The 230,000-nt window shown below is 39.0% G+C and overlaps 7 protein-coding genes and 1 long non-coding RNA gene across 17 annotated transcripts; 4 read left to right on the top strand and 4 right to left on the bottom strand.

The window, feature by feature from the left end:
* The first annotated feature begins 4,509 nt into the window (after positions 1-4,509).
* Positions 4,510-6,237, top strand: LOC127420193 (G protein-regulated inducer of neurite outgrowth 3-like). The gene is made up of 2 exons (XM_051662246.1): positions 4,510-5,832; positions 5,875-6,237. Exons 1-2 carry the CDS (start codon positions 4,510-4,512, stop codon positions 6,235-6,237), a joined length of 1,686 nt encoding a protein of 561 aa, XP_051518206.1.
* A 9,035-nt stretch (positions 6,238-15,272) lies between these two features.
* Positions 15,273-30,066, top strand: LOC127420477 (protein phosphatase 1K, mitochondrial-like). 2 transcript variants are annotated; one of them, XM_051662802.1, is made up of 8 exons: positions 15,278-15,437; positions 15,953-16,034; positions 16,683-17,176; positions 20,880-20,980; positions 21,071-21,236; positions 23,816-23,960; positions 26,948-27,082; positions 27,161-30,066. In XM_051662802.1, the coding sequence occupies exons 3-8, from the start codon at positions 16,743-16,745 to the stop codon at positions 27,290-27,292; spliced, it is 1,113 nt and encodes a 370-aa protein (XP_051518762.1). In that variant the 5' UTR covers positions 15,278-15,437; positions 15,953-16,034; positions 16,683-16,742; the 3' UTR covers positions 27,293-30,066. The 2 variants fall into 2 exon arrangements, with proteins under 2 accessions (XP_051518761.1, XP_051518762.1); XM_051662801.1 differs by lacking the exon at positions 15,953-16,034 and having other exon boundaries at positions 15,273-15,437; positions 27,161-30,065.
* A 15,021-nt stretch (positions 30,067-45,087) lies between these two features.
* Positions 45,088-51,248, bottom strand: LOC127420303 (zinc finger protein 436-like). Of its 2 annotated transcripts, none has more exons than XM_051662492.1 (4): positions 50,925-51,248; positions 49,985-50,146; positions 49,240-49,885; positions 45,088-46,624 (listed from the first exon to the last, which is right to left on the bottom strand). In XM_051662492.1, exons 1-4 carry the CDS (start codon positions 51,213-51,215, stop codon positions 45,537-45,539), a joined length of 2,187 nt encoding a protein of 728 aa, XP_051518452.1. In that variant the 5' UTR covers positions 51,216-51,248; the 3' UTR covers positions 45,088-45,536. The 2 variants fall into 2 exon arrangements, with proteins under 2 accessions (XP_051518452.1, XP_051518451.1); XM_051662491.1 differs by having other exon boundaries at positions 45,089-46,624; positions 49,240-49,888.
* Positions 51,249-61,626: 10,378 nt separating this feature from the next.
* On the top strand, positions 61,627-81,744 carry LOC127420312 (retinoic acid-induced protein 2-like). Its single transcript, XM_051662511.1, has 2 exons — positions 61,627-61,882; positions 75,666-81,744. Exon 2 carries the CDS (start codon positions 75,747-75,749, stop codon positions 77,454-77,456), a length of 1,710 nt encoding a protein of 569 aa, XP_051518471.1. The 5' UTR covers positions 61,627-61,882; positions 75,666-75,746; the 3' UTR covers positions 77,457-81,744.
* Positions 81,637-121,340, bottom strand: LOC127420306 (sex comb on midleg-like protein 2). 2 transcript variants are annotated; one of them, XM_051662496.1, is made up of 15 exons: positions 121,264-121,340; positions 111,956-112,046; positions 110,139-110,207; positions 109,452-109,528; positions 107,903-108,137; positions 104,995-105,083; positions 104,425-104,668; positions 97,228-97,520; positions 96,985-97,111; positions 94,718-94,921; positions 93,906-94,067; positions 91,415-91,543; positions 90,675-90,884; positions 90,239-90,399; positions 81,637-86,976 (listed from the first exon to the last, which is right to left on the bottom strand). In XM_051662496.1, the coding sequence occupies exons 2-15, from the start codon at positions 111,984-111,986 to the stop codon at positions 86,851-86,853; spliced, it is 2,157 nt and encodes a 718-aa protein (XP_051518456.1). In that variant the 5' UTR covers positions 111,987-112,046; positions 121,264-121,340; the 3' UTR covers positions 81,637-86,850. The 2 variants fall into 2 exon arrangements, with proteins under 2 accessions (XP_051518456.1, XP_051518457.1); XM_051662497.1 differs by having other exon boundaries at positions 90,239-90,396.
* A 9,139-nt stretch (positions 121,341-130,479) lies between these two features.
* LOC127420299 (cyclin-dependent kinase-like 5) lies at positions 130,480-204,091 on the top strand. Of its 4 annotated transcripts, XM_051662482.1 has the most exons (19): positions 130,480-131,223; positions 141,445-141,659; positions 151,050-151,084; positions 173,758-173,803; positions 176,163-176,299; positions 176,379-176,499; positions 180,637-180,696; positions 183,281-183,371; positions 184,508-184,697; positions 184,940-185,020; positions 187,100-187,263; positions 188,000-189,056; positions 190,884-190,985; positions 191,203-191,308; positions 191,483-191,576; positions 191,726-191,831; positions 192,599-192,721; positions 197,440-197,634; positions 197,757-204,091. In XM_051662482.1, exons 2-19 carry the CDS (start codon positions 141,596-141,598, stop codon positions 198,090-198,092), a joined length of 3,108 nt encoding a protein of 1,035 aa, XP_051518442.1. In that variant the 5' UTR covers positions 130,480-131,223; positions 141,445-141,595; the 3' UTR covers positions 198,093-204,091. The 4 variants fall into 4 exon arrangements, with proteins under 4 accessions (XP_051518442.1, XP_051518443.1, XP_051518445.1 ...); XM_051662483.1 differs by lacking the exon at positions 180,637-180,696; XM_051662485.1 differs by lacking the exon at positions 192,599-192,721.
* Positions 132,478-192,549, bottom strand: LOC127420344 (uncharacterized). Of its 4 annotated transcripts, none has more exons than XR_007893797.1 (4): positions 192,473-192,549; positions 184,907-185,254; positions 176,113-176,280; positions 132,478-133,025 (listed from the first exon to the last, which is right to left on the bottom strand). It is a non-coding gene; the product is annotated as an uncharacterized LOC127420344 (long non-coding RNA). The 4 variants fall into 4 exon arrangements; XR_007893798.1 differs by having other exon boundaries at positions 184,907-185,395; positions 192,473-192,544; XR_007893796.1 differs by lacking the exon at positions 192,473-192,549 and adding an exon at positions 191,348-191,465.
* A 149-nt stretch (positions 204,092-204,240) lies between the features above and the next one.
* On the bottom strand, positions 204,241-224,256 carry LOC127420335 (retinoschisin-like). The gene is made up of 6 exons (XM_051662549.1): positions 224,155-224,256; positions 223,839-223,864; positions 223,552-223,738; positions 208,967-209,108; positions 208,355-208,550; positions 204,241-205,245 (listed from the first exon to the last, which is right to left on the bottom strand). The coding sequence occupies exons 1-6, from the start codon at positions 224,201-224,203 to the stop codon at positions 205,093-205,095; spliced, it is 753 nt and encodes a 250-aa protein (XP_051518509.1). The 5' UTR covers positions 224,204-224,256; the 3' UTR covers positions 204,241-205,092.
* Positions 224,257-230,000: the final 5,744 nt, after the last annotated feature.

Raw genomic sequence — 230,000 nt, 5'->3', positions numbered from 1 at the left:
AACAAAGATGTCTTCTGATTTAAATGTGAAGGTTGCAGGTGAAGTCTTATTTTTCTGTGTCAAAGCTTTCCTCCCACATGTTGATGGCAGATGAGGGCTCAGGTGCTAGGGGCGACTCTCAGTGGACAACTGCTCGTAGGCCATGAGAGAGACAGAGGGAGAGAGAGAGAGAGAGAGAGAGAGAGAGAGAGACAGAATGTGAACACATGGCCAAACTCACAGTACTAAAGAGGACTGACACTCAACACACAAACAAAGAACACACAGAAGGAACGGACTGTAAATCCGACTGTGATTGGACCGGAATGAACAGAGTTAGATATTTTTGTGAGGAGAGAGAGATTGTGTGTGTGTTCCTGAAGCAAAGGCACAAATGAGATCTCTTAAATATCTTAGTAGTTTCTCCTAGACAGCAATGAGATTAAATGGAGAGCAAATGGAGACTTTTGCTGATGTCTTCTGCTTCTCAGATGTTTCTCCTGAGAAAAGACCCCAGTAATAACATACAGTATGTGTCTCCTCTAGAGTTTCAGAAGAGATCTCAACAATGTCTCAAAATGTGCTCAGATTTGCCATGATACCAAAAGTTCTCAATTTGAACTCAAACATTTCTCATCAAATTCTCCCTAAACCAAATGATCTGTGCAATGCTACCACGCTCATTTTATTGTTCTACACTCTTACTGTATGTCAACAATTGTCTCATTTGTGTCTATCTTTATTTCTCCTAAGGAATTGTAGGAGAACATCTGAGACAAAGTTGATACTTGAATGAACCATAATTAAAACTCCATTTAGTCTCATGAAAGTAATTTCTGAGCAGTAAAATTTGGGTTTGTGAGACTTTTAGAACAAGGGCAGTCATTTTGAGCAAATTCAATGCAATGTTTCTTGCTATATTGTTTTTATAAAGCGAAACACAGTTATTGTTAGCAGAACAGAGTAGAGAGAAATTTCTTGAGTGTAAATGTACTAATATACAAATATATAATATATAAACGCCTTGTTGATGAGGGAGGTCAACTGAGAATTGCCAGACTGGTTCTTGCTGACAGAAGGGCTACGGTAACTCAGATAACCACTCTGTACAATTGTAGTGAGCAGAATAGCATCTCAGAATGCACAACACATCGAACCTTGAGGCGGATGGGCTACAACGGCAGAAGACCACGTCGGGCACTTTATTAGGACCATAGTCTTCCTAATAAAGTGCTCAGTGAGTGTACTTTCAAATCTATGCCATTCTATATATTCTCTATGCTTTATAACAGACAGAAATTCATCTGCTGAAATATAAAACTCATCCTCTGATCTGATGTCGGCCCTCAGGTACCAGAGTTTTCTCTCCAGGTTTAAGAGTAATCCATCTCACTTAGTTTGCAATCAGCTCAGGTGCTGGTGATAGTCATTAGTGGTTACTAGGCAACCAAACCCCTGCCATTGTACCATCAACAACTTTGATTTGACAGTAGATTTAATGAGATCTGAACACATTATCAAGCTGCAAAATCAAGCTGCAGGATTCGTTGCTACTTAGTCTAATGGCAATATTTGAGTTATTTGCAAAGTAACCTATAATATCAGAAGAGCTACAAGCATTTTTTGGGGCTTCTGACAGTCCACTATCCTTTTATATTTAATGGTTTACAATTACTATTGCTCATGGAGTATTTGATAAAGTATTTGCATAAGGTGACACTTTTTTCTCCACAAATTATGTTGCTCAATCAATGGTTAATAAAAATAATTCTTGACAGATTTTGCGACCACAAAAAATAAAAAAAAGCACAAGGGCTACTTTAACCCCATTGTACCCTATTATTTTATTGATATTATTATATCATCTTTCAATTCTTGGTCTTTTGAATAGTTCATAAAACCTCAGGATGTTTGTATTTAAAAAAAAAAATAAATAAATAAATAAAAATCATCACAACATTAATTTAATTTGCAAAGTAAATCAATGGTGACCTATATTCCGTGCGTCATACTTCGGTTCTCCTGCTGTTAAAGTGCTTCTCGGATGCAGTATGCAGCATCGTCATTTATTCACACACGAGAGGGGAAAACACTCCACAGTTTCAAAACCCACAGACGAAGATCGAGGTACCCACGGATAGAGGTCCATACGTGTGGACACCTTGGGACGAGGGAATTTGTCTACATCGATTTTCTGGATCAATAGTGAGTATTATTGTGTTTGTGTTATGTTCATGTTTTTTGTCTTCAATGAAAACGAAGAATGTGATGGATAGACTTACAGTTTCTTCAATGGGTTGAATAATTGTGTCAATTCAAAATATTGAAGAAGAAGAAGAAAAAAAAGAAAAAAGAAAGAAAAAAAAACCCACCACTACAAATAATTTCTGAAGAAATCTCCAAAAACACGAGTTGTGAAAAATCCTAAAATAGGATATTTAGACCGTGCATGCCATTGAAGAGACTGTATAAGAGTATCCCTCCCAGCCTCCTTTTCATTCCAATCAAAAATTAAATATGGCGCCATTCTAAATAAAGAGCGGCAGTCTGCCTTTTAAAAACGCGCTATTTTAAAGTTGTTGTTAGAACAGGAAATTAAATTACATTAATTCAGAGTATTAAAACTGATACAAAAATTAATTTGTAGAATTTTGTTTACCAGCCAAATAAGCAACATTCCATGCATTGAAAATCAGGGTTATTCCACCAAATATTGATTTCTGAACTCTCCCTAAGTTAAAACATTAGTATTGTGTTGTTTAAAAATTATTATGAACTTATTTTCTTTGCATTATTCGAGGTCTGAAAACACTGCATCTTTTTGGTTATTTTGACCAGTTGTCATTTTCTGCAAATAAATGCTCTAAATGACAATATTTTTATTTGGAATTTGGGAGAAATGTTGCCAGTACTTTATATAATAAAACAAAAATGTTCATTTTACTTAAAAACATACATATAAATTAGTAAATCCAGAGAAACTGATCATTTTGCAGTGGTCTCTTAATTTTTTCCAGAGCTATATATATATACTGAAAAATACTCAGTATGATGCTATAATAAGCTAAAAACTGCATCCGTATTGATTTAAAGGAATAGTTCACCCAAAAATGAAAATTCTCTCTTTATTTACTCACCCTCATGCCATCCCAGATGTGTATGACTTTCTTTCTTCTGTAGAACACAAACAAAGAATTTTAGTAGAATATCTCAGCTCTGTTGGTCCTTCCAATGCAAGTGAATGGTGACCAGACTTTAGAATCTCAAAAAATCACATAAAGACAACATAAAAGTAATCCATATGACTCCAGTGTTTAAATATGTCTTCTAAAGCGATATGATGGCTTTGGAATGGCCAAAATATAACACCTTTTTCACTATAAATATCCACTTTCATTTTCAGAATGTGAAAGTGGAGATGTATAGTAAAAAAGGACTTAATATTAATCTGTTTCTCACCCACACCCTTTAATATCGCTTCTGAAGAAAGAAAGTAATCACATCTGGGATGGCATGAGGGTGAGTAAATGATGAGAGAATTTTCATTTTTGGGTGAACTGTCCTTTTAATATGGAAATGCAATTCTGTTCGATGGGACGATTCTGTATTATTTGGGATGATTCTGTATTATACGGGACGGTTGGCAACACTTTTGGGAAGGGATTTTTACCAATCATCTCCAGACATTTTTATTTAACATTAAAAAAAAATATTGTCTCAAAAAGATTAGTATTTATATTTTGATCTTTGTGTGTTTAGTTTTATTGTTTTATTAAATGCCCAAACCATTTATATGCTAATTAAACATGCCTGTTTAGTGTGTGGCTGCTAATAATGCAATACAGAGATCTGTATATGTGATATCTGTATATTGTGTAAGCTGGTAAAGGAAATAAATGAAATAGAACTAAAAAGATTAGATAAACTAATTTGAAAGATACAGAATTTTGAGATTTGCATTGTTTTGTACACCCAAAAGAGAATTATGGTGTTATTTTGTAGATAAGAGAAATTAATGTTGAATGTTGGATTTACCAGTACAGATGAATTACATTAAAATGCCATAATGTTGTAACAGAATCTGCTGCTTTTCTCCAGACAGCTCCATTGCACCCCAAATTGTGATATCACCAAATCAGCCAGACTTCCTATTGTGACATCTAGGAAAGCAATCATTCTATTGGATTACTTTGGGTAGAACTATCATCAAAATGTTACCTGATAGATAGAATCCTGTCCTATTTCCTTCATCACCCTGGAAACAATGAGCCTAACACATGATGGGAATCTGAGTCCCAGCCCTTAGGTCAAGACAGAAAGGTAAACATCTCTCCAGGGACCAGTGCCAGACTTGGTGAAAATCATAGGATTGGAGTAGAAGTTAAAGAACAGGTTGTGGCTGAAGAGAATGTCACCTCCAGGGAATTCGCTGCCCATTTAAAAACACTAAAACAAACAGCATTAGCTTCCAATGCCATTGTGACCACTGAAGCCCTCCATGTGTCTACAGCTGCATCAAGAATACCCACCATGCATTCAGCTGCAAGCAAGCAGGGCACTGCAGTTACTGCCAACACAACCATTACAAATACAATACTGTCAAAACAACCAGCTTGGACTCATTCATCAACTACACCTGCAGTGGAGGTCTTAAATCTATCCAGCCACACTGGACCGGTTGTGGGACACTGTGGTCCAAAGTTGAAATCCTCAAATACAAACCATGAGAGGAAGTTACAAGCAGGTGCAAACATCTCAGCCAAAGCCTCCCCTAGAAACATCCAGAAAACAGCTTCAGCATCACACATTGTGGGCTCCACAGACACTCCCAAGTCTCTTCACAAAACAGCATCTGCTTTCCAAATTTCCTCTACAGATTCATTCAAGAGTGTCAACCAAACTTCTCTCTCACACATAACTAGAGCTACTTCCAACCACAAACCATCCCATTCTGTAGCTCTGAAAGTAGACAAAACTGAGAAGAATACGAGATTTATAGGCAAAGAGGGGCCACTATCTACCTCACTGAAAGATAAAATGATTGACAGACTAGAAGAGAGCAAACCACAGCTAGGAACAAAAGTGGAAATGGCAGAGAGTCCTCAGGGACAACAGGAGCAGAAAATAAAGAGCAGAAACAAGAGGGAAGGAGAGAAACTAGTAGGGGAAGGAGGAAAGACTGGAGAAGCTGTCCTACAGGGTTTAGGAAGTGATCTCAACATGCTGAGCTCGATAGGGTATAAACAAATCTCCCATCTTGAAAAAAAGAAACTACATCGAGCAACAAACGCCTCTACTGAACAGCTGGTGGAGATAGAACAGAAGAGTTATGCATATGTCAAGACCCAAGAGAGACAAAGTGACATGGAGATACAAGAGAAAGAGAAAGACAAGAATAAGTCTCTAAAATCCAAGAAACTGAATGATGGAGAGACGAGGACAGTTGAAGATTTTATTGCAGCAGAAACTCAGGATATGGCACCCCAGACAGATCTACACCTGGTGTATGTTGATGCTGAAGTTCAGGCAGTTGTGGATGTCTTCAGCAAATCCACAGACATGAGTCCAATCCATCAACCCTGCAGTCAGTTAAACGCTGAGCTAGACCTCCGCACTAAAGTGGGCCTACAGAATGGGCTTAATCCCGAAAACAACTGTGACTCTGATTGGTTGCCAACTGTAGCCTCACCTGACCCCACACCAATGGGAACCAAGACTAGATTTCTAGGCCCACCCCCTTACAAGTCCCCCAATAGCCAGAAACCTCTTCAACATGTCTGTCGAATAGAGATAGAGCTTTGTAGCCAATCACCACAGTCTGTTGGTTCAGCACTGCCCCAAGTCACAGTCAGTGTTTTTGATGGAACAAGTCATGATGCAATGGTGCCACCCAAGGTGGCGGAGAAGAACTTAGAGGATTCCTCAAAGCCGCTCAACTCTGGGAAACCAGCAGAGATGGACAGAGAAAACGAGGAGAGTGGTGTACCTCAGGATATCGTCTGGGATGAGCAGGGGATGACGTGGGAAGTTTATGGAGCATCATTGGATATGGAGTCACTGGGATTTGCTATCCAGAATCACCTGCAGTGCAAGATCCGCGAACACGAACGCCGTATTGGCACACTCCGGAAGTCCATCTGCCTCTCAGAGCATTCGCCTGGGAAGAACAAGACGGTGAAGAGGAATGTTTTCAGGTCAATGTTTGCTGGATGCAAGTGTTGCTCGAAACCACAACCCAAAGAAGAAATGGCTAAGTGAGCATGTGTGACTTAACACTTTGTCGTATAATCATAAATGTAAAAACAATTAAAAATATGATTTGTAGTTTGGATGGGATAAATAGACAAAAAATCTCATGTACTGTGTGAGTAGAAGGTCCACAAAATGGAAACAACTCCTTGTCCCAATTGGTGCACTTGATATTAACTTGTGTTCTCATGGCCCTTGCTTGTGTTTGCCCAATACATACATGAGATTGTAGGATATTTTATGATTCTGAAAGGTGCTTACGAGCCCTTTTGTGCCCTCGATGCACTCTCGATGAATGCTTGTGCTGGTGCAGACTTCGCAGTGGACTACAACCCAGCCGTCTAAGCAGCATTATGTCACCCAAGTCTGGACTTTGGTGCTTATTACAGAGGCTTTCAGGTTTTGGAAATGTAAATCTTTTAGACTCAGTTTTTCACTCAGACATTAATCTTAGGTGATTTTAACATTTTAATAATGAAAGTGAAGTGTTCAATATTATCTAACATTATCAGTGGCAGATTTAGGCATGGGCGACATGGGCAGTTGCCCAGGGCGGCATCTTGCTGGGGGTGGGGGGGTGGATGGGGGTGGCACGAGGCACCCACACAGACCCCACCCAACACGTCAACAACTTTGGGGGCGTGTTGAAGCGGGTTTCGCCCAGGGCGCCATACAAGCTAGAACCGCTACTGAACATTATTGAAAGTTCAGCAACAGTTTTACATTTTTGTATAGACAAACCTTAGTATTAACTAGTGGCAATTTCTTTCAGACTACACAGAAAGAAACACATTTAGAAATGCAGCAATGACATGTTTTATATACATACAATTTATATATATTATTTCAATATTTTAGCAGATAAAAGTGTAAAATATCACACATCACTATCTCGCTGTTCGTTCAAGTAATGCAGTCCACTTTTTTGAACATTAATATATCCATTTAAATCTGTGAATGCACGGCACAAAGCAGCTCTTCAGTAGAATTCTATGGCAGATACCTCTACCATTCAGATCAATGGCGGAAAAGATCGATGTTGGTTGGAAAAGAGGCTCTAAACACTTTTTTAAATTTTTTTTGGCGATTGTTGGCTGATTTTTTATTGGATATTTGGCTTTCAATCAATGTATTTAGGTGGGACAAAATTGTCTATTGATTGGTCGAGCTCTCAAATGAGCGGAACAAACAGACAATAAATGAAACAATGATGTACAGTGCATCTGGAAAGTATTCACAGCACTTCACTTTTTCCACATTTTGTTATATTACAGGCTTATTCCAAAATGGATTAAATTCATTATTTTCCTCAAATTCTACAAACAATACCCCATAATGACAACGTGAAAGAAGTTTGTTTGAAATCTTTGCAAATTTATTAAAAATAAAAAACGAAAAAAATCACATGTACATAAGTATTCACAGCCTTTGCCATGACACTCAAAATTGAGCTCAGGTGCATCCTGTTTCCACTGATCATCCTTGAGATGTTTCTACAACTTGATTGGAGTCCACCTGTGATAAATTCAGTTGATTGGACATGATTTGGAAAGGCACACACCTGTCAATATAAGGTCTCACAGTTAACAGTGCATGTCAGAGTACAAACCAAGCCATGAAGTCCAAGGAATTGTCTTTAGACCTCCGAGACAGGATTGTATCGAGGCACAGATCTGGGGAAGGGTACAGAAAAATTTCTGCAGCATTGAAGGTCCCATTGAGTACAGTGGCCTCCATCATCTGTAAATGGAAGAAGTTTGGAACCACCAGGACTCTTCCTAGAGCTGGCCGCCTGGCCAAACTGAGCGATCGGGGGAGAAGGGCCTTAGTCAGCGAGGTGACCAAGAACCCGATGGTCACTCTGACAGAGCTTCAGCATTTCTCTTTGGAGAGAGGAGAACCTTCCAGAAGAACAACCATCTCTGCAGCACTCCACTAATCAGGCCTGTATGGTAGAGTGGCCAGACGGAAGCCACTCCTCAGTAAAAGGCACATGACAGCCCACCTGGAATTTGCCAAAAGGCACCTGAAGGACTCTCAGACCATGAGAAACAAAGATTGAACTCTTTGGCTTGAATGGCAAGCGTCATGTCTGGAGGAAACCAGGCACCGCTCATCACCTGGCCAATACCATCCCTACAGTGAAGCATGGTGGTGGCAGCATCATGCTGTGGGGATGTTTTTCAGCGGCAGGAACTGGGAGACTAGTCAGGATTGAGGGAAAGATGAATGCAGCAATGTACAGAGACATCCTTGATGAAAACCTGCTCCAGAGCGCTCTGGACCTCAGACTGGGGCAAAGGTTCATCTTCCAACAGGACAACAAACCTAAGCACACAGCCAAGAAAACAAAGGAGTGGCTCTGGGACAACTCTGTGAATGTCCTTGAGTGGCCCAGCCAGAGCCCAGACTTGAACCCGATTGAACATCTCTGGAGAGATCTGAAAATGGCTGTGCACCGACGCTCCCCATCCAACCTGATGGAGCTTGAGAGGTCCTGCAAAGAAGAATGGGAGAAACTGCCCGAAAATAGGTGTGCCAAGCTTGTAGCATCACACTCAAAAAGACTTGAGGCTGTAATTGGTGCCAAAGGTGCTTCAAAAAAGTATTGAGCAAAGGCTGTGAATATTTATGTACATGTGATTTTTTTCATTTTTTATTTTTAATAAATTTGCAAAGATTTCAAACAAACTTCTTTCACGTTGTCATTATGGGGTATTGTTTGTAGAATTTTGGAATAAGGCTGTAACATAACAAAATGTGGAAAAAGTGAAGCGCTGTGAATACTTTCCGGATGCACTGTACATGGCTGACAGAGCTAGAAATGTAAAAAAACAAATATTTTAGCTTATAATTCTACATTTTTCCCAATTGCCATTTTTCACGGACTGTTTTTATATGAAAATGCACAAGGCAGACAGCTTTCAGAACTGGTTTGAAAACAGTCCTCTTTTTGTATGTAGTAATGCTTGTACGAACATGGGAGGTATTCACAGTTAATAAATTATCTAAAATGAGAGCATTGTTAATGTTCAGTCACTGTAGTGTGCTAGCTGGAATTCTGCTCACATGTATTCACTAAACTTATTCACAGCTAGACCAAAAATGTATAATAAGTGAAAACAGTGATTACTTTAATGACTTTGAAAAGATTTATATATATATATATATATATATATATATAGTGGTTTGTCTTAAAAAAATACAATAAAAAACTGCTGGAGAGATGGAAAAATTTGGAGATACAGGAAGTTGTGCTTGTAATCATTGTACAGAGCACTGTAGAGGAAAAAAATAATGTTTCTGTGCTACACAATGTTGTGTCGCAATTATATTAGAAAGATGTTGCACTCAAAAACCTCAATTCTAACAAACACATACACATCAACAGAATATATACATTATATATGGCTAGTTAAACTCTTCATGATCTCTGTGGTTTTTGCTTTCTGATAAGAGCTCTTTTAACCAAGGTCTGCGATTACTTAACGCTGTATGATTTCATGATGTTTCTAGTACTGAGGTATAAAGACGTGACAGAATGAGGTCTTTTTGTTTTTGTGAGATTGCAGCTGAGAGCTCTAAGAGATGACTGCTGAATATTTTATTTTTTCTCTGTGTGTGGAAGAGATTTGGATATTGACTTTACAGAAGTGAGTGTCGACTAAATTGAGTTATCGGCTTGCTTTAAATATTTCACTGCAGGCACAATGGTGTAATGTGCTTGATATTGTTTCTGCAGCACTCAGAGAAACCCAAACAGATTTGAACATACAGTGGCACCAAAAAGTACTTGGACACCACCACATTTTAAATAATGTCTAAATTTCATTGCATTAGATAACAAAGTATGAAACCAAGTGACATCTGCAATGATGCACGAGCTTTTCGGCTGTAATTCAAGCTAAAAGTGGTTCCACCAGGTATTAGCTCAGGGGGGTGTTCACTTTACCAAATATGTAAGTTTTTGTTCTGCATTTTATTTTTTAGTATTTTCCAGAGTTTTTGACATTGTTTTTTCACTTATTATGCGTTACTGTATGTAAATGATGGCATGAAAGGCTTTATCTATCTATCTATCTATCTATCTATCTATCTATCATTACAATCCATCCATTTTTCTATCTATCCGTTGTTCTAACTTACCATCCATCCCTCCATCCATCCATTGTTCTATCTATCTATCTATCTATCTATCTATCTATCTATCTATCTATCTGTCCGTCCGTCCATCCGTCCGTCTCCTCTATTTTCATGATTTATCTCATATGTTACTCTCTCTCATGTATGCGTTATTTTTAGTGTAGTAGAGTCTCTATGTTTTAAACATTTGCTGATCTTTTATTTAGGACCTCTGCTGTGTTTTTACAGCAGAAACATGCTGGGATTCATCTGTGTTTTTGTGTGTGGGAGGGACAGAGAGGACACACACACACACACAAACACACACACAGACAGACACACACACGCACACAGACACACTCACACACTTGCGCACACACACACACATGCACACAGACACACACGCACACACACACATACACACACAGACACTCATGTTGGTTTTGCTATACTTGTGAGGACCCTCCATAGACATAATGATTTTTATACTGTACAAATTATCCCTAACCCTACCCCTAAACCTAACCCTCACAAAAAACTTTCTGCATTTTTACATTTGCAAAAAAACATCATTTAATATGCCATTTCCCTTGTGAGGACCTCCCAAAAGGTCCTCACAACCAGAAATGTCCTCACAGAACAGGTTGATTCTCAATACTTGGTCCTCACAAGTATAGCAAAACATGTACACACACACACACACACACACACACAGACAAACTCACACGCACACACACACACACACACGCACACACGCACACACACACACAGACACAGACACAGTCACACACACACAGCGATTTGTCGAGCGATTTGAATTATGGGGACACTAGAAATGTCCTCATAAACCACATTACAGCATAATACCCTTGTAATTACCAGTTTGTAACCTAAAAAAAAGTCCTCGTAAACCACTTAAACCTGCCCACACACACAGACACATGCACACAGACACACACACACACACACACACACACACACACAGACAGACACACACACAGACTAGGGTGACCATATTCTGGTTTTCCAAATAGAGGACACTTTTTATTTTAACATAAATATATATAAATAAATAAACATTTCCAACATACTTTTGAATGTCCATGTACTAAAATAAAATATTTGATGCCATGAGTGTACCTTCATTTACTATTACTATTATTTTGAATGGCCATGGAAAATGAAGCAATGTGATAAATTTACCTGGTCGCAAAAAGTAGTCCGTTAATTTACCTGATGAACTTTCACCTTTTGCTGACCCTTTATGCTTCGCAGAGTTAATGTGTGCTTCTAAATCACTTGCACCTTTATTAGCAACTGACACATAAGTGCCAGCTTTACATCAGAATCAGAATCAGCTTTATTGCCAAGTATGCTTACACATACAAGGAATTTGTCTTGGTGACAGGAGCTTCCAGTACACAACAATACAAAAACAGCAGCAAGACATAGATAATAATAAAAAATAAAAAATAGTTATACACATACATACATAAACACACAGACACACACATACATACATACACACATACACGTACGTAGTGCAGTCTAATACAGATCTGTTATCTGTTATGTACAGTGCAATTTTTTTTATTTATTTTTTCAGAGGAATGAAATGGCAGAAGAGGTAGGATGTGATGGATAAATATAAAAAAGACTAAACTGTGTATTGCACATAATTATTGCTCAATAGGGCAGTTTTAACTGTTCATGAGATGGATAGCCTGAGGGAAAAAACTGTTCCTGTGCCTGACGGTTCTGGTGCTCAGAGCTCTGAAGCGTCGGCCAGAAGGCAACAGTTCAAAAAGGTAATGGGCAGGGTGAATGGGGTACAGAGTGATTTTTCCAGCCTTTTTCCTCACTCTGGAAGTGTATAGTTCTTGAAGGGGGGGCAGGGGATTTCATAGCTGAACCAAACCAGACAGTTATTGAAGTGCAGAGGGCAGACTCAATGACCGCTGAGTAGAACTGTATCAGCAGTGCCTGTGGCAGGTTTCTCAGCTGGCGAAGGAAGTACAACCTCTGCTGGGCCTTTATCACAATGGAGTCAATGTGTGTCTCCCACTTCATGTCCTGTGAGATAGTAGTGCCCAGGAACCTGAATGACTCCACTGCTGCCACAGTGCTGTTTAGAATGGTGAGGGGGGTCAATGTTGGGGTGTTCCTCCCAAAGTCCACAATCATTTCCACCGTTTTGAGCGTTTTCAGCTCCAGGTTGTTTTGACTGCACCAGACAGCCAGCTGTTCAACCTCCCTTCTGTATGCAGACTCATCATCATCTCGGATGAGGCCGATGACAGTAGTGTCATCTGCAAACTTCAGGAGTTTGACAGAGGGGTCCTTGGCGATGCAGTCATTGTTGTAGAGGGAGAAGAGTAGTGGGGAGAGCACACATCCCTGGGGGGCACCAGTGCTGATTGTACAGGTGCTGGAAGTGAGTTTCCCCTGTCTCACAAGCTGCTCCCTCTCCATCAGAAAGCTGGTAATCCACTGACAGATAGACATGGGAACAGAGAGTTGGTGTAATTTATTCTGGAGGAGTATAGCTGGGATGATGGTGTTGAAAGCTGAACTGAAGTCCACAAAAGGATCCTTGCATATATCCCTGGTCTGTCCAGATGTTGCAGGATATGATGCAATCCCATGTTGACTGCATCATCCACAGACCTGTTTGCTCGATAAGCAAATTGAAGGGGATCTAGAAAGGGTCCAGTGATGTTCTTCAGGTGGGCCAACACCAGTCTCTCAAATGACTTCATGACCACAGACATCAGGGCGACAGGTCTGTAGTCATTAAATCCTGTGATTTTTGGTTTCTTTGGGACAGGAATGAGGATTGAGTGTTTGAAGCTGCATAGGACTTCACACTGCTCCAGTGATCTATTGAAAATCAATGTGAAGATGGGGGCCAGCTGGTTAGCACAGGATCTAAGACACGCTGGTGAGACACCATCTGGGCCTGAAGCTTTCCTCGTCTTTTGTTTCGAAAGACGCAGCTCACATCATCTTCACAGATCTTAAGTGCAGGTTGAGTAGCAGGAGGGGTGTTGCAGGAGGTGTTGGTGTTTGTGTGAAGTGAAAGTCAGAGTGGGTGTGGGGTGTGAGATTGGGCCTTTCAAATCTGCAGTAGAACACATTCAGATCGTGAGCCAGTTGTTGGTTCACCACAGGGTTGGGGGCAGGAGTCCTGTAATTTGTGAGTTGTTTCATGCCACTCCACACTGATGCAGGGTCGTTAGCTGAAAACTTGTTTTCCTTTAGCCACTCTGATTTCCTTGTTCAGTGTGTTCCTGGCCTGATTGTACTCTGTCATGTCATACATACTGCTTCCCACAGATCTCGACCCGGATGAAAGCATGGGAAATTTTTGTGCAAATCTTCTGTAAATTTGCACTTTCGTTTGGGCATTGTTTCCACTCAGCTGTCATTTGCTGCTACTGTCAAGCAACTGTTTGATGCCGAACACAACAGCGCTTCACGCATTCGCGGAGAGATTGACAGGCAGGAATTTGGCCAATAGTTGCTGCAAGCCTCTTATTGACCAATTGGTGTGCGAGATGGCGGGACTTACAAAGAGGGGTTAAAGCGATGCAAATATGCGCGCACACACAATGAAGTATTAGACCAGATGCACATCATAATGCAACTAAAACCGAATGCCGGACATTTTCACAAATTTTGAAATCCCGGCCAGATGCTTTTTAAGGTCCGAAAAAGAGGACATGTCTGGGAAAAATACGTATGGTCACCCTAACACAGACCCAAACACACAGAGACACACACACACACACACACACACAAACACACACACACACGTTTGTTTTTTATCAAGTTTGGGACTTTCCATTCCACTTCTATTGCTTTCGCTTATAATACTTTTCTTACGCTTATATATAACTTTACTCCCACCTCTAAACATTATAAAATCAAATTTCATCATCACATTTTTTTAAATGATCATAAACATTGTGATGGGATCAAATAAGAATCCTGCAGCATCTAATTCTTAAAGCTGTTGGATATTGTGTCATCTTTATCAGAGTCAAATGTTTTTTGAAATCCCAATAGGAATACAGTACACATTCCTTCAGGATGTTTTTATTAGAGTTGTATCATCATGGCACAACAATGGATAATTCTATTTTCAAGTGCATGATAGACGCCTCTCACACCCCCTCATCTGACTGGAGGAGCGGAGGGCAGAGGAGGCCTGTGATTGGCTGCTCTCTCTCTCTCTCTCTCTCTCTCTCTCTCTCTCTTTCTTTTAGAATTTATTTATTTATTTTTTATTGAACATAAACAAAATAAACATTTGTAATGGCATTCTTATGTGTAAAGAAAGAACAGTAAAGCAAGGCACACAAATAAATTGAAAAATAAATAAATAAATAATGTACAAAGAGGGGTCTGTTTTAGAAATAGAATTAGCGGATAGCATGAAAGTTTCCACTAACCGGATGTTGTCTCTGATTGGTCAGGTTCGACGAGTCTTAATAATATTTCTCGAAATTAACCTCTTCACACCGTGTATTGTTATTTATTTATTATATATATATATATATATACCAGCTATTAAAGTTTCTAAACGCCATTATTCGGGTTTAAAATATTGTCCAGACTACTGCTTAAAACAGCGCGGTCATGTTACTTTTCTCCGCGCTGGTGAGGACGGACCAATCACCGTCGTTTATGACTATTGGGGAAAATATATATATATATATATATATTCTAGAATTTACGTGGCAGATTTCCATTTGTATCTCAGGTACTAATCCTTCGAGTTCATAGATGTTGTAATCGATTATACATTTCAGTGTAGATTTGTCTGTAATAAGACTTTAATAATAATATTAATGCGGCTCAATGGAGGATTCGGCTTTCTGAATCACTTAGCGCCCCCTGTCAGAAGGCACGTTTATTTCTCATAGGACAGGTGCTGGTAAAGAAGAGTGTGTGACACACTTACTGTCACTGCAGCGGGACAGGAGAGAGTTGAGCGCACTTATTTTTATTTTTAATTTTTTTAATTATTTTTTTGGGATGGACACCAACTTTGTCATCTTTTAAATAGAAAGTTAAAGCTGCAGGTAAGTTGCATGACATTTGAGTTAAAAAATCATTTGGTGCTTTTTTGATGCAGTTTGTGCACACCAGATGAACTGATATAGTCTGAAATTATATTAATAGTAAAGAGGCAATGTCATGTTATTATTTGACAAAACCAAAAATCTTACTTCCATGGTGTAACTAGGCTATTAGGTGGTCAATTTTAGTTTCTGTTCTGTTTAGCTTTTCAAATAAGACAAATATAGTTTAATATATAATTGAAAATAAAGCTTTTAAAATAATTTTAACTTTATTATTATTGTTATTGTTGTTGTTGTTTTATTAGTAGGCCTAGCAGTATTATAAATAATGTATTAATTACGTTTATTATAGCTTATTATTATTATTTTAGCATCTCTATGTTACTTAAGTAATGTAAAAGAGATTATAATCCATGTGCATGAATATCAATATCATGATGATCAATGTCAGTGTCATATGGTCATGTGACATCATCCTGATGGTTTTGCATTCCCATGTGTTTATTTTGACATAGAACACCCCTCTTGCAAAGGTCAGCAGTAACACATACCGGGCACACGTGAACTTGACCTAAAGATGTCAAAAGGGCTGTTCAGGTCAAGACTCACACAATTATAATCACCTGTTTATACATGGGTGCAGGGGCGTAGATTCTGGGGGGGGGGGGGGGATGGGGAGAGGTAATCCCCCCAATAATCAAGACTACCAAGTACAAGGGGCCTGGGTAGCTCAGCGAGTATTGACGCTGACTATCACCCCTGGAGTTGCGAGCTCGAATCTAGGGCGTGCTGAGTGACTCCAGCCAGGTCTCCTAAGCAACCAAATTGGCCCGGTTGCTAGGGAGGGTAGAGTCACATGGGGTAACCTCCTCGTGGTCACGATTAGTGGTTCTCGCTCTCAATGGGGCGTGTGGTAAATTGTGCGTGGATAGCAGAGAGTAGCATGAGCCTCCACATGCTGTGAGTCTCCGTGGTGTCATGCACAACAAGTCACGTGAATAAGATGCGTGGATTGACGGTCTCAGAAGCGGAGGCAACTGAGACTTGTCCTCTGCCACCCAGATTGAGGTGAGTAACTGCGCCACCACGAGGACCTACTAAGTAGTGGGAATTGGGCATTCCAAATTGGGAGAAAAAGGGGATAAAATAATAATAAAAAAAGACAACCAAGTACAATTGTACGCCCTTGCATGGGTGATTCTAAAAAATTGGACTACTAAATAAATGGATATGTTTTGTTCACAGGTTAGGACAGAGTACCATCTGAAGTGTGCTGAGAAAAGACCATCTTACTGCTCTCTCTCAATGTCTGTCTCGGCCGTGTCGTTTTCCCATCTGCTCCGATGCAGTCTGTCCTCGGTGGGTCGGAGTGTAAGTGTGTGTCCGGGCAGGTGTGTGTGTGCGCGGGTGCAGGCTGTGCCCGGGGTTCGGTGGAGCAGCTCGCGTTTGGACGTGGACGGAAGCGGTCGTCCAGGGACGTGGGATTCCTTCGGGATTTGGGATAACCGGATAGAGGAGCCCATACAACTGCCACCCAGTATCCTCTATGGAACTCCCATTCCGCACGTCAGCATGTCCAAGGTGGGCTATGCGTCCCATATAGGCCGTCGCAGTGAAAACGAGGACCGTTTCCAAGTGAGCAAGCTCACACACAACGTACTGTACTTCGGTCTGTTTGACGGGCACGGAGGACCACAAGCTGCCGATTACTGCCAAACTTACATGGAGCAACACATCAGGTACCCACACACGCACACACACCAAAGTACTGTGGTGGTACCATGGTACAGTGATGGCATTAGATGGAAATATCATGGTACTTTGATACCCTCCTGAGACCCGGTGTCATGATAAATTGAGTCAGCTTGATAAATCGAGTCCCCATATGACATCACAGCTAGTAATGGGTACTCTATTCAGTGCCTGATTAAAAATCGTACAAATTCACTTTATGGTATATGCTGTTTTAACTATGTAAATATGACATTTAATGTCTTTAAAATCATATGTTACACATAATAATATATAACTGAAGTTATATATTGTGAAATTAAAGATGTGACGTTGTATGTGTTTTTCATTTAGCCTAGATTTGAATGGCATGCTATCACGATAACATACCCCCATGGGGACTCGATTTTCCAGGCGGACTCAATTTATCATGACACCGGTTGTGACTGTTGTGTGCGTTTTCCATTCCCGTTTTTGATTTGTAACTAGTAGCCCCAAAGAAACATGCAATATAGAGAGAGAGAGAGAGAGCGAGAGAGAGAGACCAAATAATTTTCCTAAAAATTGATGTCCACATATGTGGACAGCGGGACTAAGTTGTGAAATTGGAAATGATACCAAGCTATAGTAAGTCAGATTTTTTAAAATCAAATTGTTTATTATGTTTCCAGGAGTGGTTATTCATGTTTTTGAGACGTTACAGACATTACATCAGAAATTAGCATAAATAATTCTTAGTAGTGGCCAGCATAATTGAATCACTGTTAAAATATAATAAAACATTATAAATTATGAATCTATGTACTGATTACCATTGTCCCATGTCTGCCAAACATGTTGAGTGGTCCAAACATCATCTGCAGCCTGAAACTGAACTTGAACTTTTGGTCGGATTTTAGGAGTGAATGCACTTAGCTGCATAGAAAGCTATAGGATGCTCCCTTGCTCCCTAATTAGTGAATGACTTAACCTCCAGTGTGCTGTCTGTCTGCACTGGTCTCAGAAGAGTTTGAAATGCACCTTATTTTCATCCTAACTCCATATAAAGCCTCTGAAAACAAAATGTTTCAGCTTTTGGATACACCCATTGATTCTCAATGTGATAATGCACAGTAGGATATTTTAGTCCACGTGGTCATTGTGTTTAACAGTGTGCCGTTTCATGATAAATCAATGACATTTTAAAAATGGCATATCAGATGAAACTATAGACTCTAATCTTTTGACTCAAACAAGTTGTAAAGTAAAAACATAACAAGGTTTCTTACTGTGGGCCTGGGTAGCTCAGCGAGTATTGACGCTGACTACCACCCCTGGAGTTACGAGTTCAAATCCAGGGTGTGCTGAGTGACTCCAGCCAGGTCTCCTAAGCAACCAAATTGGCCCGGTTGCTAGGGAGGGTAGAGTTACATGGGGTAACCTCCTCGTGGTTGCGATGTGTGGTTCTCGCTTTCAGTGGGGTGTGTGGAAAGTTGTGCGTGGATGGCAGAGAATAGCATGAGCCTCCACATGCTGTGAGTCTCCACGGTGTCATGCACAACGAGCCATGTGATAAGATGCGTGGATTGACTGTCTCAGAAGTGGAGGCAACTGAGACTTGTCCTCCACCACCTGGATTGAGGTGAGTAACCATGCCACAAGGAGGACATAGTAAGTAGTGGGAATTGGGCATGCCATATTGGGGAGAAAAGGGGATAAAAAAAATAAAATAAATAAAAACAATGTTTCTTACCAGATGTAGTTTTGTTGCTGTTTCTCCCAAAGACAAACTCCGCTGAGATTGCCGCCATGTTGTTTTGTCACATGACTCCATGCGTCGAAATTTTAACCCTTTAATGACAGCCAAAAGTCTCATGAACTGAGATCAATCGGTTTAAATGAAATTAAATTATGCATAGCCTATTGTGAAGCCAAAACATAATGTCCACGCATGTGGACGCGGGGTCTCAGGAGGTTAAATGTGTTTATTCAACTTCAGCCCATTGCATGTTCCAGGGGTTTGAACTTTTCTTTTCAGGTTTTGTTCTTTTTGTTATACAGTAATAAGGTCTCATTAAATCTGACTTGGAAACTTTTACTTTTAAAGTACAAGGATAAAACATAGAAAACATTATAAACATATAAATTATTACATGTTTAAAAGTATGATAATCTAAAGAAAGAGTGGAATAAACATAAACCATTTTAATATTTATTGTGTGAAAATTATCTATTTTTCAAAAATGACGACTAGAGATCGACCAATATAGGTTTTAAATGGGCGATGCCAATGCCGATACCAAGATAACAGTGTTTTAGACTGTGTGTTTTAGATGGAAGATAGCAGTTTCTCCTGGTTTCTTTTTAGTCTTCCCGTTTTAGTAATTATTTGCACATAAAGAAATGTTAATACATTAGGAAGGAAATAACAACAGTACACACAGTAATCCAGCAACCACAGATGGTATATGCGCATTAGCAATCGCATTTTCTCACCAAAAGACAGAATCAAACTAATTGCACATACAGTGCACAGTGAATATGTCATTTACATGTAGTGCTCATAATCGCTTTTACTTTGAAATTGCTCTATTGCACTCATACTTGTCCAGCGAGCAGCAATCTACGGACCATTTCCAGTTTATTTCGGCCCAGATCACCTGCTTGGTGTGTCATGGACTGACTGTTGCGCAACATTTGTGAGTCTGTTTTGATCCAGGCTATTATAAAAAAATGCATCTTTAAAAAAATGCTTAAGAAGAATATACTGTATACGAGGGCTCCACAGGAAGAAAATGGATTTGGGTAAGTTTCGTGAGGTTTGTGAATTGTGAACGAGATATGTTGCACACATGTCTATTATTGTGGTAACATGATGGCACGTAACAAGAAAACATAATAACAAAACAAACTGTGATTGGTCATTTACATTTCTCAGATGGCTCCTTCACATGCAAGCAGGTGATTCTCGCCACAGTCGCAGCTTAAGAAACTAATCGGCCAAATGGGAAAATTTATTGGCCGATGCCGATAATTTAAAAACACCAAATATCGGCAGATTTATCGGCCTCTGCGATGTATCTCGGTCAACCACTAATTACGACTGTCCCACAGTTGTTCCGTAATTTCCACAACACGAAACAATTTTACCCCTAATAAAGTTTTTTCAAAGGTTAGTGTACTTGTTAACCAAGTAGACAAAAGTGTCAGTGAAGAGCATTCTTGAGATGAAATATGAGGCAAGTGATGTTTAAAAATATTGTTATTGGGCATAATTTCCAATCAAGCTCTAATATGCCAAATTATGCATATTATTATTTATTTGTATATTATTTAATTGTATGTATTTAGGATACATAAAATGTTAGCTATGAAATGAGCCTTAGCAAGACAAAGAAGTCTGTCATTTTATTTCAAAAATTGTTAAAAATCAGTGTCATTTCCAGCACGGAATTCTATACAGAATTTGTGACACACTGGAAATGACACTGTGATGCTAATTTTCATAACAAAAGTGATATAAATCTCCTGTGATACTCTTTTAGTTGACTGTTCAACAAGTAAAAATAATGTAGAGTGTGAAAAATGTTTTAACAGGATTTTACATATTAGAAATCCAGCAGTGCTTAAAGTGCCCGAAGTTGAAGAAACATGGTACTAAATTATATTAATATACCATTTACATGGTACTTAAAAGTGTAATGCATAGTATTGTGTGTTTGTGTTTTGTAGAGATTGTTTGGAGGTGGAAACAGATTTAGAGGTGGTTTTGTCTAAAGCGTTCCAGCAGGTGGACGCTGCTTTGGCCGCAGAGCTGCAGATATACGGCAACGGTATGAAAAACAGCATACAAATTAAACAATGCTTTGATAAATTATTCTGTAAACTATCAGTAAAGTGTTTGTGTGTTGTTCATTCACCAGCCTCTCTCATGATGGTGGGCTCCACAGCGACAGTTGCATTGCTGAGAGACGGGATAGAGCTGGTTGTCGGCAGTGTTGGCGACAGTCGCGCTCTTTTGTGCAGAAAGGGCAAAGCTCGCAAACTCACAGACGACCACACACCAGAGCGAAAAGATGAGAAACAGAGGTACAAATGGGTGTTGTGCAAAACCTGGAAAAAGGCCTAAAAAAGTCATGGAAATTCATGGAAATTTGAAAATGAATATGCTTTTTCTAGCTTTCTTCTGCCTAAAATGATCTCATCAGCTAGATTTTATTTTTGTGTAGAGTAAAACTTGCTAGCAAATCGAAGTTATTTCTGACTTGTGAGCAAATCATTCTTTTGAGTGAATAAATATGTCAAAATGGTTCACAAATCAGTTTGCATGATTCATTAGCGAATCAGTCTGAATCATAATAATTATAAAAAAATCTGTATCCTGCAATTCCAAATGACTGGAAAGGTCATGGAAAGTCATGGGATTTCATTGGTCAAAAAGAGTGGGAAACCTGGAAGAAGCTTCAGTGAAGAAAACACTGTTTACTACACTGCCTGGCCAAAAAAAAAGTTGCATACTCTAACATTTAATTGGACCGCCTGTAGCTTTGATTACGGTGCGCATTCATCGTGGCATTGTTTCGACAACCTTATGCAACGTCACAACATTTATTTCCGTCCAGAGTTGCAGTCATTTTTGGCAGAGATCTTGTATTGATGACGTGAGAGTCGAACCACTCCGTAAAGTCTTCTCTAGCACATCCCAAAGACTTTCAATGGGGTTAAGGTCAGGACTCTGTGGTGGCCAATTCATGTGTGAAAATGATTCCTCATGCTCCCTGAACCACTCTTTCACAATCTGAGCCCATTGAATCTTGGCATTGTTGTCCTGGAATATGCCCGTGCCATCAGGGCATATAAATCCATTGATGGGATAACCTGGTCATTCAGTACATTCAGGTAGTCAGCTGACCTAATTTTATTGTTGTATAATGTTGCTGAGCCTAGAACTGACCAATTGAAGCTAGAGGTCGACCGATAATGGATTTTACCGATACCGATAACTAAGTTGGGCAGTACCTGCCGATAACCGATTAATCATCCGATAGTTTTTAAAATTGATACTGAATGAAGTAACACTCAAAGTAAAATAGTGCTGAACTTTATTACAAAAATAAACAGTACTGACTGAACCATTAAAATTTATTGTACTTTTTAAATGAAATAAATATACAAATATTAATATATATTAACTAATATTCGAATTTTAAAATCAGCTGATTTTTAAGTTGACGTTGTTTCCTTAGTCCACAAGAGGGCACAATAAATACATAAACCATACAGCACCATTATATTATTGCAAAGAACATTCCTATCCTGGATTTTTTTTTAAAAAAAAGAGCATTCCCCTTTCAACTAATGTGCATAAAATAATAAATAAAAAGTTTTAGTTATTTAGTTATCCATATTCTCAAATGTTAAGTCAAAAGTAAACTGAGGGGGGAAAACGCTTCAATATGCAGTACACATGGTGTTACACTTGCATTGATGCCACAGTACACTACTCCAGACTCAAGCTTCATAATAACAGCGAAATACCACATTGTTTTTTATTCAGTACAGTTGTATGTAGAGTAGCAATATTCTCAGATATCTGTGGTATTCGGCTGAACTCGGTGGTGAAGCGGCTCAGACTATAAGCCCAGGCCAGGGGCTGTTCAAACAGACAGAACAAAACAGACTGGAACCAAACACGAGGATCTTGAGACACACATATCCAAGTTGAACATCTTTCTTAATCTGAGAAACGCTTATAAGAGAGCAAGATGCAATGGCCAAAGACCTCCACCAACTGTAAGGGGCTGTTCACACCAAACGCTTTTGCAACCATTCCTATGTAAACGTGTGCTAGACGAATGTCTTTGTTTCACTTTGTTTTTGTTTATTCAGCGTCTCGTGCAGGAGCGCTGTTTTTTTTAGGTGATGTGACTAATGAAAGAAATTTAAAAAGCATCTTGAGACACCTGCTTTCTGTTGAACTGTTTTTGTTGCACTGTGTCTAGCCTTTTTTAGTGCAAGAATGTGAATGATCTGAAGTCATCTTATTATAGTGAGGATAATTTTTTTTTTATTGAAATCAGGTGCGTTTCTGATTTGTTTATACGTTTCTCTCGGCTGCATGAACATATTAATTTGCTTTCGAAAGTCACTAGCTTTAAATTTGCAACTTATGCTGAATATGCTGGCCAAGGAATGCATAAACGTGACCAGCTGGATATAAACTAATGCAAATAGATGGTAATAGATGGTAATCTCCACAACAGTTGCTGCACACTTGAGAAGGATAAGCAATCATAAGTGCGCACACACTTAAGGTCCAGGAATGCCATGTTCTGGTATGTGTGTAGTGATATCACAGCACACTGCATACTGCATGTAACTTACCGTGTGCTATTAATAACATCAGATAACTCCTCAAATGACAGCTCATATCCATAGAGTGAGAAGCGTACATCCCATATTACTCTTTAGCTTCTGTAGATGAAAACTCTACAGTTAGTTTGGTTATGAGGTTATTTCCATCTCAGAAATGTCAAAAGTGACAGTACATTTACTACAGAATGATTCCTATCACTTTCATTACATGTTTTTTGGATGTGGTACCTCAGTAATTGCACTCTTTTGTAAGGAATATTTATGTATGTGTATGCATTTATTTGTGTGTCTAGAATCCGTCGGAGTGGTGGGTTTGTGACCTGGAATAGTTTGGGTGAAGCTAACGTTAACGGACGATTGGCGATGACCCGCAGCATCGGAGACTTCGATTTAAAGAAGAGTGGAGTGATCGCAGAGCCAGAGACCACTCGAACTTTAGTAAGAGAGTGTGTTTATGTGTTTTTGACAACTCATGACATACTTTTTTTTTTTTTAATGATTTTATTTTCTCCCCTGAGGTCCACTGATTATGTTAGCAAAGTTCTTTTCACTAAAACAGTCATAATTTAGTAATATCTGATAATTTTCCACCCTGTCTCTGGCCCTCTCTTTGAAACGCTCGGTTTTGGCATCAACGTCTCCTTAAAACTTCAAAGTAAACGCCCACTGTTTTTTGCAGCCCCTTTGATACACCCATATTTGAAGCTCAGGCGGAAGAGAATGAACAAGGCCTACAAAATTATAAAACTAAATTTCAGGGTATACACATAACGCACATCCAACACATTGCATCGGAATATATTAAACTGTTCATCTCAAGCACAGCTGTTAACACTCAGCATCATAAACTATCAAATAGTCATGATATTTGAAATATTCATGAAATATTCATGAATAAAACTGTCTACTCACGGTTTTGCGATCGGGTCCAATAGTGTTTTTAACTGCCCCATCCTTTAATAACAGTTCCTCTGCAAAGCTTGAATCGTATTATGACTGTTTCACAAGCAATCCGCACTGACATGAGCCAGAAAAAGCATACAATCCACGCTGATATGAGCTGAAAAAACATACAATCCACACTGATATGAGCCAAAAATCTGCACATACATAGTCCAAAGCACAATGAAGACGCACATACATTATCATCATGCATTGAAGCCGTGAATGCATCAAAACGGTCAAAAATGTCCATCTAGTGAATGATTGCATACACCAAGGATTAAAAACAGTGCAAATGGGCGAAAGAACGTGTCCGTTTGTGCTCAAAACAACAAGAGACAGCAGCTGAATGAAAAAAAAAATGGCTTCTCCTTTTCAGAGTTGTAACTTGACACTGCATCTTTTAAAAGCAGCAAAAGATACATGACAACAGTCAAAGATGTCTGTCTAGTGCAATGGTTCCCAACCCTGTTCCTTGGGCTGGATTCACGAAACGTTCTTGAGAAGAAATTTCTTCTTAACTACCATTTTCTTCTTAATTTATAACTTAAGAAAAAAGTTACGAATATTTTGTATTCCCGATAAAACTTCTTAAGAGAGTTCTTATTTTTTTCTTAAGATTATTCTTAAGAAGCATTCAAATTCTCGAAATTTTTTTGTCTTAAAAATCGTTGTAAATAACATCTTAAAGTTAGGATAACCTCACATTTGTCTTAAATTCTAAAAGGTAGGATGTTTAATGAATTAACTGGGGTTTTCATGTTGAGTCTGAAGTCGCAATGGGCTGTTTACGTAGAAATGTGATTTTAGACAAAAAACATTTTTGACTGTTTTATGTTTAATTATATTTTTATTTTCAGCTTTCAAACCATGTAAATGTTTGAAATATTATTATATTATTATCAAGCTTCCCAAGGAGAACTTTTTCCTTACAGTAATTTCCTCAGACCTTGTTTACTGAAGTTTTTTTTCTTTTCTATTCCTCCATGTCAAATTAAAAGTTATCAAATGGTTAGCAGCAGGTAAATTCTCCTATGACGGGTAGTGTCTTTAAACTAACACAACTCACGCACTTTACAATCAAAAAAATGATCGCTAGGTGCTTGCTATTTGAAAAAAACAACGGTTAATAGATAAATGTATCATTACGATTTAGCAATACTGAAGTATTGAATATGGCTATGTGACAAAGCAAGCCCATGAGCAGGCTGATCAGACAACGTCAAAGCCTGTCTTTTTGAAGGGGCCTGGGTAGCTCAGTGGTAAAATACGCTGGCTACCACCCCTGGAGTTCGCTAGTTCGCTAGTTCGAATCCCAGGGTGTGCTGAGTGACTCCAGCCAGGTCTCCTAAGCAACCAAATTGGCCTGGTTGCTAGGGAGGGTAGAGTCACATGGGGTAACCTCCTCGTGGTCGCTATAATGTGGTTTGTTCTCGGTGGGGCGCATGGTGAATTGAGCATGGTTGCCGCGGTGGATGGCGTGAAGCCTCCACATGCGCTATGTCTCCGTGGCAATGCGCTCAACAAGCCACATGATAAGATGCGCGGCTTGACTGTCTCAGACATGGAGGCAACTGGGATTCATCCTCCGCCACCCGGACTGAGGTAATCACTACACCACCATGAGGACTTAGAGCGCATTGGGAATTCCAAATTGGGAGAAAAAGGGGAAAAATCCCCCCCCCCCCTCTTTTTATTCTTAAGAAAATATTTGAATTTTTTAAGAATTGTGCTTGCGAACTTCTTATAATTTATCTTAAGAACCTTCTTAATTTTTTTCTTAAGAACATTTTCGTGAATCCGGCTCCTGGAGGCCCCCCAACACAACACATTTTGGTTTTCTCCCTAATCAAACACGCCTGATTCAACTCATCAGCTTGTTAGTGGAGACTCCAAGACCTGAATTGGGTATGTCAGAATAGGAAGATATACAAAATGTGCAGTGTTGGGGGGACCTCCAGGAACGGGGTTGGGAACCACTGGTCTAGTGCATGTTTTTTTACAAAGATAATTCAAAATAGTCTGGACAGGTCCACTTTGGTGTTCAGGAATAGTTAGGCCACACTAGGCCTGTTTGTCCTGCTCTCTCTGTTTCCGAACTGAGCACCAGTGGTCAGGGCCAAAGGTACGATAAAGTAGGCATTGATGTTTTTTTTGCTGAGGAGGTGGACATGAATTAATGGGCCCACTAGTCACGTAGGATAATCACGGAAGTAGAGAACGAGGTGTTTTTGCAGCTTGGTTTCAAAAAATGCAAAAACACCTCGTTCTCTACTTCCGTGATTATCCTACGTCACTAGGGGGTCCATTAATTCATTAATTAATTCAGTAAATAGATAGTAAAAACTTCAACTTCAATTTTCATGTTGATTGTAAAGGTCGTTTTCAATTGTTTAATTAGCACTTGATTCATATGAAATGTCAAACTGAATTGGAGAATTCAATGGGATCATTATTTTCTCTCATGTTCTGTGGTCTCGTAGTTGCATCACGCTCACGACTCTTTCCTGGTTCTCACGACCGACGGCATCAACTTCATCATGACCAACCAGGAGATCTGTGATGTCATCAACAAATGCCACGAACCCACTGAAGCAGCAAACGTCATCGCTGAGCAGGTACTGAATTACGACTCTTTTCTTGAACTATGAGTCTCAGTTGAGATTGTTTGTTGATTTGTTGTTCTTGTTGTCCAGGCTCTGCAGTACGGCTCAGAGGACAACAGCACCATCATCGTTGTCCCGTTCGGGGCATGGGGGAAGCATCAAAATGCGGAATACACTTATTCCATGAGCCGAAACTTTGCCTCCATTGGCCGCTGGGCTTAGCCAGGAAACAGTAGTCAAAAGGTCTCAACACAAGGAGAAATGCTCCCATATTCAAGTGCACTGCCAACAGTGCGTTTTCTCCTTCACATACTAAACAAAAGGCCAAATGGATTAACTTCTGAGATGTTAACGCAACTGAAACATAAAACTCCACAGCTGATGAGGTTATATCTTGATATAACCTTGGCCATAATCACCATAGATATTCAGGGTGGACCCCCCTAATTTTCAGATTAGTGGTCAATCAATATGGATTTTTCAATGAACAATTCATAAAATCTTTACCTTTGGTCCCCCGCAACATTGAATATTTCGTCATATCCTTGCTTAACAGCAACCGTACATTTAAAACTAAAAGTTACTGTTGTAGTTTATTTGGTTAATTGTTTGGTTGACACTCCAACTATTTGTAAAATGTAACACTTAGTTTTGTTATATGTTGTGTTCTTGGTGTATTTTAACAGTTAGCTGGTATTATCTGACTGAGCACCTTTAAAATATACTGTATATACACTCACTGGCCACTTTATTAGGTACTTATTCATGCAATTATCTAATCAGCCAATCATGTGGCAGCAGTGCAGTGTATAAAATTATGCAGATACGGGTCAGGAGCTTCAGTTAATGTTGACATCAACCATCAGAAATTTGATCTCAGTGATTGACCGTGGCATGATAGTTGGTGCCAGATATATGTTATATATGTAATGCGTATTAATGACGTTTTGACAGGCAAGATCTTAGAATAAGGAACCGAGTCAAATTCACCAGAGCAGAACATGAGCATTGTTGCTGCTGTGATTTCTATGGTCCACTAACAGCCTAAAGTTATCGTGAGTTATCCTTTAACTTTAGAGAGGAAAGTGAACCGTTGAACTAGTTTTACTTATGGCTTAACCTTTAGTAAATATGTCCCACATGTCTTGTGTGTCTGTGAGCTAAGAATACACTAAAAATGAGGCAACCTGCATAGTTTACTGTGATGCATACGTATGTGTGTTTGCAATCATTGCACCGTGTTGTGTGTCATTGTACCGAAAAAGACAGGCCTGACTAGATCTGCATTTAATGGCCCTCAGATCATGAGATATATTGATTTCCTTCAGGTTATTCTGACTTCTATGAGTTATTTGGTTACTTTGGCAAAAGCAGACTATGCATTAGTCAAGCGACTGTGTTTTGTGGACTTCTGCCATCTGCTGGTGGAACAAACATCTAGCAGTGTTCGTCCAGATTTATTAACACAGAAATGCCAGTGGCAAAAGACCAGATTCTAAATGCTAAACTAAATGTGTTACAGTAATCTGCATCGACTGAAATCTGCACCATGGTCTTCTGCATTTGACCAATTTACTGCAGTGAGTTTACACCGAAAACACTGTCCATCATTGTGATGTACACGGTCAGTGCATCACATATTCAGTTATTGGCCATTTGTTTGCAATGAGAATATAGAAAAGCCAGACTTACAGTATGCTGTCAGAATAGTCTCAAAACTAATATATTTTACTAATATAAGTAATTGTATTTGTTTAGCACATTTCACAGTACAAATTGTTTTTAAGCAGCTTTACAGAAAATTATGCTGTAATGTCTAAAACATTACTGACAAATGCACAACCTAATATACATTCATTAAATATGCAAAATTCAAAACAAGATGTATTAATGTACAAGTATTTTATAAAGACATTGCAGGGGCATATGTTGGTGTTTACAATCAAGGACTATGTTTTGCAGCATATCATACAATTTACATATTTGTCAGATGCTTTTATCCAAAGCCACTTACAGTGCATTTATTATAGGGACAATCCCCCCTAAGCAACCAGGAGTTAAGTGCTTTGCTCAAGGACACAATGGTGGTGGTTGCGGGGATCAAACCAGCAACCTTCTGCTTATAAGTTCTGTGCTTTAGCCCACTATGCCACCACCACTGTCCATCACTTCTACATTAAGAAAAAAAAAATCTAGTTCCTCTAGTTTACCGTGTGGATCCTCTAGTAGAGCGGACAATGGCTTCACTCCTGAATCTCCTGGTTTATTATAGTTTAGATCCAGTTCTCTCAGGTGTGAGGGGTTTGATCTCAGAGCTAAAGCCAGAGAAGCACAACCTTCCTCTCCAATGCTGCAGCAATAAAGCCTGCAAAGAGTAGAAAAAACTGCACACTAGCAGCTCTACACAACAATTCAACAGATTATTTAAAGTTGTGATTTAAATGTGTGCAGTCTCACATATCAAGGCCAGACATATCATCATCAAGTCTGGGCTACTTTGCACTTTATTTTACCTAAGAACAGCCCACTTAGACACCAACACACAATAATTATTCAGCTCAGTGTTGTTTGTAATTTGAATGGCAATGATGGACACAAACATATTTACACTCACTTTCTGACTTTATGATGATATGCGTGAGATGTGTGATCTGGGCCTTAAGACCACCCTCCACGCCACCAGAAGGAACCCTCTCCTGAGTTTTAAGTCTTAAGTACATCTTAGAATACATATTGTTTCGAAGCAGCTTTACCAAAAACATGATACCTCCAGCAAGCCAAAGGCGACTGTGGCAAGGAAAAATACTCCATACAATGTAAGTTATTGGAGAGACAAAGCATTGAAGACCCAGACTCAGCTGGGGGAGTCCATCCTCCTCTGGCAAAGCACACATTACAATAAATGTATATGTGCCAAATTTTAACTAGTTACATACATAATATATGTAATACTGACCATGTGTTCTTGGAATAAATTATTCAACAATTATGTAATATGTCAGCTGAACAATATTAAAATTGTATTTATTTTAGATCCGGTCACCTTATTTTCTCATGTTCAAGATGGTTCCTGCATATAGGTCCAAGGAGATCTAATATTGAACCTATATGGTACCATCTTCGCTCTTGAGTTTGGTTATCTATACGTACTTGTTAATACATTTTCTGCACATGGATACTTTCCAACTGTTTTAGTCTTTTACAGTGACTCATATACAGTATATTAATTAACAATGTTTACTTAGCTATCTAAATGTAAACATGCAAAATAAAGATAATTATAATGACTATAGAATAACCCAAATCTTACCCCTAAAATAAATGTTTTTGCATTTTTAGAATATAAATAAATAAAATTACAGACATCCCTGATGATCCCAAAGAATTGTTTTTTTTTTTTTTTTTTTTTAAATTTAACTCACCTCTGGGACAATTTAATCCTCAAGGTATAGCTACTGTGAGTAAACACACACACACAGCTGAGATGAACCATAGAAACAGACACATTAAAAGTTATCTGAACCCCCCCCCCCCCCCAGAAATATCTAAAAATACGAAAGATTGAAAGACCCGTTTCCATCTGGTATTAAGATGTGTCTGGTGATCAGATCACATGTGGTTAGGTAAGACATCACTGTTTAAACCTGGTCTCTCAATACGTCTCCTGTGACTACTTGTGTTCAGATTTCGAGGGGAGGGTCTCTAATTTTATGATGACATACAACAAAGCACTATGTCAGTGTGTTACTGCATGATAATAACTCGCAAAAAAGTAATAAAAGACAAAAAAGCACAAAAATTACTGCAATCATGCAGTTTAATTTAATCTAAGCACAAATGCAACATTTCAAGCAGAATTCCCCGTTATTTTAATGGAGTACCTGTATTAACTGAGCTTCCGATATGGGTGCTTCTCATCTGTGTCACTGTATGTCGATACCAGGCTCACTGCAGATGTTTCCATGAAGTTTTCATGCAGGTATATGAATGCGCTTGTTCAAAATCAGACTGTTATTTCCTTTTAAATCTGCACGTAACCGGCAAAGTTTAAAACTTGTTTTAGCTCAGCGGTTGATTGACAGGTGATGGGTGGGTGCCTCGCTGCTCTCCGGAACGCATTCTGGACGGATTAGCATTTACAACTCAAAATGCAAAATGCACTTAACATGCATTTTTGACTACCTCCATATTTGGTTTTTGTGCTCCGATCACTAAATGTTTTAGACCCCATTTACACCTGTAATTAGTGCTGACCACTTGTAATCGATCTCTCAAAATGCATCTTAATACCAGGTGTAAATGGGGTCAAAAATAATAGTGAACTGATAGCATAATAAATATAACATCACCCACTGTAGTAATCCAACAGGGAAAATGGAACCTCAGAATCACACGTCATTTATTATGTGAATGCAATTCCTTCCTAGTTTGAACACGAGACGAAAAGAGAAAAGACAAAAACCCGGGTCTGCAGGGCAACTAACAGAACATGCTATCATTCATGCCACATGAAAAGGTAAACGCACTTAAACTGATGCAAAAATGTCTGATGTGGGATGCCGCTTGACAGTAACTCGGCAGAATGGGGTCGATACCAATGTAATGAAACATTCGGTAGCAACATGTTGACTTCCTGTGTAATCATGTTGGTCCAAAAACAATGAATATTGGAACACATTGGTGACATTGTTTGAATGTGTGTGTGTCTTTTAAACATTTATGTAAAACACGGCATTATGGATTACATACAGATACTGATTATATCATACTGATGTAATGGTAGCCAGCTGGTAGGTAGCTGTGCAGTGTGTAAACCTCACACCCCTGACCTCAAGAGGTGCACTAGCGACTGACAGTAGGGGCTGCAGCCTTTAGCCTCGTCATTAGTGCACCTGCTTCCCATGACCCCAGTTCGAAATTCACTCAGAGCGGGTTGAGTAGGACTGGTTACAGTGGTGTCGTGACCATGATGGGAGTGAGGTTTAGGGAGTGAGTGTAATGGTAGCCAGCTGGAAGGTAGCTGTGCAGTGTATAAACCTCACTCCCCTGGCCTCAAGAGGTGCACTAGGGGCTGAAGCCTTTAGCCTCCCCATTAGCACGCCTGCCTCCCATGCCAGAGGCCCCGGTTCAAATACTGGTTACACTGATCACATATTTTAAAAGTCAGTTAAAATTATTTTAGATTATTTCCACACTTAAATATAGCCACATTTGTTGTGTGTGTGATAAATGAACCTGATTAGTAAATAAAACACTGCTAAGTGGTGATATCTGTTCAAACAGCAGAAAAAGAAGAATATCATATAATTATCTCACATTTCACTTATCTAACAATATCACTCACTGTAATTTCTCCAGTTTACAGTGTGGATTCTTCAGTAGAGCAGCTTCACACCTGAGTCTCCTAAGTTATTAATGTTCAGATTTTGTTCTTTCAGGCATGAGGGGTTTGAACTCATAGCTGAAATCAGAGCAGCACAGCCTTCATCCTCAATTTTGCAGTGATCCGGCCTACAGAAAGAAACCAAAAACCTTCTTACATAGACATAAATTCTAGGGGGTAAAAGAAAATTTGTGCCAAATTGTCTGACTGATATGTCCAATTCCAAAAAGTATTGAATGGAATGACATGAATATGTCTGTTTGTGTGAGAGGGGTAAGGTTATTACTGCCCAAATGCAAAAAAAATAAATAAATAAAATTCAGGTGTTAAAAGGAATGTAAAATATTCAATATAAAATAAACTATATGGACCTCATTTGGATATGCTGTCAATCACCACAGAAAATAATCAATTATTCATTTTGTAAAAACAAACAAAAAATATGTTTCCACTACTGCATTTCTATTGCAAACACAAAAGCAATTATTGCACTGAAGATTGGGCTGCACAATTATTAAAAAAAATCATTAATGTCAATTAATTTCTTAGATATTTTCTGCGCAGATGACACACAGCTCCATACTAACATTTCTTCAGCTCAACCTTGCCAAGACAGAACTCCTCGTGATCCCAGCCAACCCATCTGTTGATCACATCCTCTCCATTCATCTTGGTTCAACAATACCAATGCCAATCAGGACAACCAGGAACCAGGGTGGGGTGGTTGATGACCAACTAAATTTCAATTGCCAACAATTGCCTCAACCACCCGGTCATGTAGGTTCACACTTTACAACATCAGGAAAATTAGACCCTTCCTGTCTGAATATGCTCTGCAGCTCCTGATCCAAACTCTCTCTGTTGGCTGGCCTCCCAGCTAGCATGATTAAACTACTGCAGATGGTCCAGAATGCAGCAGTGCGTCTGGTCTTCAATCAACCAAAGAGGGCTTTCATCACGCCACTCTTGATTTCACTCCACTGGTTACCTGTAGCTGCACCCATCAAATTCTAGTCTTTTCTGGCCTTCAGGACAGCTAATGAAACAGAACTATCTTACTTCAAATCACACTCACTCTCTTCGGTCAAAAAATGAGCGCTGCCTAATGGTTCCTTCACAATGAGGCACAAAGCCACTCTCCAGATCAGTCACATTCTCTGTTCCTCAGTAGTGAAATGCACTTCCAACCTCTACCCCAACTGTTGGGACCTTCTCAACATTAAAAAACAAAAAACAAAAGAACAGCTGAAGACACATCTCTTCAATGCTTATTTGTTCAACTAACTGCCATACTCTTCTTATAGGCTATATATCCAAAACAATTACGTAACTGTATTGTGTTGTATAAACTTTAAAATATTTATTTCTGAGTGTGATATAAAGAACACCTACCAAAATAAATGTATTCTAATTAAAAAATTTCAAACAGCATTATGGACGTGCCATTTGCAATGAAGATGTAAAATTTTACTTCTTGTATAAAGTACTCATTACCAGTTTAATGAACCATTTGTATGTATAATCATAAACCCCTGCAAATCCAGACATCAGAACGCTTTCAGTCGAGACAAGTTTTTTTTTCCCCAGTTTAGATTGGGAAAAGGAATTCTGTTATGTACGGGACACAAGTTTTTTGGAGACCACACTCTGCACATGCCACTGATAATAATAGTCACACAATGTAGAAGGGTTGGAACTCCTCAAAACATGTAAAATTTCATTTTTTTCTTTGTTATTTTCACATTTATGAGGAAAAACTGGCATTACGGATGTGGCAAATGTAAAAGCGGCACTTACATGATGAGGTTAAAACCGTCTAAAGTTTAGAAGTAGTACATCTAGAAAAATGTCCTGAAGAAGACCTAATTTGGGTCGAAACGTTGTCAGTAAGTTGGAACGGTTAGCAGTGTGCAAGCATCTTCTCATTATTCTATGAACATTAACTTGTATCTGCGCACCTGCATTTTTTCTAGATGTGCGTATACTACTTCTAATCTTTTTTTTTTTTTAATATTTAAAACCTGCAGACTTTGACCTTGGAGACATCTGTATGGTTTCCATTGAAGATGCATGATTATTTGAATTAAGATTGAAATCGCGATATGGCCACGTGTGATTACTGAACCACATGAGGTTGCGTTTTAAAATATTGTGTGCATTCAGCAGTTCAGTCAGCCTTGCGTGAACGAGTGGCACCCTCTAGCAGGTTTGTGTGCACACGCTGAGAAGCGGCAAAATCAGAAGATAAATACTTATCATATTACAATTCAAATCCCACAGTTTCTCAAAATGATCAGTTCCCAAATGTTGGCTATAAATGATGTAAACTTGAAACATGTCACAGATCAAAGCAATAGTCGGCGATCTATATGGATTATCGGTGAAGGTTTGTGATTCTTCCATTGATATCCTCACGATCACATCCGTAACACATTATTATGTGTATTTAAAGTAAAGAAGGGAAACCATTTGTTCATCATACATAACAAGATAGCTTTGTACAGAAAGTATCAGCTTATTTGAATGCATATAGTTTGAATGATATAAACTTAACCTCTAAAATGTAACAGTCGTGACACAGCACTGAAATGCATCAAATTCATTAATGTTGCTTTTATAATTATAAAAAGAAGCGCCGTTATGACAAAGTGAGTGTATATATTTCTCAGACAATTACTTATTTTTATGGAAAATTATTACTGTTTAACATAAAGTGAAAATAATAAGTGTTTTGATTCCTCTTTTGCAACATTAAAGTAAGGCTGGTTGAATATGTTGTTTTAGAAATGGTTGATAATGAAAATTCCTTAAACATCCATACCACTATAATACAGTCAAATATAGATCTAAATGAACAATTAAAAAGGTTTTTGTTCCTTTGTTCCTTTCTCCACTGTATGGTTGACATTTCCATAGAATTGCCCAACATATGCATAACATGAATTTGTAATGTTCTATCACAGTTTGTACAATATTGTAAAGAACTGCAAAAATAGAAGTGCAGAAATGCTGTAGACAAAATAACCTTTTCATCCCACATCAATTGTCATGTTAACATATGTTTATACTTTATGTATTTATGTTTATGTATTTATCTTTGTGGCTCTCTTAAATTTTGGCCTATCATAAGTTCAACAGATCCAATCTTTGCTCAATGTAAATTATTTACTTTTAGAACAATAAAATAGATTTTTTGTTTTTCTTTTCGAACATTTTTAAAGCATAATTCAAAAGCAAAACAGCAATCTGATCACAAAATAAGGTAAGTCTGCAGTTTTTTAATTAATGAATTAAACTAATGAACGTCTTCTTTTGAGTGGAATATTTTTGAAGATCTATTTCAATAACCACACCTAGAGTCGCGAGTTTGAATCCAGGGTGTGCTGAGTGACTCCAGCCAGGTCTCCTAAGCAACCAAATTGGCCCGGTTGCTAGGGAGGGTAGAGTCACATGGGGTAACCTCCTCGTGGTCGCTATAATGTGGTTCTCGCTCTCGGTGGGGCGTGGTGAGTTGAGCACGGATGCCGTGGAGAATAGCGTGAAGCCTCCACACGCGCTAGGTCTCCGTGGTAACGCGTTCAACAAGCTACGTGATAAGATACGCGGACTGACGGTCTCGGAGGAACTGAGATTCGTCCTCCGCCACCCGGATTGAGGCGAGTCACTATGCCACCACGAGGACTTAGAGCGCATTGGGAATTGGGCATTCCAAACTGGGGAGAAAAAGGAAAAAAAAAAAAAAAAGATCTATTTCAATAAAATCTCATTTATATTTTCAGTGTTTGATCATAAGTTATAGACTCCCACACTTTTTGAGCAATTAATTTCCATGACTTTTCAATGACCAATCATTTATGTGCATTGGGTTGATTTGATAAAAATATATAATGATTAATTGAGATTGGGGAGCATTTACTGTATATGTAAGGTAACAATCTTTGGAATTAACGTGTTTAAATTATTAAAATTATTAGTGTACCGTCAATGGACTGATTGATTGTGCTAACTGGTGCGCAGGTTTTTCTCTATACAAGCACTCACAAAGAGCAATCTTAAACTGATGAGCCTTTTTTTTTATTTATTTTTTTTTTAATTTTACTAATTTCCATATCTTTTCCAGGCCTGGTAATCACTGATACTGTATTTACAGGTTTACTGTAAAACACGAATATACAGTTCTTTAAATTTCTGTGTTCTGACAAATACTCCGAAATTACGAACACTGTGGCATCATAATAATTTGGCTTAGATTTCTTACTGTTCATTAGTGTGTTAGCAAGATCTGTCTGCTTCGTCTTCCTCAGGACATGTGCTGTGATCTTCAGAAGCCCCTATGTGACTCTGTTCTGATCTTCATCCTCCCCCTCTTCACTCTCAGAGCATTCTGGAGAATCTGAGCTCTGTACTCTCTTGAACCTCTCCAGCTCTTTCTTCATTAGAGAGATGATGTTGTGCTCAAGCTCCTGAAGTCAGTGTTCAATGTCAATGATTGAGTATGTGTTTTAGTAATGGAGGATTAATAAACATAGCTGGATAATATTATTATTAACTGCATAATTCAAAATACACAACCACAAATGAGGAATTTGAGAACAAGACACTTTATATGACTGCAGAGATTAAAGTCATCATGAAATGATGTGTGCATTTAACTTCTGTAATGTGAAATGGGGTATTTACTGAGTAAATAATAGTAGGCAGAGACTTTGTTTTATCCAATGGGAAATTGATTGGATCATGAAAAGTGGGTGTAATATACCAGAATTGAGCCAGGTGGTTGTAAGGGAGGGGTTAAAATGTAAGAGGCATTGTAATTTGTGGCATCAGCCAAAAAGTAAAGTAGTTTCTGAGGCGGAACGAGTTATTATATGTGATGTAAGATGACTGATTGTATTTGGAATTACTCGCACTGATGAATTGTGCACAATAATACCAAGAATGTGTATTAATAAAGTAAATAAAGCCAACATTCCTTTAAGATGAAGATAGAGGAGCCTCATGTTGTTCGTGTGACACAGCACAAACCTACCTGGAAAATGGAATCCAAGTGTTTTCCTTTGTCCAGCTTTAATCTATACTGTTTGTTACTGTTGCTGAAAATTAAAACACTGAGTTCTCTGATAAACATCAATTCAGGCATTTAATACACAACAGTTAATCCCTGGATAAATGAGAATATTATCAGCAGTGTAAAGTAGCCTAAATCACTTGAATACCTCAGTTACCATCCCTAAACTGAGATGCCTCTCACTTCACATCAGCAGAAGTTTCTTCTGAACTGAAGTAGACTGGAGGATTCATTGATGGATCACTCTTCATGGACACACATCTATGTTCAGGAGATTCTCTCTGAATCAGACAAAAACACAACAGCATATAAACACTTTAGTTTGAAACACATTTCAAAAGCACAAACACTCAATTCATTTCAGAGTCATTCTCCCCTAAATTCTTCAGTTCAACTCCAAATGTTTTTCAAGTTTTTTTGAGAAATGTGAAAAATTGAGATCTATCTATAGCAGGGTCAGATATTAACTTATCCATTAACCCTTGTGCACTGTTCGGTCATTTTTGACTGAAATCAAAAACAATATTATTTAATAAAAATGGTATACTTCATCTGAGTGGCTCAAGGCTTGGTTACTTTTCCTACATTTGCCATCTGAACACACACAAAAATTTGGACTCAGGTAACTGGATTTGATGAGTTTAGGCCGCGTGACAAAAAGAAGCCACTCTTACTGTTTGTGGTCAAATTTGACCGAACAACACTTTTGAGAATTTGTCAAATAAAACCAATAATTCAGCCACAAAGTAGAAAACACACAGACAGAAATGAAAGGGTGAAAATATAAAACAAAGCAATTTTTGTGGGAATTTGTCAAATAAAATCAATAATTCAGCCTCAATGCAGAACACACACAGACACACAAATTCATCGTTACAACCAGAAATAAATTATTGGATCTCTGCAGCCATCTACTGGTTATTTTTGTCACTTTCAAGTCATGTAATTTTGTATTTTTTAAACAGATGGCAGCAATCTGCCCACAATACATGACATATTCCCATATTTTTACACTTACACAAGTGTAGGTTTTTACAGTAGTGAAATTAACATAATTTGCTTATTTACATATTTGGCAGATGCTTTTATCCAAAGTGACTTACAGTACACTTATTACAGGGACAATCCCCCTGGAGCAACCTGGAGTTAAGTGCTTTGCTCAAGGTCACAATGGTGGTGGCTGTGGGGATTACTGTGGGGAAAACTACAGACCAGTATCCCTCCTCCCATTCATCGCTAAAACATTTGAACAAGTCGTGTTCAACCATGTCTCATCTTTTCTTACACAGAACAACCTGCTAGACAGCAACCAGTCTGACTACAAAAGCGGACACTCTACAGAGATTGCCATGCTGTCATTTACTGAAGCTCTGAGACTGGTGAGAGCAGCATCTAAATCATCCATACTCATCCTACTGGATCTGTCTGCTGCTTTCAACACAGTAAACCAATAGATTCTTCTGTCAGCTCTCATGACAAAGGGCATTACAGGAACCGTGCTCCACTGGTTCAAGTCTCGGAGGGGAGAGGTGTCTAAGTCTCACCAACTAGCTACCGGGGTGCCTCAGGGTTCAGTGCTTGGACTGCTCCTCTTCTCCATATACATGTCATCACTAGGATTCATAATTTAGGCACATGGCTTTTCCTATCACTGCTATGCTGATGACACACAAATCTACCTCTCATTCCAGCCTGATGATCCAACGGTAGCGGCCCGGCTCTCAGCCTGCCTAGCAGACATTTCGTGTTGGATGAAAGATCACACCTCCAACTCAACCTTGCTAAGACAGAGCTGCTCGTGCTTCCAGCAAGCCCAGCAATTCATCACAACTTCACAATTCAGTTAGACTCGTCAACAATTACACCATCGAGGACAGCCAGAAATCTAGGAGCTGTGTTTGACAATCAGTTGAACTTCACAGACCACATCGCAAGGACTGCCCGATTCTGCAGATTTGCCTTGTACAACATTAGGAAGATCAGGCCCTTCCTATCGAAGCATACTACACAACTCCTCGTCTAAGCTCTTGTTATATCCAGGCTGGATTATTGCAATGTTCTTCTGGTAGGTCTTCCAGAATGTACTGTCAAACCTCTGCAACTGATCTAGAATGCGGCAGTGAGAGTGGTCTTCAACAAGCCCAGGAGAGCGCACGTCACGCCTCTCTTTATCAAATTGCACTGGCTGCCAATGGTTGCTTGTGTTATGTTCAAGACATTGATGCTTGCTTACAGAACAACCACTAGCTCCACACCCCACTATCTAAACTCACTACTTCAGGTTTATGTTCCCTCCAGAAACCTGTGTTCAGCAGGTGAACAAAGCCTCGTGGTGCTATCTCATAGAGGCACAAAATTACTGTACCGGACCTTTACCTTGACTGTTCCCCATTGGTGGAATGACCTGCCTAATTCCACCCGAGCGGCTGTGGCACATCTTTTTCTTGAACACCTAACCCTTTCATACTAACACACTACCTATGTTCTTTAAGAAAAAAATTAATAATAAACTTTCCTTGCTATTTGTACTGCTCTAAGCTATGTGAGACTTGTATTACAGCACTTATTATTTTGTTGCCCCTTTTGTTGGATTAATCGCTTCTATTGTTCTCCTCATTTGTAAGTCGCTTTGGATAAAAGTGTCTGCTAAATGAATAAATGTAGATGTAACTGTATCGTACGATACGATGCTCACTATTCAATACCATATGTATCATACGATATATAACAAAAAACACATTATAGTGTAATTAAAACCAAGCAGTGCAATATTGAGAGCTGCGGAACAGTCTCCTCCACGGAGAGGTGGCGTTGAGCGCTCACAGGAAAACAGAGCAACACACAGTACATAGGTGAGAAGATCGATGACAAATGCCAAGTAGATTGTAGCGTTACAGCTTGTTGAATCTGCCAAACAACAGTGTCATGTCCAGGCGCTACAGTACATCAATCATGTTATATTTACGCAGACATCACCGTTCAAATCTGTGGATTTGTGAGGCAGAAACAGTAGCAGTAAGTTTAACAGCCGCCTCTCCCTGCTGACACAGAGCTTGACATGCACAGCAAGATACCGCATAAGTTATGAGTCATAACTATCAAAACACAGCTTATTAAATAAACCAACAACGTAAGAAACCCGCGATTACATGCAACTTATAATTATCGTCTTTTGACTTCAAAATGTAAACAGCTTTGAGAACAACACTTGCGCACGTTATAAGCTGGTAATAACGCCAGTAAAGTTTACATCCAAAGTGAAACGGGGAAGAGGGCCAATAAAATTATGTGGGCTGATTGGTTTTTGCTCAAGATGCTAAATAACATTGAGTATGTACATGTATCGTAAAACCAGAGGTCAGGTTCCTCTCAAGTTTTTATTTTTTATTTTTTTTACCACTAAATAACATTGAAAGGATTTTTTTCCTTGCTACAGTCACTTTAGCTTCACTTCTTTTTTTCTCAAGAAAACCATGAAAATTGTGAGTTCATATTAGTTTTTCTCAACAGTCAAACAAAATTGTTGTTTAAGTTGCTTAGTTATAGAGCTCTGTTTCTTGTTGCCAATGTCAGACACTTATGGCATTTATGATTTAAAAGACATTTATGTCTAATCCTTGAATAAGTTTGAGCGAAACATTTATGGATGCTCGTATAGTATTGTATCGTATCGTGAAATTTGTGTATCGTTACATGTATATATATAAATATATATATATATATATATATATATATATATATATATATATATATATATATAGAGATATATAGATATATAGATATATAGATATAGATAGATAGATACCGCTCAGTCACAACATTAAAACCACCTGCCTAATATTGTGTAGGTCCCCCTCGTGCCGCCAAAACAGCACCAACCCTCATCTCAGAATAGCATTCTGAGATTATATTCTTCTCACCACAATTGTACAGAGTGGTTATCTGAGTTACTGTAGACTTTGTCAGTTCGAACCAGTCTGACCATTCTCTGTTGACCTCTCTCATCAACAAGGCATTTCTGTCCACAGAACTGATGCTCACTGGATGTTTTTTTGTTTTTGGCACCATTCTGAGTAAACTCTAGAGACTGTTGTGTGTGAAAATCCCAGAAGATCAGCAGTTACAAAAATACTCAAACCAGTCCATCTGGCACCAAAAATCATTTGTGGTTTTGTGTTTTGCTGTCCCCTTCTGCATATCACGGGCCCACTTCATCATATTGTGGTCCACTTTGGCATACCCAAACCAGCCCATCTGGCACCAACAATCTTCCATGCGATATCTAATCAGCCAAACATGTGGCAGCAGTGCAGTGTATAAAATCATGCAGATATGGGTCAGGAGCTTCAGTTAATGTTCACATCAACCATCAGAATGGGGAAAAATGTGACCTCAGTGATTTCGACCGTGGCATGATTGTTGGTGCTAGATGCTTTGAAGATGCTAAAATATAACACGGTTTTGATTTATTTTGGATTTTGTTTAGTCACAACATAATTCCCATAGTTCCATTTATGTTATTCCATAGTTTTGATGACTTTACTATTATTCTAAATGTGAAAAAAAATATATATAATAAAGAATGAGTGATTCAAAACTTTTGACCAGTAGAGTGTGTGTGTGTGTGTGTGTGTATATATATATATATATATATATACACACACATATACATATATATACATATATACACACACAGCACAATTATCAGTTTCTCTGGATTTACTATTTATAGGTATGTGTTTCAGTCAAATGAAATTTTTTGTTTTATTCTATAAAGTACTGACAACATTTCTCCCAAATTCCAAATAAAAATATTGTCATTTAGAGCATTTATTTGCAGAAAATGAAAACTGGTCAAAATAACAAAAGAGATGCAGTGTTTCCAGGCCTCAAATAATGCAAAGAAAACAAGTTCATATTCATTTATAAACAGCACAATATTAATGTTTTAACTTAGGAAGAGTTCAGAAATCAATATTTTGTGGAATAACCCTGATTTTCAATCACAGCTTTCATGCATCTTGGCATGCTCTCTACCAGTCTTTCACATTGCTGTTGGGTGACTTTATGCCATTTCTGGCGCAAAAATTCAAGCAGCTCGGCTTTGTTTGATGGCTTCTGGCCATCTATCCTCCTCTTGATCACATTCCAGAGGTGTTCAGTGGGGTTCAGGTCTGGAGATTGGGCTGGCCATGACAGGGTCTTTATCCGGTGGTCCTCCATCCACATATTGATTGTCCTGGCTGCGTGGCATGGAGCATTATCGTGCTGGAAAAACCAATCCTCAGATTTGGGGAACATTGTCAGAACAGAAGGAAGCAATTTTTATTCCAGGATAACCTTGTACGTGGCTTGATTCATGTGTCCTTCACAAAGACGACTCTGCCCAATTCCAGTCTTGCTGAAGCACCCCCAGATCATCACGATCCTCCACCTGGTCATCTAATGGTTAGAAGGAGACCTGGAGAGACCTTCAAGCCAGTGTGTCTCGCACACACACTGTGAAACTTGGTGGAGGATAGGTGATGATCTGGGTTCTCTAACCCTAACCCTAAAGAAGAAAGTAGTAGTAATGTAATGTAATATTAAATGATGATAATTTCTCTTTTACTTTTATGATTATTTGGTTAAATGGAAATTAGCAACTGTACTGTCGTGACTACTAAGATGAAATGTTTCAAATTCTTTACAGGATCGGGCAGTTATAGTGTTTGGTGTTTTGTGTGTCCTGTAGGAAGAACAACCGTTTTGCCAAATGCAGTGCCAAATACTTGGAATACTTTTAATTTAACTTGAAATACTATATATCTCCAATAGATGGCAGCGTCATTTAAAAGAATAGATGCACTGAAGTACCAAAAATGACACAAAACCAAACAATTTCACATATAATTCTAGTTGGCAACAAATATTATTAGCTTGCTAAAAGAAACAGGCTAATACTGTTAAACACACAACATTGTTATTGCCTACAGGGAATGGTGTTTTTTGCTTGTGTCCCAATCAAAAGTGCATGTTGATAAATGTCCTTCTTCATGTTTGTCACAACAAGTCAGTTTTGTGCAATTAAAGTCACATGTGGAAAGGTACAGTGAACCCAAAACTATCTGGAACAATCAACAAATGGAAACAAAATCAGACAAAAAAAGGTTACACTTCGCTGGAACACAAAAAACATATGTGACTGAACAGGACCACAGTAATCCTATTACAATCAAAGTCACACAACATCATGAAACAGAAACAGATGGAACAGACTTGAAGACTGATTGGCCAACATGCACAAGTACAAAATTTAGGCCAGAAAAAATAAAAGAGTGAAAAGAATAACAATTATTGACTGAATGCTTATTTCTGAGTACATCTGAGTAAGTGGCCAACTGTTGTTAGCCGCTGTTTCACTATCGGGCCAGTGCGAGTCAGGGGTATAAACTGGTCAGCTGGTGCCAATTGCCTTGGACCTCGAGCCATGAGAGCAAAATCGATCTGCATTCCCACCACTGAGCAAACAGCTCCGCAGCGTTGACCTAAAACCTGCCCTTAATATGGCGCCCTGGTGCCAAAGTCAGACACCCACCCATTAAACAAGCAACAGTGAACTCAAGCTAAAGCACCAGACTTTGGAGACTAGCTAGCCCTCAAAATGAACTTGTACTGTGCCCACAATTGTTTCATTTTTCCCAATTTTGTTCCGTTGTGTGCTGGATACACAACTTGGAAAGTTCAACAACAAAATACTTAATCACGGCTTTGTTTTGTCAGATGGCATCGATCTGACATCAGCCCAAATATTCAGAAGAGCCCTGAGTTCACCTGCTGAGCAGCACTGATGTATCTCCATTCTCCATTGATCTGTCGGGGTAAGCTGGTAACTGGAAATTAGTATCGAGGTGCTGACCCTCTGACCTGACTCAGCGAAACTCCGCCTTTGACATTGACCCCGCTTCAATCCCCAGTTGGCCTTCTTTTGCCCAAGAGTAATTGGTGGGCCAAAGGCCAATGGCCCCAAGGAAACCTTGAGGAGGCACGATGAAGTCCCGGGAGTGACAGTGGGAACGCAACTGGCCCTGGCATACACTAGCATGCGCTCATTTAACCCGATAGTGGAAACGCAGCTATTGTTAAAGTCAATAACATGGCAATATTTTCTTTATTCAATGTAAAGTGAAAAACTTGAGATGCCTTTGTTAATGAAGAATCTGTTGTGGTGTATTGCAAGTTGCGCATGTTGTGATGTGTTTTTTAGGGCTGTCAATCAATTACAATTTTTAATTGAACTAATTACATGATGTGCCAATTAATTAATCTAATTAATCGTATATCAATATTTACTGAGAAAGGCCCCCAAATAAAGATAAATTAAAGATAAGCACGTTGCATGCACAGTTGGTGCACTGACTGCCCCCTACTGCCACATATTAAAAAACCATCTATGAGGTCCATCAAGCTTAAATTGCTCCAAAGGTTGGAACATTCATAATTTTGTTATTTACATACGGGTTGGGGCATTCATTATTTTTACTTGTTATTTTTCATATATTTTAAATTAAAGAGTTAAATCGACAGCACTGATGTTTCTAACATATGTTTTGGTGCTTATGTTAAAAAAGGGGGATGTTGTGAGATGTAATATGCAGAGTGCGTCTTTTGGAAGTTATTGCGTTGAAAAAGCATGCAGAGATACAAATTAAAGTCAGTCTTTATTAAAACCGAAATTTCAGTGCAAGAAAATCTTTTCAGTCAACAGCTAAGACAACAAAAATGTAATTAATATACATTTGTTTCTGTAATAATGATCATTTAGTCCAGTGATAACAGTAAAGCATTAACAAGTTTTCTGAATTAATACAATGACCTCCCCTAAACTTCCTTTGTTGAACAAGGACAAACTTCAAGATGCCAGATGATTTTAGAGAACAAATTTCGTAGATGATGCTCCTCGAGAAAAACAATCATCTGAATTTTAACCTGTCTACTTGTTGCATTTTTCCTGAAGGATGGACTTCTCTCTGTGATTACTCTGGGCAAAAACTTTTCACATGGGTCACTAGATTTTTTGCTGTGCTGAAACTTTTCCCACATGAAGAGCAGTGGTGTGGTGTCTCTCCAGTATGAATTCTCTCATGTTTTTTCAGGTTTTGTGACTGAGTGAATCTCTTTCCACAGTGTGAGCACTTGTACGGTTTTTCTCCAGTATGAATTCTCTCGTGTCTTTTCAGGTAATGTGACAGAGTGAAACTCTTTTCACAGTGTGAGCACTTGTATGGTTTCTCTCCGGTATGGATTCTTTGATGCTGTTTCAAGTTGCCGGCTGTAATATAGGCCTTTCCACATTCAAAGCACATATGAGCCCTCACACCGGTATGTATTTTCTGATGCTCTTTAAAATAGGACAGGTTTGCAAAACTCTTTCCACAAAAAGAACAATTGTAAGGCTTCTCGTCTGTGTGCAGTTTCAGGTGGTTTTTTAGGTACGCTGCCAGAACAAATGTTTTACCGCACTTATCACATTCAAATGGTCTTTCTCCAGAGTGATGGTGGAGATGATTCTTATAATCGGCCACATATACAAAACTTTTCCCACATTGATTGCATGTATAAGGCCTCTCTCCAGTGTGAATTCTCATGTGTTTATTTAGCTGATCTTTATAATGACAACCCTTTCCACACTGATGGCACGTGTAAGGCATTTCTCCTTCATGAATTTTCATGTGTTCATTAAGGTGTCCTTTAGCTATGAAACTTTTTCCACACTGAAGGCATGTGTGAGGCTTTCCTTCATTATGAACTCTTGTGTGCACATTAAGATAGTATTTACGTGTGAAACTTTTTCCACACTGAAGACATGTATAAGGCTTTTCTCCGGTGTGAACTCGCATGTGTATATTAAGTTGGCTTTGAAATGTGAAAAGTTGTCCACACTGAGAGCAGGGAAAAGTATTTTTGGCTGCTTTTCTTTTAGGCTTTTTTTCTAATTTTTTCTTCTTAGTCTTTGAGAAACTTTGAGATTTTTCTCCAGTTGTGAAATCATGATGTTTCTGATACTGAAGTTTCTCCTCCACTTCATTCAGCTCTTGACTTTCTTCTTGCACTTCAATCAGCTCTACAATGAACACAGTAAATGGATGAAAATTCATTCAAAAGGGGCAAATGTAAAAAGAAATCAAATCGAACCCTTATTTAATGACAGAACACAACAAACGTCCAGTTTTTATTTGTGATTTTTGCTATGCAAAAGGCTTATACACTGCCTGGCCAACAACAAAAAAGTCTTCATTTGGATTTAAAAAAGCCGATACTTCAGAGTCTCTGATTGGATCATTATTGCAGTGGTTAATATGTTTCAGCTGGCAACAATTCTTTTAACCCTAACTGATGCAGTGTGTAGTTTCTCATTTCTTAAACAACCATGTCGGAAGACGTATCCTGTGGTCGTGGAAAAGCTGTTACTGTGTTTCAGAAGGGGCCAATTATTAGCCTACATCAAGCAAAGAACAAAGGAGATTGCTGACATCACTGGAATTAGGTTAAGAACTGTCCAAAAGGCTTGCCACGGTATACGGCAGGTGTCGGAAACCTATGGCACATGGAGGGGTAATCACTGGCACGGCAGGAACGACTAGAGAGGAGTAGACTATTTAATTTATATGAAATTCCGCACCTGATTTCCAGTCTACATCTTGATGTAATCCTTCCTCATGATCACTCAGCGTGTTTTCATCAGCTGAATGGGAGGCTAAACAAAAAGTTAAAATGTGACGAGACTGCAGTATACACAACTGCAACAAACTGTTATGTTGATACTATCATTTGTAATGAATAATAAATGATTAAAATAGAAAAATGCTAAATAAAAACCTTTTCACAAGTGAACTCAAACTTCGAAAAACCACATACATGCGCATGTTGCGTCGGCACAGTCATTCACCAGGATTCCATTGATTCGTTCTTTTGGGAAAGTTAGTGTTTATGAGGAGGAAACACGTGTTCACGACGAACGTGTATTTGCGTCCGTCAGTGCTGTTTTTCAATTGTTTTCCAATGTAATTATGCTCTAGTTGGGCCTCTTTGACAGCTGACAGCTTGTCCTGCATTCTGCTGGTTGCGTCTTCCGTTGTTTTAGCTCAAGGACGCGTTCGGCGCCACGTCCATTATCGGAATGAATGAAAGTATGATTCCCATAAAAGAGTAACATCTCCAGTAGAAAGCCAATGAGCCGCGTTACCCGCTGCTGTCAAACGTGGCAAAAAATATTTGTGCATTTGCGCAAAAAGCACCACGTCAGAAACGGCGAGAATGAAGTGATCTACAAATGAATCTGATTGCACTATTTTTTCAGTTTCATTTTCATTTAATTAAAATAAATAATAAATCAAATTAAAAGATTGATATCAAGCTGTCTTGTATTATTGTATAGGATATTTAGCAACGGAAATTACACCATAGCACCTCTGAGTGTCCAACCAACGGTATTACTGGTATAACCGGTTTTGAATGCGGATACCACACCGGTATGAAAATTATGACATCATGGCAAGTCTGCTGTACAACGCATTATTAAAACCTGGAAGGATAGTGGTGAACCGTCAGCTTCACGGAAGAAATGTGGTCAGAAAAAATCTTGAATGATCGTAATCGGAGATCACTAAAACGCTTGAAGTCACATCTTAAAAAAATCGACAGTAGAACTCACGGCTGTGATTAATATTGAAAGTAAGAGCATTTCCACACGCACAATGCAACGAGAACTTACAGGATTGGGACTAAACAGCTGTGTGGCCACAAGAATGCCACTTGTTAGTGAAGCTAATCGGGAAAAAAACGACTTCATAGAGCATAAACATTGGACTGTGGAGCAATGGGAAAAGGTCATGTGGTCTGATGAGTCCAGATTTACCCTATTCCAAAGCGATGGGCGTGTCAGGGTAAGAAGGGAAGTGCATGATGCACCCGTCATGCATAGTGTCCACTGTACAAGCCTCTGGAGGCAGTGTTATGATCTGGGGTTGCTTCCATTGGTCAGGTTTAGGCTCAGCAACGTTATGCAGCAATAAAATGAAGTCAGCTGACTACCTGAATGTACTGAATGACCAGGTTATCCCATCAATGGATTTTTTCTTCCCTGACGGCACGGGCATATTCCAGGACGACAATGCCAGATTCCTCGGGCTCAGATTGTGAAAGAGTGGTTCAGGGAGCATGAGGAATCATTTTCACACATGAATTGGCCACCACAGAGTCATGACCTTAACCTCACTGAATGATTTCGACTCTCCCGTTATCAATACAAGATCTCGGACAAAAATGAATGCAACTCTGGATGAAAATAAATGTTGAGAAGTTGCATAAGGTTGTCGAAGAACAATGCCACAACGAATGTGCATCGCAATCAAAGCTAAAGGTGGTCCAACGAAGCATTAGAGTATACAACTTTTTTTTTTTTTGGCCAGGCAGTGTATTTAAACCATCAATTCTGAACAATAACTACATTTTCTGATTATAGTCATTTAGACTGAATGTGAACCACAGTCACAGAAAGAAAGTCATACATGTTTGGTGGGTGAGTACATGATGATAACTTTATAAAAGATAACTGAGCACTAAAACAACAAAATATACAGGGAACTTTTTAGTGCAACTTTTGAATGATTAAACAGTTTTTCTTCTAATAGATTCTAACATGACAGTCAATTGTCATAGAAATGTAAAACAACATACCTGAAGGAATAAAATCACCATCTTCATCACTGTGTTCCTCTTCTTTTATCTCCTCCTGCTTCACTTCAATCTTCACTGGTGTCTGCAGCATCTGCTGTTCTCCAGCGTTACAGACAGAAATCAGAGACTCTGTGGAGGTTTGATCATCATCATCATCATCATCTTCATCTCTCTGTTGTTCCTCTGCTGTGATTTCTTCTTTTATCTCCTCCTGCTTCACTTCAATCTTCACTGGTGTCTGCTGCATCTGCTGTTCTCCAGTGTTACAGACGGAAGTCAGAGACTCTGTGGAGGTTTGATCATCATCATCATCATCTTCATCTCTCTGTTGTTCCTCTGCTGTGTTTTCTTCTTTTATCTCCAGCAGCTTCACTTCAATCTTCACTGGTATCTGCAGCATCTGCTGTTCTCCAGTGTTACAGACAGAAGTCAGAGACTTTATGGAGGATTGATCACCCTGATTACCATCAGTAGAACAGAGTAAAGTGAGCTGTGAGTCCTGTGTGTCTCTGGATCTCTGTTCAGAGAGTTTGTCCAGCAGTCGCTGTGGTGTGGACTGATCTCTGCCGCTCCACACTGAATCCTGACATTCTGTGGAGGTCCCATCAGTCACACACACTGAAGATTGACAGGAAACCTTTTCCAGCTCCTGACAAACACAACACAATCACATCTGTACCGTTCATCATATCACATCATTTGAAAGCTTACAATCTCAACTTTAAGGATGAAATGAATGTTTAACCTGTAACCTGTCCTCTCTCTCCATCAGTTTTGTCTTCAGTGACGTCACCTCTTTCTTCAGCTGAGAGATTTCTGTGATGAAATCATCAATATCCAGCATGGACAGATCAGTTCCTACTGATTTACAGCAGATCACATCCACCTGCGCTCTCATGATGAACACCTGAACACAAAAACATCATCATTATAATAAACTGACATTCATCAGACTCAAAAATTAAACATTATATTCTCGTTTTTCCTGAAACTGGATATTTTCACAAAACCGACGACTATAAGCTTCTTTTACAATCATTAAAACGCCAAAGAGAGAAAAATATGCAATGACAAGATTTTTGGGAATGCACATTACCGATTAAACACACACACGTTCAGCTTTTCGTTGATGATCTTCTTCTGTGGAAAATCATGGTGCTTTCCAGACAACTACTGGACTGGAGTGTGGATGCATTTGGGAAAACTCAAAATATTTAAATAACTATATTACACACTAAATAAGCCTATAATAGTTATGCAAAATTGAGCTGTTGGAGTAATTGTGAAGATAGCCTAACATGCAAGTATTATTGGTATATTCCATTACTAAGAAATTAATTACATCAATACACTTTCAGAGTAATTACTATTGCAGGAGACCTATTATTGCCCTTTTACAAGATGTAATATAAGTCTCAGTTGTCTCCAGAATGTGTCTGTGAAGTTTCTGCTCAAAATACCCCACGGATCATTTATTATACCATGTTGTAAATGCCTCTTTTTGGGTGGAATTAAAAACACACTTTTTTTTCGTGTGTGTCTCTTTAAATGCAAATGAGCTTCTGCTCATTAATAATAATGACATAGCTCTGTTCTCCGTGAATACAATCAGAGACAATGGTAACTTTAGCTGCATTAGCCGTGGAATCGGCTAACATTCACAAAATATAAAGTGCGATACTTACATCTTCAGGATATAAAGCTGGAACACGAACAGTTGGTACTGATCCATGCTTGAGAATCAAATTTTTGGAAAATCCTGCTTTATATTGACCCTCATTCACAAAGCAGTCCGGTGTAAAATGATTTGCACAAACATACACGAATTTTGGTATGTTTTGGGGCACATTTGCTTCAAAAACAAAACGTGTCCACTGCGTCTTCAGTGGCTCTGATGCTGGGAGTACATGAAGACTCTTATGTTCACTTTTACAGCCTACAACAGCACACTTATGACGCTTACGAAGCTGAGACATTATTCTTCTCACTGTAGCTGCTCCAGCGCGGAAAAAAATGGCGGACTGTGTGTCGATCACTCAGGGGAGGATCTATGATAATAGGGTGGAGTCCGTCACCAGTCGTGGGCGTGGCCTGTTCTAACGTGACGTCAGGTTAGAGCAGAAACGAAAACCAATCACTTTGAGACACTGTTTTTGATTAATAGTAATATAAGAAAGAGGAGTGTGTGGACTTTTAACATTGTAGGGTGGTTGTGTACACACTGCCGACTCACATTTATGTTCAAACACCATGTAAAAGTGAATTTAGCATAATAGTTCCCCAAAATCACAAAGACAAAATCAGAGTCCCCATGAATACAAGGATGAATTGGACATAAATATCAAGAATGAATAAAAGGAAGGAAGGAAACGAGATTTATAACAGTTAAGATTAACCCTTGTGTGACCTTTGGGACATTTTTGTTTTTTTAATTTTTGTTTTTCGTGTTAATAATGCCAACGGCATAAATTTTGCCAGGGGTGTGTATTTTTGGGGGAATTTTGATATTTCAACCTCAGTTACTAAAATACATCTATAACACACTGTGTACACAAAATAGTTACTCAGGACCTTCAGGACAAAAATATCCCCATTGAAACCCATTAAAACTGCAATATTTGATCCCAGTGCCATTAAAGCATAAAATCATGAATTCTATGATATTATCCTTTCACTCTAAAGACCTGGCTTCAAAATTAATTTTTTTTCTATTTTCCACCAGATGGTGCCATTTTTCTCATGTTTAGCCTATGGAGCAAATACATGCTTTTTTCCTATTTTTTGTTTGCTGTATTATAGAGCATTGCAGGCCAATTGAATAAATGATGCAGCTAAAATTGTGTGTGTGTGTTGGTATGGATGTCAGAGTGTGTTTTGTATGCGTGTATTAAGAAATTTGTGTGTGTGTGTGTGTGTAAAAAACAACACAACTGGCATTTAAAGGGTTAAAATCCTGAAAATGAATATTTGGTAGTGATGATCAGGACTGATGTTGGTTAAAATGTCAGTAAAAGTGGAAAATAATATTAAGATATAATATTTTTATGGCAGTTTTTTAAATTTTTTATGAGGACATTTTTTAAATCTTACACTGCATAAAAAATAATAATGCATCAAAATCAATGTTGTTGCTAATCACTGACATATCCCAGACGTCATCATCCAAAAAAACAATTTCCCCTTAGCATTTAGTATATGGAAAATAATTAAATTTTTGTGGGGTTTTTTTATTTATTTATTTATTTATTTATTTTTTTATAAAAAACAACAGTGGCATTATGTAAACAAACTGGCATTTAAAGGGTTAAAATCTTGAAAATGAATAAATATTTGGTAGGTATGTTCAGGACTGATGTTGGTTAACTAATTGAAAGTGGAAAATAATATTAATATATAACATACAATTTTTGTTCTCTAAAGACCTCTGAGTAAATTTTTTTTTTATTGACACTTGGGTTAAGAACCTAAAATTTGAACACAGATGAGGTGGGAACTGCTTAAAAAAGTAATGACATAATATTAAACGATGATTATTTCTCTTTAAAGGTGCACTCAGTCATTTTTTCCCCATTAAAAAAGTTTTACTCCTATGACTTATAATTTTGAAAAATATGTATAAAATCATAAGCACTCAAATGAGATGAGGACTCTAGTAGCCTTATAAAAGCTGTTTTATTCTACATGGGGGCGGGTCTCCCTCATGGGGGCGGCCATGTTAGAATCACATGACCAGCTGAATTCCACTCACTTAATCTCAGTAACTGTCTTGTTATTGGACACTTTCACTCTTAGATTAACGTAATCATGGCTGATAGTGAATAGTACATTTCTACAATGGCGTCTGTAACTGAAAACTAATGATTTTGAATAATGCTGCTTCCAGACCACTAGGTGTCACTGTAAGTCCAAAAAAATCACTGAGTGCACCTTTAATGTTTTTGGATTTTTTGGGGTAAATGGAAATTAGCTAGCCTACTATACTGCCGTGACTGTGGAGATGAAATGTTTCAGATTATTTACAGAATTGGGCAGTTGTTTGGTGTTTTCTATAATGCCATCTAGCGCCCCCTACTGGGGAAAGAACAACAAAAATGCCGTTGGGAAAACGTACTTGAAATGCTGCATATCTCCAGAGGACAGATGCACTGAAGCGCCAAAAATGCACGTGGAAATAATTCATGCATTGATGACATAAATACGTTTTGTATAAAACTTGGAGATTTAACAGAAATAAACTGGACAACAAATAAATAAATAAATACATTTAACCTGCACACTTTAAACCAAACAAATTCACATTCTAGTAGGCTACAAGATTAGCATCATGCTAAAACATGCTAATAATATTAACCAGTAGACATTTTACAGTAAACTATAAGATAAAGTGAAAAACATGATTTCAGTCAATATGGAAAAAACTAAAAAATATATCTCTAAAATGCAACTAAAGCAATTAAATTACACGTTGTACCGACAGTCTCTCTTCTGTGCTTCCCAAGTTGTTGAGCACAGGACCTCTGTCATGTTAACACTAAACACTGTCTTGTACTTTCTTTGTTATTATAGCTCAGTCTTGTTTGAGTGGAACAAGAGGAAAGGAAACAGACATCTTTTCACATTCTCCATTTGACTTCTGAGAAGAAATAACAATCTCCTCTTTTTTTCTCTTCGTAAAGCTGTGCTGGTCAGAGTTATGTCAAGCAGAGCTTTGATTTGTACAGAGCAGCTTTGTACCTGCAGCCAATTTCCTGACGTGTGTTATCAGTGCCCAGAAAGGCTTCATACTACAACAAACACTGAGTGTGCAAACGGAGAGTGTTTACATAAACCGTATGACCCATCAGAAGACGATTTAATTGTGTAATGTTATTGTCATACAACTCATTGAACTCAACCTCTAGAATATAGAATTAATTAGGCAAACATACTGTATTTATGAATGTATTGTTTTACTATAATGAAATGTCCATTTCAGCTACTATGGATATAGATAAATTGGGAAGACTGGGGCTAGTTGTCACACTTTTTACACCAGTGAATACCTGGACGCAGCTTACTGGATCTCAGTGACAGGAAGTGGACATTCTAAGAGGAAATACACATTAAAGAGCCAAAGCTGCAACAGGTTCCAAACAGTATGCCTGCAGCAGCGTCTCTTTCTCTCTCGAATGCTGTCTGCTTCCATTTTGGATTGGAGGGGGGAATGAAGGAGGGCGGAGTGGTTTGAAGGGAGAGGATGACCTAAATTCACACTCTTTCAGTGCTGTGCATCATGACTTTGCAGGGATAGATGCGACTTCCTTTTTTCTCCTAATCGTGCATCACATCTGCTCATTGTAATGTGTCTGCTCTCTTAACCCACTTTTTTAAAATGCTATTCATTTACTTTTTTTTTTTTTTTACCTCTCTGGCTTTCAACTCTGAGACATCCTTGTCCAGTGTCTTTATCTTCATTTTTACACACTCCTTCCATCCCACTCGTGTAATTTCCAACTTATTAGATATTTAAAAAATTTTCTTGAATTTGTTTGTGCTGGGTTTTTTTTCTTTTTCTTTTTTCTGAAGAAAGTGCTAGTGCTCGCAAGGCAGCAAAATAATTGTGTTAAATGTTTTTGTAGTAATAGACTGATAGATCAGCTTGGCGATTAAACTTCTGATATTTTACTATTTTAAGATCATCATAATGGCTGATAACCATATTCTCTTAGTGCAACAGTGACCACCCACTTTTATAAAGGAATATTCCGGGATCAATACAAGTTAAAACCTCTTAAATTCTATTGGACCCGCCTGCGTCCAAAGGGGTGTGCTATATCGCGAATAAAGTTTACGCTTAAAACGCATAAGTCTCCTTATACATAAGTCAGGCATATGAGGTATCACTTGAGAGCTTAGAATCTGAACTTTTCAGAAATAACCATCACTTCTGCATTTATATTACTTATAATAACAAAATAAGGCCTCGATTCACTTGCGTTGAAAACTAGCGCCCCCTAGAGGTAATGGGGCAGACATATATGAAAATAAAAGTCCTTCACACACAGTACCTTCATGGACAAGTCATATGTCAAATGAAAGCTCTCACTCTCAGGAATGTGACTGTACAGTTTATTTTTTTGCCCTAATACCACAGTTCAAAAGATTTTTAAAAGAATCACAAAGTGAAAAATAATTTCTGTTAAGTCATCAAATACAAACATCTCATTTATGCTCCGATCACTACTACTGTAAGCCCCAAATAGCTAAAAACTATATATCTGCTTTTACCTTAGGCAGTTTTATAAAAATAAAAAAAATTTAGCCATTCGTTACTTGTTTGTGAGCTTGCTTGACTGATTAATCTAATGTCATATCTCAGATGTCCGGAACAAAATATGCCATCCAGCAGTGGTAGCAGGCTAAACAGATCATCAGAAGAATATGTTTTTGACTACTGATGATTAAAAAGCTTTCTAAAGACATTTAGTTTGATCTTCTAGTCCACTCAGAGGCCGAGATATTCGATGAAATAGCAAGGGTTGTGCTTGAACTGAAAATTAGACTGAATGTCTATGGACGATCACATCTTTAAGGGCTAAAATGCATTAGAGTGCCACCTACATTTCAGATCTGTATATTGTGATGGAATGTGACAGAGAATAAAATATTTCTTCTAGTGCTTTCTGACATCTAGTGGAATTAAATTAGATTTTCAAAGTGAGGTTGAGTGAACAGAACCAGAATGGCATGTCTACAAATTAGGACCAAAAAAACAAAAAAAAAAAAAAACAAAAAAACAAACAAACAAAAAAAATATATATATATATATTTTGTTTTTTTTGTTTTTTTTCAAGAAAACTTCCTGTTTGTCATAAGATAATAAGCACATACAATATTAATTATTAATAACTGGACTCTTTTTTTTATTATTATTTGGGGGATCTCTGAAAAATGAGACCAATTTTTTGCAATTAGTCCACAGTATGTGTGAATGGTGAGCTTTTAAATTTAAGTGTGAAAAATTGTGGGCGGAAGCCCAAAAATGCACCAGATTGACAGTATTTGTGGCATAATGTTGATTATCACAAAAAAATTATTTCAGTTTCTTGAAAAAAGAAAAAATCAAGGTTACATCGAGGCACTCACAATAGAAGTGAATGTGGCCAATTTTTGGAGGGTTTAAAGGCAGGAATGTGAAGTTTATAATTTTGGTCTTGCCTAGATGGGATCCCTTTCGTCAGTCTCGTGAGATTCTTACATGCTGTTAATTTGAAGTTGCACAGCAATGAGGAGCGCTCTTAAAAGATTATTTTAAATTGTCGGTTTTGATGAACAGTCAGTTTTGATGATCAATTCGAGCTCTAAAATAAATATTTCACATAATACATTTTATAACTTTAGCTCTACATCTGCTACTTTTGGTCGGAGATATTGTTGGTCACTGGAGTGAAGTACATTAATCAGCTTAGATGTTGAGAGTCTGACTGGGTGGGCTAATGGTAACATATCTGTCCCATCTAGAAGTTGCATCCGCACTTCTGTGGATGTATATCTTGAGTGGGGACACATTTGTTTGCATTTTTCTTTGCGATTCGACTGGAGATTTGTTTGACATATTCCAGTTCTAAAAGAGATAAACGTCTTTAAACAGCAGCTAGTTTTATTTTTTCAACACAAACACTTTTTAATTCATGAATTACTATTAATGTCAATTAAGTCACAATACCAGAATCTAAGATTTAAAGTAATATGTGCCTTAACATGAACTTCTGTCAAAATATTACTGTATCCAAGAAACATGGGATGCAATATGCATTTCTTAATAATAATGATAATAATAATAAGGCAGAGGCTATTTGCACTGCAAAGTGTAAATAGCAACATCTTTGCACTGTGCAAATAGTGTTAGACAGATACTATTTGCACCTCTAATTAAATACTAACAGGGCATCACTGCAGTTTGTTTATTGTGTTTATTTTGAGTACTTACACCAACCTATCACAGCGAGGAAATCAACGTTTATATTCATTTTTATTATTATTATTAATATTATAAGTAGTATTAAAGAAAAATACTAGGAGTGGAGACAGGAAACAGGATGGGGAAAACTAGGTCAAAAGGAGGATTAGAACCCAGGTCATCCGCATAGTAAAAGCACATTGACACCATTTTATCACACTAGTGACTAAGCCATTGCAGAGACACTCAAGGAACAGTTTGTCTTTAATTTCTTTGTTTCCATCAGACTGTTCCAGTGCAAATGGCTGCACTATGTGGCAGGTATTTACACCTAGTGCAAATAGTAACTCTATGGTAATGATAATAATAATAATAATGTTATATTATTGATATTATCGAAGTTTTTAATGCTTTCAATCATTAATACGCTGAGATTGTTGGCATGATCAACAATCATACCACGGTCCAAATCACTGAGATCACATTTATTCCCCATTCTGATGGTTGATGTGAACATTAACTGAAGCTCCTGACCCGTATCTGCATGATTTTATGCACTGCACTGCTGCCACACGATTGGTTGATTATATAATCACATGGATGATTGTTGGTGCCAGACGGGCTGGTTTGAGTATTTCTGTAACTGCTGATCTCCTGGGATTTTCATGCACAACATTCTCTAGAATTTACTCAGAATGGTGCCAAAAATAAAAAAACACCCAGTCTACAGTAACTCAGATAACCACTCTGTACAATTGTGGTGAGAAGAATATCATGTCAGAATGCTATTCTGAGATGCGGGTTGGCATTGTTTTGGCGGCATGTGGGGCACCTACACAATATTAGGCAGGTGGTTTTAATTTTGTGGCTGATCGGTGTGTATATATATATATATATATATATATATATATATATATATATATATATATATATATATATATATATATATATATTATATCTTTAATATATATATTTTTTTGCAAAGTATTCAGATATATACAAAAATATAAGTAGAGTGTAGGGAGACTGGCTCGATGGCAGTGCTCTTTAGATGTGCTTTGTTTGCTGTGATTCTCTAATTGGTGGATCTTTTTCTTCATTATCATGGGTAATGTAGTTCTTCACCAGAAATTCTGCTAATAAACTTTTTTTTTTTTTTTTTTTAATAAAGTTGAAAAAACACAGACTGATGACTTCAACAGAAGCATATACAATCGATTAATAACCTTTGAGCTCATGGTAGTTCTATCTTTAAAGGTTTATAAGTGATCCTTAAAAATCAATTCGCCTATGGAGAAAATGAATTGGATTTTTACTTCCGGAACTAGCAGGCAGACTATTAAAAATTATAAACAGAAGGATATATCCACATATAATGTGGCTTCATATCTGTTGTTTTGTGTTGGTGTTGTTTGTGTGAGTGACTCATCAGCATGCTGGTTATTAAAACCCTTTAAACATTCTCCCCCAACAGATCCAGCCTGCAGGCATGGCCAGGGGCTGCTCACCGGAGATATGAACCCCCATGGGAATGACAGCAACACTCCCTCCACCCACCCGCATCTTCTGGAGGCTGTCAATGAAAGCTAATCCAGGATAAGCCTCAGAAACCCACACCTCACCCTTAACCATTCAAGAGCTGGGTCTGTCAACATCTTCATCAGTTTAACCTGCTGTTACCAGCCCCTGGGTTACATAGATTATTTTGGCCCCAATAGATCCAAACACTGATTGTCACTACCATTATTGTTACTACAAAACAACCGTGTTCACTTGACATTAGTCACCAATGATATTAGATTAAATTAAAAGACAGAAAGATTCTGAAAGCTTTTCACACTGATTGATGGGATTTTTTAATGGAGATAATTTACCATGATTTTACATTTGTAACAGTTACAATAACTGTATTTTTGTGAAAGCTATGCTTATCATGGTACATTGTTCCTTTGCGACTGTGCTTTGTAGATTTTGAATGAAACTTGATATACACAGATCAGTAACATCAGCTAAAAGCCTTTTTTTTAATTTTTAACAAAACAGTGTATCATGACATGTATCGTGGTAATCTGAAAGTACCATGGTAATACCATCTGATACCAATACATTTCTATTGTAGCACCAAAATACTTTCTTGTAATGGTAAATGCAATGCTTATATTATAATGCATACTTTTTTGACATCTACCCTGGTAATACCACGATTTTTGGGCATGAAACCATGTTTATACCATGTTTTTGAGGATGGTACAATGGTCATACCATGTATTTGGGCATGATACCATGGTAATACCATGTTTTTGGGCATAATACAATGGTAATACCACGTTTTTGGGCATGATACCATGGTAATACCACATGTTTGGGCATGATACCATGGTAATACCTTGTTTTTGGGCATGATACAGTGGTATAACATGTTTTTGGGCATGATACAATGGTAATACCATGTTTTTGGGCATGATACAATGGTAATACCACGTTTTTGGGCATGATACCATGGTAATACCTTGTTTTTGGGCATGATACAGTGGTAATACCATGTTTTTGGGCATGATACAATAGTAATACCACATGTTTGGGCATGATACCATGGTAATACCTTGTTTTTGGGCATGATACAGTGGTATAACATGTTTTTGGGCATGATACAATGGTAATACCATGTATTTGGGCATGATACAATGGTAATTCCATGTATTTGGGCATGATACAATGGTAATACCATGTTTTTGGGCATGATACAATGGTAATTCCATGTATTTTGGCATGATACAATGGTAATACCATGTTTTTGGATGTGACACAATGGTAATTCCATGTTTTTGGACATGATACCATGGTAATACCATGTTTTTGGGCATGATACAATGGTAATACCATGTTTTTGGGCATGATACAATGGTAATACCATGTTTTTGGACATGATACAATGGTTATTCCATGTATTTGGGCATGATACAATGGTAATACCATGTTTTTGGACATGATACAATGGTTATTCCATGTATTTGGGCATGATACAATGGTATAACATGTTTTTGGGCATGATACAATGGTAATTCCATGTATTTGGGCATGATACAATGGTAATACCATGTTTTTGGGCATGATACAATGGTAATTCCATGTATTTGGGCATGATACAATGGTAATTCCATGTATTTTGGCATGATACAATGGTAATACCATGTTTTTGGATGTGACACAATGGTAATTCCATGTTTTTGGACATGATACCATGGTAATACCATGTTTTTGGGCATGATACAATGGTAATACCATGTTTTTGGGCATGATACAATGGTAATACCATGTTTTTGGACATGATACAATGGTTATTCCATGTATTTGGGCATGATACAATGGTATAACATGTTTTTGGGCATGATACAATGGCAATTCCATGTATTTGGGCATGATACAATGGTAATACCATGTTTTTGGGCATGATACAATGGTACTTCCATGTATTTGGGCATGATACAATGGTAATTCCATGTATTTTGGCATGATACAATGGTAATACCATGTTTTTGGGCATGATACAATGGTACTTCCATGTATTTGGGCATGATACAATGGTAATTCCATGTATTTTGGCATGATACAATGGTAATTCCATGTTTTTGGACATGATACCATGGTAATACCATGTTTTTGGGCATGATACAATGGTAATACCATGTTTTTGGGCATGATACAATGGTAATACCATGTTTTTGGACATGATACAATGGTTATTCCATGTATTTGGGCATGATACAATGGTATAACATGTTTTTGGGAATGATACAATGGTAATACCATGTTTTTGGGCATGATACAATGGTAATACCATGTTGTTTGGCATGATACAATGGTTATTCCATGTATTTGGGCATGATACAATGGTATAACATGTTTTTGGGAATGATACAATGGTAATACCATGTTTTTGGGCATGATACAATGGTAATACCATGTTGTTTGGCATGATACAATGGTTATTCCATGTATTTGGGCATGATACAATGGTATAACATGTTTTTGGGAATGATACAATGGTAATACCATGTTTTTGGACATGTCCCATGGTAATACCACGTTGTTTGGCATGATACCATGGTAATACCACTGCAATACTATGTTTATTTGGACAAATGCCATGTTAAAACGATATTTTTGGTTATGATACTGTTTTGGGCAGTACAGTGTTTGGATATATATATACCATGGTGTTATCCCCTAATACCATGGCACAGCACAACACAACACTTTTTACATTTTTGTAAAATAATCAATGCATTATGAAATGCATGATCGTACATTAGGTTGCAGTGTATTTTTGGATGGCAGAGGGTGAGTGTGTGTGTGTGTGTGTGTGTGTGTGTGTGCGCGCGAGTGAGAGGAGAGAGAGAGAGAGAGAGAGAGAGAGAGAGAGAGAGACTGATTCAGAGCGGCTGTACGACCACAGAAAAGAGCCACACGGACACATCCGTCGCTCTTTACGGTGAAATACGCGATATAGGCCTGAATCCGCCACATAAACCGACAAACACAGAGGAAGATTCGCGTCTCTTATGCGCTGCTGTGTGTCACTGTCACGATCAAACCCGTTAGGAGGAAAAACCGAGTCATTTATGGCAGCGATCGAGCGAGTGCACGAAAAGAAAATCCAGAAATAACGGACGATTGTGGAGCGACGTTATATTTTATTCAAAGGTAACGTTTGATCATCGATCTTGTCATCTCATGCATTTGTTTAATATGTACATCATTTCAGTGCACGGTTATTACAATTTTCTGCGTTTTAGAAATCGATTTATCAGCACATTGACACTGGAGGGGACATTGCTTTCTCTCTATATAATAATGTATAATGGTTTAATAGGGTATATAGTGACAGACAGTAAACCCACAGGGCTGCTGCACAGGTGCTCGTGCATCTTTAAAGGATTTAAAGGGATTCGTGCACCGCAGAGACATTGAGGATAATTCTAAACCACTAAGGGACACAAATCCATTTATTATTTTTCCTCACATATTTATGGCACACTGTCGTATATAGTAGCCTAATAATAATTTGGACAACTGTTATTTTGAAAGGTTTAGGCTTGGTTTTCATGACTGACTATGCTGCTGAAAAGAAAACAGGCTTTTAAAGGGATAGTTCGCCCAAAAATGTAAATTCTGTCATCATTTACTCACCCTCCTTTTGTTCCAAACCCATATGATTTTCGTTCCTCTGTGGAACACAAAATGTGATATTTAGCTAGCAGATTGTTGACGGTGCTCTTTTCCATGTGATGAAAGTGAATGGGGATTGGGGCTCTTAAGCTCCAAAAAAGGAGTAAAAGTAATCCATACGATTTGTGTATAATCTAAAGGCGTACGCAAGTACTTGAACGCAGAAGCTTCTAGCAACGCAAGCTCAATTTTGTGCATAGTTGTGATGCCAAATGTGTCAGACCTCTTTGCATTCTCAACAAAGGGCGCAATAAAGTGTCTTTCAAATCTCATTTGTTCTTGCATATGTAACCGGTCCTGCTTGACCGACTCCGAGCGGGATTCGAACCAGGGTCTCTGGCATGGGAGGCAGTCATGCTAATGAGGAGGCTAAAGGCTACAGCCTCTAGTGTCAGTCGCTAGTGCGCCTCTTGAGGCCAGGGGAGTGAGGTTTACACACTGCACAGCTACCTACCATCTGGCTACCGTTACACATACATTCAAATAGGGTGCGTCCAGTCGCACAAGATCGGTCATGAGATATGCAAGAATCAATTAAATTTGACTTAATTTGGGCAAGCATGGTGCGACGCATTTTTATCTGGTGTATTTGAATATATGCAAGTGTGAATTTAGATTTTTAATTCTGGGGTGTACAGTCCGTTTAATGCATATGCCGTGGGGATTGTGAGGTCAGAAATGTCTTAAAATCTGATTGGTAACTCAAGATGTCCCTTGTGTGGGATACTGAATACTGTAGTACATCAAATTATAGTCACTGTTTCAATGACAGTGATTTTAATGGTCTTATGATAATGTTGTTCTAAAATGAACAATGGCAGTGCTACAGCATTCTTGACAAGGCTGTGACATCATAATGAGGGGCTTTGTGGTGTCCGTGGTAACTGTGGAATTCTAGGAGTTGTTTATATCCTTGGTTCAGTTGATTCGGCTAATCAATGCTACCTCATGGATTCATACGTGCACTTTTAAAAGCATTAGGTCACCTTTGCTGGCTGGAAAGCTTTAGGGGTCACAAAGAGGTCATTTTTTTCTTGACCTTTGCACACACGCATACACAAATATAAAGAAGGACCAATCATGTTAAGTTCATTAAATTTACCATTAGCGTGACTTATATTCACACATGAGCACTTATCAGCACATACTGTACGTTACTCTCATTAACAAACTGCTTTTACATCGTAAAGACAACATTCATTAACACTTTTATAATTATCATAATAACTGGAGAATATATCATCTTTAATCACATTAGCCATGACATTTGGGCTGGGCAATTTCAAATATGTTTTCAAATGTTTAAATTTTTTTTTAGGTTCCAGATCTAATAAATTATTTTAAAATACATTACAAATGCAATTCACACAAAACAAATATTTGAATACACCTCTGATATGATGAACATGTTTTTAAATAAAGTTCAAAGTCATTTTGATATTTTTACTGGGGTTTAATGTTAATGTTTTTTTAAATAATCTTTTATTATTATTTATTTAAAGAAATAGGGATTGAAACAATTTTGTTTTTAAATATGATTAATATTTAAAATTAATTTATCCACCAAATCAAAGTCATGTGGTGTAACCAACATTAAGGTAGCTATTTTTTGTTGTCATGTGACCAATTTTTTTTAATAAATAAGTAAAACAGATAGAACCACTTCAGAACCTCAAGACTGTGTGTGAAGTTTAAAACAAATCATTATTTTGTCATAACATTAAATATCAACATTTTTACATTTTTACAGCACATTTTTTCAGGTCATTTGGTCTAACCCCGCGAAAACTACTTGATTTGCAAAAGAAACCGGAAGATTCTCTTCAATGTTCGCTGAAGCGGAACACTGTGAGACGCTTGTTGAACTCTTAAAGTGACAGTAACCTTTTTAGTGTTTCTTATACAAATGTATGTAAACTTAATGTTATTACTTGTAATTTGTATACATTATTTCAAACAGTGATAGCTCATATCATTATTATATATACCATTAAATGATATACAGGTAATATTAATTAATATAATGTAGAATTTTTACAAAATGTAACAAAGTTAAATATTGATTATAATAATGTTGACAAACAAATTCTTAAAATATAAATGTACACTTTCACATACTTTTTTCAGGACAGGTTTTGTTCAGTTCTATTCTTTGTTCTGCACCTGATTGAGGAGAAATTATAATGAGCATTTTGCTCAAATTCTTTTTCAGAAAATAAAACATTTCTGTAATATTTTGTCATTTAAGTGTTATTATATTGAGAATCAAGATATCGTATATCGAATCGAATCGTGAGATTACCATATTGTCCCATCCCTAATACATATATATTTAACCTTGAAAAATATGTTTGAAAACGTTTTCGAAATTAATTATTAAGTTGTGTAAACTCTCATGTATTCAAGGTGCAAGGAAATTATTTTAATACCTTTTACTTGATGGTTACACCACATGACATTTTTAAAGCCATAAAATAAATTTCTTGTAGAAAATGCTGTAAATGTTTTACCAACAAAAACACAAATCTTAAATGTCCACGAACTTGACCCATGTGTTTCAAACTATATTTTAAAAAGATTTCCTATTATTATCACCTCGGACAAACATATTTGTCAATGACCCTGGTGCATAAATGTATTTTTTCTTTTGTTCATTTAGCGAAAAACAGTGTAAAACATGCAGTTTAGTTTGATGCAGAATATTTTAACTAGAGTTTTACTGTACTTCTTGCATTAAACATTTTTAATATACCTTGCCGTTTGATTTAAAATATTGGTTCCCCATAAATATTAAGATATAGGCTCGAATAACCTCAAAAGAGTTTAAGATATCAAGATGTAATTTTCTTTTTATCTATAGTATACCGCCCAGCCTTACCATATATATTTGTAAAGTAAAAGTGAATAGTTAGGGGACAGTTGTCAGGGTCATTGGTTCATAGTTTCGCACAATCTATATAATTCCCCAGTAGTTGCTTAATCTTATTTCGGCCTTAAGCCACAGATGAGTTGACTCAGGAATGTCCCTCTCAGACTCACTGTCCCCATGTCTGTTGGACTGTGTTTTTATAATGCAGTGGGAGGTGACATTACACATGTGTGTGTGTGTTTAAGTGAAAGAATGTTGTATTTGGGAGTAAACAACCTCAAATGAAGCAGAAGCTCAAGACCAAAACGTTCTCAGGCAGACACATCTTTTTAAATTTTAAAGATCAAACTAATGCAACTACAGGATAATGATGATAGTCCAAGCTGGTTTTTGCAGGTTAGTGCTGGCCTAGCTAGAGAACCATGTTGTTAACCCATAACTGACAACTCACTTCCTGTGACATAGCCTTCCCACAGATGATATAGTAATGTAGTATTCATCATCGGTCAAAATGTTTCGTCTCATCCATTTAATGTTTTCTGCAGTGTATATGCTTGTGAGAGCGTCCCTTTGTTTCTAGTATAGATTCTGCTATTGGCCTCTGACCCTGTTGTCATAACAGTGGGTTGAGTTACTGTACATGAGGGCCATTTAGCTGTTAATGATAACGTATGTACAGGGGCAGCCTATCTGCAGTTGCCTTACAAAGATCGCATTACTTCATATTTAATTAAAACACCCCCAGTGGAACCTATTTATAGCATTTGCCTCCACAGACCACTGATGGGGCGTCCCAGAGAGCTGAACAACTGATCCAAGACCAGCTGGAGGTGTTTATGCATTGTGGCTATGCTTAAAGGGACAGTTCATCCAAAAATGTGTCATCATTTCTCACCTTCATGCTGTTACAAACCCATCTTACTTTCATTCTTCCTTGGAACACAAAAGGAGATATTAGGCAGAATGACAGTCATGTGATTTGTTGAAAATTGGTGTGCTATTACTTTTCTAAGCAATAAGACTCTTTTGAATTGGGCCAGTGAACAACTCCTTAGCAACCATCTTGCAACGCCTTAGAAACCATGCAGAACCCCCTTGTAACCGCAAAGCAACATTTTAGCAACCACTTTGTTTTCTCCCTCGCAACCACCCAGAACAAATGCCTAGCAAGTGCATAGCAGTGCCCTAGCAACTGTTAAAAACACCCTAGTGACTACATAGCAACGCCCTTGTAACCACCTAGAACACCTTAGCAACAACCCAGAAAACCCTAGCAATCAGCTTGCAACAACTTAGCAACCACCAAGAACACCTTATCATTCACAATAAAATAAGGTACTTCAGATGTTGAAAACAATTATACAGAAATAATATAAAAAATAAAGTCGCACACTATCAGCTTGCAATACTGTATGCTAGCGACCACCAAAATCACTTTTGCAACCACAAAGCAATGCCTAGCAACCACCAAAAATACCTTAGCAACCAGCTAGCAACACCCCATTTACCATCCAGAGCATCCAAGTAACCAGCTAGCAACAACTATTTACCACCCAGAACACCCTGCTGTAGCAGTCATCTGGCAATATGCTAGCAACCACCAAAATCACCTTTACAACCACAAAGCAATGCCTAGCAACCACAAAGAATACCAGAGCATCCACAAAGCAATGCCCTAGCAACCTCCAAGAACACCTTAGCAACCGAAAAGCAACATCCTATTAACCACCCAAACCACTTCAGCAAGTACCTATAAATCAGCCAGAGGGAGGTTATGGGAGCGGCATACAGGATGTCATGGGAATCTCTAAACATCTCTGTGCTGTTGCCATAATCTTTATCAGAGTGTGTGTTTATGTATGTAATGTTTTGGCAACACGTCAACATAAATGACCTCACCCTCTTCAGATCAGGGTCTCTGCTTGTGTATGTGTGGATAGAAGTGTCATTGTGTATACCCCCTTTCCTCCCTGTAATCTTCATCTCCCGTCTGGCTGTCTCGGTTCGTGCTGGGCAGTCCTGCACAAATGCACCATTCATGGACTGATAAGATCCTGGAGCGAGCAGAACCAGCAGGTGGTGTTGTCTAGTTATCACCCGAGCGATTGGAGTGCCAGTGATGTCATAAATGAAACTGATGAAACATTAAAGCCAGATAGGATGTTAAAAATCAGCAGACTTCTAATGCAGTATCTGGTTCTAAAAATCACACAATAACCACTGGAAACTGTGTTTTACAGTGATTTTACCACAGTTAAGGGAGAGGAGAGGACTGGAGAGGTGTGATATTACTTTTCTAAGTGAAGAGTCTCACTTTTTTTGCCTGGTGGATAATAAAACAGGCCTGCTGCTGTAATGCTCGCTCACAATCGCTGACCTGAGGTCAGGTGCTTTTGTAAACACCATGTAACTATTAACTTTTGAGTGTGTGCATGCGCTTAAATCATTACAGTTTCTATGTGGCTTTACTATTTCTGTCCCCCATTGTATCAAATTATAATCTAGTGCCATACTGTGTTTGTACTATGAAGTTTTTTTTTTCTCTTTATTTATTTTTGTACATTTACTGGATGAAAAGCAAAAGAGTGTGTGTCCAGTGAGATGATGTCACAGAATGCCTTTGACAGTTCTACTTGTTTTGTAATAACGGATTCCAATATCAAGAAAGTTGGACATATGTGATAGTGTAATGATAGCAAATAAGATTGCTTTAAAACACTTATTTTGTGGAATATTTGATGATCGTGAGTATGCATTAAGTGTGCACACTACAAAGGAAAAAAAAGGGGTGTTGGATGTACCACATGTGCTTTCGGTCTGGGATTTAAGAGACACCCAGAGGCAATTCTGCCTGAATTTAGCATCTCAGGCTTATTTCTGCCTTTCTGATACACTTCCCAACCCATAAACCCCTCTGAAGTCTCAGTCCTTCTGTATGGGGCTGACCACAGCACACATGGATGCCATTTTACTATGGGAAGACACCAGTGAATCTTCGACAAAAGCAGTTAGACCCTTTATGGATCTTTGTTTTGACATAATCAGTATTTATCCATCAAAGAAAGGGTTTTCATTTTGTTTTCAAAAGGTCTCCATTGTTCGTACAGTAATCCGCACCCGTGTTTATTATGCCCGGGACATGCGTTGCACGTAATGTGTAAGCGTGCACTGCTCCACACAATCAGTTTCTGTGCTAGGATGTGCAGTCAAGCGTGTACCTCCTGGAAATTTATATATGCCAATTTTAGCAACAGGAAGTGGTGAAAACATTAGTGAAGGTTCAGGAAGTGAAAAAAGTGTATACTGCATTATTGTATAATTTTTTTTAATGTGATAAAAATTCAACTATTAAACGCAGAAATAAACACATAAAATGTCCCACCCTAATATACTGTATATGTGTGTGTGTGTGTGTGTGTGTATATATATATATATATATATACATAGTACCTTGGCCAAATACATTTAAACTCAGTTTTTCGCAATTCCTTCACATTCCCAGTGGGTCAGAAGTTTACATTCACTTTGTTAGTATTTGGTAGCATTGCCTTTAAATTGTTTAACTTGGGTCAGATGTTTTGGGTAGTCTTCCACAAGCTTCTCACAATAAGTTGCTGGAATTTTGGCCCATTCCTCCAGACAGAACTGGTGTAACTGAGTCAGGTTTGTAGGCCTCTTTGCTCGCACACACTTTTTCAGTTCTGCCCACAAATTTTCTATCGGATTGAGGTCAGAGCTTTGTGATGTCCACTCCAATACCTTGACTTTGTTGTCCTTAAGCCATTTTGCCACAACTTTGGAGGTATGCTTGGGGTCATTGTCCATTTGGAAGACCCATTTGCGACCGAGCTAATGTCACAAGGCACGAGGAAGGTGCCATGCAAGCTAGAACAGCTACTGGCTTGACATAATTTTCTGGAATTTTCCAAGCTGCTTAAAGGCACAGTTAACTTAGTGTATGTAAACTTTTGACCCACTGGAATTGTAATATAGACAATTAAATGTGAAACAATCTGTCTGTAAACAACTGTTAGAAAAATTACTCATGTCATGCACAAAGTAGATGTCCTAAACGACTTGCCAAAACTAGAGTTTGCTAATATGAAATCTGTGGAGTGGTTAAAAAATTAGGTTTAATGACTTCAACTTAAGTGTAAGTAAATTTCTGACTTCAGCTATATATACACAGTTGTGCTCAAAAGTTTGCATACCCTTGGAGAATTTGTAATATATGTACCATTTTTTAAAGAAAACATGAGTGAGCAGGCAAAACACATTTCTATTATTTCTTATGGGATTCATATTCAACTGTAGGTTATAACAGAATGGCACAATCATAAAACAAAACATGGCAACAAAGAAAAAAATGAAATGACCCCTGTTCAAAATTCTGCATACCCTTAGTTCTTAATACTGTGTATTGCCCCCTTTAGCATCAATGACAGCGTGCAGTCTTTTGTAATAGTTGTCTACGAGGCCCCAAATTCTTGCAGGTGGTATAGCTGCCCATTCGTCTTGGCAAAATGCCTCCAGGTCATGCAAAGTCTTTGGTCGTCTTGCATGAACCACATATTTGAGATCTCCCCAGAGTGGCCTGATGATATTAAGGTCAGGAGACTGTGATGGCCACTCCAGAACCTTCACCTTTTTCTGCTGTAACTACTGGAGAGTCAACTTGGCCTTGTGCTTAGGGTCATTGTCATGCTGGAAAGTCCAAGAGTGTCCCATGTGCAGCTTTTGTGCAGAAGAATGCAAATTGTCTCCAGTATTTTCTGATAACATGCTGCATTCATCTTGCCATCAATTTTCACAAGATTCCCCGTGCCTTTAGAGCTCACCCCCCACCCCTCCCCCCCAAAACATCAGTGAGCCACCACCATGCTTCACAGTGGGGATGGTATTCTTTTCACTGTAGGCCTTGTTGACCCCTCTCCAAACATAGCGCTTATGGTTGTGACCATAAAGCTCTATTTTGGTCTCGTCACTCCAAATTACAGTGTGCCAGAAGCTGTGAGGCGTGTCAAGGTGTTGTCGGGCATATTGTAACCGGGCTTTTTTGTGGCATTGGCGCAGTAAAGGCTTTTTTCTGGCAACTCGATCATGCAGCTCATTTTTGTTCAAGTATCGTCGTATTGAGCTCCTTGAAACAACCACACTGTCTTTTTCCAGAGCAGCCTGTATTTCTCCTGAGGTTACCTGTGGGTTTTTCTTTGTATCCTGAACAATTCTTCTGGCAGTTGTGGCTGAAATCTTTCTTGGTCTACCTGACCTTGGCTTGGTATCAAGAGATCCCCGAATTTTCCACTTCTTAATAAGTGATTGAACAGTACTGACTGGCATTTTCAAGGCTTTGGATATCTTTTTATATCCTTTTCCATCTTTATAAGGTTCCATTACCTTGTTACGCAGGTCTTTTGACAGTTCTTTTCTGCTCCCCATGGCTCAGTATCTAGCCTGCTCAGTGCATCCACGTGAGAGCTAACAAACTCATTGACTATTTATACACAGACACTAATTGCAATTTAAAAAGCCACAGGTGTGGGAAATTAACCTTGAATTGCCATTTAAACCTGTGTGTGTCACCTTGCGTGTCTGTAACAAGGCCAAACATTCAAGGGTATGTAAACTTTTGATCAGGGCCATTTGGGTGATTTCTGTTATCATTATGATTTAAAAAGGAGCCAGACAACTATGTGATAATAAATGGCTTCATATGATCACTATCCTTAAATAAAAGATTTTGGATGGTCAGTCATATTTTCAAAATCAATGCCAAAATTTCACAATTTCTGCCAGGATATGTAAACTTTTGAGCACAACTGTATATATATATATATATATATATATATATATATATATATATATATATATATACACACACACACACACATATACACACACACATATATATACATATATATATACACACACACACACACACTACCAGTCAAAACCTTGAAACACTTGACTGAAATGTTTCTCATGATCTTAAAAATCTTTTGATCTGAAGGCGTATGCTTGAATGTTTGAAATTATTTTTGTAGACAAAAATATAATTGTGCCAGCATATTAATTTATTTCATTAAAAAAACTAAAATGTAATTAAAAAAAAACGTTTTTGAAATTGATGGCTTGGACCAAATAATAAAGAAAAGCAGCCAATAAGTGCCCAACATAGATGGGAACTCCTTCAATACTGTTTAAAAAGCATCCCAGGGTGATACCTCAAGAAGTTGGTTGAGAAAATGTCAAGAGTACATGTCTGCAAATTCTAGGCAAAGGGTGACTACTTTGAAGATACTAAAATATAACACAGTTTTGATTTATTTTGGATTTTGTTTAGTCACAACATAATTCCCATAGTTCCATTTATGTTATTCCATAGTTTTGATGACTCTACTATTATTCTAAAATAACTTTTGACCAGTAGTGTGTGTGTGTGTGTGTGTGTGTGTGTATATATATATATATATATATATACACACACACACACACCGATCAGCCACAACATTAAAACCACCTGCCTAATATTGTGTAGGTCCCCCTCGTGCCGCCAAAACAGCACCAACCCGCATCTCAGAATAGCATTCTGAGATTATATTCTTCTCACCACAATTGTACAGAGCAGTTATCTGAGTTACCGTAGACTTTGTCAGTTCGAACCAGTCTGGCCATTCTTTGTTGACCTCTCTCATCAGCATGGCATTTCCGTCCACAGAACTGCCGCTCACTGGATATTTTTGTTTTTGGCACCATTCAGAGTAAATTCTAGAGACTGTTGTGTGTGAAAATCCCAGGAGATCAGCAGTTACAGAAATACTTAAACCAGCCCGTCTGGCACCAATAACGATTTATTATCCCTTCAAAATGATTTATCTTTATTGGAGAGAAAAACTCACCCATCTTAAATCTCATCAGGGTTGACTTTTTCTATGTGCGACACCCGTGCTTTGTCCAAACTGTGATGTGATGTGACGTTCTTGGCCAAATTGAACCAAGAATCACATTAGAGCAAGGTTGTTGTATGACATTTCAAATGGCAGACAGTTTATTTGGTGGCTTTATTTTTGTGCTTAAGTTGCTGTACTGTTTCAGCCCTGATGTAGTATTCAAAACTGAGTATTCTCACCTGCCCAAGTCAACACACACTCACTTCTGCCTCTGTAAATGCTGTTTGCATTAACTGTCTCACAATGTAGGAATCCATTGGCCCAGAGCAGGCCCATCTGGAATGCAGTATCTTAGAAACAAATCATACCAAGGGTTTGGCGAGCCACCTTGTTGGCTCTCCAATTGTAGATTGTAATTTATCGACTTTTATTCACGCTCAGGATTTATTACCAAGTTGTTGGCCGTTGGCCCTCACAGATCGTAATTGGGTAGCATTTGAAGCATGTGTTTGTTTTCCAAAGACAAACATGCCAAGTTATTCATGACATCATTTGGTGTCTTTGGCGTGGAGAATGCAGAGACTAATGTTAAATTAAAGACATGTTTGCGCTAAGACTGATGGGTAAAACAACAATTTCACCTCACAGATGTGATGTTACTCAACACTGTATAGTGAAGACATTTAAAGGGATAGTTTACCCACAAATGAAAATTCTGTCATCATTTAATCATCCTCTTGTTGTTCCAAACCCATATGATTTTCTTCTGTGGAATGCACAATGAGATATTAGGAAGAATGTTAGACACTTTCACCACTAGTGCAAAAAAATCTGAATGAATTTTTGTTGTTTTCTTTTTTTCCAGTAAATATATCTAAACATTCTTAAAAAAAGAGACATTTACTTGAGAAGCAAAATTTCATAAGATATTTTGTCTTGTTTTCCGAGAAATCTAACAAAAATATTTAGTGTAAAAAAAGACCAAAAATCCCATGAAGCATTGCAAATGAAGTCATTGAATAAAAAAACGATGGTAATATATAAAACTATTGATTTTAGGTTGTTGATTATAAGTACAGAAACAGTATATTTTATGTTTATTGCTAAATATTCTGATATGTACAAATAGATAAGTAATTTAAGGGTGAAGAGACAACAATTTGATAACGTCATTCACATTGCATCATGGGAGTGGGCGGTTGCACTGAGGCATGTTTCGCAGGCTTGGTTGGCCGTGGTTCTCTGATTGGTGAAGCTTTCTCTGCTGGACCATTGGTAATGTAGTTGTTTACCATGAACTCCACCATCAAACACGATTTTTAAACAGTGGAGTTGAAATAATGCAGATGGATGGCTTCAATAGAGGCATACACCATTGATGAACAACCTCAGAGCTCAAGTTAGGGCTATCTTTAATGGTTTATAAGTTATCGTAGAAAATGAATTTGTCTATGAAAAAAAAATTATGGGATTTTTACTTCTGGAACCAAACTGTTGCGCTCTATAGAGTTTGACATTAGCATGTTGCTAAGCAAAAACAAACTTAGGGCATAATAGTACATTTTGAATTAGACGAAACTATTTCAGTGATACTTTTCTGTATTGAATTAAATAAAATAATATTAATAATCATTTCTTTTTTTACTTTTAGTTTTCAGTGCATTTTGTATATGGAAATCTGAAGATTCTCACAGACACTGTGGATTCACACTGAATCAAATTTACACTCTTGGAACTTCAAAACAACTTTGACCTCTCACTGTCATGCAAACATTGCTGTTCTGCCAGCCAAGTATCAGCTTTGAGAGTAAAACTTTATACTTTCAGTCACATTTCATTCTAATAAAGCTAAGCCTCATCTAAGTGCCATATATGACTGTAGTAAACATTTGCAATGGCAGTTTTTAAACACTTAAATGCCTTTAAATGGCTTCTGTACTGAGGTAAGCCCAGAGGTGCAAAAACTATATATGCAATGTATGTAATGCATATGGGCGCCACAAAAAGGGGGGTGCCAACAGGGCCATTTCTCACCCAGGGCCTATCCATACTGCAGTAAAAGTAGTGTGGTAGTATGCTATTCCAAACAGCCAGAAAACAAGGAATTCTGCAATAGAATGTTGATCTGGGATCAGCAGCAGTCAGTGAGTGAGAGTCATTGAAATACTGTCAGGAGTAATCAGAGAAGAGCAGACATGTTGAGGTTGTCTCTTTCCTTCTCTGTTTCCACTGTTCTCCCGCCTTGGAAATTCAGGGCTGTAGAAGCAGCATTGAAAATCATTCTGGGACACAACTGGTCCTAAATCAGCTGGCAGCTTGACTTTGTTTCGCCGCTTGCCTGAAGAAAAAGCAGATAAGACAGCTGTGCTTAGCTTGCTGCGCTAGCATGAGCCTGTCTGCAGCCTTCATCAGCATGGCATTCATAAAGTGTTGATTGTCAACCTCAGGAAGTCAAACTAAATATTACATGAGCTGTTTTATTATCTATTCGTTTTATATGACGTTACCTGTTACAAAAAGATTTTGTAATTTTCTACCAATAAACATCAAAATGTGCTAATACCTTAAAAAAATTTCATGGGAAAGGTGTACCATATTTGTGGAAGGAGCCACAAATGTGATTGTAGTGTGATTTCAGGTCTATTCTTGCATTCTGCTTCCTCTTAGCATTTAATTGTTGGAATATTTACTGGGTACCTAATACAGACCAGAAATTTGGTGCTGTCAAAGCAATTTCTTTGAAAGATTGTTTGCGGTTTTTGCATGTCGTCTGATCTATCTTTTTCCTTATATTTTTCCTCCCCTCTTCTGTTTTGCTTCTTCTCTTTCTGTCATCCCATTTTTATTTCCCTCCCCCTTTTTATTTTCATTTTATTTCTCTCTTCCTTCAAGGTACTTGAGTCTTTCTGGCATTCTCTCTCGTCTCTCTATGTTTGCCAGAGGGAGGTTCACTTCATAGTCTTGGCAGCATTTTGTGTAATAAACTCCATGCTAACGCTAGCTCATAAACAAATAAACCCAGGGACTCTGCAACGTAATTTCATTCAGTCCTCCCCTGTGCTCTCTTTGCTCTACTCCCAGGCAATCACAGTCGTCTATCTGTGTGAAAGTCTTTCAGTCTTTGTAAACGCACTTCTGGTGTCTACCATAATTCTGTCTTTGTGTCTGTGATTCCACTGTAGTGTCCTAACATCATTCTGAAAGCTTACAGCCCTCTATGGGAAAAACACATATGGTTGAACTTTTAGAAGGGAAGGAAACAATATCTCCTTGGTGCCTTGTTAGCTTTGGCGATTAAATTGTAGAGAACATGTAAGAATACAATCAATTAAAAGGATATTTCACCCAAAAATTACAATTCTATCATTCATAAAAGGTATACCAGCAGTTAATATGTTGACTGCTAACAGTTAATTCTAATTTGTTGCATTTTAGAGCAAACAGTTACACTAACAAAATTTGCTGCCAACCACTAATCCTCTTCCATTTGGCATTGCAGGGTTTGGCCTCCCAACTGAACTGAAGAAAACCATGGAATCCTCTTCTTACAGCATCTGAAAAAGAATAGCATAAACAAGACATGATGGAAGAACCTTATAAAGATTCTGCAGCCGTAGAAATGCCAAACCCTCAGGAGGAGGTCTCTAACAGTGTTGCCACCACAGCTGGTCCAGTTGGGAAGCTGGAAAGTAAGACCACTCCAATAATCCCAACTGAGACATGGAATGTAAGCTCTCCCACCATCACAAAACGATCCCTCACACCCCTGCTAACACTACAGGCTGCCCCAGTGGTGACCCCTGCCGCTGAGTCTCCAAACAGTGTTGCCCTGAAAGTCGCAACAACTCTCCTTCAGCCAATCTGCTTGGGCGAGAATCCAGTGGTGCTGCCTATACTTGCTGGCCCAGCTGCCCCTCAAGTTGGACAATCAGGGGCAACTTCGTATCTGATGACCAGCCAGGGTCCTGTGTCCCTGCCCCTAGTCCTGGAACAACAAGTCTTCCAACATCTGAATCCTCAATTACTTCAACAAACTACCACCTGTCCTGCAATTTCCCTTCCAAACAACGTCCTATGCCAGAACCCTTCCCTTGCTTTTGGTCCACCTCCAGTTCTGGACCAGAAAGGTCCAGTGTTGGATACTAGTCTATTGACTCTCCTTCAGAACCCTAATTTTGCTGCAATCTTGCAGGATCTCTTCCCTGGCCAAGGAAACTCTTCACCTACTTGTCACCCAGTGTCTTCCCCTCAAGTAGACCTTGCCTCTGCTTTTCTTCCTCCTCCCCCTATCTCACACACCTACAGCTCCCCATTAGCCTCTCTGGTGCCTCCGGCCACCCTGCTTGTCCCCTATCCCATTGTTATCCCACTTCCAGTACCTCTTCCAATCCCAGTACCAATCCCAGTACCTGTTTCTACATGCAAGGAATCCAAGGTAGATGTAGACTCCCATAAATCAACTTGTACTTTGAGCAAAAGTACACAGACTTCCCCCAGTGACATTTCCCCTCACTTGACATTATCTGGCAAGGAAATGGTATTTGTCCAACCACCTCTTCCTTCTTCCTCATCCCCTGTAGTGATAGACGGGGAAGTGCTAGACTTATCCTTTAGAGCGCCTCAAACATCAATGCATGTTCAGAGTCCACAAGGGGTCCAACCATTTCAGCAAGACAGCGTCCTTGATTTGTCTGTGCCTAGTATAAGAAAAACATGCATCCAGTCATATAGCACATATGGGCCGTTGGCCCCTGAACGGGAGAGAGTGTGCCACATTGGGGACAATTTCAGCAGTGGGGCTTTGGCTCTTGGGGTTCTCCGGCCGGCAGACTGCACCCCTAAACTAGATACCAAGCTGCTAAGTGGTCTGGCGTCTCTGGAGTTCAGTCGACAGCACAAATGGGTGGTAGACAGTGGCCACAGTAGTGCAATGGCTGGGGCGGTACATGAATCTGCCCTTGGTGGAAGTGGTAATATCGAGATTGTCAGCACGTCGCAGACTGCCAAAGTTATTGTGTCAGTCAAAGATGCGATGCCTGCCATTTTCTGTAGCAAGCTAAAGGGATTGTCAGGGGTTTCTACAAAGAACTTCTCCATCAAACGTGATGCCAGTCAGGGGGCATTCGCAGCTCTGCCCAGGGTCCATGGTGACCAGCGAAGAGAATCCAGTGACCAACTCAAAAAAATCCCCAAAAACAGAGGCATCAAAGTGAAGAAAGTGAGCTCCCAGGAGATTCATATACTGCCCATAAAAAAGCAAAGACTGGCTGCGTTTCTTCCAAGAAAATAACACATACTCTCACATGCAGAGTGAGAAGGAGAAATCAAGGATATAAGCAAAGGACGAGCTACTGAGATTGTGAAAGAAAACTGACATTGAGATACAGAGAGAACCAGGGATTGCTGATGCTAAAGGCATTCGTGGATGAAATAAGGCTTAAGATATTCTCTAAGATGTCCAAATGATTTAGATCAATGTGGGCTGCATCTGGTCTGTTGTTAGCCATTTGATTCATTCATTATAAAGCAATCACAAGAAGTAAACAGGATAAAGAATGCTCCAAATGAAGGAAGGAATCAGAATTGGCCAAACTGCACTACTACTGATATTCTTTAGCATTTCCTGCAATAATGCCAGAACCATTTCCTCAAATATGCATTTTGAGTTTGCCCACACATCCTCATGTATTATTCATAATACTTAATCTGCATTGGCATTAATATGCATGAAATCTGTTTTGAATCCTGGCCAGCAGTCATGGGTTTTTCACAAGAAACAATGTATAGTACTGACAGATTCTTGTCTTGCCAACATGCTAATTCTTGCTGTCCTCTGCGGTTTACACTCCAAACACAAGAACACTCGTATTTATTTATTTTTTTTTTTTGTCTAAATGAACTGTAGAAGGGAACTGTGACCTTTTACTCCCCTAATCACTGTATTAATCAGTGGGCCACTGAAGCAAAGCGTGCTCTTTGAAGAAGAGGAGGGGTTTTCATTTAGCATGGCAGCCTGATAATGACTTGGCAAAGTGCAGACCTCACTTTCATCAAGTCGGATGATTGGAGAAAATGGTTGTCAGTAGCAACAAAATATAGTTTTCATCATCTTCTCTTTAGGGGGGTAGAAAGTCTCCCCTGCCTGCCCTGTCTAAATTAAAACTAAATAATCATCAGGGGCTCGCCCTTAACTCCAGCAAATCTGTGTTAAATTGCTTATTAGTGCTTTGTTAAGGTTGTGGGCTCATCCAAAAGCCAGTTTTTTAGGCTGTTGTCAGACAGTTGCGTGAATATACTAAAGTTCTGCACAAATTCCTATCTTCAAAGTGTCTACCCCTTAGCAAACAAAATGTAATCAATAAATCATTAATTTATTTTCTTACAATCTATTCTTTTGTCTTAAAGTCAACATGAGATCAAAATTGACACTATGTACTATGTATCATATTGTGCACAATTCATCAGTGCATGTTATTCCAAAGAAAACAAAGGTTTGTCTTCGTAATGTCCACCTCTTTGTTCACTTTCCTTTTCCGCTGATGTCATGTAGGTTGTGCAGGCGATTGATTATTCAAGATAAGCTCAATCGACAGCATTTGTGGCATAATTTAGACTTAAACAAAAAAAAAAGTAAACAAATTTAATTGCCAAAAAAAAAAGAAAAGAGGCAAAAATCAAGGTTACAATGAGGCACTTACAATGGAATCTAATGAGGCCAATTTTTTGAGGGTTTAAAGGCAGAAATGTGAAGCTTATAATTTTATAAAAGCACTTTTATAAAAAGTTAAAACTTCTGTTAAAACCTGTGGTCAAAAAGCCTCCTTAAAAGTGGGTGCTGATGGTGCTCTGACGAGTTTCACTCGTAACAAAGAAACCTGCAACATATGGTCATGTGACAATAACGTGGCATACGACTGTTTAAAGATTTTTGTTACATAACGCGTTGTTTCACATGATATTAAAAAATAGTAGGCAGTATACAGTGTATACTCTGCAGTATGCCACAATATTCCATTTCGAACACAGCCATAACAGTATTTTCGTGCTCTTGTTGCTTCTAGGTGGTTATATGATTATATTTTCATTTGACTGGGGGTTTGATTGACATTCTTTGGGTGTGTATCAAACCACATGTTTCCACCCTCTCATTAACCTTCTGATCTACCCAGTCAGTTTAGCGTCCAACTAGTTAAAACCCTGTTACCACTGACAGGCCCAAGATCACATACTACCATAAGCTAACTCAGACAAATTAGCCCCAAGGGCATTTCATCAAACTCCCTACAATTATCTGACAAGCATGAGTGACCTTAGAAGGTCAGCAAATCATATTTTATTCCACAGGAAACGCATTACATTTCAAAGTTACACGCTTGAGTTTATATATATAAACTAGAATTTATTGCTTATTATCAAATGCACATCAGCATGTTGACTCCACGCATAAGGACATATCGACAGAGAAACTACCAGTGCTTAGCTTTGAACCTTTGATCGTTGAGTACGGCCAAGTCTAGATGAGCCTGATTAGTTAACAGATCAACATTTCATGTAACATTTTAAAGTGTTTTTGGATATGCCCAGATGAGAAGCAACTGTTTCCCTTACACACTAGAGAAACTAAACTTTCAGAATACTCTAAAACAATGAAAATAATGAGGCAGGATTTATTTGACATATCAGTATGTAATGTGCTTTCTCGTAGGGATGCACTGATATGAACATTTTTGGCCGATACCGATTTTAACAAAAAACTATTGGCCGATACTGATACCGATATTTAACAATGTTTTGCTCAGAAATTATGTTTTTAAAATGTACAGAGAGGTACAAAACGTCTGTCCTAACAACAAATGATTTCCACTGAACATGAATTGGATCTGTTGAACACATGATAGACCAACAATTTAAAGAGAGCCACAATGAGAGATAAATAGAAGATAAAAAGAAAATATAACAAAATTTGATAACATGATGATTGATATGAAAAAAAGTTATTTTGTACTTCTAGCAAATTTTCACTTCAGTTTTTGCAGTTCAAAACAACAGAACTCACATTTGACATGTTTGTACTGTATACAGTATAATAGAACAGCACACATTCATATTATACATATGTTGGGCAATTCCACAGAAATGTTAACCACATCATGGAAAAATAAAAAGTTACCAAAGGAGCAAAATGCCCTTTTAAGTTCTATCGTGGTTTAATGGATAATGGAAAATGCCATCCAGACCGCTAGAGGGTGCCGCTTGCTTACACAATGCTGACTGAAGTCTATTTTTAATCTATTTGTAATCACACAGGACCATATTAGGATTTCAATCTTAATCAATCGTACCAATGTCTCAGAAGTCAAAGTTTGCTGGTTTCAAAGTGTTTCGGAGGGTTTTATCTCATCCTGTATAGGTAAGTGTCGCTTTCACAAACATCACGTCTGTAATGACGGTTTTTCCTCATTATTGTGAGAGCGAGACAAACATTTTTTAATATATTACATGTTCTTAGGAGCACCAACCCTTTTATACTCTGTGGCTATCATTATTTCTGGATTTTGCATTTAAATTCAAAGAGTTTTTACAAAGTGTGTTATTAATTAATTGTAAATAAACCATCTGTTTTTCATATCGGCGTTTTTATGCTAAAAACCAAGTTGCCGATGGTTTTAATTTAGTCATTAATTGGCCGATAAATATAGGCAGCCATGTTTATTTAATGGAATTCCAGGAAGGCGCCTTATTAAATGTTGAATATTCTGAAGTATCATCATCAACTTCAATAAATTAACCATTTTTTGACAGTACAATTAAATGTTGGGATTATACGGTTAAAGCTGAGGTGAAATATTGTTCGCAACCCATTTTATTTCCACAATGTGATGAGTGAAACATGATATTCAATGAGAAAAAAGTTTGATTTGAGTTTATCCATCAGAAATAGATTAGATTGTGAAAAGTGGGCGGTACATACCAGAATGCAGCCATGTGATTGGAGGGGCTGAAAAAGTAAGAGTGCTTGGTGATATCATCTGAAAAGGACAGTTGTTTCACAGGTGGAGTATGTTATTACATTTTGATAAAAGATTATAAGAATTACACTTTGGAAAAACATGCAATGATGAATTGTGCACAAAACGATTAAGAAATTTCATGTTCGCTTTACTACTAAATACTTTCTATGAACTGCTGTGCAATTTTACTTGTCTCGATGTCAGTACTGAATTGTGTGTGTGTGTTAAAGCCTTAAATCATTTTCCAGCATGTGATTTAGTCTCACATTTTCCCATATCTCCACTAGAAACGATGACCTTCGGCATGAGTACCAGTTTATGAATAAACCACGACTGTTTCTATGATGTGAATTAATGTGTCAGAGAACTTTTATAGGTACTGAAATTTAAGTATCAAACGTTTTCTATCATGAACTTTTGTAAACAACTGAATGGATAAAAGAACGCAAAAAAGGCTGGTCGTGTTTTAAATTATTTATTTATTATTTGTATTATTTAAAATGTTGGAAATGTGTACGTGAAGAATGCATTGCCTTTAAAAATTCATGATTAAAAATGTATCTGGTATCAAGTGTATTTTTCTTATGCTTTGACAAGAATTGGTATCCAATCATTTGATGAATCGTCTATATGGCACAACATTACGAATACATTTTCTTCTTTACAAAGAAACAAAAAGATCAACAAGGAATCTAAAAAGTATAGACGGTCACATTCACGACTAACTTGAAATGCTACGTTACAAAAGAAACCTGAGAAGTCTTAAAAGTAAAGCAAGGCAATTTGTATGAAGTTATTTAAAATGGATATTTCCTCCTGGTAAAAAGCGACGAAAGGCAGTAGGTATATTCAACGACAAGACCGAAATGCATTCGCACATCTCCCGCCACCGTATACAACATGTTTAGCTTAAAATATTTCTTCTCTACAAAAATGTACATTGCTGTAGCTGAGTTTTATGGTTAAACCCATATTATACCACTGAAGACTTGTCTATCATTGAGAATTATAGCAAAATGTCACACAAACGTCAAGAGAAAGCTGACCATTTTCACTGGCATTCATATTTAACCAAACGTTCACCATTTTAGTGACATTTCTGTAATAGTTCAGTGACATTTAATTGAAATTGAAATTGAAATGAACAGGGTTAGACACAGATGAGAGCACTTTCAATTAATTACTGAACCACATACTATTTCCCCATTTATCCATGTCTCTTGAATACTGTTCTGTAACTGAAGTGGATGTCTAACAGGTTATCGGCATACAGCGATTTAACTCTGACTTTGCAACACCCAGTAACACGTTTAAAGTTTCTGTAACAAAACTGATGCCAACTCAAACAAAATTATCCCTGAACTCCTCAGAATGTTCTGGAACATTGATACTCGGGACACTTGAAGACCAAACTCAAGAGAGTTGGAAAAAAACTGAAGGGCAGGAAAATAAAAAGCGATAGATGACAAAGACAGCGCACACACACAAAAAAAGAGTCTGCTATTAGTTATATAACACTATGAAAGACATTATTAAAATTTATATCTGACGTTTTTCAAAGCAGAAAATCATCCTGTTTAAATTAAACCTGCACTAAACATTTCAATTTAGAACTACAAGTGGTGTGATTTACTTGTTTCAAGACTTGCCTATATGTGAATCTCATAAAACCAGTCAAGAACATTTCAGTTTTCACCCTCAAATCAAAAGAAAGAAATAAAACATTTTATTTTGCAAACAGAAAATCAAGCCTATTTCTAGGACCATTCACACTGTGACATTTTCATCACAATTAAGCATATTTAAGACCCCCATAACATTTCAATGATATAAATTAGATTGTATTTAAATGTTTACATTTTATTTATTATTTACTTTAATAAAGTAAAAAATTACTTGCAATGATGAATATCTAATAAGAATCACTATTGAGAATAAAGAGAATTCAGAAAATCCTCAAAAGTAAAATGTCGATGCATTTCAGTAATGAGAAACTGTGGAAAATGTGCTGAATTGTTTGGAAAATAATGTTGCAATGCATTCGATTTCATGGACTAACAATGGATTATATATTTTCCTGCATTAATCTTAGTTAATGTCAATTTATAGAAATACAGTTGTTAACTAGATTTATTTATAATTTATTTAAATACAATATAATTTACAGTGGCTAGAAAAAGTATGTGAACCCTTTGGAATTATCTGGTTTTCTGCATTAATTGGTCATAAAATGTGATCTCATCTTCATTAAAGTCACAATATGCTTAATCTAACAACACACAAACAATTATAATATTTAATGTCTTTACTGAACACATCCCATTTATAGTGCTGTTGGAAAAAGTAAGTGAATCCCTAGGCTAAAGACGACAAAAAAACTAATTAGAGTCAGGAGCTGGCAAACCTGACATCCAATTAATGAAGCGAGGTTGGAGGTGTGAGTAAGAGCTACTTTGACTTGCTATTCACAAGAGGCATCTGCTAACGTGGACCACGCCTCACAAAAAAAAAAAAATCTTAAGACGACCCACGATCAAGAATTGTTGCTTTGCATGAAGCTGGAAAGGGTTACAAAGTTATCTTGAAGAGTTTAGATATTCATCCGTCCACAGTTAGACAAATTGTCTATAAATGGAGATGATTTAGTACTGTGGGTACTCTCCCTAGAAGTGGCCGTCCAGCCAAGATGACTCAAAGGGCACACCACAGAATGCTCAATGAGGTAAAAATGAACCCTAAAGTGACAGATAAAGACTTGAAGGAATCATTGGAACTGTTTAACATCTCTGTTCATGAGTCTACTATATGGAAAACATTAAACAGGCATGGTGTCAATGGCAGGACACCACGAAGGAAGCTGCTGCTTTCCAACAAAAACACTGATGTGCACCTGAAGTTTGCCAAAGACCACCTTGACACTCCACAACGCTACTGGGAAAATGTTTTGTGGACTGATGAAACTAAGGTTGAGTTGTTTGGGAAGAACATGCAGCACTACGTATGATGTAAAAAGGGCACCGTATACCAACATGAAAACATCATCCCAACGGTGAAGTATGGCGGAGGGGACATCATGATCTGGGGCTGCTTTGCTGCTTCGGGGACTGGACCGCTTGCCATCATCGAGGGAAAAATGAATTCCCAAGTTTATCAAGATATCCTACAGGATAATATCAGGGTGTCTGTGCTCCAGCTGAAGCTCAGTAGAAGTTGGGTGATGCAGCAGGACAATGACCCTAAACATCGAAGTAAATCCACTACAGAATGGCTTCAAAAAAAGAAAATCCACCTTTTGGAGTGGCCCAGTCAGAGCCCAGACCTTTACCCAATAAAGATGCTGTGGAGTGACCTCAAGAGAGCCGTTCACACCAGACATCCTAAGAATATGGCTGAGCTGAAGCAGTTCTGTAAGGAAGAATGGTCCAAAATTCCTTCTGAACGTTGTGCAGGTCTAATCCAGAAACGCTTGGTTGAGGTTATTGCTGCCAAAGAAGGAACGCCCAGTTATTAAATACAAGGGTTCACTTACTTTTTCCACAGCACTGTGATTGTTTAATGGGATGCGTTCAATAAATAAATGAAAGATAATAATTGTTTGTGTGTTGTTAGATTAAGCACATTGTGACTTTGATGAATATGAGATCACATTTTGACCAATTCATGCAGAAAACCAGATAATCCCAAAGGGTTCACATACTTTTTCTTGCACTGTAGATAATTTAGATATATCATCACATGAGAATGGGACGGGGGTCATAAACATGCCTAATTTTGAAGAAAATAATGTCAGAATACAAAGAATGTAAACGGTCCTAGAAATAGGCTTGAGTATCTGAATTACTTGACATAATGAAAATCTAATGAGAATCACTATTAAAAATAAAGAGAATTCAGAAAATCCTCAAAAGTAAAACGCCTGGATGCATTTCAGTAATGAGAAAATGTGGAAAATGTGCTAATTTGCTTGGAAAATAATGTTGCAATGCACAACATCATACTGTTTCTGAAATTAGGTTTCAAATATGATGTTTTTTTGGTAACATTTTACAGTTAGGTTCTATTTGTTAAAATTAGTAAATGCATTAGGTATCATGGACTAACAATGGTTAATATATTTTACAGCCTTAATCGTAGTTCATTTTAATTTAGCGAAATACAATTGTTATCTAGATAAGTGAAGTTTGTCAAGACTTTGATGTTTAGTTTTTAGAGTTTGAAGTTGAAAGGTTACACAGGCCTTAGAGAGACTGTTGGAGTCTTTTGAACATTGTGTTAAAGTAAGTCTATGGGATTTGGGGGATTTCCATTATCCGTTATGGGAAAACCGTAAGTCCGATCAGTTAGAAAATACATAGCAACCAGCGTCAGAACAGTCTGAAGGTCGGTGCCAAGTTTGGTGGATGTAGCTTAAAAGCTCTAGGAGGAGTTACAATTGATAATTTGTGTCTTGGTTTAGGGATTCTGTAAAAACCCTAAAACAAGTCTGTAGAATATCAGTATGCTGGCTTTGTCAAGCCAACATAATTATTAGTTCATGTTAGTTCATAATGCATAAACTAATGTTAACGTACAACTTTTAATTAAAAAAATGTATTAGTATATGTTAAATCTAACATTAAACAAGATTAAAAAGTGCTGTAAAACTAATGTAGTTAACTAATGCTAATGAATACAACCTTATTGTAAAGTGTTACGTTTTTTTCCTTCTTCTTTTGGATTATGCATGTTGAGATTCACCTATACAGGGTGTGGTACCCTCATTTCTTTCCCATTAGACTTGACTTGAACACATGGCTGACGATGAAATTATGTTAATTAAAAAAAAAAAAAAAAAAAAATGCAAAATATTTTCATTGGCTTCGAGTTACTAGCATGATGGGGAGCATGATAGACTTAAAAGAAGTCAACTTAAACGTCTTTCTGACAAGGTTTTGTGGATTGAAAACAATGTCACAAAGGATTCACCTGCTTACATTCAGTTACTTCATCTTTGACCAAAAATCCCTCAAGCCCTTTCCATTGGTTTACACAATCGATCCATTGAAAAACATGACGTATAATTTCACGTCAACTGGAGAACGTTTTGTCCTCTGTAAATTCGTGACACCATTATGTGACCTAAATACACAAACACATTTCTCAGGGTTCAAAATGAGACTTGAAGATATTTTAAAAATGAACAAGGCTTTGAGTTTTTCCAGAAACAATGCCCACAACAGGTGTGGACTCGCATGATGACATCACAGGGAGGTAGAGAGATAAATATCGCACATTCAACTCATAATTGATCACCATCGATGAGATAATCGCCCCGTGAAGCGTCTACATCTTTAAGGCGATACTGACTCAGACGCTTCAACACTCCTGCGCTCTGGACTTCCTATCCATTTGACGATCTCGGGGGTAAAATAGTCTCGTGAAAACATTCCCAGAGCGTTGCACAAATGTTCCTCAAAGCATCGGTCCACTCTGGTAAAGGATAAAAAGAATATAAACCTTGACAGAGAGTGTGTGTTTATGGAGAGAAAGTCCGGTGGTGTAGTGTGTTCCGAAGCCCTCTGATCAGTTGAATTGCCGTTTTCCATCAGCCCTCTGCTGTGCGTCTGTATGCAGCGTGTGTTGGTACGGAGGTTAGATTCTTCATCTAATCCAGTAAGGTTTGTGTTTGCGTCTTCACTGTTTGCCTTGTTTCAGTCTCTCGATGTGATGACAGAGTTTGAGCGCCGGTCCGAGTTTCAGCCCCATGTACTTCATCACCATGTCACTCCGCAGTAACATCAGAGCTTTCCCATCTATCTCCTATAGACAGAGAGGGAACGTGAGTGTTTTACCACATTTACCATAGTTAAATACAAAAAACTAAAGAATAGAGAATAGCAGCAACTTAAAATGCACAGCACACATACTTACATACATTTGTACATAAAAGTCTAAAAATGCTAAATTACCATTTCTATGTTCAAGATTATCATCAGTCTGGTTCTGGAAGCAAAATTCCCATTCATTTTCTCCACAGGGTAATCGATTATTAATGATAACTTATAAAACCTTAAAGACAGACCTACCGTGAGCTCCTAGGTTGTTAATTGATGGTGTATGCTTCTGTTGAAACCATGTTATTTCAACTTTGTTTAAAAAAAAAATAAAAAAATCACATTTAATAGACAAATTCCTGGTGAAGAACTACACTACCCAGAATCCTGAAGATAGATCAACCAATCAGAGAACTGTGGTGAAAAAGCGTGCCAAAAGAGCTCTGCAGCGACCGCCCACTCCCATAACAGACTATGAATGACGCAATTGAATCACTCTCCCTAGAAACTAGGGATGCTATGATATGAAATGTTTAGCTGAAATGATACTGATTTTAACAAAAATTCATAGGCCGATACCGATATTTTGCCACTTACCTTATTTTGTCATCAGATCACTGTTTTGCTCAGGAATTATGTTTTTAAAATGTACAAAGAGCAACAAAAGCTTTTGTTCGAACAATAAATAATTTCCATTGAACATGGATTGGATCTGTTGAACACATGACAGGCCAAATTTTAAAGAGAGCCACAATAAAAGATAAATAGAAGATAAAAAGATGAAGTAACTAAATATGATAAATTGATGATTGATATGAAAAAAGGTTATTTTGTACTTCTAAAAATGTTTGGCACTTCTGTTGTGCAGTTCAAAACAACAGAACTCACATTTTGCACGTATGTACTGTATATGATAGAACATTACAAATTCATACTATGCATATGTTGGGAAATTCCACAGAAATGTCAACCACCTCATCGAAAAAAAGTTTAAACCAAAGGAACAAAACCCCTGTTAAATTCTGTATTAAAGTGGTATAATGGACAACGGAAAATGTCCTCCAGACCGCTAGAGGGTGCCACTTGCTCACAGAGATCTGAATGCAGACTGTATTTTACAACTCAACCTTTTCAGATTAAGTAATTGCGCAAGGCCATTTTACAATTTTAATACGTAATTTCAAATGCAGCATTAATGGATATTATATCGATGACTCAGAAGTCAAAGTCTGTTGGTTTCAAGCGTTTTGAATGGTTTCCCTCATCATGTAGCCTATATCAAAGTACTGCTTTCACAACTGTCATGTCTTGTTTATGGTGGTTTTTCCACATTAACATGAGAATGAGAAAGAAAAAAAAATTTAATGAGAAGGGGGGCCTGGGTAGCTCAGTGGTAAAAGACGCTGGCTACCACCCCTGGAGTTCGCTAGTTCGCTAGTTCGAATCCCAGGGCATGCTGAGTGACTCCATCCAGGTCTCCTAAGCAATCAAATTGGCCTGGTTGCTAGGGAGGGTAGAGTCACATGGGGTAACTTCCTCGTGGTCGCTATAATGTGGTTTGTTCTCGGTGGGGAGCATGGTGAGTTGAGCGCGGATGCCACGGTGGATGGCGTGAAGCCTCCACACGCACTATGTCTCCATGGCAATGCGATCAACAAGCCACGTGATAAGATGCGCGGGTTGATGGTTTCAGATGCGGAGGCAACTGGGATTCGTCCTCCGCCACCCGGACTGAGGCGAATCACTACGCGACCACGAGGACTTAAAAGCGCACTGGGAATTGGGCATTCCAAACTGGATGAAAAAGGGAACACACCCCCCCCAAAAAATAAAAAAATAAAATTGTATGAGAATGAGAAAGAATAAAAATTTAAACTGTTCAAAGCATTTTTAATGGTTTCCCTCATCATGTAGCCTACAGGTAAGTGCCGTTTTCACAACTGTCACGTTCGTTTATGGTGTATTTTACGCATTAACGTGAGAACGAGAAAGAATAAAAATTAAATATGAGAACGCGAGAACAAGAAAGAATAAAAACTGAAAACATTCAAAGCGTTTTGAATGGTTTCCCTCATGTAACCTATAGATAAGTCCCGTTTATACAATTGTCACGTTCGTTTATGGTGGTTTTTACGCATTAACGTGAGAATGAGAAAGAATAAAAATTAAATATGAGAACACGAAAACAAGAAAGAATAAAAACTGAAAACATTCAAAGCGTTTTGAATGGTTTCCCTCATGTAACCTATAGATAAGTGCCATTTATACAACTGTCACGTTCGATTATGATGGTTTTTACGCATTAATGTGAGAATGAGAAATAATAAAAATGAAATATTACATGTTCTTAGGAGTGCCAACCATTCTATATATTGTGGCTATTATTATTTCTGGATTGTGCATTTAAATTCATAGAATTTTTACAACGTGTGTTACCAATTAATTATAAATAAACTCTCGGTTTTTCATATCGCGTTTTCATGCTTATAACCGATATGCTAATGGTTTTATTTTGGTCAATAATTGGCCGATAATTATCGGCAGCCGATACATCGGTGCATCCCTACTAGACACTACTTATATATTTGTATATATCTGAATATTTTGCAATAAACTTAAAATGCATTGTTTCTAGACTTATAATAAACAACTTCAAATCAACAGTTTTATATTTTCTCATTGTTTTTTACTGGATTAAGTCATTCGCAATGCTTAATGGGATTGTAGTTCATTCAAGGCATTAAGTCTTTTTGTGCGATTTTCAAATACTTTTTGCTATGAATCAAAGTTAACAATGTTGTGATTCACATCGCAGCTGGTTGGATGGTTTCATGACTTAGAACTCTTTTATGAACGATTTTATGAAATCCCTATGGAAAATATGAATGAATAAAAACACTAATAGAGTCAAGACTCTATTAGATGCTTACTATCACACTACACCACTACTTGTTACTGGAAAAGCTACACTGAAAACCGCTGAGCTACTATCACGCTACTGAAAAATTTAGTTAATTTAGTAGCATTGCTATGTTTATTTAGTCTGTGCGTGTGTGTGTGTGTGTGTGTGTGTGTGTGTGTAGAAACAGATGTGAATTTGTCCAGACAGTATCTGTGTTTGTAGACAGATGAACTTGAGTCAGTCTAAACACACATGATACATGTCGCTGTACAAGAACTACATTTTATTTAAAGTTAGAAATAATCCGAGCAGCGAGTGCGTGAAAGTCGGACATAAAATCACTCACATGTTTTCGGAAGAGTTCTGCGTGTGGAGCCAGAGCTGTTGGATCAGCGTCTCGCACAAACTGCATCACTTCCTCTATGGACCAGGACGAGGGACTCCGACCGGGGGTTCTGGGAGCGTCACGAACTGCCGCAGCTTCAGGACCTGTGGTAGAGCTGGCTGCTAAATACAGAGAGAGAGAGAGAGAGAGAGAGATTTCATTTGCAGCAAAGCTAATGTGATTACTATAATGCAGTTTTCTCTGTCTTGTTTTCTGATCTCCTGCAGGCCTTTTTTAAGATCTGAGACTTCAATATGAGTGTTACAGAAACATGAAGGCCTTAAAGGAATCATTTCATGTGCATTATTTTTCTTGCTCTTTTGAAATATAAAAGCTTCATGTAGTATATGACAAACTGTAGCTTTCAAACTCAAAATTTAGATGTACAAATACACACCCTCCACTCGTCTGTGTGTCTGTGTGGGGGGGTTGGAGGCCTGTCGTCGCAGGGGTGGGCCGTTGCCATGGTAATACGGGCTGCTGAGTGGAGACGGATAGTCTGAGGTGCTTCTCGAGGTCTGTGGGCGGGGCGTCATTGAGTTGGAGGCGGAGTCCATGAAGCGCTGTTCCTTCAGTAAGCCATTCTCCTCGGGAGGAAGTGTCTCCGCTTCACACACACACACACACACACACACACACACACACACACACACACAGACACACCCACACACATTATTTTTCTCTTTATAATTAAAAAACATTCAAATTTTTATAAGTAAACTATAATAGGGCTGTCATTCTATTTTAAATGAATTTTTGATTAATTTTACCTATCAGATCAAAATATCTCATTTTGCACTTCTCAAGAGTTACTTGAGTTATACTATTGAAACAGTATGACAAATTCATATTTTAAATGTTTTTTCACAGTCCTGTGTATTCACCCCTTAGACTTTGATTGTTATAGCATAACTGTATACAAGTTTTTCCTTCATTTTTACTAAATGAGGAACAATTCGAAATCAAGTTGTATTTAACCTGGAATAATCCATAAAACATGTTTAATTAAGCTTAAAAGTAATGCATTAACTTAGGCAGGCCTGTTCAAAAAATGAAAAATACATTGAGTGGAACATGAAGCAGAGTGCACGCACACACACACACATACATACACACACACACATACTGTTTGAGTACCTTCTGAGGGGTGTGTGTCTGTGTGAAGGAGTTTTGGAGAGAGAGGAGCGCTATACGGCGGAGAATCTCTGGAGATCCGTTTCACACCTCTGTTCAGAGACGACGATTCTGACAACAGTTCCTCTTTAACTACAAAAACAAACAAACAACAACAGCTCATATTTAACTGTACAGACAAAACAAACAAACAGTTCCTCTTCAACTGCAAAAACAAACAACAACAGCTCATATTTAACTGTACAGACAAAACAAACAAACAAACAGTTCCTCATAAACTGCAAAAACAAACAACAACAGCTCATATTTAACTGTACAGACAAAACAAACAAACAAACAGTTCCTCATAAACTGCAAAAACAAACAACAACAGCTCATATTTAACTGTACAGACAAAACAAACAAACAGTTCCTCTTCAACTGCAAAAACAAACAACAGCTCATATTTAACTGTACAGACAAAACAAACAAACAGTTCCTCTTTAACTGCAAAAACAAACAAACAACAGTTCATATTTAACTGTACAGACAAAACAAACAAACAGTTCCTCTTTAACTGCAAAAACAAACAACAACAGCTCATATTTAACTGTACAGACAAAACAAACAAACAGTTCCTCTTTAACTGCAAAAACAAACAACAACAGCTCATATTTAACTGTACAGACAAAACAAACAAACAGTTCCTCTTTAACTGCAAAAACAAACAACACCAGCTCATATTTAACTGTACAGACAAAACAAACAAACAGCTCCTCATAAACTGCAAAAACAAACAACAACAGCTCATATTTAACTGTACAGACAAAACAAACAAACAGTTCCTCATAAACTGCAAAAACAAACAACAGCTCATATTTAACTGTACAGACAAAACAAACAAACAGTTCCTCTTCAACTGCAAAAACAAACAACAACAGCTCATATTTAACTGTATAGACAAAACAAACAAACAGTTCCTCTTTAACTGCAAAAACAAATAAACAACAGTTCATATTTAACTGTACAGACAAAACAAACAAACAGTTCCTCTTTAACTGCAAAAACAAACAACAACAGCTCATATTTAACTGTACAGACAAAACAAACAAACAGTTCCTCTTTAACTGCAAAAACAAACAACAACAGCTCATATTTAACTGTACAGACAAAACAAACAGTTCCTCTTTAACTGCAAAAACAAAAACAAACAGACAACAGCTCCTATTTAACTATACAAACAAAACAAACAAACAACAGTTCCTCTTTAACTACATAAACAAACAAACAACAACAGCTCCTATTAAACTACACAAACAACATCTCCTATTTAATATACAAACAAACAAACAAACAACAATAGCTCCTCTTTAACTGCACAAACAAACAGCTCATTTTTAACTATACAAACAAAACAAACAAACTTCCTCTTTAACTACACAAACAAACAGACATCAGCTCCTATTTAACTATACAAACAAAACAAACAAACAAACAAACAGTTCCTCTTTAACTACACAAAAAGACAACAGCTCCTCTACCTACACAAACAAACAAAAGCTCCTATTTAACTATACAAACCAAACAAATAAACAACAGCTCCTCTTTAACAACACAAACAAACAAACATACAACAACAGCTCCTATTAAACTATACAAACAAAACAAACAACAGCTCCTCTTTAACTACCTAAACAAACAAACAAAACAAAGATCCTCTTTTACTACACAAACAGCTCCTCTAATACACAAATAAACAACAGCTCCCCTTTAACTAAACAAACAAACAAATAAACAACAGCTCCTCTTTAACTACATAAACAAAAAACATATATTTAACTACACAAACACACAACATCCTCTCTTTAACGACACAAAAACAAACAACAGCTCCTTTAACTACACAAACAACATCTCCTCTTTAAATACACAAACAAACAATAGCTTCTCTATCTACACAAACAACAGCTATTCTTTAACTACATAAACAAACATTTCTAACTATACAAACACACAACAGGTCCTCTGTAACTACACAAAAAACAATAACAGCTCTTTAACTACACAAACAAAAAGCTCCTCTAACTACACCTACAAACAGCAGCTCTTTAACTATTCAAACAATCAACAACAGTTCCTCTTTACTACACAAACAAACAACAACAGTTCCTCTTTATCTAAACAAACAAACAGGCAACAACAACTGCTCATCTTTACCTACACAAACAAACAACAGCTCTTTACATACACTGAAACAAAAAAGATAAGCTCCTCTTTAACTAAACAAACAAACAAGCATAAAAACAACAACAGCTCCTTTTTAACTACACAAACAACAACAAAAACTCTTAACTACACAAACAAAGAACAACAGCACCTCTTTAATTTACAAACAAACTTACATGAAACCATCTTCTCTTTTAACTATTCACAAACAAAACCACACTTCACAGGCAGCTCACTAGGTTTTGGAACAGAGCCATGATGTTTGGTCTAGTGTTTTGTGTCTGTGTACCTGATTTAGCACGGTCATATGTGTTGTGTGGACTGAACGGTTGACTGCTGAACAGATTATCACACTGCAGGTGTCGACACACTAGCTCCAGAAAACGCAACACGAACGCAGCACTGGACGCAGACGGAAGCTTCACCAACCGCGTCCCGCCATCTGTTCGGACTGAAGAGAGAGAAATGACAATAATATTACAACAGAGGGGGGGATTCACAAAGAACAAATTGTGCACACTAATAGCACTTTATCTTCCATGCACTGCCTGCAATGTTTTAGCACCCGATCCATTGAAGGAATTATGCAAACAAGATAACACTGCAAACACACCCCAGAAATGAACACAACCTGCAAGGTGCAAACACTCTTCATCATGTGATCATGATTTGATAAATTACTGCTGGTATGATCTAAATTTCTTACATAAAATAGTTTACCGTCCGTGGAAAGCAGCATAGAATTAACTGCAGCAGGCAATTTAGTTAATAAGACACATTCTATAAAAAGTTTAATTTACATAGAAATGAGGTGCATTTGCATTGACAAGAATGACAACAACTTAATTGGTTAACTGTATTGTGGCTGGTTAATGCATAATATACAGATTTTTGTGCAGAAATACAGTGAGCTACAGTGGTGCAACTGTTTAACGAATTCACCACAGAAGAGTGTTAATAAAATCATACGTAATGATTTTATGAAAAGTTTGTAATCATTTTAAGAAAGAAAGTCATATGGGTTTGGAACAAAATGAGGGTGAGTAAACGACGACAGAATTTTTATTTTGGGGTGGACTATCACTTTAAATATGTTCGTACCTCTGACCACCTCTCCTCCGCCACCTTGACTCTGCAGGCATCCCAGAAGCACTTTGGGCTGGTATGCACAGTCTAGACATGCCTGGACCGTCTGCTGCAGAACCAGATTCACGGCCTCTGGTCCGAAATGATCCGGCAGCCTTTGAACTTGCTTCCGGTCCAGATGAGGCCCGCAGTTCCCGTGTTTGTTCACATAAACACACACTGATGGAGGGATAGACAGAGACATGCATGTATGAACAATACTGTGCAGAAACACATCCCACATTCTTAAAATGAATCCAAACAACGTTATTGTCCTTACTGTGGTCGTATAGCGCACTGTCAGATTATTGTGGTTATATATCCTGATTATTCTGGTTATGTAGTCTGATTGTTGTGATTATATAGTCTGATTATTGTGGTTATGTAGTCTGATTGTTGTGATTATATAGTCTGATTATTGTGGTTATGTAGTCCGACTATTGTGGTTATGTAGTCTGACAATTGCGGTTATGTGGTCCCCATTACTGCGGTTATGCAGCCTGATCATTGTGGTTATATATTCAGATTAGCATTGCTATATATTCTGATTATTGTGGCTATATAGCCAGATTATTGTGGTTATATTATCTCTTTTTGGTGGTAATATAGTCAGATTATTGTGGTTATGTAGTCTAATTGTTGTCATCTAATTATGGTTGATATATACAGTCTGATTATTATGGTTATAAAGTCTGACAATTGCGGTTATGTAGTCCGAATAGTGTAGCCATTGATTATATTAGTTATATAGTCTGATTATTGTTATCTGATTATGCTGGACATATAGTGTGATTATTGAGGTTATATAGTCCGAAATTGTGGTTATGTAGTCAGATTATTCTGGTTATGTAACCAGAGTATTGTGGTTAAATTGTCTGATTATTGTGGATATATATTCTTATTATCATGGCTATATAATCTGTTTATGGTGGTAATATAGTCAGATTATTGTGGTTATGTAGTCTGATTATTGCCATCTGATTATTATGGATATAGAGTCTGATTATTATGGTTATGTAGAATGACAATTGTGGTTATGTAGTCAGATTATTGTACTCTAACTATTGCAGTTATGTAGCCTGATTATTATAGTTATATTGTCTGATCATTGTCATCTGATTATAGTGGATATGTAGTCTGATTGTTGAGGTTATATAGTCAGATTATTGTGGTTATATTGTGGTTATGTAGTCTGATTATTGCCATCTGATTATTGTGGATATTTAGTTTGATTATACTAGTTATATAGTCAGATTATTGTGGTTAAGTAGTCTGATTATTGTCATCTGATTACTCTCTATATTGTCTGATTTTTGTGTAGTACTCTGATTGTTGCTGTTATGTAGCCTGACTATTGTAGTTATATAGTCTGATCATTGCGGTCTAATTACTGTGGATATTTAGTCTTATTAAAGTGGTTATATAGTCAGATTATTGTCGTCTGATTAGTATGGATATATAGTTGAATTAATGTGGTTATATGGGCTGATTAGTACAGCTAGTCTTATTATTGTGGCTATATAATCGGATAATTGTGGTTATAAAGTCTGATTATTCTAGTTATGTAGTCTGATTGTTGTGATTATATAGTCTGATTATTGTGGTTATGTAGTCTGACAATTGCGGTTATGTGGTCCCCATTACTGCGGTTATGCAGCCTGATCATTGTGGTTATATATTCAGATTAGTATTGCTAGATAGTCTGATTATTGTGGCTATATAGTCAGATTATTGTGGTTAAGTAGTCTGATTATTGTCATCTGATCACTCTGTATATTGTCTGATTTTTGTGTAGTACTCTGATTGTTGCTGTTATGTAGCCTGACTATTGTAGTTATATAATCTGATCATTGTGGTCTAATTATTGTGGATATTTAGTCTTATTAAAGTGGCTATATAGTCAGATTATTGTCGTCTGATTAGTGTAGATATATAGTTGAATTAATGTGGTTATATGGGCTGATTAGTACAGCTAGTCTTATTATCGTGGCTATATAATCATATTATTGTGGTTATAAAGTCTGATTATTGTGATAGTGCAGTCTGATAATTGCAGTTATGTAGTCTGATTATTGCAGATATAGAGACTGATTTTTGTGGTTACATATAATTATTATTCTGGTTATATAGTATAATTAGTGTGTTTATATTCTCTGATTATATGTTGATGAAGATCTCATTACCCTGTTCGCTGGTATGCAGAATACTAAAGGTTGCATTTGTGAGTGAACACATTCAATTACCGGTTGAAACCACAGATGAGGGGGAGCTCAGAGGAGAGTGTCCATCGCTGGGCATCTGTGTCGTGGGCACTCTGGATTCTGAAGTCGCTGTTATAGACATGGGGCTCTGGAGAAATCTGGGCTTTCTCTGAGAAATATAAATAAATACACATTCAGCTACAGCATTTCACCAATTACACACTCAACAAATTTATCAAATGTGACTGTCTTTAATAAATACACTCAAATCTTCTCTAGTGTTACCTTGCTGCCAGGTTTGGGTCCCCTCTTCTTATACGGGCGTGGTGTGAGCTCAGAGACAGGCGTGGTTTGAGGTGTGGCGCCCTCTGGTGCTTCTGCGTCCTGGGTAGCGGTGGAAGCTGCCAGCGCTTTCAGCAGCGCGATGGTCTCGCTCTTTGGTCGACGCCCCCTGATGCCCTTCCTCACAGGGAGCTGGGGAAGAGGTGTCGGCAGCCGGTATGGAGGCGGCATGGAGCGCCGCATTGGTTTGGAGTTTGAGGAGGAGGATGGTGCAGGAAGAGGTTTTGGAATGGTGACTGCAAAAAAAAAAAAAAAAAAATGTATAATAGAAGTTACGTTTGATGCAGGAGAGGCACAGACAAACTCAAAATATTATTATGGTTAATGAAACAATACTTTTGAGAAAAATACTTTTGTTTTTGTACTTTAGTGTTGGGATAGTTTGGCTTCAATTACCATCTATCGCTATAAGACAACAAAACCACACAAATCAAGATTTTAAACTGTATTCACGCAAGTCTAAAATTTTGGAGATAAGGCTCCAAAGAGTAAGCACCTCTTTTAAATGCCTCTTTTCTAGCACTATTTTGTACTGTTTTTGAGGAAAATGCCACTAACCGTCAGACGCAACTACCTTACAAAATACACACACACACGCTTAGATTTGAAAAACATAATGTCCTTTAACACACACAAAAGCCCTTGAGAGTGTTGAGTAAAAGGCAGATGTGTGTCTGTGTGTGTTTATCCGAAATAACTGTAATATAAGTAAATTAGAGGGTGAGCAGAAGAAAAGAGTTTGCCAGAGATCTGAACACTCATTCTTGAGCATATGGCAACGATCACACTGACGGGCTTCAGTTACAACATGACCTACTGCCCTAAAGAGAGAGAAAAAGATAGAGAGAGAGAGAGAGAGAGAGTGAGAGAGAGAGAGAGAGAGAGAGAGAGAGAGAGAGAGAGAGAGAGAGAGAGAGAGAGAGAGAGAGTGAGTGTGAGAGAGAGAGAGAGAGAGAGAGAGAGAGAGAGAGAGAGAGAGAGAGAGAGAGTGAGAGAGAGAGAGTATAGGACAAGAAAATAACTAGAAATAAAAATAATCAACTGACTGATTTTGGTATCTGGTTCAATGATTCAGCTGGAAATAATATGGTACTTCAAAATATACCATGGTGCTACAGTAAGTGCTTACAATATTGTACATGAAAAAACATTGTAATATCATAGTACTTTTTTCACTTTATAGTAACTCTAACGGCATATGGTTGTGTGTGTGTGTGTGTGTGTAAATATATACAGTATATCCTGTGTGTATATATATATATATATATATATATAAATAGCTTTACAAAAATGTATGAAAGGGCTCTAACTAGCGTTTCTAATGAATGTTTCAAAGAAGCATCTTAAAATATGTACGCCTATCTAAAAATAAATAACAAATAAAGCAAATAAATAAATAAAAAGCATTTTTACCAAATACAATTTTTCATATCAGTAAACTTTGTGCAAAAACACTTAAAAACATTTAATATCATGTTTTTCTTTTACAACCATATTAAATACCACATTAATAAACTGTATATCAAAGTGACGTGGTATTACCTTATCTGATACTGTTACATTACCATAGTATCGCATGAGTACTGTTTTTATAAAAGAAATAAAAACTGCAGTCAAATGAGGTTATATTTAAAGGCTGTGCTGTGAGACACAGAAAAAGAAATGCAACAAAAGCAGCAGAACTTACCTCTGACACACACACACACACACACACACACACTGTCAGATCTGTCTTCCAAAAAACGCTCCTTATCAAACCCGACACACCAGCAGACATCAGCCGCATATCATGAATGCAGCCAGTAGAGAACCACTGAGAAACACTCCTGTGAGCGTGCACGATACAGACACAGGTGTGTGTGTGTGTGTGTGTGTGTGTAGAGGGCATAGAGTTCACCACAGTAGGGGAAATGCAAAAATAATCTCTCAGCTCCCCAAGGACAACAGGCAGGCAGGTAAGAGGAGATATTTTTTTTTATATTTACATGGTTCCTGCACATTTTGACAAATTAACACCATGATGTCTCCAGTAGGGTTGCAACTAATGATTATTTTGATAATCGATTATTCTAACGATTATTAGAACGATTATTCGACTATTCGTCGATTATTGCAGCGATTAATCGTTAGCTCTTAACCGAATATTCAGCCTGTGCCCCGACTTAAAAGGCTGTATTAAACGTGCTTACTAACAATAAAGAGGACAAAATCATCTTTTAAAAATACCTCTAAATGACATTCACTGAATTAAAGGGAAAAAAAAACTTTTTATTAAGTTTAATTCAGTAAACACTTGTTATCAAGTGTTTTTGTCTTGTTTTCCATTTAAAATGGTCTAAAAATCCTTAAAACAAGATACATTTACTTGAGAAGCAACGTATAAGATATTTAGACTTGCTTTAAGAGACTGTATCTTAAATATAAGTGTATTTTTTCACTTGTTTATACTTCTGCGAGTGCAGTAAAGACAAAATATACTTCTATTCAAGATCTATTCTCTAATATCAAGTCTAAATATCTTATATGCTGCTTCTCAGATTAATGCATCTTTTTTTAAAGGATTTTTAGATATTTTAAAATATTTGTATTTTTAATATTATATTCAACATTCTCAGATAACAAGTTTTCTTCTGCAGTATAGCTGCTAAAGTAAATGTACGTTGTTTTAAAGGAGTTTTAGATATTTATATTGGAAAACAAGCCTTGAAATAATTTTTCTAAAGTACAAATTTTTCAAATAAGGTCTAAAAATGGCAACAAATTAGAGAGCAGAACGAAATCAGAAAAAAATCATAATCACTATAGTAATTTCCATGCGTTTTCCAGGCCTAGAAATCAAAATTTTCCCATGAACTTGACAAATCCTGAATTATAAATAAGCATTTATACTTCAAGACCCTATAAAAATCAAAAATAGAGTTTTGAATCTTTTAGTTTAACTTCTATCAGCTTTGAGGTCATCTGCCCAGACGGAATCTGCGTGTGCAGAACTCCGCAGAAAACTTCCGCAGAATTGCGACATCTGTCATTCATAAACATTCTATGCATTTCCCATCCCTTTCATGTTTGTTTGTGAAATATTTTAGTTAATTTGATGGTGTGGGGGAGGGTGCGATGTGAAGTTGTCGAATAGGGGATATCCCCTTCGGCATATCGCGGCACCATTTTGCAGTCCCCTTCAATATATCGCGGCCCACTTTGGCATATCGTGGCCCAGTTTCGTGGCCGGCCCACCGGGAAAAGTCCCGGTTATCCTGCTGGCCAGTCCACCTTTGGGTACCTAAAACTCAGTGCAGAAAATGCAAAAAAAAGTCTGCAAATTCCGCCTGGTCCTATTATGCTTCATGAAATAAACTTTTAGCGGATAAATGCATTTAAAACTTACAGTCTCTTTCTCTCCGTGAAAACGGACAAAAATGATTGATGACGTCATCTTGCACTACACATATTTTTATCCAATCAACTGCTCTCTAGAATGAGAATGCCCCTCCCCCAAGAACACCGGCCTCTGACTAACAACAGCCGGTATTAAATTATGATTTACAACTCTGATAAAAGCTCAGTTCTTCAGGTTATTGAAAAAGTAAGGATATGACATTATGCCAGGCCAAAACTTCCCATTTCATTAGGAAATACGTAAACACAAGAATGAAAACGGTATTTGTAAAGCCATTTCATGAGGTCTTTAAAAGAGTCGAATTGAATTTCAAGAGTGTTAGTGTGTGTGTGTGTGATTTTGTACATGCTGAGTTTCTGTTACAGCGGTTAAACACTCTTCTGTGGCTGTCAGTCTTTACTGTAAACACACACAGATCTTCACTTGTTTTCTTCGTACGTCTTGTTCTTCTGGTTATTCTCTGACTTTTCTCACAGATGTGTGTACTGTTTGTGTTGGTCTGGATTTATTTATTTTCACTCACATGCTCAAATCCCTGCTGACCTGCACTGACTCACTCGCTAATTATCTCATTTACACATAATTACTTGGATGGCTAGGAAAAAAATAAACATATCAGGCCATTCTATATTACCCAGACTCAAAACAAATAATTTAAACAAATGTATGAAATTCACGACAAAACATGCGATACAGAATTTCGTTTAATTTGGCTAAATGTTTTCACAGAGCTCAAGCTCACAATAAAATCCAGCTGTGACTGAATAAACACTATTGTGTTTACACTGTTGACACACGACGACAAAAATGTTTAAATATTACCATCTCAAAATGAGTCCACTAAAAACAACGGCTGTCAATCAATAACATTTTTTTAGCGAATTAATTACATGGTGTGTCGATTAATTAATCGCAATTAATAGCATATATAAATATTTGCAATATATAATGATTAAATAATTATAAATAGTTATATTTAAATAATAACCCAAAAAAAAAAAAAAAAAAAAAAAAAAAAATATATATATATATATATATATATATATATATATATATATATATATATATATATATATATATATATATATACACTACTAAAAACACAAAATCAAGTATGCTGTTATAGAGAACGTTTTCAGAGTCTTTTCAAAGCTTTTGGTGGAGGAAAACGGCGTTCAAGTGAGGATGAGAGGCGTAGACCTAGCGAAGTTAATGCGTTTTCAATCAAAAACTTCCTAGTATCGACATGGCCTTGTTTCGTGTACTGTATAGATTGATTATTTTTATTTAAATGGTATGTGAAAACGTTTCAAACAGCTGTATTCTATGTTCGGAATAGCAAGTAGTATGGTAAAATGCTATTCCGGACATAGATTTAACCCTTTAAGCTCTGAGAGTGTTTTTAAAGATTTCTTGTTTCAGTGGCATCCCCAAAATTAAAAGCTTATAATTAAGGAAACAAAAACAAAAAACAAAAAAAAACAAGGAGGGTCATTTTGGTATCATTGTAAAGAAAACATTTTTGATAAATTCTGAGACTCTCAGCCTAAGAAGCTGTTGAAAAATTTGCCAAAAGTTTATTTTCTTTCTTATTTTTCTTATTTGACATTATATACATCTCTGGGTGTAAATAAGGTGGCTCCGAAAAACCGCTTTAGTTTTGTACCCAATCATGTCAACTGTATCTGAGAAAAAATTATGTAGATAAGACAAAGCAATCAAAAGTTAAAACATAATAATTGTACATAAGAACTAATTACACATGCAAACACAACATGACTAATGGTTTGCAAAGCAGACATGATTTTAGTAATGAGATTTCACTGAATGTGTTTCATTCTGTGTCATTTGAGTCATCATTGAGTCTGTGTCATGTATTTGGCGCCATCTCCTGGTGTCCAGATGTAACATTGTGCTTTGTGTGGATTATCTAATGATCTATGCATCTGATTACCTTGTGTGTGGACTCGTTTGAAAGATAATCGCCTTCTCTAAGTAATGGTGTTATATTTTATGCTCCATTTATTTTTTGTGAAGTTATAATCGAATACACGCCATATAAGCAACACCAACATAATTGTCAAAGATGTACACTTAGCTATTACTTGCTATATTTTTGTATTTTTTAACAAATAGGCTGATTGTATTCTACTCTTTGAGAGCTTTCCAACAACATATGACACATGGCTATATGATGAGTTTGATGTTTTTACTGATCGCAATAATATGTCCAGTGCAATTATTTTTATAATTTATAAAAATGGAGCACTTCTGATTTGTCTGCAAATTTCAAAGCACTTGTTCAGTTTTGGTCATAATGCATGCATGCTTTAGAAAGTAGAGCTTCTAAGCTTTCAAACGAAACCAATTTTGTTATTAATATATTGACAAATATTTTTTTTCTCGTAGGTCTGCCGGCGGGCCTGGTTAAACTAATAAAAATATACATTGAGAGGCACAAGAGATTTTCTCAGTGCTGCTAATATCAGCCACAATTATTATCATGAATCATTCCTTATTAGTCTTAATTAAATCATTAGAACTCAGTGTGAGATTGAGTAGGTATCAAAAGATAAAGGTGGGGTCACTCTATGGGTTGTCATGACAGTGGAGATGATTGACAGTGATTTTGACGTGCCATCAGACTCTTCGTCTGAGCTTAATGGAGGAGTTTTTCAATAACATTTATTTATACTGTATGAAATAATCACTTTATTTTGACTTTAATCCAACAAAGCCAGAAGATGGCTGTGTTTTAGGGCAGTTTGCTACAGTAATGGATATTATTGGATATTAAGAACTGAATTATGGTTCAATGAGTTTTTAAGACTAAAACTGCATGCATTTCATTCAACTGGAGTTGAACAAATAATTTGGTTAGGTACTGATGTGCAGAAATGGATCAAAGGAAAAGTGCTTTCATCTCAGAAAATCTGTGACCATTACACAGTAGTTACGATTTCATGAGGGTCAAACTATTCCATAAAAGCTGTTGATTTTAAGAGAGCTGTGGCGCCCCCTGGTGAACATACAAGACAATTCCAAGCAGTCTTTTAAATTAATAGCTCATCCCAAAATGAAAATTCTCTCATCATTTACTCACCCTCATGCCATCCCAGTTGTGTATGACTTTCTTTCCGCAGAACACAAATGAAGATTTTTAGAAGAATATCTCAGCTCTGTAGGTCCATACAATGCAAGTGAAGGGTGACCAGAACTTTGAAGCTCAAAAAAGCATATAAAAGCAGCATGAAAGTAATTCATAAGATTCCAGTGGTTTAATCCATGTCTTCTGTGGATTAAACAGAAGTGTAATCAAGCTTGAAATCATGATTGTGTGAAGACGTACTGTGGAAAAGGAGTTACATTTTGGTCTATTTATCATCCACACCTACCATATCGCTTCTTGATAAGAGTCTTATTGATTTATTTTATGCTGCCTTTATGTGCTTTTTGGAGCTTCAAAGTTTTGGTCACCATTCATTTGCATTGTATGGACCTACAGAGATGAGATATTCTTTTAAAAATCTTAGTTGTGTTTAGCAGAAGAAAGAAAGTCTGGGATGGCATGAGGGTGAATTTTCATTTATGGGTGAACTATCCCTTTTTCAAGATCACATTGGTGCAAGCTTATGGATCAACCATTTAATTCAACAATATTTCAGTTATCAGACCAGGTCTACAAAAACAAGACAACACAACACCTCTTTAAATTGCAAGAGTTTAATTAAATCATCACTCACTGCTGTTGCCGGGCGGTTGTAGGCTGTGTTTGGTGACTCCGCACCAGCCCACTGGGAAGATGTCCCGGGAGTCGTAGCGACACCAGTAATCAAACGCGCCCCTCCAGCCATCAAACATGATGAACACTTCCTCGCCCTTCACCTCGCCGATGGTTGCCGGACAGATCAGATACGGATTCTTTTTGTCTACTGCCTCCAACTTCATTCCGGGCTTGAATCCGTTCTGAAGGGGCCTCAGAGGCTCCTGACAGAATTATACCAGAGAAGCAGGTGTCATAAAAATCACCTAAAATTTAAGTGTTTCAATGATGTAACATTGTTTTACAGTACCGGACAAAATTCTGGACATACTTGGACTTAATTTATGTTTCTGATAATCTTAAAAACCTTTTGATCTAAAGGCTTATGCAAAGCCTAGACAAAGTGTAGCGACTTTAAAGAAGATAAAATATAACGTTTGTGTTATTCCATTGTTTTGATGACTTCATTATTACTCAAAATGTGGCAAATATAAATGATAGTGAATGAGCAGATGTGTGTAAATTAATTCTATCTCTGGAGGTTTAGCACCTTTTTAAATGCTGTAACAGGTGCCATTTCGGCTCCGTTCAGAGTCCTCAAGAGAAACATAGGCCACGATGAGGCGTTCATTCTAAAACCTGAGAGAAAAAGAGAGAAAATGAAATATTCTCCACAATTCTGCTTCCATATGATCAGCTGTGTCAAATTAATCTCTAACAACAATTTCACTCAGTTTTCAAAACATTGCAGCCAAACAAGTTCAGCAAGGCATATGAGACTTGAGTTCATTCAGACAAACAGCATCAGTGAAATGCCACGTAAACAAATGAGTGGTCAAATCGTCCCACTTGTTTGTACAACCCATAGTAACCATGAACCACACTGCAATGAATGATTCATACATTTAGAGACTGTTCTTTAGTAATGTGTGTAATAATGTGATAGGGGAAAGAAAAAAAACAAACACTGACATCAGATCAGCTGTTAAAAGGGAAAGAGATCAGCCGTAAAAGTGAAGCGAGATCAGCCGTTAAAGGGATGTGAGATCTACCAATAAAGGGAAGTGAGATCAGCCATAAAAGGGAAGTGAGATCAGGAAGTGAGATCAGCCATCACAAGGAAGTGAGATCAGCCGTAAAAAGGAAGTGAGATCAGGAAGTGAGATCACAGGAAAGTGAGATCAGACATAAAAGGGAAGTGACATCAGATGATAAAGGGAAGTGAGATTAGCCGTTAAAGGGTAGTGAGATCAGGATGTGAGATCGCAGGAAAGTGAGATTAGCTGATAAAGGAAAGTGAGATTAGCCATCACAGGGACGTGAGATCAGTGTTGGGCCTCATGTATTCAGATATACACTACTGGTCAAAAGTTTTGAAACACTTACTCATTCTTTATTATAATTTTTTTTTCTTCACATTTTATAATAATAGTAGAGTCATCAAAACTATGGAATAACACATAAATGGAAATATGGGAATTATGTTGTGACTAAACAAAATCCAAAATAAATCAAAACTGTGTTATATTTTAGCATCTTCAAAGTAGTCAGCCTTTAACTCGAATTTGCAGAAATGTACTCTTGACATTTTCTCAACCAACTTCTTGAGGTATCACCCTGGGATGCTTTTTAAACAGTATTGAAGGAGTTCCCATCTATGTTGGGCACTTATTGGCTGCTTTTCTTTATTATTTGGTCCAAGACATCAATTTCAAAAACATTTTTTATTTTAAATTAAATTTTAGATTTATAATGAAATAAATTAATATGGTGGCACAAATATATTTTTGTCTACAAAACTAATTTCAAACATTTAATCATACACCTTCAGATCAAAAGATTTTTAAGATCATGAGAAACATTTCAGTCAAGTGTTTCAAAACTTTCGACCGGTAGTGTAAGACAAAGGCAGGCCCGCTCCTGAACGTAGCGCAAAACATCAGGAAGTGAGATCTGCTGATAAAGGAAAGTGAGATCAGCCGTTAAAGGGAAGTGAGATCAGGGAAGTGAGATCAGCTGTTAAAGTGAGATCAGCCATTAAAGGAAAGTGAGATCAGGGAAGTGAGATCAGCTGTTGAAGGGAAGTGAGATCAGCTGTTAAAGGAAAGTGAGATCAGGGAAGTGAGATCAGCTGTTAAAGAAAAGTGAGATCAGCTGTTAAAGGGAAGTGAGATCAGCTGTTAAAGGAAAGTGAGATCAGCTGTTAAAGTGAGACCAGCCATTAAAGGAAAGTGAGATCAGGGAAGTGAGATCAGCTGTAAAAGGGAAGTGAGATCAGCTGTTAAAAGGAAGTGTGATCAGCTGTTAAAGGGAAGTGAGATCAGGGAAGTGAGATCAGCTGTTGAAGGGAAGTGAGATCAGCTGTTAAAGGAAAGTGAGATCAGGGAAGTAAGATCAGCTGTTAAAGGGAAGTGAGATCAGCTGTTAAAGGAAAGTGAGATCAGGGAAGTAAGATCAGCTGTTAAAGGGAAGTGAGATCAACTGTTAAAGGGAAGTGAGATCAGCTGTTAAAGGGAAGTGAGATCAGCTGTTAAAGGGAAGTGAGATCAGGGAAGTAAGATCAGCTGTTGAAGGGAAGTGAGATCAGCTATTGAAGGGAAGTGAGATCAGCTGTTGAAGGGAAGTGAGATCAGCTATTAAAGGGAAGTGAGATCAGCTGTTAAAGGGAAGTGAGATCAGCTGTTAAAGGGAAGTGAGATCAGCTGTTGAAGGGAAGTGAGATCAGCTGTTGAAGGGAAGTGAGATCAGCTGTTAAAGGGAAGTGAGATCAGCTGTTGAAGGGAAGTGAGATCAGCTGTTGAAGGGAAGTGAGATCAGTTGTTAAAGGGAAGTGAGATCAGCTGTTAAAGGGAAGTGAGATCAGCTGTTGAAGGGAAGTGAGATCAGCTGTTGAAGGGAAGTGAGATCAGCTGTTAAAGGGATGTGAGATCAGCTGTTAAAGGGAAGTGAGCTCAACTGTTGAAGGGAAGTGAGCTCAACTGTTGAAGGGAAGTGAGCTCAGCTGTTGAAGGGAAGTGAGATCAGCTGTTGAAGGGAAGTGAGATCAGCTATTAAAGGGAAGTGAGATCAGCTGTTAAAGGGATGTGAGATCAGCTGTTAAAGGGAAGTGAGATCAGCTGTTGAAGGGAAGTGAGATCAGCTGTTAAAGGGAAGTGAGATCAGGGAAGTGAGATCAGCTGTTAAAGGGAAGTGAGATCAGCTGTTGAAGGGAAGTGAGATCAGCTGTAGAAGGGAAGTGAGATCAGCTGATGAAGGGAAGTGAGATCAGCTGTTGAAGGGAAGTGAGATCAGCTGTTGAAGGGACGTGAGATCAGCTGTTGAAGGGAAGTGAGATCAGCTGTTAAAGAGAAGTGAGATCAGCTGTTGAAGGGAAGTGAGATCAGCTGTTGAAGGGAAGTGAGATCAGCTGTTGAAGGGACGTGAGATCAGCTGTTGAAGGGAAGTGAGATCAGCATTACCCAATGGTGGTTGCAACATGTCTCCATTTTTCTCGCAGGTTCCAATTGGCTGGATGTCGGAGGAGTCAACCAATTGCCAGAAGTCATTGGTGTTGTCGCTGCCATCCAGACGTAGGCGGAGTCTCACACCCATCATGCCCATCACCGTGGCGATGCAGGTGGAGGTGGAATTACGAGGGTCTCGAGCTTCCAACTTCATACCAGCTTTGAAGTCATTAGACGGAGGAATCCGAGACTGAAATCACCCCCCACCCAAAAAAAACATATCATTACACACCTTTTAACTCCTTATATGACTGACTGACATTATCCCATTTATTACCCAGCTACTTACCAAATAAAGAACGAAAAAATGGACAAAGAATTATTTTATTAGCAATCTAATTAGCTATTCTAACTTGCATAGATGAGAGAGCCAGGACTGATTCAAGAGGCACAAAAGTAGCCCTGTTACTGTATGTAGGAAACTGTTGTGGTGAATTATACAGTTCAGTGGTCATTATAGAAAAATATTTGACCACTCAATACAGCTATTAACAAATTAGAATATTATCATATTCATATTCAAATGTGCATGCTAAAATGAGCATTCGTATTTTGGATATGTGCGTCAAGCACTGATGATGACTTACATTCTGGGGCTAAAACAGGCACATTGCAACAAATAAAACAAGATGCGGGTGTCTCAAGATGCGTTTTTAAAGGTTGAATTTCTTTTTAAAATGCATCATTACTGCATGAGAGAGAGACACTGAAAAAGCAGCGAGACACATCACAATGGTCAAAGCGTCCGTCTAGTGCATGCTTATATAGAAAAAGACGGATGCATTCGGAGTGAATGGCCCCCAGATGCGTAGGTCTTTGGTGGTCATGTCTTGACTACGCCTCGCTCTCTTATCAGCATCTCGCTGCATAAGTATAGGTATTTGGTATGCATATAGGTATAGGGATGCATAGGTATTTACACACAACTGTATTTAATGAAAAACACTGTGGAAGCGCTGGTTTTATGAAGCTTGAGTCTGTGGTAGTACTATGGCACCGGTACAGGCTACTGTGCAACACTTAAGTAAACATAGAACCGTCTATTGAAGTGTTTTACTTTTTCCTTAATTTCTGAGAATATAAACTGACTAAATCTATTGACTTTATCAGTTTACCCACATTTGTTAACAGCCAGATACGTTCTTTGCAATAAACAATCTCTATAACACGGTGCTGATTGGTTTGTATTGATTTGTAGCACCCTCTTGTGGATGTAGGAGATAACATCAATTTAAAAATCAGATGTCTTGTAGATTTTTACCCCCTTCCTAAAACACATTTCTTTCAAATTTGAACATAATTCGAATTTTGGTAATACATAGTGAAAAATTTCAAATTTAGTTTCTCAGCCTTGTTAACAGTCATAATTAGAATCAAGTGTTCCAGAAAGTTGTGTCTGGCTAAACAAAACAAATGTTTTGTCAAACAAAACCTGTGTGTCTAAACACCCCAACATTTCCTCAAAGAGACCTGCACTAGACGTGTCAGAGACAAGGGAACTCACCTGTCTAAAACAGCCGGGAGGGGCGGGAACGGATGACGTCTCCTTTAAATACTCTTCCCATGAGAAAGACTCAGTCACTGCAGACGATAAAACACATTTAGACACACATAAAGTACTAACACATATTTCTGTAATATAATAAAATCATGAAAAAATCTGAACAAAATGAAGTGAAAAACTACAATTCAATCGTTTATTTGAATCTCTTACTATTTGAATCAGTCTATTTGAATGAATCAAAATGAGGGAGTTTTATCCAAAGCCTTTAAGTGATGTTAACAGATTGATGGAGTTAACTGTTACAGGAAAGTGCTGATTTGTGACAGGTTGTAAATATGTCTTCAAAAAAGTCAAAGAATGTTATGGGAAATAAAGCTCCAAGATTTGTGTTCTCCTCCAGGGCATTACTTTTACAGTTCCAAATCAGGAAAAAACCCCCCACTGTTTTTCAAAAAAGAATTGTGCTGCACATCTCTTGAAACACAAAAAAGTGGCAAACAATTATGTCCATAAACACAATTTCCACTTCTGTGAGTGTACATATGTCAGATGATCAAACGGCTGTTTGTTTGTATGATTAAAAAAATAAAAAATAAATAAATAAATAAATAAAAAAACTGATCTCAGACACAGTGCCCTCAGGTAACTCTATGAACTGAGAGAGTGTGTGTAAGAGCAGGTTCTTACCTTTGACTGGTCCAGGACCTGTGAGAGACATACTCCTGCCTGGTTTTTCCTTCCTACTGTCTTTCTGATCTGATGAAAAAAATAATATTCAGTGAAACTCTCAGGAAGAACATGTCCAGATGCTTACAATCAGTATAAATAAAGGCAAATATAATCATGATGTACAGTTGAAGTCAGAAATTTACATACACTTAAGTTGAAGTCATTAAAACTCATTTTTTAACCACTCCACAGATTTCGTATTAGCAAACTCTAGTTTTGGCAAGTCATTTAGGACATCTACTTTGAGCATGACACGAGTAATTTTTCCAACAATTGTTTACAGACAGATTGTTTCACTTTTAATGGACTATATCACAATTCCAGTGGGTCAGAAGTTTATGTTCACTAAGTTAACTGTGCCTTTAAGCAGCTTGGAAAATTCCAGAAAATGATGTCAAGCCTTTAGACAATTATCTTCTGATAGGAGGTGTACTGAATTGGAGGTGTACCTGTGGATGTATTTTAAGGCCTACCTTCAAACTCAGTGCCTCTTTGCTTGACATCATGGGAAAATCAAAAGAAATCAGCCAAGACCTCAGGAAAAAAATTTGTGGACCTCCAAAAGTCTGGTTCATCCTTGTGAGCAATTTCCAAATGCCTGAATGTACCACGTTCATCTGTACAAACAATAGTACGCAAGTATAAACACCATGGGACCACGCAGCCATCATACCGCTCAGGAAGGAGATGCATTCTGTCTCCTAGAGATGAACGTAGTTTGATGCGAAAAGTGTAAATCAATCCCAGAACAACAGCAAAGGACCTTGTGAAGATGCTGGAGGAAACGGGCAGACAAGTATCTATATCCACAGTAAAACGAGTCCTATATCGACATAACCTGAAAGGCTGCTCAGCAAGGAAGAAGCCACTGCTCCAAAACTGCCATAAAAAAGTCAGACTACAGTTTGCAAGTGCACATGGGGACAAAGATCTTACTTTTTGTAGAAATGTCCTCTGGTCTGATGAAACAAAAATTGAACTGTTTGGCCATAATGACCATCGTTATGTTTGGAGGAAAAAGGGTGAGGCTTGCAAGCCGAAGAACACCATCCCAACCGTGAAGCATGGGGGTGGCAGCACCATGTTGTGGGGGTGCTTTGCTGCAGGAGGGACTAGTGCACTTTACAAAATAGATGGCATCATGAGGAAGGAAATTTTTGTGGATATATTGAAGCAACATCTCAAGACATCAGCCAGGAAGTTAAATGGGTCTTTCAAATGGACAATGACCCCAAGCATACTTCCAAAGTTGTGGCAAAATGGCTTAAGGACAACAAAGTCAAGGTATTGGAGTGGACATCACAAAGCCCTGACCTCAATCTGATAGAAAATGTAAGGGCAGAACTGAAAAAGCATGTGCGAGCAAGGAGGCCTACAAACCTGACTCAGTTACAGCAGTTCTGTCTGGAGGAATGGGCCAAAATTCCAGCAACTTATTGTGAGAAGCTTGTGGAAGGCTACCCAAAACATCTGACCCAAGTTAAACAATTTAAAGGCAATGCTACTAAATACTAACAAATTGTATGTAAACTTCTGACCTACTGGGAATGTGATGAACAAAATAAAAGCTGAAATAAATCATTCTCTCTACTATTATTCTGACATTTCACTTTCTTAAAATAAAGAAGTGATCCTAACTGACCTAAGACAGGGAATGTTTTCTACGATTAAATGTCAGGAATTGTGAAAAACTGAGTTTAAATGTATTTGGCTAAGATGTATGTAAACATCTGACTTCAACTGTATCAATACGCTACTGTTTTTGTATGTTTTACCTTTCAGTGTAGTTCGGCCCATGTTGAACATTGGCAACAAGAACTACAGAGAAATACTGAAGAGACCAGCGCAGATGATCTCACTCCAAACCTGAGAGAGAGAGAGAGAGAGAGAGAGAGAGAGGGGTCAGATCAGCACTTCTCTCCAGAACCACACAAATATCTCTACCCTCGAGTGTGTAAGTGTGTGTGACACACGGCACATGGTCGTTTGCATGAGGAATGTGTATGACAGGGCGTGTGTGTGTTTGTGGCCCAATCTAAGACTCAAGACCTTTTTAAAAGCATTCTAGTCTCTTTCGGACGAATCTCAGTCAAGCCGCTCATCTTATCACATGGCTTGTTGACATAGCGCATGTGGAGGCTTCACGACATCCACGCACAACTCAGAGCGAACCACATTATAGCAACCACGAGGAGGTTACCCCATGTGACTCTACCCTCCCTAGCAACTGGGCCAATTTGTTTGCTTAGGAGACCTGGCTGGAGTCACTCATCATGCCCTGGATTCAAACTAGCGAACTCCAGGGGTGGTAGCCAGCGTCTTTACCACTGAGCTACCCAGGCCCCCCACAGTAATCTTTATTAATCTGTTTAGCGTGTAACCATCTCTGTTGTAACTAAAAATGTATTACTGTAATTGTTATATTGCATACTTCTGCATATTTTCATGTTCAATAAAGCATTTCATCATTATTAATTCCTCATTTAGCATTTTTATATTACAGTCTTTTATTGTTTGCAGTGCATAGACCTACTATTGTAGTATGATGATTCACTTGCATTGTCAACTGAGGCTGTAGATTGTAAAATAAAGTGTCTTCGATTGGACTCATATCAGCCACTACATGAGTTTCACCTCTTAAAATGAGGTGTTATTAATGTGTATTTTGTAGTGGATAAAACATTTTTAATAATAATATTAAAATATAATTAAGAGTGTTGATTATCTTTCTCAAAGTAATATATCGGTTATAAAATTGTACGCAAATAACATAATATCAACATGAAAATAGTTCGTCATGACTCATGGCAGTGCCTAATCACAACTGGCGTAAAGTGTTCCTCTGCAAGTATGTTGCAGTTTAATGCTTCAACCACTAGAGGGCCAAACGTTAAATAGTGTTGTTTAAATGCTATACAAATGTTTTTCAAAAAGTTATGAAACCAACATGGACACAAAGATTACATTACTGCAAACTTGATATGTGTGTCTTAAACTAGATTTATTATTTTATATCATCTCGGACAACCTTATTTGTCAATGACTGCCAGAATCTGCGTAAAGCCAGCCAATCAGATAGGAGCTTGCCATTTTGAGAAAACGGAGAGTATTGAAGACTAGACAGATGCTGTGTCTCGTTTCGAAGGTTGCGTGCTAGGTAGGACGCATCCTTTGAAGGCTGCATTATACTGAACAAGCCTCGTTTAAATGAGACGGCCTTCGTTGGACAAACGGAAACGGAACGTAACGCGGTTGCTATGACAGCACGCCACTCTTTAACAAGCGTGAGCGCATTGAGTGAGAAGGGAACAAAGTCCCTTTAGAAGGGAATGTATGAGGTACATTATTGGAGAGCTATAATGATGTAAAGAGAAAAGAAAATAGATTTTACACGTGTACTTTTAGTCTAATACTTTATTTTAATTACATATTATATACTCTGCACCCATCTACTGAGGTCATTTAACTTGGCAATTAACATTACTTGCGTTTGAAAATCATATTTACGGGCAAATTGGCGTCATTTTTAAAAAAAAAATTTTTTTTTTTTTTTTTTACAAATGTTCATTTCCATTGAAGCAAAGAATTGAGGGTTGCGAGCACCCAAGAAGGATACACCTCCGATACTGTACATCCTCCGAATTCCCATGAAAGAGGGTCGCATTCGAAAGCTGCTTTTGGAATGTCCTACTCGCTTTTCTGAAACGAGACAGCCTTGATGACGTATGCGGCCGACAAATGCGACCTCCGGAGGACGCAACCTTCGAAACGAGACGCAGCTAGAGAGCCATCACTCTACAGTGTGCTTGTATTCGTGTTTCAGACTGTGGAAAGCAAGTACACAGAAAAAACGGGAAAACGCAGGTTGTCCAGTTTACTAAATCATATTATTTGTGATCTACACAACAAAACTGTGTTTCTCTTCTAAACTTGTTTTCTTTGCTTTTACTTAATATAATTCTCTAAAATGTGCACTCTAATAGATTACATTATGTAGGGTGAATCATTTAAGTCTGTTCTTTACTCAAGCAGCAAATACTACTTAGCATTTAGCATGCTAATGTATGCTACTGCTAGCTAAAAGTTAGCTAACTAGCATAACCTAGTTATACATAAATAAACATAAATCAGTAATGTGACAAAGAAATATTATGTAAAGTTGAGGAAATTAATAATGTTAGGGACACATACAAAATCACATTCAGGATCCTTAATTGGGTCATTTAAAAATAACTTATGTCAAAAAATTATGTTTCCTGACAAAGAATTAATGAGCTAAATCAAGAGGAAAAAATATGCTGATGCAACTTAATTGATTCATGTGGAACCGATGTACATGATTAAATTATGTAAATTCAACGCATTTTTTTTTTCAGTAATATAAGGAGCCGTTTCAGGTCAAAACACAGTAACTAATCCGTTTTTACTCACTCTGAGAGAGACAACAGCTGCCCATTGAGCAAAAACACTGACTTTCTGCGTCCGGAGAACATGAAACCTTAGAACACGACATCGCCGAACAAACGGACAAGCAGGTCTGACTGAAAGACAGAGAAGGTGACACGAGACACTCTTGAAATGAACTCTTAATTGCTTGACATAAATACTGAACTCATTTTTCCTCCTATAATTGTCTGCCAGCATGTGGATTGATTCAATTAATAATTTAATAAGACACCAAAATTATCGTCACATTCATGTCAGAAAGGATCTGCGGCATTACTCATCATTGTCTCAGCTCAGTGAATTCAGTAGATTTTGCTCAATTGATTTTTTAAATACATGCTCTCTACTCTTTTACAGGGAAGTGTGTGTGTGTTTGTGTGAGATTTTAGAAAGGAAGTGTGTGTTTTGGGACGTTACCATCCCTTAAAGTTCAAAACACTCCATGAACGCATCTCACCACGAGATCTAGAATAGGACATAAGTGGATACGAGAGGTTTTCTAATAACATTATTTTAGATTTAAAGAGGTTTTCTTTCCTTCAGAGAGGCATATATCTGCGTCTAACACAACGAGACACATCATTTATGTAAATTAAAAGCAAAACACTCCACAAGTGACTAAAGAAATGCCAAAAGTAAGATATACAAACTCATTATCACACTAATATCTGTGTGTGTGGAGTATTGCAAAGCGTTCCATTAATTTACCTCACGATATTTTATCGATATTCTAATGCCAAGAATTTATATACTGTGATGGTCAGTTATTCAACCAACAAAATTCAGAAATATTTTCCTAACTAAAGACATTGTGTGTTCCTCACGGACCTTGGTTTAAACGTTGCGAAGTTTGCTTTATTTTAGCGAATCAGTTCTCTCAGATGGTTCATTTAAAATAACCAGTTTAAAAAAAGATTGACTGATGCATTTCAGTCTTACAGTAAAGTGAAATAAAAAAGCAGCCTAGTTAATGGCAGGGATAGATATCAATACAGATTTCCATATTTGATTAGATTCCAATTTTATCAAGCTTTCAATTAGGGCTGAAACGATTAGTCTACGTTATCAACAACGTTGACAATAAAAAATAGTCGACAAAAATTTCCGTTGTCGAATAGTCGTTTGATCTCATTTAACGTAACATGAGATCACATTAAACTCTAATGATGGCGTGTGAGAGCAGCACTGCAGTTCACGACTGACTGAGGAGAGGAAGAATTACACAGATCACAGATGCACTCTAAACCTTCACAGATTCAGGTGACGAAGATCGCAAAGAATGAGGGAATTATACAAAAATACAAAATAAGTAAATACAGAAGCACTCTCGTTGTGGAATAAGTGGAGCCGGAGCTCTTTAAAGGAAACACCCCGGCGTTACATCTTTAATAGTTATATTTAATGTGTTATAGCTTTATTAAAGTTCAAATAATACAGACGCAGGTCATGTAAATAACTACAAACTCTGAAACTGTCATTTCTCTGTGCAGTCAGCACCTCTTCTATGAGTTGCGTGAAGTGTCCCGATCTTTGGGGGAGAGATTGAAACTGCTGATGCACTCTCTGTCGCGGGGACGCTCGTCCCTCGAGCGCACACACTTAATGCAGCTAGATTATAACGTGATGACTCGTGACTTATTGAATCATAATGTATGTGTCACTGTGCATTTCTTATCATGAAGACAATTGGCAATACGCAGCTTTATTAATAAGAGAGAGTTTGTTTTTTTGTGAGTTAAAGATGAATTGAAGTGAACAGAAAGCTGAGAGAGGGAAGTCTTCGCCTCATTATGATTTGGTTTTGTTTTGGCTTGTTTTCCAATATAAATATCTAAAACTCCTTTAAAACAACGTACATTTACTTTAGCAGCTATACTGCAGAAGAAAACTCGTTATCTGAGAATGTTGAATATAATATTAAAAATACAAATATTTTAAAATATCTAAAAATCCTTTAAAAAAAGATGCATTAATCTGAGAAGCAGCATATAAGATATTTAGACTTGATATTAGAGAATAGATCTTGAATAGAAGTATATTTTGTCTTTACTGCACTCGCAGAAGTATAAACAAGTGAAAAAATACACGTATATTTAAGATACAGTCTCTTAAAGCAAGTCTAAATATCTTATATGTTGCTTCTCAAGTAAATGTATCTTGTTTTAAGGATTTTTAGACCATTTTAAATGGAAAACAAGACAAAAACACTTGATAACAATAGGATTTTTTGCAGTGAATTTCTTTACTGAATTAAACTTAATAAAAAGTTTTGTTTTTCTTTATTTCAGTGAATGTCATTTAGAGGTATTTTTAAAAGATGATTTTGTCCTCTTTATTGTTAGTAAGCACGTTTAATACAGCCTTTTAAGTCGGGGCATAGGCTGAATAATCGGTTAAGAGCTAACAATTAATCGCTGCAATAATCGACGAATAGTCGAATAATCGTTCTAATAATCATTAGAATAATCGATTATCAAAATAATCGTTAGTTACAGCCTAAATTAGCTAAATTGCTAATTTGGTACTAGAAAATCACTTGCCACTATATCAAACACAGTTGAAAGCTATTTGGTTTGTTAAATGAAGCTTAACATTGTGTTTGTTTTTAAGTTGCCACAGTATGCAATAGACTGGCATGTCTTAAGGTCAATATTAGGTCAAAAATGGCAAAAAAGAAACTGCTTTCTTGTCAGTCAATCATTGTTTTGAGGAATGAATGCTATACAATGCTTGCAATTGCCAAAAAACTGAAGATTTCATACAAAGGTGTACACTGTAGTCTTCAAAGACAAAGGACAACTGACTCTAACAAGGACAGAAAGAGATGTGGAAGACCAGATGTACAACTAAACAACAGGATAAGTACATCAGAGTCTCTAGTTTGAGAAATAGACGCCTCACATGTGCTCAGCTGACAGCTTCATTGAATTCTACCCGCTCAACACCAGTTTCATGTACAACAGTAAAGAGAAGACTCAGGGGTGCAGGCCTTATGGGAAGAATTACAAAGAAAAAGCCACTTTTGAAACAGAAAAACAAAAAGAAAAGGTTAGAGTGGCAAAGAAACACAGACATTGGACAACAGATAATTGGAAAAGAGTGTTATGGATCTTAACCCCATTGAGCTTTTGTGGGATCAGCTAGACTGTAAGGTGTGTGAGAAGTGCCCGACAAGACAGACACATCTATGGCAAGTGCTACAGGAAGTGTGGGGTGAAATGTCACCTGAGTATCTGGACAAACTGACAGCTAGAATAACAAGGATCTGCAAAGCTGTCATTGCTGCACGTGGAGGATTTTTTGATGAGAACTCTTTGAAGTAGTTTAAGAACATTTTTTTTCAAATTGTAATAGTAATGTTTCATGTTATTAATGTCCTGACTATACATTGTGATCAGTTGAATGCCATTTTGGTGAATAAAAGTACCAATTTCTTTCCATAAGAGCAAAATCTGTGTCAAAAGTGTGTATATATACAGGTGCATCTCAATAAATTAGAATGTCGTGGAAAAGTTCATTTATTTCAGTAATTCAACTCAAATTGTGAAACTCGTGTATTAAATAAATTCAATGCACACAGACTGAAGTAGTTTAAGTCTTTGATTCTTTCAATTGTGATGATTTTGGCTCACATTTAACAAAAACCCACCAATTCACTATCTCAAAAAATTAGAATACATTATAAGACCAATAAAAAAAACATTTTTAATGAATTGTTGGCCTTCTGGAAAGTATGTTCATTTACTGTATATGTACTCAATACTTGGTAGGGGCTCCTTTTGCTTTAATTACTGCCTCAATTCGGCGTGGCATGGAGGTAATCAGTTTGTGGCACTGCTGAGGTGGTATGGAAGCCCAGGTTTCTTTGACAGTGGCCTTCAGCTCATCTGCATTTTTTGGTCTCTTGTTTCTCATTTTCCTCTTGACAATACCCCATAGATTCTCTATGGGGTTCAGGTCTGGTGAGTTTGCTGGCCAGTCAAGCACACCAACACCATGGTCATTTAACCAACTTTTGGTGCTTTTGGCAGTGTGGGCAGGTGCCAAATCCTGCTGGAAAATGAAATCAGCATCTTTAAAAAGCTGGTCAGCAGAAGGAAGCATGAAGTGCTCCAAAATTTCTTAGTAAACGGGTGCAGTGACTTTGGTTTTCAAAAAACACAATGGACCAACACCAGCAGATGACATTGCACCCCAAATCATCACAGACTGTGGAAACTTAACACTGGACTTCAAGCAACTTGGGCTATGAGCTTCTCTACCCTTCCTCCAGACTCTAGGACCTTGGTTTCCAAATGAAATACAAAACTTGCTCTCATCTGAAAAGAGGACTTTGGAACACTGGGCAACAGTCCAGTTCTTCTTCTCCTTAGCCCAGGTAAGACGCCTCTGACGTTGTCTGTGGTTCAGGAGTGGCTTAACAAGAGGAATACGACAACTGTAGCCAAATTCCTTGACACGTCTGTGTGTGGTGGCTCTTGATGCCTTGACCCCAGCCTCAGTCCATTCCTTGTGAAGTTCACCCAAATTCTTGAATCGATTTTGCTTGACAATCCTCATAAGGCTGCGGTTCTCTCGGTTGGTTGTGCATCTTTTTCTTCCACACTTTTTCCTTCCACTCAACTTTCTGTTAACATGCTTGGATACAGCACTCTGTGAACAGCCAGCTTCTTTGGCAATGAATGTTTGTGGCTTACCCTCCTTGTGAAGGGTGTCAGTGATTGTCTTCTGGACAACTGTCAGATCAGCAGTCTTCCCCATGATTGTGTAGCCTAGTGAACCAAACTGAGAGACCATTTTGAAGGCTCAGGAAACCTTTGCAGGTGTTTTGAGTTGATTAGCTGATTGGCATGTCACCATATTCTAATTTTTTGAGATAGTGAATTGGTGGGTTTTTGTTAAATGTGAGCCAAAATCATCACAATTAAAAGAACCAAAGACTTAAACTACTTCAGTCTGTGTGCATTGAATTTATTTAATACACGAGTTTCACAATTTGAGTTGAATTACTGAAATAAATGAACTTTTCCACGACATTCTAATTTATTGAGATGCACCTGTATATATATATATGTATATATATATATGAGATCAAGCTTTTGACACTTCAGACAATTGAGGGACTTGTTCACAACTATTACACAAGGTGCAACAATCATTGATGCTCAAGAAGATAACACACTACTATATGCATACTATACTTTCTGTAACTATCTGTAATGTAGATTCTGAAGAGCAGTACTATATATATTTTATCTCTTATATTTATATAAATTATGAAAGGGGTGTGAACATTGATGAGACAAAAGGGGAATGCAAACATATGTATCTTCTCAACTATATATCCTGTTTATTAAACCTCAGATTAATGGGTTATCAGCTGACTTCCTTTTCTTTGGCTTTCTATCTTGTTTCTGAACAGCAAAATCTGTGATTTGGCGACTAAAAACAGCCATTTGGCTCCTAACTGTTTCAGTTTAAAGCAAACGCTGTAGTGCTGTGACTGATGGGCGGGGTTTACTGGCTGATGCAGGTGTTAATTGTATAGGGTGGGCGGGGTTTATCTCTGTTTCTCTCTCTTTTCATCATTCACATCCATTAACAACAACAAACACTCTCTCAGTAGTAGTACTACACACATTTCCATGTTTGATTTTAAGCAGTTTGCATCATACGGTGAGTGTCACAGCATCACTAGAAACAATAACACCCCCATCACCCATTATACATCAGACGGACCCTCCACCTTTGAAAATGAGATGAAACAGCCTCCACCTGACGATCATATTATAACAGAATATTAATCAAACTCAGGCTGTTTACATAAATGTCAAACAAAGAAAAACATATTCACAGGGAGATATTTACATCATTAAAAATCATCTGCTCAAGGATCAATCTATTAGGCAACACAAATAATGTTATTACATTGACATTACTTAAGAAAATGGCTTAAAAATGACCCAACTAGACTAGAGGTCAACCGATATATCGGTTTTGCAAAATAATCGGTGCCGATAGTTGCATTTTCGAACTATCAGTTATCTGCAAAAATTGACGCGTATAGTTGCCGATAGTTTTTTTACATTTTTTATTTCTCCTTGTTACCCTTACTGTGGTGGTACTTTGACATATAATGGTTTTCACCATTTACACTACATTTCCCAAAAATATAGTAGCACCATAATTCTTTTTAGTAGGCTACTTATTAGTGCCTGTTTATGTAAACTCTGTGATGTTCTCTGCTCTTAAACTATGAACTCTGAATAGTCATATTTAACTATTACTCACCAAAAAATGACACAATAACACAATATTTACACGCCTGTGATTGACAGCTGAAATAAAGCAATCGTCATCACCCGATGACGACACACACTACTGATCATACACTTCATCAACATCATGATCAAAACACAAAAGCATCTATAACCCGCGCAGATCCAAAGATATTTCAGAAATAATATCATAACTACAAAAACACTCGCTACCAGGACAAAAAGTGTTTGACATCAAGCAAAACAAACGTCTAGATCATCATATACAGGCTTTACGAAGACGGATCATTTACATTTGATATAATGATTAACCACATAACGCATGGGGAAACAATAGAAGTGTAAAAATATCGACTAACCTTCGCGATTTTGTAGAAATTCAGACAGAATTTAGCACTTTTCACAGCTCTCTGTCGCCATGTTTCAGGTCACGACTGCGCATGCGCAGAAGCACAGGCGCATGACGTGTTGGTCTACACACACACACAGACACACATACACAGACACACACACACATACACAGACACACACACACACACACAGAGACACACACAGACACACACACACAGACACACACACAGACAAATACACACATACACACACACACACACACAAACAGACACACAGACACATACATACACACACACACACACAGACAAACACACACAGACACACACAAACAGACACACACACACACACACACACACACACACAGACACACACACACAGACAGACAGACACACACACACACACACACACACACACAGACGCACACACACACAGACACACACAAACAGACACACACACACAAACAGACACACATACACACACACAGACAGACAGACACACACACACACACACACACACACACACACACAGACAGACACACACACACAAACAGACACAGACACAAACAGACACACACACACACACACACACACACACACACACACACACAGACAAACACACACAGACACACACAAACAGACACACACACACACACACACACACACACAGACACACACACACAGACAGACAGACACACACAGACAGACAGACACACACACAGACGCACACACACACAGACACACACAAACAGACACACACACACAAACAGACACACATACACACACACAGACAGACAGACACACACACACACACACACACACACACACAGACAGACACACACACACACACACACAGACACACACACACAAACAGACACAGACACAAACAGACACACACACACACACACACACACACACATACATACACACACACACACACACACACACAAACAGACACACACACACACACACACAAACACACACACACAAACAAGTAATGCGCTCTTATTGACTGTTTGGGCAGTTACAGTGTTCTGCAGTTCATTACATGTAGGTGGCTGACATCAGTCTAGAAATGAGTTTTTATAGTTGTGGTGTGGGTGTATCTGTTTGACATTAAAGCACAAGGTATATTAACACGTGCATTACATTTTAGGACTTTATTATGGGGATTTTATGTAACAAAACTATCTATCTATCTATGTGTCTGTCTGTCTCTCTATCTGTCTGTCTATCTATAACTCTTATCTATCATCACTCTTTTATCTATCCATCTATCAATTACATTCACATGTACACTAGGTGGCGTATGTGTGTCTTTGACTGATGGTGCAGAAACAGGTGAAATACACAAAATATTTATGACATTCAATAACTAAATACCTACCAGTACCACAGATGCACATTTCATTCAGTTTATTTTATTATTTAAATGGATAGATAGACAGACTTAATTAGCAATGGAATAATTTACAGTTTTTCTCAATCGATTTGGCACGTATACTGAAACAAACTTACAATTGTCCAAACTCTAAGTACAATCCTCACATCACATGGTACATTCAGCACACCTCTGTGACCTGCAAAAGGTGATTACTCAATCGAAAGAATTAACTCATGTTTCAAATGTAAATAAATCCATCAGTGAATAAATCATTGTCATCATTGTCAAACGGTTCCTTTATCATCGCTTAGGCCAAGACAGTCAAAATGCAAAGACATCTTGTCAAATGACAGTGTACTCTGAAAGTGAGATAGTTACCCACTATGTAATATTGTCCAATTGCTAACATTGTATATGTAGGCAGCTGAATAGTATTGATGTCAAAAAGTCATGGCACACACTTTACTTTCAACAAAACATTTAATAAAACATTTCTCATCATTGTTTGTACACACTTTACAGCCAACTGAAAATACGCAAAGAAAGAAATATACACAACAGCAAAATTCAGGTACTACAATATGTGCAAGAAAAAAAGAAAATATGCTACAAGTTCATCAACCTCATGGGTCTTCCAATCTCTCCTCTCTGTCTGGCCACAAAATTTCATCTACATCACACCTGATATCCTCCCTTGCAATGCAACGAGGGAAAAATCTTTTGGCATGATGCAGCCACCCCCTACAGCAATCTACTGTGATATCCTCACAACCAGCATCCATTGCACCCAGTAAGGACAACTGGTCATAAGGATGGTGATCATAGACCTTCCTCCTCCATGCAGAAAATAACTCCTCAATGGAATTTAGGGAGTATGGTGGGCAACAAATCATTCCCTGACTGTATTTGAACGATGGAAACTTACATTGTCCCAAACTATAACATACGTTGGCAAGTCATCTCTTACCAACCCCTTCTCATTCTCAGGAATGAGATCCCTGTAAAGAGTTTCCAGGAAATTGAGAAGACGTTGTGTGTTATAGGGCCAATGATGGGAATGTGGCAGAGTACACCATTCCCACATATGGCAGCACACATTGTAATGTTCCCTCCACGCTGGCCTGGCACATCAACAGTGGCTCGGTGACCAATAATATTACAGTCACATCTCCTGACTTTGGTAAAGTTGAATCCTGCCTCATCAACATACACAAAACTGTGTGTGGATTCATCAGCCTCCAGCTCCATCACTCTCTATAGAAGATAGTAAAGCAATTAGGAAATAATTTACAGTAGATTTTGTAAATCATACATATTCTACATATACAGGCTGTACTTTTCATTACTGAAAGACAAGGAGATTACAGCACTGTGTAGTGTAAAATGATGAATTCTTACCTGTACATACTGGTACCTCAGCTCCTTCACTCTCTCACCATTCCTCTCAAAAGTTACCTTGTAGAGTTGCTTCATTGCAATCTGATTTCTCTTCAGCACTATCAATTGTGGAGAGGTTGACAGTGTTGACATTTCGAAAGATGCTGTCATCTTGTATGACTGCACTTTCAGTATTTTTTAGTCTAATAGCATTGTTTGCTACAACCATATTACATATTTCAAGTTCTTGTTGAGCAGTGAAACCTGATCTTTTGCCACCACCATGGGGCAGATGCTCAGTCCTAGACAGAAAATACAGCATAGTAAAGTCAATGTATTCTACATAAATTCTGAGACATGCATTGGCTAAGTTTACTGGAATACCAGTGTGAAGGAATATTGCAGTACAATATTTGATTACACACCTGTTTTCTCTCCTGAATGTCTGGACTATTGACGACAACGTGGACCGGCCCAGATTAGTGTGACGCTCCTGTTCTACCCACTCCGTACGAGACTCGAACCAGCGTCTCCAGCATGGGAGGCGGGTGTGCTAACAAGAAGGCTAAAGGCTACGGCCTCTAGCATCAGTCGCTAGTGCACCTCTTGAGGTCAAGAGAGTGAGGTTGATACACATTGCACAGCTATCTATCAAATGGCTCCCGTTACACTCACCCCCTAAACATCACTCCCATCCGGGTCACGGCACCATTGTGACACTCCTGTTCTACCAGCTCCGTATGGGACTCGAACCGCCATCTCCGGCATGGGAGGCGGGTGCGCTAACAAGAAGGCTAAAGGCTACAGCCTCTAGCGTCAGTCGCTAGTGCACCTCTTGAGGTCAGGAGAGTGAGGTTGATACACATTGGACAGCTATCTATCAGCTGGCTCCCGTTACATTAGGCTGCACTCTCCGACCAGCCTCTGTCATACTTATGCCATGGTTGATGACATGGTCTATAATTATTGCCCATATCTCATTTGAGATTTCTCTGTGCCTTTGCCTTTCTCTGGCTCTTCCTTGCCCTCTGTGCCCCCCTCTCCCTCTTCCTCTCCCCCACACCATACCACCCTGCACTCTAATGCCCCTTCCTCTTGCACGAGCAGGCTCTTGCCCCTGTCTGTCTCCCGCCTGCTCCATATTCCACAGCTGTGAAATTCAGTCTTACCCTTGCAGTATAAATGTGTTTGAGAACTGACAGGTTATGAGTTTCACCTGTCAGCTAAATTGGACAGCATTTGCATTTGTTTGCTCTAAATTGTGAGGAAATTGAATTGTTCCCCATCTAGCCCAAGTCTATCCATCTGACAACTATTACAACAATACCACATAACTTTTATGTATCTAATATACGTGTGACAGGTCATTGTGATTGTTGGTTGTTCTATTTAGCATGTAGGGATTTCCACAATGAACGTGTATAATTGCATTAGAGAGTAATATCATTCTGTTACACTCGCAGTGCCTGCCATCTCCCCCGAACGCCGCCAGAGGTTGCCATCAACTGAGTTTTAACATTTCAAGAACTACATTTCCCATAATCCTTTGTATCACATTTAACCCTGTCTATTTAAGTTCCCAGTTTCCATGCATTCAGCGTGAAGTCTTGTTTGCCTAGTCTACAATTCTGAGCATTATTACTATCATTGATTACCCTGTGTTTGACTCCTGCCTGTTCTCTGAATTCCCCAGTCTTCTTATGAGTGTTTTGAATTTACTGCCAGTTTATTGGATTACCCCTCTGCCTATCGGACTTACTTTGTTTGCCTTTCTGGACTGCCTATCTGTGTACTGATCCCTTGTCTGCCTTTGTTTTTGCTCTTTGTTTTGTTATTTTGTTTTTACTATTTATTTGCCTTATTAAACTGCACATGGATCTTAACACTACTGCCCTGGCATCTTCGCTACAAAAGACTTCGCCAAACCTAGATCCAGCAGCTTTTCAACAGTTACATGAGCTTGTTTCAGCGCAAGCAGCCATGCTGACTAGTCACCATCAGCAGCTGTGCAAGCTCACATCCATCACGGAAGAACTCTTCAAATCCATGCAACCCAACCCATGTGTATCTCCGAAGGGGGTTTCCACTAGCAGTTACGCCTGCAGCCCAACGCCCTCTACAGCTGTTGTTAATCCTCGACTCTCACTTCCAGAGAAGTTTGACGGATCACCCAGTAAGTGTCGAAGATTTCTGTTACAATGTGAAATTTTTCTGTCACAACTACCTCACATGTATCCCAACGATGAAGCTTGTGTTTCCCTCATTATATCACTGCTGTCAGGCAAAGCTCTAGACTGGGTTACGGCAGTTTGGAGTCAAGAAAACATCTTAAAGGGTTCTTTGTCTCACTTCCTAACTCGCTTGCAGGAAGTTTTTGAGCACTCCGAGGGTGGTAAGGACCCTGGAGAACTTCTTTTGTGTCTAAAGCATAATAATGAGTCAGCCACTGAATTTGCTTTATCATTCCGCACTCTAGCAGCACAAACCGTGACGGTGGAGGATACGTTAAAACTGTTGTTCCATAAAGGATTAAACCCTGACCTTCAAACGGAACTAGCATGTCATGATGAGGGAAGATCTCTGGATGAATTCATCAAACTCGCCATTCGCCTGGACAACCTGATCAAAGTCCGTCGTCCAGTCAGCTCTCTACAATCACTTCCTTCTGACATCGCTGCTACCAGTCTTCAAGAACCCATGCAAGTGGGTCGTTCCTCTCTTACCACCAAAGAGCAACAACCCCGTCTCAGAGAGAGACTTTGTATCTACTGCGGACAGTCGGGATATTTACTGGCTGCCTGCCCTACTCGGCGGTGAGTTTTGAATTCTCTAACTTGATTCATATTGATCGGTTTCAATTGTCTGTCATATTGCATGTTCAGAATAGTGAACAGCAGATGTCTGCCATCATAGGTTCTGGGGCTGCTAGTAATTTCATTGACCTGGCCCTCGCCACGAATCTAAGATTGTCTTTTGTCCATTGTGTCCCTCCATTACATGTCGCAGCACTAGACGGATGACCCCTGGGCTCCAGCAAGATTCAGCAGATAACTCAACCCATTCATCTCCAAGTTGGACTCTTTCATCATGAGGCAATTCAGTTCCTGGTCACTCACTCTCCAAAAAACCTGATTGTTCTTGGTTTACCATGGCTGAGACTTCACAACCCTGAGATTTCCTGGAGAGATGGACAAATTACTCGTTGGAGTACCTCCTGTTTCCAGTCTTGCCTCAAACTCCCTGAACCCATCTCTCTCCCCCCGGTATGTACCACGACTATCCTCCCAGAAAAGGAGATGTTGACCCTGCCACAATGTTATTCGGATCTCCGGGAGGCATTCAGTAAAGCTAAAGCTACCCAACTTCCTCCTCACCGTTCCTGTGACTGTGCTATTGACCTTTTGCCAGGCTCCTCTCCTCTATGCGGATGAATTTACCCCTTATCTGAGCCAGAGACTAAAGCTATGGAAGAATACATAGCAGAATCCCTAGAAAGGGGTTTCATTCAACCCTCCACCTCTCCAGCTTCGTTGGCTTTCTTCTTCGTAGGAAAGAAGGACGGGGGTCTTCGTCCATGCATTGACTATCGAGGCCTGAACTCTGTTACCATCAAGTATCGCTACCCCCTTCCTCTGGTACCACCTGCGCTAGAGCAGTTAAGAAATGCCAAAACCTACACTAAGCTGGATCTTCGTAATGCCTACAATTTGATCGCATCCGGGAGGGGGATGAATGGAAAACGGCCTTCTCTACATACACACTGGCCACTATGAATATCAGGTGATGCCTTTCGGACTTTCCAATAGTCCTTCTGTCTTCCAAGCCTTTGTGAATGACATTTTCCCTGACATTATTGGCAAGTGGGTTCTAGTCTACATCGATGACATCCTTATATTCTTGTCTTCCCTCGATGAAAACGTTCAACATGTGAGAGTGGTACTCAACTGTCTTATTCAACATCAGCTTTAGGCCAAGATGGAGAAATGTGAGTTCCACCAGTCCACCATCTCCTTCCTAGGGTATATCATCTCCCATGAGGGGGTTGCCATGGACTCTTCCAAAGTACAAGCGGTACTGCAGTGCCCCTTACCGGTGTCTATTAAGGAACTACAATGCTTCCTCGGCTTTGCCAACTTCTACCGACATTTCATTCAAGGTTTCAGCTCCATAGCTGGCCCAATCACCTCTCTGCTCTGTGGTAAAGCCTAAAAATTCAACCGGACACCTTCCGCCCGTCAAGCCTTTGATGATCTCAAGCGTCGCTTCACTACTGCCCCTATTCTCCATCATCCTGATCCCTCTCGACCCTTCATGCTAAAAGTAGATGCTTCTGACTCTGGAGTAGGTGCGGTTCTCTCCCAGCGACAAGGATCTCCCGCTAAACTCCATCCCTGTGCATTCTACTCATGCAAGTTATCTTCGGCCGGGAGAAACTACGATGTCGGCAATCGTGAACTCTTGGCCATGAAAACGGCTTTTGAGGAGTGGAGACACTGGCTAGAGGGAGTTCACCATCCATTTCTGGTGATTATGGATCATCGTAACCTAGATTATATTCAATCAGCAAAGCGCCTAAATCCTCGCCAAGACCGTTGGTCTCTCTTCTTCCCCAGATTCGATTTCACCATCACCTTTCGACCTGGGTCTAAGAACACCAAGGCCGACGCTCTGTCCTGCATTTATGATTCCTCCAGTGACAACAACCCTGTGACTTCCATCATCCTACCTACTCTCATTGTTGCTCCCGTACAGTGGGATATCATGGCTGATATTACCCAAGCTCAGAACCAAGAACCTACTCCCTCTGGCTGCCTTCCTGACAAAGTCTTTGTCCCCAGTTCCTTACGGAACAGGGTTCTTCAGTGGGTTCATGACTCAGCCTGCTCGGGACATCCAGGCGCTGAAGTTGTAGGTTAGTGCAAAACTGGTTTTGGTGGGAAAACCTAGCCACTGAAGTAGCTGACTATGTTAAAAACTGCAACGCGTGCGCCACCACTAAATCTCTTCGACAGCTCCCGTCTGGTCTCCTTTAGCCTCTTCCTGCCCCTCGACGTCCTTGGTCCCATATCGCAGTGGACTTCATCATGGATCTACCCAACTCGAAGGGTTTCACTACCATCCTAACCATGGTGGATTGATTCTCTAAAGCCTGTAGATTCATCTCTCTGCCCAAACTTCCTTCATCCATGGAATGTGCAGAGAGCCTGTTTCATTACGTCTTCCGCCATTATGGCCTTCCTGAGGACATTGTCTCCGACCGTGGTCCCCAGTTCACCTCCCGAGTCTGGTCTGCATTCTTCAAATTACCCAACGTCAACTTGAGTCTAACTTCTGGTTATCACCCTCAATCTAATGGTCAAGTCGAACGGCTAAACCAGGACCTGGGTAAATTCCTCCGTGCTTACTGTCAAGTCAACCAACACGATTGGAACCGTTTCCTACCCTGGGCTGTATATCCTCAGAACTCTCTGTTCAAACCTGCCACCGGAACCACACCGTTCAAATGCATCTTAGGGTTTCAACCACCACTCTTTCCCTGGTCCGGGGAACCTTCCGATGTTCCCGTTATCGACGACTGGATGCAACGCAGCGAGGCTATCTGGGACCAAGCTCATGTCCACCTACTACATGCCATTCGTCGACAAAGTGAACAAGCCAATCTCCATCGCCACCCAGGTCCCAACTATGCTGGACAATGGGTCTGGCTATCAACCCGAGATCTTTGTCCACGGCTCCCGTGCAAGAAACTAAGTCCCAGGTATGTTGGCCCTTTCAAAATGCTTCGTCAAATGAACCCTGTATCATTTAAACTTCAGCTCCCTGCTAACTACCATATTTCCCCTACATTTCATGTGTCCCTGCTCAAACCTGCGGCACCTCTGAGAGAGGAAGATTCTCAAGACCCTAAGAGACCCCTTCCATTCCTCATTGATGGAGAAGAAGCCTTTCGGGTACACAAGCTCCTGGACTCTCGATGCCGTGGTCGGACACTTCAATATTTGGTGGACTGGGAAGGCTACGGTCCCGAGGAACATTCCTGGACTAATTCTGAGGATATTCTGGACCCTAATCTCATCACTGAGTTTCACCGCAATTTCCCTCATCGACCCGCTCCCAGAGGTCGAGGTAGACCCTGACGTAGACAACCTCCTCAGGTCAGGAGCCGTTTGCGGTTGGGGGGGGGGGGGTCTCTGTTACACCCGCAGTGCCTGCCATCTCCCCCGAACGCCACCAGAGGTCACCATAACCTGAGTTTAACATTTCACGAACTACATTTCCCATAATCCCCCAGTCAGACTGATTACTCTTCCACCAGAATCACATTTAACTCTGTCTATTTAAGTTCCCAGTTTCCATGCATTCAACGCGAAGTCTTGTTTGCCTAGTCTACATTTCTGAGCGTTATTACTTTCATTGATTACTCTGTGTTTGACTCCTGCCTGTTCTCCGAATTCCCCAGCCTTCTTGTGTGTTTTGGATTTACTGCCTGTTTATTGTATTACCCCTCTCCCTATTGGACTTTGTTTGCCTTTCTGGACTGCCTATCTGTGTACCGATCCCTTGCCTGCCTTTGTTTTTGCTCTTTGTTTTGTTACTTTATTTTTACTATTTATTTGCCTTATTAAACTGCACATGGATGTTAACACTACTGCCCCGGCGTCTTCGCTACACATTCAATAGCAAATGAATGCAAACCATTTTGATCCGCAAGGCTTACTCAATGCATTTTGTGACAAAGCCATTATAAATGACTATAGTCATGTGAACAAATGACATAATGTTCATATAGTTAGTCATATAGTTTGACGAAGTTTAATTGTGCCAAAGCGATTGAGAAAAACTAATTAAAATTATGTTTCAACAATAATTTTTAAAATAAATGGTCTTTAAGTAAATCAGTTTTTTATATTATACCATATTATTTTATATTATACCAAATTATGTGAAATTATATTATATAGTTAATTTTTTGAGAAATGCGCGTCTCTTTTCTGTGAAGGACTGTAAGTCACGCCCCCACGGCGTAGGTAGCCTTCTGATTGGTGCATATACATAAGGGTGTGCCTTTACAGAATGTCAATCATTTTCATAGGCTTCAGTGACGCTAGGCTGTAAACTGTTGCTGTTGATACAGTATCAGTGCGGCTTCAGGTGCGTTGGAGGTTGTGAGTGAATTTACTGCGTCCTAAATCTGCTCGCGGGAGAAACGCGTAAGTATAACGCGCATCTTCTGCTTAAAGCTGCTTTATTCTGCTAGACCTGTGAGTTCCTGTGCTGTCACGCTTGAGTCGCTGCAACACTTCTTTTAGATGCTGTTATATTTTTGAGCTCATGACAGTGTTGTGATAATGTCACGCATACTGTACAATGATAATTATAGTCTGTCTCGTGCTGGTGTTGTTAAAGTGCGCTGTCCGCGCGTTACAGCTCAGTGTTTGTATGTGCGCGTGACTCCCACGCAGCGCAGATCTCTGCGACGCCGAACCAAAACACTGACATCCACGCACACATTGAGCTGTGTCAGTACAGTAACACATATGTGATGGGTTTATATATGTGAGATATTGTGCTGATGCAGTGCAAACATGCATCAGTATGCATTAAATGCCATCATCAGCACATTACTCTTTACCTTACGCGTATATTACTCTTACTACACTTATTATGTTATAACTCTTACATTAGCATATTTTATTAATATTTAGTATGTTACACTATTTTGTCTCACTAAAATATATATTTTCAGCATAACAATCTGAGTAAAAAAAATGAATAGAAAATGAATACATTTCAGAATTATTTTAGCTGTTTTTTTTGTTTTTTTTTAGCCAGGGTTGGTATTATATTATATTATATTATATTATATTATATTATATTGCTCGTGCATTACTCTACATAACGCTTACAATGCATTATTGCATTAGTCATATGAACATTACTAAAATAATGCAGAATATCAGATCCTGTAAGGCAGACTTTACTGTAACATTTGATCACAGTTTTAAGGAATAATGATCAATATTATTGAAGAGGTTTTAGGATCATATCATGGATCACCAGCACATGATCATAAGAGATTACAAGAAATGGCTTATGATGCTTTCTGGGTTTGAAATCCGTAATGTTGAGGATGTTGAGATGATGTATGGTCTGTATCCCTCATGAGATGACCTTGTATGGTCTCAGTATGTGTTGTATGTATCAAAGGTGAAAATGGACAGATAAATCACTGATTCTCCACAGACTTCTGCTCTTGTTGTGAGAGGAATCATCCATTAGAGCTCTTACAGGCCAGTGATGTTGTCTTCAAAACAGCTACTTATTTACAGTTACTAAGTTAATATAATAGTTGACCCAAAAATGGGTCTCTATCATGTTGCTCAACTTCAAACCCATTTCTTTCTTTTGATTAATACCTAGTTTTTCCCCATACACTGGGACAGGCTTTAAAGCTTCGAAAAGCACGAAAAAGCACCATAAAGGTATTATAAATGTGGTCCATGTGACTTGTGCACTATAGTCCATGTCTTCTGAAACTGTGCGATAGCTGTGAGGAACAGAACGTAATTCGAATTCAAAGTCTTTATTCACTGAAAATCTTAACATCAAAGTCTTTGTCTACTAAACTAATTTCAAGCATACAAAGGTCTTTATGCCCATGAGACACATAAATTCGGTCAACTTTTGACTGGTACTGTATGAACTCCATCTCTCAGCTTTGGGCTTGTTTGGCCATTTCCTGAAATTACACATGATCTTTTAGGCATCAAGTATAGTTTATTTGGCAATAGTTAGTATATTCATCTCTCTAAGCAATCAGGTGTGCTGATTATATCAGAAGAACTGCAGGTCTTTGGTTCTAGTGTCACACTAGTCTTCTCTCTGCGACATTTTCCCCCTTGCCCTCTTTCCGTGTTCTCATTCTGTGTTTCTCACTCTGGGGACTGAACCCAGAAACAGACGGTGAGCAGACACGTGTTTTAGCCATAGATCAGGAGGTGAAGTCTGCAAACTGAAAGATAAAATTATTCATTACGAGTGAACGATAAGTCTGTGAAAACAGCTACACATTATACAACACTTGAGTTAAAAACAAAAGACGCAAAAGTGTGAAGCTAATATTATAAAAGGAATAGTTCCGACCCTGAATTCTGACTGGATGAGCCACATTCAGAGCTGTTGTAAAATAGCCGATATACACACAGAGCATTGTCCCTCCCTCATCTTTAAAAAAAAAAAAAGAAAAAAAGAGAAAATGGAGGTTACAGTGAGGCACTTACATTGGAAGTGAATGGGGCCAATTTTTTGGAAGGTTTAAAGGCAGAAATGTCAAGCTTATAATTAATTCTCCTGTTAAAACTTGTGTATTATTTGAGCTGTCAAGTTGCTAAACTCCTCGTTTTTGTGGGATTATAGGGTTTACGGTGTTACGTCGTCATGGCAACAAAGTTGTAAAATTGGATATAACTAGGGCCGTTGCGATTATGAAATTTGCCTGACTGATAATTGCAATTATAATGATTAATTGTCATACAAATTGTCATGCTTTTGTCATAGGTGTATGTGTGCTTAATAAACCTTAAGTCATTTATTCATATTTCAGTTTTACATGAATGTCCTCAAACATATGAATGACATTAAAAAGAATATTTTTAAATAACAATATATTTAAAAATTCTTTTCTGTCTCTCTTTTTGATCAACTTCAGTCTTGGCTGGCGGTATACTGTTTTCGAATTGTGCATGACACGAGTCATTTTTCCAACAATTGTTTACAGAAAGATTGTTTCACTTTTAACGGACTATATCACAATTCCAGTGGGTCAGAAGTTTACATGCACTAAGTTAACTGTGCCTTTAAGCAGCTTGGGAAATTCCAGAAAATTATGTCAAGACTTTAGAAAATTTGCCAATTAGCTTCTGATAGGAGGTGTACTGAATTGGAGGTGTACCTGTGGATGTATTTTAAGGCCTACCTTCAAACTCAGTGCCTCTTTGCTTGACATCATGGGAAAATCAATAGAAATCAGTCAAGACCTCAGAAAAAAATTGTGGACCTCTACAAGGGAGTACTCCATCCTTGGGAGTAATTTCCAAATGCCTGAAGGTACCACATTCATCTGTATAAACAATAGTACGTAAGTATAAACACCATAGGACCACGCAGCCATCATACCGATCAGGAAGGAGACGCATTCTGTCTCCTAGAGATGATCGTAGTTTGGTGCGAAAAGTGCAGTCAATCCCAGAACAACAGCAAAGGACCATGTGAAGATGCTGGAGGAAATGGGTAGACAAGTATCTATATCCACAGTAAAACAAGTCCAAAATCGACATAACCTGAAAGGCTGCTCAGCAAGGAAGAAGCCACTGCTCCAAAACCGCCATAAAAAAGCCAGACTACAGTTTGCAAGTGCACATGGGGACAAAGATCTTACTTTTTGGAGAAATGCCCTCTGGTCTGATGAAACAAAAATTGAACTGTTTGGCCATAATGACCATAATTATGTTTGGAGGAAAAAGGGTGAGGCTTGCAAGCCGAAGAACACCATCCCAACCGTGAATCATGAGGGTGGCAGCATCATGTTGTTGGGGTGCTTTGCTGCAGGATGGACTGGTGCACTTCACAAAATAGATGGCATCATGAGGAAGGAAAATTATGTGGATATATTGAAGCAACATCTCAAGACATCAGCCAGGAAGTTAAAGCTCGGTCGCAAATGAGTCTTCCAAATGGACAATGACTTCAGCTGTGTGTATGTAATATATATATATATATATATATACACACACACACACACACACACAGTACTGTGCAAAAGTCTTTGGCACATAAGATGTTTCACAAAAACATTTGTCTTATGATAGTTATTTATATCTTCAGCTTTAGTGTCAATAGGAAATATAAATGTTAGACTCCCAAACGTTACTTTTGCAAATAGAAAATATTAGAATAGAAGAACAGGGAGCCCTGCAACAGATGTCATGGCCCCCACAGTGCCCCCCACTGAACATCGTGTCAGTCTGAGATTACATATAGAGATAGAAGCAATTGAGACAGCCTAAACAGATAGAAGAACTGTGGTGAATTCTCCAAGAAGCTTGGGACATCCTATCTGCCAACAACCAAGAAAAACTGTGTCCAGGTGTACCTAGGAGATTTGGTGCTGTTTTAAAGGCAAAGGTGGCCACACCAAATATTGATTTAGATTTTTTATGTTTACTGGACTTTGTATGACATTAAGTGATAAATGAAAACTATTTATGTCATTATTTTTGAAGACATCCTCACTATGTAACATTTTTCACAAGTGCCTAAAACTTTTGCACAGTACTGTATTTATATATATATATATATATATATATATATATATATATATATATATACAATTAATTAATAAATTAAAATGTTCAAAAAGACAAATATAAAATATATTAACACTATCACTTTTATTATCAGTTTCTGTCTTCACATTTTCATTTTATAGGCCCCAGATATAGCCCTCCATCTGCTTGAATTCAAGAAACGCATGGGACGTGTAAGCCTGCTGAATTTATTAACAAAACTTTAAAGTTATGCATTGCATTAAAGTTGCATTGAGCAAATGAATCAAATAACACAAATATTAAGTTTTGTGTTTTATGTTTTTTTCTTTTTTTTTTTTTTGGTACAACAAAGTCTCAATCAAAATTATGTCACAAAAGGGAATGAAGTAGGGGGGCGTTCATCAAAAAAAGGTTGAGAACCACTGCGTTAGAGTAAAAGTGTTTTGAAATGATAACATAACAGTCTGTCTGTAATAGAGGGAAAAATAAGTGTTTATCAGCTGTTGTTCTCGTGATGTGTGTGAAAGTGAATAAAACGCACAGTTGTTGTAGCACCTCTAGTGTTCATTTCACCAGGAAACTGCAGCGAAACGTAGAACACTGCACGTTAAACTCAGTTTGCAAAAATGTCATTATATTAACGTTTATTCTATGAGACTAGGTTGGCCATTGTTGCTTTTTCTAAAATAAATGAGGGACGAGTCAAAATGATTTTTTGTGGTAATTAGTATTTGTGCCACACAAATGGTGTCGATTGAGCTTAACTTGTTTTGAATCCGGAACATTCTTTCATAACAAGTTCTTCCTTGCCTTGACTTGTTTGGTACATGTCACACTCTGTATTTTTGCATTACTTTGTGTTTCTTCATCACTCTGATTTTTAAATACGTAAAGCAGTCTTTTATTGAAACAGGTAGTTAAAGTGGGGCACAGCACATCAGCTTTTTTTAAAATAGCCAATAGCCTTTAGTTTACAAAACAATCACGAACCGTGATTTGCTACTGTACGTGATATTGCTAGTGATAAGGCAGGTGGTATTTGAAGGAGGGACTTTCCTATTCTAGAGAGCATTTGATTGGACAAAGATTTAGATATGCCCCTGAGTGCAAGATGATGTCATCAATATTTTAGGTCCATTTTCATGGAAGAGAAAGTCTTTAAATTTCAAAAGTAGACAGACAAGGACTAGAAGCCACAAAAGTCCCTTTTTAGCTTTATAGGTTTGAATTATCTTCATTGGCTCTCATTTCCCATATTTATAGCTGAAAAATTTACATTTTATGATTTTATGCTTCATAAACAGTAACAAGCTACCTAGCACTTTAAACGGCCAAACGTCAAACACAAATCTCTTTTAAGCCCTGTTTTTGATGTCTGCTCATAAACATTTTGCCATTCTTACGAAAGTGTGTCATATTCCTGGCCAAATATGTTTGTGCTGCAAAACTGCAAAGTGCCCTTATTTTTTCAGTCTGAGCGTTTACTGGTCTGCTATTTTTGATGTTTATAGGTTGACGGCAGTATTTTTAGCTCTTTTCACAGTGCTTGATTGAATTAGTCTGAGTTTGACACTCATATGCAGGGAAAATCAGGCTGCCTGGACATTTTAATTTGTTCTCTTGTCTAAATTTGAATCCACTGAGTGAAAATGCACTCATGGAAACAGGTCAGAGGATGACCTCGGCCGAAAGATCATCAGATCACTCAAAAATCACTGGAATTTCATCAAGGACCCTGAAGAAGCCGAACTCTATTTCTTAAACTTATTTTGGCTGTAAATACATTTTTATGCATTGAAACTTCTTGTATAAACCTTTTAAATACATTCATTTAATAAATTACAGTCAACATCAAAATAAATTATTTTATCTTATTTTTTATTTTATCCCCTTTTCTCCCCAATTTGGAATACCCAATTCCCACTGCTTACTAGGTCCTCGTGGTGGCGCGGTTACTCACCTCAATCCAGGTGGCGGAGGACAAGTCTCAGTTGCCTCCGTTTCTGAGACAGTCAATCCGTGCATCTTATCACGTGGCTCGCCGTGCATGACACCGTGGAGACTCACAGCATGTGGAGGCTCATGCTATTCTCCGCAATCCACGCACAACTTACCACACGCCCCATTAAGAGCGAGAACCACTAATCATGACCACGAGGAGGTTACCCCATGTGACTCTACCCTCCCTAGCAACCGCGCCAATATGGTTGCTTAGGAGACCTGAAGTCAGCGTCAATACTCGCTGAGCTACCCAGGTCCCAATTATTAATTAAAAATTATTTATTAATTAATACATTATTAATATTGAGCCTTTTTACTTTCTTAATACACGTTCCTGGTGTTATTGTGCATGATTCATTGTGTATGTTAGGGCTGTAAAATGTTAATTCGAATCGGAAAATTAGTCGAATTTAAGAAAATACGCACATTTGAATGCTAAAACTGCGCATTCGAATTTTGGATGTGTGCCAAGTACTGGCGATGATTTCAGACCGATCGCACTCTTGCGCTAAAAAAGGCTAGATGAAGCGCAACAAAATACAGTTTAACAGAAACCAGGTGTCTCGAGATGCATTTTAAAGTAATTTTTAACTTGACATGCATTCTAAAAAACAGTACTCCTGCACGAGACACTGAATTAACAAAAACAAAGACGTTCGTCTTGCGCGTTTACATAGAAAAACAAAGGGTAAACTGGATGGGTGCAAAAGCGTTTGGTGTGAACAGCCCCTCACAGTAGGTGGAGGTCTTTGGCCATTGCGCCTTGCTCTCTTATCAGCATTTCTCAGATTAAGCAATGGGTTTTTCTGTAAAGGAGTTCAAGTTGGAAATGTGTGTCTCGAGATCCTCGTGTTCTGTTCCTTTCTGGACTAAGGAAATAACATCGATTAAAAAAAATCAGCTGACTTTAAAATTCGAATTTAATTAGAATGTAGACATTTTTTACGGTAAAAATTCGAATTTAGTTTCTCTGCCCAATTGACAGCCCTAGTGTATATCATTCCAAAGAGCAAAAATATTTGTCTTTGTAATCTTTGTAATTACTTGCTCTACCTCTAAAACAGCTTTCTTTTTTGTCTGATGTCACTGAGGGAAAATAATGTTAACCAATAGTCAAAAAGCTGTTAAGGCTGCTGTTGTTAGTAACGCAGCCTTTCTAAAAATCTTGCTGTTAACACAGTAATTTAATGCCAGCTGATGGTAGTGTAAAGTTTTCGACAATAAAAGCAAGTAATGCTAGATTTAAAAAAAGAAGTGTGCCATTTCAATGTAGTTATTGGTGAATATGGGTTTGTTTTTATGCCCTGATTTCTCAGTTTAATCACACTGATATAATGTGTCTATATCGCCGACTGTTTGACTGTCAAACTTGCTCACAGTGATACCCAGAACTTACGTTTGCCACCGAGACTATTTGTTGGTGTATAGCGATTTTCAGCCTGAGTCTAAAGTGATGACACATATGTGACTCTATGCCAGCAAAAACACACTCACACACAGACGACAAAAGACATGTGTTTGTAAGTTGACCCAACAGTACCACATGCAGACTTCAGTTTTATATCAGATATTGTTGTAAGTAAATAGTCATTGAGCAGACTCTTTTAACCAGATCAACTTCTTGTTCACTTATTACAGTTTTAATCGTCCTAATTGAGGTTTATTATCTTGATCAAGGCCACAATGTTGGTAATTCATAGATCGCTCCCTACAGGTATTGTTGGAAGATTTTGGAATGCTATTGAAAAGATAGGAATTCCAGTCATCAGTTTTCCTCTGGGTCATTCCGTGTCAACTCAACCAGAGGTTCCAGGCTCAAAACTTTGTTTTGTATGTTTTTTCCGGGTGAAAGAAATACATAAATGATAATGAAAGCCAAAATATTAACAACCCATCCACATGGCATTTTAGTTGAGGGCACTGAAGGATTCAAAGCAAAAACAAAATTGATTCTAGTTGATACGGTTCCAGAGTTATTAGTAAATTGGCTAATTATAGCGCCACCTAGTTTCAAATGGATGTGTTTGTGTGCCTGAGTAGTGAGGGGGATTTGGGACCACTCCACCAAATTTGGGATCTCTACGATTTACGGTTTTTGATGCACAGACATTTTTAGGGCGGAAAAATAATATGAAAATGAGTACAAATACAGTAGTGTTTCAGCACCTTTGGTGTTTGGACCCCTATTAATGCATTCCAGATTTTTGCAGATGTACATTTCTAAAATTGGAAAACTACAGAGGTATTGCACTAACTGAAGAGTCGTGTGTCACTTGTTCTTAATAATAGTGTATTTTGGACTCTTGAAAATCAAGATTTTGACATGATTGTTTTTATGTGAATGAATAAAGGTACATTCCTAGTTTTTCTACATTTCTAGTAATTTGTACTTCAGACCTTTATTTGTTGTACAAAAAAAATAGCTTAATACCATGTAACCCCACATTTGGTTTTCGACCATCGAAAATGGGTAAAATGTAAAGATTTACAGATTGAGCCACACGGAGAGACTCATATCTCTTGGATTACACCATTTAGGGATTAAAAATATATATATAAATAGGCAAGTTTGATCTGAATCAGAATCTAAAAGGATATTTAGATATCCTAAATCCTTCTGGAGTTATAGGCACTCCAACTTTACAAAAACAACACGAAAAAGTGCTTTTTCCCATTTTTGGACTCCCACGATTGGCATAAACTGCAACAAGGGGTGTTGAAGTCAACTGATTTTTGTAATAGACATACCTATCTCTGTGTAAAAATTAAATATTGATGCTACCACCTTTCAAAGGTAATTTTCTTGACCTGTAGTTTTGCTCCAAAATCATAGGTGAAAATTGTCATTTTCACCCCCTTTAGAAAATAATGTATTACTCATTAAATATTGATCCATGGCATTAAATATTTTGGTTTTCATAATCATTTATGTTTATCTTTCATCAGAAAAAGTATTAACAAAATCTAAAATTTCAGCCAAAATTGGACTGATTGGTCAAATTAGGTTGATTTGACATGGAACATCCCCACTATCTGTGGTTTCAAGGGCTATTAAACAGCAATAGCTATAGCTTTTTAACCATGGATTACTGATATTTGTTTGTCTCTAAAAAAACTTGACCATCTCAGCAAACATAAGGATGTTTAAAAAGCTGAGGGTGAGCAAACTATCCCTTAAGTAATGACGCAGGCCGATTTAACCATCTAGTTAAACGTATCAAGGTTTTTATGTATTTGTATTCCATTTTTGTATTATATTTTTGTTCCACATGTGTTCTGTGGTCTGTATGTGCCTCATCTGGTTAATCTAAACTCAATTCTTCACCTGTTACATGAGCTGTTTCTTATTCTGCTGGCTTTTAACTCTCTCTGTTTGTGTTCTTTACTTACTGTATCAAAGCGCTGGACAAGTTTAATCTTGGCTCTCTCCTTCAGTTCAATCTCTCGCTCTTTCACGGCACTGAATACAGTTCTGCTGTTGACTATTTATAGCTGAATCCTAATTATCTGTGACCCACACACACAAATGCTTATCACTGCCACCACATGTGAAACGCAACAAATTTGCCGTGAGGAAATAAAGAGTGTTTGCTTGTCTGTGAGATAACGTAGTTGTCGTTTGTATTTTGCTCAGATGTTTGTTTAGGATTCGTGGTGTGTTTTTAGATTTCTGGTGGTTTCCTATGGAGAGCTTTTGGTGCAACTTGATGTAGTCCATCTTGCGTTTTCCATCTTGAAAATGGAACTACTGTATAAAAACACCTCTGAACGGTCCACTTGTGTTCTGATCATATTAGCCAAATACGACACTGATGTGACCAGATTACATTTACATTTATGCATTTGGCAGACGCTTTTATCCAAAGCGACTTACAGTGCACTTATTACAGGGACAATCCCCCTGGAGCAACCTGGGACACAATGGTGGTGGCTGTGGGGACCAGTTCAGTGCTTTAGCCCACTACGCCACCACCACTCCATGGTTATTACCTTGAAAGTGCCATGGTATTACCATCTGATGCCATCACTGTACCATGGCATTATGATATTCAGGTTTGATTAACTCTTGAGAAACTGTTAATGTAATTAACTATATTTCCACAGGTGCAGGTGTGCGCTGACAGAGAGCATCATGTTCAAACGTTCACGGTGATTCGACCCATGATTCCACACCAGGTCGCCCCATGCCAGCCCATAACCATGACGACCACTCTCCCCAGTGAGCACCTCCATCACTTGGCGAACGTTTGACTGGATGCGTAACCCCGCCTCCGGTGATGTCATGCACAGGTTTGAGGTTCTTGGGATTGTCGGGGAAGGTGAGTACTGCCGAACTTGACTGGTTTTGACAATTATAAGTAAAATGAGGCAGAAAATCCAGGATAAAAAAATTCCCTGAGGATATAGGCTTACTACAAGCACAATTCTTCCTAACTGTGTCATAAATCTACAGAAGTAATCTGCATCAACTGTCATGACAACAGCGTTCTTTTTTATTTTTCCTTTTTATTTTCTTCCCCCATCTTTTGTCACAAATGCTATTTATGGATTTTATGGCCTTTTATGAAGCACTTAATTCATTTGCCTATTTTTCTTCTAAGGCAAGCCTCATTATTAATATTGCTCATGTAACCGTTCCTGCTCAACCTGCTCCGAGTGGGATTCGAACCGGGGTCTCCGGCATGGGAGGCGGGCGTGTTAGCAAGGAGGCTAAAGGCTACAGCCTCTAGTGCCTCTTGAGGCCAGGGGAGTGAGGTTTACACATACTGCACAGCTATCACATACTAGCTGGCTCCCGTTACACTCACCCCCCTAAATCTCACTCTCATCCGGGTCACGGCACCACTGTAACCGTCCTGCTCGATCCGCTCCGAGCGGGATTTGAACCGGCGTCTGCGGCATGGGAGGCGGCCAATCTAATGAGGAGGCTAAAGGCTACAGCCTCTAGCGTCAGTCACTAGTGTGCCTCTTGCGGCCAGGGGAGTGAGGTTTACTCATACCGCACAGCTATCACATACCAGCTGGTTAGGTTAGATTTGAATAGGTTATTTGAACTTGTCCTGCACTGTTTGTTCCACAGACATGAATAATACCTCTAATCATGCAGCTTGTTGAGGAGATGTGTACTGTTACTTTACAAAGCGATCAGACTTAGCATATTTACCTGGAGGACAACAAAGCTGGTGAAAAAAAAATTCCCAAAAGGATGGACCAGAGACATTTCTAGAGACCAGAATATCATAGATGCTTGAGGGTGGACTCTTTTGAGATGTGCCAGTAAGCAACCACTCAGAATACCTCAGAAACCACGTAGCAACATGCTAGTTTCTTCAGAAAATGTAAAACTCTAGTTTCTTTTATGTATTTTTTTACATTAGATGAGATATGGTGACTATATTTGGCTGAATTGTTTTATATTCTGCAGTCACTGGTCTCGACTGTTGCTTGTGCGTAAAGTGTAGAAAGACTTTAACATGAATGTTGCATTTTTAAACATCTTGTTCATAACTTATGAAATTGTCTTAAATGGGAACTTAAAGGAATATTCCGGGTTCAAAACAAGTTAATCTCACTCGACAGCTTTTGTGGCATAATGTTGATCACCACCAAAAATAATTTAGACTCATCCCTGCTTTTCTTTAAAAAAAGCAAAAATCGAGGTTACAGTGAGACCAGTTTTTGGATGGTTTAAAGGCAGAAATGTGAAGCTCATAATTTCATAAAAGCGTGCATTAATTCTTCTGTTAAAATATGTGGATTACTTAAGCTGTAAAGTTGTTTAAATCATTGTTTGTACGGCCGTTTTAAGGTTTAAGAGGTTTATAGCCAGGGTTGGGGAGTAACGGAATACATGAATACAAATATAAGTAACTGTGTCCACTACCGTTGGTAACCAGAATACAGTTACATTCAAAAAGTATTTTGATTGCTGAAGAAATTACTTTGCACTTTATTGTCGTTTGTTTAATTTAATGTTTAGACTATTCAGTTGGAAAACATTTATCCGTATAAATGATGCGATCTGAGGAGATTTTAAACAGCGGTGAAACACTTTCTTATGATGTGTTACATTCATACGATCGTTTTTACACTCTTGACATGATGTCATTGAGGAACTTTCCCTTGGGAGCTTAATAGAGTAGTTACATCGTGTTTCTACAGCTAAACTAAAACAGTTTGAAACATAAGTCCAATAAATACACGATTACATGCCTTGTCAATTTTTTTTATGTGATTAAGGTATTTTTTACAAGACATGCTAACCAATGTAGCCTTTAACATCATATAGAAAGCTACAAATAATATAAGCCATTTTTGTACTTTATTTACTTGTTTATAGTCAAAACAAGTGAAAAATCTGCCAGTACTGAAGAAGCAATCCAAAGTATTTAGAATACGTTACTGACCTTGAGTAATCTAACGGAATACATTACAAATTAAAAATTTTTTTACACTAAAATTATGTTAACAAACATACTGTTTATGTTTTTTGGCTATACTTTTGAAACAGTGAATATTTTAACGTTTATGGATTGACCCCATTCACTTCCATCGTAAGTGTCTCACTGGAACCCAAGAAAAGGACGGACGAGTCGAAATTACTTTTTGTGTAATCAGCATTATGCCACAAATGCTGTCGATTGAGCTTGACTTGTATTGATCCCGGAATATTCCTGTTTGTCTCCCGACAATTCTATGGATTTTATGCTGAGGTGTGTAAAGTCAACCTCTCTCTATCTCTTTCTCTCTCTTGTTCTGTACATTTTGAATGAGGGTGTAGCAAAAGTCTCAGGAGATGGGGTTATTTTTACTCTTCCATCTATCTCTTACACACCGATGCCCCACTAACACTGCAAAGAGTGTAATCTGTGTGTGTGTGTGTGTGTGTGAGAAGTGCTGGTGGTGTGATCGCTGGATGTGTGCTGTGTCTTTCAGATGTTTTTCCAGATCCAGAAAATGAGTCTAAACTTGTCTTAGGTCAGTCTACAGCATTCTGCTAATTAGATTTTTATATCATTTGAACAAAATGCAAGTGGTGATTGCCTGTGGAGAACACACCGCCATAATGCTAGTTGTGGAGAGTGTTTTTTTAGTGTGTTGCTATGCAGTAACTAGAGTATTCTGAGTAGTGGCTTACTGGCCCAAGTCAAAAGAGTCCACCCTCAAGTCTCTATAGCTGCTTTTCCACTATCAGGCCAGTGCGAGCCAGGGCTATCAACTGGCCAGGCAGGGCCAATAACCTCGGACCTCAAACTGCAAGCCCAAAATCTATCTTTGTCCCACCTTCGGGCAAATAGCCCTGCAGCGTTGCCCTATAACCCGCCCTTAATATGCCGCCCTGGTGCCAACGTCACACACCCCTCCCATTTATCAAGCAAGAGGGAACTCAAGCTGAGGTATCATGTTATCCAGTTATCTAGAATATCGAGTTACTACATTGTTTGTAAACATTAGCTAGCTAGCAAGATAAATTAGCATTAACAACTAACCAGATGTAACTGCCATGGTGTCTCGAATGGTCTCTCCACTGACAGCGGGACGATGTCCCAATACACCATCCATGATCTCAAAACATGATCTTTGGGCACTTCTTTGTCCATTGTGCATTTTAACGGATTTGTATTGTGTCTGCAATTTTTTAAATTTTTCACGAACCTGTACCATTGTGCGCTGGATACACAGCCTGGCAAGTTCGGCGATCTTGGTGCTGAAACCGCTGACCTGACTCGACGAAACACCGCCTTTGACACTGACCCCGCCTCAATCCCCAGTTGGCCTTGTTTCGCCCAAGAGTAATCGGCGGGCCAAAGGCCATTGTCCCCGAGAAAGCCCAGAGGTGGCATGATGAAGCCCCGGAAGTGACAGTGGGAACACAACTGGCCCTGGCACACACTAGCACACCCTCATTTGACCCGATAGTGGAAACGCGGCTTATGATATTCTGGTCTCTAGATACAGTATGGCTCGGAAACCTCCTTTCGTCTATTGTCTATAGGCTTTTTTACCCGTTTTAGGGGTTTGTTCAAATCACTAATCATAGGTACTAGTAATGCGTGCCTTAGCAAACACCACTAATAATGATTTTAGAAGGAAATTATTGTTTATTCATATCGAAAGCTAATCTGTGTTGGAAGGAAAGTGGCACACGGCCAAGAAGAGCGATGATAATTATAATGATCACGAGGATGGAAGATTATGTGATATAATCCGGATTAGCACATAATAATGTAGAAATAATCTGAGTGCATGATTTTATGCTCTCAAATTGATAGGGAGTGTGTGTTTGTGTGTCCATATACATGTTTGTATTTAGCATAGTGTGTGTGTGTGTCTGGCGTGTTGTGTATTCAGCTGTCAGTAGATCAGTTTCTGGTCTCTCTCTGTTGGCCGTCAGTAGTATAATCTCTTGTCAGATGTTCTCTCTTCTCTTGAATTCCATCATTCTGACAGACACCATGCCACACTGACGCCAACGTTTACCCTCTCACCGCTCAAAGCTAAATGAAAATCAGTCAATTTCATAGAGATTTACTCCATAACCACATTCACACTGCAGCTAGTTGTCACTCCTCATTTAATTTGGTTCTGTCCACACAGAGTTTGGTTGTTTACAAGAATGACAAATGCATTCTACAACCCAATTCACTGTCGAAAAATTGAGAGAGTGGCATCCACGTTTACTTTAACTGTACATAGTGTGTAACATCAGTTGGCCATCATAAACTGTGGCAAAAAATGGCAAAACTGTTGCCATCTATGCATGTTGGGGAGTAACTAACTAAAAGTAGTGATGCTACTAATTTAGCTACATTTTTCAGTAGTGTGACAGCTCAGCTATTTTCACTATAGTGCACTACAAAAAAAAAAAACAACTCTTTGGCTGCACTTGATTAAATTGTGTACAGGGTTCCACTTGTTAGGGCCCGAGCACTGAAAGTGCGGAGGCCCTATTGTTCTTCTAAGGATTATTATAATAATAATTATTATTATTAAGTGGGGCTCTGTAGCGCCCCCTTTAAAATGGGCAAGTAACAGGCTCTTTGTAGCACCCCTATTTTCACCTACAGTCACCAAACTTGGTGCATATATAGTTCTCATCAAGCCGGACAACTTTTATAATTATAGTCATTAGCTCCGCTCAACAGGAAGTCTGTCATTTTTGATTTTTTTTTAATATTGCAGTCTCTGAACTTTTAAATACTCCTCCTAGGGGATTCAAGATACTGTCATGACATGTAGAGAACATTATGCCTAGACATTGAAGATGCTAAATTGTGAACAGATTTTTTTATATATTGAACAGTGTTGCCATTGCAAGGCATTAAATTAATGGTGAAAAATGGGAAACAGGAAGTGTATTTTATCTTCTGTGTGCAATGTATGATTTAGATCAAAATTGAAATGTATGTTTAGTCTTGGGGGCTAATAACATGGATGTGACTATTTTGGGTCATGGCCATAGCGCCACAACCTGGCAGCATGAAGCGTGGCTCTTACAACAGACGTTAAAATAGTCCTCTTATATTTACCCAGATTGCTTCAGAATTGTTTAGAATAATGTAGAGCAACAAGCCTCTTTTTCCAACGAGTAGCGCTGTAGCATCACAAAAACTACATTTGTCACATTATATTGCGAATGCAGAAATGGAGCAGAGGGAGTAATTAAACACAGATACTTAAGTCGCCCTTCCTCTCTCATATGTAGTGCTGTGAAAAACAAATAATTTAACTGAATCAGATCTTTCAGACAGTTCATGTAAATGAAATGATTTTCATAGGTTTAGCTTTTGGAACTCCGATTCATTTTAGTGAGTCAGTTTGTTTGGTCGGTTTATGTACATGAACTAGTTCACACAAATGATTCTCTAATTCACTTGAGCCCTGCACAGCTTTAAAGGGTGTTTTGTCTTCTTTTTTTGAAGTGAAATATTTAGTTAATTGCTTCTGTTTATCACTATATTTCGATTCTGTTATATAAAATAGGGTGTTTTCTAGTTTTATTACTATATATTGAGTATACATTTATAAGTTAATTAAAATGTCACCCTATTTAAATATACACTCACTGAGCACTTTATTAGGTACACCTGTACACCTACTTATTCATGCAATTCGGCCAATCATGTGGCAGCAGTGCAGTGAATAAAATCATGCAGATACGGGTCAGGAGCTTCAGTTAATGTTCACATCAACCATCATAATGAGGAAAAAATGGTATCTCAGTGATTTGGACCGTGGCATGATTGTTGGTGCCAGATGGGCTGGTTTGAGTATTTCTGTAACTGCTGATCTCCTGGGATTTTCACACACAACAGTCTCTAAAATTTACTCAGAATGGTGCCAAAAACAAAAAAACACCAGTGAGTGGCAGTTCTGTGGACAGAAATGACTTGTTGATGAGAGAGGTCAACGGAGAATGGCCAGACTGATTCGAGCTGATAGAAAGGCTACGGTAACTCCGATAACCACTCTGTACAATTGTAGTGAGCAGAACAGCATCTCAGAATGCGAACCTTTAGGCGGATGGGCTACAACAACAGAAGACCACATTGGACACTTTATTAGGACCATTGTGTTCCTAATAATGTGCTCAGTGAGTGTAAATGTATGTTCATTGAAATGTCACCCTATTTAAAAATATATCAGGTGGTAATATTTAATTCTGCAACCAGAACGTCTGAACGCGAGACACCAAAATGTTAACCATTAACCATTGCGAGTTCAGGAATTACTTGTATTGTGTAAACACATGGAATGATAATTTAGGGGATTCACTCCTGCATTGTGTACGTGGCATACTGCATATGACCTTAGCATATTGGACGATGTCAGAGTTGTGGCGTGTTGAGCTGTGTTCATGTGAAATCCATCTCGTGAAAAAATCAGATCCCCATTCTCACCTCTTTTCCACATAATTTCCTATACTCTATCCCCCATTGTTCCTTGTTGAGTCTTTGATGATTTCATGTTGAATGCTCTCGTTACATGAAATCCACAACAAACACTGGTGGAAAATCGTGTTGAATTTTGCACCACTAAAAACAGGTCACAGAAGTCCACTGTTGTGCCAGTTATGGGTTTATGGCCTCTTTTTTTTCATATTTCTATTCCAACTCTGGAAAAAGCTGGGCAGGACTGACACATCGTGAAGATTAGCCTCTTTCACATGAGTTTCGAGACTCATTGTCTTGTCACATACAACACACTTGCACAAACACGTCATTTATTTATCAGCTAAATGGTCAGAGGTGCATCTAACGCTCTTTCAGATTGGCTGGAGCTCCACACGAAATCCGCAATGGCAAATTCGCCGCCACCGGAAGTCCATCGTGGGAAATTCACGGCCACGTGGATTCCCATTGAGATGACTGAATTTCGCCCTACAGAATTTCACCGTGCGAAGAGTATGTGACCGCGCCTTTTAAACTCTGAAAGTGGTGTAAGCGTCCGGAGAAAGTAAATAAATAAATAAAAAATAGAAATGTTGGCGTTAGTCTAGAATAATCTTTTAATATTTGTTCTTTAAAAAAAAGCAGTGAAACTATTTTGTTTTAAAATATCATTAATATTTAAAATACTTTTGTCCACCAAAAGTCAGGTTTGCAAACAACATGCAGGTAGCCATTTTGTTGTCATGAGACACGAACACCATAAAACCGAGACGGCTTCTTTAGACTCTCATAACTGTGTGTTTTAAATATATATCAGAAATCACACATTTTGTTCTGGTCAAATGGAGGAACCCCAAGAAAACGTCTTGAAATTTGTGACCCAAATGTAATGATATTTGTAAATTGTTTTTTTATTTTTTTACCTTTGAAATTAATGATAGTTGTGCTTTCTTGCATGTATTCAAGGTGCAAGGAAAGTATTTTAACATTTTTCCTTGATGGTCACATCACTTTTAAAGTCATTAAATAAATTTTTTTTGCAGAAAATGCCATAAAACCTTTTCAGATGTATGAAACCAACATTGACACTAAAGTTACATTTGTTCTAAACTAGATTTCTCACTTTTATCATCTCTGACAACCTCATTTGGCAATGACCCACCTTATTTCTTTTAGACTAGTGACAAAAACATTTACCTCACTTACATTTTCTCAGACTGTTTCTCGTTTCATTTGTTTATTATATGACTCTCATATCTTCATGTCCTGAAGTCCAGCCACGCAATTTGATTCATTGTGTGTCCCTCCTATGTAAGTCTATGGGATTTGTTCACCCATTTTATTGTCCACCAGGTGAAAAATGTCGTCACTTAATGCATTAGTGAAAGAATTGATAAAAACTTTAATCAAGTACAACAGCATTCTTGCTTGTGAGATATTGCTTAAATGTAATATAAATATTTAATTATTATTATAATTTATTACTACATTGAATATTGCATTTTATTATACAGTGGTATTACATTTCTGTCACAGTTTCTTCAATTTCACGTATCTAGTTAAATTGGGCTTTTATTTTGACGGAAAGCCAAATAAAGCATTTTGATTTTGTATGTTTTTGACAACAGCTTCACACCTCCAGATAAGCAGATCACTATATGGCCTAATGTGATTATTAAACCGTGAAAGGCTGCGATTTAATTCTTTATATATTAGTCTGCATGTGCTGCACGCTTAAAGTTTAATGCACGCTCTGCTGTCTGTAATCTATTACAAACACAGAGTGCATGTGATGCATATGATGAGGTGTTATCAGTGAATCAGCGTGAGCAAAAAAAAAACTGCGCTTTTAGCGTCCACAATTCATTCTTATTTAATTTGCCCTCAGACTGTATATTTATTTAATTAAATCTCAGCCTTTCGTGGTTTAATTGTCACACTAGGACATGTCACGATTTTAATTTGATTGAGCATTAATACATTAATTTGATCCCAAATATGTAAAAATTCCATGGCATTCCACGTTTAATAGTTAATTGCTTCATTTACGTTTGTATGGATTCCGCGATTCCGTCTATGTTTTCGCAATGCAGAATTCATAGGGCCCTAGTAATAGCACACCTCTCTTCAACAAGCCGCATGATTTAAGGTCTCATTCTTATTCGTAGAACAGATGAAGTTGCCTTAGCAAATGAGATTCCCCTCGGATACCAGCCCAGATCTGTTGGATGGGTTCCTCACTTGCACTCAGAATTGCAGCTCCTAAAGGACCATAGATTTGTGCCACAGATAGAGCTGATATCATCTACAGTGCCAAAACCGTACCACAGCCTAACACACAGCCTGTAAACAGGCACACACAGACACTTAAAACAAAAAAATGGCTCTCGTTTACGCACACCTGTGTGCCAGTTTGTGGATTGTTTGGGCTAAACGTGCTTATGCAAGATTTTTAATGAGTTAGCCTGATTAAAAAAACTGTTGGCAGCAATTGGATCCTCTGTTGCTTTTGTGTCCCAGAGGTCTTGAATGAAAACAGGATGTTCTTACACCTCTCTTAAAATCTCTCTCTCTAGATGTGACAGCAGGTAAACGTGTAAATTAATGCCTCATTTTTACCATGCTCTACTTTCAATCATTTTATTCGGCATACAAATCACGCTTTGGCGTTTTAGACAGGTTTTGGCACATTGACATGCATTTGGAGAGAATCGTGTTTACAAAGACACAGTAATGACTGGTAATGAGTACTGAGTGAAAATCTGACTCGTAAAATCTGTTTTTTTCTCTCTCTCTCTCTCTCTCTCTCTCTCGCAGGAGCTTACGGTGTTGTCCTGAAGTGCAGACACAAGGTGAGTTTTCTTTATAGTTCTCGATTCTTCACGATGGAGTATCTTAGAAAGACTTACATTAAACTCCATTTATTTAAAGGAATGTACGTACAGAATTCATTCAGTATGTTTATATTAAATACAACGAGTTAAAAACATGTTGCGCGTCACTCCTGTCTTTTGCCGCATATGTGCGCACAACGCCGGGGCCAATTTTAGTTTGACCAAGGAGTAGGCTATACATGCTTGACGAAGCCGAGCTACAATCGTATTATCTACAACAAGTCTGTTAGTTTGACTTTTCAAGAATCGGATTGGTGCGTTCACTGTCGGACTAAAGCCTTTACACAACATTTAAAAAAGACGAATTATTGTTTTAGTCCAACTGAACTTTGTAGTGTATTTAAACATACTAATTAGGCATGTGATGGTATCAGATTTTCACATCAGGATAATTGCTGAAGCTTTTATTATGGTATACAGTATTATCACAGTGTTGAATTACATTACAAAAACGTGTTGAAAGATAAACAAACTTTATTGTTGTTCTCTTAATAACAAGTTGAATTATGTTTTTCAATACCAAACTGGCTTTTTAAATGAACAGAGAACGAAGAACATTTAAAAACAAATGCATGTTTTTTCTGGATAGCTAGCCAGTTGCTAATATATAGCTAGGTGCTAGCTACAAATTGAATCACTCACACTGTATGGCAACATACGATTGCATTGTGTTCCAACTTGAACTTAATATTGAAATGATCATTGTGCCACATTGCCATTATTAATTACAGGACTTACTATTAGCTGATTACAACTGTATTACAAGACGCATATGTCATTATATAGCTAGCGGCGTTTTAGCTAACTACTCTTCGGACACTTAAAAGCAAGCTACACATTATCTGCAAATGGCAACAACAGTTCACTTTCTTTGTTGTCTTAGTTGTCACTTAGCTAGTTGTCTCTTAGAGTTTTGTCTCTCAGTTCTCAAAAACAGTTAGAAAACTAGCAGAACTGTCACAACTTACATTTATCTCGCTACATTGCACAGGATGATTGTGCCGCAGATGAGTGAACATGTTGTAGGTGTTCCTGTGTTTTGCTGCCACGTGTATTACACACAAAGGAGAGCCATCTTCGAACAACAATCGCTCTGTATTTTAATGAAACCCAAAATACTTCCACACTTCCGACTCAACCCTTTTAAAAGGCGGATAAAAGTTTGGCTGCATTCCTCCTTCAGCCATGCTTCTAGTCCAAGTTGGTTTTGTTTACATCAGAGTGCGAATGTGACACTCATGCCGCATAAACCCAGTGTTGTGAATCTTGATTCGTTGATGGAAAAAACTACTGTGCCATAATACAAATCTAAACAATTTGGCTAAAAGGTTATCAAGGATTATTTAAGTGCCCATGATAACAATAATGTGCATGTTAATTACTGTGATATACCGTATTACCGAATACATCACATGCCTAACGCTAATACACTAATTACGCCTCATATGAAGCCAGCTTTGCTGGACTTTACATTGGGGCTATGTTTGGAATGGCGTACTATGTACTAATTGTGAAATAAGTAGGATGTAGTATGAATATTGTGTTAGGGATTTGTCAGGAAGAACCCAAATGCACACTACCAAAGTCTTCAATAAGTCTTTTATTTAGACAAAAACAGGATGCAAAAACTGAACACAAAAACTCCCGGACAGAGGTCAGACGGGCAGAGGAGCACATGGACACAAAATAACAGAAAAGAAAGAACAGTACATACACTATATTGCCAAAAGTATTCGCTCACCCATCCAAATAATTGAATTCAGGTGTTCCAATCACTTCCATGGCCACAGGTGTATAAAATGAAGCACCTAGGCATGCAGACTGCTTCTACAAACATTTGTGAAAGAATGGGCCGCTCTCAGGAGCTCAGTGAATTCCAGCGTGGTACTGTGATAGGATGCCACCTGTGCAACAAGTCCAGTCGTGAAATTTCCTCGCTACTAAATATTCCACAGTCAACTGTCAGTGGTATTATAACAAAGTGGAAGTGATTGAGAATGACAGCAACTCAGCCACGAAGAGGTAGGCCACGTAAAATGACAGAGCGGGGTCAGCGGATGCTGAGGCGCATAGTGCGCAGAGGTCGACAACTTTCTGCAGAATCAATCGCTACAGACCTCCAAAGTTCATGTGGCCTTCAGATTAGCTCAAGAACAGTGCGTAGAGAGCTTCATGGAATGGGTTTCCATGGCCGAAAGCACGCCGCCACTGGACTCTAGAGCAGTGGAGACGCGTTCTCTGGAGTGACGAATCACGCTTCTCCATCTGGCAATCTGATGGACAAGTCTGGGTTTGGCGGTTGCCAGGAGAACGGTACTTGTCTGACTGCATTGTGCCAACTGTGAAGTTTGGTGGAGGGGGGATTATGGTGTGGGGTTGTTTTTCAGGAGCTGGGCTTGGCCCCTTAGTTCCAGTGAAAGGAACTCTGAATGCTTCAGCATACCAAGAGATTTTGGACAATTCCATGCTCCCAAGTTTGTGGGAACAGTTTGGGGATGGCCCCTTCCTGTTCGAACATGACTGCGCACCAGTGCACAAATCAAGGTCCATAAAGACATGGATGAGCGAGTTTGGTGTGGAAGAACTTGACTGGCCTGCACAGAGTCCTGACCTCAACCCGATAGAGCACCTTTGGGATGAATTAGAGCGAAGACTGCGAGCCAGGCCTTCTCGTCCAACATCAGTGTCTGACCTCACAAATGCGCTTCTGGAAGAATGGTCAAAAATTCCCATAAACACACTCCTAAACCTTGTGGAAAGCCTTCCCAGAAGAGTTGAAGCTGTTATAGCTGCAAAGGGTGGGCCGACATCATATTAAACCCTATGGATTAAGAATGGGATGTCACTTAAGTTCATATGTGTCTAAAGACAGATGAGCGAATACTTTTGGCAATATAGTGTAAGTGTCAGGATCCTACAAGTAAACAAGAAACCAGACAGAAGGCAGGATGCAGACATACTGTGCACTTGGGCTGGGTATCGATACAGATTTTCCATTTTGAATGATCATTTGAATGATCTGTATTATTTTTTATTATATATATATATTATTTATAATTATTTAAATATAACTATTAATAATGATTTAATCATTATATTTTGAATTATTGTTATCTGTGGGGCTTTCTCAGCAAATACTTATGTATGCAATTAATTGCGATTGTTGATGTAAGAAGCACCCCTAGCATAGAGTAAAAGATCGAACATGTTATTTTAAGAATCAATGTCAGGGGGGCCTGGGTAGCTCAGCGAGCATTGGCACTGACTACCACCCCTGGAGTTGCGAGTTCGAATCCAGGGCGTGCTTAGTGACTCCAGCCAGGTCTCCTAAGCAACCAAATTGGTCCAGTTGCTAGGGAGGGTAGAGTCACATGGGGTAACCTCCTCGTGGTCGCTATAATGTGTGGTTCTCGCTCTCGGTAAGACAGTGTGGGCCTCCACACGCGCTACGTCTCCGCGGTAATGCGCTCAACAAGCCACGTGATAAGTTGCGCGGATTGACGGTCTCAGATGTGGAGGCAACTGAGATTCGTCCTCCGCCACCCAGATTGAGGTGAGTCACTACGCCAACACGAGGACTTAGAGCGCATTGGGAATTCCAAATTGGGGAGAAAAGGGGAGAAAATCAATATCGGGACTGTTCAAAGGAAGATCGCGATTATATGCAAAATTTCTGTAGGCCTATGCATGTAATTTCCTAGCCGTGATAGCACACGTACATCACCCAGAAGTGAGGCGTTATGGTTTAAAATGTTCGTAAATCTGATATTTACCAGATGTTAATTAGATTGTGATGCTTTCCAGATGAAACGCTCTTAAACAGACATCTCAGAGATGTACGTGTGCTATCTGGGAGATGACCGACTGGATTTGCCAAAATGGATAGAACACAACCATAGCACACTGTGTGGAATACTGTATCAATTTCCAGTGTGATGAATGAACCAGCAATTATATCTGACACGTGCCACAATGCTAGGGTGTTATTGGGGGTTGCCAGCGTGCTGCTGTGCTGTTGCTAGGGTGTTCCGGATGGTTGTAAAGTGGTTGCTTATTGGCAGTCTTGTTCTGTCTCTGGATATGGCTCAAATCCCTTTTTCCCGTTTTTGCCAATTTTTATTGTCAACCAAGTAAAAATGGTCCATTTGCCACATGAAGCATACTACTGTTTGAAACATTTATCATTGCATACTGTTTTCAAATATAGTATGCCGTATGCATTGTATACTGTGCAGTTAACAGTACACTAGTTTCCATTGCCAACATAACCAGCGGTCTCAGAAACGTATGGTAACAGGTTTGAGTTCAGTGCTGTTGATGTGACATATGGTGGTTTTATCTATTAATATCTCCTCCGGTCATAAGCAGTGCTGGTCTGTTACCCCTTGGCTGTCACACAGATGGTCTCGCTGTGGCAGTCTTGGCCTCGTTCTGTTAAACACGACACAGTTTCCCTCTTTCTCTTCTCTCTCTGATGTGACCCGCACAGACAGAGTTCACGCCATCTGCCGCTCACACCTGCAGTCTTTTCCTGTTGAACAGCTGTGTGGAACGATGTTCACTCGACGGCTAACCAAGTTAGCTCAGGAACTGGACCGAGTTCATGTGATGTTCTTTGTTATGGCTGCGTTTTTTGTTGTGGGAATAGTGCAAAGAGAAATGTGTGTTGATCCAAAATTATGGAGCTGAATGAAAGTGAAATTGACTCAGAGCCATGGCATAGTGGTTAGTGCATATGCTATGTTAAACTTTAACATGTTCTGTGCAGATATGTGAAATGAAAAGCTTCTAGTTACACAGGCTCAATTTTATGTTGTTGTGTTTTGAAATGTGTGAGAACGCAGTTTATAACGCATTCTCAGTATTGCTGCATGGAGTGCTAGCGTAGCATAGCGGACATTAGCATAACCTATCTTCTACCACCAGTTTTCTGTTTCAGGTCATGGCGGAGCAACACTTCTTGCTGAGCAAGTTTTTTAAAGTTAGTTAATCTGTCAACACGTTTATAGAAAGCTTCCTGAATAAAATCTGGTTTAATAGTGCGGACATTTGAAGGTAACTTTATCGCCCCCTTGAGTACTGAGGTTTGTTTCCACCACAGTAACGCAAGTAAACGCAACTGTGTGCAATCTGTGCCGTACACAAATCTATATAACAGTTGGTCAGTTTATTATATTTTATGTATTCATAGATGGATAGAATATAAACATGTTATATTATTAAATGTAGGATGCTAATGGAAATCTGTGCTTTTAACTGAAATATAGATTTGCCTTGGATTTGTAATTTTATAAGGAAATTGTTGGGGGGGTATGGGGGTGGCATGAGGCACGAACCCCCCCCCCCCCCCGAGGAACGTTCTCATTTACAATCACCATCCCCGGCGTACCCGGTCAACAACTTTGGGGGCGTCTTGAAGCAGGTTTCGCCCAGGGCGCCATACAAGCTAGAACCTCTACTGACAGGGTGTTATGGTTACTTACTGGCCCAATAGAGCCCAAGTATTCTATTCCCTAGACATGCTTTTAGTCCCTATACTTCAATATAAATCTATGGGATTTTTTTCTCTCCATATGTTTTATCACAGTCTAATCATTTAAAAAGTAATAGCCCACCCCTCCTAAACATACCACACGATCCTCACACATTGCGAAATGAAAATCGAAACACTTTTACTAAAGCACATGACTTGTAAGGCGATGCATTTTAAAGTTTGCATTACACAACCAACTGCATTTACTAGCTTGTTCATGTGCAATAAAATTGTGCGGTAGCTCAACTGATACAAAGGACTGGGGTGCGAGTCCTCAAGAGCATGCAAATTGACATGTATGCAGAAAGTGTCACAGAAGCAGCACAAAGTTACATGGTGTTTTTCTTGTCACATTTGCTTTTTATGACACTGTCGGTTAGGGTAGGGAGGTAGGGAGATAGAGCATTAACCTAAAAAAAACCTAATCTGTTTGAGAGAAAATTTAACTCGCTTTTAGCGCCACACAGTGGACGTTTCATCTCGGAATTGCCGTGAAACGTGTAACGAACCACGTAATGTCATTTTGCAAATAGGTTCATTAACAATTTTAATGAGATCAGGCTGCATAAGTAGGTCAATCTTTGCCCACACATAGTCATATCAACAACCATCCAGTAATTACTCTGACTTCTTGGTTCATTCAAGTCAGACATGACGAAATGAATGATTTGCAGTTCAGTGAGTTTTTGAATAACTTAAAAAACCAAAGTCCACAATACGGAACCACGTAATATAGTTTTGCAAACATCTCGCCACAGTCACGTAATTTTCAGGAGATCAGGCTGTACAGTATATTTACTTTTTACTAAATACTATGGTAAAGCAATTGTATCAGACAGTAACAGGGCCGTATTAAGGTACCACGATGATTGGACGGTGTTACTATGTGATGATGCGCTACACGGACGACTTTCGTTGTTGCGCACGTCTATGTGTTTCCATCACCGTCTTCCACTGAACGCATTTACATGCACTCCTCCTGCGAACGCTGTCAGTGGAGCAACAGGTGGTGGATGCTGCGAATGGGCCCCTGGGAGTTGTGGGCCCCCCTGCAGCCCTGGTAAGCCTGTGCGTTAATGCGAGCTTGGACTGCAATGCCACGGTACTTTATGATTGCCATATCCATTCACCATGGTATTTTACATCGTGCTCCAGTGTACTTCCAAAGAATACCATGGTCCTACAATGGTACTTCCAAAAAACATGGCAATTCTATGAATCTTTTTGTTTGTGAAATTTCAGTGTGTGTGATGATAGTCTGATATGACTTGTTGCAAGAATAGGATGAGATTTATGACAGCTTCAAATCTGGTAAACGGTTTTAATGGCATTTATAGGAAAGCTTTTTAGCCTGTCCCTGATATCTGGGTTTTAGTTTGTGTCTGTTACTGAATTCTATACATCAGTCTGAGCATTAACGCCAGATTACAGCAACAACTCACTGTAATTACACTCTTGCCCAGTTAGTGTGTGCATGTGTGTGTTCTCTCTAGCTTGTTCATTAATGAACAAATGTTCCACAAATGAGCAGTCCCTGTCTGCCAGTTAAGGTGGCGCAGATCTGCATGATATACTGATGTGACTTTCATTTTCTATGCTTTTTAGGTCAGCCATGTAAGATTTGAATGTTTTCACTGAATCTCTCATGTGTGTAGTAGGTCTCCTGTCGTCTGTCTGTGCGAATCTGACATGCTTGCGGGTTATTTTTACTGGCGGCCGTGTTGGAATCCAGTGAAGTGAGAGTAGAACGATGTTCACTCGACGGCTAACCAAGTTAGCTCAGGAACTGGACCGAGTTCATGTGATGTTCTTTGTTATGGCTGCGTTTTTTGTTGTGGGAATAGTGCAAAGAGAAATGTGTGTTGATCCAAAATTATGGAGCTGAATGAAAGTGAAATTGACTCAGAGCCATGGCATAGTGGTTAGTGCATATGCTATGTTAAACTTTAACATGTTCTGTGCAGATATGTGAAATGAAAAGCTTCTAGTTACACAGGCTCAATTTTATGTTGTTGTGTTTTGAAATGTGTGAGAACGCAGTTTATAACGCATTCTCAGTATTGCTGCATGGAGTGCTAGCGTAGCATAGCGGACATTAGCATAACCTATCTTCTACCACCAGTTTTCTGTTTCAGGTCATGGCGGAGCAACACTTCTTGCTGAGCAAGTTTTTTAAAGTTAGTTAATCTGTCAACACGTTTATAGAAAGCTTCCTGAATAAAATCTGGTTTAATAGTGCGGACATTTGAAGGTAACTTTATCGCCCCCTTGAGTACTGAGGTTTGTTTCCACCACAGTAACGCAAGTAAACGCAACTGTGTGCAATCTGTGCCGTACACAAATCTATATAACAGTTGATTATTAGTTTGGAAAAGTAGTGGGTTCAAGTTGTTAGATGTTTTTTTTTTTTTAGGGTCATTGATTTGTTTTGAGCTGGTGTGACTGGAAAACACCCAAACACAGAGAGGTCGTCAATATGAATGATTTAATACTGCAGTCTTGTTAAGAGTCCATGTCAGAGGTCTGTCTGTGTTTTTGCCTGTGTGTTTCTGTTTTTTTAATTTCGACCCTGAATTTGTTAATCATTTGTCTGACAGGTCAGTTTATTATATTTTATGTATTCATAGATGGATAGAATATAAACATGTTATATTATTAAATGTAGGATGCTAATGGAAATCTGTGCTTTTAACTGAAATATAGATTTGCCTTGGATTTGTAATTTTATAAGGAAATTGTTGGGCAAAAAATGGAAGTCCTATTTAATGCTTGTTTGCTAAAATCTAGAGAAACAACACTGTAATTATCCTAGTTTCCATCCTTTTTTCGCGCTATTTTGTTATCAACAAAGTGAAAATGCATAAAAAAATGTTTACGAAATTTGCCGTCTTCTGCCTGTTTCCATTCAAATGGCCTTTTATTGATAAAAATGGTGTGCGTGATGACGTCATGCCTAAAAAAAACACTTTGTCGCATACGTTTTGGTTTAGCGCAAAAGAAATCTGCCCTGAAGCCGTTTCCATACAGAAATGTGTGTTTATCGCTAATTCGACTCCCAGATGTCCCTAATTTTTTTCCTCTGAAGTTTTGGTAAAATGGGGAGAGTATTGAGACAATTCATTGAAATTAACCAGCTACTGTCATTTTAATTTCACAAATAAATGCAATCAGAAGGGAGCAGTTGCCCTTCTGATAAGACTGTAATATTGGTCCTGATGTTGCGCCTGTTGCAAGTTGCCACCGGTTCTGACCCGAAAACAAATCGTCATGGCCCTGTTCAAGCTGGAAACCTGCACCAAGTAGTGGGGGGAATTTTCGGTCTTAGTATAAGGACCATCCATCGATGTGTATATGCGGAGTGCGCAGCTATTCTCCATGCACTTGTTGATGTGAATGATATGAGATATTTGTGTTGGTACTCCTGGAAGTGTCATGTTTGCAGCATCAGATCTATATTCAGTTAAGATTAATCCATAACCACGTACGATAAATTGGCTTTCAAGGATCCTATACCTTGTCGTCATGATTAACACAGGCTAACGATTGGGGCAAATTCTGTCACGTGACACTACATTTTTGCGTTAATGCCAATTTTCTCTACAAAAAGTGTTTCCAAACCAGTTTTTCACAACATTTGAGGTATCGACATAGAGTTTATGCATTAGAGTTAAACGGAAAAATATTATGTCGACACTTGTGAAATTTTAGCGATAATTTGCGTTTCCATCAGCTTTATTTTGATGCGCTAAAACTTTTTTCGCAAAAAATCCTTGGATGAAAACATAGTTACTGTTGACATGATGGCTATACTATACTAACCAATAATGGTTATTTTAGTAAGTCATGGGCTATATGCGGAATAGAATAATCCATACTAATACATATATGTATACACAGTGGCAAGAAAAAGTATGTGAACCCTTTGGAATTAGCTGGTTTTCTGCATTAAATGGTTATAAAATGTGATCTCATCTTCAACAAAGTTACAAGTATAGACAAACACAATGCGCTTAAGCTAATAAACACAAACAATTATAATCTTTCATGTCTTTATTGAATACATCCCATTAAACATTCACAGTTCTGTGGATTTAATAACTGGTCGATCCTCCTTTGGCAGCAATCAACTCAACCAAGTGTTTCTGGTAGCTGCGGATCTGGTCTGGGCTCTGACTGGGACTCTCCAAAAGGTGGATTTTCTTTTTTTGAAGCCATTCTGTAGTGGATTTACTTCGATGTTTAGGGTCATTGTCCTGTTGCATCACCCAACTTCTACTGAACTTCAGCTGGCGCACAGACACCCTGACATTATCCTGTAGGATATCTTGTTAAACTTGGGAATTAATTTTTCCCTCAATAATGGCAAGTGGTCCAGGCCTGAAGCAGCAAAGAAGCCCCAAATCATGAAGCTCCCTCCGCCGTACTTCACCGTTGGGATGATGTTTTTTTTGTGCCATACGTAGTGCTGCGTGTTCTTCCCAAATAATACAACCTTAGTTTCATCAGTCCACAAAACATCTTTCCAGTAGTGTTGTGGAGTGTCAAGGTGGTCTTTGGCAAACGTCAGGCGCACAGCAATGTTTATGTTGGAAAGCAGCAGCTTCCTTCGTGGTGTCCTGCCATGAACACCATGCCTGTTTAATGTTTTCCATATAGTAGACTCATGAACAGAGATGTTAACCAGTTCCAATGATTCCTTAAAGACTTTATCTGTCACTCTAGGGTTCTTTTTTACCTCATTGAGCATTCTGCAGTGTGCCCTTTGAGTCATCTTGGCTGGACGGCCACTTCTAGGGAGAGTACCCACAGTACTAAATCATCTCCATTTATAGACAGTTTGTCTAACTGTGGACAGATGAATATCTTATCTCTTCAAGATAATTTTGTAACCCTTTCCAGCTTTATGCAAAGCAACAATTCTTGTTCGTAGGTCTTCTGAATTCTCTTTTTTGTGAGGCATGGTCCACGTCAGCAGATGCTTCTTGTAAATAGCAAACTCAAAATGTTTGAGTGCTTTTTGTAAGTCAAAGTAGCTCTAACCCACACCTCCAATCTCGATTCATTAATTAGATGCCAGGTTTTCTAACTCCTGACTCTAATTAGCTTTTGTTGACATCATTAGTCCTATCCTAGGGGTTCACTTACTTTTCCACAGCACTGTGAATGTTTAATTGGATGTTCAATAAAGACGTGAAAGATTATAATTGTTTGTTTGTTGTTAGCTTAAGAACATTGTGCTTTGTATATACTTGTGACTTTGAAGATGAGATAACATTTATGACCAATTAATGGAGAAAATGGAGCTAATTCCAAAGTGTTCACATACTTTTTCTTGCCACTGTATATACACACACACATATATTTATCTTAAAGTGAATCAGACGTTGAAACAGATTTTGTTTTTGACCTGAACTATTATTCATTTCACTTTTCACTTGCACAAACATGGTACAACATTTTTGATGGATATGTGTCTTTGTCTGGTAGGTGTGGTAGCGGTTACCGCCCAATCTAGCCTTAATCACACTACGCTTAAGAAATAAACTTTGTGGATTGCCCGTTTTTCTCCAAACAAGTCTTGACATGCTTTTGAATGGATTAAACAAACCTGCATGTCTCGTTTGAGCAGTTCATCATAATTAATTCCCTAACCCAACATGACCTGAATGTCTTTTATAAAATTTAAAAAGCTTCAGAGAAACCGCAGGCCCTTTAGAGCTCTTGAACGCTCATGGAATATTGACAATTAATTTGTAAAACACTAATTATGCAATCGCACTCTGCCATGCCAACAACCACGAGTACAAATAAACACTTTTTTTCATGTTGTGAATGGTTGTTTAATTTGAATGCAAGTTCATTTTGGTGTGAGATTCTCAAACGCTCCCACGAGTCTGTTTGTGAGCGAGTCTGAGAAATATCTGGCTTGAAATGTTTTCTCAGTCCGTCAATCAGGTCTGTATCTCACCGGAGGCCTTGAACAGATCAATGTGATCCACAACACACAAACAGCGGTGCAGTGGTTCACCTCTGTTGGTTTTGTGGTAAATATTGAAAAGCTTCTCCACACGGAAACACCAGGGGAAATCCAAAATAACAGCTCACACAAATACTGAAAAGATCAGTTTCCCATGAGCCGTTTATTCTGCTGGAGTTTCTCGGTCAAGAATGAAAGTTTTCAATGTTTTTCATTCGTAATGCTGATGAAAGCTGGTTCATGATCTGTCATGTAAAATTCAGAACCATCTTATTGGATTTTGTTATTGTATCTCAGTCAGTGTCAGTTTGTTTGTAAACAGTGGCCAAAAAAATTATTAGATCAGACTTAAATGTCTGAATGTCACTGAATTAGATGACAAAATATCAGAGCAAGTGGCATTTATTTTACAGATAGCACAAGCACACATTTCAAGTAAAATGTTTAAATTATTAAACAATACAGTAGATTTACTGAAATTCTGATTATCCAAAGACATTCAGGCATTTTTAAATGTGTCCAAATCCAGTGTTTCATTTGCTCTGCACGAGCTTTTTGTTCATAAATGATTTCTTTGCTTTAGAATAGCGGATGAAATAAATAGATGCAGTCATTATGGCATTGGTTCTTGATGCTAGAATGAGGAGGATATGTAGGTTGTTCTGAAACGCGGCCCTGGACTCAACCCCTTTATACATAAGCTATTTATGTACACTCAGTGATTTTCCCAGCCGTTTCAGGGTGGACACAGGTGCTCACTGTGATTCTGATGTCTCAGTGTGACATGACTAATGAAATATAAGAGAGAATAGCAAAACTGTTCTGAGATCAGATGTGAAGGATGTGTCACTCAGTGAAACTTTGTTTTGACTTGAGATCAGGTTTGATTGAATGCCGACCATCTGCATTTCAAATGCAACCTTTCACAAGCGTTTCCTAGAAAATATTGATTTTTACATTTTTCTATAGCTCCCCAACACCACATACAGCATCTGTTTAGTGCAGAAAGTGTGAAATGGGTCATTTGAGCAGTTTCTCAAACTGTGCTCAAGATTTGCCAAGATAAAGTCTGCAGTCAAAAGTCAAAGATTTCAGTTTGAAGCTTGTCATCAAACTCCCCCAAACTTAATGATCAGAGCTATGATATCCACATTCATTTTATATCTGTATAACAATTGGCTCATTTGTGTCTATTGATAATTCTTCTGAGGAATTTTAGAGAATCTGAGAAAAAGTTGATACTTAAAGGTATGAAAGAGAAATATCTGAGCAATAACACTTTCCTCTGGAGAAGAGGCGAGATATGATGAGAAGAGACAAGAAAAGCCTAGAAGAGAAGAGATAAGATGAGAAAAGGCTAGGTGAGATGACGAGAAGAGACAAAAAAAAAAAAAACTAGAAGAGAAATGACTACATGGGAAGAGACAAGATGAGAAGAGATGAAAAGAGACAAGAAAATATGAGAAAAACTGGAAGAGAAAAGAAGAGAAAAGACTACATGAGAAGTGACTAAAAGAGAAGAGAACATTTTAGAAGAGATAAGAAGAAAAGAGAAGACAACAGACAACAAGAAGGGACAAGATGAGAAAAGACTAGACAAGATGAGACGAGATGACGAGAAGAGTGGAAAAAAGACTAGAAGAGAAAAGACTACACATGATGAGAAGAGAAGATGAAAGATGAGAAAAAACTAGAAGAGAAGAGGAGAAAAAAGAAGACAACAGACAACAAGAGAAGAGACAAGACGAGAAAAGACATGAGATGGACACGAGATAAGATGTGACGAGAAGAGTGGAAAAGACAGAACAGACTAGGAGAGACAAGAAGACACGATAAAAGATTATGAAAGATGAAATAAGGTGAGAAGAGATGACAAAGAGTGATGAAAAATTCTGGAATAGAAAAACTACACAAGATGAGAAGAGAAGATAAAACCCAATAAAAGACAAGATGAGAAGAGATGAAAAGTGAAAAGACTTGGAGAGACGAGAAGAGTCTACACAAGATAAGAACAGACAAGAAAATATGAGAAAAGACATGAAGAGACTGATGAGAAGAAACAAGATGAGAAAAGGCAAGAAGAGAAAAGATGAGAAAAGACTACATGAGGAGAGACTAGAAGAGAAGAGAAAAGACTAGAAGAGATGAGGAGAAAATAGAAGACAACAGACAACAAGAGAAGAGACAAGAAAAGACTAGACGAGAAGAAAATGGTTGAGAAGAGAAAAGACTAGGAGAGATGAGAAGAGAAGTGACTAGACGAGACTAGGAGAGATGAGAAGAGAAGAGAAGTGACTAGACGAGACGAGACGAGAAGTGACTAGACAAGAAGAGACGAGAAGAGAAGAGAAGTGACTAGACGAGACGAGAAGAGAAGAGAAGAGAAGTGACTAGACGAGACGAGACGAGAAGAGAAGAGAAGTGACTAGACGAGAAGAGACAAGAAGAGAAGAGAAGTGACTAGACAAGATGAGAAGAGAAGAGAAGAGAAGTGACTAGACGAGACGAGAAGAGAAGAGAAGTGACTAGACGAGAAGAGAAGAGAAGTGACTAGACGAGAAGAGAAGAGAAGTGACTAGACGAGAAGAGACGAGAAGAGAAGAGAAGTGACTAGACGAGAAGAGAAGTGACTAGACGAGAAGAGAAGAGAAGAGAAGTGACTAGACGAGAAGAGATGAGAAGAGAAGAGAAGAGAAGTGACTAGACGAGAAGAGACGAGAAGAGAAGAGAAGAGAAGTGACTAGACGAGACGAGAAGTGACTAGACGAGAAGAGACGAGAAGAGAAGTGACTAGACGAGAAGAGAAGTGACTAGACGAGACGAGAAGTGACTAGACGAGAAGAGACGAGAAGAGAAGTGACTAGACGAGAAGAGAAGTGACTAGACGAGACGAGAAGTGACTAGACGAGAAGAGACGAGAAGAGACGAGAAGAGAAGAGAAGTGACTAGACGAGAAGAGAAGTGACTAGACGAGAAGAGACGAGAAGAGAAGTGACGAGAAGAGAAGAGAAGAGAAGTGACTAGACGAGACGAGAAGAGAAGTGACTAGACGAGAAGAGACGAGAAGAGAAGAGAAGTGACTAGACGAGACGAGACGAGAAGAGACGAGAAAAGAAGAGAAGTGACTAGACGAGACGAGAAGAGAAGAGAAGTGACTAGACGAGACAAGAAGAGACGAGAAGAGAAGAGAAGTGACTAGACGAGAAGAGAAGGGAAGTGACTAGACGAGACAAGAAGAGACGAGAAGAGAAGAGAAGTGACTAGACGAGACAAGAAGAGACGAGAAGAGAAGAGAAGTGACTAGACGAGAAGAGACGAGAAGAGAAGAGAAGTGACTAGACGAGAAGAGAAGAGAAGAGAAGAGAAGTGACTAGACGAGACGAGACGAGAAGAGAAGAGAAGTGACTAAGAAGGGGAGAGTTTGTGTGTAATTGAGTGTAAATTAGGTCATTTCAATAGGACAGTGTGTACACTGTGTGTGTGTGTATGTGTGAACGAGTGTGTTACAGACAAAAACCATTGTACCATTCTGGCAGAGAGACTGAGCTTTGTTATTTTAGGGATGTGTTGTGGTCACATCAGACAGTATGACAACTAGATCTCTCCAGCTGTATCATCTTCATGTTTTAGGAGACACTATGAAACATCAGGAGGGCTTTTCGAAAACAGTTCCTCCATCATCCTGATTCCACTTGCTGCTTTGTTGTCTAGGTGCAAAAGCAAATGGCGTGGTGTTAGCGTCATGCTGTCAGAGAGATTAAAATAGCATGAGCGGACTCGCTAAAGTCTCACCACCTTCTCATATTGTTTAGATTGTCTATATCTCAGTGTAGTTCCATTTGGCTCGACCAATCAGGAAGCACAGTGTGTTATTAATAAGCATGACATGCTAATTCCTGTTATATTCTAATTTCCTGCACGTCTTGGTGCTAGTCCTTCGTGATGTCATTCGAGTGGATAATTTTTTTTGGCAATTTTATGTTTTTAATCATGACTCTTTCACATGAAACATTAATATTAGCCTGGTGTTGTTGGTTGGTTGGTCTGTTTATCATTATCGAGTTCAGACACTTTAGGGTGTTGCGATATCTTCCTGTGCGCTCAGATAAACCAGTTCAATCCCTAACGCCCTAGTCCATGTTCTTATCGTGCAGATACACAGACAACATACATTTATCATGAACAGCAGAGTATTGGGTCTCACGAAGCTCATTGTTTTGTAGTGGCAGCCAATATTTTGTTATTAAAATGTCATGTGGTAAACATCTTCAGAAGACAAATTTTCGCCACAACATTTTCAAAGGAAACAATGATTCCCAATGCACTCCTTCACATTTGGCCTCATTCATGACGATGAGAAGAAGGAACGTCGTTGTAAATTGTTCGTAAAACCATTTATGCGATAATTGACAGTAGAATAGTTTTACGTACAAATGGTTTTACAAACGATTTACGCAAAAATATTGTATGCTCATAAACCCTGATGCACCCCTTTACATTTGGCCTCATTAATAACGACGAACAGAGCGAATTTCTGTGTTAATTGTTCACAAAACCATTCATGCGATTAGTTTGTGACAATGGTTTTAATGTGACAATGGTTTTATGAACGAATGGTTTTACGTACGATTTACACAGAAAATACACCACATGAATATCTGTTTTAATTGTTCTTAAAACCTTTCATATGATAATTTAGGCAAGAATGGTTTTATGAACAACACAACATGGTAATTATCCTGCTCGAGTTTCATGAATGTGGCTCATTAAGTGGAATAAGTTGTCGTCGACAAAGCAATGTTTTTTAACCTAGGACGATTTTGTGTGTTTACTCTGCGAAACAAAAAACCCTCACCAATAAATTCGTATTGCACTTGCCGAGAATATTTTATTGCGCACATTTTTTGATTCGCATAGTTTTGTTGCTTTTCTTTTTACAACATGTGAATGTTAGAAATGCATGTTGGACAGCTTAGTATATTCCAGTGTGCATCACACTGTCCCTTTCAACTGCTCACTTAAAAATACGTTACTTATGTGATTTGCGCAGTTTTTCTTACTCTGAATGTTTTGCATGTGTTTCTTATGTTTTCTTGGTTAGTCTGTCCTCATTTCAACTTCCTGTTTTCTGTCTGTCTTTTCAGTTTTCACAGACTCATGCTGAGCTGAGCAACGGATGATAAATTCCTCCCGGTAGTCTTTAATAACCCTGTAGTCTTAGATGCACTTCATGAAATCCTCATTTATTCTGTTATATAGGACTCTTGTACATTGGTAAGACTTTCTGTATTTGCCGACTAATTACTGAATGCAAAATAAACCTCAAAGGCATGATCAATATTCTCTCCACACCCCTCCAACAAAGAGGGCATTTAAGGGGCATTTTTATTTCTGCCATCAGACAATAAATGTTGCAGCTATATTAATCATAAATGTTTATGAATCGGCAGAAAACACAAATGTTACAGCATTCCTGGCATGTCACCTGATGTTTTCAAGAGTAGTTTTGGCAGAGTAATAGTATTTGTAAAACTCACATCCTTTCATGTGCCACTCAGACAGGTCACAGGTATCATTAGGGGCCGTTCACACCGAATGCATCCTTGTGCTTAAAAAAAAAAAAAAGCTAGATGCAGTGAAATTAATACAGCATAAGTTCTTTTTAACTTGACTCAGCATCTAAAAAACACAGCACTCTTGTGTTAAACACAGAAAAAACAGCACAATGCAATTCAATCATCTCTCTAGCGCATTTTTACATACAAAAACAATTTAAAAAACAGCGGATGGACACAAAAACATGTGCACGTTATCCACAAATGCACACAAAAGATATACACATGCACACAGCAATCCACAAACACATGCAGCAGATCCACATTTGCGCTCAATTCACAAATGCACACAACAGATCCACACATGCACACAGCAATCCACAAATGCATGCAGGAGATCCACATGTGTGCTCAATCCACAAATGCATGCAGGAGATCCACATGTGTGCTCAATCCACAAATGCAGGCAGCAGATCCACATGTGTGCTCAATCCACAAATGCAGGCAGCAGATCCACATGTGTGCTCAATCCACAAATGCATGCAGGAGATCCACATGTGTGCTCAATCCACAAATGCAGGCAGCAGATCCACATGTGTGCTCAATCCACAAATGCATGCAACAGATCCACACACACACACACACACACACACACACACACAGCAATCTACAATTGCATGCAGCAGATCCACATGTGCGCTCAATCCACAAATGCACACAGCAATCCACAAATGCATGCAGCAGATCCACATGCATGCTTAATCCACAAATGCATGCAGCAGATCTACACACACAGCAATTCACAAATGTACTTAATAGATCCACATGCGCGCTCAATCCACAAATGCACACAACAGATCCACACATGCACACAGCAATCCACAAATGCATGCAGCAGATCCACATGTGTGCTCAATCCACAAATGCATGCAACAGATCCACACACACACACACAGCAATCTACAATTGCATGTAGCATATCCACATGTGTGCTCAATCCACAAATGCATGCAACAGATCCACACACACACACACAGCAATCTACAATTGCATGTAGCAGATCCACATGTGTGCTCAATCCACAAATGCGTGCAACAGATCCACACACACATACACAGCAATCTAAAATTGCATGCAGCAGATCCACATGCACGCTCAGTCCACAAATGCATGCAACAGATCCACACACGCACACAGCAATCCACAAATGCATGGATGTTCTCTTATAAATTATTTTTAATATTAGGCAATGCATCATATTTTTTTTCTGTACAATGTTATTCTTTATGTGCACTATTCCAGGTGTATTTGTATCATAGTAACTTGTGTTATATTCTCCAGGCATTAATCCAGGCATTATAAAAAGAGTAGTTGGCTTCGGGAGTCCGTTTGAAATATACTCGTTGCAAAATACATGTGCAAATATAAATAGGATGTATATTTATGCAACAGCGCTCTTTACTCATCTCACTCGCAAAAAAACACAGATTATATACTCCTCAGAATGCATCAACACCAATGAAAGAACATAATGAAACAGTTATGCCAAATTAAGTAAATGACTGCTTTAACAGTGTTCAATATATTAATCTTTAGCACTGACAGCTAGCCTGAGCAGGGCAGGAGACTGGTATAAATGTTTGTAGAACAACAACAGCGCTACCTACTATACAGAGGTGAAATTATTTTTCATTTGTAATTTTTTTTTATAGGCCTTTTGTCTAAAGTGTGTCTCACAAAATTGTCATGGATTTGTTGTGAACAGGCCTTTAGCGCGGGCCAAACATTTGCCGGATGTGGCCCGTGGGCTGCCTATTGAGGAACCCTGATCTATGGTAACTCAGATAACCTCTCTGTACAATTGCGGTGATAAGAATATAATCTCAGAATGCTATTCTGAGATGTGGGTTGGTGCTATTTTGGTGGCACGAGGGGGACCTACACAATATTATGCAGGTGGTTTAATGTTGTGGCTGATCGGTGTATGTTGTGAGGCTGGATAAATTTATAGAAAAATATAAAATCTTAAGTGATGGACAGTATGGGTTTCGAGCCAAGCATTCAACTGAATTGGCATTAATGGAATCAGTAGAGGAAATAGCTACTGCAATTGATAAAAAAGAATATGTGGTAGGAATTTTTGTCGATCTAAAGAAAGCATTTGATACCATAAATCATGAATTATTACTAAAGTAATTATATAAATGTGGTATTAGAGGTATTGCTCATTCATGGATATCAAGTTATTTAGAGAACAGGTACCAATGTATTAGTTTAAATAACACTGTAACACAGTTAACGCAGATAAAATGTGGAGTGCCGCAGGGATCAGTTTTAGGTCTAAAACTATTTATATATATATATATATATATATATAAAGATGGGGCCTGTCATGGGAGATTCATCCTAAGTGGACTAGATGAACGGCTTTGACCATTAACATACATCTCGCGCCGCTTTTAAAAAATGTGACGTCAAGTTATAACTCTGAAAAGGATCCCCCATTGTGTTTCATTCAGCTGTGCTGTCTTGCTTTTGTGCTGTTTGGAAGGCGTCCTGGATTGTGTTTGCACCCATCTGTGCTATTTTTAATGGTTGGTCTTTTGTAAATGTACTTGATAGACGTCTTTGATCGTTTTGATGCGTTTCCGGCGATGTGCGCCGCGTTTTAAAAGTGGCAAAAAATGCGTCTCATTCTGCTGCTGCCACTGACTGGGAGAAACACATGCCCTTCTGTGTGTAAACAAACCAGGAAAATGTGAGATGTGAAGACCAGCATCTCTGCTTTCGCCTGTTGAAACCGGTTGAAGCACCCATCATCACCGTGGATTGAATTACATTTGTGTATTCTGAAGATTTCAGTGTGAATTGCTTGTGAAACAGTCACAATATGATTCAAGCTTTGCAAAGGACCTGTTATTGAAAGATGGGGCAGTTAAAATTGGACTATTGGACAAAAAACGAAAAAGTTTACCAATTTCATTCATGAATATTTCATACTGTATATCATGACTGTTTGATAGTTTATGCTGTGCTTAACAGTTTGATACATTCAAATGAAATGTTTTGGGTGTACGTTATGTGTTAACCCAGAAATGTAGTTTTAATGTTGTATGGAGTTGATACATTTTCTTCGGATTGCATTTCAAATATGCCTGTATTGGAAGGGCTGCATGATGTTAGCCAAACACAAAAGTGGGCATTTACATTGAAGTCTTAAAGGGCCACACAGCTTAAAACCGAGCGTTTCAGGGGGCCTGGGTTGCTCAGTGGTCAAATACGCTGGCTACCACCCCTGGAGTTCGCTAGTTCGTTAGTTAGTTCGGCTGAGTTACTCCAGCCAGGTCTCCTAAGCAACCAAATTGGCCCGGTTGCTAGGGAGGGTAGAGTCACATGGGGTAACCTCCTCGTGGTCGCTATAATGTGGTTCGTTCTCGGTGGGGCGCTTGATGAGTTGTGCGTGGTTGCCGCGGTGGATGGCGTGAAGCCTCCACACACACTATGTCTCCGTGGCAATGTGCTCAACAAGCCACGTGATAAGATGCCCGGGTTGACGGTCTCAGACGTGGAGGCAACTGGGATTCGTCCTCCGCCACCCGGACTGAGGCGAATCACTATGCGACCACGAGGACTTAGAGCGCATTGGGAATTGGGCATTCCAAATTGGGAGAAAAAAAAAAAAAACAGCGTTTCAGACAGAGAGCCAGATACAGGATGGAAAATTATTATATATGAATAAATTATGACTGTTTGGTGCAAAAAAACTTTACTAACATTCTAAGTGGACCTCAGGGAAGAGAATAAAATTATTTAAAAAAAGACTATGTTTGTGACAAGGAGGAGGGCATGGCCAGATTGTGAGGGTGCACGGCTGGCGCTGAATCAGATGATCAGCGGGAGAGTGAGATCAAGGGGAGACAGAGGCACCAGTTCGAGAGAGAGCGAGAGAGACGCACACAGCCATCTGATTCAGTGCTGGCCATGCACCCTCACGGCCCGGCCACGCCCTCCTCCTCGTCACAATGTTATGACCCCTTTAATCAACAAATGCACACAACAGATCCACATTTGCGCTTAATCCACAAATGCACGCAACATATCTACACACGCACAATAGCATGCAACAGATTCACATGTGTGCTTAATTTACAAATGCACAGAGATTTTTTCCATTGGTTAGATGTTTTGATACTGTTTTATCTCCATAGGTAGCACTCTGTATCTTTCTCAATAATGAGCTCTCTGGAGTGTCTCTGAATGCCCTAAAAACCTTATATATAACCACAAACCCTCTCACGGAATCAACCAATCAAAATGGGTGCAAGATCTGACAGGCCAATAAATCAATAGCCTATCAGTCCCAGTCTGAGATGAGGCAGGGGTCAAAAGTCATTGATGAACCACCACTCCCTTTGTGTGTTAGACGCACATGTATGACAGGTGAAATATCATATCTGGATGGGTGTAAACACTGTTGACCTCTGACATGTGCCAGATCGCCTGCAGGGAGCTTCAGACAGCAAATAGATAGCCGCTGACGTGTTTTGGTCTTAATGAAGGACAAGAAATAGATCTGCTGTGATCTTTAGGACCTTTAGAGTCGAAGGAGTCCCAAAAATATCTCCACAGTTCAACAAAAGCTCCAGAATTTAAAGGGCCCATAATCTACAGGGATATTTGTGTTGTGTCAGGTTTATACATTTTCCGTCATTAGCAGTTTTAGCAACTGTGCTCACTTTTTGTTTACTACAAACAATCCTAAAGCCTCCGCGTACACACAAACACACTTCTGCTTTTTCATGATGTTGCTTGTGTTTTAGTAAACTTCAGTGGTGTAAGCTGCATGTGTAAGTCTCTCTCGCTCTCGCCATCTCTCTCTGTTTGTCTCTGGTAATGTAAGTAGAGCACTGAAGGGTACTGAAAGTATAAAGAGAGAGTAAAATAGGCCAGCGAGAGAGAGAGAGGACAGAAGGTGTAATGAGCTGTTTAGACCGACAGTGATCGAGTGTCTGTGTTGCTGGTTGTAGAGGTAATTTCTACTGTTGGATGCTCTTACATTTATTGGTGGACTGCACGACTGACTAGAGGTTTTGGAAGTCTGATCACAAAAGAAACGTATTGCTTGTAAAAAAAATAAATACATATCAGTATAATGTGACAAAACAAATCACTTCCAAAGTTTTCTTGCGGCTAAAATTGAACATTATGGAGGGGAAAGTGTTTGTATTCATCCTGCAGCACTGAATAATGCATCATATCATGAACAGTCTGTCAATATATGAATCAAACTCACTCAGAATGCTGACAATTTCTGACACTGTTTTCCATGTGTCATTTAAAAAAAATACAGTATATTATGTAGACAAAACAAGGTGAATAGACCGAATTCACTTAGTAACATGAACTTCTTTCCCATCTTGCCTACGCTCGACTACAGTATCTCTTTACGTGTTGAAATTCTGTTCAGTTTCTAAGTTCATTTGTCACTTGATGACCAGACATGTGTGTGTGTGTGTGTGTGTGTGTGTGTGTGTGTGTGTGTGTGTGTTTCTTTTCTCTATTTCAGGAGACAAATGAAATCGTGGCCATTAAAAAGTTCAAGGACAGTGAGGGTAAGACTCATCCTCTCTATTTAGACGCTATTTAAATTAAAAACGTGTTCCATGTGAATAAATTAAACATGTTAAATTGCAGTAAAATTCCCTGATTGTTTTCCAGTAATGGTAGCTATGGAGATAAAACTGTATCAAAACATCTCACAAATGCACACATCAATCCACAAATGCACGCAACAACTTGCAAGCTTTTAACTAGTGATGCACCGAAATGAACATTTTTGGCTGAAACTGAAAATGCTTTATATACAGTATACAGTATATATAATATTTTTTATATTATCCATCCATCCATCCATCCATCCATCTTATTGTATATGTATATACTAATATATACAGTATATACTGTATATAGACTTGTATATATAAAATGACTTTTGCCTAACATAAGCAAATATTTACCCTACAAAGTGCTAATAATGTACTTATGAACAAAGGACAAAAGCATACCTTCCTATGTTTTTCTTGTATCTGTCCATCTTCCATATTGTCAGTATTGTTGTGAGTGGGGAATAAAAAGTTTATCTGTGACCGTGTCACTCACTGGTCCAGTTTCAGACAAAAAGGGATTTCGAATTTGGCCTTTTGCGCGAGACCGCGAGCAGCAGATGCAAAGCAGGTTGAATTGGACTCGTGTTTGACACGGCTGATTTAGAGTGAGGCTCGGCTCGAACAGTAGGTGGGGATAGTTTACCATGATATGTGATGGTGGCTCAAGCTAAACATCCTCTAAATACGCACAGAAAAACACTCTTTATTAATGCGCTGATATTCAAGAGAGTGATCGCTTCATTACTTTTGGGAATGCAGACAACTAGTTAAGGCAAATACCAACAGAATGTGCGTTTGCATTTTATATTTCACCACAGCGTGCTTTCATAAACACCTTTGAGTATTTTTGTGCTGTTGCGCTCGTTCACAAACTGTACAGATGCACATCACAGTTATAAGCACAATCTTATTAACATCAATATATATTTAAACATTAGCTGCTGTTTACATGTTTTCACATAAAACGCTGCATTTTCTTCATGCCAGTGTCTCTGTTACTTAATTTAAAGTAACAGTTTTGTTCAGAGTTTCGGCCAAGATTTTTGGCTTTTTTTCCTCTTTCGGCCAAAAACCGAAAATAGCATTTTCAGTGGCCAAAATTTCAGTGCATCCCTACTTTTAACAGATCCACATGCACGCAAGCAAGCAGAAGTAGATACTTCATGTTACGTCTTTATCTTGGTATGTAACAGGAATAGTATAGTTTTTCATTTTAATTTAGTTTTCATTTCCAATTTAGTTTGGTTTTCATTCATTTCACTATGACTTTTACTAGTTTTTGTGTTTAGGGTAGCCAAAGCGTTTGCGTTAACTACAATAACTTAAAACTGATGTATGCAACTTTTTCAGGGTTAAAATATTTTCTTGTATCCCAGCTTAATATGCAGAGACAACTATAAGTAAACCATTCAGAGATTAATTTCCTCGAAAACTGTAAACACTGTGTCTCTGTGGCGTTATAAAAATTCCTGTGTTTGTTTAGAGCGACCCACTTAGACCCCACCCAACAACGTTACTTGACCAATGGCGTGAGTTGGGGGTGGGACGATCTCTTTGTTTGATCAACGGCAGAAAAGGGCGTGTTCAGAAAGCTGTTTTGAAAGCACTAGTGGCGCAGAAATTACATACTTCAGATTTACCGCTGTCTAGTAGCATTTACATGCTTAATAAAGGCGGGTTGTGAAAGTTTCAAATATTTTAATATACTGTGTTTCAAAAAACGAAAACAATTTAATTCAAGGTCACTTTTATTTATTTTAATTCAAGGTCGTGGAAGTGTATTTTTAGTTTAGTTTTATTTTTTTCAACAATGTTAACTTTTTATTTTTATTTCCGTTAATGGAAATGTTTACATTAACGATAATAACACTGGTATGAAGTTCCAGTGTTGTAGAATGTTTCTTTTAAAAGTAACATGTTACATTATTACGTTAGTAAAAGTAACAAATTACATTGTGCTGTTACTTTTTAAGAAAAGTAATGTGCTAGTGACTGTTGCGTTGCTTTTTTCACCTTAAGGTGGCGATATGCTTTGCTTTCAAATGCTTTTTTTTCATTCAAAGTGATATGTTTTTATGTGGACAGTTGTTTATTCAACACAATTTTCATGCAATGACTTTTCCATGTATAGATGTTGCACTGCTCTCTGTGTATATAGCTTCCTTGATTGTAATTAGAGTGATCTAATTTTGCTACGTCACACTGTTCGCGTGTTACACGTAAAAAATACAATAACCCTAAAAGGAAGTACTGACCTCACGTCCTGCTGTCCTTTATCTGTCGATCGGTTTTTCTCTCGATTCAGAAAATGAGGAGGTGAAGGAGACGACCATGCGGGAGCTGAAGATGCTCCGTACGCTCAAGCAGGAAAACATCGTAGAGCTGAAGGAGGCGTTTCGGCGGCGGGGGAAACTCTACCTCGTCTTTGAGTATGTCGAGAAGGTGAGAGAGAGACAGACATAAATCTTCAGCCCCATTTACCTCTGAATATATTTGTTAAGATGATTGAATGTGTGTGTAGAACATGTTAGAGCTGTTGGAGGACATGCCCAATGGCGCTCCACCTGACAAGGTTCGGAACTACATCTATCAGCTGATCAAAGCCATTCACTGGTGCCATAAGAATGACATCGTCCACAGAGGTGAGAGTTTACCTGTATGCATAACACTAACATACATTAACTCTTACACCAGCATTCAAAAGTTTGGAATCACTATGATATTATTATGTTTTTGGAAGAGAATTATAATTTTCTTCGCAAAGAATGCTTTACTGTCATGTGACTCCACGTACACATGCGTGGACGTTGTTTTTTGGTTTTGCTATATCGAACGCATAATTTAAATCCATTTAAATTGACTGATCTCAGTTCAGAAGACTCTGTGCTGTCAGTAAAAAGTTAAACTTTTGATGCACGGAGTCATGTGACAAAACAACATGGCGCCGATCTTAGCGGGGTTTTTCTTTGGGAGAGACGGCAACACAACTACATCTGGTAAGTAACCTAGTTACATTTTTATATTGAAACCTGTTGGAGTCAAAAGATTAGAGTCTCTAGTTTCCTCCGATATGCCATTTTTTACATTTGAGCGATTTATCGTGAAACGCCACGCTGATAAATACAGTGTACACTAATGTGTACTTTAGTACATTTTTTCCTTAGAAATCCTATATTTACTGTGTTTTTTCACATTGCGAATAAACGGGTTCATCCAAAAGCTGAAAAATGTTGCTTTCAGAGGTTTTTATGGAGTTAGGATGAAATTAAGGTACATTTCAAACTGTTCTGAGACCAGTGCAGACAGACAGCACACTGGAGGTTAAGTCATTCACTAAATAGGGAGCAAGGGAGCATCCTAAAGCTTTCTATGCAGCTAAGTGCATTCACTCCTAAAATCCGACCAAAAGTTCAGTTTCAGGCTGCAGATGATGTTTGAACCACTCAACATGTTTGGCAGACATGGGACAATGGTAATCAGTACATAGATTCAAAATTTATAATGTATCATTTTATTTTAACATGGTTGCCAGTGATTGGATGATACCGGACATTACTTTGAATCAGAATTATTTATGCTAATTTCTGATGTAATGTCTGTAACATCTCAAACATGAATAACCACTCCTGGAAACATAATAAACAATTTGATTAAAAAAATATCTGACTTTCTATAGCTTGGTATTTTTTAAAATTTCTCAACTTAGACCTACTGTCCACATATGTGGACATATATTTGTAGGAAAATAATTCTTTCAGAATTTTTTTTTATTTTTTTTATTTTTTTGCATGTTTATTAGGTACTACTAGTTACAAATAAAAAAGGGAAATGAAAAAGGCACACAGCAGTCACGCTCGGGTTTCAGGAGGTTAAATGGATCAAGAATTACAGTAGCAGGAAATAAAGTTTACCACTCAATCTTTTGCACATTCTACCCTTTTGTTCTTATTAATCTAAAAGGCCAGCATCCCAACGTCGTCTTTTCACTGTTGCAGATGAAACTGGTGTTTGTCATGTACTGGTCATTGAAGCTGCCAGTTTAGCACCAGTGAGGAGTCTGTTTCTCAAACAAGAGACTCTGATGTTCTTGTCTTCTTAGGCCATCAACTTCCCTCTCTGTCCTTGTTTGGTCCAGTTTGATTTCTTCTTTCAAGACAGTAGTGCATGGAATAGCCTTCATCTCTTAAAAGAACAATAGACTGATACATTTTTAGATTTTTCTTTTTTTCGTTTTGGCCATTTTTAAAACCAAAATTTGACTTGGAAGTGAAAAGTGACTTGCAGGTGACTTAAAAGACACTGTATTGCAATGTTCATTAAATACCACAACCGTTTTTTAACTGTTCTAATAATAAGAAATTTTTCTTGAGTACCAAATTAGCACATTCTGAAGAGTTAAGGGGCGTTCACACTAGGCTTTGAGCGTGCAAGATTTTTTTCGGAGAGCAAAACACAGACCAGGCTATTAATTCAAGCACAAGGGCTTCTGGTTTGAACAAATAAATCACAAATAACAAATAATATTATATTAAAAATTTTAAAATTTGCAGTCTACTCACCATCCGGCAACAATTAAAACATGCAGATTTGAATTGAGCCAAGAGGCCAGTGTGTGATGTTTCGATCTTCAATTGGTCACACATCTTCTCATCATCCAGATTCGCAGGTCAGTGTTTGCCAAACTTGAACTTTTTTACGCAGCGAACTGTGTAGTTTCTTCACATGAGCCTGCGTTTCCAGTCTCCCATGTTCGGGTGCGTTGGTATGGGAGTGAATGGAGCACTGAGTGTAATGTGACCGGGAAAATTGGTGACACTATTTTCTTGGTAGACTGGAGTAACTTGCTGAAAATGGGGCTTTGCCATCATGGACAAAATTTTAATTTTTAAATAAAATAAAAAAATATCAAATATCTATTTCAAAAGACAAACTTTGATATTGGCTTGTCAAAGCCTTTGCCTGAAAGTTTTTAAAAGATGGATGGATGGATAGTCAAGCAGAGCTTCGGATTAAACCTTCAGAAAGATACATTCTGCAGATGAATAGATTTTGTATTGTAGGCCTTGTGTTTTTTTCACAGTTGGAGTTTTAATTAACAAGCATTCTGTTGGTCTGTTTGAACCTTCTGTCACTGTAATGTCAATGGGATTTTTGATCATCCAATGTGCAGAAACGGTTATTCCGTTTAGTTAGAAAAGATACAGCAACAGGAGTGCTGAGTTTGGTGGATGTAGATTGAAAACTCTAAGAGGGGTTACAATTGATCATTTTGGTCTTGGTTTAGGGATTTGGGGAAAACCCTTAAACAAAAGCTACTTTTCCACCATCAGGTCAAATGGTTCTTAGCACGGTGAGGGACAGATCTAGTAGCATTTCCAATTGAGCACGATTTGACACGGCACGATTACAAACCATTCTCGGCCAGGCTTTCTCAACACAGTTAGCTAACCATGCTTAACCGTGCTCAACTTTTCTGGTGGAATGGCTTTAGTACGTGGCGACTCACAATTGTAATTATGATATCATATTAAATTACTCATATAATATTTTGTCAATAAATGCCCTTTTTAGCTGGTCTGTGAACTTTGACCTTTCTGTGTGTTCATGTCCGGTGGCATGCATAACCTCTCAGCAAATGATGGTAAACCTCTCGCCTTTTTCTCTTTGCTTTCTTTTTGCGAAATTGAACATGTCTTTCCTGTACTTTAGTAGAGTAAAACTCAAGCAGTCTTAAAAACTGGAATATGTGGTCATCCTCCAAAGAAGAAGCCTTTTTGTTACACATTATACATTTTATTTTATTTGTTTTGGGGATTTTTCCCCTTTTTCTCCCAATTTGGAATGCCCAATTCCCAATGCGCGCTAAGTCCTGGTGGTCGCATAGTGATTTTGCTTCAGTCCGGGTGGCGGAGGACGAATCCCAGTTGCCTCCGCGTCTGAGACAGTCAACCCGCGCATCTTATCACGTGGCTTGTTGAGCGCGTTGCCACGGAGACATAGCGCGTGTGGAGGCTTCACGCCATCTACCGCGGCATCCGCGCTCAATTCACCATGCGCCCCACCGAGAACAAACCACATTATAGCGAGCACGAGGGGGTCAGAGCACAGGGTCAGCCATGATACGGCAACCCTGGAGCAGATAGGGTCAAGGGCCCAACAGTGGCATATTGGCAGTGCTGGGGCTTGAACCCCTGACCTTCTGGTCAGTAAGCCAGAGCCTCAACTGCTGAGCCACCACTGCCCATAGTGCACTTGCTCCAATGTTTACCTCTCACGGCGTCAACAACTTTACGTATTTGTTACATACATTCAGACACCACAGTGGAAAAAGAAACCATAACCGTGCTAACTGGCCCGGATCGGCATGAAACGGCATGGTTTCGCAATGAGAACCGTTCGGCCTAGTAGTGGAAAAGCAGCTAAAGTCTGTAGAATAACAGTATGTTTGCTTTGTCACACCAACATAATAATTATTTTCAACATTGCTAATGTTTTGGGCTGTATTTTTGATCTTTTAATGCATCCTTGATGAACAGAAGCATCAGTTTCTTTTAAGATAAGAAATGTCTTAGTGGTTCTAACTTTTTGAATGGTAGTGTAGTGGTGACAAAGAGAGCAAAAGACTACCATGACCAAAAATGTCTAATTGCGATTATTTTGAATGTAGTTGGAAGGAACAATCAATTTAGAAAAGAACAGACTAGTCTCAGAGGATTGACATACAGGACAATACTTCACCAAATCTATTATTTACCCTCTCTTTCTCTTTCTCTCTCTAGATATCAAGCCAGAGAATCTCCTCATCAGTTCTGATGATGTGCTCAAACTGTGTGACTTTGGTACGTCTCTATAGTCATGTGATCATGAAGCACCAATCATCTAGCTGCTCTCAGAATTGCGTTTTAATGTGTCTATTGTGCGTTGGTAGGGTGTTCTGAGTGGTTGCTCACTAGCACAAGTCAAAAGAGTCCACCCTTAAGTCTCTATGATATTCTGGTGTAGATCTAGATGTAAGGAGAAGGGATTTTTCAACAAGATGCCAATTTTAAGTTCAGTCGCATATAAATGCAGTAGAACACCTCTCCTCAACAAACCACATGATTTTAGATATAATGTAGCACAAACGGTGCAGGACATTCCACTGGCCACATTTATTGCATGGCTTCGTCCCTGATTAGAGTCGTGTATTGTGTTTGTGTGTTCAACTCTGTGAGAAAACAGCAGGTCGTCTGTCTCTCACTCCAGACTCGACTGTAAGACTGAAGCTGTTGGCCTGTCTGTTGTCCATACTAAACATGTGCTGGAGACAAATGTTAATGTTTTCATATGGAAATGTTGCCTCTCAAATCTCTTCTTGGAAAAAAAAAACAAATATGAACTTGTTAATTTACATTTTGACATCAAAAGCTGAAAATAATCCAATGATTGCAAATCTCATTTAAACTTTTTTTTTTTTTTTAATAAGCAGATTTTTGGAAATTATCATCATATTGGTGTGCATGTAAAGGCACTAAGTGTCTCAAACTGTGCTCACATCTGCCAAGATACCATAGTCTGCAATTAAAAGTCAGAGATTTCAATATGAACTCAAACATTTCTCATTAAATTCTCCCAAGACCAAATTATTTGAGAAATGTACATTAATGTTCTGTCTCGCATTCTTTGTGTAGCATTGACCAGCAAACTTGGTAACCTAATGCAAACCCGGTGGACTTAATTTAGTCCAGTAAACGTAGGGCCCTAGTTTAAGAGTGCTAAGCATGCAATACGTCATATGCACAAAGTCAATGGGCATTGCCATGAAGTTTTGGTATGCTCGTGCAAGCATGTGCAAAGTGTAGGCGCAAGTGGGTTTGGCGAAATTGCGTGCACAAAGCGCTAATGGACTGGGTCAAGTGCTATTTGATTCTGAGCTTCTCCGGTTATTGCACCATTTGAATCATATTATATTGTAGAAGAACAGAAATATGGACTCACGTTCTTTTGTGCATTAGCTGCATCTATGTTTGAATGTGGTTCTCCTCAGGATCTGGATGTAGGCTCTGTTAAATTATAGATAATGTAAGTACTATTAATCATATTGATCGAGTGACACAAATCATGGCTAGTATTAGCCGTGAATGTGCCGGCCTTCCAGTTTTGGCTGCAAATTTTTGCACGCACTTCACTTCTACCGGTCGATTTTGCTTTAACAATTAAATTCATTTATTGAAAATTGATAAAAGTAAACCAAAAATATTTCAAAATTCAAATTCAAACAAAAATATAATCAAAATAATGAAGTGGTCAAAAAAATCCTATATAACCACAACCACTATAACCAATCCAAACATTTACCCTCTCCAACTTCTTTCACCGACCCCTTTTGCAATGACTTATAAATAACTCTATGACAACAGGTGGAAAAATATTAATACAAATTAGATCAGAAATACAATTGTACTACCGCCCCTGGAGTTCGATAGTTCGAATCCAGGGGCATGCTGTGTGACTCCAGCCAGGTCTCCTAAGCAACCAAATTGGCCCGGTTGCTAGGAAGGGAAGAGTCACATGGGGTAACCTCCTCGTGGTCGCTATAATGTGGTTCGCTCTCGGTGGGGCGCGTGGTGAGTTGAGCGTGGATGCTGCGCTATGTCTCCGTGGCAACGCACTCAACAAGCTACGTGATAAGATGCACGGATTGGCGGTCTCAGACACGGAGGCAGCTGGGATTTGTCCTCCGCCACCCAGATTGAGGCGAATCACTACGCGAACACGAGGACATAAAAAAATCGCATTGGGAATTGTGCATTCCAAATTGGGTAAAAAAAAAAAAAAGAAAGAAATACAATTGTAAATATAAACATAACAATTGAAAAATAAACCATGACCTCTAGAAAGTTTAACACAAACCTCATTAATGTTTTTTCATTAAACGGCTACAACAGCGATCATCATGGACATAATTTGATGTTTCACTACTGTATATTTTCAGATTTTGGACATGAACTTTATTACCACGTGCTGGTGGAATCTCCAAACAGCAAATGCAGGAACTGAGTTTAGACTTTGCACTAAAATAGACATGGTTCTGAAATGTCTTAGCTCAGTGACCTATTTCCCAGGAAAATAGCAAATTGCAATTTGCACCACTTCATTAACAGACAATACACCCACAGTTTGTGCACATACACCCACAGATAGTGCAAATACTTCCACCCATGCCCACTTGCGCTTTGCGCTGGCATGAAAATCGCACTTAGAATTAGTGCTCTCACAAACATTAGATAAGATATAGTCTTAATAGTCGTTACGGTTGCGCTGAGCCTAGCGCGGTCATGAAAATAGAGCCCATAATCTTAAAATGTTAATTCAGCAAGGTGAATCTGTCTAGATCGCTCATATTTGGTCATAGGTTTTGATATTGTGTGGTTTCTCTCGTAGGTTTTGCTCGGAATCTCTCGGAGAGCATTGATGCAAATTACACTGAGTACGTGGCGACCAGATGGTACCGTTCACCAGAACTGCTGCTGGGGTGAGTGTGTATATATATATATATATATATATATATATATATACAGTACTGTGCAAAAGTCTTAGGCACATAAGATGTTTCACAAAAGCATTTGTCTTAAGATGGTTATGTATATAATCAACTTTAGTGTGTCAATAGGAAATATAAATGTTAGACTCCCAAACATTACATTTGCAAACAGAAAAGATAAGAACAGAAGAACAGGGAGCCCTGCAACAGATGTCATGGCCCCCACATTGCCCCCCACTGAACATCGTGTCAGTCTGAGATTACATAAAGAGATAGAAGCAATTGAGACAGCCTAACTAGATAGAAGAACTGTGGTGAATTTTCCAAGAAGCTTGGGACATCCTATCTGCCAACAACCAAGAAAAACTGTGTCCAGGTGACCTAGGAGAATTGGTGCTGTTTTAAAGGCAAAGGTGGTCACACCGAATATTGATTTAGATTTTTTATGTTTACTGGACTTTGTATGACATTAAGTGATAAATGAAAACTATTTATGGCATTATTTTTTAAGAAATCCTCACTATGCAACATTTTTCACAAGTGCCTAAAACTTTTGCACAGTACTGTATTTTTTGATTTTCCTATGATGTCGAGCAAAGAGGCACTGAGTTTGAAGGTAGGCCTTAAAATACATCCACAGGTACACCTCCAATTCAGTACACCTCCTATCAGAAGCTAATTGTCTAAAGCTTGACATCATTTTCTGGAATTTTCTAAGCTGCTTAAAGGCACAGTTAACTTAGTGAACATAAACTTCTGACCCACTGGAATTGTGATATAGTCAATTAAAAGTGAAACAATCTGTTTGTAAACAATTGTTGGAAAAATTACTCGTGTCATGCACAAAGTAGATGTCCTAAACGACTTGCCAAAACTAGAGTTTGCTAATATGAAATCTGTGGAGTGGTTAAAAAATGAGTTTTAATGACTTCAACTTAAGTGTATGTAAACTTCTGACTTCAACTGTATATATGAGAGATTAGAACAGTTATATTTCCATAGTTTTGATGCTCAATACTCTATTCTAGTGGTTAAAGATTTAATCTGGTAATTGAAAGGTTGTAGGTACAAATCCCACAAGGGTAGATTCACTATCACGATAGACTTTCTCTCTGTCTCTCTTTCAGGGCTCCGTACGGTAAAGCGGTGGACATGTGGTCAGTCGGGTGTATTCTGGGAGAGTTGAGTGACGGTCAGCCTTTATTTCCGGGTGAGAGCGAGATCGACCAGCTCTTCACTATCCAGAAGGTTTTAGGACCACTGCCACCTGAACAGATGAAACTATTCTACAATAATCCGCGATTTCATGGGCTACGGGTCAGTCTGCCTCTCTCTGCCTCTCAAACCAACACTTTGAATAATGAGTGTGAATATTTAGATGGTCACATATGGATATGGGTTTTCTAAAATCACATTTTTGACAGTACCCAGTTTTAGTTTTTGTAAGCCAGTTTTGTTGTAAACTATTTGGGCTGTTTGTTATGGTAAGCACCAATCAGATAAAGAGATTTTTTTTTTTTTTTTACCTGTCTCTGCTGATTTTGTGTGTGCGTGTGTAGTTTCCCTCAGTAAGTCATCCCCAGACTCTGGAGAGGAGATATCTTGGAATCATCAGCCCTGTCTTGCTTGACCTCATGAAGGTAAGAGACACGTGTGTGTTTGTCCAGTTTTAGTGTTTTTGTGTGGACAAAATGTCAGCAATGTTAATAAAATCCTTCACGTCAATAGTTCCACATGAAAAACTAGGCCAGGGTGTTCTGGGTGATTTTTGGTCTCTGTGATATCCTGATCTCTCAGTATCTTGGGTCCCTCCTTCATTGTAAGTCATTTTTCGTCTGCCAGGTGAAATTCATAAAGCCGCCTTTTCACTGCATCTGACAAACAACAGATGATAGATCGGAAGTCATTCATTTCCATCAGTAGAGCATTCAGAATACAAAAATGAAGTAACTGTCTTCACAGCGCAGATGCGCGCTGAGCAGTGTTGTCAGGGTTTCATGCATAATTTGGCTTATCTGAAAACACAATCATGGGTTAAAATTATAGCATCGCGGGTTGGGGTTTTTGGGATACTTTAAAAACGGACCGCGGTCACCAAAAGGTTTTAATGGTAGACACTAAATAATGAAATCTTATTCATGTATTCATTTATAATGATTCTGGTATTGAAAATCTGGCAACCGCACCAGAATGTTGATGACTTAATCAGCACGCTGTCAGCTGGTCACCAGAATCAACAGAGCCAGCAACATTTTTACACAAATATTACATTTGAGCGCATGATACATTGTTTCCTGCGATTGTAATTGCTGTGTAAATTCATTTACACCGATCAGCCACAACATTAAACCCACCTTCCTAATATTGTGTAGGTCCCCCTCGTGCCGCCAAAACAGCGCCAACTATTCTTCTCACTATCTCATACGAAGTGATTCACCAAAAAATTTAAAATTGCCAATTAAAATCAAAGGAGTAAAATAATCAAAAGCAACCAAAAATAAAAGTGTCAGTAATAAAAGTAGAAAATACATGCATTGTCACAGGATCTCACTATGTTGTTTGTTTAATTTCTGCAAGTGGCATCCAGCTATCATCTCGAAATTAAGGTAAATTTGCCTTTCGTATCCGTTTTCGTGTCGAAATATATAATTAATACAAAAATAGTTGAAAATTAAAAATGCCATTCTGAACATTCACAAACAACCCTGCTTGGTAGCTACAATGTCACAGCTAGGGGCAATTGGGTCTTGGAGGTACAGGTAGCATTTCTTTATGTTTTGGAAAGTGAAAAATACATTGTAGTTGACCGCAAACTACCTTCTGTTTGCCTTCTGCATTCCATGAAGCATCCAACTCCACATATAACCTTAAGAATCATCTCAAGGTAGTGCTAAATTCATGAAATTTGCTGTTTCTGTTTAGAAAATGAAATCTGAAATCACTTAGATGTTAATAGCCGAGATGTAGTGGTTCAGATAAGATAATAATTAAATATCACCCAGTCATCCATCCACCCTTCTAAAACCATCAAAAATGTCATGTTAGAACAAATTTAACTGTGTTTGGTCATTTTACATGTCAGTCAAACAGTGTCTTCCTGTCTAAGTGGGCGATCCTTGACCAGAATAACCTAAAAATTGGACCAGACTTTATGCTAATAGTCAAAAGTCTTGCTAGCTACACGAGACTAGACATAACCTACAAAATCCACCTTATTTGTATGCTTTTGAAATTTTTGTATTTTTCATATTCTGTTTGGCAATCAAAATAAGCAGAGAGAGAAAGAGGGAGTATAAAACAGTCAACATGTTGCTGTTGTTAGAGGTTAACACAGCTGGTCTGTGCTTACGCTAATGAACGTGACTCATAGTCACTTCTGCTCTTCATTAGGTGAAGGTGACATATCATCACCACCATAATTGCGTGCTAATTATACTTGCAGCACAGTGATTTCCTAATTTCTGCACTCGAATTAGACACAAGCCCCCTGCTGCAAATAATTCTGACAAAACTCCAATATTTGCATAAAAAAAGTTTATTTTTAGGAACAATAAAAATGTTTGTATAGTAACATTATTTTCATGACAATTAATAACATTAAACCCCCAAATTCTCATTACTGTAATGCAAAAAAAAAAAAATTTTTTTCATGATATTCACCTGTTAAGACTGTCTACTAGGAGTCTTAATGTCAGTTTGGCTTTTGTTTGCATTTTCAGAACCTGTTATTGTTAAATCCGAATGAACGCTTCCTGACAGAGCAGAGTCTGAATCACCACGCCTTCCAGACCAAGCGCCTGACGGAGCGACCCGGCCCGCTTACACCCACACCTGTCCGCTCCTCCAAAAGAAAACCTCTTATTGACAACAGCGCCCCCAGCAGGTATTTCATAGTGTTGAGTCATTGGGAAAGAGCTTGGCTAATTTTTTTTTTAAATAGAATGTGAAACAGTTCGCAATACGCAACAATAAACATTTCAAACAGTAGTATGTTATATTGTTGTCAAATAACCTCATTACGGGGGCCTGGGTATTTAGCAAGCAAAGACACTGACTACCACCCCTGGAGTAGCAAGTTCGAATTTAGGGTGTGCTTATTGTCTCCAGCCTGGCTTAGCTTCCTCGTGGTCACTATATGGTGGTTCTCGCTTTCGGTGGGGCGCCTGGTGAGTTGATCGAAGATGCCGCGGTGAATAGTGTGTGCCTCCATAGATGCGTGGGCTGACTCACAGAAGTGGAGGCAACTGAGATTCGTCCTCTGCCACCCGGAATGAGGCGAGCAACTGCTCCACAATGAGGAAATAAACAGAATTGGGAATTAGGCATGCCAAATTGGGGAGAAAAGGGGAGAAAATCACCCTCAAAAAATGACCTCATTACGTTCATGTTTAATCCAGCCAGATATCATATGTTTATATGAGGTTATTTTGCAGTTTAAATCCAATTTTGGGTAAAGATGTTGTTTGGCACTCTAATCAAATAATGAGCTAAGAAAGATGTTACAAATCACAATTGATATCGCTTCCTGTTAATTCATTGTTCATTTGTCACAAGAAAAAATTCTAATTTACATGGAAGAGCAATTATCGATTGTCGATTTATCATTTGTGTTTATTTAGGGGCCATGGGGTAAAGAGTTCAGGTCACCATCACTCCAGTAGTCGCGACTGCTCCAGTCTGCCTCGCCATGGTCACGAAGACCTTCATCCGCCCAGCACCGAGGCATTCTTGAATGGGTCTGTACTGAGCGCCAACAGCCTGAGTCCAGTTATGCATCCCAAATCCTTTCAACCACTCAACCGCTCTGCATCATGCGGTAAAGACCTGGCGACCCTGCAACATGCCAAGGAGGCCAAATCTAAAGTCAGCGACTTTGACTTTGGAAAGCCAACGGATGGCCCTGGACCGAAATACCTGAAATCAAACACACCTCGTTCCCAAAACCGCCACTCCTTCGTGGAGGGCAAGACTAGTACGTTGACAGGTGACAAGGAGAAACACAGTCGTCACGGTTATGGCGACTCATCTGCGACATCGTCCTCAGGTGGGAAGGGGTCGTCGTACCTGAGTATGTCGAAAAGTCACGGCATGCTCAGTGACACTAAATCCGTGAGCAACCTCAGCGACATGCGCCTGCATCCTGACGAAACTGGTGGATCACCGCGATACTTCCCCAGCAGTTGCCTAGACCTCAACATGAACTTGAACTTGCCGACGCCAGGCAGTCCATCGCTACAACACAGCGACCGCTCCGGCCTCAGTCCTGCCGTGGGGCGTCGCAGTAAACTGGAGCGTGATGGAAGTGCAGTGGAGTCATCTGTCCGCCGATCCTCGACGCGGCAAAAGAGCCAACAGCAAAATGACGGTAATGCAACTGATGGGCTTGACCCTGGAGGTGGAGGAGGTATTTCTATCTCGTCGCCCCATGAGTTCCCCTACATCGTGGGCTACACCAGCCCGTTCTCCTCCCAACAGCGGCCGCACAGACATTCTATGTATGTGAAGCGGGAACGGGGGCGACCCCACGGAGGTGAGGGGGGTGGGTTAACAGTAGGACAGGGGATGTCCACCAGGGCCAGCAGTCTGCAACTCTTGACACCTCAGTTGCAGCATCGGACTTTGCCAAGACAACTGGGCAGCTCTGTTTCACGGGATGCGGGATTAGACGACATCAGGGTCAGTCCAAACCCCTTTTCCAGTCATTCTGTCTGTCCCCCGTTTTGTTGCTTGCTCAGAGTATTGCAGCGTGCTTTATGATGTCTGTGAGTGGTGTGATGTGTGTAGAGTGTGTCTGGATGAGCTCAGGATATTTGGATTGTAAGTGTTACAACAGTTCCAAAACCATAGTGAGTTGCCTCACTGCCCCGCTGAAAAGACAAGCACACAGTAGGATGTCACCAGTATATGTTATGTTTTGGATGCTGGTCTTTAGCATGAGGTGCAATACGGTATTCTGTTGTCCCCATTAGGCTTCTAGGCTTGTTCAAGCAAGACATTTCTGTTTTACTTGTGTCCAGTGAAACCAGCACCAAGCCAGTACTAACCAGCTTAAACCAGCCATGACCATTATGGAAACCCATGCTGTTCTAAACTGTTCTTTTACGTACTCTGTATACATAAGCAGCTCTCTTCTATAGGCCGAAACATACTCTATGCAAGTACGTGAACACAAAGGCTTCAAGCTACGAAAGCTCGATTTCTTGTTGTTGCATTCCAAAATGTGTCAGACCGCAATTGATAACGCAACACAAGGACGTGTTGGATTCTCAATGTTGTCACAAGGGACACGAGTGGACATTAGTTTGAACTGTCTGCTTCTGCTGTGCGTTTCTCTTTCAAGTACTACTGTCATGGCGAAGCAAGAGAAAAAGTGTTTTAAGAGAAAATTGCTGACCAAGTAAGTTAAAGTCAATATATTTAAAGCAATTTACCAGAATAATAGCAACGCATCCAATTTAACGGCACAAACCTTTGAAGGCAACTCTATTGCCCCCTTGAATACTGGGGTTTGTTATCGCCATAGTAACGCAAAAATGCTAAATTCAACCGACCGCGGGTTGGCCAAGTGCTCAAATTTGTGTAAGCATGCTTGAGTAAACTATGTTTCCAGCCTAAGGTATGCTACTTTAGAAGTTTATGGAACCTCAATAAGTGACTGATTTGAAATACTACACATAGGCAGCAATGGCAGTAAGTCACTCGTACGCACCGCACACATAGTGCTCCTCACATTAAGCAAACAAGAAACTCGACTAAGGTTTAGCATTGATTCCAGTAGAGAATATTAGCATGTTGCTAAGCTAACCAAATGATACTCTAATAGGCACAAAAATACAGAGAACAGCACTTGTGTGTTCTGTGCAGTTTTTGTTACTAGATTAGAATATAGAGTTTTTAGCTTAGCAACATGCTAACGTCCGTCTGCTGGAACGTTTGGAACGCAGAAGTGCACTATTGCAGAGTATACTTCTATAGAGGCGCAGTGAATGGGAGAACACAGCAAATATTGTTTTTGCATTCCCATTTGATCCATCAGCGAAAGAAAATTCCATCATTCCTTTCCACAACTTCCCAAAAGATGAATAAAGTGGATAGAGATGGATTACGACAGTCAGAAGCTGCTATTTAAATTTACATTTTAGAAATGTGCTATATTTTCGCTGCTAAATGTGTCACAGTCTGTGAAAAGGGTCTGTACTTTCCAGCAATGAATAAAATATATATTTATAATCAACATAGATATCCACAGCATGGATATAGTCATCTTGGATAGAAAATGTAATTGAGCTGGTCACAATGCATTCTAGGATTGCTTTCTCTGTGAAGGATATGTTTACTGCCTTAGATTTGGACCAATATAATGTATCTTCTAAGGCATAATTTTGTAACTTTCTTTTTTCATACAGTACCTAAGGTTAGGCAGCTCACTAGAGTTTGTGAGTGTTGGTATGAATGTATGCTGGGAGCTTTATGCCTCACTTGCTCTCATCTCTCCATGCACAGAGCGACCCCACGGCCGCTGAGGTCAGCCACACTCAACCTTTAATCCGGGAGTCCACACGGGAAAACACAGCTGCCTTTCACACACCACGGCAAAAAAGCGAGGTCCGCTCATCCTGCTTTCTCTTTTCTTTCACTCTATCTCTGTCTTCCTCTTTCTGCTTGCATTTGTTTGCTTTTCAGTTTGGTTTCTTTTTGTTTGGAGTGCACGTAGATCTTGCAGAGGGGAAGCTAAAAATAATTGTTTTAGGAAGCGTATGGTATCAAATACTATTGTCCAGTCTGTGTGTTGTAGGTATGTATGTCTGTGTATATATTGCAGGGAGGTGTGTATCATGAACAGCTTGTGGATGACAATGGATCAGCCAAAGAGAACCGCATGATGTACAGCGAATCTGTTCCACGCCGTGTCGGGAGCTTCTACAGAGGTCAGTTTAATCACACACACACACAGATCATTTACTCACCATCATGCCACTCCAAATCTGTATGACTTTCTTTCTTCCGTGGAACACAAAAGGAGATGTTTTGAAGAATGTTCGGGAAGGATTATTGGCACTCTATACCAAAACTCAACATGTTAGTTTTTCTGTGTTCTTCAGTGCCGTCGCCCAGACCTGATAACTCCTTCCTAGAAAGTTCAGGGGTCACAATGGACAGCAGCCACAACATACACCAACAACCCTATGACCCCTGGTGAGGACACCACACTTTATACACACACTTGTATGTACAGTATTTTTCAAATGTTAATACCATAACTACTGTTGTATGTATGGTTACTATGGAGCATCAGCTTTATTATCAGCTTCCTGTAAGTTTGACCTCAGAACTTATTTTATAAGGGCGGGGTCTGAGCCGCTGGATATGGGTCCACCAGAACCGTCCAAAGAGAAGGAGAAACATGGATTCTTCAGATCCATGAAGAAAAAGAAAAAGAAGACACAAATTGTGAGTCTGTGTGTGTCTGTAGAGTGTGTGTTTTTATATATTTTATGTTGTACAGTTTTGTGTATCATACACATATTTCCTGCAAGTGTGCGTGAGAGACTAGAGGTCTGTATGTGCATTAAGTTAAAGCCCAAATCAGGCCCATAAACGAGACCCGACCAGTAATGCCACATTTTAAGATCGCTCTCGTTTATTTCCTTTCTGAGCAAGCAGACACAGATTTGTCCTCTGACTCCAAGATGAAGCGTGTATGCGTGCAAAAAGAACTCAATTAAATTTAGAAATGAAAATATTTCTTATAATAATTTAAGTAATAATTAAACATCATTATAGAAAATATTTTCAATAATACATTGAAATAAAAATGAATTTAAATACAATTATATAAGATTTCCTAATATAATTTTTAATTACAGTGTATATAATAATTTTACAATCATTTTATAATTCATGTAATCATTTTACAAATCTATAAAATATGTTTTTATAAATATACAGTATGTTTTATCAATAAATATTTAGATAAAAATAAATAATTCTGTATTAATATTTATATATTATTATAAAAATATTATAAAAATATTTCATTCATTACAAACCCAAAGCACATGCAAATCCTAAGATATACATTAAAAACTGACCTGAACACCTATAATTTGTGAATATGTCCTGTTGTTCTTGGGTTTAGTAGTGAGTTGTTAAGGGTGTTTGTTGCACATTGTGAGTGTGTGTTCCTCTCTGTGTGAGTTTTGTCTCTTGTATTGCAGACAGACGCTGGTGACGAGCGAGTTCCTGTCATGAGGAAACCTCTTTTTCCTCTTTGTCTCTCTCAGAGGAGCTTCACGCACAGCTCCTCTGAGAGAAGACACCCTCTAGTGGCCCCACCAATGGTACACATGAGACTTCATACTGTATACGCCATCATGTCTCTAACATGACAAACTAAACCGCTCTTGTTGCATGAATTAACAGGACTAATCGGTTATTTTGAGCGGGGCTGGGTACATGTCTTCTCATTGGTTGCCAGATCTGTGATGATGTTATTTGTTTCCAAAACAATCCAGAAATGACGAGCTAATGAGTTTATTTTTGCATGCTGTGATCAGTTAGATTTGTCCAAACCAGTGTGAAATATAAATATTCAAAACTAACTTCGGTGATGGAATGCTTTTTATCCAGAATCACAGACGTCCTGGATCTGGTGGTGATGATGTTATCACCTGTTAAGGTCAACAGTGATTTTAATGATTTTCCAGTAATAAGGTACAAATTGGTGACTAGTTTTTTTTTAAGCATTAGAAGCACAAATCCCAACTATTGGGTATGTTATATAAACTAACTAGGCTTGGAATCGATGCCGTTTTCATGTATCGATAATCAGAAGAGTTTCCAGATGATTATCGATATATATCAAGATTTGTTTCAGATATAAATTCAGTTACTAGTATGTCTTTTAGTGGTTTGACAGCTTGAATGAAAGACCTATTCAATTCTACATACAGGGAAATTGCATAATACACTTTTCTAATTGTTCAGTTTGCGCAGTTACACCAGTTTCATACACTAACATGCAAACTCATCAACGTCAGTTTGTTCATTCTTGAAGTGCAAAAACCTTTGTAACTTTGGACTGCCATCAGCTCAAAATGTGTGTGTGATATCTGACTGGCTTCAGTAAATGTTATGTCGCCCCCTTGTGGTCTCCCAAAGCTATTACGTCAGACTACACTGCATGGAAGGCAACTGGCAGTGAATTGAAAACCTTACAAATTAGGCTCCTAATTTGAATGTTGTCTGATGTTAATATATCGATGCCTCAAAAACGTATCGATAAAATTATGTGCCGATCAGTAATCGATATATCGATATTTTGTGACATCCCTTAAACTAACATATCGAACATAAAATTAATCAGGCATGAAAAGTGTCTAGTTAATAACACAAAACTGTATACGTTTATCAGTTACTACAAACAACATTTTTACCAAACTAGCTAGTTCGTAAGAAAGTATTTTGAACTATATTTAGATGTCACAAATTTTGGTCACAGGTTTGCAAAAATGGCAAACATCATATAAAATTAATTGAAAATAAAACCATTCATAAAATATTTACAGTCATAAGAAAAAGTATGTGAACCCTTTGGAATTAGCTGGATTTCTGCATTAATTGGTCATAAAATGTGATCTCATCTTCATCAAAGTCACAAGTATAGATGAACACAGTGTGTTTTAATCTTAATCTAACAACACAAAAACAGTTATAATGTTTCATTTCTTTTTTGAACACATCCCATTAAACATTCACAGTGCTGTAGAAAAAGTAAGTGAACCCTTGGATTTAATAACTGGTCGATCCTCCTTTGGCAACAATAACCTCAACCAAGTGTTTCCGGTAGCTGTGGATTAGACCTGCACAACATTTAGAAGGATTTTTGGACCATTCTTCCTTACAGAACTGTTTCAGCTCAGCCATATTCTTAGGATATCTGGTGTGAACGGCTCTCTTGAGGTCATTCCACAGCATCTCTATTGGGTTAAGGTCTGGGCTCTGACTGGGCCACTCCATTTTTTTTGAAGCCATTCTGTAGTGGATTTACTTCGATGTTTAGGGTCATTGTCCTGACTGCACCACCCAACTTCTACTGAACTTCAGCTGGCGAACAGCAACCCTGATATTATCCTGTAGGATGTCTTGATAAACTTGGGAATTCATTTTTCCCTCGATGATGGCAAGTGGTCCAGGCCCCGAAGCAGCAAAGCAGCCCCAAATTATGATGCTCCCTCCACCGTACTTCACCGTTGGGATGATGTTTTCATGTTGGTATGCGGTGCCCTTTTTACATCATATGTAGTGCTGTGTGTTCTTCACAAACAACTCAACCTTAGTTTCATCAGTCCACAAAACATTTTCCCAGTAGCGTTGTGGTGTCACTGTGGTCTTTGGCAAACTTCAGGCATGCAGCAGTGTTTATGTTGGAAAGCAGCGGCTTCCTTCGTGGTGTCCTGCCATTGTTTAATGTTTTCCGTATAGTAGTCTCATGAACAGAGATGTTAACCAGTTCCAGTGATTCCTTCAATTCTTTATCTGTCACTCTAGGGTTCTTTTTTACCTCATTGAGCATTCTGTGGTGTGCCCTTTGAGTCATCTTGGCTGGACGACCACTTCTAGTGAGAGCACCCACAGTACTAAATCATCTCCATTTATAGACAGTTTGTCTAACTGTGGACAGATGAATATCTCATCTCTTTGAGATAACTTTGTAACCCTTTCCAGCTTTATGCAAAGCAGCAATTCTTGAATCTCTTTTGTGTGAGGCATGGTCCACGTCAGCAGATGCTTCTTGTGAATAGCAAACTCAAAATGTTTGACTACTTTTTCCTAAGTCAAAGTAGTTCTAACCCACACCTCCAATCTCGTTTTATTAATTGGTTGCCAGGTTTGCTAACTCCTGACTCTAATTAGCTTTTGTTAACATCATAAGCCTAGGGGTTGACATACTTTTTCCAGCCTACACTGTGAATGTTTGATGTATTCAATATGTACAAGAACAATACAATAATTTGTGTTTTATTACTTAAAACAGATTGTGTTTGTTCATTATTGCAACTTCAATCCAAATCAAACACATTTATACATAAATGCAGGTAATTCAAAGGGTTCACATACTTGAAGGTGGTGGACACAAAGGATTTAATGAAGGTTTTTCCATTTCACCATTTGATGAAGAAAAAAACGGACCCACTTTATATTAGGTCTCTTTAACTACTATGTACTTAAGAATTTGATACAATGTACTTATAATGTACATACATGTTTATGCATTGTACTTACTCCTGCATTAAATTACATCTGTAGTTACACTGATAACCTTACCCCTAACCCTAACCCTACCTTAACCTAATCTAAACCTTAACTCCATCCCCTACTCCTAACCTTGCTTCTAAACCTACCTGTATCTGAACCTCAGTAGCAGCTAGGGCTGGGCGATATATCAAATATTAACGATATAATCAAGATAATTTTGCTGACGATGTAAAATTGACCAATATCGTGAATATCGCGATGATTTAAATGTGCTTTCATTTGGCCATTAAGTTTCATAAAGTGCATCAGTAGACTAATTTCACGATCCTTCAGGGTTGCGCAATTAATCAAAATATCATCAAAATGGCAAGTTGGTCATATGTGATTATTAATCCACAAAAGGCTGTGATTTAAAGATAGATAAACATGGTCTGTGTGTGATTCAGAACAAACCAGTGATGTGCTGATCTGTGTGCATGGCAGCGATCTCAGATCAGTTCACGTGCATTGTGAAATCAAAGTAATGCAGGTTCAAGCATTCGCGTAAATCTAAACATTAGCAACCGCAACAAGATATTATACAAATCTACAAACGTGGCATCCTATAACAGAAAAGGAGATGATTACAGCATTTCAGGAAATTTTGAACATTATAAACTGTCAAATACACATTGCCTTTTCTGTCACAATGGGAGAATTCCAATCGAAAGTGATCGTCCCTATGCCCTACTCAATACGAAAGACAGAGCTCTTGATGTGGGCACTCTGAATGGAGCATGGCATCACAATTTAAATGCAGCCTTCATTAAAAGTCTTGTGAAAGGGCCCTTTGAGAAATAATTAACTTTCTTACTTTTGTTTGGAACAAGCTTTCGAGTGGCGTCCCCTTCACGAAGTGCCCTTCAAGGGTGCACATTAATGCCGTTTCGAAAGCGCCCAACAAAAGCTCCTTGTGAAGTTGAAGTAAATACGACAGCACTTTCGGTGTCAAAATAAAAGCCCCAGGTGAAGGTGAAGTAAACAGGACAGAAATATATTACTTTTGTAAAACGTAAATCTAATAATCAGAATAATAATGATAATTCAGATTTATATTATAATAATCAACCTGACGTGTCCCACATTAATAATTTCGTATTATGCAATGTTCAACTGGGGTTTCAAAAATAAGTCAGTGAAGTAGCTTTGCACACCTTGTTCATTCACAAAAACGTATTAGTGAAAATATTTGAAGGATATTTTAAATAATGCTTTTTATTAAGCTACTATGTATCATTTTAAATGAAATATAAATATAAAGTTCATATCAATGAAAATTATTGAATTTCATTCTCCCTTGTGTTTATTTAATGAAAACTAATTATTTTTAGATAGATTTTTATTTAATGTCTTTAAAATATTGGATCTACTTGGCTACAATGGCTGTTTGGATGAAATGATGGTTCCTCTGATTAAAAAACAACTTTTGAGCCATTTTAGAGCAAATACATAATTATCGAGATATATATAGAATATCGTCAATAGGCTGAAAAATATCGAGATATAATTTTTAAAGACATATCGCCCAGCCCTAGTAAAAAGTATATATAGAATACACAATAGACAATACATATATATATATATATACATACATACATACATACATGTAGTTAAAGACAATATAAAGTGAGACTAAAAAAATCCCTATTTTGTACCCTATTCGTGGAAAGTGCCAGTAATAATAATCTCTTCTTTCTGTTATGGCTGTTGACTGTGATACATTATGGGGTGATTGACAGCACAAACACATCTCATTGGGCAGGTGACGAGCGAAGGGCTGGATCAGTCGTTGATGCAGAAATCATCGCGGTCGCACAGTCATCAAGGCAGCAGACATCGCACGCGGAGCAGAGACAGAGAACACAGCCGAGACAGGGAGCAAGGTCGCGACCAAGATCAGGACCGAGAACGCGACACGGACTGGCCCACCGAGAGAACACCTGACACTCACTCACAGGTAACACACCTGCAAATTTATATACCCAACAGGGTTCCCACAGTCAGGAAAAACCTTGAAATATCAGTCATGGCAGTTTCTGTAGTGTATATACATTATTTATCTCTCTGGGTCTCTTTCAGCCTCTCAAGTCTTTGCGGAAACTTCTTCATCTCACCTCCTCCTCCAACCAGACCTCCACAGACCTACATTACCCCCTGCCCCCTCAGTCCTCCTCTAAAAGCAGCAGTTTTGTGGAGTCTCGTGGCCACGGTGGCTCCATGCAGCCCAAAAGCCGCCAGGCTGCATATCCGGGCTCCGGGCCCCTGGAGTCCACCTGGCACTCCACCGCTCTGGGTCGGCCCGAGGGAAACCCGTATTCAGAACAGCTGACCTCCAAATCAGGTCCCAATGGCTTCAGTCGTCACTTTCGCTCACGTTTGCCAAACCTGAACGACCTTAAAGAGACTGCGCTGTAAATCTGACACACAGCGCCCTCTAATGGACCTTTTCTTCTTATACATTAAAGGAATAGTTCACCCAAAATGAAAATTCTATTATCATTTACTCACCCTCATGTCTTTGCAAACCGGTATGATTTTATTTCTTCTGCGTAACACAAAAGATGTAAGGTAGACTGTTAGCTTCAGTCACCATTCACTTTCATTGCATCTGTTTTCCTGACAGTGAAAGCGAATGGTGACTGAAGCTTTCATTCTGCCTAACATCTCTGGTTTGGATGAAAGAAATGAAAGAGAGTAAAGATAATGACAGAATTTTCATTTTTGGGTGAAGTTTACCTTTAAGGTTAGGCCTATATGTCTCAATCTTATTTTTGTTGTTTTTAAGTTTTAATATTTAATAGCACTTCTTATATTACTGTATTTACTGTATGTACTTTATTGGGGGTTTTTTGTTATTGGAAAACTACAGTCTTTAGAAGAAGATTATATATCTACATGTACATGTAAATATATAAATGTATAGCACTGTATGTGCAGGCTTTAGTTTATACTCTGGTTGTAGTATATATTATTTGATTCTGCATAGTAACTCATATTTGGCTAAACAGGTCGAAGGATTAATGTATAGATGACAGTATTTACATTTATTTTATAGCTATAGAATAAGACTACATTTTATTTTATGACTTATTTGAGTAATTTCTGTTTACAATGCCGTGGAAATCAGTAGATATTAAGAGTAATTAACAGTAAGAATGCGTATGTGCGTGATTATATGTAGGTGTGCTTCCCTGATAGCGCACATACGTTGCTGGGATGTTTGCAAAAGAGTGGATCATCTGGAAAGCATTGCATTCTGTTTTAAACGTAATATTTGTATCAATTCTTAAAGGTGCTGTAAGCAGGGGGCCTGGGTAGCTCAGCAAGTAAAGACACTGAATACCACCCCTCGCGAGTTCGAATCCAGGTCATGCTGAGTGACTCCAGCCAGGTCTCCTAAGTAACCAAATTAGCCCGGTGGCTAGGGAGGGTAGAGTCACATGGGGTAACCTCCTCGTGGTCGCTATAATGTGGTTCTCGCTCTCGGTGGGGCGTGTGGTGAGTTGTGCATGGATGCCGTAGAGAATAGCGTGAAGCCTCCATATGCGCTATATCTCCACGGTAATGTGCTCAACAAGCCACGTGATCAGATGCGCAGATTGACGGTCTCAGACGCGGAGGCAACTGAGATTCGTCCTCCGCCACCCGGATTGAGTCACTATGCCACCACGAGGACTTAGAGTGCATTGGGAATTGGGCATTCTAAATTGGGGAGAAAAGTGAAATGCAGAAAATGTTCCAATTACCTGCTAGATATCACTGAAAAAGGTGCCACGAAATATCGCACCTGTTGCTGTGACTGACTCTGTAAACAGCGGAAAAAAATGGAAGCGGTCTTTGGCCAGTAATGATGTCCAATTCGTGAACAAATTGTTTAAATGGCTCGATCGCACCAATTCACTAAGCTTTGGTAGATCACCCAACTGTTACCCAGATAGCAAAATAGCTTTGGGCCGAATTTGGCAACATTTCAGCAGTGAGTTTGGCCCACATACCATGTGGAATTACGGTCTAAGATTGGCCCAAAAGTCACTTGCCGAAACTAAACCAGACTCGCAACAGAAAACTCGACCACAACATTCCTGTGTCCCATTTTCCCAGAAAGCAGCCGTTATTGGGCCACAACTACACCAGAATGCTCCGATGTCAGCTAGATAACAGCCTTAACATTACCTAGCCCCGTATAGAATGTAATATTGTTTATATTTGATCAAATAAGTGGAAAAAAAGACAGAAAAGAAAACTGAAAAGGGAACAATGTTGCTAACAAAGTTGGAAAAATTGATATGATTTATAATTATACAGTATAGTAATAAACACTATATAATCAATATTGGCAGCACTATTGTTAGTGATGTTCTTAAAAATTGCTGTTAACAGTAATGTTGGAACAATAAACAACATTCGTCGATATCTGAATAACCTAATAGTGAAAATACTGTGAAAAACAGCAATTTTAATAAAAACATTTTTTAAAGTTAAATGCTGCGTGGGGACTTCAAAGCACACTTGAGTGATGACTCAGTTGTGAATTGATTTTTGAGCCGGTTAAATTAAACGAACCAGCCTAATGAACCAATTTGCTAAAATGAGTGTCCAGATTCACTGTTTAGCCAATCAGACAACTGTGAGGCGCTTTCTGTCTGTTAGAGGGATAGTTCAAAAATCATAATTCTCTCATCATTTACTCGCCCTCATGTGATGTGTATGACTTTCTTTCTTCTGCTGAGCACAAACGAAGAATTTTAGAAGAATATTTAAGCGCTGTAGGTCCATACAATGCAAGTGGATGGTGATTAGCACTTTAAAGCTCCAAAAAGCACAGACAACTGTAGTAAAAGCAATCCATACTCCAGTGGTTAAATTAATGTCTTCTAAAGTGATACGATCGCTTTGGGTGAGAAACTATGGAGCTAGTTTAATGACAAAAAGATTTGAATTTGAATTTTGTAAATTTGAATTTTAGACGTGGCATTTAACAAAATTGAATTGTTTTTGTGCCGTATTTTATAGATTTGTATTTTTAAACAGGAGATTTTGTGTTCTTTTTTTTAAAGTGAAATTAGATGTAAATATTCAGATTATAAAATGACAGCTGAAGAAGTAATTCAATATTCAATATCGAATTCAATATTATAAAATTTTAAACGCAGAAATTCAGATCTTACAGAAAGTAGGCCAGAGGTCAAGCTTTCGGGTTCCACAGGGAAAAGTAGAGGGATTCAGAAAAGTTGAACGGAGCATTTTGGCCAATAATAAAAAGGCACTAGTTTAATTTTATTTTTTTATCTCCCTTTTCTCCCAATTTGGAATGCCCAGTTCCCACTACTTAGTAGGTCCTCATGGTGGCGCGGTTACTCACCTCAATCCGGGTGGCGGAGGACAAGTCCCAGTTGCCTCCGCTTCTGAGACAGTCAATCCGCGCATCTTATCACGTGACTCGCTGTGCATGACACTGCGGAGACTCACAGCATGTGGAGGCTCATGCTACTCTCCACGATCCACGCACAACTTACCACTCGCCCCATTGAGAGCGAGAACCACTAGTGAGGAGGTTACCCCATGTGACTCTACCCTCCCTAGCAACCGGGCCAATTTGGTTGCTTAGGAGACCTGGCTGGAGTCACTCAGCACACCCTGGATTTGAACTCGCGACTCCAGGGGTGATAGTCAGCGTCAGTACTCACTGAGCTACCCAGGCCCTATTTTATGCCTCCTTAATATTTTTCATTCTTGTTTTTTATCTGCCAGAATGACGGTCAGCATTTGCATTTATCCGTCAATGTTTTAACAAAGAGCTCTGTTTTCTATGCTGTGTTTGAAATAACATCTGCTTGCGATCTCATGTGGATCTTCATCACATAATGAGGCAGAAATATATTATTTATAGCTTTACATGCAATGCTAAATGCTACGCATGCTAACCATTTCTTTAATATACTTTATTCGAATAAAAATACCAGAGACCGCTTAAAGAACATAAATAAATGTCTCACGCGAGGAGAACGCTAACCTAATATTTTAATATAATTTATTTAAATATACAATTTTCGATTTACTTACCTCTGTGCGGTCTATCTTCTCTGTTAGCCTCGAATGGCGACCTCTGCAGCCTCAACCGCGCCAGAAACCTGTAGTAGCTCTGTGATTGGCTAAAATGCTCCGTTCAACGTTTCTGAAACCCTCTACTTTTCCCTGTGGAACCCAGAAGCTTGACCTCTGGCCTACTCTCTGTAAGATCTGAATATTTACAGCTAATTTCACCTCTAAAACATTAAAAATACAAAATCTATAAAAAACGCTACAAAAACAGCTACATTTTGTTAAATGCCACATATCTAAAATTCAAATCTTCTTGTCATTAATCTAGCTCTATAAGAAACAGATCAATATAAAAGCTCTTTTCACTATTATTGTTTACTTCCTGTCGCTCTCAGATGCATGTCCACAACGGGACTCGGTTCCCTCTGCCTCCCGCGTGACGTAAGCACGCTGGCATGTTCAAATGAAAGCAAAACCAGTGAAGGTTGTGAACAGTGTTCTCTTGTAAACAAATCGAGCTGCACTTCCGGTTGTATCTTGTCAGTTCTCTTGTGAACATGCCAGCGTGCTTACGTTACGCTAGAGGCGGAGGGAACCGAATCCCGTTGTGGACAGGCATCAGAGAGCGACCGGAAGTAAACAATTATAGTGAAAAGGACTTAAATATTGATCTGTTACTCATCCAAATCAATCATAGCGCTTTACAAGACATTAATTTAACCACTGGAGACGTATGGATTACTTTTACAATGTTTGTTTGTGCTTTTTGGAGCTTTAAAGTTCTGGTCACCATTCACTTGCATTGTATAGACCTACAGAGCTGAGATATTCTTCTAAAAATCTTCATTTGTGTTCAGAAGAAGAAAGTAAGTCCTACACATCTGGGATGGCATGAGGATGAGTAAATGATGAGAGAATTTTTATTTTTGGGTGAACTATCCCTTTAAACATTCACATCAGTTTGTGGTGAGGGAATGCTAATGTTTTGCTATTTTACTACCGTTGCTTTTCAAAACTAACGTTCTAGTAAAGGTCAGTGTAACTGTTTGAGTTTGCTGACATCAAATTGCATATTTACTTTATTTTCTTACCTGTGACATTGAAAATCATTCATCCATCTGTGATGATAACGGTCTGCAAGCGTCCCTGTGTGCGTGTCTTTGTAGGGTGGGGTTTTGGAAGGAGGGGCGTGTCTAATCCAGTTCCAGAACGGCTGACATCACTTGCAGCACTTATAAACATTGCCAAACATCCTATTCCAAATGAGTAAACACTCTAAAAACTGCATTGTCCACTTTGTATAGACATCTCAAATGCGCTATCTGGGGTTTGTGTGGGTCTTGTGGGGGTTTGTTAGTCTTTAAAAATCACAGCCAGTGAAATTTCTCAAGCCTTAGAAATGAACATTTAAGACAAAACTTTTACCCATACCAAAACAGACTAAATTGTATGAAATGTTATGGCTCCACTTGCTGGCCATCAATATATCCATTGCAAAAAAAAAACTTTTTTTTAATTTTTAAAGCAAAATTAATTTTTACAAAATACACGTTTTCTGATCCCTCAGGTTTAAAGTTCTTTGAACATTGCAAATACAATTTTAAATGCAATATCTAGATATCAGATGCAGAGGCTATGTAGATTGTTAAATGTTTATATTTAGGGAAATAGAGCCAATGTACGTACAAAAGGAAGAGAAATAATAATTTATCAACTTTATGCAATATGTAATTTAACATTCGGAGATAATCCTTCTAAATGCAGAACATATGTCAGTACACAAGATGTCAAACGCCATGATTTCCTAGAAAAATCTGCAGCTGCAGGAAACGTCAATTGCAAATAATATGCATCACATTGCTATGAGGCTTTTATTATAGATATACAACAAATTATCCTCTAATCATCTAGATTACTGAAAATATTGATCATAAACCTGATTAAATAGGTGAATTAGCCACTAATCCACTCCTCCATCACTGTTGTCCATGTGTAAATCAGTTATGCGAAAGCAAAAGAGCTGATGAAATCTAATTAAATATACATTTCTCTCCAAACATTTCATGTCAAAGGAATCAGTTTTGAGTTAAAGGTTTTGAGCCAAAAGTCCAATAACTCAAATACGTGTTTTCATTATTAATGTCTACAAAAGGTCAACATGTGTTTAATAAACTGTATCTTCTTTCCTGCGCAATAATAGTGAAAATGTTTCATAGGTTTTTGTATTTTCAGTCATTTTTGTAATCTTTCTTTGTGCCTAAACAGTAATTGATAAAAATGAATCTATCCTAAAAAATATTTACTGGAGGAAAAGGTGTGACAACTAACCCCGGCCACAACTATTCTTCAAACTGAGAAGAGCTGATGTTGTTACCAGATGGCAAATTGTTATTTAAGTAACCATGAAATATTTTAATCCATGAATAAAGTTTAACACAAACAAAAGTGAACTTTTTAATTATTTTAAATGCAGTGACTATGAGTCCATCAGTTGTCCAAATGTTTCATGTTTACACCTATGATAAACAGTACTGCTTTATTAAACATAAATATAAATATGAAATACATTCGGTTCTTATTTGAGACAAAGAGAAAAATTCGGGGGGGGGGGGGGTTTCTTCTGTATTTTAGGATCAGACCAGTAAGTGATGGCATCTATGAAACATTTCTTTTATTTATTTATTTTGTATTTATTTTTTTATTTTCTCCCCAGTTTGGAATGCCCAATTCCCAATGCGCTCTAAGTCCTCGTGGTGGCGTAGAGACTCACCTCAATCCGGGTGGCGTAGGACGAATCTCAGTTGCCTCCGTGTCTGAGACCGTCAATCCGCACATCTTATCACGTGGCTTGTTGAGCGCGTTACAGCGGAGACCTAGTGCATGTGGAGGCTTCACGCTATTCTCCGCGGCATCCATGCACAACTCGCCACGCGCCCCACCGAGAGCGAACCACATTATAGCGACCACGAGGAGGTTACCACATGTGACTCTATCCTCCCTAGCAACCGGGCCACTTTGGTTGCTTAGGAGACCTGGCTGGAGTCACTCAGCACGCCCTGGATTCGAACTCGTGACTCCAGGGGTGGTAGTCAGCGTCAATACTCGCTGAGATACCCAGGCCCCAAACATTTCATTTATTAAATCCAACCTTTTTTCTCTACATACTATAAAGTCTCAACGCATTCTTTAAGCTCAAATATCGGTTATTTGATTTTGTTCATACAGAAGGTATGGTTATTAGGTAGTATACTGTAATAATTAGTCATCTACTGATCTGAGACCAGTTTTCTCTGTATTTTATTAGTATCATGGTAAATAAGCTGTTCTTTGACCCTCAGAGAGAGGTGGTCTCTCAGAGTGATGGACACGTGTATCAGACGCATTTGTTCATACACATGAGCAGTTCCAGGCGTATGGCGATGCGTGTGTGCCAGCCCAGAGGCAGGATCCGGATGTACCGTGCCACGATGGGCGGCCGCAGCAGGTTCTGCACTGTGGAGGAGCGGTCCGTGTTTCCATAGAACACCTGATGAATGAACACAAGCAATAAAAGTGGTCATTCTTCTTCTTTCAGCTGCTCCCGTTAGGGGTCACCACAGCGGACCATCCGTGATCCGAATATTTGACTTGGCACAGGTTTTATGCCAGATGCCCTTCCTGACACAACCCCCAGTGTCTGGGGGACTCTCCCTCATACCTACGGGGCAATTTAGAGTCTTTAATTCATTTAACCTGCATGTTTTGGGACTTGAGGGGAAAACTGGAGGCCCTGGAGGAAACCCATGCAAACACGGGGAGAACATGCAAACTCCACACAGAAAGGCCTAGTTGAGCTGGGACTCAAACCCCAGGACCTTCTTGCTATGAGGCGACAGTGCTAACCACTTAGCCACCATGTGGCTCAATAAATACTCAATAAAATTGGTCATTAAATGGTTAAAATATGTTAATGACCAGTCCTACCTTGGTACATGGTAAGTGTTACTGCATTATCCGGGACGTCCTGTATTTTGGCCGAAATGAAGACGTATTGTTTCGTATTTTAGTGCATAAAATCTCGAAAATGATTGCCCCCGTATTTAGGCAGGATTTAATTAAATGTGTCAGAACTTATTCCCAGCCAAATTGTCTAACATCTTTTTTTATTTTTTTGAGGGGGCAAACAGGGTCAGGGTATTTCTCTTTAACCTCCTGAGACCCGAGCGTGACTGCTGTATGCATTTTCCATTTTCCTTTTAGATTTGTAACTAGTAGCACCTAATAAACATGCAAAACATATATATATATATATATATATATATATATATATAATTTTTAGAGCAAATAGTTTTCCTAAAAATTGATGTCCTCATATGTGGACAGCAGGACTAAGTTGTGAATTTTTTTCATAATACCAAGCAGGGCCATATTAACGCACGGGCTTACTGGGGCCCACGGCAGTGGTGGGGCCTCGAACTCCCTCCACCGTATTCTCCCCTGTCGACGTTCTTGGGAAGGTGTGCATGAAACACAGAGAGGGTGCGCAACGATTAAATCCGTCCGTGTATCTCACAGTGATTGAGTGCGAACATTCCCCCTAACTCCATAAAAAGACTCTGAAAGCAACATTTTTCAGCTTTTGATTGAACCCTTTGATTCTCAATGTGAAAATACACAGTAAATATAGGATTTCTAAGGAAAAGATGCACTAAAGTACACATTAGTGTACCACTGTGTTTAGCAGTGTGCCGTTTCGCAATAAACCACTCAGATATTAAAAATGGCATATGAAACTAGAGACTCCAATATTTTGACTCAAACAGGTTTCAATGTAAAAACTTAATTAGGTTTCTTACCAGATATAGTTTTGTTGCCGTTTCTCCCAAAAACAAACTCCACTTTGATTCCACTTCCAGTATAAGCCACTTCCAGCTATTTTAGCTATACAAAAATACTACATTTTGCTGCTTTATATTACAGGCTGGCAGTAAATGTCAACATATTATCATCATTAATGTAACAATTTTCCTTTTTTTGCCAATGTGTGAACGGCTTGTAACACAACTTGATGAGCCCTTCCCGGACTTCCTAAGTTGTCTATTAAAGCCTGTAGACTGATTTTCATGTGAAGGGAGCGGGTCGCTTTTGCCGGGAAAATCCAAAGGATGTGACGTTTATGCACGCTCCCGAGAGCCTCGGTGCTTCTCTTCCGCTATTCAACAGCGACAACAAACTGCAACACTAGGTAACGTTATCTTAGAGATGGAATCCCGCAAACGTTCGGCTCCCAGAACAACACCGACTCCTACACAAACAGAGTAAGCCAAAAAAAAAAACATTTAACTACTGAATCTTGTCTGGCTAAGCGGGAACGTGATCGTGGTCGAGCGAAAACTAGAGTGAACATCAGCAGGGCATTTGATTCCTGGAGGAAACTTCGTTTGGTTTTGGGGATCAAAACCGACCTTGAATTGGTGTTCTTCTTATTGGACAGGTAAGCTTACATAACTGCAAAGCATGTGAAATATAGTGCCATAAGGATTGATTTTGGTATACTTCGGTAGTATGCAGCTGTATGTGTATGCTATGTAAGCTGATAAGCAGTTTTAGTTTAGTCTCGAAGTTTGTAGTAAAACAATCATAACTGTGTAATTTTAATTATGCTACCTCATCTGTCCGCATGATGCTGGTGAATCACATTCAGTCTCTTCGTACGTTATGTCATTGTTTTGGCCGATGCTCGCTCGCTCTATGCAGTGTGTGCGCAAGCACGAGCGACAGGTAGCTGGCTGCAGTTCACTTAATGGCCACAGGTGTCACTAATAACAAGGGTTTCTGAATCTTACATACTGCACCTTTAATTACGATTTTCATAAACTCATTGGTTTTGAGCACATATGGTTTTACCGTTTATCATATTTTGCCATCATTTCATCACACACTGTTGCTCAGGCAGAATGAATGAAATTAGGCACTGACAGGACAGTCCTCCTCACCGTCTTGACATGCCTCCACAAACTTTACACAACCAGCATATTGTTTCATCTCGTCAAAATAATAAACACATTTTACGCTCCGTTCTTGTCAGAGAGCATTCTCTCTTTCTTAGCGGTGCATTCAGCATGGCTTATGAAACATCACCTTTGGAAATAACTAAATAAAGGCATCATCGGGGGTTATGCGGTACATATTAATGGAGGTTTACATGGAGACAAGAAATACTGCATCGTCACGATCTCGGTAAAGAAAGAAGCAGATTTGATTACCGTCTCTTCAATACAACAACACACAGCAACAAGTGAACGATTTACTTACACTTTTACTATAAATGCTAACGTTAGAAAATGATCTGACATTGGCACATAATTCTGATGTACATCCTGTGGTTGAGTGATCATTTATAAGCCCATATCACTAAATTCTGGTATTATAACCTTCTAGTTTTTTACATAGCGGTTAAAGACAGTGGAACTTTGTAACATTTGCCAGAAATACAGCCACTGCTTGCTTCCACATTGCAAAATATGGTGGATAGCTTCAGAAAAAACTTTTGCCAAATTCATAGGTGTAACAGTTAAAATAGAAGAGCAAACTGCATCACTCAACAACCATTGCAACCTCCTCATTCATCAAGCTTATATTCATTGCATTCTCACCCTGTTGTTCCCGGTCTGGTCTTTGTAATAGATCCAATTGAGGTTTTCATGGGTTCGGTACTGCAGGCTGTATTTGGTGGTCCATTCATCAGCATCACAGCGGCCCTGAATTAAGAGACCCGACACCACCTGAACCTCCAGCAGGTCGATCTGAAGCCACTGGCTCGCATCCTGGTATTTGGACAGCCATGCACAGCTGAGCCAGAGACGAGAGACATTTTATAATGATATCAGAGGACAAAATGTTTTTAAAGTAGATCAAGAATTAAATGGGCCTAGACTAGATCAAGTCTAAACTTTCAAGTTTTTATACTACTCTAATGAAAACACAGATTTAGACCACCATTTTAGGTTGTTTTATACTCGTTCATTCTGGTTCAGTGCTGGCTAGTTAGCATAGTTAGCATGGGGAATCTTGAGAACAGACGTTTATGGATATATGCTGTTCGGTCAGATTTAGTTTATCTGATGAAGCTGGTAAACCAAAGAAGTCTTGTTGGTTAGTCTAGTTAAGGAGCCTGGTGGGGACAAAATTTGACTAACTATACTGCTTATTCAGCAGGCACCCCAAAATGTCAGTGACATAACATCAGGTTGTTCTGGGACACTGACCCGTATCCCTGGCTGTTCAGTCGGGCTTTATTCGGGGTCCAGGAGGAGAACCAGCCCACATACTGCTCCTGGTTAGAACAGCTGAACTGTTCCGACAGCACCGCTCCAGACTCAAACCCCAGTGGTTTGTGGTATGGACACTCTGATGGGAGAAGAGGAACATGACAACATCAGATCATCTATTCCAACTGTGCTGTGCAAAATGTGCCCAGTGCATAACATGATTTACACGAGTAGAGTACAAGTAGGATGCCCTTTGTTCGTTCTGGATCAACATTTCTATAAACCAATCATTGCACATTGATTTTAGGGCTAGGCTTTGGTTATCATTTTTTATTATGTTGGCTTGACAGAGCCAGCATGCTGATATTCTACAAACTTCGTTTCATTCATTTATTTTTTAATCCCTAAACCAAGACCAAAATGTTTAACATTTAACGCCTCCTAGAGCTTTTAAGCTAAATCCACCAAACTTGGTAGTTGGTACAGACCTTCAGACTGTTCTGGAATAGTGTGCAAATTCTTTTCTAACTGATCAGACTTACGGTTTTTGCACAACGAACGATCAAAAATCTGGAAAAATCCCATATACTTCCATGTGTTTGAATTTTCAAATAGGCCAACGGAATGCTCGTTAATTCAAACTCCAACTGTCAAAAATTCAAATGTAAATCTCTATCCATCCATCCATCCATCCATCCACCCACCCACCCACCCACACACCCACTGTATCTGACAGTTTATCTGGCTATTTATGTGACAGTCTGTCACAGTGGATGATCAAAAATCTGAAAAATTTCAGACTTACATTTACGGAATGTTCAAATAGGCCAACGGAATGCTCATTATTTCAAACTCCAACTGTCAAAAATTCAAATGTAAACAAACCCACAAAAAGCCTTTAATCTGCTTTATGTATCTCTCTCTCTCTCTCTTTGTCTATCTATCTGACTATGTGACAGGCTGTCTGACTATCTTGCTAACTGGCTGTTTGTCTTAAAGGAATAGTACACCCCCAAAAACAGTTCTCTCATTATTCACTTAACCTGGTGCCATCCCAGATGTGTATGACTTTCTTTCTTTAGCAGAACACAAATTAAGATTTTTAGAAGACGACAGAGCTGTCAGGTCCTTATAATGGAAGTAAACGGGTGCCAACACTTTGACGGTCCAAAAGTCATACGTTTTAATTATCGACTTGTTTCTTACTTAAACCTATCGATTCGCTGCAGAAGACATTAATTGATTGACTGGAGTCTTGTGGATTACTTTTATGCTGCCTAAATATGACTTTTGGACTGTCAAAGTGCTGGCCCATGTATTTCCTTTATAAGGACCTGACAGACTGGAGTTGTGTGACACGTCACTGGACTTCCTGTTCCTGTTGCTGACGGCATGCTGCACGAGTGTTTGTAGCCTGCTTAGCATTGCATATTCTTATTCTCATACGTTCATCTTTTTATCCTTTGTCATTTTAGCGCGTTTCGGGTTTTTCCCGCTTTTGTACTTTCATCTGTGTGTATTTTACCTGTTGCTGCTAGCTTTTTTAGCATCGCTTATCTATCTGTTTTCAGCCTTTAATCCTTAACATCTGCGCACATCAGGTTTCCCCCCTCATTATTCTCTTATCGCGATTCAACTGCGTGCATTTTACAGCGCGCAACCATTTTTCTCCTCTGTGTTACACGGATTATTGCATCCGTGCAACGAACAACAACAAACAACTGCGGTAAGTCATGGCATACACTCATGTTATTTCTTCCTGCATTGCATGTCACATGTTTACAATATCCTCTTCCATCAGCAGTGAGGGATTCACATGTGATAAATGTAAGGAATTAGTCAGGCTGATGGAGAAGGTTAATGAGTTAGAGACACGCATCTGAACGCTATTGGAGGTCAGTGGGAAAGAGAAGCCAGTAGATACTGTTTCGGATGTGGGCAGTACAGAGAGCAACACACACACTTTGGTTCCGGCTGTAGAGCCCCCGCAGCAGGGCGTTTGGGTGACATCTCGGCGACATACTCGCTCAGCAAAGCGACACCACTCTCCCGTTCCTGTTAGGGTTTCCAATCGATTCTCCCCACTCAGTGATGCACCCACTGAGAATCATGTTGAAAGAGCCCTTGTTATTAGTGATTCTATTGTAAGGAATGTGGAAATAGAGTCTCCAGACACTATTGTTAAATGCATTTCAGGTGCCAGAGCGTCTGACATCAAATCAAATTTAGAAGTCCTGGCTAACGCTAAACATAGATTTTCTAAAATTGTTATTCATGTTGGCGCTATTGATGTCTGGATTCGCCAGTCGGAAATCACTAGAGATAATGTTAAAGAGGTGTGTGAATTTGCAAAAATTATGTCAGACACTGTAATATGCTCTGGGCCCCTCCCTGCTCATTGTGGTGATGAGGTTTATAGTAGATTAGTGTCACTGAATGGCTGGATGTCTGAGTGGTGTCTGGAGAATAGAATAGGATTTATAGACAATTGGAAGAGTTTTTGGGGTAGACCTGACCTGCTAAAGAGAGACGAATTCTATCCCTCCAGGAGAGGTGCTGCTCTCCTCTCTAGTAATTTGGCTCATAGTCTTAATAATGATAGTATTTGACTAACTGGGGCCCAGGTCAGGAAGCAGACAAACTGGTTAATCTGAATGTCTGCTAGCTGCCTTGAGACGTCACACAGGTCACATAAACTACAACATATAGAGACTGTATCACCTAGATATCATATAGAGACTGTGTCTGTTCCCTGAACTACCAAACACAAAACCCTCACTAAATCATTTAGAAAAATTTTTATTAAGGTCAAACTTGAACAAAACAAACAAATTAAAGATAAACATCATATAAAGACAGGGCTACTAAACATTAGATCTATTTCTACTAAAGCACTAATTGTAAATGAAATTATTACAGATCATAGTTTGGATGCGCTCTGATTGAAACTTGGCTTAAACCGGATGAATATATTAGTTTAAATGAATCTACTCCCCCAGGTTATTGTTATAAACATGAGCCTCATCTGAAAGGTCGAGGAGGAGGTGTTGCTACAATTTACAGTGAAGTTTTTGGTGTTACTCAGAGGACAGGATATTTGAGCTAATAATGCTTAATGTGACACCGTCAAATATAAATAAAAAAAACGTACAGTATATAGATCACCCGGGCCTTATTCTGATTTCCTTGGTGAATTTGCACATTTTTTATCTGATCTTGTAGTTACTGTAGATAGAGCTTTAATTGTTGGTGACTTCAAAATTCACATAGATAATGAAAATGACACATTGGGATTAGCATTTATCGATATTCTCAACTCACTTGGAGTCAGACAAAATGTAACAGGAACAACTCATCACCATAATCATATGCTAGATGTAATTCTGTCAAATGGAGTTGATGTTGATAATATAGAAATTCTGCCTTAGAGCGATGACATCTCGGATCATTACCTCGTCTCTTGTATGCTGTGATCAGCTAATGTTACTCAATCTACACCACGCTATCGTTCAGGTAGAACTATTCTTTCGCCCACTAAAGATAGAAGATCTTTCACTAATAATCTTCCTGATCTATCTCATACACTCAGTAAGCCCCGAAGTCTAGAAGAACTTGATGAAATAACATAAAATATAAATACAGTCATCCCTAGCACTCTTGATAGTGTCGCCCCCCTTCGATTAAAGAAAATTAAAGAAAAAGCCCTGCACCATGGTACAATGATCACACTCATGCTCTCAAGAGAGCTGCTCGGAAAATGGAACGCAAGTGGAAGAATAGAAAATTAGAGTTATTTCGCGGTGCATGGAGGATAGTGTCTGTAGCTACAGACAGGCACTAAAAGCTGCCATGTCAGCATATTTGAGCAAACTCATAGAAAATAACCACAATAATCCTAGGTGTTTATTCAGTACACTGTGGCTAAATTGGTTAGAAATAAAGCCTCAACAGAACCAGATATTCTGTCGCAGCACAAGAATAATGACTTCATGAATTTCTTTACTGATAAAATTGAAATAATCAGAAATAAAATTGGAATTATGCAATCATCTGTCATAGCACCTCAGAAAAAAGTGTCTCATAATTTTCCTCACGTGCATCTTCAGTCCTTCACTGTCACAGGTCATGAAGAGCTAACAAAACTTATCGAAACATCAAAAGCCACACCATGTTTGTTAGATCCAATACCATCCAAGCTCTTAAAAGAGGTATTCCCTGTAATCTCAGAACCTCCTCTTAATATTATTAACTCCTCACTATCCTTAGGACATGTCCCAAGAAACTTTAAAATGGCAGCTATCAAACCACTTATTAAGAAGCCACAACTTGATCCTGGAGAACTGGCTAATTATAGACTGATTTCAAATCTCCCATTTATGTCAAAAATACTAGAAAAGGTAGTATCCTCCCAAATATGTTCATTTCTACAGGGAAATAGTATATATGAACAATTTCAGTCAGGATTTAGGCCTCATCGCAGTACAGAGACTGCACTTATCAGAGTTACAAATGACTTGCCCTTAACATCTGATCGCGACTGCATTTCACTTCTATTGCTTTTAGATCTTAGTGTTGCATTTGACATGATAGATCACAACATTCTCTTGAATAGGCTAGAGAATTATGTTGGCATTTGTGGAGTTGCATTAGCATGGTTTAGGTCCTATTTAGCAGACCGCTAACACTTTGTCTATGTAAATGAGGAATTGTCAAACCAAACAAAAGTAAAGTATGGAGTGCCACAGGGATCAGTTTTTGGGCCTCTTCTTTTCTCCTTGTATATGCTTCCCCTGGGAGATATTATCAGGAATCTTGGAATAAGTTTCCAGTGTTATGCCAACGATACCAAACTTTATATTTCTTCAAAACCTGATGAGATTTCAAAATTCTCCAAATTAGCAGAGTGTATCGATGAAATAAAAAATTGGATGGCCAGAAATGTCCTTCTACTCAATTCTGACAAAACAGAGGTGCTAATTATTGGACCAAAAACCTCTAAAAATAAGCTGCTAAAATATAATTTGACTCTCGATGGATGTACTGTTACATCATCTTCAACAGCGAAGAACTTAGGTGTTATATTTGATACCAATCTGTCCTTTGAAAATCAAATTACCAATGTTTGTAGAACAGCATTCTTCCACCTAAGAAATATTTCTAAATTACGACACATGCTCTCTGTTGTTGATGCTGAAAAACTATTTCATGCGTTCATGACCTCAAGACTAGATTATTGTAATGCATTACTGGGAGGATGTCCAATTGAAATAAACTTCAATTGGTTCAAAATGCAGCAGCCAGAGTGCTGACGAGAACCAAGAAATATGATCATATTAGCCCCATCTTATCATCGTTACATGGCTACCTGTTAAGTTTCGTATTAATTTATAAATTCTGTTAACTACGTACAAACCTTTGAATGGTCTAGCTCCGCAGTACTTAAGTGACCTTCTACCACACTATATTCCATCACGTTCATTATAATCGCAAAATTCTGGCCTGTTAATAGTTCCTAGAATATCAAAATCCACAAAAGGTGGTAGATCCTTTTCATATTTGGCTCCTAAACTATGGAATAGTCTCCCTAACACTGTTCAAGATGCAGACACACTCACTCAGTTTAAGTCTAGACTAAAGACTCATCTATTTAGCCAGGCATACACCTAATTTACTCACAATTAGGCTGCTTTAGTTAGGTCTGCCTGAACCAGAAACAGTGATCATGATCTATAACTCTGCAATAAATTGAATGGCATCTATTCTAATATTATTTTATTTGTTTCCCTGTCTCAACCTCGAGACTCCTATCCTGAGGTCACCAGAACCGTCTGGATCCAGTTCCATTCCTGCTTCGTGTTGGACTCCACTGCTACGTGTCGCTGTTTGATGATGACTAATAGCAGCCGGTGCCAGCCAAACATCACTTCAGTCTATTACGATGGACTTCAGAGGATGAGCTGATGCCAACTCCAACCATAAGACATGGGATACTTCATATGCCGTTGCCTGAACCTTGGACTTAGGATAGACTTCACCAAAATTACCAGCCAGGTTGAACTGTGATGCACCTAACTGATCGCCGCCTGCATCACCTCGGTCTAATAATAGACTAGACTCTTGAAATGGAATACATAGACTATCAATTAATTGCCAACAAAACCCTTCATCAGCCAACTAACAAGGACAATTGCATCTATGTGAACTTCTGCAGTTAATCCAGGATGGACTTCAAAGACATTAGTCATTAATCTTACAATTCATACAAAATCTTTGTTTTAAACACTGACCCTTAACACTTACTTAGTTTAATCATTTTAAACCATGACTTGCACTATACATAAGTAATATTGGCATTAAATTGATGATGTTAACCAGAGGGGAACTGGCACCCAGAGTGAGTCTGGTTTCTCCCAAGAGTATTTTTCTCCATTAACCAACATCTTATGGAGTTTTGTGTTCCTTGCCACTGTCACCTTTGGCTTGATCACTGGGGTTAAAAATACAATTATTATTTAATTGTAAGGATTAATTACTTATTTATAAACACAATTCACAATTGTATTTTATCAAACTACACAATGATGACTCTAAGACATTATAGATATTACAGTTTGATTTTCTGTTAATGCATGGTCTTCTGCAAAGCTGCTTTGAAACGATGTGTGTTGTGAAAGGCGCTATACAATTAAAAATGACTTGACTTGACAGAGCTCTATCTTCTTCTTAAAATCTTAATTTGTGTTCTGCTGGAGAAAGACAGGCTTGCAAATCTGGGATGGCATCAGAGTAAGTGAATAATGAGAGAATTTTCATTTTTGGGTGAACTATCCCTTTAAGGCCCCAGTATACTTCATATGAAATCAGAGAACAAACAGGTGTGGTGTAATTTCGAACAAAATCTGGCCAAAATGAAGGTGTTTTTGTTTTCATTTCGGTGGTTCGTAACAGCCCGACAGTGCAAAATTTTAGGAAAACTTTGGACCGGCTGCTAAACACTAGTCATCAGTAGGTGTGACCTAGAGCTCCACCTGCTTGAGGCATCAAATTCTGCTTACATTTTTCAGTCAGTTTAGATCACTCAACATGAACACACCGGTGTGCAGTAATTAGCGAGCTGGTGCAAACAGCATCTTTATGATAGTTCGCATAGAGACATTTTCCAGTTTTTTAAAATGAGTCTACTTAAATACTCTTAAGTGCCTATTCACTCAGTTGTTTGATATGCTGCTTCACTCATGTGCCATCTGCAGCAGAAAGCCATTCACACATCTGCACAAAGTGATATATGCTTCTTATCATCCTTTTTGTATTCTCAACATTAACACTCTTTTATAATTAATGCCGCATATAGCATGTTAGCGCATTAGTGCCATGAATGCAGTTATTAATAAATTGATAGGAGGAGAAAGGGGAGGTGGAGTGATGCCGGAATAATCGACGCCATGTAGAGGTAAGCGACTGTTTATATACGCTTACTCTAGCGATGTGATTGGTCAGATTAAATTACCTTGCTCCTCCCGAACCTTGTTTATAAAACTCAATTTCAGTAGTTTGGAAGTTAATGTAATCCTGCTTAGAGGATAGTGTAAAACGTTTATGGCCCACTGTCCTGGGCTCAGGGCTCAGGGCTTGAGGCTTGACATTAGCAGGAATACCCCCCAAAAGATGCCAGAAAATGGGACAGTGAGCTGTTGTCTACAGAGCCTTGTATTTGAGATGAGACAAAGTATTTTATGGTGAATCTTGTACCCCCCCCAAAAAAAGAGCGTGAAACGATTAAATGAAATTTAGGGAGGAGGAGACGATTGCTGAGCCCTGTGAGAGGTGGGCAGAGGTGCCAAAGTATGATAGAATGAGCGGGGGCTGCTAGTGGAGGCAGCCTCGTACCAGGGTGCGCTCGGGGGATATGAAAGTGGGAGGTGTAGAATAGGTAGAGATGGAAAATGAAAATAGGCGGAAGCACTGAAGAGACAGTGGTGGCCGCATGGAAATTAGCTCTGTGAGAGCTGAAAAGTGCTGGAGGGATCATTACACCCTAAAGCAGATGGAGGTGTGAATCCTAGCCTCCCGGACCAACCTTAAGTCTCCCTCCAGGCATGGTGAGTTCAACGGATGGGCCCGTGCAGCGAATGGGTGAACCCCGAAGGAAGGGGCACTGTGGCCGCTCAAGCAGGTGAGCCCAACCTACGATCGAACGGGGGCTCTTGCTGCATTTGACTGGTAGAGTCCTCCGAGCTTCGAATGGGAGAGCCCACGATACAAATATACGAGAATGGCTTACTCCGCATTCGGAATGGGAGAACCCTCGCTGCGGTTTGAACAGGAGAACCCTTGATGTATTGCGCTGGAGGAGTCTGACCCGCCCGAGCAGAGGCGTGAATCCTAGCTGCTCAGAATGACCTCAGCCTTGGGTAGATCGCCTTGAGTGCAGGTGTGAATCCTAGGTGCTCAGAATGACCTCAGCCTCTCCTCCTGGCAATGGGGGACCCTCACTCGCTGCACTTCGAACGGGGGAGCCCACAATACAAATAAACGTGAGTTAGCTCGCACTGCATTCGAGTGGGAGAATCCCCACTGCGATTCGAATGGGAGAGCCCTTGAGTGCCTAAGGCGGGCCCATCCTGCGTTGTGGGACAGGGGGCTTCCGGACTGGCCGGGGTGGACCCCAGCTGCGTCCGAATGGTGGGGCCGGCCTATTGGAAAGACGAAGATGAAGCAAGCATCCCCCTGACCCCGAATGTAAATGTTTGTGATTAGTTCATTAGGGCTCGATGTGCTTTCCTGATATAAAGATGGTTGATGAGGATGTAGCAGAGATATGCGTCAGATGACCAGCGGCTCAGTTATCATGTTAGGTGTTCAGGCAGGCCTTTGTGGGCTGCTGTGGTTGCGGCGCCGATGCAAAAGGAATTTCTTGAGTATAGTTTATCTGAGATGCCGGAATCGAGCAGGATGGACTTCAGGTATTTTTGGAACCAGAATCGGGATACTGCTTAATTTTGTCATCTATGAATAGGGGATCTAGAGTTTTTTTTTTTTTGGGATCCTCTGTAATGTAGATAGTGGGCTATCGATTGGAAGGGCTGGATGGGAGTAGGAAGGTTAAAAATAAAAATCGGGTGCCCTCTTTTGGTTTGGTCTGTTTGCTTTGTTTGAAGAAGTATCTGATTGTGTTGTTGTCTAGGATGTGGAGGTCTGAAATGGTGGGATGGATTCTTGGTCGAATTTTGTTGTAGTGGTGAGTTTGAAGCGATGGAGAAGGCAAGGATAAACATGGCGTCTAGTATTTTGAGGGTGTTTATAGAAATGTAGCCCTGACAGAGAGTGTTTAGTCAATGTGTTAGTAGGTCGATAGTAAGTAGTAATCTGGTATCGATTCTGGTGGGTTGGGATTTGTGAATGCTCTTGACGAGGAGTGAGATCTGGGGATGGCTTATTGTGGGGGAATTTTTTCTGAAAAATTCATTTGTGGAAGAAAAGGATGCCGCTTAGGTACCCTTTAATAGTACCGGGGTGATGGTTTTTGGTTTTGTTGAGTTGTGAGTTGGAGGAGTATACAGAGAGTAGAGAAAAATCGGGAAATGACTGATTGTAATTTAGGTGGAAATCTTTTAAGAATTTCCAAGCTGTCCGATATGTTTGTAGGGTTTGGGGGGAAATGACTTGAAGAATGGAGTCCTGGTGGGCATGGAGAAGGAGTTTGAAAGGGTGATTTCTAGGAATTTCAGTTCTGAATGGGGAGGAACTGGGGTTGGTGTCGAGTTCGCTTCAAGGGAAAAGGCTCTGGATCTCTGAAAGAAAAAAACGAGAAAGAATCAGCAATATGGTTTTATGGTTACTCTCCAGAGTAGGAGAGAATAAAATGTTAGAAGGGAGGGGAATAAAGTGAAGAGGGCATTGGGTCTTGAGCGGGGTTCTCCAGTGGAGGCAGCCTCACGTGTGAATCCGCTGGAGTGAACAATGGATAGGAAGGGGCAGAGAGAATAGGTTGCATCCAAAAACTAAGGCATCTTGAACATATGTGTGGCAATGTCAGGATACATGCTTGCATGGGCATTTGTGATATGAGCAGGCTGAATCCTCAGGCGTGGGACCATAAAGTGTTCAATGGGAAAGTATACGATTTGTGTGAGAATGTTTATGCTGAATTTACTGAGCTCGCTCAAAGCTGCAAGCGGCTGGATCAGCAGGTGTGGGCCTGCATGGCATATGATGGTAGGATGAACGGGATGAATCCTCAAGTGCGGACTCACCTTAACAGGAGGAGGCCATGTTTTCTTGTGAAAAGTTTACGCTGCAAATAAGTAAGAACTCTCTCTGCGGTACGAATGGTTTGAGCATGGCATTTGCCGTGAGGGCGTTTGGTAGGTTATGTTCGAATGAAATTGATTGATGCAGAGATGCAGGCTTATGGTGAACTGTTTAGGGAAGACCTGAAACAGCCCTACTGTTGTCAGTTGCTAGGTGGGTGATGGTTCATCTGGTATAATATGGGTTATGGAGCCATGGAGGCTGAGACACATGGTCTGAAAAATGTGCCACGTTTGTGGCACGTGAACGGTTGCGGTGCTTGGATGGCATGTTTGCGCTGTTTTCCATGTAGTGGGAGTTTGTCGTATGGCCCTAAAGATGCCATGGTTACAGTGCTTGAACAGCCTATTTGCACTGTTTGCAGTGCAGTAGGAGGTTTGGTCGCACGGCCTGAAAGATGGTGCAGTTGCGGTGCTTGGACAGCACGTGCGCTGTTTGCAGTGTAGTGGGAGTTTTTCGCATGGCCCAAAAGACGCCTCAGTTGTGGCGCATGGACAGTGCATTGCACTATTTGTGGTGTGTGGAAGGTGTAGTCGTATGGCCGAAGGATGCCGCAGTTGTGGAACCTGGACAGTGCATTTCACTGTTTGTGATGTAGTGAGAGGTTTAGTCACACAGCAAAAGACGCCACAGTTGCGGCACCTGGACAGCATGTTTGTGCTGCTTAGGGATGTGTTGAGCCAATAGAAAACATGATAACATGGTAAACGTAGCGTCTGTGACACCTACGTAATTGTTTGCTAGATTAAATGTCAGGAGCATATGAGGAAACAATGTCAGGAAACATGCTTGCGTGTGCATATGAACAACGTCATTTATAATTGGTTTGTCATGAAATTAGAAGGCTCCTGAAACTGAGTGCCCAGATGAATACCGTAGTCTGATGTTTATTAACTTAAACGTATGGTTTGGAGCTTGTAGATTGTTTTCCAACATAATCTGTATTGTTGGCACAGGGTGACTCTTCTCGTTTTGATGAGGACATATGAAATCATAGGAGTTTGTGCCTAAGAGTTGGACTGAATAGATACTATAAGAGCACCGTTTGCGGATAGTGTGGTGGATAAAACTACTTGTTTATACTGACTTGTTTAATTCTACAGATAAACTGTAATATTAGAGTATAAAGCAAGGTGCCAAGCTGAATCGTTTGGTGTCAATTTAACCTATTACTTTAAACTTGAGTAGAGTGTAAAATTATGACGGATTGTTGAATGTTTTTAAAATCATGCAGAATTTAAGTTGCATGGTCAAGCTTGTAAATTAAAGTTTGTAATCCAATGATTTGGACAAAAGTAGAGAAGACTGTCTGTAAAATAAAATAATAGATTGATTTTACCTGCGCGAAGCATTTGTCCTGACGGGAGGAGGGAAAGTCATGTTATAGTGTAGGGATAAGTGGAAGTTTGTAACAGTGCTTCGTGTTATCGGGGCTGCACGGTGAGGCGAGCTCAAATGCGGAGAGGCGAGATGAGTTTGCAGAATGATTATGAATGAGTTGGGACACGGCGCGTGATCCGCCTCTTGCGGAGCGAATTCGGCTCATGTTTATTCAGACAGTGGCTGTGTAAAACTGCAGTGTGCTGTGGATTGGTCAGAGCGAGTGCTGTGTGGCAGCGAAAATGTCTGCATTGGTTTGAAAAGAAGTTGCAATTAGAGTATCGGTCGACTGGAAGTAGTTCGCTGTTGCATGATTGCCCCTGTCCGAATGGAATAAATCACACTCCGAAGGGCAATTTGAAGGGAGAACAATCGTGATATTCTTGTTAGAAGATGATGAACAGAATCGCTGAATGGATTTTGCCCTAAATGAGCTGTGTGGCGAGGTAATGAGGCTGACAGGAATCAGCTGTGTGGGAGAACCAGACTGAAATGCTGGGGAGCGTTGGAATGATGATTGAATTAAATAGTTAGTCTTTTGTTTCCCTCACGTTCAAATGAATCTGGGATTGAATTCGAGTGGCATGAAGCCGAAGCAGCACCCGTTCACGGAGGCAGGACCACTCTGGGTGGAAAGTTTAGATAAGAGAACATATGAGCAGTCGTAGAGAGCTGTTTGGCATGTATACAGTGTCGAAGCAGCCAGTTTGCGGAAGCAACTTCACGCTATAAACTGCTTCTGCAGATAGAACATAGAAAGAAAGACGGAGTAAAAATAGAACACTTAACGTGGTGGCGGTCAATACTGCAAAAAAAACAAATGAGCTGCTGTGGTAGCTTCTGTTGAATAACGAGATTATTTGGATGGAAGAGCTGTTCTGGTGAAGGCGAATGCTTTGCAGCGAAGTTGCATCCGATGATCCGAATCACTGCATGGGTCTGTTCATGGGGAATGGGTGGGGCCGAATGCCGGAGGACTCAATGTCATGTAGAGGTAAGTGGCTGTTTATATACGCTTACTCTAGCGATGTGATTGATCAGATTAAATTACCTTGCTCCTCCCGAACATTGTTTATAAAACTCCATTTAGGTTTTACATGTAGTCTTATGCATCTGTTACCGGTCCTGCTTGACCCACTACGAGCGGGATTCGAACCGGGGTTTTCGCCATGGGAGGTGGGCATGCTAACAAGGAGGCTAAAGGCTACAGCCTCTAGCATCAGTCGTTAATGCGCCTCTTGAGGCCAGGGGAGTGAGGTTTACACACTGCACACCTACCAGCTGGCTACCGTTACACATCCTCATGCTCCTCTAAACGTCTCCCCTAAATGTTATGCAAACAGTATAGACCTTATTCACAGAAGCATCATCTTTGAATTTGGATGGGAATGACAACAAAGGGTTAGAATACAGTCTCTTCAATGGAGTGAACAGTTGTTTAAAGTGTTTTTGGATCGTTACTCTGAAGAAACTTATCAAAAAAATATCTTTCCAAGAAATTTCAGTAGACAAAAACTCCAGACAACATGAGTTGTGGACAATCAGATGTGATCTAGGAGCTTTTTGATTGCTTTATACAGTGCATGTAATTGAAGAGACTGTACATCAGCCTTGTTTTCATTCCCATCAAAAATCAAAGATGGTGCTACTGTGAACAAGATCTATATATTCAAACTTTTTTTTGGCTCAGAGTAAAGAACGAAGAACTTTGGTGTATGTGGCCATTACTGTACTGTATATCCATCAAACTTCAAAATTCAAAAACCCCCAAAAAGGCTTTGTGAAACCAACATCAAAGTTTAACTATACCTATCTAGTTAACCTTTAATATCAAATATTTTATTTAATTACTTGGATACTCAACAACAAGGATTGGTTGGTCCTGGAGCAGCATTCCCATCAAACAATCATATTACATTTGCAGTGATGCAGGAAAAACTGCCCCTATTTCAGGCACTGTATTCTGGGCATCACACATTTCTGAAATAGTAATGAAATATTCTACTGGCATACTGTACAATCACATTGGTTTCTCTCTGTAATTTCCCAGACGTTCTTTGTTACTCACTCAGTTTGTCTCCAGTGTTGGGTGTAATGCATTACTAAGTAATTAAATAAAATTTTCATTGAAAAAAAGTAAAGTAAGGGATTACTCTTAATTTATCAGTAATTTAATTACAGTTACTGTAATTGTGTTAAATAATTTATAGACTATAAAACAATTCTATATAAAACAATAGTGAATTGAAAAATCGAAATTTAACATCTAATGTTAAAATGTATGTTTTCTAATTTAACGCTGCCCCCTTAAATTCTTTGGCCAGTTCACGAATAATTTATTTGATTTTATATGAATTATTTGAAAGAATTAAAAGAACATTTTAATGTCTATCCTTGTATTTTTCATCTGGTCGAGGTTGATGAGGGTTTTAGAAAGTAATTAGTAATAAGTAATGCAGTTACTTTTCAGACAGAGTAATTAGTACAGTAATCTAAATACACTGTAGATGTAACTAGTAGTTAGTAATTAATTACTTTTAAGTAACTTACCCAACATTGTTTGTCTTTCATTTTCTCGTAAAGACAGCCCTTGTTGCTCTCCTTTTCCTTGTATTTTAATATTTTCAAACATAATGTCCATTTCTCTTGTGGCAGACTGAGGTCACGTGACACTCATGTGTCATTTGTATTAGCTGATGCGTCATGGATGATCGTTACTCACGTAATCACTCTTAAGCCTCTTGGCAACATGCCCTGAATCAGTTAGTGTGGACTTTTCTGAAGGTGGCAGTGACACACACACTCAGACTGACTGCCAAGTGCACAATCTCCGTTTGGCATGACCTTGCTTGTCTTTGCCATGTAACTGCACAACACACGGACTCACTAACCTGGCATGCATTCGAGGTATCTGCTGTGTGTGGATGCTGTGGTGCTGATGGTGGTCCAGGTCGCTGGTGTTCCAGTGGGTCGAGTTGCCTGACAGTCACAGCTACAGTCCGTCGGTGTCTGAATCTCCTTCACTGCCTTCACACTCGCATCATCTTCATCTTTATAAGACCACGGAATCTCTGACTCCTGACACACACACACACACACACACACACACACACACACACACACACACTAGTATCACATATACACAAACACACACAAGCATGCTGACACTTATACTCACCCCCTGTGTGTTCACGCCAATGAAGACTGTTCCAGAAATCAGATAGACAGAGATAGAGAGATAAAGACAATTATTATGATGAGACAGATATGGATAGAGGTAGGAATCAAACTTCTTAGCTGTTTCTCTCTGTTCTCTGCTCAAACTCTTGCCGATACCTCAAAACTTGCAAATTCAGTTCAAAGAAGGTAATAACTAGCATGGTTGTTATTTTGAGAGTAGGCTACTGTCCCTGCAAAATTCCAAATAACAAGACAGTCAAGTTCCTGGAATTGACCACCAAACACCTCATAAAACACTCGCACACACCGTGTACCTTGTGTTAAGAGCAGCAGAAACACACACAGAACGTTAGAGTCCATCATGATGAGCAGACCTGTAGGGCACTTTCAGAAGTGCTGATTCAATTCAATGTGCATTCAGTGTGTGCTCTGGATTACTGTAATCCACTGTACTCTATACAACCAATAATAGACATGCAAGACAGTTGTTGACCCTAATGAGTTGACTCAATTCAACTGATTGAGTAAACTTGTTCCCTCAATTGAATTGAGTAATGGTGTCTCCAAAACCTGAGTAATTAAAGGAATAGTTCACCCAAAAATGAAAATTCTCTCATCATTTACTCCATCCCAGATGTCTATGACTTTCTTCCTTCAGCAGATTACAAATTATGATTTTTAGAAGAATATCTCAGCTCTGTAGGTCCTCACAATGCAAGTGAATTGGTGCCAAAAAAGCACCGGGTAGCATAAAAGTAATCCATAATACTCCAGTGTTTTAATCCATATCTTCAGAAGCTATATGATAGGTGTGGATGAGAAACAGATCAATATTTAAGTCCATTTTTGCTTCTCCCTGACCAGTTGGGGGCGTACGCATAAAGAATGTGAATCACCAAAAACACAATAAGAAGAATGTGAAAGTTAAAGTGAAGATATAGTACAAATGGATTATAGATTATAGTACAAATGGATTTAAATATTGGTCTGTTTCTCACCCACACCTATCATATTTTGAAGACATTGCTTTAACCACAGGAGTCTTCTGGATTTCTTAAGAGCTGATAAATTCTTCTAAAAATCTTCATTTGTGTTCTGCAGAAGAAAGAAAGTCATATACATCCGGGATGGCATGAGGGTGAGTAAATGATGAGAGAATTTTCATTTTAGGGTGAACTATTCCTTTAAATTCATTTAACTTGGTGATCATATAGAATTAATCTAACTATTTAAGTTTAGGTAACTAGATGCAAGTAGACTTAACTCAGATTTGCTATTTAAACAGTATTGTTTCAACTTAATTTCTATTGAATGGACTCAAATTTGGATTTAACCACTGGAGTCATATGGATTACATTTATGTTTCCTTTATGTGATTTTTCGAGCTACAAATGTCTGATCACTATTCACTCAGCTAAGATATTCTTCTAAAAGTCTTTGTTTGTGTTTTGCTGAAGAACGAAAGTCCTACACATCTGGGATGGCATGAGGGTGAGTAAACGATGAGAGAATTTTTATTTTGGGTGAACTATCCTTTTAATATGCAGAGATAACTATTAGTAATTATTCACAGGTTAATGTCCTCTCTGGTGGAATGATCCACCCCTCTGGCTTGTCATCGTCGCCCCGCCTCTTAGGGCCGCCCTTCAGCCAGTTGGGCGGGAGAGCGAGAAGAGGTGCATAATTAATAAGCCTCGTTTGGTCAGTGGTGAATAAAGCACACCCGATGTGAATAATGCTTCATCACCGCTGTCTTTAAAACGCAGTGCGCACCTCTTCTCGGGGAGCCGGCTTCAAATTTCCATGTGTGCACACACTGGCATTCTCGCATGCCCAGGACCAGAGCTGGGAGGGATCGGACAAGTGGACATGCTGCCGGACCCGTTCTTTGGACCCCCGGACGGCGTAGTGAGTTGCCAAGAGTGAACTGCTCACGTTGCCGCCGATGGGCTAGATGCCGGGCTGCCTACCCCACATGCTTGCCGTGGGCCTGGGAAGACAGGCCACCAGTGACGCTGCCGCCCCACATACCGTGGACTTTGGAGGGTAGCGTGAGCAGCCGAATGACCCAGCCCGTACCTGGGCTTTTCTATGAACACTGCCCCGCCCCTTTCACGGAGCCCCATTCACCGCGAGGATACCATATTACCCCTTTTATTATGAACCCTGTTTCCCCTTGGACACTTTATGACCCCTTTTGGACACTTTTACGTTTATTATTGTTTCCAAAAAATGCATCTCTGAGGCTTGACGCCACACCCACTGTGTCTGTCTCTTGCTCACCCCACCACACCTCGAACTGTAAACACTGTGTTTTTGTTTTGAGCGACCCGCTTAGGCCCACCCCAACAACATTACTTAACCAACGGCATGAGTTGGGGGCGGGATTATCTCTTTGTTTTACCAGTGGCATATGGGGGAAGTATTCAGAAAGCTGTTTTGAAAACAAGTTTATTTTTGCAATTCCATTTGGTGGCGCTAGTGGTGCAGAATTTACACACTTTAAATAAAGAAGATAACTGATTATAGGTCAATCATTAAATAAACATATTTCTCCACAGAAATACATACACTGGTGACCAAAAGTCTGGAATAATGTATAGATTTTGCTCTTATGGAAAGAAATTGGTACTTTTATTCACCAAAGTGGCATTCAACTTATCACAATGTAGGACATTAATAACATGAAAAATTACTATTACAACTTGAAAAAAAATCCAGAACTTCTTAAACTTCTTCAAAGACTTCTCATCAAAAAATCCTCCATGTGCAGCAATGACAGCTTTGCAGATCCTTGGCATTCTAACTGTCAGTTTTTCCAGATACTCAGGTGACATTTCACCCCACGCTTCCTGTAGCACTTGCCATAGATGTGTCTGTCTTGTTGGGCACTTCTCACGCACCTTACAGTCTAGCTGATCCCACAAAAACTCAATGGGGTTAACATACATAACACTCTTTTCCAATTATCTGTTGTCCAATGTCTGTGTTTCTTTGCTCACTCTAACCTTTTCTTTTTGTTTTTCTGTTTTTAAAAGTGGCTTTTTCTTTGCAATTCTTCCCATAAGGCCTGCACCCCTGAGTCTTCTCTTTACTGTTGTACATGAAACTGGTGTTGAGCGGGTAGAATTCAATGAAGCTGTCAGCTGAGGACATGCGAGGTGTCTATTTCTCAAACTAGAGTCTCTGATGTACTTATCCTCTTGTTTAGTTGTACATCTGGTCTTCCACATCTCTTTCTGTCTTTGTTAGAGCCAGTTGTCCATTGTCTTTGAAGACTGTAGTGTACACCTTTGTATGAAATCTTCAGTTTTTTGGCAATTTCAAGCATTGTATAGCCTTCATTCCTCAAAACAATGATTGACTGATGAGTTTCTAGAGAAAGCATCATGGTTACTTGTGTAACCTCCGTTCCCTGATGGAGGAAACGAGACGTTGTGTCGATGTAGTGACACTAGGGGTCACTCTTGGGAGCCCGAGACACCTCTGGTCTTTGATAAAAGGCCAATAAAAATTGGCGAGTGGTATTTGCATGCCACTCCCCCGGACATACGGGTATAAAAGGAGCTGGTATGCAACCACTCATTCAGGTTTTATGCTGAAGAGCCGATATAAGGTCCGGCCATTTCAGCGGGTAGTTCAGCGTTGTGGCAGGAGGGACACAACATCTCATTCCCTCCATCAGGGAACGGAGGTTACACAAGTAACCATGACGCTCCCTATCTGTCACTCACTCGACGTTGTGTCAATGTAGTGACACTAGGGGTCCCTATATGAAACGGCACAATTGGCTGAACTGTGTTACGTGAACTGGAGGTGTGTGGTGGGCAGACTACTGTGTGCCTCATAGCCAGCACACCAGGTCGACACGTAACCTCCCCCAACATAATTATGAGTGTCGAATGGCCCTTTGGGGACAAATCGACTACCCAAAAGATAGAGACTGGCTTAACCCAGTCGTTGCCTCTTTTCCCTTTCTCTTTTTCCACTCCCTAAAAAAGAAGGGGGATTATCCGACTGGGCCACCAGGTCTAGTCGGGGGGTGTCCCTCCCAAGGGGAAGACACCGCGGAGACCACACCTCGCCCAAAGAGGGGGGGGATATTTAAGTGGAAGAATATGTCACACGGTCTTTCCGACCATGTGGAGAGTCTTCAAGGTAGATCCTACCCAATGGGGGAGGAGTTACTACGAACATGGAGACTGGGGCAGAGGGGCTCTGCCCAAGGAAGACGCAGTTTGCCAACAAGGAAACGCATTAGCGGAAGATATATATCGCATGGAGTTAGCCTTACAGGGAACCACCACATGCGGAGCACCTACCCCAGAACAGCGCTCTTAGTTAGCACGTGTACTGGGCCACAGCGAGTCTCTCCGAAAACTCGACTGCCACAGGGCTCGGAGGAAGTCAACCAGGGAACAAAACTTGTGAACACTACTGGGAATTAATGGTGCACATCTTCAGCTCAAAAGGAGGTGGAAGGCGCTATGTGCAAGTGATACACCCAGCCGGCTATCCCGGGCTTATCCGCTTGTATTGCATGCCACTACCTGGGATGAAACCGGTTCCACCCAGAGGTTGTAGAACCTTGCAAAGGTATTGGGTGTTGCCCAGCCTGCTGCTCTGCAAATGTCTGTTAGAGAGGCACCCCTGGCCAGGGCCCAGGAGGCTGCTACACCTCTGGTAGACTGGGCTCGTAGCCCTACCGAGGGCGGTATGTCCTGGGCGTGATATGCCATAGTTATGGCGTCAGTGAGCCAGTGGGCAGGGACTAGGTCTGCCTCTGCCTGGGGCAGCGCTTGCAGGTTCACCACCTGGTCCCTAAAAGGGGTCGTGGGAACCTTGGGCACATAGCCCGATCGGGGTCTCAGGATCATGTGAGAGTAGCCCGGACCGAACTACAGGCACGTTTCGCTGACAGAGAATGCTTGCAGGTCTCCTACCCTCTTGATGGAAGTGAGCGCAGTCAGGAGGGCAGTCTTCAAGGAGAGTGCCTTAAGCTCGGCTGACTGCAAAGGCTCAAAAGGGGCTCTCTGTAGACCCTGAAGAACTACAGAGAGGTCCGATGAGGGAACGAGGCACAGTCTGGGGGGATTCAGCCTCCTGGCACCTCTTAGGAACCTGATGATCAGGTCGTGCTTCCCTAAGGATTTACCGTCGACTGCGTCATGGTGTGCTGCTATGGCGGCAACGTACACCGTCAAGGTGGAAGGGGACAGCCTCCCTTCCAACCTCTCCTGCAGGAAGGAAAGCACTGATCAGACTACGCATCTCTGGGGTCTTCCTGTTGGGAAGAACACCACTTAGCGAACAGACGCCACTTAAAGGCATACAGGCATCTCGTAGAGGGGGCCCTAGCCTGAGTGATCATGTCTACAACCGCAGGTCTCTTCCAGGGGCCAGACATGGAGATTCCAGAGGTCTGGTCGTGGGTGCCAGATGGTGCCCCGTCCCTGAGAAAGAAGGTCCTTCCTGCAGGGGAATTCGCCATGTGGGCTCCATGCCAGGGCCGGGCCGAAGGGGCGGGCTGCGGCGGAGCCGGTGCAGTCACCGCAGGGGGACACCCTTGGTGAGGAGTAGACGGGGTGCGGGATCTTGAGCCGCGCTGGGGCAGGATATGCCGGATAGCCTCCGTCTACTGCTCCACCGGCGAGAACTGCTGGGCAAAGTCCTTGACGGTGTCGTCGAAAAGCCAGCCCGGGAGATGGGGCAGCAAGGAATTGTGTCCTGTCGGCCTCACCCATCTCGACCAGGTTGAGACAAAGGTGACGCTCCTGGATCACTAATGTGGACATTGTCCACCCGAGAGACTGCGCCGTGACCTCCGTCGCTTGGAGAGCGAGGTCGGTTGCTGAGCGCAGTTCCTGCATCAATCCCGGGGCGGAACTACCCTTGTGCATTTCCTTTAGCACCTTGGCGGACTTGCAGGAGAGCCATGGCGTACAGGGCAGAGGCGGCTTGTCCAGCGGCACCGTAGGCCTTAGCTGTCAGAGACGATGTAAACCTACATGCTTTGGGCACCCGCGCCAGGTGGCGGCGCTCTGCGGGCATAGGTGCACCGCGAGCGCCTTTATCCACCGGGGGATTGCTGAATAGCCCTTGGCCGCCCCATCATTAAGGGTTGTGAGGGCAAGGAAGCTGAATAGATCGGGACTGGGCA

Source organism: Myxocyprinus asiaticus, chromosome 29 (genome assembly GCF_019703515.2).
Source record: "Myxocyprinus asiaticus isolate MX2 ecotype Aquarium Trade chromosome 29, UBuf_Myxa_2, whole genome shotgun sequence".
NCBI classification, from domain to species: domain Eukaryota; kingdom Metazoa; phylum Chordata; class Actinopteri; order Cypriniformes; family Catostomidae; genus Myxocyprinus; species Myxocyprinus asiaticus.
This window is presented reverse-complemented; position numbering and strand designations above follow the sequence as displayed.

Excerpts from the sequence above, each read along its gene's own strand:
- LOC127420303 (XM_051662491.1), bottom strand. The coding sequence starts at position 51,215 with ATGTCTCAGCTTCGTAAGCGTCATAAGTGTGCTGTTGTAGGCTGTAAA. Across the intron at positions 50,147-50,924 it reads CAGCTTTATATCCTGAAGAT|GTGTTCATCATGAGAGCGCA; the intron begins GTAAGTATCGCA and ends TTTTGTGTTCAG. Across the intron at positions 46,625-49,239 it reads TGGTGATTTTATTCCTTCAG|AGCTGATTGAAGTGCAAGAA; the intron begins GTATGTTGTTTT and ends TGTTCATTGTAG.
- LOC127420477 (XM_051662802.1), top strand. The coding sequence starts at position 16,743 with ATGTCTGTCTCGGCCGTGTCGTTTTCCCATCTGCTCCGATGCAGTCTG. Across the intron at positions 17,177-20,879 it reads TACATGGAGCAACACATCAG|AGATTGTTTGGAGGTGGAAA; the intron begins GTACCCACACAC and ends TGTGTTTTGTAG. Across the intron at positions 21,237-23,815 it reads CGAAAAGATGAGAAACAGAG|AATCCGTCGGAGTGGTGGGT; the intron begins GTACAAATGGGT and ends TTGTGTGTCTAG.
- LOC127420312 (XM_051662511.1), top strand. The coding sequence starts at position 75,747 with ATGATGGAAGAACCTTATAAAGATTCTGCAGCCGTAGAAATGCCAAAC.
- LOC127420335 (XM_051662549.1), bottom strand. The coding sequence starts at position 224,203 with ATGATGGACTCTAACGTTCTGTGTGTGTTTCTGCTGCTCTTAACACAA. Across the intron at positions 223,865-224,154 it reads TCTGCTGCTCTTAACACAAG|TCTTCATTGGCGTGAACACA; the intron begins GTACACGGTGTG and ends TTTCTGGAACAG. Across the intron at positions 205,246-208,354 it reads ACCAGACCGGGAACAACAGG|GTGTTCTATGGAAACACGGA; the intron begins GTGAGAATGCAA and ends TTCATTCATCAG.
- LOC127420299 (XM_051662482.1), top strand. The coding sequence starts at position 141,596 with ATGCGTAACCCCGCCTCCGGTGATGTCATGCACAGGTTTGAGGTTCTT. Across the intron at positions 180,697-183,280 it reads GCTCAAACTGTGTGACTTTG|GTTTTGCTCGGAATCTCTCG; the intron begins GTACGTCTCTAT and ends TTTCTCTCGTAG. Across the intron at positions 191,832-192,598 it reads AGAAAAAGAAGACACAAATT|ACAGACGCTGGTGACGAGCG; the intron begins GTGAGTCTGTGT and ends CTTGTATTGCAG.
- LOC127420306 (XM_051662496.1), bottom strand. The coding sequence starts at position 111,986 with ATGTTCAACATGGGCCGAACTACACTGAAAG. Across the intron at positions 105,084-107,902 it reads CATGTTGCAACCACCATTGG|GTTTTAGAATGAACGCCTCA; the intron begins GTAATGCTGATC and ends TTTTTCTCTCAG. Across the intron at positions 97,521-104,424 it reads ACAACCGCCCGGCAACAGCA|TCACCATTCCAAAACCTCTT; the intron begins GTGAGTGATGAT and ends TTTTTTTTGCAG.
- LOC127420193 (XM_051662246.1), top strand. The coding sequence starts at position 4,510 with ATGCATTCAGCTGCAAGCAAGCAGGGCACTGCAGTTACTGCCAACACA. Across the intron at positions 5,833-5,874 it reads TGCCCCAAGTCACAGTCAGT|GTGGCGGAGAAGAACTTAGA; the intron begins GTTTTTGATGGA and ends GTGCCACCCAAG.